Below are 288358 nucleotides of genomic sequence, written 5' to 3'. Positions count from 1 at the left end.
AAACAGGCACTGAAAATCAGCTTAGCAAACACAGATTCCTACTGACATTGTAACCACTGCACTTCACTCCTGTGCAGGGCACCAGACATTACTGCTGGTTTTCAGCCTCAAATTGCTCCCTCAAGGCATCCCTAATCCTTGCAGCCCCGTGCTGGCCCCTCTAATAGCCCTGCCCTCTGGCTGTGCAAATTCAGCCTCCAGGTGTTGAACATCGGAGGTCCATGCCTGACTGAATCTTTCACCCTTCCCTTCACAAATATTATGGAGGGTACAGCACGCGGATATAACCACGGGGATGCCGTTTTCGGCCAAGTCCAGCTTCCCATACAGAGATCGCCAGCGGCCCTTTAAACGGCCAAAAGCACACTCCACAGTCATTCAGCACTGGCTAAGCCTGTAGTTGAACCATTCCTTGCTGCTGTCAAGGCTCCCTGTGTAGGGTTTCATGAGCCACGGCATTAACGGGTAAGCGGGGTCTCCAAGGATCACAATGGGCATTTCGACTTCCCCTACTGTGATCTTCCGCTCTGGGAAAAAAGTCCCGGCCTGCAGCTTCCTGAACAGGCCAGTGTTCCGAAAGATGCGTGCATCATGCACCTTTCCGGTCCAGCCTGCGTTAATGTCAATGAAATGCCCACGGTGATCCACAAGCGCCTGGAGAACCATAGAGAAATACCCCTTCCGATTAACGTACTCGGATGCTAGGTGGGGTGGTGCCAGAATAGGAATATGCGTCCCATCTATCGCCCCTCCACAGTTAGGGAAACCCATTTGTGCAAAGCCATCCACAATGTCCTGCACGTTACCCGGAGTCACGGTTCTTCTGAGCAGGATGTGATTAATGGCCCTGCAAACTTGCATTAACACAATTCCAACTGTCGACTTTCCCACTCCAAACTGGTTCGCGACTGATCGGTAGCTGTCTGGAGTTGCCAGCTTCCAGATTGCAATAGCCACCCGCTTCTCCACTGGCAGGGCAGCTCTCAATCTCGTGTCCTTGCGCCGCAGGGTGGGGGCGAGCTCCTCACACAGTCCCATGAAAGTGGCTTTTCTCATCCGAAAGTTCTGCAGCCACTGCTTGTCATCCCAGACTTGCATGACGATGTGATCCCACCACTCGGTGCTTGTTTCCCGAGCCCAAAAGCAGCGTTCCACGGTGCTGAGCATGTCCGTGAATGCCACAAGCAATTTTGTGTCGTACGCGTTACGCGACTCGCTATCATCGTCGGACTCCTCACTGTCACTTTGGATCTTAAGGAATAGCTCGACTGCCAAACATGACATGCTGGCGAGACTCATCAGCATACTCCTCAGCAGTTCGGGCTCCATTTCCCGCAGACCAAAATGGAACACAGATTGCGCTGCACAGAAACCGTTGAAAGATGGCGCCAAATGTGGATGGAAACACAGGGATTGCTGGGATGCGAAGCGATGCATCACGGGGCGTTGGGACAGGACCCAGAATGCCCCGCACCCCCCGCCCCCTTCCCACAACCCACGGCGCCAGAATGGGAAGAGGTGCTCTGTGGGATAGCTGCCCATAATGCACCGCGCCCAATGCCGCTGCAAGTGCCACAAATGTGGCCACGACAGTGCGCTGTCAGCTGTCAGTGTGGACAGACTGCAGCGCTTTCCCTACTCAGCTCTAGGAAGACAGGTTTAACTCTCAGCGCTGTACAGCTGCAAGTGTAGCCAAGGCCTCAGACCTGATTATCAGTGATTTCAGCTGTAGTGGTCACTTAACAAAACAAAAGACTATCTATGGAGCCTAATCAGCTCTGTCTTTAAACAGTAGAGAGGGGCAGGTCAAATAGTACTTGTGACTCAGGCAGACCATCAAGCAAAACACCTGGCTCCACCCTCTCTCAATGCCCTCAATCAGCACAGGCTAAGTACAGTTCTACTGCCCTTTCCTCATACAATAAGAATAAAAACATTTCATTACCCCCGCCCTCATTCAAGTGATTTGTAACCCAACCCCAGCCAAAATGTATCACTTGGGCAACACAGCTCTGTTTGCTGGATACCTAGGTAGATTAGGTGTGAATGTAAATACAATCTGGTCCTGAAGCCTTTCCCCCCAGCTCATCACTAGCTGTCAGGGAGAGCTCATTTAGACTTTAGTTACAAATCATCATTTGAAATGATTAGGTTGGCCAACATCACCCAAATGAATGCACTGACATTGTCATAAAAACAGCGGTATAAGGAAGCTAGTCTGAACATAGGTTCATACTTTTCAAATCTATTATACTTTTTCAGATACACGTATTTTATCATACACTGTATATGCTTTTAAAGTATGTATTAGTTTCAATTCAAATTTCCAAGCAATCACTAAATTGGCAACACTGCATGTAACTAAAAGTTAATAAAAGGGGGCGGGGATCTAGGGAAATCCCTAGGGCAGGCCCGGCTGCTGGCCCTGGGACCGAGAGCGACTAGGAGCCCTGTCCCCCCCCACCCTCCGCCACCCGGCCCCACGCACCTTTTCCGCCACAAGGTCAGTCCGCAGAGATGCGCCAGGGCTCGGGCCGCCCTGCGGAAGCGCCGCCGCGGCTCGCCCGCTCCCTGCGAGCGCCAGGCACCGCTGAGCCCAGCCGCCCCGCGCAGCGCACGGGCAGCGCCTCCCTGCCCCGGCTCGGAGGCCATAAGCACCGCTTCCGTGCCGGTGTCTGGGCCCCCCGCTCCGCGCCTGGCGGTGCCCGACCACGCACTGGCTGCCCCGTCCCGTCCGGGCTGGGTTCGCTGCGGGTGTTGGGTTAGCACCTGGGAAACGCTCTGCGTGCCTGTTAATTCATCACAAGCACCTCGGCCACGTTACACAGCGGCTGTGCTAGGGAACCACACCCCGCAGGCTTGCCACTCGCCTTCCCCGCCCCTGCCTGGCACTTTAATATCCCGCTCTTACACACGGGAAACTGAGGCACGGAGAAGGAACCTGCCCAAGCTCCCTAGCGAGTCAGTACAGAGCGGGGAACAGAACCCAGCCAGCCTGGCTCCTTGCCTTCAGTCTCAGCCCCTGTGCTGCCCCAGCTGTCAAGGTTTGGTTTGTATCATGTAGTCATATAAACCATGCTGGGCCTGCCCATACGGGCCCACTGCACAGATCAGTCTGAATGATCAAGACAAACTGCCAAAGTGAAGAGGTGTTTAGGTTCACAGGAGGAAATCGCTTCTAATTAGGCCTCGAGTATGTCCTCTCTAAGCACAGGTCGCTCCCTTTGACTTTGGTATGTGCAGGGAAAAGATTCCCATAAACTTCAGTAGGAGTTGGATTGGACTCTAATATTAAAGAGTTTGATTCTTATTTGGATAACACCATAAACATGCATGGCTCCATACAAAACTCAGGGAGTCTACTTCTATCTATCCATCCAGATTCTCCACACTGCCTTACACCTTATGTAGTCATCTACAGATATGCACAGTGGGTGTAAGACACTATCATTTTGATCTGGTTGCATTTTACATTCACTTTGCACAGAGATGTAAATGATTTCACAAAGAACAAAACAGTGGAGAATCAGGCCCCAAATCTTTCACCCAGCTTTGCTAGTGATGATGATGATGATGATGGAAAGACCCCTGTGCAGAAAACTTCATGGAACTACATTTATCTACTTTAAAAGGAATAGAGCTGAGTTGACCATGCCACTATTTGATCCTGGTAATTATGTAATGCTGCAATTCAGCAAAGCAGCCCTATTCAGCAAAGTACTTAAGCATGTGTTAAAGTGTTTTGCTGAACTGGGACCTAAATTACTAACTTGGTTTACTCCAGTAAGGTCCCAATTCTGAAAAGATTTACATGCATAATGGGCTCAATTTGAGTTCAATGGGATTACTCATGTTTAAAGTTAAGCACATTTGTAAATCTTTGCAGAAGTGAGGCCTAGGCTATGCTCTACTCTAATAGATTCCATATACTTGCCACCATCTTGATTATTCTCTAAAACTGTTTGCATGTGGGAAGCAGAGTGGAAGGCTTTTTGAAATGGAAGTGCCACAGTGATATATTTCTTCAGATGTAATAAAATTTTATTATATTTTTCCTCAAAATATACCATAAGTTCTCATATAAAACTTATATATATATAATGCACATACACACACCCCACAAAATACTTCTATAAAAAGGATAACAAGATTGATTTTTTTTAAAACTCAGATGTTATGTCATAATATAGAAGTCCATCATGTTGTCTTTTAAAGTGTTCTGCTTTACCAGGACCGATGAGTTCCTGAGTCTGTCAGCATCTCTGCATCCATAAACCTTTGTAATTTTTCCATCACTCTTAACAGGATATCAAAGGACAGAGAGCTGAAAACACTCTTAACCAGTTGATATCTCCTCTATAAAGTGTTCCCTAATTCTACTTCAGCAATGCATGAAACAAGTTAAAAATTACCCTGTTTAATTGTGATTTCACTGTTGAAGCATGAAACAATTTTACATCCTTTTCATTTCTTAGACTTCTCAATACATCTAAACTAGTTTATGCTAAACTACAGCTATTAATAATTAATTCAGATACTAACCACTTACCATTAAGTAGCCATATAATGGGTTAAGGGCTTCTAGAAATAGTGGGGAAAGGCATATGACTGAGAAAATGAGTCCATGAATAAATGAGAACGGAAAAGATTAAATTGTGACTACTCAGAAATAAGTAGTTTACTAAAGTTCTCTTAAAATTTGTTTGGAGGGCTGAGTTGAGTCAGCTCATGGGTTAATCAGTTTTTTTAAAGTAAAGATATCCAGCTTGTGCTCCAAAATCTAGCCTTTTAGTTAAAAGAAAGTAGGTCTCTAGCCCTTACAGCTGTGAAGAAAACTTTCAAAGTGTAAACTGATGCAGTGATATTTGACTGCATCTGCAGACAGTCTGAAACCAATAACTGTGAGAGGTAAAGCCTAATGAAGATCACTTAAATGATAAAATGATTTATTACCCCCCTCTTTCAGTATCTAGGGATCCTTCATAGCTTAGACAGATTCTTGAGAATTTCACAATTTTAATTCCTTCCTTTACCCCCAATAGCACTATCTGTCCAAGTAAGGAAAAACGGACAGAAATCTTCAGTCTCATTCAACACTGCTTTCTAAGACCTTAGAACTTCTTCCATTAAATCAAGGGGAGTTTTTCCATTGCCTTCAATGAGAGCAGGATCAGGTCCTATAGATGCAGGGATTTAATATTGAACAACAGAGGCACTCCATCCCGTCTTGAGCTGTGTGCGCTCTCTGTCCTTGTCCAATTCAGGGAATAAGAGCCTGGCTGGAAGAACTGATTGTAGAACTCCTCCCTACCAGCACAGAATAATCAATCTCTAGACTATTGGCTTAGGCCAATGTTTATTTGTTTCAAAATTATTTGTTTCTTAAATTACTAGACTTTTAATGTATGTATTAAAAGTAATACAATAAGCATTGGAAAAATCTGTTTTTCTTTAGCCCAGAATGAAACATTCTTATTCACAGCATATTTTGCTGCTCCATTAGGGCCTGATCCAAAATCCATTGAAGTCAATGGAAGTCTTTTCATTGGCTTAATGGTCTTTGGATCAGGATCCAAGCAATCAGTTAAATGTATATACTAATGGACATTAGTAAGTCCAAAAAAGCTATATGGACACATCATAAATATCTTTTCTAAAGCTGATGAATTGCTTTTTCCCAGAACAGTGCATCTGAGAAATCATAAAAGCTTAGTACTAGAGACAATGGTTTATTCTTTTGGGGTTTGCTCCTGCTCCTGTTAAAGTTAATGGGAGTTTTGCTGAGCATAATTAACAAATATACACAAAGTCAGATAAGGTTTGCAAGGAAAAAATAAGGAAGAAAAGACAAAAGAAGTAGTTAATACTTGGCCACAGGGTTTAACATTCTCATCTTCTGTTTCCCTCATGTCTAGTAGCCAGACTAAGTAAAGCACAGTCAACGGGATTGTTGATTTTACTATAAGTTTTCACCCATTGCTGGCTGGTGATGAAAGTGAACTTTGCATGGGAGTAGGAAGTCCAGAGAGTCGGTTACATTCTGGGGCAGGGCATACTTATTCGGGCCGCTTCTGTAACTCACAACCGCTCTCCATTCCGAGATGTGCTGGTCAGTCACTAGATATCTAAATATCTTCTTAGTATACAGATGGCTGTCTTCCATTGCCCTAGAGCAGAAGATCACACTTCCATTTGCGGATCTCCAAAATAACAATGTTCTCCACAGGTTGCCCCGCCTGAAAGGACTTAAAAACTAGAACTAGTGACTAGACTATAATATCAAGTTTAATGATATGTTATGACTAGGGCCCTACCAAATTCATAGTTCATTCTGGTCAATTTCAAGGCTATAAGATTTGAAAATTAGTCAGTTTCACATTTTCAGCAATTTACATCTGAAATTTCAGGGTGTTGTAACCATGGAGAGAGCCTGACCCAAAAGGAGGTTCTGGACAGGGCACACAGCTGTTGAGGGGGGGCTGTGGGATTGCCACCCTCACTTCTGTGCTGCCTTCTGAGCTGGGCTCGGAAGGCGACAGCCATGGAGCTTCCTGCAGCCAGAGGAGGCTCCTGGAGGTGGAGGTGGAGGTGGGTTCGATCTCCCCCATGCTGCTGAGAGTACCCCAGCCAGGAGCTCCTAGTTGCTAGTCCTGGCTGGGCTGGGGAAGGACAGGACTTCCTCTTCCCCTGCACAGCTGCTCTCGGGTACCTCTTCTAGCAGAAAGCACCGTACACCCCAACACACACTCACTTCCTGCCTGCATCCCTCCGCAGCTACAGGAGGAGGGGTCACTATACGGGGACTGTCCCCCCTTCCAGATGCAATTATTAGCTTGTTTCAATAAAATAAAGAAAGGTCATGTGAACTTAACAGGACTTATTGATTGACACTTTACATCAGCAAATAACACTCAGGGCTCAACTCCCTGATTGGTAGATATGGGCATCCGAGAATTGGTTTAGACAGAGCTCTCTCTACATCCATGGAGTTCATTGGAACTGTCAGACAGAACTGAGATAGCCATGTGAGGTGCGGGATTCTGACTTCCACTGAGTTCCAAACTGAAGCACAGGCAAACTACTACAATCTTCTTCTTTCGTAATATTTTTGTAAGTAGGAATCTCCAGCCTACAGTCCTTGTCAAAACCATGAATTGCATTAAGCAAGGTAAAATCCACCATCAACAGGCGCATTTGTGCAGGATCAAAAACACGCACAGCTTTTAGGAACCTTGCTGCAGGTTGTTGAAATTTTTGAGCCGTTTTTGCTAGATCACTTGATTCTTCCCCATAGCAGTAGTGTTGTCTGAGCTTCTTTGCCATGCAAGAAAACACCTGCTGAACCCTGGCATTTAACGCCACATTGTCAGGATGATTTTTGTTTGATTGTGCTTCAGCCCAGAACAGTACAACCATTACTTTATTGTAAGTTTGGTGGATTGTGACATGTCGAAATTAAAACCAAGTGATTAAGTCCATCAGTCCTCTGGCATTCTTGGCAATGAACTGAACTTCCTCGTTCAGCTGAGCATTGTTTAGAAGGGTTGAAAGTTCTGTTAAAACCTGCGTTTTTTGTCTCAGTGTCAGCTCTTCTGAGACGAACTCAGAGTAGTATTTCAGGTGAGCTGCATGGTATTATACAGTCCGAAACCAAAATTCCAATGAGTAATTACTGGCTCTGAGGGGAGTGCAATTTTTTGTTCCCCAATTTCTGTCGTGTTTGCAATATGCTGCCTGTATCAAAGTTTGCAGCTAGGGCAGTGTTTAAAAATCTTTTTAATGTAGCTGACCAGTTTATCAACTTCACCAAACTTGCATCTCCACAAATCACTGACAAGAAATTATATGTGCATTACATGTAATATGGACAGCGTTTGGCATTAGACCTTAGAGAACAGATTTGAAAGATTTTGTCATGTAAGTTCCATTGTCACTTACAAAACCAGATACTCCATCAAAGTCCGCACCATATTTTGAAATGGTTTTAATTATCTCTTGAGAAACTGTAGTGTAGTTAACAGCATCAAAGTAAACGCAGTCGGTGAGCACTGTTAGCTTTCCTGTCTGTACCTCTTCGGCCTTGTCAGAAATAAAATCAAACAGAATGTGCAGTACATTTGTCTTGCTCATCTGTGGACTCATCTGAAATAATTGCAAAAGACTCACATGAGTTAATTTGAGACTTCATCTCCTCAAAATACATAGTACACACCTTTGGAAGGTAGAGCTGTTGTAGCTTATTCGCACTTGGTAAGCAACCAGCATTTTGTACATTCCGTGGAATGAATTCATGCAGCTTTGGGTAATCAAGTTTTTCCAATGGTATATTAACACTTGCAAAGCATCCACAAGTTCCAGGCTAGCTAAATGACGGGTCTCCTAACTCTCTATCGTCTTCTTAAAAGGAGATTAAATTATTTGTTTTTTAAACTTTTCCCAGCAATGTGCTATCCGCAGCCTTCTTTCTGCTTCGATGGGTTTCTGAGTGTAAGTGGCACTGAACCATTGCCCCAAATGCATGATCCAACGAAACATTGCCGCTTGTACAAAATAGTTTGTCACCATCGGCATGCAGAATTTGACTTCCAAGTTCTTTCACACGATCCGCTGCAGTAATTATTGTAGAGGTTTGTGATTTCCTTTGGACACTCATTTTAAAGTTATTTCACTTGTCTTCTGGTAGGCTGCCAATTGAGATCATTATGCTACAAAACCACCCCAATGTCCATATGTACCAATCAGTGAGTTGAGCCCTGAATGTTATTTGCTGCTGTAAAGTGTCAATCAAAAACTCCTGTCAAGTTCTTGACCTTTCTTTTTATTTTTATTGAAACAAGCTAATAATTGCATCTGGAAGGGAGGGCAGCTTCCTGTACAGTGACTCCTCCCCCCATGGCTGTGGAGCAATGGGGGCAGAAAGTGAGGGGGGGGGACGTGGGCAGCAGGTGAAGCTTCCCTTGGGGGAGGCTAGCCTCCTGCCACAGCTCTTCCGACTGAGGACCTGCCCCCGCTCGCTGCTCTCCGCCCTCCGTGGCCCCAGCCATTGGGGGTGGGGGGAGAAATGAGAGCTGGGCCCCAGGTGGCCTCGGCTGGGACTGTGGTGAAGCTCTCTGCCCTGATTGGAGGGAGCTCCAAGCCCCGAACCCCTCCCCCATTCCACCCCTCCGGGAACCCCCTGTGGCTGCAGGAAGCTCCAGGGCTGCTACCCAGCCCCAGAGCTACCTGCAGCTAGAGAAGGTACCTGGAAGTGGGTCTGATCTGCCCCCCCCCCCCCCACAGCTCCTCAGAGCAGACGTGCAGGGGAAGAGGAAGTCCTGTCCCTCTCCAGCCCGGAGGGGACTAGCAGCAGGAGACTGGGGCACAGTAGGATCCCCCAGCTGGGGCACCCCCAGCCCTACCCATCCCTGCCAATATTCTAGCTTTCATGGGAGAGGTCTGATTTGAAGGTCTGGGAAATGTTTTTCACGGCCGTGAATTTGGTAAGGCCCTAGTAATGACAAAAGGGGACAGTAACTCAGTTTATAACAAGGTCAGTTGCTGGGAATATGTCCCAGTTTGTCCATGAAGATAGTCTCAATCTCCAGAGCACCCTGGCATCATGCATCCTGCTAGTGCATCCCATGTTAGTATCTATGAATCTGCCCCCGTAGTCAACGAGGGCCTGCATAACAATATAGTAGTATCTTTTGAAGTTTATGTCCTCATGTGCTCCTTGCAGAAGGAAAACTGTTGGCACATGAATCCCATCAATGGCCCTGCACAGTTTGTAAAGTCCATTCTCTCAAAGCCAGCAATTGTCAGGAACATTTGTAATGCCCACCACCTTGGGTACATCATCACAGTCCTGATAGCCTCACCAACCTCTGCCACAACACTGCCCGATAGTTGCTTTGCCAACTCCACGCCGGTTATTCACAAACCTGTAGCAGTTTGGGGTAGCAAGCTGCAGATGGCTATAGGTAAGGCCCTACTTGAATCGTGGGATGATTGTCAAATAATTGTGACTGAGTTGCAGGCAAGACATGGAAAATCGCAAAAAAGTAGTAATGGTCTTTTATTAATTGTGGTAATTTGGAAAAGCCAGAGAAGACCTATTTGTTTAAGAAAAATTTGCTGGAACAATATAAACACTCAAGTATTATGTTATGCCTGCAATTTTTTGATAACTGGACAATTTTGCTGCAACTCTATTATATTCATTAATGCATGGGGCTCACAAGGGGAGCCCCAGCCACCAGCCCCATGCATGGCAGGGCTCCCGCTGTCAGCCCCTCGGCTGACACTTGTAGTAGAAGCCTAATATTGCAGGATCTGCACTATCACGAATTAAGTAGGGTCTTAGCTATAGGGGTATGGAACACTGTCCATATAAGGAGAAATTAAAAAGATTGGGACTGTTCAACTTGGAAAGGATAATTAAGGGGGGATATTACACAGATCTATAAAATCATGAATGAGGTGGGGAAAATGAATAAGGAGGTATTGTTTACCCCTTCACATAACACAAGAACCACAGGTCTCCCAATGAAGTTAATAGATAGAAGGTTTAAAAACAAACAAGAGGAAGTACTTCTTCACACAGCCAACCTGTGGAACTTATTGCCATGGGATGTTGTGAAGACCAAAAGTATAACTGGGTTTAAAAAAAGAATTAAATGAGTTCATGGAAAAATCCTCCATCAGTGGATATTAGCCAAGGATGGTCAGGGATGCAACCCCATTGTCTGGGTGTTCCTAAGCCTTTGACTGCCAAAAGCTGGGACTGGACAACAGGGGATGGATTACTTGCTAATTGCCCTGTTACGTACATTCCCTCTAAAGCATCTGGCATTGGTCACTGACAGAGACAGAACTCTTGGCTGGATGGACCATTGGTCTGACCCAGTATGGCTGTTATTACCGTCTTATAGTTACTCATTTCTGGATTGGCATGGCCTCCCTCAAGTGGATGTTGTGGGGCTAGAGGGCTGGGGAAAGCTGAACACAAACCTCCAGGAACATAGACTCATAGACTTTAAGGTCAGAAGGGACCATTATGGTCATCTAGTCTGACCTCCCGCATCATGCAGGCCACAAAAGCTGACCCACCCTCTTTCCCTTAACTCAGCTGTTGAAGTCTCCAGATCGTGATTTAAAGACTTCAAGTCTCAGAGAATCCTCCAGCTTGCGACCCCTGCCCCATGCTGCGGAGGAAGGCGAAAAACCTCCAGGGCCTCTGCCAATCTACCCTGGAGGAAAATTCCTTCCCGACCCCAAATATGGCGATCAGTAGAACCCCGAGCATACAGGCAAGAATCTCCAGCCGGACCCTCATTTTACCAGCGATGGCATGTTATTGCCTAATTGACTAAAATCACGTTATCCCATCAAACCATTCCCTCCATGAACTTATCTAGCCTAATCTTGAAGCCAGGGAGGTCTTTTGCCCCCACCGTTTCCCTCGGAAGGCTGTTCCAAAATTTCACCCCTCTGACGGTTAGAAACCTTCGTCTAATTTCAAGCCTAAACTTCCCCACGGCCAGTTTATATCCATTTGTTCTCGTGTCCACATTAGTACTGAGCTGAAATAATTCCTCTCCCTCCCTGGTATTTATCCCTCTGATATATTTAAAGAGAGCAATCATATCCCCCCTCAGCCTTCTTTTGGTTAGGCTAAACAAACCGAGCTCCTCGAGTCTCCTTTCATAGGAAAGGTTTTCCATTCCTCGGATCATCCTAGTGGCCCTTCTCTGTACCCGTTCCAGTTTGAGTTCATCCTTTTTAAACATAGGAGACCAGAACTGCACACAGTACTCCAAATGAGGTCTCACCAGCGCCTTGTATAACGGAAGCAGCACCTCCTTGTCCCTACTAGAAATACCTCGCCTAATGCATCCCAAGATCACATTAGCTTTTTTCACAGCCACGTCACATTGCCGACTCATAGTCATCCTGCGATCAACCAGGACTCCGAGGTCCTTCTCCTCCTCCGTCACTTCCAACCTATGCGTCCCCAGCTTATAACTAAAATTCTTGTTAGTCATCCCTAAATGCATCACCTTACACTTCTCACTATTAAATCTCATCCTATTATTATTACTCCAATTTACAAGGTCATCCAAGTCTCCCTGCAGAATATCCTGATCCTTCTCCGAATTGGCAATACCTCCCAACTTTGTGTCATCCGCAAACTTTATCAGCCCACTCCTACATTCGGTTCCGAGGTCAGTAATAAATAGATTAAATAAAATGGGACCCAAGACCGAACCTTGAGGAACCCCACTGGTGACCTCCCTCCAACCTGCTTCTTCACGTGAAAAGTCTGGATCCACTACTTGTTTTCCCAGGTCCATGTGATGATGTGATCCCACCAGTTTCTGCTTGTGGCCCTGCTTCAGAAGCACTGGCCTGCATGGGGGACTCTGCAACTAAGGCAATAGGCATAAGCAGCATCAGCTGGTATGCACACCCCTCTGAGAAGTGCCTTTGAGAGGTCAAAAAGTGCCACTCAAATGTCCAACAGCATCTTGCAGATGCTCTGCCTGATTCCCAAAATAGGACAGAGCATGAGGTAGAGAAGTTCATCCTCCAGTTTAGGTCCATGCTGATGGCTCCAGTTGCTGGGAGCATGCGGGCACAAAATGGCTCGGCTGGATGCATTCACAGTCTAAAACCACTCAACAACCCTTTCAGTCCTGCAGAAGTTGACAGACAGACAAGTTCTCCCACAATCCACTGTGAATAAAGCCCTAGAGAGTCTACAACTGGATAAGGTGCTCGGATCTCTGGTATGTGATGGTATAGGCCCATAGAAACTGAAGTTCTGACTTGGGTCCATGCATGTTTGTGAGGCCCATGTTTCCAATGCAGGGTGAATGCTCAAACATGGGCTTGGAAACACAGAGTCTGCAGGCATGGGTCACACAGACTCAGGCTTACTATGCTGTGTAGCCCCTAGACACTCTAACTGCGCTAAAAATTGTCAAATGACTTTTTTCTTTTTTAATATGTTGACAACTATGCATAGATCCCATCATAAGCAGCTAGGCTCCACTTCTACAGCAGAGAGTCACCCAACCCTGCCTGTTTTATATAAAGAGTCAGTTAAGCTGGAGGGGAAGAAAATAATTTTACTGAACATCCCTCAAAATCCTAAAGCCAATTTGATCCATAGCAGTGTGATTATGATGGACAAAAGTTTATTAATTAGAAGGCGGTGGCCAAAAAAAATGTTTTGTAGGCATAGCTCCGTATGCTGAGGCTGGCTCTGAGATCAGTCCTATCAAAACTATCCTAGAACAATGGGGTACAAAACAAGAGAGCAAAATTCAGTGGGCAAGAATACTGGCTGTCTCTTAATAAAAGATCGTATATAAAAATCCACCCAGTAAGCCTGTTAATATTGTCAAGGTAGTGTGCTTAATGCGGCATTTAAGAATTCATAAGAGCATGTCGCAGAAGTAATTTAATCCCTATGCTGATTTTTGATGTAAGAGGAGCTGCAAAGAAACTACTCAGTAGTATAACAGAATGGGGTCTTGTGAACTGGGACTGAGATGGCATGTTGCTTTTCACCACTGCTCAGAAGTACTGTAAATACATAAACAAAAATTTCATGAAAATTGTTTCAATGTTTTCCCCCCCTTTGGAAAGAAAATTGGGTGCAAGTGTTAAGCACTTTCTCCCTTTTGAAATGGTTCTCCTTCCCAAAAGAATTTCTAAATATAGAAAACTGTAATTTATATTTCAGTGTAGTGAATGTGCCTGAGAGGTTTCAATAAGCATGAAATAACACAGAACTGATTAATATTTTGCACAGAGCCTGAAAATTGGCCCAAGTGCACTGACATTTGCAAGTTTAGGCCTGGATCCTGCACCAAATTGCATGAGCAGACCAGCAGTGGTCTGCACTTACAGTGAGTTGCAGGCTCAGGGCCTTATCTAACTAGGCTTTTCTAATAAGTCTATTGGCATGATATTTAAGAACCAAAATAATACTTTCCAACCCAAGAACACAAAGTGCTTCAAAATTCAATACATTAAATCTCACAACACAACTGTGAAGTAGGTATTACTGCTCTCATTTTGCAGCTGGAGAAACTAAGGCACCAAGACATTAAATGATTTAATAAAAAAAAGTTTTGCCTGGTCTTGAGTCAAATCCACAAATCCTTCCCTGAGATGCCAGGGGAGGAAGGATACTGCTGGAAATCCGTATTATATGCTTAGCTCTGTTGCTCCCCAAAGGGACCCATGAGAAATGTGTGGCTTTACCCAAAACCAAGATTTTTTTTTTCTTCAAATTTTCACTGAGTTTTGCTCAAGTGAAGCTTAAAGGAACAAGTCAGCCATAGTCACCAAGGTTTTCATTCTACCTGAAAACTGAAAGTGAAATGGAGAGGGCACAAATCCAGGCAATCTGAAACTAAAAGGAAGTTTGCTGTGCCTTCTTCCAAAAGCTTATGAGTTTAGCACGGCTCTAATAATAGAGCTGTTCAGATTGCTTTTTAATATTTAATTATTTTGTTTTTATGGAGTTATATTTTAACTGTACAGCACCCTGAATGCCTTGGCATTGAACCTGGGCATAATAAATAAATGAAGATTTAATATATATTTGAAGCTTTTTTTGAAAGATCCATACATGTTTTTAAAAGGTAGTTTGTACCTATAAGCCCATGGTTTAAAAAAGTGTCAGAAAAATATTCCGGGCACATGGCACGGAGTGTGCACCATGTACTGTAGCTGAGTCAGACAAATAATAGTTTCTTAATGAGGACTCTGGCACTGACTATGAACCACTGAAATCTCTCATCATGACACTATAAATACTGATGGTGATGAACTGAAGTCTGAGGCAGCAGAAGCTTCATACATCCTTGACAGATGGATGGATACAAAGGCTGGGCAGTAAGAGTGGGAGGATTGCAAGCTGTTTTTTCACATCATAGCTGCACGCTACAACACCTCTGAATTCGCAGGTTTAAAAAAAGGAGTCCAATCCAAAACACAGGTACAGTGAGAAAAGGGATAATAGGTACATCCGCAGAGTCAATTATTTTTTAAACCTTCCCTAAAGCTATGGGAAAGAAAGTATTGCCCTGGTCCACCCAGTGAGCATGTAAACAGCCTATCTAGGGGATCTTGCTGAATCCACACAGTGGATTTTGACTGATATTCTGTTTGGCCTATATGCTAGGGAAGTTCTGTGCATGCAAAGAGAACAGATAATCAAAGTAAAGTTTCACAATGCAAATCTGTTAGGAGAATTTTGTCAGTGTGCAAGACAGTGTATGAACAGATAGCAGCTGCCTTTGTAACTTTTAAGAAGTTCACTACACAAAATCTCACTGTGCAATATTGCATATTTATTATGCATTTGCAAGCCCCATATCTGATGGCTTAATTAATATCTCAGATATTTGAAATTCTGCCTGGCTGAGAACAAAGCCATGCAAATTGTCATCACAGAGCATTAAAAAATATATATACAAACCGCTTCATTATTTGTATAATGTTGAACATTTTTGAAACTCTTGACAAGATCTAAACTAAAAAACAGATTTTTTTAAGCTAAGTCCTTTTAATATTTTGAAATAAAAGCAATGTGTTTATTAATCTTACTATCAATACCTTCTGCAGTCTTTATGCAGAAAATACTGCCAGTGAAATAGGGGGACTTGAGTCCCTTCTCACAGTGGTGAGAATAAAGTAACTCCACTGAAGTCAGTGCAATTATTTCTGAAAGCAGCATAGCTAAGGTATTTTCAGTTGTAAGTTATTAATTATTATTATATCCTCATCTCGTAGTGCCCACATTATGGCAGGAGCCATTTTGCGTTAATTCTGTGTAAATACCTAGAAAGACATAGACAGAGACTCCCTTACCAAGAGGAGTTTACAGTCTAAGCACTAACCTGGCAGAGTCCGCGCATAGAACTGGCATACCAATTATTCCAGTGTAGGGGCATCCTCAGATGGTCAAGATCAAGTATTCATGGCTCTCTTACACCAACCCATCCCAGCAGAGGAGTCATGGCCAGGGAACTGAGCACCCTTATGCCCTGCTTATCCCCAGCTGCCCACACCAGCTGTAGGCATCTCTAAGTTATGTCAGGGTCTGGCCTAACATAGGATCTGGCCTAGGATCAGGGTGGCATAGAAGCCACCACCTTCGCACTCCTCCTAAGCTATGCTGTGCTCCTCAGCTGTAACCGAGGATCTGGGTGTAAGAATTGTTTGTTCAAAATTAATCCAGTTTAATGTTTTGAATCAGTAGCATACCAGGAGACCAGGTCATGGGTGATCTGGCCTAGTGGTCAGAGCAGGAGTCAGACCCAGAGTCAGAGTCCAAATGCCAGAGCCAAGGATCAAAGCAGAGTCAGAGCCAGCCAGGAATCAGAATCAAAGATCAGAACCAGATTATCTGGAGTCTGGGAGGGCAGGAGCAGGGCTAGTTCTGAGGCTGGAACAGGAGGACTAGAACAAGGCCAGGTGGAGGTCAGGGTCAATGCTAGGTACAGGGCAGAAGCAAGGCAAGCACCAGCAAACAGAGACTCCACAGCATGTACATTGAACAGCCAGCCAGCAAGCTACTGCAGGGTTTAAGAACAGGCCTGCTAGCTTCCTCAGCCAATCAGGAGGGGCAGTTTGTCAGTGAGCCTAGCTAATATGGCCCAGCTTTTTAGGGCATCAGGAGACTGAGCAGGTGCAGCTGTCGGGCCTTATTCCTGATATTGCAGAAATATATCTGTAAACTTAAGACTCACAAATATATTTTAAAAAATGTGGAAGGAACAGATCAAACCTAAACCTTCCAATCCAGGAAGTTTTTGGAAAGTGTAGGGGACAATTTCCTGGTGCAAGTGCTGGAGGAACCAACTAGGGGCAGAGCTCTTCTTGACCTGCTGCTCACAAACATGCAAGAATTAGGCTCTGAGAATGTAAAAACCTATAAGTTAGTGACTACATCTTATTTCATGTCAGTGAACCACCAAGTATATCTATGATGCTACGGAATATTAGTAATAAAAACAAAACAATTTTTGGAAAAATATTCTTCAGCTTCATAACTCACCTGCAAGATCCTCATTGCAGGAGTCCATAGGCCAGAGACAAAAATCAGTGGTATTACTATGGATTTATATCATACTAATTGAGATCACACTCTGGTGTCATTTTTCCTTGCAATAGTTAGTGACATTAGAAACACAACAAACCCTGCAGAAGAGAGAAGCTGTTGCAATCAACATTATTTTACAAACTAAAATTAAAGCCTCAGTGCACAGGGAAGAAGAGCTAAGCCTCTCCCACCAGGCAACAAAGATGTGTTGACAAGAAGCAGCACCAACGTGATTCAGACAGTGAAAGAGGACAGTCACTTGGCAAGTTAAAAGTTTAAATGTGATCCATAAATATGGCAGCTAAAGAACTGACTTCATTTAAGAAAAGAAGTAAATGCAAATGTTGCCATTGAGTTTTCAAAGTTGAAAAATGTTAAATTAACATCCATAGGTACAATCTATGTACAGGGAAGAAGAAGTGGGGGAGGGGGAGATGATCCTTTGTAAGGAAATTATTTACTAAGGCAGTGAGATAAAAATTGGCTGTAAGTAGTGAAATGATTTGGGTGAGAATACAAGAAATGAAAAATAAATGAAGCGCTTAAATACCATGTTGATGGATGTGATATGAAAACAGAAATAATTGCAACAGCCAGCTGCTACAGGCATCTAAGAATGGGAGAAAATCAAAGATTGGAACAGTCTATTGCAAGTTTTGAAATTAAGGGATACTGTACTGCTGAGGAACCTTATGGAAACATCTGCTGGGTGACAAGCATAGTAAACCATAGGTTATAAGCATAGCCATACCTGTTATGTATTCTGCTTCCAAGGGGGTATTTAACACTTCAGAGGATGGCTTCCTCTTTCCCCGCAAAATGCATCTGGCCAATCCTGAATAGTGTTACATGAGGACAGGCAGATTCTTTCCCAGCTCAAGCAGGTAATCAGTTTATAGAAGCATGAGGTATAGCTATCTCATAATGGCAGATATTATTACTGGTCATAAAGCTGTCCAATCTCTTTAAAAGGTTTTGTTAACTATTTGACTTGATAGCCTCCTGAAGAAGTAGATTGTACAGGTTGCCATGACTGTATAAAGAACTGTAGCTTTTGTTTGATTGTAATGGTCTACCTTTTAGTTTGTTCAATTGTCCCGGCGACTCCCGCTGTTCTCAAGGACAACAGGATAGGGCAGACCTGATCAGTTTGCAACATTCCTTCAGAGCTTTGCAAATCTCAAGTAAAACTCCCTGCTTCCAAATAAAAAATACTTTGCAATGTCTTCTCAGCGACACGTTTCTCTGCATGCCACTTACCATACTGTGCAAAAGTAATGACTGAACAGCTTCATATAAGTTGTACCATTAAATGAGAGTTTCACACGTGCATATTACTGACGGGACAATAGAGCCGTTAGTTCATTAAAAGTAGATTTTTTTTCATTGCTAGATCAGCAAAGCATCATATCGGAGCAAAACCATCTATTCAAATTGCTATTAAAAATCCATGACACCTTTAGATTGAAATTAGCCTACAAAGAAGTTTATAACCTCTGCAAACAGAGGTTGATAATGACAGATTTGTCACACCTTTTTTTGGACATGAGATCTGATTTAATTTTGAAGACAAGGGAAGGAGGAGATGGGTGTGAGAACTTGAAAAGGTGTCTCACAAGACACCGCAGTGATTGCTGCAAACGCCTTGTGTGATAAGGAAGGGGTCAGTTTGGAGGATCAGATTGCCAAACAATAGGCCAGATTCACCCTGATGAAAATCTGGATTTGGACTAATGCTGAAGCTACTTTTCGGTCTGGAGCCAAGAGCTGGCTGGCACTTTGCTCTGAAGCAATGCACGCAGACCTGTGGGGAAAGTTAAGTGTTCGGCAGCCGCGCTACTGTAGGAGAGGAGGGAGGGAAAATGTGGGTAGATAGCCCTGCTTCTGCCTTTCCTCTTGCCAGTGGTAATATTCTTAATGGAAGATGATCCCAATCGATACCTCCAGTCAGCTGTTAACTGATGGGTATAATGGAATCAAACCGAGGTCGTGGGGCTTTATTGAAGGTTTGATATTAAAAATGCCTGTGCAGGGTAACAGCCCGGGGGCTATATATGTCTGCAACACCCATATGCACGAGTATGCCCCCACCACCACCAAACTCCGGACAAGCCGCAGAGAGTCAGTGCTGGGCGCGAGTGGCGGCAGGCGGCTGCTCTTGTCAGGAGGCTGGGAAGTTGGAGGTTTGTCTGAGGCCTGATCGGGGTGTCTGCAGAGACCGAGACCCCCGGGCACCTGCTCGGGAGCCGCGAAACGGGGCAGCAAGGGACCCAGAGAGAGAGAGAGAGAGTCACCATCAGCCTTGCCTGCCGCGAAGGAAATGTCCTCGCTGGTGAAGGAAGACTTGCAAAAGAAGCTGTTTCACCCCCTGGGGCAGAGCCTGCGGGAGTTCATAGAGATCGAGTGCTCAGCCCACGACACGTTTTACCTCTGTGCCGCAGGTAACGCAGGGGCGGCGGGGGCAGGTGTATCGGTCTCTAGGAAGGAGCCCCGCGCTCTGCGAGCAAGCGGCGGGCTCGCCCTCTCCCACGCGCGTCCGGGCTCCCAGCGAGCCTGCGAACGATGCTGGGTCCTGCTGCGGGCCCAGCTCGGGCCCTGATTTGCATTGGTCACTAGGTGCATTCCAACATCTGCATTGCACATCAGGCTCTTATATTGATGGCAACGGTGCCAGGCGCTGGAGGGGAACGTTTGCCCTAGTTTTGTGACTCAGGGGAGTCTTCCTGCAGCACGCTGGCCTGGCACCTGACCTTGCACCTTCCCGTTTCGCGGATCCTGGGCTACTTGCATGTGGAATGTGTGTGGTACTAGACTGATGAAGAATTATTTTGAAGTTGTATTCAAAAGGCTCTAATGCAAGCTCTTTCCCCGTGGCGGTCTGGACAACTGCCCTTAGAGCAGAGACTTGTCCCGTGGTGGGAATAGCAGGGTGGGTGGGAGGGGACGTCGGTGTACTGGACTCTTAGGAAGTGCTGCTCCTCTCAAAAAGGTTTTTAACTAATGCTCCTGCGTCCAACTTAGCCTTTGGCCTAGTGTAATTGAAACAAACGCAGGGCGCTTGTTTCGATATTAAACCAAGTGTAGATACAAGCAAAGAAGATGGCACAGAAGCCTCGTGCGTGAGACCTTGTGGCTCTCTTCTTGGTGAAGTGTAACTGACAGCTACCTTTGCTCCGCTGCGCGCCAGACTCCTAACCTTAAACCCGAGGAGACGGATGTCTGGGGCCTCGTTCCTTTATGTTGGCTGTTGACACGAATATAGCCTACATTTTACGATCGTGCCTGCGCCGCTGTCCATTGTCTGAAGGATCTTCCGTTGTTAAATGGAAGGCTTAAAGCGTCGCGTTCATTAATTCACAGTATGTGCAACAGATTATAATTGCATAGTAAGAAGGATCCGAGATTTACACATGAGGATGTTTAGGAATAGCCTTTGGCCCAAGCACATTGTGTGTGGTAATAAAGCGAGTGACAGTATAGAACAGTAACTGGATAGCCCCTTAGCCACATGCGTTTTCCAAATGCATCGCTGAGATTGGATACAACCTCACACAGCGAGAAGAGAAGGGGGAGAGTAAAATTTGCCGCCCTGTGTTATAGCAGGGCATCGCCACTGAAATAAATGGTTTGAACAAGAAAAGGGTAAATCAGTGAAGAATTTGGTCCTATGATGTTGGGCAATAATATATATAGGGCTTGATCCCGCACGATTAAATGCGGGCATAACTCCCATTGACTTCAATGGGAATGTTGCCTGAATAAAAAGTAGCGGAGCCTATAATGCGAGATTGTATTTGAAATAAGTGGCGAGCAACTAAACTGCAACACTTCCTCCCGCTGTAGTTAATGGCATTAAATGGGTTGGAATCTTTTGGGACAAGCCAGTAAGTTGCCAGATTGCTGTCTCTGCTGTCAGTCTCAATCAAGCAGTTCCTTTGCAGTCTTCAAATGTGGACATGCATAAAGCAAGAGGAGTCTGAAACCATTAGCCTCGTCTGAAGTGTCTCTGTGTTTCTCATTTGTATCTAGTTCGGGGCATTTCCTTGTCTACAGCATGAAACCTACTGCATTGCTCAGAATCCCTGCACTTTTGGAAAGTTGTAGCCAACATATTTAGGAAGTTGAAAATAGGGTTGGAAAAGAGTATGCATTTTTTCCTACTTCAGACCAGTTCTGAAAAGCACCAGATACATAGTTGTTTATAATACACAAAGAAATGAGATAGTCAGTACAAAATGTTAGAAAACTATTTACAATTTGCAAGCATATTTTGTGTAGCTAATTGCCTTTAAAAGACTGCTATTTTATAATACTAATTGTATTTTTATAATAACCATAACATTCTTCAGTAAACATTTGTTCTCTTCCTCTTTTTTTAGAGTGTTTGCAGTCCCCATCCCCTCATTGTGTTTAAGTATAGTTTCTTGTTATTCATTGCCTGAAGTACATCTTTGTTTAAGCCAAAGGATTGTGAATGTTCATTACTATAATAAAGTAAGATTGTTCACGGTGGCACAACCTTATTACTAGAATATTTACAAAAAAATTCATTTCAAATGTGTCTGCTATATAACTTTATTAAATAGGCATTGACAAATATCACCTAGTAAAATACATTTAGAAATCAATGAAATTGTATTGTTTTTATACCACTGAAAGCTGTTCAGAATTAGGGAATTTATAAATATTATGATTAGTAGGTAGAAGTGAACATTACTTTCTACTCCCTTTTTGTTCTTGAGGTTCAAACCATGTGCTACATATGGGCTTCAGGAATTTTTTGTGAAGGTTGATAGTTTGTACAACTATGACAAATATCAATTTTTTAAAAATCAGATTAAAGTTATGTTATGGAACATTCAAAGGGAAAAGAGAGCAAAAGCACCTTCTGAAATATTTGAGTGTTGTTTCCACAGAATAAAAAGAACAAACCAGTGAAGAAATCATCTAAACAAATTCACCTAATGGAGAATCTCTGCAGACATAATGGAAAATATACTGAAATTTAAGACTGGAGAGTGTGTGTGTGTGCATGTGTGTGTGAGAGAGAAAACCCCCCACTCTAACATAGTTGGGTAAGTGGTGGGCACAGAGTAAATCTGATCCTGAAAGTTGGTGAGCATCCTCCAATTCCTACTGTAGTCACTGGGAGTTCAAGTTGCTCAGCACCTTGCAGGATATAGTCCTTAATCCTGACCTAAACAGCTCTTTCTAATCCTGGAAGTTTCTTGAATAGAGCCTCCCAGTTATATCATATAAGGTCAGAATGGGTGATGGCTTTGTGCAGTATCCATAAGGGATTAGGAGAAAAGGAGCCCAAATTTGTTTTACTTTTTACTGACTTTTCTATTTTAAAAAATTCTGTGAACCCTGAAAACAGGTTGGTATTTTTGTGCATTTAGAAGATGTACAAATATCAGGCATGAAATCTTTTAAAACAAAATTGTTACTGTTTTAATATCCTTTAAATACAGACAAATGTTTTCTAATTCTTCACAAGTGACAAGTATATATTCTAGCAGCACAATTAGTGTAAGATCAAAACATTCTAACTAAAATCTTATCCTTTCAATAGTAGTCTCAATTTATTCTTCCTGGTTAACCTGTATTATGCCTGTCAATAGCTTGTAAGAAAGAGAAAATATTGTAAATAACCAAATATTTGCATAGATGCAAACAGAAACCTTTAGGAGACTATCCCGTTTAAAGCTATACTACAATAAAACCACAATGTGGGTAGATAAATGCTGCTATTTCCATGCCATATTCCCAATATTGTCTCTCTTCACTTTCATAGTGGCAAATGGTAAAAGTCTGGAATGAGGATATTATATACTCCCCTACGTTGAATCACTAATCAACCCAATTAGTGGCAAAACTGAAATGTAGAGATGTCTAGCCATTTTTAGCAACTGCGTTTTGATGTGGTTAGGAGGGACTGCAATGACATCTTAATATCTTCCATTGGAAAATACAAGCATCCCCAAACTGCATTTCTTTTTCTTCTGTAAAACACCCCAGGAAACAATTTAAACAATCCAAGGCACTATAATGTCTCTTCTCTCCCCCAAGAAGAAATTTCAAACCTAAATTAAATGGGAAATCTGAGAAATGCTGATGTTATACAATTTTTGTCATGGGAATATGAGGAATAGGAACTTGGATAACCTAAATTACCAAAGAAGTGAGGACATATTTTAGATGAGCTAGGACTTCACTATTTCTAGGGCTGTTTCTTAACACATGTTCTTCTCAGATGTCATATGATTTCAACTCCTAGTTGGAGTCTAGAGCCTAGCACTAGAAAAAGCAGTAATTAGTTGGGTTTCCCAACAGACAGGGCCAGGAAGAAAAAAAAGCAAGCCACCCCGTTTTACTGTGCATTTGCAGGAAAAACTATATCCAGTGTATTTGTTGTTTTGGGTTTGTTTGTCTCTGTATTTCAGGATGAAATACGGGCTTAACCCAGTAAACCCTTGCGCATGGGAGTAATTCTTATAGGAGTAATCCCTCTTCTGTAAATGGAGTTATACACTTTAGCAAGAATTTGCAAGATCAGGCCCTACACTTGTTTTTATTTTAAATCTGTTTCTATTATTTTTTTAAGTACAGTAAAATGATTGACAAAAAAGCATAAAGCTTCCTCCACAGGGACTACCAATTTCTTGCTAACAAGGCAGGGCAAAAGAAATTTGGATAGGAAGAAGTTATTGCCAGATGATGTCCAGGAATTCCATTTTAAAAACATGCTGTGCCTCTAGTACTGGTCTTCACCCTTTTTCTACAGCTTTCTACTCTCAGACCAGACCACTCCCCCAGAGGATATGTGATGATGTCTAGTGGTGAGGTCAGGCTGCAGCCGCAGGGGAAGAATGGTTTTGGAGTACTATGCTGAAGAAGCAGGCCGTTAGGTCAGAGGTGTACCACTTCTCAGAAGGGTGCCAGAGTTACAAATCTCTGTATGAAGCCATAGACACCATCTGACAATTAAAAAAGAGAAAATAAAATAAACCTACCTAATATAGGTGTTCAAATTCCAGTGTTTCCCCCACTAATTCACATGCATAATCCACAATACTGATCTCCTTTTCAGTGCTTAACGCAATTAGTTAATATTGATGAGGATTATGACGAGTTTTTCTATCCTTCTATCCTTCCTTCACTTACTCCCTATTAGCAGAAGATAATCACAGACAAGTTGGAACTTCAAGTAGTATTTCTTAAATACTACATGTTATTTTTGTTTTGTATTATATTAATATTTTATAGGAAAACACAGATCTTCCATTCATGGGAAGTATACAAACATTAATGTAAATACACAGACTCAGAACTGATTTTGGTCCCAGTCCATCAACTCAGTGGACCTTTGAATGTGCATGGTGCACAACTGAAGTAAGTAGGATTCCGGACACATGAGGATCTACTTGCACAGATCTAAAGGCAGGATCAGGGTCTTAATGAGTGTATTCTTTAGTAAACCCAACAACAAAGCTTTCCCACAAACAAGATTCGCCTTTACAGGCTGGGTTAGGGTGAAAAAAAGAATCTATTAAAAGCAAATAGATTTTATGGGCTGCAAACATTGGGCTAAATTCTGCTCGCTGTGCAAACAAACCCATCAAGTTTCATATAGCTCTAGTTTTTAAACTATTGTTTAAAATGCAGCTTGATGAAGTATTTCATTTTCAGATATTTTGGAAAGCAATTGTCTGTTTGAGTAAACTAGTTTTTTGTCTTGCAGTGACTAAAGGTGGAGAAGTAGAAATATCTATGGTGAAACACTTTAGAATAGATCTGGATGAGAAATATGAAATGGCTGAAAAGTGGTTTTTGAAAGATCTGGAGATGATTGATGGAAAAGAAGCAGACACTGTAAGTGCTGTATTTTATTGTAAGTTTCTATTAACACAATGCATTTATGTTACAATTTGTGACACAACAGATGAGGTGCAGTTCTACTAAGAAAAGAGATTCTGTAAAAAAAAAAAAAAAAAAAAAAGATGGCATAATGGGGATACAGATTTATCATTTGTCAGAGACTCCAGATCACATTTGCTCTGCTTACAATAATTTTTTTTGTCAGTTCTGTAAACTCAGCTTAGATATGAGAGTCAAGATGGCCTATTTCTTGCTTGTATGTCATTGTAGTAATAGGCAGGGCCGGCTCTAGGTTTTTTGCCGCTCCAAGCAAAAAAAAAAAAAAAAAAAGAATGGCTGGAATGCCGCCCCTAGAATTGTGCCACCCCAAGCACGTGCTTGCTTTGCTGGTGCCTACAGCCGGACCTCGTAATAGAGATTTTCCAAGTCACTTTTTGACCTCAGCTACACCAGTGTAAATCTGGAGTAATTCAGTAGATTAACATTGGTGTAACTAAAAGGAAAATTTAACTCAATGTCTTCAGTTGAGTTGCTTACATATAACTGAGGGCAGGATATTTGAACTTGGAATAACCTGAGTAAAGATGAGGAAAATTCCAGAGTTTCAACTTGCAGAACTTTATATAAATTCTGCAGAATGTGGGGACAAAATTATTCCTATCAGTGGAAGCAGCAGCTGGGGATTCTGCCCCCTTAGCTCACAAATTCTGAGGTCCCCATGGCTCTCAGCAGATCTTCAGGATGCAAGAGCATCTGCCTACTGCTGTGCTGCCAGGGAATCCCCAGACCATGCCTAGTCCCTGAACATTCCCAAGTGTTGCAGAGTGGAGAAGTAAGTGGCACAAATTTATGTGCACAGAAGGGAGCCTGCACTTATAGATATGGAGTGGGAACATGGACCTTTAACTAACAAATCTGTTGATTTAATCTTGCTTTTTCAAAATTAAAAAAACTAAAATAGTGTTTATATACAAACTTGCACTGGTTTAACTAAATCACTTTAAAAAGATTAAGTCCATGTGCACCTAAACAAGGCCTAAGACACTTAACTTTTAATGATTTACTCTTTTTAAATAGATGTAGTGACCACACACTATTTTATTACACTGGAGCTTTCCCATGAAAACCCCCACAGATATAATGAAAAAGAGGTGGACCCAAAAACATAGAGCTAGCAACTGCATTCCCATGAACTGCAATCTTGAAATATTTGGGACCAAATCTTGCTCACATTACTCATGAAAAACATTCAGAGGAACCAAGTAAAGTAAACAGGATCTATATATCTTTGATACTTATACAGCCCTCATCACTAATCTGAGCACCTGCCAATCTTTTAATGTATTTATCTTCACAACACCCCAGTAAGTTGGGGAAGTACTATTATCCCCATTTTAAGATACAGAACTGAGGCACAGAGAAGCTAAGTGACTTGCCCAAGATCACACACAAAGTGTGTGGCAGACTAGGGAGATCCAGGTTTAATTTCCAAGTCCTAGCCTAGTGCCCTAATCACTGGACCTGCGGCTAAAGGATTCAAATCAGAGTAGTAATTCATGTGTAATTATGGAAGGGGCAAAATTGGCAGTAAAAACAGACATCAGAACAAACCCAGAGACAGAATTAAATTCAATTTTACAGAAGATGAAGGTGCATTGAGGAAAATACCTTATTGCATTTACAATACAAGATTTTAATAGATATTCAGCCAAATGAATATAATCCAAGTACAAATATAGCAATAAATTCTACATAAAAATGAATTCATACAGAGTTCTCAAAGAAAAATCAGTGCAATTTTCTTCCAAGAAAAACAAATCTTGGTCTGAATCATTCACCCCCAAAAGATTGTCCCTCTTCACACCTATCTCTCTTCAATGGAATGCTAAATTGTATTATACTGTTCAGCCACTAGATGGCTCTGTGTGTGAAATACAGTACTTCCTTTAAACAAACCTCAGCCATACCTGGCAGAGCATTAAGGGATCTTATGATGAACATATCTTGTGTTTAAAGGCAAGCTGTACAGCCAGTCCATATCTGATACAGAACAACATGACAAGGTGTCAGGAGTAAACTAAGAATAGAAACAGAAGGGAAAAGGCTACAAAGGTTGCAAACAGAAGAAACAAAGCTACAAAGGTTTCAGGATCTCATCAACGTGCCACTCTTCAATGCCCCAGAGAACTTCAGCTTCGATAAACCTTCAGAATGGAAAGACTGGAAATAATATTTTGCAAGATTTTGCATGGCAACCAAGCTGAACCAAGAAACTGGAGATATACAGCTATTGTCTTTATTTTATGCTATGGGGAAGCAAGCAGAGCATATCTTTAAGTCCTTTGACTTTACTGAAAATAGTCATAAAGATAACTATGAAAGGGTTCTGACTATGTTTGATGCATACTCTATACCTCATAGAAATGTTTATGAAAGAGCATGTTTTCACCAGGGAATTCAAGAACCAGGGGAAAATGTTGAATGTTTTATAAGAGCTCTGCGTACATTGTTTGAAAACTGATTTTAGGGAAGGCAAGACGTGAAAATATCAGATAGACTGTGTAGTGGGGTGGCTGCCCCACTCCATGAGAAAAAGGGCTGGAACAAGCCAGAGAGGCTGCGCAGACCAGCAGCCAATCAGCAAAGGCCTATGGAGAGCCAATCAGGCCCGGGGTTGGCCCCATATAAAGCCTGCCTAGCAAAGGAGGCTAGCAAGGGGGAGGACTGGCTCCTGAGGTAAGGAGTCGTATCAGGGGGTAGCCGTGTTAGTCTGTATCCACAAAAACAACAAGGAATCCAGTGGCACCTTAAAGACTAACAGATTTATTTGGGCATAAGCTTTCGTGGGTAAAAAACCTCACTTCTTCAGATGCATGGAGTGAAAGTTACAGATGCCTGCATAATGCCTGCATCTGTAACTTTCACTCCATGCATCTGAAGAAGTGAGGGTTTTTTACCCACAAAAGCTTATGCCCAAATAAATCTGTTAGTCTTTAAGGTGCCACCGGACTCCTTGTTGTTTTTGAGTTAAGGAGATAGCACCTTGGACAGAGCAGTGCTGGGCAGGCTCAGGGGGGCAGAGGAGAGCTCTGGCCAAGTTACCTGCCAGGCTGCGGCCCCTGATAAAAAGGGTCGAGAAGGTGCACGGGGCCAAAGGGGAAGTGGCCCAGGGAAGATAGGTGGACAGGAGGGGAGAGAAGGAGGGCAGAGAGAGGCTGCCACTACAGGGTCCCTGGGTCGGGACCCAGAGTAGCGGGTGGGCCTGGGTCCCTCCCTTCCCCCCCCCCCTTGCACTGCACCTGGCCACGGAGGAGTGTGGCCAAAACAGACTGCAACTTGCCCCTGAGGTGAGGGGCTAGACTTTGGGGTTGTGGCTGGCCACTGAGGTAGGTGCAAGCCGAAGGACTGACGTTAACCCCTCCCCCACCAGAAGGGGGTGAGAATGGAATAGTGGGCACTGCCAGAGGGTAGTGTCCTGAAGCAGATGCCTCTGAGCAGGGAACAATGCGGGTCCCAAACCAGCAGAGCAGACAACGGGCGAGACACCACGCGCAGAAGGTGCTCCACGGCTGACAAGAGCTAATTCCTGGAGCAACCAGCAGGAGGCACCAGCGGTGATGAGTCCTGACCCCATTACAGACTGGTAATTGGGTTAACAGATAAAAACCTTTCACAGCAGCTACAACTGCAGAGAGATTTAACCCTAGCCACAGCTATTCAGATAGCAAAACAGTCAGAATTAGTCAAACAGAACAAAAGGCAGGAGCAACTTGAAAAGCCTGAAACTAGCTTAGAAGCTATAACAGACACTTGAGTGTTAAAAGGCATCATAATAAAACCCCTGTGGCAAGGAGAGAGAACTCCCAGTCTAAGAAGAATAAATTCCAGCTAACTCGCACAAGGTATGTGTCACAGGGTCCACTCACACAGTGACACCTCCTGCTGGCCATCCTGCCAGGTGGTGCACTTTCTTCAGGTGGTGCCTCTCCCATCGTCCTCTCCCTCTGCAGATCCACCTCACTCCAGGAACCGTGGCATCCTCATCATGACTCAGCCCTCCAGCCAGGTCACTAAGATCCTCACCTTCCAGGGAATTCATAGTCTTTCCAGACCTGCTGTCTGTCTAGCATCTCCAATGCCCTGGCCACTCCCCAGTAGCTGGTAGGGGAACCCAGGCCTGCCCTCTACATTGGGTTCCAGTCCAGGGACCCTCAACCTCAGCAGTCCTGAGCTTTCCTCTCCTAGCCCTCACTGCACCTTCCCTAGACTGCTTCCAACCACTGGTCCCCCTTCTCTCTCTGGGTCTACCAGCTCCAAAACCCTTCTCCCTCTTCCCAGGAAATGACTGCATCCTACTCACTCTGCAGTCTCCAAACACTCCTCCCCATTCCCAGAGAGTGTCTGCCCTTTCTCAGCAGCCCCCCACTGCTTACAATTTCCTATCTTTATAAGTCCAGCCCAGCTCAGACCTGGACTCCTTTACTCATTCAAGGGATTACTTGGCCACCTGATTCCCCTCAGCTGTGGCCTGTTGGAATAATTAACCTCTTTCTTTGCCTTCATTAACCTTTTCAGGGCAAGTGTGGGTTGAACACCCATCACAGTGTGGAAAAAGACATATCCCAAGAGATGATGCATTTCCAGCTGAGGCACATGGTGTAATAATTGTACAATATGTGGACATTTTGCGTCTGTTTGCTGCACCAAAGCAGTCAGGGAGTTGATTCATATTATAGACAATCAAAAGTAATTGTTTCTGGAATTTATCACTTGTGATGACATAGAGCCTGCCTGGAGAGTGAAACTGAATATTCAGGGCAAGACTATTGACTTTAAAACTGTCTCAGGAGCTGATGTCACAGTCATCTCAGAAGGGATGTACAATCACTTCAACCCCTCCCAGAGCTTAAGTCGCCAGAAACAGCTCTGAGTAGCCCTGGAGGTATTCTAAACTGCATGTACCAGTTCATCACAGAAACAGTTTATAAAGATAAAAGCTGTGCATTCATAGAAAATCAGGAGGTCATCTAGTCCAACCCCCTGCTCAAAGCAGGAGCAACCACAGCTAAATCATCCCCACCAGGGCTTTGTCAAGCCAGGCTTTAAAAACTTCTAAGGATGGAGATTCCACCACCTTCCTAGGTAACCTATTCCAGTGCTTCACCACTGGTGAAATAGTTTTTCCTAATATCCAACCTAGACTTCCCCCACTGCAACTTGAGACCATTGCTGCTTGTTCTGTCATCTGCCACCACTGAGAACAGCCGAGCTCCATCCTCTTTGGAACCCCCCTTCAGGTAGTTGAAGGCTGCTATCAAATCCCCCCCTCACTCTTCTCTTCTGCAGACTAAATAGCCCCATTTCCCTCAGCCTCTCCTCGTAAGTCATGTGTTCCAGCCCCCTAATCATTTTCGTTGCCCTCTGCTGGACTCTCTCCAATTTTTCCACATCCTTTCTGTAGTGGGGGAGCACAAAACTGGACGCAGGACTGCAGATGTAGCCTCACCAGTGCCGAATAGAGGGGAATAATCACTTCCCTCGATCTGCTGGCAATACTCCTACTAATGCAGCCCAATATGCCATTAGCCTTCTTGGCAACAAGGGCACACTGTTCATATACAGCTTCTAATCCACTGTAATCTTCAGGTCCTTTTCTGCAGAACTGCCGCATAGCCAGTCAGTCCCCTGCCTGTAGCAGTGCATGGGATTCTTCCATCCTAAGTGCAGGACTCTGCACTTGTCCTTATTGAACTTCATCAGATTTCTTTTGGCCCAATCCTCCAATTTGTCTAGGTCACTCTGGACCCTATCCCTACCCTCCAACATATCTACCTCTCCCCCCAGTTTAGTGTCATCCGCGAACTTGCTGAGGGTGCAATCCATCCCATCATCCAGATGATTAATGAAGATGTTGAACAAAACCAGCCCCAGACTGACCCCTGGGGTACTCCGCTTGATACCGGCTGCCAACTAGACATTGAGCCGTTGAGCACTACCTGTTGAGCCCGACGATCTAGCCAGCTTTCTGTCCACCTTATAGTCCATTCATCCAATCCATACTTTAACTTACTGGCAAGAATACTGTGGGAGACCATATCAAAAGCTTTGCTAAAGTCAAGGTATATGATGTCCATCGCTTTCCCCATATCCACAGAGCCAGTTATCTCATCACAGAAGGCAATCAGGTGGTCAGGCATGACTTGCCCTTGGTGAATCCATGTTGACTGTTCCTGATCACCTTCCTCTCCTCCAAGTGCTTCAAAATGGATTCCTTGAGGATCTGCTCCATGATTTTTCCAGGGACTGAGGTGAGGCTGACCGGTCTGTAGTTCCCCAGATTCTCCTTCTTCCCTTTTTTTAAAGATGGGCACTCTGGTTGCCTTTTTCCAATTGTTCAGAGTGCCTAGGATCAAAGACCAACAACCTTCTCAGCTGCAATATGGCAGCCCTTATGGGCTAGTGAAAGAAACTGAAAGAAATTGATGACGGATATGATAATAGGGGACTTTTGAAATGAGATCCAGTACAAATCAACGAAGAAGACAATGCTGAACCATACAGTATACAAACATACCTACCAAAGAGACCTTGGAAGAGACTAGATGCAGATTTATGCAAATTCAGAGGACATCATTATCTGTTTGGAGTGGATTGTTTTTCCAGGTATAAAGAAATAATGCACTTGAAAGAAATAACATGTCATAGTGTTACTGAGAAATTGAAATTATTTTTTGATCACTTCTGTATTCCAGAAAAACTAATGACAGACAACAGACTACAATTTACTGCAGCAGAATGTAAGTCATTCTGAATGAAATATGATTTTGATCATATTATTAGCAGCCCACATTACCCACAAGCAAAAGGAGATGCTAAGAAAGCTGTACACACAGCCAAGAAAATCCTACAGCAGGAAGATCCATTCCTTGTTCTTCTGAGTAACAGATCAATGCCAACAGCAGATACTGGATATGGTCCAGCAAAACTCCTGATGGGAAGACAACTCAGGTTCTTTTCCAAAACTTGAGCAGTAGTTCTATCTCCAACGTGACCAGACATGAAGAAAGTAGCCCAATAGGATAAAAAGGCTAAAAAAGCTTATGAACACTTTTACAACAGATATCACTTGGTTAGAGAACTGCCAGATCTACCACCTGGCGACCATGTTTTTGTCAAATTAGATGGAGAAAAGGGATGGACAACTCCAGCTGCTGTAAAGAAATAATTCAGCGCCACGATCATATGTGATTGAGACCAACAGTGGAGAGTTCAACAAAAACTGTCAACATCTACAGTTTGTTCCTCAGAAAGAACAATGAGCTGAACAAACTCTACAAATGGCAGATGCAGAACATGAAGAACACTCAGATTCCAAACTGACCAGAGACAGTCGTTGCAACTAGCTAGATGACCGAGTTGTTATGTGTTCGGATCATGTAATTAGAAATTTAACACATTTCAGAGATACTTAACAGACTGATCCATATTGAACATCAAAGAGTGTGATAGTGTAAATATTGTAAATGATGGGCATGTAGAACTTAAAGGGGGAGATGTAATGGAATGCTAAATTGTATTTTACTGTTCAGTCACTAGGTGTGTGTGTGTATGTAAAATACCTTATTTAAACAAATCTCAGCCATACCTGGCAAAGCCTGAAAGGATTTTATGATGAACACATCTGGTGTGTATATGCAAGCTGTGTAGCTCGTCCATGTCTGGTACAAGAACATGATACTCCCCTCATGCCCATGAGGGGGGAGGGTCAGTCACATCCCCCTTCCCATACTTCGAGTACTTTATGCACTCTCTGTGTTTATGGTAAATCTGGGTGAATTAGGGTAGGGGGTGGAGGACATGTCCAACCACTCCCAGCCCCTCCTGGCTTCATGCAGCTTAGGCCAAAAAAATAACAGTTTAGGGCTGATTTATCTTTCCTCTCTTCACATCCCAGAGCTCCCACAGCCATAGCAGCCAGAAGGACTTGCTCATAGCATGGCTACACTGAACTCCACTCCCATAATGCAGTGATGTGAGGGAGCTATCCCTGAGGGAATCCTCCCAGAGATTTCCTATTCCAGAACCTCCTCCCACAGGTTTTTTTCATAGGAGGGTATGATCAAGGCCTGTCTTATTTCTGATGAAAAAACATTTAATCATAAAGTCATTAACATTAGGATAAATGTTCATAATAAACTACAGCTAATGACATTCACAAAGTTTAATTTAACAGGTTTCATTTTAAAGCCATTGTTAGCATTAAGCAAGCAGAGGAGCCAGTAAACCTAGAAATCTGCAATATAAGCAAAGAAGGCAATCAATACTCTTAATTTGATAGGGGAATTTATTTATAATAAGTGATAAGTGCTCTTCATACAGTACATTTTGGACAATATTACAGTCCTGTACATTTTAAAATTGTGTCTTATAATTGTCGTAAGTTGTAGTGTGTTCATTTGGACAAATCCTGAAACCCGTGCTCACATCATTGAGAGTTATACCTGATTACAGACTGTTTTAGGGCATTCTTGGTAAAAATTTAAAAGAACCACCCCTGTAGGAATGTCTATGGATTGTGGAAATATTTCTGAAGTCCAGTGCTAATATTTTATGAATCCGTTATAGTGAGATAAAGACTACAAGGTGGCTAAGCATAAAACAATAAATGTTGCTGTTCCAGTGCCTATAAAGCTAGTAATTTCATTCTCTCTTCATTTTTTTTAGGATAATCCATATTTTGACATGCACTTTGAGAAGGTCTACAGTTGGGAAGCATATAGCTGTGCATCTAAATATGCCTTTGCTCGAACGTTAAACAAATTGAATTACATGTACCTTAAAAAGGACTTGAAGATTGTGAACTTTGATATAACCTACATAAATGATGATTCACTCTGGTCATCCAACAATGGGGACTGTTTAGTACTTATGAAGATATGCTTCTATGCTTCCAACCTTTTGTGTCTGTCCCTGTGTCCTATGCCATAAAGATGGATTTTATAACAATAAGGTGACTAGCTGGCTTCCAGTGCCAGATTCCAACAAATCATCTGATATAAAAGATAAGTGATATGCAGTATTTGCTATTTAATTTTACATATCAACCAAAACCAGAAACCTCATTTTTATATAGATAATGAACTGTTTCTTTCAGTAAGATCCCAATCATGCAAACACTTACACACCAGCCTTCATACAGGTAGTGCCACACGCAGCTGCAGTTACATGCAGGCTCTCTGTCCAGCCCCTGCAATGAACCAACAATGGAAAGGCTACAGCTAAGGCAACTCCCCAGGCATGCACCCCCTCTGGAGTATAAACGCAAAAATTATACCCTCTTGCGCTGCACAGGGAACTATAAAGAGTAAGCTCATAAAGTTTGCCCCCTCCCTCAATGTGGAGAGGAATATGCAATAGCCTTTGCCCCTTGAGCTAAGCTTCCCACACACTTCACTCCAACTCACTGGTTTAGATAAAGCAAAAACAAATTTATTAACTACAAAGGATAGATTTAAGGGATAGCAAACAGATCAAAGCAGATTACCTAGCATATAAACAAAAAACACAAACTAAGCCAAATATACTAGGTAGATTGGATATGAATTAGCAGATTCTCACTGTAAGAGATGATACAAGCAGGTTGCAGATTCTTAAGGGGCAAGCTGCACTTGCTTGGTTCCCAAACCAGTCTGTGGAAAAATATTGACATCCCAAGATGGAGTCCACAGACATGTGGTCTGGTCACATGTCCTTGTAGAGAGTCATAGCAGCCATTACTTGGAGGCTGTCTGTAGCGTTCTCAGGAAGGTTCCCCAGGTGGGAGATAAGCTTCTCCTAAGGCCTATTGTTCTTTCCTAATGGCCCATTGCCCTGAATAGGCCCTTCCCCACCCACTATCTAGACTGAAAGCATCTTGTCTAGTGGGCATTATCCAGGTGTAACTACATTTGAAATACAGATACATAGTCAATATTCATAACTTCAGATAAAAATGAAATATGCATACAAATAGGATAATCATATTCAGCAATTCATAACTTTTCCAATTATACCTTACGTAATTTATCTTGTATAAAATGCATCATAATTATGCTATAACCAATCATAATAATATCACTATGAAAAATATGGGATGCATTGTCACTGTGGGGAAACACATGTGTCTATTATACATTTTTTACAGAGTGTCAAATACTTTTTCATTTTTAACTTCCATCACTTGTGGTACCCTCTTAAAAATTTAACGTTAATATTTCCTGATTAATTTTGCCTCTTTCTATTTGCCCCTTTTTTGAGCACAAGTGAATACAAATATATATATATATATATATATATATATTGTTCACATCATTTTCTGTGAATCAACTTTGATGCTAACCTAGTTTTAGGAACACAGTTTAACATCCACACTTTCTTCAGCTCTGGAGCAACAGTGACGCTGGATGGGAAGGGCTCTGAGTTCCTACAGAGTATTCTTTCCCAGGTGTTGGACTGTTGGGTCTTGCTGAAATGCTCAGGGTCCAAATGACCGTCATATTTGGGGGCAGAGACCTTGGGGATTTTTCACCTTCCTCTGCTATATGGGGCCTAGGTCACTTGCAGGTTTCTACTGGAATAAATGTTGAATTCTCTGTAACTTTAAAGAGGACTTCAGTAATTCAGCCAGAAATTATGGGTCTATTACAGGAGTGAGTGAGTGAGGTTTTGTGGCTTGCAATGGCTCTAACAATTTCTCAGCATATTTTCAGTATGTTACTTAAATGCATATTAATTAATGCCTTTGATTAAATGTAACAATTTAAATAATTGGGTGGCTTTTTAAAAAGTGTTCAGCATTGGCCTACCTCTGCTTCCATTGAAGTCAGTTGTTTTACCATTGAGTTCAGCACTGGCCTAATTGCTCCCACTGAGTGCTTTTGAAAATCTTTCTCATAGTAAATATTAAGAACTGGATTGTAACCCTACAATTCAGCATCAGTAAAGGATAATTCATAGCTGTGTTGCCCCAGGAGCAAGGTCACAGGAGCAGAATCACAATCGGGTCTCTGCTTCCCCTTTGTTCCAGGGGAAGTAATCTGCAGCCGTCTTTTTGCTAGCCCTCCTGACCAGCATTTCCAAATTAATTTCAGAGAGATATGGGGTGTGAGGCCCTGGAGAGGGGGTTTGGCTCCCAGGGTGGGAGGCCCCTGAATGCCACTGTATACTTTTCTACTAATCATACACATCTTTAGAAATACTATTGCCAATAGATAAGGTGGGATCTTTAATATATGACTATGGCTACTACAGTAAATCTGTATTTTGTAAAAATAATTACACTCTGGATTCACTGATTCTTCCCACCAACTAAGAGCTAAAGTTTTACCAAATTAAATCTATATATAAGGTTGTTAATTTCAATTTATTTTAATCCTTTACTATTACTCTAATGCTACTTTTGCAAACATATGGGGGGGTGGAAATCTTTATATTAAACTTTCATTACAAAGCGCACAGCTTTTGGGGTCTGGATGGGGAGGACTATGAAAACTGGCTCTTTTCTGAGAGCATCAGAGCCCCCAGAGAATTTCTGGTTTGAAATCTGGAGTGGGGAAGAAGGACTTGATGATGGAGGAAATACCCCAAACCTGTTATAGAATCTCCCAAACCTCAAGAGATCATCAAGTCCAGTCCCCTGTACTGATGAAGGACCAAGTAAACCTTGTTTGTCCAACCTCTTCTTCAAAACCTCAGTGATGGAGATTCCAAACTCCCTTAGAAGCCTATTCCAGATTTTAATTACCCTTGTAGTTAGAAGGTTTTTCTGAATATCTAACCTAGATCTCTCTTGCAGCAGATTAAGCCCATTGCTTCTTGTTCTACCTTAGCTGAACATGAAGAACAATTGATCATTGTCCTCTTAATAACACCCCTTAACATATTTGAAGACTATCAGGTTCCCCCCAACTCAGTCTTCTTTTTTCAAGACTAAACATGCCTTTTGTTCAAACTTTCTGCATCTGTCAGGTTTACTAAACCTTTATCATTTTTGTTGTTCTCTTTGGGACACTCTCCAATTTGTCTACATCTTTCCTAAAATGTTGATTCATATCCAATTTGTGATCCATTTTAACCCCAGATCCTTTTCAGCAGTACTATGATATAGCCAATTAGTTCGTATTTTGTAGTTGTGCATCTGATTTTTTTCCTGCCTAAGCGTAGTATTTTGCACTTGTCTTTATTGAATTGCATCTCGTTGATTTCAGGCCAATTCTACAATTTGTCACAGTTGTTTTGAATTCTAATCCTGTCTTTTAGAGAGCTAGCAACCCCTCGCAGCTTGATGTCATCCACACATTTTATAATCATATTCTCCATGCCATTATCCAAGTTATTAATGAAAATATTGAATAGTACCAGACCCAGGACTGACCTCTGCAGGGCCCCACAATATATCCTCCCTCTCCCCCTGCCCCGTTTGACAGAAAACCAATGATAAACTACTCTTTCAACCATTTTTGCACCCACTTAATAGCAATTTCATCTAGACTTCATTTCTCTAGTTTGCTTATGAAAATGTCATGTGGGTTTGCGTTAAAAGCCCTACTAAAAATCAAGATATATCACGGCTATTGGTACTGCTTCCCACCGAACCACTAGACTAGTGAACCTTTCAAAGAAGGAAATTAGGTTTTTTTGGCATGTTTTGTTCTTGACAAATCCATGCTGGTTATTCCTTATAATCTTACTATCCACTACGTGCTTACAAACTGATTCTTCAGTCATTTGTTCCGGTATCTTTCTAGGTATTGAAGTTAGGCTGACAGCACTATAATTTCCCAGGTCTTCTTTGTTCTTCTTTTTAAAGATATGTACTACGTTGCTCTTCTCCAGCCCTCTAGGACCTCACCCATTCTCCATGAATTCTCTAAGATAATTGCTATCAGTTCCAAGATTGCTTCAGCTAGTTCCTTAAGTATCTGACAATGAATTTCATAAGTAGAGCCCTGCAAATCCGTGGATATCTGCTTCATATCCATGGACCATTTTTGCAGATAGTGGATCGGATGTGGATACAACCACGCAGGGCTCTACTCACCAGCTTCCAGCTCGGGCAGCCTGGAGGGTGCAGCACGCTCGGGGCCGGCGGTAGCAGCCAGTGGCTAGGGCTGGGCGGCAGGTTGGAGTCGGGGCTGTCAAGCACCCGCTCGTCATGCTGCTTCCTATCCAACAGCTCAGACCCCTCGGGCAGCGCCAGTGTCCCCATCAGGGCACGGCCTGGCAGCACTGACTGCGCTCCCAATCCTGGGCCTGGCCCGATGGCTCCTGGGCAGCAGGGCCCACCCCCGGCCATGGGAATTGGAGTGGACGGTGCCCCAGTGCTCCACCCCTTCGCCCCACTGTGATGCAACATGCACTGCTGCTGCTGTGTGCCGTCGCTCGCAAGCCCCTGGGAGCAGCATGTGATGTGAAGCCCCTTCCCTCCAGCATCTCCTTTGCGCTGCCTCTTCCCTGCAAAACCCTGCTGCCCACTCCTTCCCTTCCCTCTCCCCGTTGCTAGTCCTTGTGAGACGGCTTGCGGATGCGGATATATGTAAAAGATGGCTAGTGCAGGGGTGGGCAAACTACAGTCCTTGGGCTAGATCCGGCCCGCGAGCCATTTTAAGCCAGCCCTCGAGTTCCCACTGGGGAGCAGGATTTAGGGCTTGCCCTACTCCGGCGCTCCAGCTGGGGCACAGGGTTGGGGGCTGCTCCATGTGGCTCCCAGAAGCAGTGCCATGGCCCGCCTCTGGCTCCTACGCACTCCAATGGCCCCGCCCCAGTGGCCCTCTCTGGTGCTCCAATGGGAGCTGCAGGGGCGGTGCCTGCGGACGGGGCTGCACCTCTGCATAGGAGCCGGAGAAGGGACATGCTGCTGCTTCCGGGAGCGCTTGAGGTAAGTGCCGCTCGGAGCCTGCACCCCTGAGCCTCTCTCCATGCCCCAACCCCCTGCCCCAACCCTGATTCCCCTCCTGCCCTCCAAACCCCTCGGTCCCAGCCCAGAGCACCCTCCTACACCCCTTCCACCTGCAGTCCCCCCTTCCCCTCTCCCTCCGGTGCTCCTGCCGGGTAAATGGGGTCGGGGCACTGGGCTTGCCCCGCTCTGCCCGCCTGATGCTCCAGCTGGGGAGCTGGGTCATGGGCAGAGTGGGTTGGGGTGCGGGGGCACCCCAGTTTGTCGGGACCTCTGGTTGCTAATCCGCCAATGCTTAGAATCATTAACTCTACCATTTCATGATCACTTTCACCTAAGCTGCCTTCCACTTTCAAATTCCCAACCAATTCCTCCCTATTGGTCAAAATGAAATCTAGAACAGCCTCTACCATAGTAGCTTTCTCCACCTTCTGAAATAAAAAATTAGTCCATGTTTCCACTTTTTGTACAATTCCTTTTTAATTTTCAGGTCATTAAAGAGCTCCTGATGGAGCTTTATTGGCTTCTTACTATTCTTCCTATCTTTCCTTTACATCAGAATAGTTGGTAGTTGTGTGTTTAATATTGTCTCCTTGAAAAACTGCCAGTTCTCCTGAACTCCTTTTTCCCTTAGATTTTCTTTCCCTGGAACTTACCTACTAGTTCTCTGAGTTTGTTAAAGTCTGCTCTTTTGTTGCCCATTGTCCTTATTCTGCTGCTCTCACTCCTTCTTTTTCTCAGAATCATGCAGTCTATCATTTCATGACCAATTTCACCCCAAATTGCTTTCAACTTCAGATTCGCAACCAATTCCTCCCTCTTGGTAAGAATCGAGACTAAAATGGCTGTCCCCCTGGCTTCCTCCACTTTCTGGAACAAAAACTTGTCCCCAATGTATTCCAAGAACTTATTGGAAATTGTGTGTTTAGTTTTATTACTTTTCCAACAGATGTCTGGATAGTTCAAGTCCCCCATTACTACTGCTCTTGTTGTGGATATTTCTGTTATTTGTTCTAGAAATGCCTCATCTGCCTCCTTTCTCTGATTTGGTGGCCTATGGTAGACCCCTAACATGAGGTCACCTCTATTTTTTCTCCTTTTACCCAAAGACTTTTAACTGGTCTGCCTCTCACCTCCTTCTGAACCTCAGAACAAGCGTATATATTTTTGATCTGTAATGCAACATCTATATCCTTTTTTTCCCTGCCGTTCCTTCCTAGACAAGCCATACCCCCCCGTACCAATATTCCAGTTATGAGATTTAACCCAAAATGACCATATCTCAGTGTCTCAATTAACTGAGATCCCAGCCCATCAATGTCCCTCTGCACCCAGCCCAACCTGCCACCCATAAGACCCAGCAATGAGCCCCCTGCAGGGGAAGGCATCAGGTACCTCCACTCCTTCTTCCTCCCGCGCATGCCCTGCTCTCCTCAGCTACTCTCCTCTCAGGGTGTCCCTGCCCAGCCCAAGTCTTTCACACATGCACAGAGCCTCCCTCCACTAGGCCACACTCTCCACTCCTGCCTCATGCAGTAGCAACTCAGCATCATTCTAGTTTCATGTGCCAAGAGCAAAGGGACCTGCTCAATGCTGAGCAGTGTGCTCCAAGATGGCAGCACCCATCGCCTTCCATTCCAGTGACAGCTGAAGCTCTTGCCCCAGTGAGCCGCTGGGGTTCTCCTCCTGTGATGCCCCACCCCACTCCATCTCAGCCCTGGCCCTGCTGGATCACCTGCCCCAAGCTTCTTCGCCTGCACTGCAGGAGATAACATTATTAAATCATGAGTCAGGAGTTTTTTGGTTATAAATGGGACTTTCTTTGATGTGATAGGAAACTTGGTCAGTCTGTTGCTAGCCCAAATTATTTCCCTTTCTGTGATGAATCTGGTGCACGAGCCAGTGCACTGGTGGGGATGAAGTCAATTCCCAGTCTTCCCTACTCAGTCCCCATAAACTCTGTGGGATGGGGAGTAGCTGCCTGACAGTGGCCTCTCTTCTCTTCTGCCTGTGAAGGCTTTGGTGATGGAGGTAGCTCATGGAAGGCATAAGGAGGCTCCTTACACTCCCTTACTCTTCTGCACGGGTGCACATGAGGGCCCATGACTGACCCCTAAAAGAGAGGAAGCATGACTCTGAAGTTAAGGCACAGAACTGGGAGCTAAGATCTTGGTTCTAATACCCAGTTCTGACATTAACTTGGTTTGTGACAAGTCAATTATCTTCTCTGAGCTTCAGTATACCCTATCTGTAAAATGGGGATAGTAATACAGGGATGTTGTGAGGCTTACTTCATTAATATCTTTAAGCACTTTGAGATCCCTGGACTGAAGGAATCTATATATGTGCATTTTTAATTCAAGTGGAACAAAATCAAATCAAATAATAATTATTTATAAGAGATTGTATAAAATGTACAGCTTTTGACTTTACTTTTTTAAATGCTTCCCACCTTCCTAACTGATATGAAGTCCTGCCCTTTGACTATATGCTAAGTACATAGTTAATTCTAGGGTCTAAGATGTATGTTATATACAAGGCTCCTTTTAACATGAAGCTTCGTTATAAGGCTACCCTTGAAAGTTCTCTAAGTCAATCTGATTCTAGATCATATGTGATCCACTGAAATCCATTACAAGCTTTCTCTTTATATTAGCTATCTAGCTGTATGCAGCTTTATAGAGAAGGAGCACTGTATTTATAAATACAATTTATAAAACTATGTTGATACTTTCAGCATCTACATGACATTGGGATAATCTAAACAAAGTATTGTATGTCTCATACATTTATGAGCTAATTTGCCCACCACCCAAGCTGGACAAAACCCTCTCTAATAGCCAGTAACTAAGGCAGTTGTTACATGTGATTTAAGTCAAGTCTTTTTTGGACTGTCTGTTATTCTATAGTTCATAATATTTTCTAGGATACTCACAAACTCTGTTCTTTATAAGCAGAAGGACATGTTGTCTGGGTGGGCAAATTTCCAACATTAAGACTGTAGTCAATCAAAAAGGATTAAACACTTAATAATAAATACTCCAGGACATTCCTTTTGAAGATACGTACAGGTAGCTGAATTTCTCACCAATGATTTTCTGCATTGTGCTGGAAACGGATTAGATGTAACTCTAGCTAAATTTGTATATAATGCTCAAAGATATTTAATGCACTGGGATGAACTGTTCATATCTTTCAATCACTGTACGGTTATATCTATCTCTCTGACTAAATAAGCTTGTATTGGATGTGAAATAATGCAATTAAAACCCGTTTGACATGTAATTTGTTTGATGAGAGTATAATCCATCCCTAAGTGTATGATCAGATCAAAAAGGAGGAAAGGTGAGACAAATGAGAATTTTCCATTTAAATTCCTTCAAAATTAACAATGATAAAAAATGCGTGGGGGCCTGATCTAAGGCTCACTTAAATCAGTGGAAAGACTCCTATTTATTTCATTGGGCTTTAGATGAGGCCCCAAATAACAGAACACTCTGTATTGTCAGGCTGATATGGTGGCACTGTGAAAACTCTGTGTTCTGAGATGTAGGAGACTATCACTCTCTGGTTAGTAGAACACAATTATGCCATTGAGATACAGAATCAGATAAATTATAAATGGAAAAGACCTGACAGATCATCTAGTCCACTTTTCTACTAATGCAGAACTGTTCCCTAGAGTACATTTTCTGGTGCTTTAGACATACAATGTAGTTTAAAATGTGACAGCTGGGGCTTCCACTAATTCCTGGTGAGACGATTCCAAAATCTAATAGGCAGAGAGACAGCAGTGACAGACACTTGCAGTAGGAATCTCAGGAAACTGATCTACAGAAATGCATTTGTATCATTCTTATAAAAGGCTTTTAGTGGTGAGAGAGGATAGAAAGGAGTTTAAAGGAGAAAAACATTGCTTCCCAAAATGAGAAGAGAGTTAGTGCCTTGGATCATATCTGGACAAACCTTTGAACATAGGAATTGCCATACCCAAGATCCATCATGTCCAGTCTCTGACACTAGTACCAGCTGCTTTAGAGGAAAATATAAGAATTCCACAGTAGCAGGAATATGTAAAACAAGAGACAGTGGGCAAGAGAGAATCACTCAGATGCATGGGAGGTAAAGAGGAAGAAAAGATTCTGCCACAAAATGTATTTTTTTTTATTTTTTTTTTGTCATGAGAAATGTTCTTTTTTAATGTTTAAACTAATATTAGAACTGAGACTACATGGGAATGCCCATGTAACATTCATATATATCATATTTTATCTCTCCTCTGTCTGTCCATGCATTAATCATAGATTTCCTATCCACCTTAACACATACAAACTTTAAATATCAACAAGAAGCTTATATTGGGCCAGATCTTCAAATGATATAAATTGGTTTAGTTCCATTGAAGTCAGTGGCGCTATGCTAATTTACACCATGTAAGAATCTTTTTACTATATTTTAAAAAGGGTTATCTTAAGGGACACTGTCACGTAAAAGTTTTGCCACTGATTTCTGTAAAAACAGGATGGGGCTCCAAGTGTTTGTTTTAAATTTGACACAGTTTATAATACACTTCAGGGACTAGAAACAACATTTCCCACTACCAATTTAGTCCTTTTCCATTCAGCAAATATTGATTTCCATTCTGTGCGTGCCTGCCTGTATTATTTTCATTGAACAAAACCCAGGAATTTAAAGTACATTAAATACAAAAGTAATGTGGTGTACCAGAATAGATTTGAGTGCTGTTAAGCCAGCAAAGACCATCCAAATTACTGGGCCAAATTCTGCTCCCAGTAACATGGATGCAACTTATTTTGGAAGGTCTAATATAATTAGAGGCTATTCTGTTTTTCCTTTCATGACGAAGTGATGGAGTGGCACCTATAAAAGACAAGCAAACAAAACTACATATTTAAAATCGAGAAGACTTTTCCCATCTGACTTTATGGTCATATAGGTCAAATTTAGGGTCTTAAAACCTCAATTAATTTATCTCTTTAATTACACACTGAAAATACCAGCATACAAAGTGCTAATGTATTGTCTATTTTCAGTACCTCTTTGCACCCCATATACTCAAGCAGCATCCCTCCACATAAGAAACTGCTCTAGCTATAACAGGGATCTTATGAGATTGCAAATGGGAGAGGAGGTGGTCTCTGTATTCCTGAAACACTACAGATAGAGTGGTCAAAGTACAACATGTCAACACAATGAAAATCATAATGATTTCAGACTGGCATTGGAATTGCCAAAGTAACTTCACCATTATGTAAATCAACAGAATTCATTCCCTTTGGACAAAATCCTCTCCTCAGCTTCGGTGAGTGAAAAGGATGCTACAGCTCATGCTGTGGCATTGCCTAACAAAGTCCCCTTTTCACCTTTGGCTAGCCACACAGAAGACCAGATGTGGATTCTCCTTGAGGATTGGACTCCTTAGGATTCCCCTCCAGAGAGAGTGCAATCTGACCCATGAACATGGAATAATTCCCACCCATTCTCCTGGTGTGTTTATTGTTCAATAATGGCAGTGCAGGATAATGTCAGTTAGATAAGACATTGAAAATAAATGCATTAACCAATGTATTTAAAGTTTTAATTCCCTCTCTTCCCATTAACTTTTCAAACATGTTATAGCATGATGCTAGTGATTCTACAGTTTGTGCAGGAAAAATTATAGCAGAGGTTATAATTTCAACTCCTTATTTTTTATATAAAATGTTTTTCGGATGAAAATTTTCCTCAAGTCAGTAGAAGAAGGATTTTCCTAGAAATTTTGAGGGAACTAAGTTAGCATTTAACTTAAAGACAGAAAAACAATTAGGTGAGATATTCCTTTCATGTTCAAAATGTTTGTATTTTTTGCTCTCTGGTAACTAAACTGTCTTTGTTTTTGAAATTAAACTAATATGGGGTTGCACCAGCTATTCCATAGTTTAGGTTGCCACTGAGTTTCCATGGTAAGCCCGATATTGCCATTCTCCACTCTAATATCCATAAAGGAATAGTAGGCTAAAATCTGATAGTGCGTGTCTTGGACTGAGATAGAATATTTCTACCACATTTGAAGTGAATCGGACAATGGAAGAGTCCAAGTTGCCCTCACCAATCTTATTTCAGGCCCTTGTTCCCGTTGCACATGAGATTAGATTTATGTCATCCCACTTACCCTCCCAGTATGGCCCAGAGCTCTCCCCTTACTACTCTTCTTCCTGTCATCTGGATACTCCACCTCTATACATTTTCACAATATAAATTAAAGACCTCCTCGTATCTTCTCCCAACATTAACTGAAGGTTGTACTGTGTCATTAAAGAACATAATGTCACAAGGGGCAGAGTTAAAATTGATATAGCAAGATGTAAGGGTCCCTCAGTCCACCTACAGAATGAGAGCATGGGTAGAGAGGTAAAAGTGTTGTGCATGCCTTAAAAGTGCTGTTGTTTTGTTTTTGTGGCAATAGAATTAAGAGTCTGAAGTTAGAAAAAATGGGAATTTAAAAAAATGATTATGTGAGTAATATACTGCTGAAGCTCCATGCAAATTCTATGCAATCTTTAACAAGCACTTTGTCCAGTCTGTTATAGATCCTACCAGAGACAGTTATATTTTGTGGTTAGAGTGAGAAATTATCAGATTGTAAATTTTCTTTTAACCTTGCCCCTCATGAATGATACATTATAGAAGATGTACACAGTATATTGTTTTATGAGTTACAAATGCAAGATATATCCACCTAGAAGCATATCCCTTGATACTGCTTCAATTGTTTCAGTCAATTAACAAACCAGTATACGAATGATGCGGTTGTAGTTTTACAATGTGGATTTTTAAGTTAAAGTCCACATGTATTGACAATTAGACCATTATAAGAATAAGTCTCAAGGTACTTATCAAAGCTTAGCACAAATTGTTTATGGGTCATAGTCCCATCATATATCGCTGTAGCTGGTTCTTTTGTGCAATGACAGAAGTAATGGATTATTTAAAACTATTCACTGCCAGTAACTTGGAAGAATCTCAGTCATATCTCAGCTCTTCATGAATGAGAGACTTGCAGAGCTGTGAGAATATGATTATATGTCCACTGGAGGTAGGACAAGAAATAATGGTTTTAATCTGCAGCAAGGGAGACTCGAGTTAGATATAAGGAAAAACTTTCTAACCAGGGCCGGCTCCAGGCACCAGCCCACCAAGCTTGTGCTTGGGGCGGCACCTGGAGAGGGGCGGCGCAGCTCCGGCTCCGGCCGCCCGGGAGAGCGGAGCCCGGAGCGCCGGGTCTCGCCGCCCTCCCTCCGGCGCTCTGGCCTCCCGGGAGAGCAGAGCCCCGGCCGGGCACTCCGCCCTCCCCCCCGGCACTCTGGCCGCCGGGGAGAGCGGAGCCCCGGCCGCCGGGGAGAGCGGAGCCCCAGCTGGGCACTCCGCCCTCCTCCCAGGGCTCCGGCCGCCCCCCCCCCCCCGCGCTGGAGAGCCGGCCCTGTTTCTAACTCTCACTCTCGGGGTAGTTAAACTCTGGATTAAGCTTCCAAGGGAGGTTGTGGAATCCCCTGTCACTGGAGGTTTTTAAGAACAGGCTGGACAAACACCTGTCAGGGATGTTCTAGATTTACGTGGCCCTGCCTCAGCACAGGGGGCTGGATTTGATGACCTCTCAAGGTCTCTTCCAGCCCTGTATTTCTATGATTCTATGAGAATTTATGCAACCAATGCTAAATATGAATGAGGTTTATTGACCACAAAGAGACGGTCACTCACCATACAGACCAAATTGCAATCACCTCATCAAAGGTGATGGGAGTTGCATACAAAAGTCTGAGGCAGAATTTGGACTACGGATGTAAGGGTATAACCAGTTTACCGATAAGCTTGATGCTTATCAGTTTCAGTTAACGGTTAAACTCCGCCCAGGGTCCTGGCTGCTGTCCCGCTTGCCCGGGGTTCCTCTGGGCTGCCGGCCCCATGCCCGAGGTCCCAGCTGCTTCCCTGCTGCCGCCCAGCATCCCAGTCCACCTGGGGTCCGTCCTGGCTGGGGTCCCGGCTGCCAGGGTCCGTCCTGGCTGCCAGCCCCGTGGCTGGGGTCCCGGCTGCCACCCTGCTGCCGCCCAGCATCCCGGCGCGCCCGTGGTCCCTCTGGGCTGCCAGCCCCGCGGCCAGGGTCCATCCCAGCTGCCGGGACCCTGGGCACATTGGTACGCTGGGCAGCAGCAGAGCCCCAGATGCGGCAGCAGCAGCGGGGATCCCTGGGTGCGGTGGCAGCAGCAGAGCCCCACCTAAAACATAACACCCCTCTACACCCCTAGTTTCCCTGGTAAACATTTAACCATTACACGGTTACTGTTTTTAAACGTTATTTACATCCCTAATTTGGACATCATTTCTCATTGTAGCACTGTGATCCTATCAGATCTAATTAGCTATACATGCTTGAGTTGAGTCTGTCTTTGAAAGGTCAAAATCCAAATCCCATATGTTGCAGGTGTTAGTGATTCTGTGTCACATTTCCCCCTGAATTAGTACTGGTGCTAGAGTACACTGAGCTGCTGAAGATGCTTTTTGATTAGACATAAAGCCAATGTCCTGAACACATATGGTTATTAAAGTTTCTATGATATTCTTTGCAAACGAAGGGGTTTTAATTTTGAAGTACTGAACAAATTCCAAATCAGGTAATTCCCTTGCAGTTTTAAAGGGATATGGACTTCTTCTTCACTTCCTATCCTAAACTGTTGTGTAGAGTTGCAAAGTACTGATAAATAACTTCTGCTTTCAACCCCATGTGATAATCTGCTTTTCCGTTATGTGTAATGTGAACCTTGTGCTCCTTGCCTAGCTGAAACTGGGGTTGTGGGGCTGTAAAGTGATTTGAGATCCTTATGTGAAAGGTGATAGAAGTGCATTATTTACTTTGTGTTTCATGGCAATTTTCAAATTAAAAACCTATGTCATTCTGTACATTATAAGGATTGTATTAACCCAATTTTCAGATCAACTCTACAGAGAAGTTGTGCAATATGTCTTTCACATGCAACTTACTTAACACTAGTTTATAACAGCACAGGCTAATTAGTTTTAAAAGAAGAGTACATCCTGCACTTAAAACTGTGCCAAAAGGTCAGTGGCTGTAGAGCAGTAGAAAAGGATCCAGAGTTGATCAGATACTGCTGTTTTTAACCACTCTGTGTTGTTTAGTTTTACATTTCATCATTTAACAATTGTATTTAAGTTTAGTTGTTCAAACTTTCACCTTGCTTCTGAGGAAAGCTTCACCGAGAGAGAGAGAGAAGTGATACTCAAGCCCTGTCGTACTCCCAAATTTCACTTACAATACCAGCTTAGCTGGATGTTTTACTTAAGTGACCAGCATAACCTTTCTTAGCTGTCTCCGTCATGAAGCCAGCTGATGATACACAAACAAACATCATACACTTCAATATGCAATCAACTTTGCTTTTGTTGCATCCTACATTACATCCCTCATTGCTATTTTGTCTGTTTGGTTGCAAACTCTTTGGGGCAGAGATTATCTCCATATTTGCAGGCAAAGCAGCTAGTACACTGATAGTGTTGCATAAAGAACAAGGTTAATAACGACAGGTTTCAGAGTGTTAGTCTGTATCAGCAAAAACAATAAGGAGTCCTTGTGGCACCTTAGAGTCTAACAAATTTATTTGGGTACAAGCTTTTGTGGGCTAAAACCCACTTCATCAGATGCATGGAGTGAAAAACACAGTAAGCAGTATATATATATTACAGCACATGAAAAGATGGGAGTTGCCTTACCAAGTGGGGTGTCAGTGCTAACAAGGCCAATTCAATTAAAGTGGAAGTGGCCTATTCTCAACAGTTGACAAGAAGGGGTGAATATCAACAGAGGGAAAATTACTTTTGTTAATAATATTTCACTTGCCGTTTTGACTCAGAGTTAACCCGCCAGTGAGATGAAGGGGGCAGTTCTCCCTTCTTAGGGTGATGGTGTTGTCAGGCTGCCTGCAGGCTCAGGAGATGACAGGCACTACAGTATCACCTGCCAAAGGGCTTCTAGTCAGCAAAGGGACTAGAAAGTTAATTTTTAAAACGTAAATACTGTAAAAAGCAATGGTGCTACTGACGGGTGCCTTGGGGGCCTGGCTCGGGACAAATGATCCTGTTGCCCCAGTTTAGTTCCTCCTCCCCACTCAGGACTTCACCCCCTGCCCCACGCTGCCTCCCACAGTCCCAGATCAGCTGTGCCCCCCTCCCCCTTCACTCCACCCTCTGCCCAGGTGACCCAATAGGAGCCACGCCCTCTGCCGCCTGCCTGGGCTCCTATTGGCTCGCCCCATCGCCCTCCCCAGTCCCTTGCCGAGCGTTGCGAGGACAGTAGTGACCGGGCTGTTGCTCCCGCCTGCCGAGAGGGGTCGCTCTGTCCAGCGAGCGTTCCCGCAGTTGACTGCGGTGTTTCCGGGCCGCCCCAGTCACGTGACAGGAAGAGGAAGCCGCTGCGGTTCCCTGTTGCACGGCAGCGGTGGCTGCGGAGTTAGATGGGCCGGAGCCGCTGCGCCCTAAGGAGGAGACACGCCCCAGCCTTTGCGCCCACCTGCCCGGGCCCCGCGGTAAGGGGGAGTTGGCCCCGGTAACCCCGCTCTGCACAGAGACCGGGCAGCGCCGCCCCCTGCGGCTCTAGGTCCGAGCAGCCCCCGCCCCGTGTGTGGTGCCCGGTCCTCGTCCCGGCGGCGTCGCGCCCGGCTCTCTGGTCCGGAGGGGCGGCCCCGGCGCGCTGTGTAGTGACCCCGCCATGGCTCCCCTCTCCCTGACCGCCAGGCTCCCGGCCCGGCCATCAGCGGCGTTTAGTCCCCCCGCCTCGGGCCTGTCACGGCGGTGACAGGCACTGACCCCGGCCGGGCCCCGTGAGCAGAGGCCGGCGCCGCTGTTACAGGTGTCCCCTGGCACTGAACGGGGGTCGAGGGCCGCGGTCCCCGTCGGGCCAGTCTGACAGCGCGCTGCACGGTCCGCCTCGCACCTTCCACACCAACAAGGAAAAATATGTAAGGAAATGGTGGTAAAGCCAGGGGAGCCCGGGGGCCGCAGCGTACTTGACGTGGCTTAATGTCTGTCTTAAGTGGACTGGATTTACTATTGTCCGTGTTTCTCTGAGTGGATTTCCCAGTTAACGGGAGACAGGACGTTACTACTCATGTTGCAGTCTCGGGAGAGGACTCGGTCTGCGCTGGGATAGGGCAGAGGCCGCTCCTGCTGCCTGCTCAGTGCCAGGTACAGGACATTCACTATGGGAGTTCAGCATAGGTAGTTGTCATGGTAGGGCATAAGTTAAAAGCCAGGAACAGGCTGTTAATTATACATGTCATACACTCTTCTGCATATATCACAAAAGACATTCCTTGTTCCTGGGAAGGCATTCCAGTTAAATAGGCTATTAGTAACTTTCTCAGGGCAGGGACTGTCTCTTCTAGTGTGTGCATAATGTCAGGGCTCAGTAAATAGACTTGCCTGACACTCACTTTGCTTATTGAAGGTTTTCCTTGTAGCTTTCGTTGTGGTGATATCTAAGTGCTTCGTAGGTAAATTAGATCTGTGAAGTGATGCCCTATGTGTCTTCATGTAGTCATCTGCTCTTCCTCTTTTTGTCATAGGAGGCTCTCAATGGAAACTGTTCTAGTTATTTTAAGAAGGCTTTATCAGACTCTGGATTGGTCTCAGTTTCAGAGGAATCTTGAGAGGAGATTAAAAAAACTTGGTTTATTTAATGTAGCAAAATGAAGGCTGAGTGCGGATATGACTGTTCTGTTTAAATATATCGGGGGAGACATCAAGTAGGAGAAGAGCCTTTTAAGCTAAGGAACAATGATGGAGCAAGGACATACAGATATAAACTGGCCATGAATAAATTTAGTTTGGAAAGTAGAATAAGGTTTCTAACCAACAGAGGAGTGAGGTTCTGGAACAGCCTCCCAATAGGAGTAATGGGGGCAAACAGCCTAACTAGTTTTAAGATGGAGCTTGATAAATTTATGAATGGAAGTATATGATGGGGTTGCCTGTGATAGCAGAGAACTGGATTCCGTGACCTGGGAGGGAGGTCCCTTCCAGTGCTATATTCCTAGCTCCTCTCAAAGCTTGTTACTGAGCCAAAAATGCTTTATCTCCAGTTCTTTCATACTTCATTTTAGGCTTTGTCAGATGCACTGTCTCAGAAGAGCACAGCTGTCTTGTTGGTACATATATGGAGATGAGATCTCTGATGTAGCTGGTCCTCCTGGCCCACTGACTACTTTGAAGATTGGGACCAAGGCCTTGAACTAGTAATAGAAGGTGGACTGTAAAGCCTGTGGAAAGATTGGTGCACAGAGTTTATGTGCTTACCATTGGCCAATCTGACTGAAGAGAGAGGCTACAACATTCTGCACAAGTTGGAGAGTCTGTTACTTCCACTTCTAGCCCCAGATACAGAGTGGCATTAATAATTTACTCCTGGGGGAATTCTGCTCCAAAAAAATAAAAAATTCTGCATATTTTATTTGTCAAAATAACACAATATAATCATGCTGGTTTTAATTATTTTGGTAATTTATTTAAATTACAATACAATGGATGGAGAATGGGAATGGAGAGCATTGGACGAAATCCCCAAACCTCCTTTGTCTAATAGTAATGTAGCTAGGCTTGACCCTTTATTTCTAGTTATTAGTCAACAAATATATGCAGCCATATGCTCAGTGTTACATCATAGGCAACTGAAGAGCAAGTGAGGGCTGGGGAATCAAACTCACAATTTATATTGGCTACGGACCATCTCCAGAAAAGTCAGTAGCAAACAGTTCATGGACAGTTTGATAGGAAATGTTTTCAGTCCCAAAATTTAGACCAGTTCTAATCACTGAAGTACCATAAGCATTTATAAGCCATACTGTCCTTTAAAATACGACTCCTTTGCCCCATTCTGGCAATGTAAAGGAGCCTTGAAACTTTTACACCTGTTTTATACTCCTGGGGGTTTCACAAAGACAACGGGAACAGTTCACTAAGAACAATTCACTAAGCAGGCAGACTGCTAACATTCTGCTCTGCCTGAAGGGACAGAGACTGCCCCACGCCTACCTCCTCAAAAACAACCCAAAGCCCTGCCCCTCCATGACGAGTGTGCGTGAGAGGGACAGTGTGTCTTTCTCTGTCACACACACAAGACTGCCCAGCCCCCCTCCCTGGCGATGATTTATATCTCAACTGGCTTCTCCAGGCACCCAAACTGACTTGCCTGTGCTGCTGGGGAGGGGCACATGACCGCTCTCGAGGCTTTCCTTTGCTTCCCCATCAGAAGTCATTTTTCTGCAGGGAAGTAAAGAAATCTATGGGGGACATGAATTCTGCACACACGCAGCGATGCAGAATTCCCCCAGGAGTAATTATTCTGGAAGTGATAAACTTGTGGATTTTTGTGGTCAAATCCTTGTCCAGAAGGAAAGGCTCCCATTACTTAGCTTGATGAAGGTGGATTATTTTGCGACTGGGCATCTAGGTCTAGTGAAGAGTCTAGCAGGACTCAAGATTTTGCACCACTTTGAAGTGAAGAAAGCAGGGGCAGGCATCAGGAGAAGGGGAAGATGTCTCAGTTGTTCCTTCAAAGCAGTTCCCCTTTTCTGATCAGTGTTACTTTGGTTTTGCTTGAGTTGAGTTTGTCATCTTTTATTTAGGAGCATGTGTAGGCATCCTTCTGGTAGCATTGGTTGCGTCTGAGGAAAATGATCATGTATAGCTGGATTTAATCTGGGTGGTGTTGGCAATGGAGTCTATAGCATCTCACGAGACATTGATGTGATCTCACATACATATTGAAGGAGAGAAGGAGGGCAGTTCCTAAGAAGACTCTTTAGGCAAGATGATTATGGAAGAGAAACAGTTGCTGATTGCTACACTACATGCCATTAGAGAGGAATGATGATTATTATTGACCTTTATCACTGTAGTGCCTATGAGCCTGAGTCATGGACGAGGACCCCATTGTGCTAGGTGCTGTACAAACTCAGTACAAAAAGACAATCCTTGGCCCAAGGAGCTTACAGTCTAAATACAAGACAAGAGACAACATATGGATGCAGACAGATGGAGTACAAGGAGACAATGTTTGTTAGAAGGTGGGGATGGATGGCAGGAGAGAGATCACTTGATCATTACCTGTTAGTTTCACTCCCTCTGGGACACCTGGCATTGGTCACTGTCGGTAGACAGGTTAGTGGGCTGGATGGACCTTTGGTCTGACCCAGTATGTCCATTCTTATGTTCTTATGAGACAATATTGGTCATAAGCTATGGTTATAGCACACAAGCACCCTGTCGTCAAGGGTTGTTCGTTTTTTTGTTTTTTGTAGGCATCACAGCAAGGGAGAGTTCTGAGGAGGGATTTGAAGGAGGATAATGGGGTAGCTTTTTGAATGTTTATGGTGAGCTCTTCCCAAGCACGAGGGGGAGTTATGCGAGAAAGCACAAAGGTGCTTATTTGAAAACTTAACAAGTTATGGAGGCTGGCATCATGGGCCAATTGGAGGTGAGCATTGATAGCAAATGAAAGACAGGGTGAGGATTGACTGTGAAGGGGCTTGAAAGTACAAATGTGCTGTTTGTTTGATATGCTAGAGGAGGGGGAGCCAGGGGAGGGATGTAAAGAGGGGTAACATTGTCTATATTGCGGTGCTGCATTGTCTTCTTTAGGTATGTTGGGTGAACCACACTTTATAGTGAACTGCATCAAACATTACAGAGAGGTCAAGTAGAATGAATATCCTATTTTTACTCGGCTGTCTACACTGGCTTCCCATAGAATACTGAGTCAGGTTCCAGGCACTCAATCTTCAAGGCACTTAATGGCCTGGACCTAGCATATCTAAAAGATTGCCTAAAATTCTGAGATGAAGAAAGTGGTTCACAACTCCTCTTCTCAGACACAATAGATAAAGTTTTTCAAATTCTCTCTAAATGCAGGAATTTGTTTTTAGGTGTTTCACAAAGTATCTGCTGGGATATTTTATTCTTGAAGGGGAACTCAGAATCTTGCAGTACCATGAAGATATCCAGCATTTAATTGACCTCGATCAACATCACATAATATTAAGGTTCACTGCATAAATGTGGTAACTGAGTGCAGGCTGAATTTTAGAGTGAAGGCAGTGGCTGGGACTATAATGAAGATTACCTTCAGCTTGGCATTAGGCACCAACTTAAACTCTCGCTGAGGTCCAAAAGCAACATCCTGTTTGATATGAGATCTTAGAATATCAGGGTTGGAAGGGACCTCAGGAGGTCATCTACTCTAACCCCCTGCTCAAAGCAGGACCAATCCCCAGACAGATTTTTACCCCAGTTCCCTAAATGGCCCCCTCAAGGATTGAACTCACAACCCTGGGGTTAGCAGGCCAATGCTCAAACCACTGAGCTGTCTGGTTGGACCTGTTCAAAGACTCTGAGCTATTTGAAAGAATATCTATCTATTTCTGGATCATTTGAATTCTGGGTCAAAGCCCATAAGCATTGGAAGTAAAAATACTGTTTTTCTTTTAATACACTACTCAATTGTCTAGTGGCATCAACAACAAAAGCAATATGCTGTTCTCATTGAACATTCAACAATAAAAGCTATTAGTATTTGTGTGTGGTTTTTAAAAAAAGAAATTAATGAAAAGCAAACTTGTTTGCAGCAGTAAGATGTTTAACAGTACAGAATGAGACTCTCTCTCTCTCTCTCTCTAGAGTTGGTAAGACAACTCCCACCTGTTCATGCTCTCTGTATGTGTGTATATATATCTCCTCAATATGTTTCACTCTATATGCATCCGAAGAAGTGGGCTGTAGCCCACGAAAGCTTATGCTCTAATAAATTTGTTAGTCTCTAAGGTGCCACAAGTACTCCTGTTCTTTTTGCGGATACAGACTAACACGGCTGCTACTCTGAAACCTGATATATGCATGAGGCGCTTGCATACATAGAGGGGATCCACGTAGATGACAACCTCTTGAACCACAGTTACTATCAAGAAAATACCAGTCACTGTTCTTTTCGGTATTTAACCAGTTCATAAATGTGCTTGAATGTTATATTGTACTCAGCATGACTTTTTTAAACCTGTTTTTCAGCTGAGAGAAAATGACTGCAATCAAGCATGCCTTACAGAGGGATATTTTCACTCCAAATGATGAACGTTTATTGAGCATTGTGAATGTGTGCAAAGCAGGCAAAAAGAAGAGAAACTGCTTTTTGTGTGCCACAGGTATGTATGTTGATTGAGAGACACAGCAAAGTATTTCTTTTCATTGTCTTTGAGTATTTTTCACTTTAAATATAACTCTTCATTTTACTATACTTAATTTCTTTAAGTGGCAACTGCTTTTCATGTCTCAGCCTGTTCCTTTCCTGTATAGAGAACATGTACTTCCATTTATTATAAATGGATGGAATCAGTTATGGTATAGAGTGAAAATAAATTACTCATGTTTTCATAACAAAAAAAGCTTTACTATTAAAGCTGTGCTGGAGCATAAAGGTATGCTCTTAGAAGGAGGGCTTGTCAAGCCAGCCAGTGACCTGAGGATTTAGGGTTTAATTCCCCGCCGCAGTTTAGAGGCAGGTAAGAATAACATTACTGACTGGGAATTATTTAAGTGAAGCATAGCTGTTTAGGCTCAACACCTTAAATAATGTTGTTTACTTTCAAAGGGAAGGGAGAGAGGCTGGGGTGTACTGATTAGAAGCTGGGGCAGGGAGCTCCGGGGAAATGTGAGTGCTATCTTTTTGTGCTTTGTACTTTTGGTCCTTTGTTTCTGAGTTTAGTTGCAGGCCTTCCAAGCAGTAGAGGCTTTTGGCAAATTAGTGTTAATTTGGCCTAACTCAGAACCCTTGCAAACAAAAAACCCCCATTTTACCTCTCCTCCCGCCCCATAATAACCCTAACCAGAGAGGGCAATTTTATATTCAAACCTGATTCTCCAGTGATTGATTGATTTATTAACTCTATGCTCCACCCCAATCATGCAATAATGTAACTGTGGATACTGATTGGGCTACAGCAGGGGTAGGCAACCTATGGCATGCGTGCCAGAGCCAGCACGCGACCTGATTTTCAGTGGCACTCACACTGCCCGGGTCCTGGCCACCGGTCCGGGGGGCTCTGCATTTTAATTTAATTTTAAATGAACCTTCTTAAACATTTTAAAAACCTTGTTTACTTTACATACAACAATAGTTTAGTTATATATTATAGACTTCTAGAAAGAGACCTTCTAAAAACGTTAAAATGTATTACTGGCACGCGAAGCTTTAAATTAGAGGGAATAAATGAAGACTCGGCACACCACTTCTGAAAGGTTGCTGACCCCTGGGCTACAGTAACTCCTCGCTTAACGTTGTAGTTATGTTCCTGAAAAATGAAACTTTAAGCGAAACTATGTTAAGCGAATCCAATTTCCCCATAAGAATTAATGTAAATGGGGGCGGGGTTAGGTTCCAGGGAAATTTTTTTCACCAGACAAAAAACTACACACACACACACACACACACACACACACACACACACACACACACACACACACACACACTAAGTTTTAAACAAACAATTTAGTACTGTACACAGCAATGATGATTGTGAAGCTTGATTGAGGCGGTGAAGTCAGAGGGTGGGATATTTCTCAGGGAATGCCTTACTGCTAAATGATGAACTAGCATTCGGCTGAGCCCTCAAGGGTTAACACATTGTTGTTAATGTAGCTACTCTACAAGGCAGCACAAATGGAGGGAGGGGAGACAGCATGGCAGAGACAGAGACATACACCCTGTATGTGGGAGAGAGAGAGAGAGAGAGGTGCATTGCCCTTTTAAGTATGCTGACCCCACTCTAAGTACATTGCCTTTAAAAAAATCAGGAAGTTGAGACAGCAGCTGCGGCCAGCAAGCTCTCTCTGTCCTGAGCCCTATCCTGTCCCCATCCTGCTCTATATGGAGAAGGAGTAAGCAGGGGGCAGGAGTAGGGGGGAGGGGAACACCCTGACATTAGCCCCCCCCTTTTCCCCCCTGCACAATAAGCAGGAGGCTCCCGGGAGCAGCTCCAAGGCAGAGGGCAGGAGCAGCACATGGCAGTGGGGGGAGGGACAGCTGAACTGCCGGCAATTGGTAGCCTACTGGGCAGCTTCCGCACAGGGAACCTAGGGGAGAGGGTAGCTGATGGGGGGCTGCCGGTCCTCCCTGGTTCCAAATCCCCACCAGCTAGCTGCAACGGGCTGCTCTTCCTGCAAGCAGTGGACAAAGCAGGTGGCTGCCAAACGACATTAGAAGGGAGCATTGCACAACTTTAAATGCGCATGTTTCCTAATTGATCAGCAACGAAACAACGTTAACTGGGGCGACTTTAAGTGAGGAGTTACTGTACCAATGTCGTAAGCTCTTTAGGGCAGGGACTATCTTTTTGGTCTCTGTTTGTAGAGCACATAATGCAATGAGGTCCTGGTCCATAACTGGGGCTCGTAGGTGCTATGATCATACAAATGAATAATAATAATATATTATGTCAAGCCCATATTTTGTGGGGAGTTTAATTAGGTTGTGTCAGTTCCTGGTTCTGTTTTACATTATAGCTGCAGCTTTGCTCTTTAAACTCATCACTTCATTTTAGGGCTACTATAAAAAAACAAATGAGGAAAAAATGCCTACATAGCACTGTAGCTGATTTTAGAAGTTATGCAGTGATACATATCTGTGTCTGAGATCAAAAATGAAGCCTGTGTCTGGAGGGATCCCTTTACAACAGATAGAAACTTTAAGCTCACTGTCTGAAGGGGAAAATCTGTTCAGAATCATAGATTCAAATGTAGATGAGAAGTTGACATTACTACTGGTTTAAAATAGCCCCTGCTCATTGCTGAAAGTAATTCTGTACTTAACAGTGACAACAGAACGTCCAGTGCAAGTAAATGTGGTCAAGGTGAAGAAATCTGATAAGGGAGATTTCTACAAAAGACAGACAGCGTGGGCACTTCGAGATCTTGCTGTTGTTGATGCCAAAGATGCTGTTAAAGTATGTATTTATTCATGCTTGTGTGACCTATGTTTAGAATGTGTCTCCCTAACTATATAGAGACTTTAAAAGTTTTTCATTCAGAGCTCTGTCGAGTCCAAGTTCACTTCTTAATTGTGAGCTACGCAAAGTTTAGATTCTAACATCACCATGAGGGTTGGAAGCTGGGACGGCAGCCATCTGTCTATTTTGCTTGTACCCTAATGTGGCTTGCCCAAGGTTGTATCTGAACTCCAGTGAGGGGGAGCTAAGCCTGAGGAGCCAGCAGAGTATTCTCAATATCTATCAATAGTATTCTCAGTATCTATTCTACATAGTCTGTCAGAGGCATCTCAGATAGGTAGAGCTTGACTTGTTTGCAAGAACTTGTAAGAGAACTACTACTTTTCCCCCCAATTTGAGTGCTGTATAAAATCTTTACTCCAGATTCAGGTCCCCTTGAAATGGACTACCTTTGTAGAATGAAAGCATTACTGCTGATTTATAATTCATGCTAGGTTTTAAGTAATGCTTGTACCAGAAGGCACTTTGAAACCGTGGTGATGAGCAATATATAAGAACCTAGATAGAGCTATCTAAAACAAATAATGTACATGGTAATGAGATACATTTTTATAAGCCATCCACAAGAAATGAGAACATTGACCCATCTGTTGAAAAGTATATGACCCTGAGATATTTTGTCTCTCCATAAATCCTAGATTGTGCATGCCCAAAACAGTAACTTGGTTTTGGCCTGAAATTCATCTCTGTTCTGTAGAAGGTAACTTTTCATTCTTTCTATTAAGTATTTCAAACCTCAGAACTTGGTGTGTAACTGGAGATGGGAGTAGTGGGGACAAAACACGGCAAGTCTATAGTAGAGCACTACATCGGCACAGCTGCACCGCTGTAGTGCATCTGGTGAAGATGCACTATGCTGACGGGAGAGCGCTCTTCCATTGGCATAATTACTCCACCTCTGCAAGAGGCGGAAGCTATGACGGTGGGAGAATGTCTCCTGCCAACATAGTGCCGGTGTGGACAGCGCTTAAGTCAATGTAACTTATGTCGCTCAGGGAGGTGTCTTTTTCACACCCCTGAGTGACGTAAATTACATCGACTTAAGTGGTCGTGTAGACCAGCCCACACATTACTCATTCTTTCTTCCCTTTAATGTTCTGCCTATTGGTATTATATATGAATAATCCAAAAAGTTATTTAGATTTACTGGCTTGTAGAAGATTTCCATCAAGAGTAGGGTGAATACACTTAACTTTATTACTCCTGTAATATATGTTTAACACATGTGTTGGTTGTAACTTTTAAGAAAAGTACAATTAAAAAGAAAATCTAAATTTAATTTAGGGAAATAACTTCCTTATGGGTCAGAGTTCCCCTAAAACTATTGTTTCTATCAAGGCTTTTCTTTCAGAGCATTTTACTCAGTGGAACCTAATATGTCTCTGATGTATGTGTTTTCTCTATGTATGTCATACTTTATAAGCTATTTATAAATAGCTTATAAAAACTATTAAAAAAAATTATGGTTGCAAAGTCAAGCACCCAAAAGTTAAGAAAAGCCAGAATTAACATTGCCTGTGCACCTTTAATTCAGCTCCCTTGTGGGAATGCATTATAATAATAGTTTTAATTACAGGATCACACACTATTTTTTTTCCACAGGACCCTTGCCTTTCACATCGCACATCATCTATAATGCACAACACCCATAAAATTGTGTGTGTACGCACACTTTTTATAATGTATCATTAGTCATCACACTTAGCAGCTCATACTGATGAGGCAACTGAGATTCTTTTATAGTGCTTTGTGAAGCACTATAAATGAAGATTTCATTTCCCATCATGTCCAGTTTCATGTGCCAATTGCTTGTAGGAGAAACATTAGCAGCAATACAAGTAATATGTTGTGGTAAATGCTAGTCTAATTTGCACAGAATGTATAGCATTAAGAGGATATGAAACTTTCACTGGAGGAAAGGTGGGTATTTTAAAGTCCTTAGCCTGATTTAAACTCCATAGTCTATGTTCAGTGCAGTTGATGCTGGATATACAAGTGGCTAATGAAAGGAAGCTTTTAATCAAGTTTAATCAAGGCCTCACCTCAGTCCCTGGAAAAATCATGGAGCAGGTCCTCAAGGAATCAATTTTGAAGAACTTAGAGGAGAGGAAAGTGAGCAGGAACAGTCAGCATGGATTCACCAAGGGCAAGTCATACCTGACTAACCTAATTGCTTTCTATGATGAAATAACTAGCTCTGTGGGTGAGGGGAAAGCAGTGGACATGTCATTCCTTGACTTTAGCAAAGCTTTTGATACAGTCTCCCACAGTAGAGACTTAAAGAAGTATGGGCTAGATGAATGGACTATAAGGTGGATAGAAAGCTGGCTAGATCATCGGGCTCAATGGGTAGTGATCAATGGCTCCATGTCTAGTTGGCAGTCGATATCAAGCGGAGTGCCCCAAGGGTCGGTCTGTGGTCGGGTTTTGTTCAATATCTTCATTAATGATCTGGAGGATGGTGTGGATTGCCCCCTCAGCAAGTTTGCAGATGACACTAAACTGCGAGGAGTGGTAGATACGCTGGAGGGTAGGGATAGGATACAGAGGGACCTAGACAAATTAGAGGATTGGGCCAAAAGAAATCTGATGAGGTTCAACAAGAACAAGTGCAGAGTCCTGCACTTAGGACAGGAGAATCCCATGCACTGCTACAGACTAGGTACCGAGTGGCTAGGCAGCAGTTCTGCAGAAAAGAACCTAGGGGTTACAGTGGACGAGAAGCTGGAAATGAGTCAACAGTGTGCCCTTGTTGCCAAGAAGGCTAATGGCTAATTTGGGGCTGTATAAGTAGGAGCATTTCCAACAGATCGAGGGACGTGATCATTCCCCTCTATTCGGCATTGGTGAGGCCTCATCTGGAGTACTGTGTCCAGTTTTGGGCCCCACACTACAAGAAAGATGTGGAAAAATTGGAAAGAGTCCAGTGGAGGGCAACAAAAATGATTAGGGGGCTGGAGCACATGATTTTGACCCTGGCAGCAGGTAGGGAATCTTGGGGGACAACTACTGCACTGGTGGGGTGTAAAATAAACTTTATTAAGAAAATGCAAAAACAGGGAAAATTTAATAGTGAGGGGTATGGGGTTTGTTAAGGTAGACAATTGGGGAGGGGTTTCTTTTAGTAAATAGGATAGGGGGTTTCAATAGTGGGGTACAATACAGTGGGGTACAATACAGTTGGTAACCAATTAACACTGAAGTATAAATGTAATAGGCAGCTAACAGTTTCTATGTAAAGGGTGTGTTACAGCAGCATATAACCAACTAACAGTTATGGGTAAAATGTGTTAAATAACCAACAACTCTAGGTAAAAATGTGTCACAGTGGTGTAAATGTAAAATGTGAGGGGTGTTAGAGAGAAAAAGGGTAACCAATGGGGTTTTATGCTAGACTTCAGTAATACAATTGAGGTTTGGCAGCAGTAGGAGCGGGGTGAGCACGTGGGGGAAGGGATTGAGAGAGACAGAGAGAGAGACAGAGAGCAGACAGGCTGCAAGTTTAAACAGCAGAGACAATTATACAGAACACAGCAAAATCTTATCTATGATTTAACTTAACCAAGACTACACAAATTAGCAAGTAACAAAACACAATGCAACAATTCTTTAAGCCTAACTTACAGAGTACAATGCAAGCAATTTTCTAAACCTAACTTAACCACAACTATGCAAAATGAAATTACAATTTATCTAGACTAAAGGCTAAATCTAACCTAATGGGTGCACCTTATACTGGGGTAGTTCCAGAGGGCAGAGTGGTGTGTGCCCAGGATACAGCTTCAAAGGGGGGGGGGGTGTTTAACTAGTGGTGGCTGCAAGCAGGCTTATTTCTAGCAGCAAAGGCGCTGCAGAGCTAGAAGCAGATTACAGATACAGACCAAGGAGTTAGCTTGGGTCTGCCTGCTGGGGAAAGAAAGCCAGCAGCTAGAACAAGGGGAGTGTGCAAGAGGTTTTTCCTTACCAATCCCCAAAGCAGCAGCAGGAACAGCAGTTTCAGCATCAGAGGACGCAGAGAGGACTCGATTCGCTTACAATAATCAGGAGATCTCCAGGCACAAATTTGTTGTTCGTGGGAGGGGAGTTTAAAAAACGGGGGTACGCTCAAAAACAAACGAGAGCGGGGAGAGGGCCCCCCAAAGACCCCTAGCTGATCAGACCAGGTGGCAAAGCAAGGACCTTCTCCGGGGGTCTGATCAGAAAATGTCTGGTTTTAAAGGCAAACTCAGGCAGTTTCCCGCCAGTAACTCTGATTGGTTCCCCTTAATCCAGGGGAGGAGAGAAGGCAGGGAAAACTGCAGGTAGGCACAGGACATGTCTGGGCAAGTTTTGAGTCACAGGTATGACTCATATGCTCAGCTATGTGGCCGCTTTAGGTCTTGCATACCTGGGCAGAAATTGAAATTGTTTACTTTTTGTAAGTGACTTATTACATGGAAAAGTAAAACCCCAATTTGCAATTTTTTTTATAAATGCAGCTGATTGGTTCTCTATCCACCAGTGCTCAAATCCTACAGTGATGGGTGCAACTACAAATCTCTAAAATGCAGAAAATAGTTCCATAGTTCTGCTCAAGATGCAGTAACGGATGCGTTCCGATTGTATTGGGGCAAGGATCAACTGTATGCTTTCCTGCTGGTTCCATTGCTGCTTCTGGTGGTCAGAAAGATAAGACAGACAAGGCCTAGGTCATTTTGATTGCACCACCTTGGGCAGATAGTACTAGTAAATGAATCTCCAAGATCTGTCACAGGAGTCTTCATATCTTATGAGAATGTCACCAGATCTAGTTCAAGAAAATGGTTTTATTCTTCATGCCAATCTGTAATCTCTTTACCTGAAGGTTTGAATTATGCTTTCCTCCCATACAGTCTATTTTGGAATATTTACCCGAAGTCTCTGAGCCTCTCCTTGATCAAAGTACACTTGTATGCCTGCTATCTCAGCACACCACACATAGTTGACAGCGGTAAAGCTTCCATCTGTCCCACCATCAGACCACTTTTTAAAAAAACTAGAAACTGTCATTCCATTATTCAGAGGACGAGTTGTAACTGATGAGCCTGATGAGTTTTCTCTTGTCTTTTGCAGGAAAATCCTGAATTTGACTTGCATTTCGACAAAGTGTACAAATGGGTTGCCAGCAGCACAGCAGAAAAGAACACTTTCATTTCATGTATCTGGAAACTGAACCAGCGATATCTTAGAAAGAAAATTGACTTCGTAAATGTTAGTGCCCAGCTTTTGGAAGGTAACATTCAATAATGGTGTTTTTTTTTTTTTTTAAACTTGGTAAAAGATATTCACTAAAGTGTATAAAAAGCAAATGCAAGGTCTGGTTTTGGAAAACTAACTAATTCAATTAATGGTCTTAAATACTAGGAACTATATCTATCCAAATTTACTACCCTGTTGGTAAAGATACTTGTTCATTTGAAGCTATGTTTTGGGGGAAAGCAGGTTCACTATTCTAACAAATAGAACAAGACATTTTCTACAAATGAAACAGTCTGTTTGCTGGAGACACAGAATAATTAGTGAATACTGAAATATTCACTAACTCCCTAACACAATAAAGATAATGTGTAAGGGTCTATATAGTAAGTCTAAGAAGAGGAGAACTCTGTTCAGTCTGGCATTTAACTTCCCTTTGTGCAGTTGTATAAATCTTACTATGTTATACAAATGTGTGTAAACTTCATTTTTTGTATTTGTTTAGGATTATTCCAGGGTAATAATCTGACACTCTTATATAAAAAAAAAAAAAAAAATCTTGGAATGCCTTTGTAGGATTTAATTGCATGTAGTGACTAATCAATTTTCTTTGAGCAGTCTTTGATGTATCAGACTAACAGGAGTAAACTTATTCTGTATCATAATAACATGAGTAAAATTGTAAAAGGCAAAATCATTTAGATGGCTAGAATCTAGTATAAATTGCAGTGAAATGATGACACTTCATAGATTGATTTAATCAGAAATGGCAGAAGTCATATGCTAGTATTACACAATTAAAATGACTTGTGTAGATACACTTGAGTTCAAGTCATTAGACTCAAGGGGTATTTACAGGTGAAAAACTCATTGGGAACCTACTTTTTTAATGTTGAACTCGAATTTTTCAAAACCTTGTGATGTTGTAACATTCAACCTTGTTGCCATTTAAAAAAACACACACACAATGTTCATACTCTGCCCAGCTAATATTCTTTGCTTCCTTTCCTCTGCTTTTTTCACACCTTTTTATTCTCCAGAACTACCTAAAGTTGCAGAAGGTGCGTAACACCTTTTCCTTTATTCTTTTGTGTAATGATTTTTTTTGTAATTAAGTTGTTTTGTTCTCTTGAAATAATTCATTGAATATCTTTTCAAATTGCTAGAGAAAGCAAGTTCCAGGTGTGTGATAGAAGGTGTATGGGACTACATTAATGTCTTTTATGCTTTTTTAATCACTCTCTTCAAACTGTTTTCATAAGCTTACTATTGTGACAGCAAAAGAACACTGAAACCTGTGGCAGATTTCAGCTAATATTTGTCTGGATTTTTTTAATCAATGTCTTGAGGTGTAATCCTCATTTCCTTCATTGTTTCCTGTTCCTGTGGGAAATTTCTGTTGAGCATCAACTTCACTTTTACTCAGTGAATTCAGTTTCTATTTATAGAACAATTTTTTTCTTCTATGAATTACTCTTAGCATATTTTAGAGGCAGAGGGAAAGATTTACAAAAATGAGTGCCTAAGGTTGGGCTCCTAAATGCTAAATAAGTGGCTTGATTTTGGGTGGTGGGAGGGCAGCTGTCTTGTGGGCTCCACTGGATTTTACTTAGTGAGCTCTGAGATGTGTTGGGGGGAATTGTTTACATCTACCTGTGAACTGAACCTTGGCACTTAATGGCTGGTAAAGGCCAGTATGGGAGGTTTGAGACCTATTATTCAGGATTGTGAAAGTAGGATGTGGCCCTGCCAAAGAAACAATCCCTTGACATTAACTACCTTGCCAATTACTACCCTTTATCTAACTTTTCATCGTGGGTAACAGAGTGAGTCCCCTTGCTTCTTGAACTCATAAGTGGCCTCCAATTTGTTTTAGTATTAAGGTGGAGATATCATCTGTAGTTGGTGAGCTTCTCCTAGCAGTCTACATAGGTAATATCCTGGCTGCATCTGCTAACTGTATGAGCAGTCTTCAGTAGCAGTGACCATGAGGTTTTCTTGACTTGCTTGTGGAATTGGGTAGGAATGAATTGGGAATCCCTTGTGATGTGTTACTGAAATTCTCCAAACTTTCTTTGGTGTGAAGGTTTAACTTTGGCTCTTATCCCTAAAACCCTACAAAAGATTTTGAAGTAAATATAGGGCTTAGCCCGCATGCATGCTTGTTTGTTTTTATATTGTATTGTTTTTGTATTGTATTGTGTGTGTTTCCTTTCCTCTATTTGATGTGGCCTTGTCTTTTAGTCTAATCTAATTATTTTTGTTTAAAGGAGGTTGAATTATCTATCTCCCTTTAAAATGGTAGCACTTTTTCCTGGTTTTTTTATTACAAAAATGAATTCATTGTGGGCTTTCTTTCCCCCCCCTTCCCCTCATAAGAATCTGTTCCAAGTGGAGAAAATCAGAGTGTAGCAGGAGGAGATGAAGAAGCTGTGGATGAGTATCAAGAGTTAAATGCAAGAGAGGAACAGGACATTGAAATAATGATGGAAGGCTGTGAATATGCCATTTCTAATGCTGAAGCCTTTGCAGAAAAGTTATCCAGAGAGCTGCAGGTGTTAGATGGGGTAAGGATTTCTTGGTTGTTTTTTTTTAATTATGTAATGAATTAGCATACCTTGTGAAACTCAGTGCATTTTTGCACATATGACAGTATAATTTAACTAGTAGCTAAAAGCTTGAGCTATTGCACAGGTGTAATTCATAAAAATGTGGTGGTTTTTTTTGTTTTGTTTTTTAAATAGGCCAAAAATGGCTGAGAACTTAAATCGTATGGTACCACGAATCCCAGTGATAATTGAACCTGTTTATATTCTAAACAAAAAGAGCTCTTAACAATGCTTGTAGCTGCTTCCATCTCATCATGTTGATTCAACAGACATTCTTGGCTTCAGAGTGACACACAGAGACACAATCCTGAAATCTTATTATATAGACTTCTGCTTTATGCATTTGTTACATTTTATATTTGTCTGAACGCGTACAGTGCATTCTAAAGTAGAGGCTAAAGAGAGAGTATCATGCATATTACAGTTAACTGGATACATATATTGCTATCTTTGTGCAGAAGAATTGCATGTTCACTAGTACCTATATTAAAGAACTTTAAAGCCATTTCCAGGCCTTCTGAAATGAGCTGAATGGACTTCAGGTGAAGGATAGAGAAGGAAAAGGAAGGCGTTCTAGAAGACATTTTCATCTCCCAAAAAACAAATGAAGGAAAAGTGAGATCCATAAATATATGTTTAGTAAACCAACTATGAAATATGTAAATAGACTAATAAAAAGATAAGCAAATTGTGATAAGAGTTCACTCTATAAAATGAGAACACTATAAAATAAATTTAGACAACAATAGAGGTGTTAACTTTTAAAAGAATATTCCGCTCACCTTAGGATAGGGTGACAAGCAGTGTCAACTAGGAGATTTGGATTAATGCCACAGTATTGCAGAATTGGACTGACTGATCTTTGACAGTAACTTATTTAAAAAACAACAACAAACTGCCAGTGCTTTGTCACATAGTGAACTTAATGAAAGTGGGGCTGACTCAGTGATTCTAATATTTTTGCAGAACAGACAGCTTTTAACTAGTTAAACTATATTTTTGCCTTAAGCTTGAAAGTTGTTTTTTCCTGGATGGGGTTGATTTATGTAGAAACACGGTTGAACTGCCAATTAAACAGTTTCCCTAACTCCAGCTTTCCGTAGGGCAAAATCATAAAATATTAGTCACAGGGACCAAAGTGTTAAAATTATTCTGTGACTACAGCCTTTGCATGCTGACTAATATTAGAATACTGTGAAAACTAGAGCAAAACTTTATTCTTACTGATTTTTTTATAAGAAGAGGATTCCACACTCTGCCATGGCCTAAGGCACCTACTCTGTGGTCACAGGTTTCAGAGTGGTAGCCGTGTTAGTCTGAATCAGCAAAAAGAACAAGTACTTGTGGCACCTTAGAGACTAACTAATTTATTTGGGCATAAGCTTTCGTGGGCTAAAACCCACTTAAAATCTTAATACTTTAACATAATTGAAATTGGAGAAAGCCAGAACAACCTAACATTTTGGCAGGTACAGTATTTGATAGTCATGAGGGTGCCATTTAAAAAAATGTGTAAAATTTTTATTCACAATCAGGCTATAAAGTGATTAACTAACTATTTGCTCTGCAGGCAAACATCCAGTCAATCATGGCCTCTGAGAAACAAGTGAACATCCTGATGACGCTGCTGGATGAAGCTCTGAAGGAAGTGGATCAAATTGAGCTGAAGCTGAGCAGTTATGAGGAAATGCTACAGAGTGTAAAAGAGCAAATGGATCAGATCTCAGAAAGCAACCACCTAATTCATCTCAGCAACACAAATAATGTGAAGCTGCTGTCGGAGATAGAATTCCTAGTTGTAAGCATGTTAATTGTGGCCTGAAATCTGAGACCTTTTGTATCGGGAAGTAACTATTTTTAGAAGTGTCTTATAATATCAGTCTTCTTCCAATAGAATAGCATGAAACTAAACTTTGAGCCAGTGCTTTGCTTATATACTGTACTTGTATGTTATCTTTTAGAATCATATGGATTTGGCAAAAGGTCACATAAAGGCCCTCCAGGAGGGGGATCTGGCATCTTCTCGAGGCATTGAAGCCTGCACTAATGCAGCTGATGCCCTTTTGCAGTGTATGAATGTAGGTCTTCGACCAGGTAAAGCTTTTATTAAATAAAATAAGGGAAAATGTAACATTCTCATTGTTACAGTAGTACCTCTCCTTTCAGTTTTTTAGATCGTTTTTCCACACATAGGGAACCTTGCCCTGTAGCTTCTTCCACTCCTAACAAAAAAACATACACGTCTTAAAATATTTTCTGTTGTGATTTTTTTAGGACATGATATGCTTTATGCAGTCAAACAGCAACAGCAGCGGTTCAGTGACCTACGTGAACAATTTGCACGAAGACTTGCCAGTCATCTGAACAATGTGTTCGTTCAGCAGGTAATTTATGGTACTTCGCTTCTTTAATCCAGATGTTTGCAGCTAGATGGCCTTTTTGAAAGCTTTGAAAACAAACCATCATAAAGTTTGAAAGCTTTGAAAACAAACCATCATAAAGTTGAAATCCAAGCACATTTTTTGATCCACATAATAACTTATCTGACTTTGACACATTTATTTACAATAGTCTAATAAGTGTGTATAATACTCAATTCAAGTAGAGCGATTTCTAATGGTTTCTAACAACTAGATGCCACGGAAATAACCGTCTATACGTCTTTGCACAAAATGATCTATATTAAGTTTGACATGTACCTTAAGGTTCAGGTTTGTGATATAACCATAGTAATTTATTTTAGCCTTAAAGTTCGATAGCTAAAACAACAAAGAGCAGTAGTCAGTGAGAGCCAGACTGAATATTAAAAGGTGGACCCTTCCCTACCACAGAAGGGCCCATCTCCACTATAGATATAATTGCATCAAGGAAACTGTATTATGATTGTTTGCAAATCTATGGTTATGCCGCTGTTCCAGTTCATGTAGCTTGCTTACAAAACATGGCTGAATTTCAGTCTATGCAACAAATTGGAATTATGATATAAGCATGGATTTGGACATAAGGTAAATAGGCTGCCTGATACGATTGTATTTGTAGTAGGGATGAGTCCTACACAATTTAGTAGGACTTTGAGCTAGATATTTCTTGTAGTGGAGCAAGTGGCATACTCCCAGTTCTGTAGTTGAATTGTTCTAAAATTATAAGTGAAGTAACTTTTTTAAATCTTACAATATGGGTGGAGGAGGTTTGAATTGAGGACTTGTAGAAGGTGTTGGATTAAAGTGTTTATAGGGCTAGTTCCAAGCAGAGGAGACTAAAAAACCTCTTGCTTTTGCAATTCTGCAGGGGTTTTTTGTATGGACTTTGCAGCAAGTAGAATTGTCTTGATGTGGTTTTGATCCTTGTTTTAAATGATTTAGAATTCATATTGTGCTGAGATTGTTTCCTGTGTGGGGTTGTGTGGTTTTTTTTAGCACCTTTCAATTTTCAACACTTTTTTTTTATTATTCCTGTATTTTATCTCCAATTAGTTTGCTCAGACCCTTCTTCAGCTCTATAACAGGTCCTACTATCTTTCGGTTTCTGTGAGTACATCAGGTTTGATTCAAGCTTCTCTAATTTTATTTTGTTTTTAAAAGCTTGCTAAATCTAACTAGCAGTTGCAACTTTGGCTTCATAAATCGGAAACTTGCCTTTACTGGTTGCAGGGTATAAGGGCTCCTCCTCCAATGTTCGTATCAGCACTCAAGCTTTGTGTGTCTGTTAGTGGACAGACAACATTCACATTGCCTCTGAAGCATAACTAAGGCGGTTAAGTGGCAAGTTGCATGAAGAAAACTTTTATTACATTTGCCACAAAATGAAAAGGTTTGTGCATAACCAATACAAACAGCACCAAACAAAAAAAGCAGGCTGAGATGCTAACTAATAGTTCTTCTAGGTATTGCAGAAAATGAAGAGTTTTTCCAAATACAGTAATGCAGGATAATCTCACGTGCACATGGCATTGCGTTTGGCAGTGCAGGTCCTCCCTGTAATGGCAAGTATTTCTCTACTCTGTAAAAGAATAACTTGCTGGATCTGCTTAGGATTGTCATTGTTAGCTTTTTCTCTTTCTAAATTTTTTTTTACCCTCCCTTACATTTAAAAAACCCCCAAATCTGTGGCACCCCACTTCTTCATCTGTCAGTGTGTCTAAATGAACAGGTAGGCCTTGAACACCATTGTCTCTATGTAAATGGTTCTCATTAGTGAAGCTGGAAAGTTGGATTTGCTGGACAGTGAAGTAAGAGGATGGTTGTGCATTTAAGTGCAGATTTATTGAGAACTTGCTTTTATAATTTTATGCTTCTGATGATGCTTTTTTATAAAAGTTAGCTGTTCTTACTACAATGTAATACACCTCTACCCCGATATAACGCGCCCCGATATAACATGAATTCGGATATAACGTGGTAAAGCAGCGCTCCGGGGGGGGCGGGGCTGCGCACTCCGGCGGATCAAAGCAAGTTCGATATAACGCGGTTTCACCTATAACGCAGTAAGATTTTTTGGCTCCCGAGGACAGCGTTATATCGGGGTAGAGGTGTATATTGGTTGCATTCATCTGATATATCACTTAGCTAAACCATACTGTTGTTTCATACTGGAGGAAACTTCAGAGGGAGGATATATAAAAAACAGTAAACTTACTCAGCCAGTCATCTTCTGTGTTACCTTTGCAAAGATTTCTAATCTTTGTGCCTGGATAAGTGCTGACACCAGTCCAGTTTCTTCTTAATCCTTCAGTGAAGACATTGTGAGGGTGCAGACTCAAAATCTGATGTCTCATTCAGCAGAATTGAGTAATTTCACTACAGGTTCAAGTAGGAAAAACTGATGGACTGGGAAGGAATATGCCCTTGTTTAAACTCTCATCTTCAAATGTAGCAGCAGCAGCAACAACAACAAATTATACTTTAAATTTAGCATGTTGGACAGTATGAAAGTCTGTTGTGTCAAAGGTATTGGCTTATAAAATGGCATACTGTTCTTACTAGGCAGTTGGATGAATTGAATGCAGAAGATGCCCATTTAAATGTATTTGAAAAATGTCTTTAACTGGCACATTTTCTCTTGTCTTTAACATCTTGTTGAGAGTTGCACTTTTTGTTTAGAATTACTTGTGTGATTTATTTGAATTTCTCATGTAAGCACTTTCCTTGTTTCATTAAGAAGCAATCCTGAACCAGAAAAGGCAAGTGTGAAAACATGAAGCAGTTCAGTCTTTTGCTCAAACATACAATCAATTGTCAGCTGAATTTATTTAGACATGATAAAGGGAGAATAAACTCCAATGGATTTATCCAAGCTTAGATATCTTAACCTTGAACTATAATGCAGCTTGTTTCATTTTAAAAACAAAGTTTTATGTAACAGTGCATTCACGTATATTTTTATTTTAAAAGAATCAAACAAGAAATTCTAGAAATCTGTTGACATTTTAAACAGAAAAATGCAACTCCAGATTAGAGCTAATTGCATTTGCAAAAAGTCTGCAGTTACTATTGCTAACATTCAGCAGTTGATATAGTTAAACATTTACTTGTCTGTGTTCTAATCTTATCATGTTTTCTAAACTTGTATTTTATTTAATAAATTATCTGTAACTTTAGGATGTTATCAGGTTCTGTTAGTAAGGAAAACATAAACCAGCTGGGCTTTCTTCTTTTGAAACAGTCCTAAGGGACAGTGGACAGCAAACTTGATAAAAGCTTGCAGTGCAACGTGAAGACAAAAAAAAAAGTGTAATTTTGTGCTATGAATGTATCTAGTGGCAGTACACTGAACCAGAGGTGGTACTCCTTTTTATGTGGCATTTTTGGAGAAAAAACACCTCTTGGTTCTGGGCCCCTAGATACTAGAGTTTAAACAAACTGGATGTCATTTGGAGTAGAGCAACAGAAAAAATTAAGATGGAGGGATTGACTTAGAAGGAAAAATAAGTAGAACAAAGTTAACTTTGCTAGACCATGGCTAAAGGGTGAACGTGATCAACTGTAACTATGTGAAGAATGCTAATACCAAGCAGAGAGGGAAATTCTTTGAAGTGGTACAAGAGGGGAATGAATTGGAATTATGGGATGAAATAAGCAAAGGAAATTTTGGCTGAATATCTGAGAATGTCCTAACAATAACATCAAGTAAATTGTACAGAAGTCTTGCAAGAGAAGTGATGGAAGCCCCAATAGTTGAGTCTGGAACAAAACAACTGAAATATATATTGTAGGAAACAAGGCTGCATAGTAGGAGGATGAAATAGATGACTAAGAGGTTTTCTGTAAGGCTTTTCATAGAAATTCAAATCTTAAAAAGGGTGGGTGGCATCAAAGAGCAATTAAGAATATTTTGCTGTTACTGAACTAATATACAACCTTTTAACAGTGTTAACTCCCTAACAAATAGGAAGATAATTGCTGCTGTTGATATAATATATTACTCTTGTTTGTTTAAGCCTAGCTGATCCCTGGTTTTTTAATTGTTTTGTTTTAAATAAATATGCAGCAATAAAGACAAACAATACATGCATACTATGACCACAAAGATCACACTTTCTCCTCATTCGGCAGGGGTGACTCAAGTGTGGCCTGTGCCCATCTGACCTTATACCAAGGTGTGGCCTGCCTCCTGCAACTCTCAAGGTCACTAGTTTGCATTTGGTAAAGTCAAATTTCAAGGTTTCAGTTGGGTTTTAGAGAAAAAAATAATTTATCTGTGTGTGTGAACTTACTCTTTGCTGGGACAAATAAGAAAAGTCATCTCAGGCTAGGAATCATTTTAATGTAATCTGCTATCTCATGCTGTATCCCAAATTGGATGTCATTTTCTTTATCATTCTAATTCTGAAAAAGGAGGCTGTAATAATAATAAAAAATCATAGTTTGACTAGTTTGTCTAAAGCATTTTAAATACACTGAATTGTTTGGATTGCAGTGTTTAATTAAGGTTATTTTTCAATTAATGTTTATATTTAATGTCCAGGTTTAAGTCTCTCAATTTAAATTAGGTGTCCATGACTATATCACAGTTGAAAACTACAAAGATTTTGAGTTCTACACACTTCTTTTACATACATTGGGCCTAATTTCCAAGTGTCTGAACTGTACTTGGTACAGTGGGAAGTGGCTATGGGGGAAGATGGTCCTAAGTCATCTTTTTCGTTTCTGTGTAACTTAAAGCAGTCTAATGGCTGCTCTAAACTACACAAACTAAAATCATCTTCTTAGGACCACCCTGCCAAATGGTCACCCCCATCCCACCTCTGACCTGCTCTAGAATGCCCCCATATTTGGAGAGAGTGGCTGACAGTGGTTTAAGCTGACTTTACACTACTTGAAAATTCCGTTATGTCACAGGAATCACTGCCTAACCAGGGCAGTTTTGTGCCCTTTGCACTGCCAGAAAAGCACAAAAGTTATAGATCTGAGGGCCAAGATCTGGCCCATAGATTAGTTGTGAACCAGAGGAAAATTTTCCTCCTGCATAGTGCAACATAGCATATAGTGACTTAAAAAAAATTGAACAATGAAATCTGTGAAATATAACCTTGAATTGAGCTAATAATCATACAGTCTACTATGACTCCAGAGTGCATTTGTCATCTCAACTTGTATTAAACCAGTGGTCTCCAATCTTTTTACGCACAAGATCACTTTTTGAATGTAAGTGTAACCCAGGATCTATCCTGCCCCTTCCCTGAAGTCCCACCCCCACTCACTCCATTCCCCCCCCCCGTCACTCTCCCCCACCTCACTTACTTTCACCGGGCAGGGGCTTGGGGTTTGGGAGGGGGGTGCGGGCTCTGGGCTGGGGCTGAGGGGTTCAGAGTGTGGGAGGGGGCTCCGTAGAGGGTTGGGGTGCAGGAGGAGGTGAAGGATGCAAGCTCTGGGAGAGAGTTTGGGTGCAGGAGGGGGCTCCGGGCTGGGGCAGAGTGTTGGGGTGCAGGAGAAGGTATGGGTTGCTGGCTATGGGATGGGGGGGGTCAGGGTTGGGGTGCAGTAGGGGACATGGGGTGCTGGCTCTGGGAGGGGGCTCAGGGGCTCCCAGAAGGGGCCAACATGCCCCTGCCCCTCTCTGCAGGCACCGTCCCCGCAGCTCCCATTGGTCACAGTTCTCCATTCTCAGCCAATGGGAGCTGTGGGGGCGGTGCTTGCAGGCAGGAGCAGTGTGTAGAGGGAGACCCCTGCCCCTCCCCCGGGACTGCAGGGGCATGCTGGCGACTAACTGGAGCGGTGTGGGGCTGGCGCAGGCAGGGAGCTTGCCTTAGTGGTAGCCCTGCTGTGCCACCATACTTTTAGCAGCCGGAGATCGTAATCAACTGGGAGAGTCTCCAGGATCGGTCCAGTCGATCGCAATCGACCGGTTGGTGACCACTGTATTAAACACACAAAAACCCTTATTTTTAAAGAACATTATTAAGGTTGCAAAGACATGCACTCAAAAATTAGGAAATGCCAGAATTAAGGTTACCTGTACCACCTTAATTCAGCCCCCTTGTTCATGTGCATTAAGATACAGTTTTAATTACATGATTGCATACTATTTTTTCCCACAGGCCCTCAGTCATTCAGTGTATGAGATGGACCATGCTCCAGGGTTGAATCAGGGTTTTGTAGTAAAGGAGGCAGTTGTCTGTTTCATTTGTTCCAGAAGTTAAAAGGTGTGTAGTGAATGAGGCAGTGGATTGAAGGAAGAGAGAGAATGATTAAGGTAGTTGAATGCTGCTCTTGGAAACTGAATTCTGTCCCTGCCCCTCCCCCAGGTTTCCTGTGTGATCCTGGACAGTCACTTAAACTAGACTTTTCACAGGTGGTTACTGTGTTCCTCATTTTCTCTGGGTGCTTGACTTGAGACTCGGGGGGGTCTGTTTGCAAAAGTGCTGAGCACTCACAGCTGCAACTGAAGTCAATGGGAACTGTGCTTTGACCATATTAGCTGCTATATAATGCCATATATTCTGAAAAATCAGGTCCCAGGTGTGTCAAATCGGGCACCTAAAATTAGTGGAGACTTTGACATTAATTTTTCTGTGCCTCAGTTTCCCATTTGTAAAATGGAGATAATATCCCCTCATTTCACAGGAGTGTTGTGAAAATAATGTAATGTATAGTGATGAGTGCTGTAGAAAAGCCTGTGCGGAAACTAATAATTCTGTCTTCAGAGCAGTGTTTGAGTACTGTGCAGTAAATAAAGACTAGGGTCACACATCGAACAATGAGGAAAAAAATACTGACTAGCTCCTTGTTAATTGAGCACCATCTATCTTGTGAACTGAATGAGGCAGGAGTCCTATGGAAAAATTTATGTGATCATGTGATTACAGACTGTATCATAATTCATGTGCACAAGGAGGCTGAATTAAGGTTGCACAGGCAACCTTAATTCTCGCATTTCCTAACTTTGCATGCTTGACTTTGCATCCTTAGTGTGTGTTTTAATGTAGCTTTGGGTGTAATTTCCCAGGATTTAAAAAAACTAAACTGAACAAAAAAAAATTGTCATGTGGCATAATATTGACATCCACCTAAATCCTCAACTGTATTGGAACCTTTAGATCTTCCGCATAGACCTCTGCCTTTTGAGCTAACAGAGTAACTAACTGATAGAGGATGACAACCTACTATTGTTATATGGACCAACGCTAGATGGGGATGAGACATTTTGACATTGTTTTTCATAGATATTTGCTGACAGCAGAGGAATAGTGAGACTAGAATCTTGAGTTCCATTCCTGGCTCTGGAGGGGAGTGTGGTCTAGTGGGCACAAACTCTTCTTCCTGTACCTCTCCCCAGGCTTGCATGTCTTCTGCCCCATCCTTTCCAAAGTGTCCCTGTGCCGTCTTCCCCACCCCTGGTTTCTTGTCCCAGTCCCTTTATCCTCACCTAGCCAGTCCCAGTCTCTCTAACTCAGGCTTCTCATCCTAGTCCCAGTTCCTCCATCCCCATAGCTCCTTGTCCAGTCAATCCCAGCTCCCCTTCCTGGCTCCTCATCTAATCTGCCTCCACATTCTCTGCCTCTGGTCGTCCTCCTCCTCCTGCATTCCATGCCCTCACTGGCTCCCAGTCCCTGTTTCCATCACTAGACTCTTCATCCAATTTCAGTGTTTGCCTCACCCCCCCACTCCTCTTTGCCTTGCCAGTCCAGTTCTCTACTCGCACCTTGGCTTTTCATCAAGTCTGTTTCCCCAGTTCCCATACCTCATTCCTTCCCCACCTCACGAGTTCTCAGTCCCAGTCTCCTTGCTCAAATAGTTCCTGTCTTCCCACGTAGCTCTTTGTTTCATATTGAATCCCTACTCCACTGCCTATCTAATCAGTTCAGTCTCCTCTCCCTGCCAGCCTCTTTCCCCTGCCCCCGCTCCTTGTCTCAATCTAATCATCCCACACCCCCAATCTGACTCTTACCCCTCTGCTTTCAAATCAGATAGCTTCCTCTGTGCTGCCTGGACTTCAGCAGGAGGAGCATTGAGACCACAAGAGGGACAGTTTTTTGCTTTTCAGTTCTGTTCCAGACCCAGTCTGGCCTGCAGCAGCTATTGCAGAGAAAGTCTTGTCACTTCCTGTAGCCCAGGGCTGGAGCTTGCTTAGTTGCTCAATACAGATGGGAATCTTCAGTGAGTTTAGATGCTAAATTCAATCAAGTCTCTGCTGAGTATGTGCAAATTACAAATTTTCAGAAGCTTATAATTTGGCCAAATTTGGTCTGATATTCACAGGGACAGCAGAAGACAAATCCATGATACAAGCCACAGTCCAGTGTCCTAGTCACTAGGCCACTGCAGGATGTCATTCAAGCTATTAACTGCAGATAAGTGACATGTGAAAGAAGTAATTTTCAGTTTCACTTTTCTGTTTTCTTTTGTTTATCTGACAATGTGATAATTTTTAGGCCAATCAGATAGCATTTATAGTGGTATGTTTACACACATTGCTTCTACACTTATTTTAATGTTTTCTTTTATCAAGGGTCATGACCAAAGTTCAACACTTGCCCAGCACTCTATTGAGCTGACATTACCCAATCACCATCCCTTTCACAGAGACTTGCTTCGATATGCCAAATTGATGGAGTGGCTAAAAAGTACAGATTATGGAAAATATGAAGGGTTAACAAAGGTATGTGACTCAGATATTGGATAAATTCTCTCTAGTGCTATGTGTTCCATTATTTTTGGATGAGTGTCTTATTCTCAATTTGAATGTTAAATTGTGATTAAAAAAATCACAGCTCAGCTCTTTTAATCCCTGATCCTTCTTTCCCTACTTTTTTTCTTGGTATTATCGTCATTTACTGTGATATACACTGTAAACTCCTCCAGAGATAGGTGATCTTTTTAATATCTGTAAAGCACCATACAAAGTTATGGCACTTAATAAATATGTGATACCTTTAAATACACATTTTTCCATTGTGTGCCCTAATGGCATACATAATTAAAAAAAAAAAATTCTGGAAAATAACTCTGGTATAAATGGTCTTCCTAGTTCCACTGAACTCATTGTTAATCCATTGTTTGTTTTTTATGCAAAACTTTTTAGAGGCTATTTTAAATAAAATAGAAAATCTCAATTTTAGTTATTTTTAAAAATTTGTTTTTGTAAGTTGTTTGTACAGGTTTTTCAAAAAATACCATGAAGTGAAAAATTAACCACAGATTGTACAGAAATTGTGCAGGTGTAACTGAAGGCAACATTTGGCCCTTAACAGTGAGTTTTTTGCTCTTATTAAGCACGCTATTTTTAAGGCCGATAACAATGGATGACAATTATTAGCAATCCTGATATTGACAATTTTCTGTTCTGAGCAACTTTTTTGCTAGGAACCAACCCAATCCGATTGACTTCAATGTTAATGGTATTTGGCTATTAGCAACTGTCATGCCATTTACTGACCACTTGTTTTTGCCGTACAGCCCCACAGGTCCCCACTTCCTGTGGAAAGCCCCAGATACAGGCAGGTTTGCATGGCTGCTGCCAGGGAGAGAAGCACTTGGTCACACTGATCCTGGGCTCCTGAAGCAGTCTGGACAGTGCATGGAAAGGGGCTGTGCAACCCCGCAGGCACCCGGTGCCTCTGCTTCCTGTAGAAAGCCCCAGCATTCAGGCTACAGCCCCACTGCTTCCCTTCCTACAGCCCACCCTCCCAGCTTCCCTTCCCACTGTCCAAGCCTCCTGTGTTTTCTTCTGTGTTGGTGGTGGGTACCTAGCTGCAGGGCTGCTCTGCGCTGTTGTCCTGGGCATGGGTTTTTTGCCTATTGGCAACTTTTGGTTATTAGCAACTTTCTGCTAGGAACTTAGAGGTTGCTAATGAGTGTCATCCGTTGTAAATTCAGTCAGTCTTAAGTATTAGAGTTTTAAAGCAGACTCCTAAAAATGATTCTGAAACATTCAACTAGTTGTGTTTTCTTTCATGTCATATAAGAAGAAGTTGGGTTAAATGCCCAGTAGAAGACTGACGTCTTTTACAAAGAAAGTAATTTGGTCCCCATTTTAGTCAGCATTCATATAAATTAGGTATGTAGCCTATTAGACAGTCTCTGTACTGTCTGAGACTGAATGGTAAATTTCTAGAACATTTTCATACCTTTCAAGTGTACGCAAACTATATTTGATAACCTTCCTTGGTATCCTGTTTTAATTTTCCCTCGTTCTTTCGATTTGTTTGAATTGGGCTGTAAGCTAAAGTTAGGGATATACTCGGAAAACAACAGTCCTTTTACTGGAATTCTTTGTCTTTTGCAGCTTTGTAGTTAAAGTAGTGCTTTTGAATAATTAATATAATATTCAAATGAGCAAATGAATCAATAACACTTTCTGTCTAACTGTGAGCTCAATGATTATTAGTGATGTAACTTAAAAGGTAATGAATTATTTAGTTCCCCCCCCCAATAATGAAAGTAAGTAACCCTGTGACTGCCAAGAGGACTTATTTTGTGCTTGTAATGTTTTTTGATAGAAATAATAAAATGCAATAACTTCCAAGAACTGAAACTAGATTTCCCTACTAGCACTGGTTTGTGGCTATTGAAAAACTATTTATTTTGCTTAATGATCTAATTTGTTTTACTTGCAGAGAAATAATTGTAAAAATAATGGACTGAACACTATTGTGGAAAGTAGAAGTAGTTACCGTTGTATGTAAAAGTGGTGATAGTAGTTTAGCAATTTTGGGAAAGGGCTGAGTTCCTACTACTAGTATTTCAAGGCAAAATAGAGGGTAATAGGATATGTGTGTAATATGTGCTTGTGTGTGCGCACACATACAACCCTAAAGATAGGTATTTGCATGTCCTCCTTGTCACATGCGCCTATGCACACATGCACATATGGTTTAATAGGGAAAGGGCATGTGCACTTATTCTTCCAATATGTTCTTGTTATGTTTTTGTACTGATAGTTAGGAATAGATAAGCAATTTATGGAGGGATTTATGGACTCGCTATGCCAAGTGATTAATATTTGAGGATATATGAAAACAAATACCTCCAGAATGCACTTCCATTTGTGGTGCTGAATAAGAGATTGTTTTACATAGCGAATTCAAGTTATAAATCAAGCAATTGGACTGTCAAATAATTTATACTTTAGTTGTGAGAAGTTTTTTGCTTTTTGAAATGTAAACTTTCTTAGCAACAATGCAAGGCAAAATTAAAGCAAGCTTCTTCTATAGTTTACAGTAAAGAAGATACATACAACAAATAAAGGACCAGTATCACTGCATCTGGTGGCAGGGAAGTGGAATTTATAACATCTTGAGCTATCTTTGCCTTCTATTTCTCAGCAGGGGTTCATCCTGTGGGAAGGCAAACTTTCAGGGGTTTTGCCTGGGGAGTACATCTTTTTATTTGCTGCTAGAGGCTCAGTAAGAGCCCAGTAGCAGAGGTTGTAAAGGGGATGAGTTGAATTATCATGTCCCCCTGCCACTCTGGTCACCCCCAATAACAGTGGGCTGTGCTGGCCATTTATACTCCCCCTGTGGTGGGGAGGTTGCAACATACCCCAGTGGATTTGTTGCTTTGAAGCCTCTGCTGGTAGCATAGACCTCTAAGGTTTTATATAGTCCAAATCTTTAGATGCAAGGCACCAAGAGCATTAGCTTGTTCATTTTATTTGCAGGTTGCCATTTATAATTCTGGGTTATTTCATTTGTTCAGATTACAGTACGTATGCTAAACTGTTTTTGTTTTTCACTTAAGAATTACATGGATTATTTATCACGGCTATATGAAAGAGAAATAAAAGATTTCTTTGAGGTTGCCAAGATTAAGATGACGGGCACAACCAAAGAAGGAAAAAAGTTTGGTAAGCTTCCAAAAGACACATACCTTTGCTTTAGTTTTTTGTTTGTGTTGTAATAAACATTTATGGCAAATCATCCAGAGCCAACTTTGTAAAAGACTGTTTTGTGCCTGAACTGGAAAGATGCTACATTTGGCAGACATGGCTGAAGTCAGAGAACAAATATAGGATCATCAAAAATGTATTAGATACACTGCAAAAGCCCTCTGTGACACACTTGTAGTAAATTCAGAGGGAGTTGAATGAGTGAGATAACTTGAAGAATGAGGCATGGCACTATATACGTCACTGTGAATGCAGATCACTGTTTGAGACCTGACAACACATTTATTGTTTAAAAACTTCACTTAGTGGGATTTTAACGCTGAAGCACATTTGGAAAAACAAACACACATTTTATCTAAAGAAAACTATTTGGGCAGTGTTTTAGTTACTTGTGCTACTAAGAGATTTGTATTTTAATAAATACTTATGAGGGATTTTGAGGAAGCTAACTTAAACACTAATTCTGCCCATGGGGATGTACATACATGGGTTTCAAAGGGAGCTGTACATGCATCTGAGGTTGGAAATTGTATTTAGTTTTCCTTTTGATGGGTGCATGTATCCCCTTTGGGAAAAGGAGTTCACGCATGTGTATGAAAGGGAATCTATACCCAAAATAACATTGCAATTTAGCAGCAAATAATAAGGAAAAACAGGTAAAAGGTAGATGGATTTGTATGCAAGATGTACTGTATTTTAATGTTTGGTATAGACATATAGCCTTTAATCTCCCATCATTTTACAATTGAAATGAAAGAATGCAATTAATTCTGCTTTGCCTGTTTTAATATAGTGAGCTAAATCTTTGATGCACTTTCTCAGATGATATATTCTATTTGTTAATATGCCTAAATTTGCCAAACCAGATAATTGAACATGGAGCACAAATGGTTCCCTAAAGTTTTCAGAAAAACAGCTTGAAGCGGAAGGAGTCCTGAATCTTGAAATGTTAACCTACCTCGTTGGTCACGAGTTTAAAAAAAAAAAAAAAAAAAAAAAATTCTCCCTTCTCCCTGCCTCTTAAAATAACCCTATATTTTTTTCCATTATTTTTTTTACTATTCCCTTGTGATCCACTTTGGGAGGAAACAACGTTACCCATAGTAATTATGTTCTGGACTTAGGACACATTATTGTGAACTGTGGATAACAGATCTTTGTTTTAGAGGAAAGAGGTTATTCATATATGTGATTTAAAAAGATCCAAGAGAATTTCTGTTAAGATTCATATTTGTGTAAACTTTGACTACATTTTTTTAAAGCCTAGCAATCTTTTCAGTCTAGCAAGAGGGTGGAGAAACTTTCTACCAATGTATCTAGTGTAAGATTAATTACTTTTGTAACAGTTCTACTTAAACGTAGACATATTCTTTTATAGTTTGTCCTGTAGCAAACCAAACTGTTGCTTTCTCAGACCTTCAGTAAGCCAGGAAAGAACTTCCTTCTAGTAGGACATTCTGAGATATGTCCTCCAGTATTCATGCAGAGACTGAGCAGAATCTCTTCCTCAAGGAGTGAGTGGATAGGCTTTAGTCATTGCACAGAAACAGAACTGGCATTCTGCAGCTGCATTTATGGGGGAAATTCCTCGCTACCCAGCCCAGGAATTAATGAGCAGCTTTCATGGATGCATATCCCAGAATCATGGATTGTCCGTGGAGTCCACAAATAAATTTAACCTGAATTAGATTATAGTGGTAGTATAGGAAAATACACTGCTCTGCACTGTTCATGTTCTTAATGTTATCAGTTGTGCAAAGGGAGGGAAAGAAGCATCTCAGATCTTTGCAGATAAATAGTGTTTCATTTTGCCTTTTAAATGTCAGCTGATTTTTTAAAAAATGAATGCAAAAACCTATTTAACAATGCCAAATTAAAAAGACTTGTGCATTGGAGGAAGTTAGTGCATATTCCTAAAAGATGTTTTGTTAAATTAATGTGCATTTATTTAATAATGAAAAAATTACTGTGTAAGGAACACACAGAGGCTTTTTACAGAGTAGATTTTGGGGGATCAGACACTGCCAGTCTTTGAGCTATGTTGGTGTTCTCTTGCCTTTTGCTTCTTTGCAGTTTCTGGAATGAAGCTTCAATTTGAACATCTTAAAACAGAGAGGATCTGCTGGGAGAATTCTTTTGGTGCTCTGTACTAGCACATGGCTCTTTTTTTTGGGAAGACAGTCTGACACAAAAAAGAGAGCAGTAAAACTTCTGGGTTGCAGTGCAAATTCCTCCTTGCCTTAACAGGGTGTACTTTTCTTCCTCTGAAGCTAGAAACTTGTTACCTTCAGTGCATTTAAATACAATGAGCTGAGAATGGGAAAGAATCCTAGAATCTTAGAAATGTAGGGCTGGAAGGGATCTCAAGAAGTCATCAAGTCCACCCCTCTGTGCTGTGGTAGGACCAAGTAAACCTAGACCATCCCTGACAGATGTTTGTCCAACTGATTTTTAAAGGATATCAATGATGGAAACTCCACGACCTCCTTTGGAAGCCTATTCCAGAGCTTAACTACTATTACAGTTAAAAAGTTTTTTCTATATCTAACTTAAGTCTCCCTTGCTGCAGATTAAGCCCATTGATACCTGTCCTAACCTCAGTGGACCTGGAGAACAGTTGATCACCTTTCTCTTTATAACAGTCCTTAGCATGTTGGAAGATTATTATCAGGTCCCCAAATCAGTCGTCTTTTTCTCAAGACTAAACATGGACCTTTTTCTCAACCTTTCCTCATAGATCAGGTTTTCTAACCCTTTTATCATTGTTGCTCTACTCTGGACTCTTCAGTTTGTCCACATCCTTTCTGAATTGTGGTGCCCAGAGCTGGACACAGTACTCAAGCAGGGGCCTCACCAGTGCTAAGCAGAGCAGGACAGTTACCTCCCGTATCTTACATACAACACTCCTGTTAATACACCCCAGAATATTAGCCTTTTTTGCAGCTGCATCACATTGATTAATCATGTTCAGTTTGTGGTTCACCATAACCCCCAGATCCTTTTCAGAAGTACTACCGCCTTGACAGTTAGTCCCCATTTTGTAGTTGCAAATTTGATTTTTCCTTCCTAAGTGAAGTACGTGTGCACTTGTCTTTATTGAATTTCATCTTGTTGAATTCAGACCAATTCTCCAATTTGTGAAGGTCATTTTGATTGTTCAGCCTGTCCTCCAAAGGGCTTGCAACCCCTCCCAGCTTGATGTCATCTGCAGATTTTATAAGCATACTCTCTACTCCATTATTCAAGTCATTAACGAAAATATTGAATAGTACTAGACCCCAGATTGACCCCTTTGGATTCCTACTAGTCATGCCCTCCTAATTTGACAGCAAACCTCTTTGAGTACCATGTGACAACAGTATGTCCTACCTACCAGATGATACTTCCACAGCAGCCCGACCATTATATACCTTTGTCTAAGGATGGTCCTTGGCTATATTTCTTTGTTCTGCAGCGCCAGTCTATGGGCTTGGGGATCAGTGGATCTATGAAGAAACCAATACCAAATATGCAGTACTGTGGTAAAAAATAAAATAGTGCAGATAAAAATTAAGCTGGAACTAAATCTGAGTCTGACATCCTAAAACTGTCTGCGTTGGTGCCTAGTTGAGAAATCGGTGTTGAAGAGCATTTGCACATCTGAATTTGTACAAATGAAAGTAAATACCTATCCTCTTAGAATAGGAACAGCTTGCCAGCTCCACTCTGATGGGGTGGTTCTTTGAGGGATTGTACACATAAACATTTCACTGTAGATGTGTGTCCAGTGCATCCGAGTCAGAGACTTTTGCGAGCAGTACTGCTAGGTGGCGCACAGGCTCCTGCTCAACATGTGTTCTCAGGAGAGGGCATAAAAGGGGCATGACCACAGTCTTCCTGGTCCCGAAGAAATCTGGTGGCTTCCAGAACTATTTCAAAAGCCGAACTATTTCATCAAGAAAATCAAATTCAGAATGGTCACCCTCGCTATTACCCCTTCCATGGAGACAAGACATATATTTTCATGTGGCACTTCATCCCTGCCATTGAAAGTACCTTCAATTTGTGGTAGGTACCAATGATTAACTGTACATGGTGCTTCTCTTTAGTCTATCTTCAGCCCTGAGTATCTTCACCAAATGCATGTTGGGGGTAGTTACTCACCTCCATCATTTGGGTATTCAAATATTCCCTTACCTGGATGATTGGCAGATTCATGCAGCATCGAGCGACCAGGGCCAGAACAGCATCCTTGTCATCAGACAAGTGTTCTGCTGTCTAGATCTGAAACTAAATTGGACAAATCGCAATTACAACCAACTCTCAATGCATAACTTTCATAGGAATCCACCTCAATACCGGGACTGTCATGGCTTATCTTCCAAACAAGAGGTATCAATCTATAGCCATCCTTTCCAAAAGCCTCAAGTCCAATCTAACAACATCAGTGCATGCCTGTCTTCAGCTTCTTGGCCACGGGGCCTCATGCATGTATGTAACTCCACATATGAGGCTTCAGTCAGTGTATTGGTTTTTCAAGTAGTTCTGTGAGCGTTGACCAGGCTTCTATTTCTACGTTACATCAGCCAATAGATAATTTTTCCATCTTTTCTCATCCTTTCATTTTTTTCTATTTTTGAAATGCCAAATCAATGTTTACCCTCCTGTTCCTACACCTGTATATGGGATTTAAACTTTGTCCTCTCCAAACTGATAGGACCCCACTTCGAGCCAATGGCTACAATTTCATTATCTTTATTTTCTCTAAAGAAAGTGATTCTTGGTGGCAGTCATTTCTACAAGGAGGATTTCAGAACTTTAAGCTCTCTTGGCTGACCCTCCTTTCATGGTCTTCCATAAGGACAAAGTATCTCTTAGTCCTCACCCTAAGTTTATGCCTAAGGTAGTGTCAGTCTTCCATTTAAACCAAACAATCTTTTCATATTTTTCCTGAAATCCCATTCATTTAAGACTGAAGAAGCATTCCATACTTCATAGAGCACTGGCATTTTACTTGGACCACACTAGGTCTTTCAGGTCTTATCCCAGGCTCTTTGTAAGCTATGCTGAAAGAATTAAAGGTCAATCAGTGTCATCTTGGCAAATCTCATGCTGGGTTTCTGACTGTATGAAACTCTGCTACGATCTTGATAAAGTCTCTCTATTGAGAATAACCTCTCACTCCACTAGGGCTCAGTCCACCACATCACCATTCCTGAGCAATCTTCCAATAGCTGGTGTATGCAAGGCAGCAACATGGTCGTCTGTGCATACTTTTCCCACTCATTACACCATGAGTCAAACCTCTTGAGATGATACCAACTTTGCAAGTTGGTGGTACAATCCCTATGTAGATGATCCAAAGTCCTTCTACCTGTAAGGGAATGTCTGAGGAATCATCTCCAGTGGAATGTGTATGTGCACAATGACTCAAAGGAGAAAAAAGGTTATTTATCTGTACAGTAACTATTATTCTTTGAGGTATGTTGTGCACATATACATCCCACGACACTCCCACCTTCCCCGCTACTTTGGACTTTACTTAAAGCAGTGCGAAGGAATGGACAGGTAGGCGGCAGCCATGCCTGTTTTATGCCATCACCTGAGAGCATGAGGACCACCTAGTGGTAGTATTGGCAGAAGTCTCCAACTCGAGTGCAGTAAGTGCACATTCACCTAAAATGGAATGTGTATGCACAACACCTCTCAAACAACAATAGTTACTGTACAGATAAGTAACCATTTGGGTTTTTTGCGGCTGTAACTTGAAAAATTCATGCTTACCAAGAATTGTTGAATCCTACTAAATTTTGCTTCTTGAGCAGGTGTGCAAGTGCTTTCTACTGGTGAACTTAGAATCCTTTACCACAAACAGGGAAATATTATCTTGTCACAGGGTACTCTAAACTTCTTACTAAAATGCAGTTTTTTGCTTGAGGAAACTACTTATTTTATTTTTCAGAGACCAGCAGGATATTCAGGGGATAAACCTTTTAAAAATGAGTTGTATCTTTATGTAAATGTTTTTGTTGGTAGTGACTTTTTTCTTAGCCTGCAAATTGGGAAATTCTTGATGCAACCTGATTGAAAAATACATTACTTCTCACTGTGAAAAGCGAAATTAAGTTGTCAGCAACAGCAATATACAATAGGCTGGCTGGTCTTATTAGGGAAAAGGATATTATTGAAAGGACTTTTGCAGAATTAATAGATTTTTAGTTAAAGAGCTGGAAGATGATGTAGGTAGCCCTGATGTAGTACAAGTCTAAGCAGGATTAATCTGTTTGCATTTCTCTTTGTTTGGTATCAATATGATTTACAGTTTATTTGCACACTGTTCCTGTAAACTGCAAATCTTATCCAATATCAATCTTTGCAAATAAGACTCACTATTTTGGTGGTCTTTTCTGTGTTAAGGAGAATTTGATGTATAAATGTTTAACAAGTCAGAGTTTTCCTACACATTTTGTTTAAAAAAAAAGAAAGTTTAATGTTTTGAAACGTATACTGTGTTTTCCATGTAGTTAGATACTGAATTTCTAGAACAGCACCTCCCCAACTACATGTGTTTGCAACTATAGTTACTTGCTGGTTATAGTTCTCTGCATGTTTCTTTCCAGCTAGTGCTTAACTTGCATCTTGTGCATGGTTTGTGCAAACTGCATTTTTAACTTGTCTTTGTCTTTGATGCTTGCAACCTAATCCATGCCAGCTACACTGCCTCGAAAAGAAAGTGCTGTCAAACAGGAAACAGAGAGTGAGTATGACTAGTGCATTAGTATGTATTGTCAATGCATGTGTGTCTATGTGTAGGTGTAGTTATATATGATGGAAAACCCATTAACCCTAAAGCTGACAGTTCAGGGTGCAATAAGTATTTGTAAGCAAAACACATCCAAGAGATGTTGAACATAGTTGGTAATTATATTACTTTGAACATACAGAATTAAAATTAATAATGGTTTCTCTGTGATTGATATTTATGAAGATTTACCACAGCATTTTACTTGCAGTTTGAATATAGCAGGAGATGTTGCTCTTAACTTTGTTTTTGTACTGAGGTCTCTCATCATAGCAAGAGCTCTTCCTTAAGTCCCCTTCTCCTCCCACCCCACTTTATTCCCAGCTGTCATCAACCAAAAGAATGTGAACTATGGAAAAAGCAAGTCCAAGAGAATATGGAGAATATCCTCAGATACTCAAGTGTTTTCTCTACTATTTTCCTTTCAGAATAATTTCCCCACCGTCTCTCTTTGCTCTGTGTGCTGCTGGAAGATGCTCTTAACGCATCATAACTGGAGTTCCCATCCAGCTTTCCTCTCAGAAAGGAGAGTATCTGCCCCAGCATATTTGCTATACGTGCTAGTCCCAGGTGCAAGATGCCCAAAGTGGTTTCTGATGTCAGTTTTCCTATGTTATTCTACAATGCAGACTTAGGTAGCTGCATTGTAATTAACTCTGAAAACACTTAAATATTCCAGTTAGGCTTGTAATGAAGAAACATGTGTATACCACAAAACCACTTACAGATAAGGTACAAACTATTCAGTAGAAAGAATATTGACAATCTCTGTGGGGACTAGGAGTGCTGTTTTGGATATACCTCTATTGTTCTTTTCAAATTTATTTTATTCCACCTACGCTACCATCTTTCATAGTTTCATTATTTCATAGGTCTTCATGGAAGTTCTGGAAAATTGACTGGATCGACCTCTAGCCTAAATAAACTCTCTGTTCAGAGTTCAGGAAATCGCAGGTCTCAGTCATCCTCACTGTTGGATATGGGAAACATGTCTGCCTCGGACCTTGATGTGGCTGATAGAACTAAATTTGATAAGGTAAAACAAAAAAATGTAATGTAATATTTCTCCTTGGTTTTGAACTTTAATTGTCATGAATCCACATTTTGTTTACTGTCTGAAAATGTTCATTAGTGCCCAGGAGTCCATATATATGTATAATGCTTTCAGTTCATTTAGCATGAATACATATATGTCAACACTTAAATTTGATATGCATTGTGCATTTGCTCAAGACTCTGTAACAGATTTAATTTTGGAGAGACGAACTTTAACCATAGTTAAGATTGCAGTTGTTTTCATTATAAGCCCAGTTTTGCTGCACCTCCTCAAAAGTTCCCAAACAAAGGAATGTTGGCTAAAAAATTGGTGGGTTGAGTATGGGACCAACTTATTTTTTTTCTACCAAATATGAAACGAATTGATCATGAAATTGCTGAATTATGACACCGTCCTAAGGGAGGAGTTCAAAAAGTATTGTGATGTGTTTTGTAAATTTGTTGGCAAAACTGGAAAGAAGGAAAGAGAATCTAGTTTACTAGACCATCCAGTAGAGATCTAGTACACAAGACAAAAGAATAATTTAAATAAATACCAATTTCTAAAATTAACCATTTAAACATCAGTTGCACATCTTCTCTGGCTGCCTTAAACTATGGTGCCAAATGATTGCTGGAGTTCTTTCCTTTTCTTTCCTTTTCTTTTAAATGAAGGCTAAGTCTGTAGCCCTATCCCTTGCAGTAATAGACCTAAAAGTGTAAACCAGTGTTTAGGGAGGATTCTCAATGGATAAGGGAAAATTTTCCTACCAAAACTGTTTTTAGTCTTGCAAAATATTATAAGTTAAGATATATTTTTAAAAAGGACGAGGGGAACCAATTATAGTCTTCTAATACTTTTTTTTGCCAAGTGCTATCGTGAAAATGGAAAGTGGGGAAACAATTAAAATTAAGTTTTATAGGATTATTTTATTTGAGGAGATGAATACCTCTTTTTTGTTGCCTAGCACCACCAATCCTTACGATCTTTTCCCTGTTTAATTGTTGTATTTTGGGTAACTGCAGTTTACCTGTAAGGATTTTAACCTCTAAGTTATTGACATACACTTGCAGTCATAACTGGTGTTTTTCTATGAAACTGAATTAAAATCATGGTCCTGTCTGTGAAAATCAGTAATTTTTGTAAGAATTCTGATATTCTGTTACAAGTCTACAAAAATAGATATAATCCCTTCAAATGGTTTGGTTTTTGTTTTCTTCTTTTAATTATTTTAAAAAGCCCTCGTCCTGTATTTCTGCATGTAATCTTGTGTGTGATGAAGAAATGTATACGCAGAGTTATGTAATTTGTTGTGCTTGCCCAATAACTTTTTGAATAAATCTTCCCCTAATTAGTTTCTAGTGATTGGATTTACTGCTTAAACTTAGTAGTGTGGTAGGTAGGGTTTAACAGTTACCATGCATTTAGTCCCTAAATACTTGCAAAGAAACTGATTTAGTTTCCTGTATGCAGGTGACACAGTAGACTAGAAATGTCTTACAAAGACTCTTTATGGATTGGCGGATGACAATTTTAATAAATTAAAATGTATGCCAAAAAGTAGCTTCACTGTTTAATTTGATTATATTTAAAAATAACTCAAGATCACCTCTGTATTCCAAAAGTGAATACAAAAACTTATTTACCAATTTCACCAGATGCTAGTACTTAATACACAAACTTTACTGTGAAGCAGTTAGGGTTGGAACATACAGAACACACCTGACACAAACCCACAAAGAAATGGTATGTTAAACCACTTAACATACCCTCTATTCATCCACTCACAGGCACCCACCTTACCAGTTCCACAACTACAGTATTATTTGCTACGGATCATGCACCAAAGTCTTTTGCTGTGTCCCACTCAATCTGTGCTTCTGGGCACACACCTTTACCACGCTACCATATGCCAACAGAACACACTGCTGCACTAAATATCCAAAACTAATAATCTGAAACTGCAGCATAGTATTTGAAATGTTTTTCCAATATAAGAATAGCAGCTAGCATAGCTTCATCTACTGTGAATAGAAACTCTTCTGTGAACTACTTCCTATTTTCTTGTTCCCTGCAACTACATTGGTAGTATGATTGCTTAACAGTCTATAACTGTACCAGGTATGGATGCAATTTGTTTGGTTATAACCTTATTTGAAAAAGGTTGTGACAACACTGTTACAACCTCTCATGTGGCCAGATAGCTAATGGGTTTTGAATTAGTAAATACTTCATCCTGTAGTCTTAGAATTCAGTTGGCAAACTCCTGGGGGCGGGGGTGGGGGGAAGGTAGGGGCAGGAGAGACGGGCACCATTCCATTTTCCTTTCTCCCTCTTCCTCTCATATTTAAAGTGGATAACAAAGAATTATGTTTCACATGGTAGTAAAACTTTATGTAAATCTACCTTTTTAAAATATCACTGTTTTACTGTTAGAACTTTTGGAAATCGTATCAGGCTATTGTTCCTATTGCTTTTATATGTTCAAGTAGTAATCTGTCTTTGGAGTTTGAGTGCAGAAGGTATTATATGGAACAAACTGTGATGCTTCTTGGGGTACCTAGGACTGTGAGTTACCTTGTTATTCCCTTGCCTCCAGTGAGAGACTTGCTAGTGCGTAATTGAGTGTCAGCTCTCTGACACCTCTGGCCTATAAGCAACTCAAACAATTTCCTCAGGGCTATGCCAGCCCTTACTTTGGCTTGCATGTTAACAGTAGGCATACATACCTCAATTGCTGAGCCCCTGTGAAGCACTCCCCTGTAATGTCCAGCCCCTAACCACTGGACACTTGCTGAAATTAGCAGGTTTGCTATCCCTAAGCAGACGTACACACGAGCCTGTTTGATTCAACTGAGGGTCAGCTCTTATGTAACATCGCAGCAGTGAGAGATATTTATATTTATGAAAACAATCATAATTTTATTATCAAAGGTTAAAATTTAATGGATAGTGAGTAAGGATAATAGAGACTGAAAGGTTACATACAAAACAAAATCAATACAAGCTTCCTAGAAACTAAACTTAACTTTACCAGACTAACCATCTGTCTAAAAGCAGACTTTATATTCCCCAAAGCTTTCTTGCAGCATTTCTAACCTAGACTGATTGGGAACATGTTTTCACAAATGTCATAACATAACAGTTACTTCTTCAGGTACAGGATAAAGAGGTGTCCTTTTGTCTTCTCCAGCCTCCACAATTGATTGCTTGTTCCCAGAGTCAGGATGACCCTGGTGGTCTATTCTCTAGCATGCCAACACCATGTTGACTTGTATGCAAACAGGGTTTCCATTGTGTTGGCTTACTATACTTAATTTACATGTAAACTAAGGCAGACAGGTGAATATACATCCTTTGGCAGAAATCTGTTTGTCAACCCTGCCTTGATTCAGACTTTTTAAGAATATATTTTTATTGCGTGTGTATCAAGGGCAGCAGAGCCTGCCCAAAAGTGGGGAGGCCGGGGGCCAGGACCAGGGCCCTCCACCCTTCCTCTTCCATCCAAGGCCCTGCCCCCAGCCAAACCAGAAGCTGAAGGAGGCTGGGAGCCATGGACCCTCCACCTGCCAAGGGAGGAGGTCCAGAACAGCCCCTGGCTTGTGTCCGCACCCAGGGCAGGAAGGTCCGTGGCTCCCCACAGCTGCCCGGGCCACACACAGCTCTTACCTGGACTTGGCTCCAGCTGGGGGGCTACAGCCCGGACATCGTAAGAGCCGTGTGAGCAGCTGTGGGGTGCTGCGCCACAGACCATCCATCTGCCTGGGATGGGGGGCCCAAGAGCAGCCCCCGAGCCTGTGTCCTCACCCCATGGGCTCCCCCAACCCAGGGCAGGTGGGTCTGTGGCCCGGCACCCCACAGCTGCCTGGGCTCCCTGGCTGGGCTCCAGCTGCTGGCCTGGCCGGGGGAGCCTCAGGGTGAAGAGGAGCAAAGTGGATGGGCCACGGCCCCCTGGCTCCCCCTATTCTGGCACCACTGGTGTGTGTCTATCCATCATGTACATTTCACAATATTAATGATCAGTGTGAACCCAGCTTTTATTAAAGATCTCACATGATATTCTTTATGGATATATACTATGAATGCAGTGTGCTAGGTGTAGTTAGTTTGTCAGGCCTATTAGGAGTTGTTACAGAACAGTGAACCCTTTGCCAGCTGGCATCGAGTAGTTCTTAGGCCTGGTCTACACTATGACTTTAATTCGGATTTAGCAGCGTTAAATCGAATTAACCCTGCACCCGTCCACACAGCGGAGCCATTTATTTCGAAATAAAGGGCTCTTAAAATCGATTTCTGTACTCCACCCCGACGAGCGGAGTAGCGCCAAAATCGATTTTTGTCAATTCGAATTAGGGTTAGTGTGGCCGCAATTTGATGGTATTGGCCTCCGGGAGCTGTCCCAGAGTGCACCATTGTGACCGCTCTGGATAGCAATCTGAACTCGCATGCACTGGCCAGGTAGACAGGAAAAGCCCCAGGAAAATTTGAATTTCATTTCCTGTTTGCCCAGCGTGGAGAGCACAGGTGACCACAGATACCTCAGCTCATCAGCACAGGTAACCATGCAGGCTGATAATCGAAAAAGAGCACCAGCATGGACCGCACGGGAGGTACTGGATCTGATCGCTATATGGGGAGAGGATTCAGTGCTAGCAGAACTTCGTTCGAAAAGACGAAATGCCAAAACTTTTGAAAAAATCTCCAAGGGCATGATGGAGAGAGGCCACAATAGGGACTCAGATCAGTGCCGCGTGAAAGTCAAGGAGCTCAGACAAGCCTATCAAAAAACAAAGGAGGCAAACGGTCGCTCTGGGTCAGAGCCGCGGACATGCCGCTTCTACGCCGAGCTGCATGCAATTCTAGGGGGGGCCGCCACCACTACCCCACCTGTGACCGTGGATTCTGGGTCGGGGATAGTCTCATCAGCTACACCTGAGGATTCTGCGGATGGGGAAGAGGAGGAGGAGGACGAGCTTGCAGAGAGCACCCAGCACTCCGTTCTCCCCAACAGCCAGGATCTTTTTCTCAGCCTGACTGAAGTACCCTCCCAAGCCAGTAGCCAAGACCATGACCCCATGGAAGGGACCTCAGGTGAGTTTACCTTTTAAAATATAAAACATGGTTTAAAAGCAAGCGTTTTTTAATGATTACTTTGCCCTGAGGACTTGGGATGCATTCGCGGCCAGTACAGCTACTGGAAAAGTCTGTTAACGTGTCTGGGGATGGAGCGGAAATCCTCCAGGGACATCTCCATGAAGCTGTCCTGGAGGTACTCCAAAAGCCTTGCCACAAGGTTTCTGGGCAGTGCAGCCTTATTCCGTCCTCCATGGTAGGACACTTGACCACGCCATGCTTGCAGCAAGTAATCTGGTATCATTGCCTGACAAAGCCTGGCAGCGTATGGTCCCGGTGTTTGCTGGCATTCAAGCAACATCCGTTCTTTATCTTGCTGTGTAATCCTCAGGAGAGTGATATCGCTCATGGTAACCTGGTTGAAATACGGGAACTTAATTAAGGGGACAGAGGTGGCCGTTCCTACTGGGCTGTTTGCCTGTGGCTGAAAAGAAATCCTTCCCTGCAGTTAGCCAAGCACAGGGGGGGGGGGGGGGGGGGGGGAATTGGCCCTGAGCTTTTCGCATTTGGCTAGCAGGGATCTTCCCTGTTACCAGCCACGCGGTCGGGGGAGGGGTACATTGATCATCCCAGGGAATTCATGGCGGGAGGGAGGGGGGCGGGGGGGGGTTAGTTTGGTTTCTGCAGGGATCTTCCCTGATACCTGCCACGCGGTGGGGGGAGGGATAAAGCGATCATCCCAGAGAATTGGATGGTGGGGGGGTTAGTTTGTTTTCTGCTGCTGAAGGTTAACAGGAAAACCGCAGCAGTCAACAGGCTTTGCTTGGTATGTGGGAAAGGAGGGCGCAGAAGCCGAAAGACAATGGCTTACCATGGCTGCCTGCAAGCTGAATTCTGTTGCCCGGACCTGCGTCTGTGATCTCTAACACCAAAGCCACAGGCACTCAATATTAAGATGGAAAATGCGACCTTGTACTGAAATCACATGTGCTATGTAATGTGAATAGTGTTTTTCACCGTGAAAGAGTATAAGCATTGTTCTGTAAAATGTATCCGTTTAAAAACTTCTCTCCTTTCTTTCAACCCTCCCTCCAGCAGCTGCAAATTTTTCAAGCCTCCCTCCTCCGTCCCGAAGGCTATCTCAGATAAGGCGGCGTAGAAAGAGGACGCGAGACGACATGTTCACAGAAATAATGGAATCCACCCGCAATGAAAGAGCTCATTTGAATGAGTGGAAGGACACTGTATCTAAATTTAGGAAAGATGCCAGTGAACGTGAGGTCTTGAGGGACGCTCGAGATGAGAGGTGGCAGGCTGCAACGCTGGGGCTGCTGCGTGAGCAAACGGACATGCTCCGGCGTCTGGTGGAGCTTCAGGAACGGCAGCAGGATGACAGAGTGCCGCTGCAGCCGCTGTATAACCTCCCTCCCCCCTCACCATGTTCCATATCCCCCTCACCCAGACGTGTAAGAACGCGGGGGGGGGGGGGAGGCTCCGTGCACCCCCCCACTCCACCCCAGTGGACAGCCCAACCAAAAGGCTGTCATTATATTGAATTTGTTCAGTGGCCTTTTACTTCCCTCCTACCCTCCTCCCAAACCTCACCCAGATTACCTTCTTCGTTCTCTCCCTATGTTTATAATCACTTAATAAAGAATACATGATTTTTAAACGATAGTGACTTTATTTCCTTTGAAAGAAAGCTGGGGGAAGGGGGAGGGTGGGTTGCTTACAGAGAATGAATGAGTCAATAAAGGAGGCTGGTTTTCATGAAGGGAGAAACAAACAGAAATTTCACACTGTAGCCTGGCCAGTCATGAAACTGGTTTTCAAAGCTTCTCTGATGCACAGCGCTTCCTGGTGTGTTCTTCTAATCGCCCTGGTGTCTGGCTGCGCGTAATCAGCAGCCAGGCAATTTGCCTCAGCCTCCCACCCTGCCATAAAGGTCTCCCCCTTACTTTCACAGAGATTGTGGAGCACACAGCAAGCAGAAATAACAATGGGGAGATTGCTTTGGCTGAGGTCAGAGCGAGTTAGTAGCGATCGCCAGTGACCTTTTAAACGGCCAAATGCACATTCAACCACCATTCTGCACTTGCTCAGCCTGTAGTTAAACAGCTCCTGACTCCTGTCCAGGCTGCCTGTGTATGGCTTCATGAGCCATGGCATTAAGGGATAGGCTGGGTCCCCAAGAATAACTATTGGCATTTCAACATCCCCAACGGTTATTTTCTGGTCCGGGAAGTAAGTCCCTTGCTGCAGCCCTTTAAACAGAGTAGTGTTCCTGAAGACGCAAGCATCATGAACCCTTCCCGGCCAGCCCGCGTTGATGTTGGTGAAACGTCCCTTGTGATCCACAAGTGCTTGCAGCACCATTGAAAAGTACCCCTTGCGGTTTATGTACTGGGTACCCTGGTGCTCCGGTGCCAAGATAGGGATGTGGGTTCCATCTATTGCCCCACCACCGTTAGGGAATCCCATTGCAGCAAAGCCATCCACTATGACCTGCACATCTCCCAGAGTCACTAGCTTGTGTAGCAGCACCTCAGTGATTGCCTTGGCTACTTGCATCACAGCAGCCCCCACAGTAGATTTGTCCACTCCAAATTGATTCCCGACTGACCGGTAGCTGTCTGGCGTTGCAAGCTTCCACAGGGCTATTGCCACTCGCTTCTCAACTGTGAGGGCTGCTCTCATCCTGGTATTCTGGCGCTTCAGGGCAGGGGAAAGCAAGTCACAAAGTTCCATGAAAGTGCCCTTACGCATGCGAAGGTTCCGCAGCCACTGGGAATCGTCCCACACCTGCAACACTATGCGGTCCCACCAGTCTTTGCTTGTTTCCCGGGCCCAGAATCGGCGTTCCATGCCTATAACCTGCCCCATTAACAGCATGATCTCCAAAGCACCGGGTCCCGCGGTTCGATAGAATTCCATGTCTATATCCTCATCACTCTCGTCGCCGCGCTGCTGTAGCCTGTTCCTCGCCGCCTGGTTTTCCAGGTTCTTGTTCAGCATAAACTGCACGATAAGGCGCGAGGTATTTACAATGTTCATGACTGCTTTCTTGAGCTGAGCGGGCTCCATGCTTGCCGTGGTATGGCGTCTGCACTGTTCACCCAGGAAAAAGGCGCGAAACGGTTGTCTGCCGTTGCTTCCTGGAGACGGGGGAGGATATATCCAGAACCACCCGCGACAATGTTTTTGGCCCCATCATGCATTGGGATCTCAACCCAGAATTCCAATGGGCGGAGGAGACTGCGGGAACTATGGGATAGCTATGGGATAGCTACCCACAGTGCAACGCTCCAGAAATCGACGCTAGCCCCGGTACATGGACGCACACCGCCGAATTAATGTGCTTAGTGTGGCCGCATACAATCGAATTTATACAATCTGTTTCCCAAATTCGAATTATATAAATTCGGATTAATCCCATAGTGTAGACATACCCTTAGGATCACACAAGCAATGGAAAATAAATTAAAACTAAGAATATTGTTATAATTGGCTACAGTGCATTGGGGTGTGTATGTATGGATGTGTTTAATCAAATTATTTTGGTTTACTTTAGATCTTTGAGCAAGTTCTAAGCGAACTGGAGCCCCTGTGTCTGGCAGAACAGGACTTCATTAGCAAATTCTTCAAACTACAGCAGCATCAAAGCATGGGAACAACAACGGTATGACTTATTTCAATTTAGCTAAAATGATATATAATCTATGTATGGTCTTTAACACAAAATTGTTGTATTAGGTGTTGAAATAATATTGTGGCAATGAAGGCCCAATTGCTACAAATACACACATGATAACTCCCACTAAAGTCAATGGAGCTGCTCATATGAATAAAGTTGTTTAAATGCATGTGTGTTTGCAAGTTTGGGTCCTAAAGTGTGAATAATAGTCAGCAGAATTTTTGTAGTTTGCAAGTTAATGTCAAAGCAGTCTAGAGTGCATAATGGATTTTAACCAGAATGTCTCAAATCCATTTCCCCTAATATTATAGTAAAGGGAAATCTGAATGTACTTTACAGTTAAACAGTGGAAGAAGAAAAGGATGTAGTAAATTAGACCCTTTCTTTTATTTTGAATTATTTTTATTCTAAGTATATTGTTGAAGTGCTAAGAAACATAGTATTTGGAATAATGGTGGCAAATAAAAGGGGGGAAATCTAGAATGTAGAAAACCTTTATAGCTATGTGTGGGAAATAAAGGTAAACCTTCATAGTACATTGTTTTCTGGGAACGTTCCTCAGTGCACAATTCTACAGCTGTTAATATTTTATAATGATTATTATTGAGATTCTCTTGCTAATCATGCATCACTGTTTTCCCTCAGAGGAAAGTGATTTTTTTCACCCCTTAAGTATTTTATCTCTTGCTGTGTCTTCTAAGATGGTTGGATTTTCAAAGGTTTCTTAAGCTTACTTAAGAGCTAGCATCTCATATGAACTTTTTTAGAAAATGTCTATACTTACTTAAAACAGCTTAGTTGCTTCAAGGGGTATTTTAGCTGTGCCTGGAAGATTTCTGCCACAGAAAACCATAACGGCTATCTCTTTGTCCACATTTAAACTGGGTTTCAAACTAAATGAAGGAACAATCATTTAACTATTTTAAGCTGTTGAAACTAAAACTGTCTAACAGAGTTTGGCTGACCTGTGCAGATGGGGCTAAGTTATTTAGTCTGAGTTTAGAGACTAACATTAGCCTAGGTTGTTAAATTTGCATGTATGGCTATCATGATTGCTAATACAAATTTGGGAGTTGTGCATACAAACAGATAGCTGGACAACTGAATAGAAAACTAAATATGCACTTCTGTGTGCAGTTGCCTGACTTGCGGACAGTGTCATGGTAGGTGTTAGGGGACTTATTTTGAATAGAAGGCAACCTGATTAGTTGAGGCTGTCCTTGCTCCTGTCTTGATATGAGTCCGTGTCAAAAAGAAACATCATGTTACTTTGCAGAGAAAGTCTAGCTGACTGTGATTAAACAGTCTGCTTCTGTGGATGCAGACTGCACAAACGCTAAGGGTGAAATGCTGGCCCTATTGAGGTCATTGGTAGTTTTGCAATTGCCTTAATGGGGCCAGGATTTCACCCATAGTCTTCTCTGCTTGAGTTTAGTCCAGTGTTGCTCATTGATGTACCATACTTCACAATTTTTACAGTGTTGTTACAATAGTGTAAGTACTACAGTGTATGGTTGGAAGGCCAGAGGGGAACTGGGTGGAGATTGTCAACACCTCCCTTCAGGTGGTAAGTTGTTTAGCTTCAGTTAAGGAAGCTGTTCTGTGGCCATAGCTGTCAGCATCAGGTGGATATTTGTTTGAATCTGGGCAAATATTGCCAATATTTAATTTTCCACCTTCCCATTTCTTGAGAACACATTGGTGAGATATCTCAGAGTACATCACTGCCTCAGATTGTCAATTTGAATACAGATCTGCATATGGCACAGGCTGCACTTGTGGATTTGGTGGGTGATCTCTTTCTATGGATATTTAAAGATCAAATGTCCATGCTGTTCTGTCAGCAGCATTTGATATAATTTACTACACTAACTTATGAATGCTAACAGTTGATAAGGCAAGGCAAACAATCAAGGGAAGATCATAGGGTGGGACAGTGTTTTGCAGAGCTTACGGCAATGACAAAACCTTGAATAGAAAATGTTGGCTATTTAATGGTGACCACTCTGTTTACCTCCAGATGAGGGGGTGGTATTAAGGTTCAGAATGTTATGCCATGGAGTACGCCCAGGTATCTTGTCTTGTAACAGAGGATGAATGTGTGTCTCTATTGTAAATATGACCTTCAAATAATGATTGCTGCTGGTAATTGTTTTTCTTAGACATACCTACCAGCTTAATAGAGAATTTTAGTTAGATAGGGATATAACCTAGTTAACTCCTTGCTTTTAAGATTCATATTTATGTAAAATACCTGCATAATTCTTGCAGAATGAAGCAGACGAAATGGATGGAGGAACTTTATCCCGGTCTCATAATTCTGGTGTTCCACAAGCTATATCATCTGAGTATGTGTTGATGTTTCATCATTGTTCGCTTTTGAGGCTAGAGATTTATTTTCTCTAATGAAGTATAAATCTTTGATTTTTTTTTTTTTACCCATAGTGATAAATCTACAGTTACTTTTGTTTCCTGCAGTTAAAATTAATGACTTCTACATTTTTTTAGTAAACATTGAATAGTTAACTTGTATAATTTATACTTAAATTTAAATTTATTGCAGTTAAATGTGCCTGGCTGGATATGTTATAATAAAACAATGTCACAACTCAATACCCCACCTACTTACAAAATCTACAAGGAAACGCACCCATCCCTTTGTTAGTTATGTAAAAATACCCAGGAGAGTAATTTAAACTTTAAGCACGTGAAAGACTCTATTTTGGAAACCAGATTGCCTGCTAGATCCTAGAAAGCCTATGTGAAGAAAACATTTTTAAATGTAGTTAAACTGTAATTTTTTGACCATGGCAATATCCCATTAAGACTGGCAAAAATTATTTTATTCTTCCTTTAGCCCCATCCCCTGAAAACCTTGATGCTCATTAAGGTTAAGTAAAAATGAGACTGTTAAATACTCATACATTTTTCTTAAAATATATATGATAGAAAATGTATAGTAGCCCAGTGAACTGTCAGATTTGTTGTTGTGTTTTTTTTTTTAAACAGGAAAGACATGATCCGACAGATGATGATAAAAATATTTCGCTGTATTGAGCCAGAGCTGAATAACCTTATAGCTCTGGGGGACAAGATTGATAGCTTTAATTCCCTTTATATGTTAGTTAAGATGAGTCACCATGTATGGACAGCACAAAATGTGGACCCAGCTTCCTTCCTCAGCACAACACTTGGAAATGTTTTGGTGACTGTCAAAAGGAACTTTGACAAATGCATTGTAAGTTCTTGATTACTTAGATTAAACTAATCATAATATTAAAGGCAGCCAACTGCTAGCAAGTTTAAATGTAAGACAACCCTAAATCTTAGATGTCTTTGGCGTTAATTTAAAGGTGGGGGGGGGGGGAAATCTTATCACTATGTATTGATTTTTAAATTAACACAAAATAACTTGGGTGGACTTGCAACAATGTTTAAATAATTGGTGGTTAGCTCTGTCTAATGAACATTCAGGAAGGAACTGGAAAAACGCAGTCACTTATAAGAACTCAGATTCTTAGTATTCCAGTGCCAAATCCTGCCTACTTTTCTCTCACCAGTAATCTCATTGAAACTACAGGCATGAGCAAGGCATGCAGACTTTAGCCCTTAGGTCACCTGACTTGCTGAACAAAATTTGGTTTATGTTAATAAAGACATTTTTTATGACCCTATCAGAATCAAAAAGTATGTGTGTGAAGGAGACAGGTGTCTAGTCTACAATAGAAAAGGTTTGCCAATATAGCTATACTGGCAAACCTACTTAATGTTAACACAGCTTTTACTGGTGAAAATAGTTCCATGACTAAAATAAGCTATGTCCGCAATCGGACTGTTTTTTGCCAGTATAACTGCATCTAACTAGGACTTTTGCCAGTATAAAAATGTCATTTAAAAAAAAAATAAACAGAAAAACCCCAAACACATCCTTAACCAACATTATTATACCGACAACAGTTTCTGGTGTAGATCTAGCCAAGGATGGGAGACAAAACTTACTGATAATCCAACTTTCAATAAAGGAAGAAAACAATGTTTGATTCCTTTCTTAGAATTTTTTTTAACTTGGCTGCATTTGAAAATTTAATTTAATAAACAACTATCTTGATATTTGTACGTTCTAGAATATGTGCCTCTTTATATAAGGTACATAAGAATAGCCCTACCGGGTCAGACCAAAGGTCCATCTAGCCCAGTATCCTGTCTTCTGACAGTGGCCAGTGCCAGGTGTCCCAGAGGGAATGAACAGAACAGGTAATCATCAAGTGATCCATCCCCTATCACTTATTCCCAGCTTCTGGCAAACAGAGGCTAGGGACACCATTCCTGCCTATCCTGGCTAATAGCCATTGATGGACCTATACTCCATGAATTTATCTAGTTCTTTTTTATAACCCTGTTATAGTCTTGGCCTTCACAACATCCTCTGGCAAGAAGTTCCACAGGTTGACTGTGCGTTGTGTGAAGAAATACTTCCTTTTATTTGTTTTAAACCTGCTGCCTATTAATTTCATTTGGTGACCCCTAGTTCTTGAGTTATGAGAAGTAGTAAACAACACTTATCTACTTTCTCTACGCCAGTCATGATTTTATAGACCTCAATCATATCTCCCCTTAGCCGTCTCTTTTCCAAGCTGAAAAGGTAAACCGAAAGGAAGAAAATAAAAGCTCAAAGATTTGGTATACTCATAAATTCCTTCATAGTGCGTCACCCTGATTTATTAAAGGTTTGTTTGGGTAAAAAGGTTTAAAAAACATAACATCATAAAGATAAAAGGAACATTATTCAAGTCTTATGTGAATAAACTTATTGATTTTTCAATGTGTTTGAGTATTTTTCTTATTTCTTTTTTCAGGTCAAGTTTCAGAAAAAATATTAGGGACTAATTAACCTTTTTGTTTTTAACTTAAGAGCAATCAAATAAAACAGATGGAGGAGGTAAAGATATCAAAGAAGAGTAAAGTTGGGATCCTTACATTTGTTGCTGAATTTGAAGAATTTGCAGCACTTGCTGAATCTATTTTCAAAAATGCAGAGCGACGAGGAGATTTAGATAAAGCCTACATAAAACTTATAAGAAGTGTTTTCATCAATGGTAAGGTCTATTGCAATGCCCAACATACTTCCACAAACCCATTCTTTGTCTGCCTGATGTACTTTTTCCCTCCGTTTGGGAGGGCAGAATATATAGTCCCCCTGAAACTAACATTAATAGCTTTCCATAAACTGGCCAATGGAGAATGCAGAACAGCAATTTGGTAGAAAATATTTGTTCTGCAGATCAAGCATATTTCCCACATAGACCGATCCAGATGGCAGCACTCTTGGGCATCCTAGTCCCAAAAATTTGAAAAGTACATTTACTACTATTAAAAAAAAAAAAAAAAAAAATCTTGTCATAAGCCTTTGACACCAAATCTGGATTGAAATTTTTGGCACCATCATTTTTAGAAAATGTTAATGACTGAAATCAGTAACATACTAGTATGCGTTAAGTTAACTTAAAACATAGGTGTTTTTTTAATGTTTAAAGCGGACTATTTGAAAAGCAGCATCCCTGCTCTGACCAGCATTCAGGGTTCTGCATGGGAGGTAGGGGACAAATATTCATTATTTTATCTTAAAATGTATATGAATTTTTAACTTCTATATATGTACCTATATTCTGTTACTGAGCGGAGCTACTAAAAGCTTTTAAAAACAAAATATTCACCTTCTTAAAGGCTATAAAGGAGGAGTTTGGAGACTCCAATTAATTACTGAGACTTTCACCTTTATTTCAGTCATCACTCTGAATTACATAGCATCACAAATGTATGTAGTACATCACAAAAGAAGTGAGAAGACACTTAAAGAGTTTACAGTCCAAGAGACAAATCCAAAAGAGCAAAAACAGAGGCATAGGAAGATGTGGTGGTAATATTGGTGAGATCATCAGGATAGGAAGGATTCACAAAAGTGCATTCTTCTTCGAGTGATTGCTGTCCATTCAACTTAGGTGTGTGTGCTCACCACATGCACCAGTGCTGGAAATTTTTCCCTCAGCAGTATCCGTGGGAGACCAGCTCCAGCACCCCCTGGAGTGGCGCACACGTGCTGTGGTATATAGGGCGCTGCCGGTTCCCCCCACCCTCAGTTCCTTCTTGCCAGTGACAGTGCTGGACTGTTGCTGCTTCAGTTAGTGATGTAGCTGCTTCTTCATATGAACTAGTTATCTTCTGTATTATACTGTATGTAGTTTTCTATTAATGTTTATAAATACCTTAGCTATAGTTAAAGACTTTGTAAGTACCGAACAGGACTTTGCCTTGGGACGGGGCATGCCCCGATCCCTAGGTTTTAGGCCCTGTGATCGCTCCAAGAGGCCCATGCCTGTTAGTAATCCACACAGCAGTTGTCTGTGTTGCTTGGGCGAAGGACACGTTAGTGAGAAGTGCAAAATTTGCAAGTCCTTCAAGCCAAGGACTAAGGAGTGCAATATTGGTTTAAGAGCGCTCCTTATGGAGTTGGCCCTCACCCCAACACCGGAGCAATGCTCCAACTCGGCACAGAGTACCGTGACCTCAGTGTGCGGTGCCCCACTGGGACCGTTCACTAGCTGGCACTAGTCCCCATCCGTGGCTCCGACCAAGTAGCCCAAGAAGGCAGGACGAGGCCGGTCTCCAACCTCCCACAAGGGAAAGGATAAGACTGGGTGTGAGCAAGGTCCCTTGCTGGTCCACTCTTCACCCACATTGGGATCTCGGGCCCAAGCTCCAGGGGAGTGATGTAGCCCAACCCACTCCCTGCCTGCTACCCCGGATAGCGGCAGAGGCCTCCGTCAGCCACGGGTGCCGTCCATGCAGGAAGCCCTGCAGGTGGCGCAGGAGATCACGTCCCTCCTGGTGTCACCCACACCTGCTACTGGTTCCCTGGTCATGGGGTAAACCCGCGTTTGGACCACTTTGGTCCCCAGTCCACCATTCCCCGTCACGGGGGATGTCCCGCTAGTGCTCACCCTCTCGTAGCCACCACGCATCTGACTGCAGTAGGGCTGCACCACCCTATTCAGTCCCTGGACCTTGGGCACGGACAGAGAGGCTCGAGGTGCAGCTTGCTGGCCACCGGGCGCAGACCTTTGGAGGCACGCACCCCCTGGCAGGAGTACCGCTCCAGGGACCCATCGAGAGATTGACTGTACCATTCCCGATCCCCTAGGAGGGCACCACCGTGTGCGGGCGCTTCCCGGCACTGGGCCCGCTTCAACTCCCAGTCCTGCTCCTTATCCTGGTACTGCTCGTCAAGCGCAAGATATAGATCGCCGGCTCCAAGCCGTCGCGGATCCATCAAGCGCCACCAGTCCCTACGATCATGCTCCAGATCTGACTCCAGGCGGAGTGACAGGAGGTTGGGACAGTGTTCATCGGAGCGGTGCTCGACTCGACCTGCGCCAGGGCGTTCCTGCCGCTGGAGAGATTCAGGGCATTGACGGACCTCATCACGGACTACGGCCAGGGTTTGCCTGCGCCTCCTAGGTCACATGGCAGCGTGCACGTATGTGGTGTGTCACACCAGGCTCCAGATGTGATCTCTGCAGCAATGGCTGGTGACGGTCTACTCCCAGTCCAGGGACCACCTGGAGAAGGTCGTCACCATCCCCGCGACGATACTTACCTCGCTTCGATGGTGGACTGACCCCGGGAATGTCCTGGAAGGAGTTGGTTTCGGACACCTCAGACCTTGGCTGGAGGGCACACCTCTGCACCCTCCAGACCCAAGGTATGTGGTCCCCAGAGGAATCGACGCTACACATAAACGTAAAAGAGGCTCAGGGTGGTGCGCAGAGCATGCGCCGTCTTCCTACCTCACATGTTGGCCAGAGTGGTCGGAGTCCTCATGAACACAGCCTCGATGTTCTACATCAACAGGCAAGGCAGAGCACAATCCTTGGCCCTCTGCCAAGAGGCACTCGGAATCCATCTAGAAGCATGTCACCTTCCAGGTGCCAGGAACGCACTAGCAGATCACCTAAGCAGGGACTTCTCCTCTCACCACGAGTGGGTGCTCCACCTGGAGATAGCCGGCATGATCTTCCAGAGGTGGGGGAACTCCCCAAGTGGATTTGTTCGCCACCAGGCAGAACAGGAGGTGCCACTGGTTTTGCTCCAGATGGGGCCTGGGCAAGGGCTCCCTCTCCAACGCCTTCCCCCTGCTGTGGGCACAAAGCCTGATGTACGCATTCCCTCCAATTCCACTCATCAGCAAGGTCAAGAGAGACAAGGCTCAGGTTATCATGATCGCCCCGGGGTGGCCTCGCCAGCACTGGTTCAGGATGCTATCAAACTTGTCAGCGATCCCTCCCTGGCCCCTGCTGAACTGACCGGACCTGCTGTCACAGGATCACAGCCAACTCTTGCACTTCAACCTTGCATCCCTCCACCTCACGGCATGGATGTTGCTTGGCTGAACCCAGATGAATGGGCTTGTCTGGAAGGGGTCCAGAAGGGCCTCTTCGAGAGTAGAAAGCCCTCGACTAGGCAGACCTACCTGGCAAACTGGACGAGGTTCTCCTGCTGGGCAGCCGAACAGGGCATCTCCCCTTCGCATTCTTTGGTGCAGTCGATCTGGGACTACCTGCATCATTTAAGGAACCAGGGCCTGGCGCACTCCTCTATCAGGGTGCATCTGGCAGCCATTTTGGCCTTTCATCCACCAATCCAGGGGCAGACGTGATCTGACGTGACCTGACATGATGATCAGGTTCCTTAGAGGCCTTGAGAGAGACTTTCATCAAGTCTGGTCCCCGGCCCTTCAGTGGGATCTCAAGTTCGTTCTGTCCAGGCTCATGGGCCCACCCTTTGAGCCTTTAGACGTGTGCTCCCTGTCTCACCTATCATGGAAGGTAGTTTTCCTGGTGGCGGTGATGTCGGCGAGGCGAGCCCTGACCTCAGAACCGCTGTACACGATCTTCTATAAGGACATGGTCCAGCTCCAGCCCCACCTGGCCTTGCTTCCCAAGGTGGTGTCTGCTTTCCACATGAGCCAGGATATCTTCCTTCTGGTGTTCTGCCCTAAGCCCCATGAGACAAGTGAAGAGAGAGCTGTGATGTTCCCCACTGGTGTTATCTGGACCGGTGATCTGGTAGGTCACTCCAATTCTTGACTCTGGGAGCCAGCCTTACCCTGCTCTGCTGTGAGAACCCCCACTCCTGTGCTGTTCGCACACAGCCTCTGGCATGTAAGCTGCTTCTTGGATTGTGCAACCGAATGACACTAGCCAATACCTCCGGTCCCAGACACAACCCTGGGAACTTCCGTTTTGCAGTGTCCAGTTATGCCGGCTGGACGCTGCAAGTTTATATGAGTTCATCAGTTTAACAAAGAAATTGATATGTACCAGGCTTGTTATCCCAAGGAGAATCTCTGACACACTTCAAACCAAACGCACTGATTCAGGTAGAATAAACAGATTTATTAATTATATAAAGATAGATTTAAGTGATTATAAGTCAAAACATAACAAATCAGATTTGGTCAAATGAAATAAAAGCAAAGTGCATTCTAAGCTGATTTTAACACTTTCAATGCCCTTACAAACTTAGATGTTTCTCACCACAGGCTGGCTGATTGCTCTTCAGCCAGGCTCTCCCCTTTGAACACCGCTTCAGTTGCTTGGTGTGGTGTCTGTAGATTTAGGTGGAAGAGAGAGAGAGTATGGCAAATGTCTCCTTTTTATCATGTTCTTTCTTCCCTCTTGGCTTTGCCCCCTCCCCCTTGAGCATTACCTCATCGCAGTTCCAAACTGACCAAAGGAAGTGGGGTGACTCCTTCGAAAGTCTAACAGATTCTTTTGTTGCTGCCTAGGCCAGTGTCCTTTGTTCCTGTGAGGCTGGGCTGGGTTTGTCCCATACCTGCCCTGATGGGGTGTGAACTGCCTCTCTGCTCTTGGAGAGTTTTTGTCTGGGCTTATTTTAAGCCACGAGGATACATTTTCAGCCTCATAACAACATACATGAAATTATAATCTATAACATTACTGCAATAATTACTATAACAACCATGCTCAGTGCATCATGAGGCTTCCGAAGATACCCAACATGACAAACTTTGCATTGGATACTACACAATCATTTTATAAAGATGAACATGGGGGTGTAGGGTGTTCCCCCGAGGTACAGAGCGTCACAGGCACCTTCATGCTTTGGATGTAAGAAGGGCTCTGGCTTACTACCTAGATCGGACAAAACCTTTCTGTTAGTCAACTCAGGTTTTCATCTGTACAGCTGACAGGATGAAGGGCCTCTCAGTGTCCACGCAGAGGATTTGTAACTGGATCCTCTCTTGCATTCGGACCAGCTACGAGTTGGTGGGAGTCCCTCCGCCACCGATCATCAGAGCCCACTCAACCAGAGCGCAGGCATCTTTGGCAGCCTTCCTGGCACACTTCCTGAGCCAGGACATCTGTCGAACCATGACGTGGTCCTCGGTGCACATGTTCACGGCCCACCACGCCATCGCTCAGCAGGCCAGGGATGACACTGGGTTTAGCAGAGCTGTGTTGCAATCTACACGTCCGTGAACTCCTACCCACCTCCGAGGGGTGCTGCTTGGGCGCCACCTAAGTTGAATGGATATGAGCAATCACTCGAAGAAAAGATGTTACCTTTTCCGTAACTGTTCTTCGAGATGTGTTGTTCGTGTCCATTCCACAACCCCCCCCCTCCTTCCCCACTGTCAGAGTTTCCGGCAAGAAGGAACTGAGGGTGTGGGGGGGAACCGGCGGCGCCTTATATACCACAGTATGTGTGCACCATTCTAGGGGGCGCCAGAGCCGGTCCCCTACAGATACTGCTGAGGGAAAAACTTCCGGCACCAGTGCACGTGGTGAGCACACACACCTAAGTTAAATGGACATGAGCAACACATCTCAAAGAACACAAGTTACGGAAAAGGTAACTTTTTTTTTAAGAAGGTATTTGAGAGAGAGATAGGATACTTAGCAGAAAAGAGGGTACAGACTGCTCCAAACCAGTTGGGAGTAGCCTCAAAAAAAGCACAAAGCTACAAGTGGGAAAAAGACAAGAGATAGGAAGGACGACTGAGGATGATACTAAGACAAAAAGACAGCAGAGATATAGGCAGGGTCTTGATCGTGAGGGGTTTGAACTTAATGCAATAAGGGATTGCAAGGCTGCTCAATAAGATATCTGTAGCTGCCACGCTTTGGATAGAATGGAAGAGAGGAAGACCAAAATTGGCAGCGATGTATTTTCTTAATGATTATTCAGTGATGTGTCTGAAATGAATTGATGATCTCAGTTAATTTTCTAGAGCACAGGAATTCGTGCCACAAAAATTACTATCACAAATGGCATCCTCGTTGTTTCGGTGGAAAGGCTAATGGATAAATGGGCATTAAGACTTTACTACACGTTTACTTGGAGTGGTGATCTAGAACTAGGTTGAGGAGCAATGATGGGGCAGTATGTGGAAATATACATTAGCATTGGCCTGTTCTGTGGACAAATGAGTGCTTCCATCATCAAGACTATCGATCTGGCACCTTTATGTGCATTCCTGTTTAAAAAGAGAGACTGGAAGAACAAGATAACTTTGGCAATAGACACTGATATTCTAAGTAAAAATTGGTTTCAGAGTAGCAGCCGTGTTAGTCTCTATCCGCAAAAAGAACAGGAGTACTTGTGGCATCTTAGAGACTAACAAATTTATTTGAGCATAAGCTTTCGTGGGCTACAGCCCACTTCATCAGATGCAAGCCCATGAAAGCTTATGCTCAAATAAATTTATTAGTCTCTAAGCTGCTACAAGTACTCCTGTTCTTTTCTAAGTAAAAATCGTTCGTGGTAAGAAAAGTTGGGATATGCAGAATAGAGCTCATTACAATACAAAAATCTTCAATAACAGCAAAGGGAGCCTAGAATAAATACTTTCTAGTATAATTTTTTTCAAGTTTTGCTACAATGCATAAATATCTTCAAAGGGAAATAAATTGTTTGTAAACTTCCACAACGTGTACAAATCACTTGTTGCTAAACAAAAGGATCAGTCATGTAAATAAGTGTATCGTATATCATTTTATAATATGTATAAATTACTCTCTATACTCTATATGTAAGGAGTGGAACTCTGTAGTCTTAGGACTAATGTGAAGTGCTGCTTTGTATATTCTCATGTACTCACTTATTCAACAATGGAAATCATTTTGGCAGACTTGCCAAGTAAAAAGTCATCAGTTTGAATCCTCATTTCTGCTTAAAAGGATACAACTTACTAGGAATTCTTACTTTTGTTTGTTTTATCCCACACGGTTCCCTAAGGAGGTAATCTTCCTAGAGAAATTTAGTTTGTGGATCTTTCTAAAATTAAAGGGCTCTAAAATTTTTTAAAATAAGTCATTTTTACAAATGACTGTTCTTGACATGAAAGCCAAAGACACTTTTCTGGAATTGTTCCTATAGTTGGTTCTTTTGAATTCATCTTACAAAGCTCTCTTTTTTCCCATAATTTAGAAATTTTAATTACCTTAAGAGATTTGTGTTGAATCTTTTTTTACTGTTTTGATTTTAGTGGAGAAAGTAGCAAATGAAAGCCAGAAAACACCCAGGGATGTGGTCATGATGGAGAACTTCCACCGTATTTTTGCAACTCTCTCTCGTTTGAAAATCTCATGTCTTGAGGCTGAAAAAAAAGAAGCTAAACAGAAATACACTGATCATCTCCAGTCTTATGTCATCTACTCCTTGGGACAGCCTCTTGAGAAATTAAATGTAAGCATCTTTTGGTCTAATTATATTTCTGATGCAAAATACAGCTGTCTTTCTCCAAAAACTAGTTTGCACGTTTTGAGTTTGCTGCTCCAGGCGTGTGAGGATGTGCCATTTCTTGTTCTGTTAACTTCCAACCAGGGTGACTTCCAAAGGGCTCTCATCTCCCCCCAGGACAATGATTTAACACCTCCATGACTGCTAATATATTGCAGAATTTTTACCCAAATGTTCATGTGAGGACAGGTATTCTTTTCCAACACTAACTTTCATCACTAATTAGGAGCTTGGGGATGCTGTTGCCCACCACAGATGGTAAAAGCATTATCACCCTGTTTCTAAACTACTTTAATAATAAAAAAAAAAAAAAAACCCAAAACCCTAATACTCATTTAATTGCCAAAACCAGATCCATATATATGGCAGCACATTTTGCTTTAAACTGAGCTATTCAATTGGATACCATAGTGAGATTTGTAAGATATATCAGCTGTGCATATCAAATGTTTTTAATATTGTTAATTATGTTTTACTATAATTAGGATTGTAGTTTGTAATGTTTTTAGAAAATTATGAATTTTTATGGTTGAGAAATTAGTTATAATGAAATGTCTTTCTATATAGATATATAAAAAATCTAAAATGCTTGTTTGTCACCTAATGTGAGTTAAACTATGAAGTTCCCTACATACATTTTTGAAGGCCCACTCCTCTCTGGAATGCATATTTTAGGATCTCACGTCCGTGTGCATTGCTACTGCTTTTTATTTTTTCTTCTTTAGACATCCACGGCTCTTCTGCTATCTCTCTTCAGGCTATGATCTTGTTAGTTTTAGGCTGGATCAGCACTTCACAGAAGACTTCAAGGGAAACCCCGCTGCAAGAAGTGGTTACACTTTTCCTTCTGAGTTAATGCTTAACCAGTGCTCTAGTGCGGTGGTGGCAGACACTGCTCTGTTTAGTGGGGTGGAACCAGATCCTTAGCTGATGTAAATCAGTATTGTTTCATTGAAGTCAGGTTTTTTTTGTCATGTGGAAACAAGATGTGCCATCAGATCTGTATTCCCACACTTATATACACTACCCTACATTTATGATTATATTAATACTATAATTGTATTTTAGCATTTCTTTGAGGGTGTTGAAGCTCGTGTGGCACAAGGCATAAGAGAAGAGGAAGTAAGTTACCAACTGGCTTTCAATAAACAAGAGCTTCGCAAAGTTATAAAGGAATATCCTGGTAAGGAAGTGAAGAAGGGATTGGATAATCTCTATAAGAAGGTGGACAAACATCTTTGTGAAGAAGAAAACTTACTTCAGGTAAAACTATCAGATTTGTATAAAGAATAATCTGACATCTCAGATTGTTTTAATGCCTGTACAAACATCCTACTACTTTGTAGAATAGCCTTTAGTCTGCTTCTCTAAAATGAAACTTCACAGGAATGAGAGAAAATTAGCATCTTGACTTGCATCAAAAGAATGCTGTGTAAACTACAGCTCTGTATTCTGGGAAGTACGTCATCAGTAAATTAGTAACTTGCCATAACTTTTTCTTTTGAGGTGTTTCTGCATACTCCCATTTGGGTGATGCGCCTTGAGCTTCAGGACTCTTCTGAAAATCAGTGGGGGTTTTTTGGAGCCCTGTGTGAGTTCCTCAAAATGGAATGTTTTGAGGGTTGAGTTTTCTTAAAGGGGTATTCACCCCCAATTGCCTCTACTCCTTTTGACAAACTGAATCAACCACTAACAGGAGTTAGGAAGAAACTTCCCTTAGAGTATACCATAATTGTCCATTATTGGGTTTCTTGCAAGCTTGAAACATCTAGTGCTGGCCAGTGTGGGAGATAGTATATCAGACTAGATGGACCACTTGTCTGATCTGGAAATTCATCTATTTCTATACATATGTTTTGGCACAGAATAATACTTTCAGTTCATTCTCTTCCAGTGCTATGAATGGGATTTAAAAAAGTGGTCAGAGGTGGCCTAATTCTGTTCTCATTGAAATAAGTAGTGAAACTTTCATTGACTTTAGAGGGAGAAGAATTAGGCCACTGCACTGAGGATTTTATAAAATCTCACCCTCTTTGCTCAGTTAGTTACATGAGATATTTGTATTTAAACCCTTTATAATAATTTTTTTTAAAACAACCCAAAAACCTCTCTTTTGTAATTCTGACTTGGTAGAAGTTGTATAAATGTTTATAGAAGGTGACTTACAGAAATTCTATGTAACAAAAATCTTGTTTTTCTGAATTTTGTCTTGATAAAATGTCACTTACTTTAGTTTGTATTCCTTCTTCGGCAGGTTGTATGGCATTCTATGCAAGATGAGTTTATACGCCAATACAAACACTTTGAAGGCTTGATAGCTCGTTGCTATCCTGGATCAGGTGTTACCATGGAATTCACTATCCAGGACATCTTAGACTACTGCTCCAGTATTGCACAGTCTCACTAAACTTCTACAAGGGGAAAATGCTTGAAAAATATCAAGTACTATGAATGTTACTTGCTTTAAGAAGATGAAATGAGAAGCATATGTATTCTTAAATGTTCTATAAATGTCTAGTCATAGTTCCATCTTGGATATATTTCAATGCAGAATGAAAAGCCTAAATAGCAGTGTTGCTTTCCTGCTCGGTTGAAGCACTGTTTTAAAGCATTAAATTCATGAACACTTAATATTTAATTTTTCTCCCACTGGTGCCCAAGTTTTTTTTTAAATCTGTAACTTTCTTGCTAACAGCAATTACCTTTGTATATTCTTAGCACCTTGAAAGGACACTACTGTCATCTGACTTCACACTAGTACTTTGCATCCTGGTAATTATGTAACCGTTAAAAAGATTGTACAGAATTAGTTTTTTTCTGCCTCAAGCTGTAATATATGGATGTGGAGTTCAGTCCATGAAAGTACGAACTAAATTCATGTTTTGAGAATTAATGTGACTGTATGTGGCTGTAACTCTTCTGATCTTAAGTAAAAATAATCTTTCAAACAGTGTCCCATAAACTTTTTATTCCAGAGTATTCATTAATTCTTCAGCTGTTCACCACAAAAACATCAGCCTTCTCTTAAGTCCAAAATGAGGTACCCAAGACAAGAAGGCAGAAAAGAATACATAATTTTCCTCTAAGCATACATTTACTTTTTTATTGGTATTTACTAGAGCATGACTGAACTTCAGTCATACATTAAGCAGAAAGTCTGCACTACTACCATAAAGACAGCTAAAAAAATTTTTTTTAATGCGTGAATTCTAAAATCTTAAGGGCCAAGATTTTTCAAAACTACAAGGCTCTCAAGTTCATATTTAGGTACCCAAATGGGAGCTTCTGGGTGGCAGTCACTTTGAAAATAAGGTCATTTGTTTAGGTTCCCAAGTATGGACTTGAAAGTCTAATATTAGGCATCTATTTTTGAATATTCTTACATTGTTTACACTGTAAAACTACCTTGTCCACATTGCATAACTGTGTATTTAATGGTATGTATTAAATACAAACAATAAATCTTCAATAACTTATTACATTTATCAAGGAAAACCTCTCCAAAGAAACCATCTGAACAGATCTCCACTTTTGAATTCATGTATATCTCTACCCCGATATAACGCGACCCTATATAACACGAATTCGGATATAACGCAGTAAAGCAGCGCTCCGGGGAGGCGGGGCTGCATGCTCCAGCAGATCAAAGCAAATTCAATATAACGCGGTTTCACCTATAACGCGGTAAGATTTTTGGGCTCCCGAGGACAGCGTTATATCGGGGTAGAGGTGTACTTGCATGCACACATGGCAGGAACTTTTATTGATATTTCTGAGCCATTGGTTTCACTAAGATATTTCTTGTGTTAAAATGTATCTAATGCACCAATAATAAATTGCTTTCTGACCACGGATTCTTGATCAAAGATAAATTACACAACTTTAATATTGCATTGTTAGGATTTTTTGCATTTATTCTCCTGTCCATTTTAAGAAAAGAAAAAATCCCATGCTGCTATTCAGCTTGCATGCTTTACAAGCTGTTTAGAATATATTATGACTGAAGCTTGTATATTTCTTCTGCAGGGCGAATTAGCCTATGCAACAAAGGTGTGCTGTAAACTCTTTAAATCAAGAACCAAGCAGCATGCTGACTTTATAAGCTCCATCACACCTTGCTCCAAAGTTGGGAAATCTCTTGAGTTTATCATCTATTTCATAAAATGTGTGTAAATTCTTGTAACCAAATACCTGCCCAGATAACTATATGGGCATGCATGGTAATAGAATCCCTCCCTTGTTTGAGTGTTAGTTGTGCACTTGAAATTTTTTCTGTATTGCTTCGGCCGTATTGTCAAACATATTTAATATTTTAAAGCCACATACTGCTACTGTTTCCATGCCAAGTTTGAGTTTGTTTTTTTAACTGTCGATAATTCTTATTTGCAAGGTTGTTGGAGCGATGTTAGCTCTAGGAAATGAGACATACAAGGTATATGAGGTAATAGCTTTTACTGGACCAAATTCTGTTGATGAAAAAGACATGCTTTTGAGCTCCACAGAGTTTTTCATGTCTGGGAAAGGCCAGTGTGTCACAGCTAAATACAAGGTTGAACCCTGCAACTGGAATCCATGCGGGGTTTCATCAAACAATTACAACCCATACTTGATGAGGACCGCATCCCGAAAGATCTTTACTAAACTCCCTCTTCTGGCTTTCAAATAACCCACCAACCTTGCCAAGATCATAATCAGAAGCATGCTTCCCACAGACCAGGGCACACCAACCCAAAGCAATCTGGCCAGTCATGAAACTGGTTTTCAAAGCCTCTCTGATGTGCAGCATGCCTTGCTGTGCTCTTCTAATCGCCCTGGTGTCTGGCACAAAACGATTGCCTGACGTTGCTTTCACGGATGGAGGGGCGACTGACGACATGTACCCAAAACCACCCGCAACAATGTTTTTGCCCCATTAGGCATTAGGAGCTTAACCCAGAATTCCAATGGGCGGCGGAGACTGCGGAAACTGTGGGATAGCTACCCACAGTGCACCGCTCCGTAAGTTGATGCTAGCCCCGGTAGTGGGGACGCGCTTCGCTGACTTAATGCGCTTAGTGTGGACATACACAATTGACTGTATAAAATTGATTTCTAAAAATTGAGTTCTATAAAATCAATATAATTTTGTAGTGTAGATATACCCTAACTTTCACAATTTTATCACAGACCTTGCAATACTTATTCATGTCAGGGGGGAGGGATAGCTCAGTGGTTTGAGCATTGGCCTGCTAAACCTAGGGTTGTGAGTTCAATCCTTAAGGGGGCCACTTGGGGATCTGGGGCAAAATCAGTACTTGGTCCTGCTAGTGAAGGCAGGGGGCTGGACTCAATGACTTTTTGGGGTCCCTTCCAGTTCTAGGAGATAGGATATCTCCATTTATTATTATTATCATCTTAAAGTCCCATCTCTCAAAGTCATGAGAATCTCAGGTTATTTATTTATTAAATAAAAGAGTAGTTTTTGGGTTGCAGAGAAAATCTTGAAAATGGGACCTGCTTTCAAAGGTTCAAGAACCAGAAGGAAAACAAAAAGCACCCAGCGGGTTTTTTTTTTTTATTCTATTATTTTTAAAGGCCCATGATTTTTAAGCCACTCGGGATTTTCTGCAGCCTGACTCATAATTTTCGAATACTTGGGGCTGGCAATACTAGAAATTGGGCAATTCCAGAAACAGGCCAGAGCCCTGATGCTGGGACAGGGGTTTTTCGCTGTCCTGTAACGTTCCAGCCACCAACTGCCCACCGCGGTGCAGCGAGTGTCGCTCGGTGGCTGCGAGGCGCCGCTCAGGCCGGGGCTAGGTGACGCAGGCGGACGGTGCTTCCACGGTTAAGACGACCTGCAAAGACAGACTACGTGGGCTGCGCCCTTGCCCTGCTGCCGAATGCGGTACGAGGCGGAGGGTTTCTACCCCAGCTCCGTCCGGCCTGGGCCGCCCTGGTGGTGTGCAGCGGTCGGGGAGTAGCCGCCGAGCCCGTCTGCAGCTCCTTTCCGGTCTCTAGGGCCGGGACCCCACCCGCAGTAGGCCTAAGGGGCAGATCCCGCGCTGGCCGCTGACACGAGAGGGCGGGCGGGCAGGCACTCCAGGCAGCCAAGACGGAGGACAGGCTGCTGGGAGCCCCGGTGCCGCTAGGGGTTGCTCGCTGTAACTTTTGCACTGCGGCAGTTGGTGCGGAACGCGGCGGAGCTCGCGCTTGCCCGGTTGCTGGGGTGACGGGGCGGAAGCGGACCTTCCTCCGCGCGCCATTTTCAAACCGCTGGTTCGGCCCAGCTGCCGGCGCCGAGGCCTGCGGAGCCGGAGTCGCCGGTGAGTGTCCATCGCCCCCGAGGTCATGGGCGCGGTCTTTAGGAGCTCCCCGGAGCTTCGCTTCCGCCTTTTCCGGGGAAGGAAGGGCCGAGCCCTGCGGGGGGTCACAGTCTGTTGCTATGGCGACGTTGATGACAGTGATGTCAGGTGCGGGAGGGCTGGGAGCTCCCGGGGCCGGGGGATTCCGGTGCCCGGGTCTGGTGAGCGGTGACCCGGGGCTCCTTGAAGCAGGGACTCGGCGTCGCTTAGCGGCAGGGCTGGGCCTGGGCGGTCCTGTGCCGCCGGGTGTTAACGACCCTCCCGGCATCACCCCGGACAGTGATGGTGGGGCCGAGTTACCATCATTGCGTCCCCACAGTCCCCTGCCCGCGCCCCAAACCCTGTGCGCCCCTCCCTGAGACGTGTCCGCCGCCTACCCCAGCTGGCCCCTCCTAGGAGTGACTGTGTCTGTGCTCTCACTGTGCGGCCTGTACCCCGATCTGATGTGTGCCTGGCTCGCTCTCATCCTTACACTAGATCAGGGGTCGGCAACCTTTCAGAAGTGGTGTGCTGAGTCTTCATGTATTCACTCTAAGGTTTCACGTGCCAGTAATACATTTTAACGTTTTTAGAAGGTCTCTTTCTATAAGTCTATAATATATAACTAAACTATTGTTGTATGTAAAGTAAATAAAGTTTTTAAAATGTTTAAGAAGCTTAATTTAAAATTAAATTAAAATGTAGAGCCCCCCGGACCGGTGGCCAGGACCCGGGCAGTGTGAGTGCCACTGAAAATCAGGTCGTGTGCTGCCTTCGGCACGCATGCCATAGGTTGCCTACCCCTGCACTAGATGCAGGCAAGGGGATCTGCGTTCCCTCCCTCCGACCGCAGCTGCAGCCAGCCACCTTCCCACCCTGAGGCCTCCCTGTGATTTACCCACCATCTATCCCATGCTGACCCCTTACATATATCCTTCCTGTAACCTTTGCAACCCCACTGCCCCCACCATGTGCGCGCACACACCCTGACCCATCTCTACAATCTGTGCAAACACCCCGTGCCGACCAAAGGCGGATTAAGATTTAGTGGGGCATTGGGCACAAAAAAACATTTGGGCCCCCCCACATCCAGTGGGGTCACGAGCTCTGGAACTGGGGGTGGGTGGGACATATCCACTCACTTTTTAACTTTTTAGCAACTAGGAGCAGCAGTGGCTGCGCTTTGCAGGGAGGGAGCTGATAAGGTGATCAGCTGATCATCTTATCAGCTCCCCTGCTGCAAAGTGCTGCCCTTGTTAGTGGAGCCAGCCTCTTCCTGCTGGGAGCCCTCACCACGGGGACCTGCCCCCTGCTCTTCCTCTGCCCCTAAGATGCTAAAAGACAACGCACGGTCAGTCTGTGAAACTCTTTGTCAGAGGATGTTGTGAAGGTCAAGACTATAACAGGGTTCAAAAAAGAGCTAGATAAATTCATGGAGGATATGTCCATCAATGGCTATTAGCCAGGATGGGCAGGGATGGTGTCCCTAGCCTCTGTTTTCCAGAAGCTGGGAATGGGCGACAGGGGATGGATCACTTGATGATTACCTGTTCTGTTCATTTCCTCTGGGGCACCTGGAATTGGCCACTGTCAGAAGACAGGATACTGGGCTAGATGGACCATTGGTCTGATCCAGTATGGCCGCTCTTATGTTCTTAATCATCAAGGGAGCCTGGACCACTGTGGAGAACCCCAGACCCTCCACCTGCCCTGGGTGGGGGCTGCTCTTGGGCCCCTGGGGTGCCCTACAGAGGCCTGGGCTTCCTGGGCATCTCTTACCGTGCCCGGCTCCAGCCTCCGGCTTGGCCAGGGGGTGTGGGGCCTCAGGCGGAAGAGGAGGAGCAGGGATAAGGCCACAGTTCCAGCGCAGGTGGCCCTCTCCCCTTCTATACAGGTTCCGGCACTGCTGGGGCCCCTGGGCATGGGCCCCGTGGGCCCATGTGTCAATCTGCCACTGGTGCTGACCCATTTCTGCAATTGGAATCTGCATTTCTATATATATACTTGGACTTTAAGAAAACCTTTGACAAGGTCCCTCACCAAAGACTCTTAAGCAGAGTAGGCAGTCATGGGACAAGAGGGATGGTCCTCTCATGGATCAGTAACTGGTTAAAAGATAGGAAATGAAGGGTAGGAATAAATGTCCAGTTTTCACAGTGGAGTATGGTAAATTTAAGGGTCCCCCAGCGATCTGTACTGGGACCTCTGCTGTTCAACATATTCATAAATAATCTGGAAAAAAATGATAAACAATGAGGTGGCAAAGTTTGCAGATGACACAAAATTACTCAAGAAAGTTAAATCTAAAGCTGACTGCGAAGAGTTACAAAGAGATCTTCCTAAACTGGGTGAGTGGGGAACAAAATGGCAGATGAAATTCAGTATTGATAAATGCAAAGTAATGCACACTGGAAAACATCCCAACTCTACATACAAAATGAAGGGGCCTAAATTAGCTGTTACTACTCAGCTGTGGGGGTCTGGGTGCAGCTAGTTTGGGATCTGGATGTGGGGGCTTGGAATGGTGCAGGGGGGTGGGGCCTGTCAGGGTGGGGGTTTGAGTGCAGGGAACTCAGTGGGGGGTGGTCTGGGTGCAGAGCTGGGGGTCTGGAGGCAGGGGGTCTGGTTGCAGGGAGGCTTCAGATGCAGGGGTTGAGGTTCAGTGGGGTGGGTTCAGGTATGGAGGGTTGGGTGTGTGTGTCTGGGTATACAGGGTGAGGTTTGGCAGGAGGGGCGGGTATGGGAGGTCTGATGCACAGGGGTTGGGCGGATGGGGGAGAAGCTCCTCGTATAGTAACCCCTGCCCCCCGTGGCTGAGGAGCGATAGGGGCAGGAAGCAGGGGAGGATGCTGAGCTTCCTGCAACCAGGGGGAGGTTTTTGGGGGTGGGTATGCCACGGCCCCATCTGCTCCTTGCAGGGGAAGAGGAAGGCCCGTCCTCTCCTGCCTCCAGTTCAGCCGAGACTAGCAGCTGATCCTGGCGCAGGATAGGAGCCACTGGCTGGGGTGTCCCAGTGATTTACCCCTCCGCCAACTGCTTCGGGTGCCTGAAACAATGTACCTGCGCTGCTAGGGAGGGGTGCATGACCGCTCTTGGAGCTTCCCTTTGCTTCCCTGTCAGAAAGTCATTTTTCTGCAGGGACATTGATTCTGCGCACTCGCAGTGGCACAGAATTCCCCCAGGAGTAAGCCTGATGTTTAACCTTCCATTTCTAAGCAAGCTAACGGAGAAGCTTGCCAATTTTATCTGGAACTCTCCTTAGGCACTGCCGGTATTTGGGTCCCTTTTCAGTGAGGATTCAGGCCAGGACATAGTACAAAGATGGTGCTGGGTGGTTTTATGGATAATCTTCTCTTGACTACATGTGGTCCCCATGTGTCCCTGAACCTCCTGTCCCCATGTGTCTCTGTGCCCCAACTCAGCCATTCCCCTTCCCCCATGTAGCCCTGCAGCCCCCCTCCCCTTGTGTCCCTGCACCCCCTCAGCCAGCCTCCTCCCCTCATCCCTATGTGTCCCTGCACCCCTCCCCCCTGTCCTTATGTGTCTCTTTTCCCCCACTCAGCCAACCCCCATCCCCATGTGACTCTGCACCTCCCTCCCCACTGTGGCCCTGTGCCACCACTCCCATTCAGCCCCTGCCCCAGTCTGTCCTCCCCCACTAGCCCTTATGAGCCTGCTGACCCCCCCCCCCCAGCAGCTCCCCACTGTCTGTCTCCCCATATCCCCGTCTCTTGACCTGGCCCAACAGGCGCTGCGAAGGAGGCACTGAAGGCTCTCTCTCTTCCCTAGCTGGCTGGGAGTGGCTGCTCTGTTCTAGCGCCATAGCGCCCTCTGTTGAGCAAAAGGCAGAAGTGCATCAACTTTCCAGCAGAAGCTATTTTCTGCAAAAATAAAAATATGCATGGCATATTAATTATGCGCATGCACAGTGGCGCAGAATTCCCCCAGGAGTAATAATCCACTGGAAATGTCAACCTTGAGTGAAATTTGTATGTGAAGGAAACAAAATCTTTGTGAGAACTGGTCCATGGATCTCACTCCTGGTGGAGATCAAGATGACCACAAAATTCAGAAAGTGCAGAATTCACTTTGAGTTAGTCTTCGCATAAAAATATCTCCCTGAAGTCTGGTTCTTGCTGTTGGGAGGGCAAAGAGAAAGAGAGCGTTTTTTGTGTGTATACCTCAAGTGAGGAGCTCAGATAGGTGTAGTATAAAAATCTAGATAAATAATTTCTTTATAATAAAACTCAGTGTAAGTGGACGGTGTCTTTTAATAAAGGCTTTTAGTTACACAATGTATCGAGAACATACCGTATATACTCGATCATAAGCCGATTCGTTTATAAGCCGACCCCCGCAAGATGGATAAGTAAAAAATGGAAAATTTTTATGACCCATTCATAAGCCGACCCCATAATTCAGGGGTCGGCAAACTTTGGCTCCCGGGCCATCAGGATAAGCCACTGGTTGGCCGAGACGGTTTGTTTACCTCGAGTGTCTGCAGGCATGGAGGTAAACCTAAGTAAACAAAGTGTCCCGGCCCGCCAGCTGCAGCTGCTTTGGAGGCTGTGGGGAGAGCAGCGTGGCCAGAAGTGGAGACACTCTGGCCCTGCCTCTTCCCTTCTGGCTCTGCTGCCTCTCCTTGCCCTCTCTGTTGGGGGGAGGGGCTGTGTCCCACCTCTCCCTCTCTATATCCGTTCATAAGCCGGCCCCCTTCTCTGATGCTTCCCTTTTTTACTAAAAAAATTCGGCTTATGAACGAGTAAATATGGTATATAGAAATCTATATTTCATATACAAAAATACTATTTATTTATTTATTTATTTTATTTTACCAGAAAGGATTACTTTTACTTATTCATGTTGTATAGCGGCAAGAAAGAAACTCTGTATATATTCTATAATCTTTTTCAGGTCACCTTGTTTTTGCTGGGAGCGATAAAATCACTTTTGAAGCATATTCACAATGAGCACGGCTGCAGAGCGAAAGTTCATTAACCTCAGGAAGAGGCTAGATCAGCTGGGCTATCGACAACCCTTGGGAGTGGAGAGCTTGCCTCTGGTGGAAAAACTTTTTAGGTATCCAAACAAAAGGGAAATCTTTAAAAAGAACATTAGTCATAGCAGTGCATGCTACTTGACTATAAAACTAGTGGAAAACTCTTATTCTTTTAAAAAATTGCTTTAAAAACAAAAACAAAATTTTCTATTGAAATAGGGTCAAATGAGAAATTGTTTAAAGTGAACATTTAAAATTTTATGAGATTTTATTGGGATAGTTTCTAAGTATTGACAAGTTAAGAAAATCCTAGTATCCAACTCCTGGGACAACTGGGTATTTACTGGTCTCTATAAAGGCTGATGATCTTCACTTAAAAATTCAAAATGTCTAAACTGAGGCTAAAAATGAAAACTTACCTCCTGACTCTGGTTCTTAATAATCTTATGTGGGTAGAGTGTATATATCTGTGTCCACATTTACTGAAATGTGTAATGGGATGCAACTGGTTGCTTAAAGCAGAAAATGAATGTAGCTAAGTAGTATGTCTGGAGGACAACTTATTCACTCTTCAGCTGTTTGATGGCTTTGATGCCATTAGGCACACAGGAATTGCCATACTGTATCAGAACAGAGGTCCAGCTAGTCCAGTATCCTGTCTCGGATAGTGGCCAGCACCAGATACTTTGGAGGAAGGTGTAAGAACCCCACAATCAGCAGATGTGGAGTAATCTGCCCCATACTTAGGTCTCATCCTGAGTACCAGTAGATTGGTTTGAGCCCTCTGAGGTATGAGGTTTAATGTTCCTTTCACAAAATTTGTTACAATTAATTATGGTAACTAAATATTCTTGAGATACATATCAATACCAATACCTTTTTGAATCACGTTTAAATTCTTGGCCTCGGTGACTTCCTGTGGCAATGACTACCACAGTTTAATTACATGTTGTTTATCAATTTTGAATTTCCTTTCCTTTAATATAATTGAATGTCCACTTGGTCTTGTGTTATGAGGCAGGGATAACCAAAGTTTTTGATCTGCCTTGTCTATACCATCTATACTTTTATCATGTCTCTTCTTTTTCATCTCCTTTCTAACGTAAACAATCCCAATCTTTTCACTCTTTCTTCATATGACAGTTTTTCCATGCCCTTGATTATTGTCGTTGCCTTTCTTTGAACACCTCTAGTTCAGAAATTTCCTTTTTGAGAAGGGATGCACACAGTATTCGAGATGAGGCTGCATCAGTGATTTATATAAAGGCACTATAGTATTTTCTGTACTATTCATCATTGTGTTCTTTATGCATTTTATGCCAGTTCTCATTTTCAGTCTTAATGGACAAACCAATCTGTCCACCCAATATTTTTAAAATCATGTGTTACGGTTTATCCTTGAAGAGCAACATAAAACATTTTATTTTAGAAAAACCAAAACTCAAGGCAACTCATTTTGTCTACAATGAGAGCAGATCAACCTAGTTCCTGGTTGAATAACCAGGTCCAGGGTGTCCATAGACAAGATACTTTATAAGAAAAAATTGATAATCTAATTGATTATTGAAGATAGAAGCTTTCTTGATAGGATACCATTTTCCATATTGAAAATTTAAGAAGATTTCTATTTAAAACAATAAAACTACTTGTGCTGCTGTGAATTTTTCTTCACAAAGAGAATTCTTCAGGGAAAATTAGTTAGGCCTAATTTTAGGAATACATTTGTTAATCCCACATTTTTGATTTACAGACACTTGGTATGTTACAGAAACTAATTATTGGTGGCCTCTGGCCATTCTGCCAGCATTATTATGTAACCATAGAATCCTTTCTAAATATCTAGCAAGTTGTAACCAATAATTCTAGACTAAAGCCAGAAGGAAAAGATCAGCCACATTTAAGTCTATTGCATTATACTGCATTAATATTTTGAAGTTTGCACTGAATTATCATCAAATCTTTATAGTGAAAATTCTGACTTTATATACCTATGTTTTGGAATGTACCTGTGTATAAGAGAGGGAGTCTTAACATCTCTCTAGTAGATTAAACAAGTAATTTAAAAATGGTTTCAAACAACATGACTGCCTTTTTAAGGACAAAATAACCATTTGGGATTATAACTTTCAATTTGGTAGGATTCTTACCTGAATTTAGACTATCTGCTGTCTTTTGATTTCAGTGACCTTGTCCATACAACAGAGAGCCTGCGCAGTACAAAGTTATCTGCTGGAAAAATTGAAAAAGAATGCAGCAATTTTGATGCTATTCTAGAACCTTATAAAGCAGAGAATGCTAAACTCACCAGGGAAAATAATGAATTACATTTAGAGATATTGAAACTGAAAGAACAATCTGATCGTCATGTTAAAGGTAACATGAAAAATTAAGATACTTTTCAGTCTTTTTGAATATCAAAAATAACTGGATTTTGTTTCAGATTGCACATATGGCCCTGATCCTGCAAATTTTTCTGTATGTTCTTAACTTTAAGCCCATGTGTAGTCCCATTGACTTCAGTGTGTTTACAGACTGTGGCCTAAATGTACAAATGTTTGTTCTATAATCTAAAGGCTGCTGAACTCCAATACGTTAACATACTGATCATGTCAAGTTGCATTTTTTTCTGAGATAATTCTACTACAGTGATACTCAGACTGAGCCTTGGGAGCTGCAAGTGGGTCTTTAATGTGTCTTCTGTGGCTCTTTGCAGCACATGATATTAAAATACTGTGTGATTTTATTAACCAGTCTAAGTTATTAACCAAGCAGGATGCTTTTGCTATGTTGTTAACCAGTTGTAGAATACTTGGTCAGTCATTTTGCTGTGAGAATTTTTTTTATATTTTTTATATATAAAAAATAGTAAATGAAACAATGAATTTACACTACTGTGGCTCTTTTGGGTAATGTTGATTGCTAATTTGACTCCTGAACCACTGAGGTCTGAATATCACTGTTTTACAACATGGAAAAATTGCTTAAAAATTAAAATACTAGGAATATTGCTGTTTAAAGTGTGGCTTTACTCTGAAAAGGGACTATGTGTGTATACATATGAATGAAAAGTCTTTTTATGTGGTTCTACTTTTATGATCTTTCAGTGACTTCTAAATCAAATTTGTTCATTTTTCAAATTTGTGGTTTTTTTCCCCATCTGGCAAATTGCAAACTCACCCTGAAATCTAACAGTGAAGCCAGTGTTCTTTCTGGCTCATCACAAATACTTAGCTCTTATAAAAATGCTTTTCATCCATAGATTCAAAGTGCTTAAAAATTCTGTAACTGGAATTTAGTTAACAATCCTGAAGAGAATCTAGTTCAATATTGCACAGTTGTATTAGCTATACACTTCTAAAAGGAAAAAAATAGTATCTTAATAATTAAAGTAAATAGAGTTCACTCTGAATATACACTTAAGTAAAAACCAACCACATTACAGTCTGTTTTCAGAATTGATGGGCTCTTTAATTGAAGGGTATTAATGGAAGCCGCAGGTCTAATGGGAAATCCTGCTCTCTGACTGGTTTCTCACAGAGTTGCTCAGATCATGCTAAGCAGATGAGCGAAAGCCGTTGGATCCCTTCCAGTCCTAGCAGCTAAGAACAGGAGAGGAGGGAGAAGAAGTTCTGTTTTAGATTTGCAGGGACCATAAGATAAATGACACACTATCATTTTCTTAAAATACCATTGTTTGTGATATTGGTCCTCATTATTTAAACAAGCAATGTTTCAGAGTAGCAGTTGTGTTAGTCTCTATCCTCAAAAAGAACAGGAGTACTTATGGCACCTTAGAGACTAACAAATTTATTTGAGCATAAGCTTTCGTGGGCTACAGCCCACTTCATCAGATGCACAGAATGGAACATATAGTAAGAAATATATATACATACAGAGAACATGAAAAGGTGGAAGTAGCCATACCAACTGTAAGAGGCTAATTAATTAAGATGAGCTATTATCAGCAGGAGAAAAAAAACTTTTGTAGTGATAATCAAGATGGCCCATTCCAGACAGTTGACAAGAAGGTGTGAGGATACTTAACATGGGGAAATAGATTCAATTTGTGTAATGACCCAGCCACTCCCAGTCTCTGTTCAAACCCAAGTTAATGGTATCTAGTTTGCAAAGTAATTCAAGCTCAGCAGTTTCTCGTTGGAGTCTGTTTTTGAAGCTTTTCTGTTGCAAAATTGCCACCTTTAAGTCTGTTACTGAGTGACCAGAGAGGTTGAAGTGTTCTCCTACTGGTTTTTAAATGTTATGATTCCTGATGCCAGATTTGTATCCATTTATTCTTTAGTGTAGAGACTGTCCGGTTTGGCCAATGTACGTGGCAGAGGGGGCATTGCTGGCACGTGATGGCATATATCACATTGGTAGATGTGCAGGTGAACGAGCCCCTGATGGCATGGCTAATGTGATTAGGTCCTATGATGGTGTCATTTGAATAAATATGTGTACAGAGTTGGCATCGGGCTTTGTTGCAAGGATAGGTTCCTGGGTTAGTGTTTTTGTTGTGTGGTGTGCGGTTGCTGGTGAGTCTTTGCTTCAGGTTGTGGGGCTGTCTATAAGCGAGGACTGGTCTGTCTCCCAAGATCTGTGAGAGTGAGGGATCATCTTTCAGGATAGGTTGTAGATCTTTGATGGTGTGCTGGAGAGGTTTTAGTTGGGGGCTGAAGGTGATGGCTAGTGGCTTTCTGTTATTTTCTTTGTTGGGCCTGTCCTGTAGTAGGTGACTTCTGGGTTCCCTACTGGCTCTGTCAATCTGTTTTTTCAGTTCAGCAGGTGGGTATTGTAGTTTTAAGAATGCTTGATAGAGATCTTGTCGGTGTTTGTCTCTGTCTGAGGGATTGGAGCAAATGCGGTTATATCTTAGAGCTTGGCTGTAGACAATGGATCGTGTGGTGTGTCCTGGATGGAAGCTGGAGGCATATAGGTAAGTATAGCGGACAGTAGGTTTCCGGTATAGGGTGGTGTTTATGTGACCATCGCTTATTAGCAGTGTCCGCTTGTGTGGATTGGTCTAGGCTGAGGTTGATGGTGGGATGGAAATTGTTGAAATCATGGTGGAATTCCTCAAGTGCTTCTTTTCCATGGGTCCAGATAATGAAGATGTCCTCAATGTAGCGCAAGTAGAGTAGGGACATTAGGGGATGAGAGCTAACGAAGCGTTGTTCTAAGTCAGCCATAAAAATGTTGGCATACTGTGGCGCCATGCAGATACCCATAGCAGTGCCGCTACGAAACTGAAACTGCTGAGCTTGAATTAATATGCAAACTAGGTACCATTAACTTGGGTTTGAATAGAGACTGGGAGGGCTGGGTCATTACACGTATTGAATCTATTTCCCCATGTTAAGTATCCTCACACCTTCTTGTCAACTGTCTAAAATGGGCCATCTTGATTATCACTACAAAAGTTTTTTTTTTCTCCTGCTGATAATAGCTCATCTTAATTAATTAGCCTCTTACAGTTGGTATGGCTACTTCCACCTTTTCATGTTCTCTGTATGTATATATATTTCTTAGTATATGTTCCATTCTATGCATCTGATGAAGTGGGCTGTAGCCCATGAAAGCTTATGCTCAAATAAATTTGTTAGTCTCTAAGGTGCAACAAGTACTCCTGTTCTTTAAACAAGCAATGTTCATCCTATAAATGCCTTTACTTTTTTATCTGTGAACTTTTCATACTAATGAATGGTCAGAAAGGAAATAAGTATAATGTCAGATCTTCATTGTTTATCACTGAATTATTTTAGAAGTATCTGGGCTAAATATTACAGTCTGAACCCTCCAGAATTTGCAGATAAACATTTTGTAAATTGAAAGAAAAACTTGGATCTTATTTTGTGTGTTTCAATACTGAAGAGGTTTTAAACTTTTTCAGTACACTCGTGAGAAATAATGTCCACAGATGTCCAGTTTGTTTGTTTTTATTACACTGAGTTAAAATTGAAGATTCCTGAGGTCAGACTTCATTTTAGCCCATGACTATCATAAGTAAATTCCAGAGTAAGTTGTTCTGCCCACATAAAATATAGATCTTGTTCCAGTCTTGAACACACACAACATGCCACTGGCACATTCTAGTCTGGAAGTTGACAGCCTCATGTTGAAATTTTCAGGAAGACTTTATTAACTTAAAGTAAGAATGACCTATCAAAACAAATACCATGTACATTAATAGAGTAGAGTGAAATATACCCTTCAATTGTATAATATATATAAAATGAAAAATGTTTATTACTTTTAGGGCTGTATTTAAAAATCAGTTGTCAGTGGACTTCCATTGTGTTCCTAAAGCTTCCACAGATAAAGTAAAAATTTGTTGCAAAAAATTAGTATCATAATACTTTTACCACCACCTTTAATAAAATTAACTGCAGTGTCAAGATGGTAGTACATTTTAAAATAATAATGTATCCTTAATATTGACAGAGAAAGCTAAAGCGTCTATGTTCTCTTTTGTGCAATAGCATCACAATGACAAATGTAATCAGCAAAAGTAGTATTCCAGTATATTTATCTCTTCTTTTTTTATTACTATCCTCACTATGAATGAAGAGCCAGTGACGGTTTTCTTTGCTATACCACCAGCGTAGTCCTGGCTATAAAGACCTCTTAACCCTTTCAAAGGAGGAGCAAATCAGTCTAAGGGTGATATTCGGATGGCACAGAGCAGTCATAGTAATTGCTTATGCCACTTACTATTCATGGCATAGAAGGATAATTAGTTAATGGCTAGAAGAAAGAGTATCAGAGGGGTAGCCACGTTAGTCTGTATCCACAAAAACAACGAGGAGTCCAGTGGCACCTTAAAGACTAACAGATTTATTTGGGCATAAGCTTTCGTGGATAAAAAACCCACTTCTTCAGATGGACTCCATGCATCTGAAGAAGTGGGTTTTTTACCCACGAAAGCTTATGCCCAAATAAATCTGTTAGTCTTTAAGGTGCCAAGAAAGAGGATGTGGCCAGGATGTTTCCGAGCCCTTGTGTCTGTTGCAGCCTGGCATAAGTTAGAGCAGCACAACTCAAGAGGAAGAGCCTGCACAGAGCATAACTGAGATCATTGGCAAAGCTGAGCTTTAAGCTGTTTTTGCACATCACCCCCGTGACCTGTGTTCTATAGTTTGACAGAACTAGAAGTCTCCACCTCATTCCACTGGAGTCTGTCTATACTGAATAAAAATAACAACAATAATAATAATCTGTAAATAAAACTCAGATGTTACTTACATGAAGTAAGACTTTAACAGCTGAAAAACATATTAGTAATAATGAAAGAAAATTTGCATCAACTGTGCAAAAATCTAAAGAACTAACAGTATCAGCCCCCGTATAATTGTCATGTTTTTGAAAATGAGGACATATGACTCCTTTATGCATATTTTTGTACGATTAGAATATTGATAGCTATTGTTTTGTTTTTTTCTAGACTTGAAGGCCACATTAAGAAAGGTTGAACATGAGACAGCTGACTTGAAATTTCTGAATAATCAATATATACATAAAATTCGATCATTAGAGCGAGATAACAAAGCCAAGACTGAAAAAATTCAGCAACTTCAGGAGAAGAATCTACAAGCAGTAGTACAAACTCCAGGTACGACCACTGCATATAAAGCAATCCTAGATAGTCTTACTTTTCCCAAACTGTGATGATGTTCTACTTTCTAGGTAAGGATGAGAAGCGGGGATTATCTTCTTAAACTTTTGGCTCTCTGCTCTGCAAGTCTGCTTTTCCATATGTTTAAGAAAGATTTGTGTAACATATTGTTATCAAAGAAAGATGATGAGTGATATGGGCAAAGTTGCCTCTGGAAAATTACATAGTTAGAACATGACCTTAAAGGGTATCATGTTAACCAACATACGTTTGACCGTGACTCTGCTACCAATGGCAAATCATATTTAACACTGTCAGCTGGTCATGGGTAAACCCATGTCTCAGTAGTTTGTCTTTAACATTGTACAGTTGGTCGTGGATAATATGATTTGTCCCTGTCTATATTGACTTCACAATAATGGTCAGCATCATGTTAGTTAACCTGTTAGAGCAGTCTGAGGGTTGCTGTCCTGTAACAGCCACAAAGGGCTGTAAACTTGTTCAAAATCAGAGTAATATAGTGGCTTCTAAATGCTAGCCTCCTTGTTTTTAGTAATCATGCCTCTCCCCTGCCTTTCACTGGTATGCTGATAGAAAGGTGGGTGTGTGTAACATGAGAACCTACTTTGGCTGTACAGCTTCAGTATCATCATCCTTGCATCTGGTTGATCCTCTCTGAGCCACTTACTTACCCCTGGTCTACACTGGGGGGAGGGGATCGATCTAAGATACGCAACTTCAGCTACACAAATAGCGTAGCTGAAGTCGAAGTATCTTAGATCGAATTACCTGGGGTCCACACGGCGCGGGATCGACGGCCGCGGCTCCCCCGTCGACTGCGCTACCGCCGCTCGCTCTGGTGGAGTTCCGGAGTCGACGGTGAGTGCGTTCGGGGATCGATATATCACGTCTTAACGAGACACGATATATCGATCCCGGATAAATCGATTGCTACCCGCCGATACGGCGGGTAGTGAAGATGTACCCTTGGCTTTTGCAGCTGAAGTCAGTTTTCCACCCCAATACTAAACAATCATACTGCACCAAGGATCTAGCCCTCTGGGAATTCAAAGAACTTAAAGTAGTCTCTCTCTGCAGGTCTCTCTGATAAATGAACATGTGCTAGTGTTTAATTTTACTTGTTAGGGTAACTTCTCTCTTTCACTTCCTTTCCCACATTCTTTCAAATGGGGAAGTGTTCGTGGGGAACTGCAACATTTAAGGTTTTATGTCTGAGTTCTTTTGGTTACCCATCCACTATTTGCATCTGAAAGAAACCCATGTGCAATTTAGCTAACATTAAGCTATCTTCTACGCTTTTTCACCTCCATGCGTTCATGCTCCTCCCTTGGGATTTTTGTTAATTTCTTACTTGATGACCCATTGTACTCTTCTTTTATGTCTGTGGCTTTACTCCTTTCTTTCCCCTCTGATTTTCCCCCTCAAGAGTCTGCTGCAATTACCCCTATTCCATGCACAAGATCATACATCATATTTAATCTTCTGGTTAGTAGAACTAGTGGTTACTGCCTCTGAAACTAGTCAGTACTGTCCCTCATATTTTTTATTAATATAATACAATATAAAAAAACTGTTGGTGCACATGGCTCTTTAATTTACAAGCAAATAGCCAAGATTGCTAAAAGCATCTGTAATATAAATTAGATTGATAAGGTAATGAAATTAATGACAGACCATTTGGAGTTATGGGTGGAAGGAAGGGTAAGGAAAGAGGCATCAGTAAACAATGAGGAGCTAAGTTTAGTCACATCAAGTATATCCTAAATGTTGTTTTGTTTATCCTTTTGACATTTTAATATAATTTTTTTTAATTCAGTGCTTTGCTGCTAGTAGGACATGGATAAGTGGTGGAAATCTCACTAAAAGGAGTGTTTTAAGGAGAGACAGGTTGTTTACTGAACAGGAGTGACACATCATTTGGCCAGAGGTGGTCACTAGAGTGACACAAGGAATCCCTTTTGTCAAGTGCTGAGTGCTGGAGAAGCAGAAATCCTAGCCCATGCTTCCCTAGGAAGATGTGAAAGTTATTTGCAAATGCTGATGCACTACTACTAGATCACTTTTTCAGCCTCCCTTCTGTTTTATCTCTACTCACTGTGTTTTGTCTCCTCCTTGCTCTCTACTATTTGTCCCTCCCCTCTGTTTTTTGCCTTCTACTGCTAATTAATTCCTAATTTAGACTCACTTCTGCATTTCTGAAAAACTTTCCAGTGGCTTTGTAAAGACACAATGAATGAAGCTGTCAAAATCCAATCAATTCTCTTGATTTTAATTTTGTTGCTGGGGAATTTGCACAAAATTTTCAGGTGTGATTCTCTCGCTCATCTTTCAGAATTACTGGAAGGATTCCTTCAATCCTATACTGAACACCTTTTTACTACAGAAACATTATCTCATAGCTTTGTTTATGGTGGTTTATTTTTCAGCTGTAACATTTTAACATAGCATCACTCAAGGTGTATTTCTGTAGCAATAAGAGTTCTATGGCTCTTGTGTAGCTGTAGAAACTTGCACTGGTCTGCAATTCCATGCTTATATGATCATATGATAGCTGGTGAATCCCAGGATTCTTGTTGCTCCACAATATTCTGACCGTGGAAATTATTCTTTCATACAGGCAATCTTAATTTTTCTCAATGTGACATCCATTAGTGTCAAAGCATATGTCAAACGTATAATTTTGGTATGTTTAGTGATACAGTGCAGGGCAACTGCACCTGTAGTCCCCCCCTCCAGGATCGCTAAGAGCACCCAGCTTTTCTTAGCTTCTTTTAGGCATCCAGCTTCTCAGCCATCATGTGTCTTGGATAGAGAGCCATGTCTCTCTCCCTCCTGACAGGGTGTTTTTCCAGGTGGCACAGTTCCCTGCCTACACTGTGGTATTCCCAGCAAGCCCCATCGTCTGCACTTTTTGAAGGCTGTAAACAGCATAATGGCCCACAGTTATAAGTTACCACACAGCTATTTATAAGCAAGCATGCTTATTGTTAAGGTGAAAGCATTACAGAGCAAACATATTAAAAACAATACAAACCTACCCCGCCCTGCTTCTTCCCACTCCTACCTCTTCCCCGCCCAGTTCCTCCCCCGAGCACTCTGTGCCCTCGCTCCTCCTCCCTCCCCCCCATCCCCCCAGTGCCTCCTGACGCTGCGAAACAGCTGATCTATGGCAGGCGGGAGGCACTGGGAGGGAGGGGGAGGCACTGATCTGCGGGGCCTGCCAGCAGCCTGGAGATGCTGGGGGGATGGGGAGGTGCTGGTAGGGGGTCTGCCGGTGGGTGCTCAGCACCCACCATTTTTTTTCACATGCATGCTCCAACCCTGGAGCACCCAGGGAGTCAGCGCCTATGCCCTAAGCACCATATGTTTTGCCAGCATAAGTGGTAGTGTGCACAGTGCTTTGTTGGTGGGAGAGCTTCTCCCGCCAATATAGCTATCGCCGCTCATTGAGGTGGTTTTACTATGTTGACGGGAGAGGTCCCTCCCGTTGGCATAGAGCAGCCACACGAGCAATCTCACAGCAACATAGCTGCATTGGTATAGCTGTGCCGCTGTAAGCTTGCTATTGTAGACATGGTCCTAGATTCAGAACCGGAACAACCAGGAATAGTTCAGTCTTTCCTTTATACAGTTTGGGCCTTTGATCTTGGCCTCATGTAACAGGTGATCAGCAGACAATTGCTTACTCCTCACAGGAAAACACCCAGTCTTTTGAAGCTACACTAACTGGAGATGAGGAATTTGCATTAACCTCTCTCTAGTCACTTTGCAGGTTTGTCCCAAAAGTCCCTTCTTATCTGGCATATTGTTCAGTATAGTCCTTTGATCATTCAGGCCTCACATCACATCTCTCCGTAACATTACATTGCAATGTAAGCCTAAGGTTAGTGGGACTCAAGCTAGCTGACCCATTTCAGGGAACCCCGGGCTTGAGCATCTACAGTGCATTTTAACTCTAGGTTAAGGATTTTCTGATCCATGTTTGAACCTTGGGCTCTGGCATCCACACTGCAGTACACAGACCCAAGTCAAAGTAACCCTATCCCAGAGTGCCTAGTGTCTTCTGCCCCCAGTATCAACATTCTTGTGCTATGAATGTGTTGTACTGTGGGGAAAACTCTACTGCCCTCCCTGTTTCCTAATTGTGTGATTTTAGGTGCCCATAAGGAGTACATGAGTACATACACTGTATAATTAGCTCATTTGGTGACTGTCTCAGTAGAATGACTGCAGTTTGAGAAGACTTTATACTGAACTACCATCTAATGCAGAGGTGGGCAAACTACGGCCCGCGGGCCACATCCGGCCCACGGGACCCTCCTGCCGGGCCCCTGAGCTCCTGGCCCGGGAGGCTAGTCCCCGGCTCCTCCCCTGCTGTTCCCCCACCCCGACAGCCTCAGCTCACTCTGCCACCGGTGCAATGCTCTGGGCAGCAGGGCTGCAAGCTCCTGGGGCAGTGCCACTGCAGAGCCCGACCTGATCCGGTGCTCTGTGCTGTGCGGTGCGTGGCTGTAGCGCCGCCAGCCACCGGTGCTCCAGGCAGCACGATAAGGGGCAGGGAGCTGGGGGGCTAGCAGGATTTGATCATATGTTTAATCTTTATGGGGTTGAGAAACATCGCCGACAGCTCACTCTCCTGGGCTAAAGAAAACTGCATTTCTCTAAATAGTATTCTTACTTTACTTTTTGCCATCCGATATATTCTTACTGCTTATTGGCCAAAGTGCTTGGGGTAGGAGGACGGTTGGTTCAAATGTATTAAATATAAATTTAGCATGGATAGAAAAGCTGGTGTTTTTATTCAAATAAAGTATTGAACCCACAGTGATCCAGGTAGGAATGGTAAAGTCATGTAACTGAGTCACTCAGCTCCACTTGTCCCTCTCATATTTTGGAAGGCACTTCAGATTCTTAAACCGTGGGTCGAGTGCTGTAGCTATCTTTACAAATCTCACATTGGTACCTTCTTTGTGTTGGCAGTGAAAGTGTTCTTAAAACGAACAATATGCTGGGTCATCATCCAAGACTGCTATAACATGAAATATATGGCAGAATTTGGGTAAAACAGAGCAGGGCACATACAAGGAGTTCAGTCACGAATTAAATTAACACATTTTTTTTTTAACGAGCGTCATTAGCATGGAAGCATTTCCTCTGGAATGGTGGCCCATGCATGAAGGGGCATATGAATGTTTAGCATATCTGGAATGTAAATACCTTGCAATGGCAGCTACAAAAGTGCCATCCAAATGCCTGTTCTCACTTTCAGGTGACATTATCTCCCTTAAATGTAAACAAACTTGTTTGTCTTAGCAATTGGCTGAACAAGAAGTAGGACTGAGTGGACTTGTAGGCTCTAAAGTTTTACATTGTTTTGTTTTTGAGTGCAGTCATGTAACAAAACAAAAAATCTACATTTGTAATTTGCACTTTCACGACGAAGAGATTGCACTACAGTACTTGTATGAGGTGAATTGAAAAATACTATTTCTTCTATTTATCATTTTTTCAGTGCAAATATTTGTAATAAAAAATAATATACACTTTGATTTCAATTACAACACAGAATACAATATATATGAAAATGTAAAAAAAAATCCAAAATACACCTCTACCCCGATATAACGCGACACGATATAACACGAATTCGGATATAACGCATTAAAGCAGTGCTCCGGGGGGGGCGGGGCTGCGCACTCCGGCGGATCAAAGCAAGTTCAATATAATTCGGTTTCACCTATAATGCGGTAAGATTTTTTGGCTCCCAAGGACAGTGTTATATGGGGGTAGAGGTGTATTTAATAAATTTCAATTGGTATTCTGTTGTTTGAGTGTGATTTAAAACTGCGATTAATCACGATAAAATTTTTTGAGTTAGCCGTGTGAGTTAACTGTGATTATTCAACAGCCCTAGTTGTTTTGTTTGTTTTAGTATCATGGGGGAATCTGTCTCTTTTGTGGGATTTGCGGGATCTAAGTTTTTGCGGGTAGAAGTGAGATAAAAATGCAAGAAACAATGCTGGAGTGAGTCGGAGTGGGTATTGCGGGGCAGGATGGGTATGGGATTAAAAAAATAGTCCGTTGCAGGACTCTACTTTGTAGTCATCCCTCAGAGAGGTTACATGGAATTCCAGCCCATAATAATACATAACCTTTTTTGTTTAGTATGATAGATGCCATAGATACTTACACTTAATTCAATAAAATGTTGTCCAAGATGTTGCAGGAAATTGCCATATCTTTTACACTGAAATGTACAGCAAAGGCAGAAAGTGAGGGGGAGGAGGAGGAGAATAAAATGTGGGCCAGTATGTTGCATGTTGTGCAGCTTCTATTCATTTTTATTGTGTAATGAAAATGTATCATATCATTTGTAGATCTCACTATTGAATGGGGGTTTAATTTGTCTTAACATTTCTCTGTAAGGCAACGCTGGCATTTTTAAACCCAGTCACTGGATTCTCTGCTAAATCCACTAAATTTGGAATTGCATGTCAGTGAACTCTGTTTTCATTATTACATGATAGGGTAATATCTTTTCTGGACCTACTTCTGTCTTTAAGAAGAGCTCTGTGTAGCTCACAAACTCATCTCCCTCACCAACAGAAATTGATCTAGTAAAAGATATTACCTCACCCACCTTGTCTCTCTAATATCCTGGGACCACTGTAGCTACAACAACACTGCATACATTACATGATGACTATTGAGATTTGTCTGTTTGAAAATATTACAAATAGAAATAACAGAATCTGAAAGTTGTTTAAAGTGTTGTTTAAACATTTTCTCAGTAATGTTGTTACTAGGAGCTCTTGTGCTTGTAGCCACTGCTTAGTTGAGAGGGTGGGGGTTGGTGAAACAGTAACAAGTTCTACAGTTTGTGTTGTAGAAAGTAGACGCAATTGGAATTAGACAAAATTAATGTGTAGTATTTTATTAAGGATGTTGTCAAGAATGTATGACTTCTATTCATGGGCGCTTCTCTGTGATGAAAAGAAGGAACATGCCAATTCAGAAGCTATTGAATACTTCACTTCAGATGAAAATATAATATCCTCTTTTACTTCAATTTCAAGTAATAAACATTTGTGGATTTTTAGGTGGCAGGAAAAGAAACATTCCATTCAGGCGTCAACTCATGCAGATTGATCAACCTGTCCCTCCTTCAGGAGTCAGCACCTATCCAATTCCTCAGCCAGATGACCCCTATGTTGCAGATCTTCTTCAAGTGGCTGATAACAGGTGACTTAAAGATTTTTTTCAAAATGTTGAAATGTTTGTAATATATATTTGCTGTTGTAACAATGTTTTTCTCATCATTCTTTAATCTTTGACATCATATAGCATTTCATGTCTCATTGCTATGAAGCTTTGCAGCACCAATCACACATACTCTTGATTTGCTACTCTATAGCCCTTCTAGATTTTTTTGCCAAGAAGAACCTCTAAGTGCATGGAGATTTAGTCATTCATGTATGTCTGTGGTAATGACACCAGAGAAATCAATTTCTCTAGGAAAAGAAATACATATTCTTTAAGAACAGTCTAGTTCTTATACTGAATATCATTTTTATTGACTGACAGTGCTCTCAATATGGAATAAAGATTACATTTCTTCATTCTTAATTTCTGTGTATGACATAAGAATGGCAATACAGGATCAGACCAATGGTCCATCTAGACCAGTATCCTGTCTTCCAACAGTGGCCAATGCCAGGTGTTTCAGAGGGAATGAACAGAACAGGTAATCATCAAATGATCCATCCCCCTGTCACCCATTCCCAGCTTCAGACGTTAGGGATACCATCCCCGCTTATCTTGACTAATAGCCATTGATGGACCTGTCATCCATGAATTTATCTAGTTCATTTTTGAACCCTCTTATAGTCTTGGCCTTCACAACATCCTCTGCCAAGGAGTTCCACAGGTTGACTGCGCGTTGTGTGAAGAAATACTTCCTTTTGTTTGGTTTAAACCTGCTGCCTATTAATTTCATTTGGTGACCTCTAGTTCTTGTGTTATGAGAAGGAGTAAATAACAATTCCTTATTTACTTTCTCCACACCAGTCATGATTTTATAGACCTCTATCTTATCCCCCCCTTAGTCGTCTCTTTTCCAAGCTGAAAAGTCCCAGTCTTATTAATCTCTCCTCATACGGAAGAATTCCATACCCCCAATCATTTCTGTTGCCCTTTTCTCTACCTTTTCCAATTCCAATATATATTTTTGAGATGGGGTGGCAAGATCTGCACGCAATATTCAAGATGTGGGCGTAGCATGGATTTATATTGAGGCAATATGATATTTTCTGTCTTATTATCTGTATAATACTATAAATCTATAACACACTAGCAATGGAGATTTAATAAACAGCTTATTGACTTAAAGCATTTCCCTTGAGATTCTAATATGGTGCCTTAAATGAATTTTAGTTCAAATACTGTGAATTGAAGCCAAGAGGGCAGTGTTTTGTGGAGAGGATGTTTCATCTTAGGTATTTATGTGTGTGTGTGTGTGTGTGTGTGTATGTATGTGTATATATATATATATAAATTATTATTTTTTTTGGTTTCCTTTTCTGGTTATGTATTAAGAATGTTTGTTTGTCCTGGGAACTTGAACTTGTATGAGGCTCTAGTCATTTAGAAAAATCTTTTCTGATATCTTCCTGGTTTTCTTCTGTTAAAACTCATCTACTTTTCATACTGAAGCCTCTGTACCTATATTATGCATGACCGTAACTCTTCTGTTTAGTCCAATATATCTCTTGTGGGAGCAAGGTGCAAATATTAATAGAATATGTTTGTGTTGAATTACTGAATGAAACCAATCTGGACATATGCACTATATTGTAAATATATTTCAGAATTCATGAACTTCAGTTGGAAGTAGCCGAATTGCAGGAAAAGCTGGAGATATCTGAACGTGGGGTGAAAAATTATAGCAAACAGGTAGAATAAACACTTTAAGGTTTTGTTTGTTTGTTTGTTTGTTTTTTGCCACAGTAACACTGGGAATAGTCTGTGTATAATTTGTATTTTTACATTACTGGAAAAGCATTAAGCGTCAAATATGGTCAGAATGAGTTCCATAAATTAGTAATATTTTTCAACCCCTATTCTACACTGTTTTGTTTTTACACTTCTGGATGCAATTGCTAATGCAAAGATGTTAAAAGATGTTTTCCTACTGTTTATGTTCTGTTTGGATCAATGATTCCATTAAATAACATATATTTAATGGCATTTAAATTCAGGTTTTCATGTATGTATACAAGCACAAATCATTCCAGGATCACTTTGATGTACAAATATACACCCTAAGGATAATTTTTTTGTTAAGTTTGGACTATACCTATTTGAAAACGATTTTTAAAAAATATGTATTTGGTTAGGATAAACTGTCTTTGCAGTTTTTTAGTCCATATGTGGTTTATTAGATTCCTGTTTTGGACTAAAGTACCAACTTTTAGACTTGCACTCTGCATATGTGGAATGATAGGTAGGATATCTTTTTACATAAATAATATTGGCTTTTTAAACATATGTAAATAAAAAAAAGGTGATTATAGTAAATGACAAAATATTGACTTAGGGCTTGGCTACACTTGTGAGTTACAGCGCAGTAAAGGAGTTCCGGGCGCCCTAGCTCACTCCCCGTCCACACTGGCAAGGCACGTAGAGCGCTCTGACTCTGCAGCTACAGCGCTGCTGGTACTCCACCTTGGCGAGAAGAATAATATTTGCTGCGCCTTGGCTACAACGCCAGGGCGTCAGTGTGAACGAGGTGTTGCGTTACTGCGCTCTGATCGGCCTCCGGAAATGTCCCATAATCCCCTTAAGTCAAGTGGCCACTCTTGTCATTGTTTTGAACTCCTGTAGGAATGCGGAAATGCCCTTTCAAAGCTCTGTTTCTGACAGCCGGCATGCAAGCCATTAGTGTGGAATGCTGTGTGTCAGAGAGAGAGAGGCCGGGGGGGGGGGGAGTGGGAGGTCTGCTGCTGTCTGAACTTACAAGACAGCATGCTGACATGCTCGCAGCACCCCCAAAAACCCACTCTCTCTCTCCCCCCACATACACACAACACACTCCCTGTCACACTCCACCCCCCCCCCCCATTTGAAAAGCATGTTGCAGTCACTTGCATGCTGGGATAGCTGCCCATAATGCACCACTCCCAATGCCGCTGCAAGTGCTGCAAATGTGGCCACGCCAGTGCACAAGCAGCTGTCAGTGTGGACAGACTCCAGCGCTTTCCCTACTGCGCTCTCCGAAGGCAGGTTTAACTCAGTGCTCTACATCTGCCAAGTGTAGCCATGCCCTCAATTTAAATTAATGGGGAACAGATGCTTTAAAAAAATCTCAGGAACAGGGTATATGTGCAGACTTAAAATTACAAATATTTTGAAACCAAATAGTTTAATAACATCTACTACTCTACTTAAATTGGGTCTTGGTTATTAAGATTTTAGTTTTCTCATCCAAAAGTGGATTTCTTTTAAAACTGATGAATTCTTGCTAATTTTTTAGGGTAAATTTAAATCTTTTCTTGGAGTTCTACCTTCACCATGTTTTCTCTGACAGTGAGAAAACATGTGACCTTGTTCCCCCCACCACTAGCCTCGATTCCTTCTCTCTTTTTCTCTTTCCCTCCCCCACAAAGCCTTTTTTCAGAGAAAGCCTTGTGAATGTAAACCAGTTAAAATAGCTTGCTAGGGCTGATTTTGTCACTGTTTCCCCTCCTCCACCCAAAAAAATTCTTGTGCTGTTTATAACCCACCAAACAGCTACCCACAGCTGATCTTTGTGATTCATGAAACCCACAGCTATGCCTGCTTTAATTTTTAGTGGGGGAGATCCCCAGATAATTTTGTAGCTCTGAAGGGAGGGTAAGGTCTGTTGTTCTAGGGCTGCTGAAAGCTGCCTTTCAGCTGTCTGCTGCTAAGCCAAAGGTGGGCAAACTACGGCTCACGGGCCACATCCGGCCCGCGGGACCCTCCTGCCCGGCCCCTAAGCTCCTGGCCCGGGAGGCTAGCCCCCGGCCCCTCACCTGCTGTTGCCCCTCCCCCACAGCCTCAGCTCACTGTGCTGCCGACACAATGCTCTGGGTGGCGGAGCTGCGAGCTCTTGCCGGGCAGCGCAGCTGTAGAGCCGCGGCCTGACCCGGTGCTCTGTGTTGCGCAGTGGCATGGCTGGCTCCAGCCGGGTGGTGCGGCTGCCTGTCCTGGTGCTCTGGGTGGCGTGGCTGTAGCGCTGCCAGCCACCTGTGCTCCAGGCAGTGCGGTAAGGGGGCAGAGAGTAGGGGGGTTGGATAGAGGGCAGGGGAGTTTGGGGTGGTGGTCAGGGGGCGGGGGTGTGGATAGGGGTCGGGGCGGTCAGAGGGCAGGGAACAGGGGGGTTGAATGGGGGCAGGGGTACTGGGGGGGCAGTCAGGAATGAGAGGAGGGGTTGGATGGGGCAGTGGGGGGCAGTCGGGGCGGGAGGTCCGGGGGTGGTCAGGGAACAGAGAGCAGGGGGAGGGTGGATGGAGCGGTGGGGGGGGGGGTGGATGGGGCAGGAGTCCTGGGGAGGCCGTCAGGGGGCGAGAAGGGGGCGGGGGCCTGGCCACTCCTGGTTGTTTGGGGAGGCACAGCCTCCCCTAACCGGCCAACCATACAATTTCGGAAACCCGATGTGGCCCTCAGGCCAAAAAGTTTGCCCGCCCCTGTGCTAAGCCAACTCTTCTGTTAAGGAGTCAGAGTGACCTCAGGCCACGAGAAATATCTCATTAGTGTGAGATACCTAGATCTAGTCATTTATGCTTGGGTCTTGGAGCAGGGGAAGTTTGTATTCCACACTGACTTGCTTTCTGCCTCAATTTCTCTGCTTGTAAAATGTAGGTAATAATCCTAACCTTCCCCACAATGATAGTCATGTGATTATCACTTGTTTGAAAAGCACCTCTTAAGTGCCGTGTATAATATTAGAAAGGGAGCTGAGGGAGGACCTTGAAGAGACAGTGGATAACATGGTGGAATATGTAGGACAGAGATGAGAATACTTGGGTTCTAGAGAGGGTGGTAGAGACAGTGTAACCCAGGAAGAAATAAGGCAGTGGACAGCAAAATGGGAGCAAATGTGAAAAAGAGGAAGATAGATGTTGCCTTCCAAACAGAGAATGATCAAAGATAGAAATGAGAACAAAATGGTGTGTAGATGAAAGTAAAGAACTAATAAGGAAAGGGAAGAAGCAAGAAAAGCACAGATTTTAGGTTAATGAATGTTATGTATTGTGCTTCCCTGGAGATTGAATATTTTTAGGGAAAATGATGGGATTTTGAGTGATTGTTACATTAATATTGTTGACTAGTTGGGGTTTTCTAGTTAAATTGGAAAAAAGACAGAGAAAAACACCTACTCTGTATGTATCCAGTCTTTGTGAATGAGAGCCCTAGCAGCCCGAGTCCCTACAATATATGGAGAATTGTCCCTTAATATATGTTTTTAAATACTCACTATGCACATTATCCATCATAATCATCTGGTCTTCAAAAAGCAACAGAGAGTCCTGTGGCACCTTTAAGACTAACAGATGTATTGAAGCATAAGCTTTCGTGGGTGAATGCCCACTTCGTCGGATGCATGTGTCTGTACTTGTGCAAGTTTCTTCATGAGGTTGATAGATTTCCATTCCATACGGCTAAATGCAGTGCCTTGCATGGTGTCAAGTATCAGAGGGGTAGCCATGTTAGTCTGGATGCATTCACTTCGTCGGATGCATTCACCCACGAAAGCTTATGCTCCAATACATCTGTTAGTCTTAAAGGTGCCACAGGAGACTCTGTTGCTTTTTACAGATCCAGACTAATACGGCTACCCCTCTGATAGCTGGTCTTCAGTTCTACCACAGCGGAGAAGTTTGATGTTAGCCTGAAAATTTGGAGAGAGGGATACCAAAGTCATTCTAATGGTCCTTTCAAAAATTCTAATGCCAGTCCTGTGCAATAGTGTGATGTGATTACTGGTGTGGGAGAGTAATAGCAAAATTGTTTCTGAGGCCCTTCCCAAAATGCAAAGGCTGTCATTGCATACAGTCATAAATGATAGAAACATCACACTGGAGTCTGACACTTTTTCTGATACTTTATCCAATTTAACTTCCCTGATAAACTCCATTAAGGGTTATTCAGGGTTATCACCAGCTGAAACCGAGGTATTTTCAGTCTGTGATGAAATGCTAGCAAAACTGTATCCAGCTTCTCCAGAGACCTTCTTTGTCAGTGATTTAAAGGTAGTGATAGAGGAAATAGAAGTTTCAATCTACAATTGTTGGTTGCTTGTTCTCAGGAGATTCTTGTAGGCAAGTGTTTTTAATTTGAATTTTCTTGTGGGTCACAAACAAATATAACCTGTGACAGTACTTAGTACTAAGGAGGTGATGGTGAGCTCTTTTCTCCCCTGTATTGAGAGCTCTAGCCTTAGGCCGTAAACAAACAAGGCAGGCAAAAGATCCAGGAACCGAAATCTCCACTGCCTTTCCCACAACCACTTCCTTCACCTCCTGCCCAGACCATGATCCAGCCAACCCAGCCCCTTAGTTGTCTTTCCTTTGAGCACAATGCAGCTTAAACAGATAAAATAACTCCCTTCCATTGCAAAGGTACACCAATTCATGGCTGTTTCAAAAGCAGCTGTTTCAAAATCTCTCTGAAAACAGTCTTTTTTCCTATTGAGTATATATCTGGATTTCTTGCCACTCCTTATAACCAGGTACTTCCCAGTGCTTTTGGTTGGTCTTGTCTGAGTCCCAGCAGTTGATTTTCTTTTGCTGTTCCAACCTTCCAGGCTAGTCGTCTGGAGAGTTAGAGATGTAGCTGTCTTTGGTTTGGATTTCCTGTACATTGCCTGCCTGCCTGCATAGGGGCCTGACCAGGAATTCTGGTCTTTTTCCAGTCCTTAGATGAGTATTGCATCCAGTCACATCAACTGTGGCCTTTTCATACCAGTGCACCAAACATGAGACTATCCCATGTCAAAGTCCCATCTTCTCTTTGCCACAGCATTTTTCTTCCTTCCTAGTTTGCTTTTCAAAATATTCAAGACAAGGTCGGTAATTCAAATGATCTTACCCCTTACTTTATTTTTGTTCTGGTAAGATTGTATAAAATTCTTTGTTGAAATTTGAATGCATGTTACTGTTTAGTTTAGAACAAAGTACTGGGCATCTTGAAATCTTTTCATATTGAAATTCTGTTCTTCTGTTAATCCAAGCTGAGATACCAGAGATTCTTCCCAAATAGCTTTGGAAACATCAGTTTCCAATATCAGATTGGGTAGAAGGAAGGAAGGAAGGAAGGAAAGAACAGTGTTAAGTCGGACCTTTACAAAGTAAAATCCTTTTGATATTTTCTGGTTTTAAAATAATTTCTAAACTCTGATCTTAATGCATTTTCCTCTGAGACAAGCAAATCTGGATATCTATAAAACAAAATGGATAGTACCTACAGGAGCACCAGAAGTAATGCATCAGTGACGTTAGGAAGCTTGTTGCCATTTTCTGAATCATTGACTTGGCCACCTGACACAATCAAATTATAACCTCTTTTTTCCCCCTAAGGAATGTGCAGGATATTAGAGGTGACAAAAATCCTTCATTATCCAAATAAGCAATATATTACTGTAATCTGTTTATGCCTGTTGTGTGGCTGCAATTTTGATAACTTGCACTCATGCATAAAATATTCCTCATTCGGTTAAAGCCAGTGGCTCTCAATCTTTCCAGACTATTGTACCCTGGCCCTTTCAGGAGTCAGATTTCTCTTGCGTACCCCAAGTTTCACCTCACTTAAAAACTATTTGCTTACAAAATCAGCCATAGAAATATAAAAGTGTCACAGCACACTATTACTGAAAAATTGCTTACTTTCTCATTTTTCCATATAATTATAAAATAAATAGTTTGGAATATAAATTTTGTACTTTAATTTCAGCGTATAGAGCAGTATAAACAAGTCACTGTATGAAATTTTAGTTTGTACTGACTTTGCTAGTGCCTTTTATGTAGCTTGTTGTAAAAGTATGCAAATATCTAGATGAATTGATGTACCCTCTGGAAGACCGCTGGATACCCCCAGAGGTATGTGTACCCCTGGTTGAGAACTACTGGTTTAAGCAATCAAGTATCAGGGGGTAGCCATGTTAGTCTGTATCTACAAAAACAACCAGACTCCTTGTTGGTTTAAGCAATGCTGCTTACAATTGACTGATGTAGCATATTTGATGCAAAGTATTGGTTAAAGGTACCCTTTGTATGTGTTAGCTGGCAGTATGGTAGTGTGCCTGAGAAAGCACATTGGCACATCAATAAGCCACATTATGGAATACCAATACTTAGATACTAACAAATTTATTTGAGCATAAGCTTTCGTGGGCTACAGCCCACTTCATCGGATGCATAGAATGGAACATATAGTAAGGTGATATATATACACACATACAGAGAACATGAAAAGGTGGGAGTTGCCCTACCAACTCTAAGAGGCTAATTAGTTACTAATAGTAATAGTTACTACTAACCTGTCAATACTTAGATGTTTCACTTTTGAATCTGTTTAGTAAGCTTCTTTACTTTTTTTAATGAGAATGTGCTTGTGCTTGGGGAAAACATTTAACATTGGGAGTACACTTGAAAAACACTTTTTTTGTCAATTTATACATGTCAATCATAATAACCATTAGTAATGAAGACATGATTGAACTCATGCTTTGGATTTTGAAAACATGTATGTATTTTGTATTTTGCATTTTGCGTTCTTGAATTTCTAAGATCTGTGCCTTTGCTGTACTTTGCATATGTGCTTTCTATTCCCTTTTTGTGCCTATTATTTACTCTTTTAAAGATATGTATTTGGACGGGATATTTTTTTCAAGCAACTTCTCAAATTTAATTTTTACCTCAGATTCATTTCTTTTCATTTTAAATGAACACAAACCACTCTGTCGTTTTTCTTGTATTGTTACCAAAAATAAATACATAAATTTAAATGGGGATGAACAAAATGGTGGAGGGGGGAATATTCTTTTAAAATATTGAATATTTTCAACTTAAAAGCGATAAATATAATAAAGTAAGCAGTGGCGTTTTCCCAGCTAGGCCACTGCCTTTAATGTTCTAGAGATTTTAAATTTTCAGATTTCCTCTTACAGTATGTCATCCAGTTATATATTTATTATTATTGTGACAAACAAATGGCTAGCAACTTTGAATTCAATCTGTTTAATGTATACAAATATAGTAGAGGTTTTCTAAGGCTGGCTAGGAGATAACTAAGCACTTGAAAGGAATAAATATTTTCTCCCTAAAGGTTGAACTGAGAGATAGAGAGATAGAACGTCTAGTACTAGCACTGGATGGTGGTCGCTCTCATGATGTTATATCTTTGGAATCCAGAAGTAAAAGTAACGAGAAGCTTATTGCCCATTTAAATTTGCAGGTAACACATTTATGCACATTCGTTTGTCAAATTTAGAAATACTAGCAACCTATAAATGACTTGTAGCTCCTCTTTTTAAAAAGTATGTTTTATGTTAGAAACAAGCTCAGCTTAAGATGCTTAATTTAAAATTGCATCATGTCTTTTGTTACCAGTTTATTTTTAAATGACTTAATGTTTATGTTTAGAATAGTTTCAGTTTATAACCCAAAGGTCTCAGTTTCTTACTAAAAATTTTGGTAAGACATCTGTGTTTAGAAACTTTCATTTTGTTATGTTCAAACTGTAAACTTTCTGTATGATGTTTGGACTAATTTGAAAACAGTAAAGTTTTTGTTCGGTCCTTTATATTTTTTCTGTGTGTGAGGGACTGAAACTGTGCACTGAAAAGAGAAGTTACTTACAATTAACTCTGATTCTTCAACTACATTGTCTTTGCATATACACTTGCGTCTTTGGCATCATAGGGTCAGAGAATCTGGAAAAGTGGTGCCTTTGAGCTATGCAATTCCCCCTAAACGTTCACATGTTCATAGCATGTGTATCAGGAGTATTAATCTGCAAAGGCAATTCTGACTGGGAAGTAGAAATAAGTATCTCAAGAAAAACTTTAAAATTAAAATTAGCAACTTTAAATAGTAACTGTTAAAGAATGCTGAAAAATTGAGATTCCAAAATTGAAAATAAATGTGTTTAAAAAGTAGAAAATTGCTTACATTGTTTAACTGAAGATCAGAATTAATGAAGTGAGTAATTTAGGCTGAAATCCTGCAAACACTCATGAAGGTGGGTAATTTTTCTCATGTGTGTTGTCTCATTGAAGTCAATTTTATAAACCCTTTGTACTTATTTTTTAAAATGGTACTGAGGGGTAAAACGAACACAGCACTAGACCTCTTAAAAGGAAGCATTTATTTTGTCTTAAGTTGCATTATTTTCCCGTATTCATAATGTAATAGCACAGTGAGATAATATGGAGTGGAGATTGCAGCTCCTGCTTTATAGGACTCCTGTAGCGAGGGAGCCCCCTAAGTCTGGGGAAATGAATGAGAGCATCTATATAGGGATATACATATCCCCATTTAATCCCCTCCCCCCATTTCTGCTGTGTTCCCTGATACTCTAGTTCCCCATAACATAAAGGGAACCAATGGGTCATGCTTTGTTCCCCTTGTACTGCTACTCCCCTTTACTACCCCCCACCCCTCATGTCTCCAGTGGTCCACGGAACGCATTTCCCTAGCTACTAGCAATGCTTGTCTAATGAGTCTCTGGGACTTATTAGAGCAAGCACTGCTGATAACTGTGTATCTAGTTAGCTTATATGGCCCCCATTACTGTAATATCTGAGCACCTCAGAATGTTTGTTTTATTTATTCTCACAACATCCTTGTGAACAATAGAAGTATCATTATCCCAGTTTACAGATATGGAACTGAGGCACAGAGAGACTAAGGGTATGTTTCAACTTTGAGATGGGGTGTGGTTCCTAGCCTGAGGAGACATACTCATGCTAGCCCTCATTGAGAGAGTATGCTAAAAATGCTGTGGCAGCACGATGGGCTAGCCACCCTGAATACTTGCCCATTGGAGACCCTACATACATACTCTGGGAAGCTAGCCCTTCCCACAGCTCATGTTGCCATGGCTACACTCTGTTTTTAGTATGCTAGCCTGATGAGTGCAAGTCTGTCTCCTCAAGCTAGGAATCACACCCCTATCTCCAAGTGTAGATATACCCAAAGTGGTTTGCCCAAGGTCATGCACACAGGAAGTCAAGGGCAGAGCAGCGAATCGAAACTGGGTCTCAAGAGTCCCAGGCTGGCCCATCCTTTTTCTCCAGGTAGGCAAACTCCTTCCCTAGGCTACAGGTGACATGGGTGGAAATTCAAGGAGGTCAGGAATGTGGAGGTAGTGATATCCCCCTCAGTACCTTGGGTGGGGGGAAAGGTATTGGGGTTGTCAAGGTACATAGTAGGAATGGGGAGAGGAGAGCAAGTGGGGACTTGTGAGGGACATAGATTCTCCATCCATTAATGCCCCCAAGGCTGTGGTAGGGGTGAATATGTGGAGACATGGATGCTCACCCATTAATGTCCTTCAGGAATGATGCAGGCTTGCAACCTCAATACTCCAGCTCCCTTAGCTTGACTATGCACTTCCCAGTTTTCTGATGTTTGTGCTTTTTATTACAATACTAAGGTCAGGTCTACACTAGCATTTACGTCGCTCAGGGGTGTGAGCGACATAAGTTATACTGACCTAAGCGCCGGTGTGGGCAGTGCTATGTAGGCAGGAGAGATTTTCCAGCCAACATAGCTACCATCTCTCATGGAAGTGGATTTATTATGCCGATGGGAGAGCTCTCTCCTGTCACCATAGAGCGTCTTCACCAGACGCGCTATAGTGGCGCAGCTGCATCACTGCAGCTGTGCTGATGTAGCGCTTCTAGTGTAGACTAGCCCTAAGCTTCTTTTAAAGGTGATAGTGGGTCTTAACTCCACACTTCTTGGTTTCTCGGCATTTGGGATCTGGGAATTAAATTCGTGTTCTGGTAGGGTACAAGGAGCTCAAGGCACTGCTGAGTGTCTACAACCTTAACTCCATGTTAATCTTTTTTTTTTTTTATGTTAACTTTTATTACATTTTAAGAATAGGAAAAACGGCAATTTTTTACAAGGAGAGATGTTTGTTTTTAATGTGTAAAGCAGGTATAGTGATTCAGAAGCAGTGGAAGAGGTATTCTACTATCTTCTTTAATAGTATTTGACAATTTTGTATTTAATATTACTGTTTGAATTATAAATACATCATAGGTTGAATATCTTCAGCAAACAAACAGAGAGCTTGAAAATCGCATACAAGACCTTTTGGACACCAAACAAAATGTCACTAGTGAAGTGGTTCATTTAAGCAATAAAAATGAAGAACTATGCCAAGAACTGAGTGAGATAGACCATTTGGCACAGCAGTTGGAAAGACACAAAGAAATTGTGCTTGAGACTGCAGATAAGGAAATTGGGGAAGCTAAGGTAAGCAAGTACTGTAATTTGCTATGTTGTTATGGATCTGATCCAACTCCCATTCAAGTCAGAGGAGTTGAATCTGCATTTAAAGGATACAAGGATTATTTTCCTACTACAGATCAAAACTTTATGAAATGTACTTAGAATGTTGTATAGAATTTCTCATTGAAAGGTGTGACTATCCTTACACCTTGATTAAATATATATTTTTGTTACTATGGCATCACAAAGCTTTGTATAGTACTATAAAGTACCATAAAAATTGGTTTGGGTTTCTCTCTTGGTGCTTTGTGTTTAAGATTTTGTTCTCTGTTCTATTAAGAATGAGCAGGAAAATGCACAAAATAGACCAGCGTGCATGCTAATGGAAGAGAGTTTATTTCTCTTATTTTGTCACTTTACTATTTTAGGCAAGACAGTTATTTAAAGAGTAGTTAGCTTCTAGAAGGAAGAAGACTGGTTTAAAAAATAATAATAAAAAAAAAATCCTGAGACCAAGAACTCCTGGGACAAGATAGATCTTTCTAACAATGATAATTGGGTTTGGAGGGTTCTGCTCTGAGGAATCAAGCAATAGCTCATTTAATCGCTATGTTCTAAGAGGAATATAAGTCTGTGTGCAGCAAATTTTAGACATTTTCAGTACTTCTGTGCTTTATTCAATAAATAGCATGGATATTAAGCTCTCGATCAAGTAAGTGATGACTAGTAAATTCTTAGGTATTAAGTTCAGCTTACGTTGCACTTTACTGTGTACATGTACTTAGAATTTAGCAAAGTAGAAATCACTTTCTAAGTAAATTGTATATTTCTCACAAAAATATTTTGTATATAATCTCAGGGGTATTTGATTTTAAAGGAATTATTATAATTTTGAATACTTAATTTTTATTAATATATGTTAACTTTGATTAATAGAAAGAAATTAAAAGAAAACATAGTGAAATACAGGATCTTGAAGAAACAATAACAAGACTTAAGTCAGTAAGTAAAACAACCTTTTCAAATTGAGGTTTCTTCAGGTAACTCCAATTAAGTTGTGATTTCTTTTTTTCTGTTTATCATATCTTGTATAGAATGTTTTAACATGCATTCATCCTTATGAGATAAATTGTTTAATTTACAGGAATGAAAAGATCGGTTAGCTTTTTTAAAACAGAAAATGTATATCGGCATGAATATCTTCTATAATATTTAAGAACTTTAATAAAATAGCTTAGAGAGTAGATTCCAAAGTTAAAAAGCTGAATGAGCCATCCTATCATTTTGTTATAAATTTGAATAAACTAAAGAAAACAATTCTGTAGACAAACGGTTTGGTTAAGCATTGTAGTTTTCTTTTTGTATTTGTTTCTACATGTTGTATTACAAAAGACTTTTCTGTGTAAAGTACAATCTTTTCCTTGAGTTTTCCCGGGTATCATTTCTCCTTCCCCAATGTCACAGTCCTTAATTTGTAATGGTATAATTATTTTCACCACACCCAAGTAGGACATTTCAGAGAATTTTCTTCATATAGAAACTGCTCAACCTCTTAATCAGGACTTCCAACTTTTTACCCAGCACTTGCTAGGTTGGAGACAAAGTTTAACAGTCCAGATGAAAAATACCTGTGTCCCCATGTCCTTTAAAGCCTGTCTCCTGTAGTTTAAAACAACACATCATGTAGTGGCACTGTTTAAGTATTGTATAAAATCAACTTTATATAAAATATGCTTTTAAAAAAGCATTCAATTAGTAGGATGATCTAATAATAGAAAAAATATGCACCAAATAGTATTTGAGCAGATACAGAACTGGTTGAATACAACAAAATATTGTCATACAAATTATTTAACTAATGCCAATTAAATTAATCAAATATTTTATATTTATGAAATACTGTTTGATCAGACCTGCTTACTAAAATCTCTTGCTTTAGTCATATTTTCTTTCCTTTGCTTGTTCCTCTCCACTTATTTTTTAAATTATTTTTCCCTCTTATAGCAGCAGAATGAAACTGACCTGATTCTTCTTAAGGCTTGTCTACACTTACTGGGAGTTCGACGTGCGGCGATCAATGAATCAGCGGTCGATTTAGCGGGACCCGCTAAATCAACCGCCGATCGCTCTCCCGTCCACTCCTGTATTCCACCTGAATGAGAAGCGCAAGGGGAGTTGACGGGAGACCGTCTCCAGTCGACATTGCGTAGTGTAGACCCCGCGGTAAATAGATCTAAATACATCGACTTCAGCTATATTATTCACGCAGCTGAAGTTGCGTAACTTAGATCAATCTCCTCCCGTAGTGTAGACAAGGCCTTAGTTTCATTGCTGACTGCAGAGTTCTGAATGCATAATAATAGCATAATGTATTTTTACTTTACACTTGATTATAGTAAAAAAATTGGCACCAAAACAATACATATTCATTAACATTTAAAATTTTGTACATGGGGTTGGTTAAACAGTAGCACCATCTGATCATAATTAGAAAGTTAATAAAATGTTAAATTATTTTATTTAAAATACTTTGCTTAATTTTTATTTAGTGACATTTTTAGGAATCTACTAACTTTTTCAGTACTTTTGTTTCAGGAGCTATGTTCATGTCGGAGAGAAAAAGAGAGGCTGGCTGATGAACTCTTTGGAAAAGCAGATGAAAAACAAAATTTTGAACTATTGTTAAACCAGCTTGAGCAAGAGAAACAAATGCTTTCAGAAAAAGTTGAAAACTTTGAAATTATAGGTAAATGTTTAAATATTGATTCCCTTAAATATATCTTTATTGTATATTTGTTGTGTTTTTTTAAGATAAAATCTTAAATATATTTATCCGTAAGTAGAAATAACACTAAATCAGGATCCTGTTATATTTGGAATAAAAATAATTGTATGAAGGCTTAAGGTTTTCCATCAAAATATTCCAGCACTGAAACTGTGCATGCATGATATAATTTAGCTGTAGAGTTGCATTTTTTTCTGCGTGAGGGGTGTACATACTTTCTATAGTGATTTTAGGCTTTATTTGTGCTAATCTTATTAACCCTGTAGATGATGCATGTCTGTCCTGAATAGTATACTCTAATTGTTAATGCAAAATAAATTGTTATGGAACTGCAGTATACTGACTGTGGCTACTGTTCTGTTTATTTTATTTTTTGTGTGTGTGTCTCTGTATGTGAGATTTTGTTGCATACCTTTCTAGCTGCAATATATTAGAAATACTTCTAAAACTTTTTACTCTTATATTAGGCAAATACAGTTAACTCTCTAGTTTTGTCAATAAGAAAATGTATTCTATCTTCACGATCAGATTTTGTTGTAATATTTGGTAATTGTTATTGTAACTTGAGTGTGCATTCCTTAAAATAGTCTCTTATTCATAGATACGCTAGTTTTGTTATTTCTTGCTTTCCTCTGCAGAACGAGAACTTGTCTTAGAAGTAGAGAGAATGAGGTTAGAATATGGTATAGCTTTTGGAGACAAGTCACCTTCTCGACTAGATGCATTTGTGAAGACTTTAGAAGAAGACAGGGATTACTATAAAAGAGAGCTAGAATATCTTCAAAAGATGATAAAACGAAGAGCTAGCCCATGCCGTAGGTCTCCAGAAAAGGTAACTCCCCCTTTATCAACGAATGGTGGAAAAAGCAATGCAGATCTGTTGCTGGAAATATATTAGTTCCATTCAAGAAGTGATCAAATATAATCTAAATATTAACTGCAGAAAATTATTTACCCTAATTATCTTTTTAAATTATATTCGCAACATGAATCATAAGTAACTGTGAACCATAATAATAATTTTCCCTCTTTTGATACTCACACCTTCTTGTCAACTGTTGAGAATAGGCCACTTCCACCTTGATTGAATTGGCCTTGTTAGCACTGACCCCCCACTTGGTAAGGCAACTCCCATCTTTTCATGTGCTGTAATATATATACTGCTTACTGTATTTTTCACTCCATGCATCTGATGAAGTAGGTTTTAGCCCACAAAAGCTTATGCCCAAATAAATTTGTTAGTCTCTAAGGTGCCACAAGGACTCCTGTTCTTTTTGGGGATACAGACTAACATGGCTGCTACTCTGAAACCTTCTTTTACTGTTGACATTTTTCAAGTCTTCCATTATTGCTCAATCTGTAGAAAAAGATTTCTATTTCAAATTTAAGAGGAAAGAAGCAAGAGAGATCTAAGGGTATGTCTATCTGGGTATCTAAGGTACCCTAACACGTAAGTATCTATACAACAATTAAAAATCCACAGCTGGCCTCTGCCAGATGATTTGGGCTTGGCCTAAGGGGCTGTCTAATTGCAGTGTAGACATTAGGACTTGGACTGCAGCCCGAGCCCGAACATCTACACCACTGTTAAACAGCCCTTTAACCTGAGCCTCTTACCCTGAGTCAGTTGGCATGAGCCAGCTGCAGGTGTCTAATTGCTGCATAGACATACCCTACGTGTTTTGTCAGGTTTTGGAAAAACTGTTCCTTGTTTATTTACAGTAAAGCATAGAAACCAGATCAGGATTGGGGCTCCATTTTGCTGACTTTTGCCTAGAAATATATATTTTACAGATGTTACTAATAATGTTCTATATTAAGTACATATTTAGTATTTTCTGATTTACTTTGCAGAGTGAAGATGTGAGGTTGATCACAAGGGAAAGAGATGAACTACAATCTATGTTGGATAGATTTGAAAAACACATGATAGAAATTCAATCCAATGTCAAATTACTGACTGCAGAAAGAGACAAATTAAATGTCCTTTATGAACAGGTAAGAAATTAAGGGCGTGATCTAGTTGCCATTAAATTAATTGACTAACACTTTGTAGTACTGTTTATTAATTTAAAAAAAAGCAGGGATTGAGGGACTTGGGGGCTCAGCGTGGTGGGATCCTGGGAGCTTAGACCAACCAAGATATAACAAGCTGTAACTACTGTAATAGGATTGCAAATTTAGAATTATTTGTTAATTAGGTAATTCCTGATTTTATTGCTTTGTAATAAATTGGTTTCTTAACTTCAAAGAAATTCTTGTAGTGGCTACTATGTCTTCCTGAATTCAGATAGGATATTTGTTGTGCAGATCTAATTCCTTAGATACTACAGTGATGAGTGTTGTAGAAAATCTTAAATTAGGTAGATAGGAGTTAAAATTGTAATCTGCCTTATTAGTGTCACTAGTTAATATGTAAACTATGTAAGGCTATGTCTATACTTCTCTGTGGTTCGGACTACGGGGGTGTGAACAGCAGTGCACACCAAAGTGCTGCACTGTAACTCCCCAGTGTAGGCGTTGCGGGAGCAAACTAAAAGGTTCCTAATCTCGTTAACGTCGTAGTTCTCAAACAGGACTACGTTAACGTGAATTAGGAACCTTTTAGTTTGTGCCAGCAGAGTCCACATGAGGGAATTAGAACACAGCACTTTTGGTGCGCACTGCTGTTCACACCCTTTATAGTCCAAACTGCAGGGCAGTGTAGACAAGCCTTAAGTCACCTAATATTTTAAATCCAGTTTTACAGCTTTACCTGTTTTATAGAATCGTAGGACTGGAAGGGACCCTGAGAGGTCATCTAGTCCAGTCCCCTGCACTCATGGCAGGACTAAGTATTATCTAGAGCATTCCTAGGTGTTTGTCTTACCTGCTCTTAAAAATCTCCAATGATGGAAATTCCACAACCTCCCTAGGCAATTTATTCCAGTGCTTAACCACCCTGACAATTAGGAAGTTTTACCTAATGTCCAACCTAAACCGCCCTTGCTGCAATTTAAGCCCATTGTTTCTTGTCCTATCCTCAGAGGTTAAGAAGAACAATTCTTCTCCCTCCTCCTTGTAACATCCTTTTATGTACTTAAAAACTGTTCTCATGTCCCCTCTCAGTCTCCTCTTCTCCAAACAAACCCAATTTTTTCAACCTTCCCTCATCAGACATGTTTTCTAGACCTTTAATCATTTTTGTTGCTCTTCTCTGGACTTTCTCCAATTTGCCCACATCTTTCCTGAAATGTGGCACCCAGAACTGGACACAGAAATCCAGTTGAGGCCTAATCAGCGTGGAGTAGAGCAGAAGAATTACTTCTCGTGTCTTGCTTACAACGCTCCTGCTAATACATCCCAGAATGATGTTCGCTTTTTTTGCAACAATGTTACACTGTTGACTCGTATGTATGCTATGGTACTCTATGGGTTAGCATACTCAAAAGAATGCTAATTTTAGAATCTTATGCCCTCAAATATGTGACTTCTTAGGAAATTTTTCAAGCGACGTATATTTTAGAACACTTTCACATGATGTTTCTACAGTTACATATAGTATATTGCAACTTCTAATTCACAACTCTTTTCCTTCTGAAAAGTAATTAATTAAGATTACATACTGTACTTGGAATTTGGAAATAGAAAGGTTAGGAAGATAAGGGAGAGATAGAATTCGTGAGCAAGGTAGGGGAGGATAGAAGCTGGAGAGGAAGGAGGAGGAAGTAATGAATGAGAACAGAAGGGGGTTTGGACATAAGGAAGAAGTAAGTGTATTTTGAGAAAATCAAGAATTCTTTGCCTTTGTACGACTTAAGGAGCACTTTCTGGATGTCTAGGAAACAACTAGAAAGAAATGCAGTATATCTAGTGTAATCAGAATGCTAAAAATCAGTTTGTCATTTTTCTTAACATTATATACGATGTACTATTTTGAATGTATGGATACTACTAAGCAGTACTCTCTTAAAGTCTCAGGATGAATTAAATAGGTTAAGAAGAGAGGCAAAGCATACTTTAGTTTCTCAAAGTCACGTGGAAGAGGAAAGAGACATTGCATTAGCTGACTTCAGAAGAATGATGGCAGAAAAAGAAAGTCTGAGGGAGAAACTAAAGGTGAGCATGTGTTAATATAAATAATGCCTTTTATGTTAATCTGTGAATATCTACTCTTGTGAATTCTGAGAGGAACTTCTGATGTGTTGCTTATTTATGCAGTAATAATTATAACTAAGAGCCTACAACTTCAGTTTTCTTCTCCACTGAACACCACCACTGGACCACTTGTATAGTCTGTGCAGGATTAATGAGCTTTCTGGAAATTCAAAATTTTAAAACATTGCACTTGTAAAATGATCACCTTATACATCAAAGAATGCATTTGTCAGGAGAAACTATGGGTAGGATCAGTATGTATCTGCAATAAATATATGGATATAATGTTGCAATTACTCGTGTATGTTTCATTTTATTGGTGCAAAAAAAGCATTAAACCTATGCTCAGTAATGTTGGGGGCTTTTTTGTTTTCTTTGTTAAGCCTCAAGTTATTTTTAAGCACTGGGAATGGAAATACAGCTATAAAAGCAGTGTTGCAGAAGGGACTCTGTAAATACTAGATATTAAAAACTGCTCCACAAATATGTAAATAAAGTATATCCTCTCTGGTATTTTATTTGCTAGTTTGTGGCTAGACATTAGAGCTAATTTAATCATTTAGTGTCTAGTGTTTAGATTCACTGAACGTTCTGAAGCTTTAGTTCATTATATTGTTTTGTTTACTTCAATATGGTATTCTTTCTGTGTTTTGCCTTGCAACCTGTCACTATGAACACCAAAAGTGAAATCTTGGCCCCATTGATGCCAATAAGAGTTTTACCATTGACTTAAATAGAACCAGATTTCACTTCTATGTGGAAACATTTCTAACTTGATATTATACTTAGAGCTAAGATTTTTTTTTTTTTTGAGTTATTGTTCATATAGATTCCAATCTTGGTGCATGTCATATGTGCAAGATCAGATTCTTTAAAATGGCAGTGTCTGGGAAGTTTGCCTGTGCTTTGCATACCCTCCTGCTTCCCACAGCAGAAGAGACAAAGGATGGTATGGCTGCAACACGTGGTTCTTTCTTGTCACCTGTCGCTGCAAGACAGAATCCTATGGTATCCTTGTTCCTTGCTTAGCAAGAAACCAGTTAGTCTTCAAAGTTTTCAATTTTTGGTAGTTAAACTTTTTGCTAGGTTTTCTTTGCCTCTTGGCTTTTCATTTATCTCAGATAAAGAGCAATGACTGGTAGAGCCCCACAGATATGCGGATATCTGCTTTATATCCGTGGACCATGTTTGTGAATTGATGCGGATACAAATTTTTGTATCCGCACAGGATCCTAAATACAGGATCTCAAATGCGGGGAAGTAGCTGTCTGTAGCTCATAGCCTATGAGGCTGCTTCCCCATCTTCCAGAGCCTATATTTCCTCTCTCCCTGTATATAGAGAAAGGGGAGGTGGATAGATCAAGACAGGTAGGAAAATCCCCCATGCTCCTATCTGTAGTTTAAGCAGTCAAGCAATGTAGGAAACTTCTCCCAACTTCATTGCTGTATCAGGTCAGTTGGAGAGGGAGGCAGCTGCTTCTGCAAAGTAAGTCAGTCTGGCTTCCTGACTTACTTTGCAGAAGCAGCTGCCTCCCTCTCCAACTGACTGTTACGGCACAAATAAATCACTGGCTGGGCAACCGGAGAACGCCCTCTTCTGCGCCCCTAACGCTTGCACCCCCCTCCTGCACCCAATAGAGTGCCTGCTGTTGTTGCTCCTCTTTCCCCGCCCCCCCAGCCACCTAGGGGGGTGCGGAGGATGATCTGCCAAGCCAATAAGTGCCAGGGCTGAAATAAGGCATTGGTTGGGCAGCCGGAGAGCACCTTTACCCCTCTGACCTGTAGTCATGGAGTGCCTGTTGTTGCTCCTCACTCTCCCCCCAGCCCCCTTAGGAGGATAACCTGCCAAGCCCGGGCAATAATTAAGCACTGTAGCCCTCAGATAGTATTCTCTTTACATGATTCCACAGGGAGAACAGTGGCTGGTGCAAAGAAACTGGGATTGCTGAGCTCTAAGTGTGATGACTTTATAAATCACAAGCTAAATAGGCAGCAGAGATTTTTTTTAATTTTATAGTTCAGTTTGTTATTTTGAGCATTATTGACTTTAGACATTTACATTAAAAATAATAAAATAAAAGGCTATTTGTTCTGATGCCTGTTGTATAGTAAGACTGATGTTTAAAATAACAACAATAATAATAATAATAATAATAGTGTGCACATTTGTTAAGCCAGGTAGTTTTCTTCTACATTACACAGGCTCTTCCTGAGAGGCACTGTGACATAGCTTGCTGTTGCAGGTGCAGTGTGGATGCAAATATAGATAAAAGATGGAGTGTGGGTCGGATACAAGTTGATTCCTGCAGGTTGGATATGGATCCACATATTTGTATCTGCACCGGGCTCTAATGACAGGTGTATCTGATGGGGCTGTAGGCGGTCAGGCCTAGTGATTAAAACAAGAGTTTATCCTACCAGTGAGAGCTGAGTCCAGTGGGGGCACAGTCCAGGAATGATCCAAGGGTCAGTACCAGAGGGACAGAAGCCAAATCCTAGAGCCGGTGGGTAAACTGGAGTTGTAGGCTAGAGGTGGAGCCAAGGATTGGTACTGGAGAGACAGAAGTTGAATGCCAGAGCCGTAGCTAAGGATTGACGTCAGAAGTTGGAGGGAAGGGAGGCTGGAACCAGAGTGGGTAGTAGGTGGAGCAGATTCGGAAACAAGTCTGGAGTAGGGCCTGGAAGAAGGCTGGAGCAGGACAAGTGCAGCTGTGGGCATAATACATGTTGAGGAACTGCAGATCTGCTGTGAGTGCCAGACTTATGAGCAGGGTAGCTAAACCAGCAGCCAGTCAGGTGCTCTGGCTACTCTGTCAGTTCCAAGGCAGTAAAGCTGGGCTCATTGGTTGCCTAGCAGTGAAGTTAGTCAGGGAGCAGGCCAGTAGTTGGTCTGGTCCCTGACAGCACCCCCTTCTTTCAGGGTCACTTCCCAGGAACCCTGGGGCTGTGTTTCTTGGATTAGGCAGGAAGGCACACAGGAGGTCTGGGGTCTGGACATGTTCCACTGGTTCCTATGTCTGCTCCTCCAGGACTTATCCCTCCCAGTCAATCAGATATTGGAGTCTTCCCCAGACTCAGTGAGGGTCCAGAATCTGCTGGTCCACATGTTTCTGTTGGCCCTTCACAATTATTAAAGGAGGAGGAGGAGTGTAGTGCGGGCAGAAATTCTTGATTTGAAATAAAGATTTCAAGAGGGAGATGTGGAAATGGGGAGGATCTGAAGGGATTCTGGCAGCTGTAATCGAAAGGTTACTGGGTTAAATTGTTCTGTGATCTTAAATGGCCACAAGTACTTGTAGTCCAGTTTCATGGATGGACGGGTGGATTGCAGGTTTTGTGCAGACAATCAAACCCTACTCCCTTCCATGAGATTGGGGGTTGGCCGATGGTATCGGTTGGCTAATGGCTTGGTGCTTGTACACTGTCTTAGCCTCTTTTAACTGGTGCCTGAATTCTTGATGTACTTGGTTAATGTACACAGTGAGGTCAGCGATGGTTGGTACTGGTAAGGCAAGGAGATTTCAGGGTGCTGCCAAAGGTGGAACCCATAATTCAAGAAGTGGGGGTCTTCTGAGTTACAGTGTGTGTGTAGTTGTAGGTGAATTCAGGGTGGGGAACGAATGCCAACCAGTCATCCTGGTGGTAATATAGGAAACAGCCTAGGTACTGCTCTAGGACTTGATTGACTCTCTCTGCCTGACTATTGGTACTAAGGTAGTAAACAGTTGAGGGACGAAGTTCAATGGTCAGGAGGCACATAAATTCCCACCAAAATAAACTGTGACCCCTGGTCGGATACTATGCTTGAGGGCAACCAATGAAGGTGAAAGGTATCGTCTTCAAACAGACGGGCTATTTTGTGGGCAGTGGGGTGGCTGTGACACAGTATAAAATGTGCCATCTTTGTCAGGAGATGAATAACCACTAGAATCCTTGGGAGGGCGGATGTTCCACGATGAAGTCCGTCAACACGATGGCCCAAGGCTGGGGTGGAATGGAAAAGGGCTGAAGAGCAGTTTCACGTGGGATTTTGGTCTGGGCGCAGAGGTTACAGGACCAGATATAAGTTGCTGTTGAAGTGTGCAGGGCCAGCCACCAGAAACTCCTCGGCACTGAGGGCTTGGGTCTTGAATTGACCAAAGTGACCTGCCAGAAGAGGATCGTGACTGATTTGTAGAACTTGCAGCCTGGGTGAACCATTGGGTATGTAGATGTGCCCCTTAAGATACAGAAAGGCAGTATGGGTGGTAGCATTGTCTAGGGCTTCGTGGATCTGAATTGCGAAGGGATCGTTAGGCAGCCGGGAACGCATCGAGGGTAGCAGGTTATGGACAGTGGTACTCAAAATAAAATTTGACAGTTTGAGGATCATGGATGGAGGCTCTTGGTCAAGTTCACAGTACTCCCCCTTCTGGGATAATGCACCTTTCTTCACATTCCTGGTTCTGTGACAGTAGGTCACCAAGAAGTCAAACTAAATACAGAAGAGGGACCAGTGGGCCTGTCACTGTTTTAGGTGCCAAGCCTTCTTCAGGAATTCCAGGTTCTTGTGGTCAGTGAGGACTTGGATTGAAAACCTGACATTCTCCAGGAGATGCCGTCATTCCTTGAAGGCTACTTTGATGACAAGTAGCTCTTTATCAAGGATGTCATTGTTTTGCAGCACTGGTGTGAGCATGCGCAAGTAAAAGGCTAAAGGGTGAAGCTGACCATCAGAGGCTGCCATTTGGGAGAGGACTGTCCCAGTGCAAAGTTGGAGGCATCTGCTTCTACTGTAAATAGCTGGTATAGTTTCAGCGGTTCAGGTGCAGTGGAGGTCACTGAAGATAACCATCACGGCCTGAATGATCTGATTCACCTAGCCAAGGAGGGGGCTGGACTATTCCAACGGAGCGGGAGGTCCAGGCCAAGGCTTTCCGAGTAATGTTGAGACCTACTCAGGCCTGGTCTGTGAGGCACACTGAGGGCGTAGCAAGAAGAGGAGCTGGCATTATTTAGGAAATCTCAAACCACAGTCACCATTAAACTTGTCTGGACCTTTGGCTCTTGAGAGGCTGGAGCCAGGGTGAAACCTGGGCTTGTAGGGCTGTTTTCTACACCTGCAGGGTGAACACTTGTGTTTGCAAGGTCTGTACGGCCCATCCACCAATTCCACCAGCGAAAAATTGGACTGAGTGGGGTCTGTGTCGGTGAGGTGGGCCTTACCTATGTATTGGGCTGTTCAAACTGTAGCTGACTGGGTCTGGGCAGACAGGACTAATAGTTGAAATGAGAGTCCAGCCTATCAGTTAGAGCTTAGTCCAGGGGAGCAGAGTCCAGGAACAAGCCGAGGGTCAGAAGGACAGAAGCCGAATGTCAGAGCTGGAGGGGGAGCCGAGGATCAGTATCAAAGAGACAGAAGCTAAATGCCAGAGCCGGAAGGTAAACTAGACATATAAGCCAGAAGTAAAGCAGAGGCTCGAAGTCAGAAGCTGGAGGGGAACAGGAGCAGGTTTGGAAACAAGGCCGGAGCAGGATAGGAACTGGGAAGAAGCAGGGCCTGGAACCAGGCTGGACCAACGTCTGGAAGCAGAAGCAGGGTAAGCTCAGCTGCAGGCATGGTACATGTTGATACTCCTGGCATGCTGATGCACCCAGCTCTGACACAGGGCAAGGATTGGGCCTGCCCCAGAAACACCCCAGGGCCCTGCCCCTCGTTGCCAGATGCACCAGGTGTGGGCAGGCAGGCTCATCAAGGCAGGATCCAAGTGTTGGGCTTGGCGTAGGAGCATGCAGGTATGGGTTGAGAGGGCAATCTGGGTGCGGGCAGCTCAGTGGGGGATCTGGATGCACAGGGGCTTGTTGGAAGGTTCTGGGTGCAACGGTAATGGGACTCTGCAGAGGGTCCAGGTGAAGGTGGTTTGGGCTTAGCGTGGGTGGGGGGTTCTGGATGTAGGGGGGGCTAGAGCTTGGAAGGGGGGTCTGGTTGTGGGGGGCTCAGTGGGGGGGTCCAGATGCTGGGGGAGTGGGGCTCAGTGGGGTGGGGATCCAGATGCAGGGGGCTTGTTGGGGTGGTCCAAGTGCAGGGGGGATGGGGCTCGTTGCGGGGTTCTGGGTGTGGGGGGGTGAGGCTTGGTGGGAGGGTCTGGGTATGAGGGGGTCTGGATGCACAGGGGTTGGGCAGATGGGGGAGCAGTGTACAGTGATTCCCTCACCCTTCAGCTGAGGAGCGCCACCTCTCACCTCATTGGCTGGTGCACTGGGAGTTGGAGAAGAAGCATTGACAGGATCTATCAGGGTAACTGGAAGGTCATCTGGGTCACGTAGGGTATCACCTGTGTGTCCTCCACACTACTCATACCAACCATGGCATACTGATCACTTGAAGAGTAAATCCATACTCAAAAAAATTGGCTCAAACTGCGGCTTTCAGAACCAGATCCTCCATACCAAAGAAACAACTCCCATCTGTTTCAGCTCAACCCCAAATGGTATAGGGAAAGGAGGAATACAGTGGCACAAGCACTTGCTTGAAATACTCCATCCCAGTCATTTCATCCTCCTTGCCAGACGAAGTGGTCAACCCTCTGTCATCTGCCTTGGTAGAAGAGCTGAAGGTCTTTTAGGACTTGCTCTGTCACGTGGCAGAGACATTGAACATCTCCCTGGCAGTCATCCAGGAGAAGCAGCACAAATTGCTGGATATCATACAACCCTTCTTGTCGGGACAACTCACCATGCCAAAGCCAGCAAAGTTCATCTGGCACACACCAGAACCTATTGTGAGTACATCAAAGGGGGCAGACAGAGGAGGTATTAGGTCGATGAAAAGGGATTCAAGTACTTTTACCAACATCCTCTCCAGGTATTGTTGTAGTTCAGGCAGTCCATGAGACAAGCAAGACCAGGCAAAGGTCTGATGTCTTTGGGAAGAAAGCTTACTCTTCACAAGCCTCCAAGTGAAAATAGTGAATTACCAGGTGCAACTTTCCAAATATGGCTTCATGCTATCGGACAAACTCTCTATAATTTTATGGACAAGCTCTTCATAGATCACCTGGATAAAATAAAAGGTCTTATGGTAGCTTCCAGCCCTGACAGCACGCTGAGCAGCAATTGACACAGTTGATACAGCTCTCAGATAAACAGCCACTGCTGTAGCTATGAGGTCTTTTTAGTTACAAGCATCAGGAATTCCACATGTAGTCCAGGTTACTATTGAGGACCTCCTGTATGGGGGCAATGAGCTCAACAACATCATGGACAACACCCTATATACCTTAATAGTCAAGGGATTCAGTGTGATTCCTGGGCCTATAAGTTCTGCCCCCTAAGAGGAAGTTTCCAAGACAATAGCTACAGCAATACAGGCAGAGGCAGCAGCCCCACTATTACTTGCAATAGTGATCCTTGCAGCGCCTGGGGAAGAGACAGCATTTCTGTGGCAGATGACCTTCTGCCTTCTCCTCAATTGTCCAACAATCCAGGGCTTCAAGAAAACATCAGTTTTGATATACAGGGCAAGAGTTGTGCCAGACCATCTATGGACCCTTCTTTTTTCATCCCTTCTTTGACACTCACCTGTCCTTTTCTGGGAGGGTTGGTCAGGGATAACCCCAGACCAGTGGGTCTCTAAGATCATCAAAAAACACCTTTCTCCCTATCTCTCTTCAGGACCCCTTCTCATGAGAATCTACTGAAGCAAGAGATAAGACTCCATGGTACAAGTGGGAACAATGGAGGAGGTGTCTCAGGAGTTAAGGGGCAAGGGATTCTGTTTCCACTTACTTCCTATTCTCAAAGAGAACAGAGGGTGGAGACTCATCCTTGATCTTCATTGCTCCGTCTCTGAGCCCCATGGTCTGGTTTGTGGTTCTTGAACCTCCAAGGTACCTACTTCCACATTTCTATGCATCCAGCTCACAGGAAGTATCAGTGGCTCCTGGTAGGAACCTAACATTATCAATACAGAGTTCTACCTTTCAGCCTCTCCACAGCACCACAAGTATTTACCAAGGTCCTAGCTGTGATGGTCACACATTTTAGATCACCAGGAATCCAGGTTTTTCCCTACCTGTATGACGGGCTGGTGCGAGGGAAATCCCCTTCAGCACATGATAGATTCACTTCAAAAGATACTCCACCCTGAAGCTCAGAGTCAACAGTTAAAAATGGACTCTGACCTCAACCCAGAGTTTATAGGGCACTAATAAATTAAAAGTCAGCATGAACATACCTCCCTCAAAAGAGGTTTCAGACTATGATAGACCTCATCAATCAACTCTGGTCCCACCCCAGCACTCAGGAGTGAGTTCCTGCCTCAGATTACTGAGGCACATGTCAGCGTGCATGTACGTCATCCAGCATGCCAGACTTTATCTGAGGGTGAATGAGATTTACATATCTGCCAAATAACCCTTCCTGTGTCTAAGTGTTTGTAGTCCTTCTGGAAGTCTTTCTTCTTTAAACTGACAGACAGATCCAACCCATGTACGCAGCAGAAAGTCCTTTTCACAAAAACCACCAACAAAGATTCTTGTCTTGAATGCCTCTATTCTAGGGTGGGAAATTGTCACAACCTGCCCCTTCCTGGGCACACGCCTTGTTCAAAACCGGTGTTTCTGGATTACTAGTAATCCCTCTAAACTTCCTCTCTGAACCCTTGCCTGTGAATATTGGGCAATTCTGGCTGCTTTGCCTAACTCTATTTCAAGGACCCCGCAGATCTCTTCAGACCCCCACTGATTTACTATGCCTGGGACTTCTGAGTTTGAAAAACCAGTATACTTTTATTTAACTAGAGTAAACATATCAGAAAAAGCAACTGCTTTCAGTATCCCTTCTACTTCTGACTTTCAGAAGGAAAGCCTAATTTTATGAGAGCCCAGTAGGGGCTTCCCTTCCTGATCACAATATAGTTCTCTGACTCCCTCTATGATCCTGTTCCCCATCTTCTCAGGAGCTAACCAACAACCCTTCAAATTCAAAACTCCCAAAGTTCCAAACAAACAGACCAGGTGGTATTTCCATCCAAAAGTCCATGCCCTCTATACACCCAGCACCATATGTTATGTTGGTCTTCATCCAACAACATACCCCATCGTACAATTTCACTTAGCATCAGTTATCGTATAACAACATAACATATATATCATATACTAGTTCAAGTGAACGTAATCCATTCTCAACAGGAGACCACATATATCTATAGAAGGTACAGGAGAGATGGTAGTCTCTTGAGATCACCCTCCTCTTAAACATTCTGGAACTCAGGGCTGTTATGCTGGTGTTGCTTTCCTACCCCTAATTGAGTACCTGATGATTCATGTACTCACAGATGATACCACGGTGATGCGCTGCATCAGCTGGCATGGGGGAGCTAGATCTCCCCTCACCTCCACCCCTTTATATTCATAGGTTATGTTTACCCTACAAAGTAGGGGTGTGATTTCCCCTGCTTGTGTACACATACTCACACTAGCTTGATAACAGCAGTGTAGTTGCAGCACTACTGGTAGTGGCTGGAAAGGCATGGCTGAGTCATGCCGAGTACAAACCCACCCGAAACCAGTAGGTAAGTACTTGGAATGGCTCATCTACGTCTCCACTACTGCTACATGCTAGTGCGGCTACGCTGCTATATATACTCGTGCTAGCTTGATGAGAGCTAGTGCAGGTATGTGTTCACAAGCAGGGGACTCACACCCCTAGCTCATAGTGTAGACGTAGCAATAAATTTGAAGGCCAGAAGGGAGCATTGTGCTCATTTAGGCTGACCTTCTGCATAACACAGGCCATAAAACTTCGCTGAACAAATACCTATTTGCACTAGAGCATATCTTTTAGAAAAACTTCCAGTCCTGATTTTAAAATTGCCATTGATAGAGAATCCACCACAACCCGGGGTTACATTATTCCAATGATTAATTACCCTCACTGTTAAAAATCTGCACCTTATCTCTAGTATGATTTTTTCTAGCTTCAACTTCCAGCTGTTGGATCGTGTTATTCCTTTGTCTGCTAGACTGAAGAGTCCATTATCAAATATTTATTCCCCATGTAGGTACTTATAGACTGTGACCAAGTCTCTCTCCTTTATCTTCTTTGAGCTTCTTGAATCTATTTAGCTTAACAATCACTATAAGGCGTGTTTTCCAATTCTTTAGTCCCAAGTGGCTTCCCCAAAATGGGAAAAGCAGTAGCAGCAAGGGATGGAAGGAGTCTGGTTTGGGCATGCCATTTATACAAAGCAAGTCTGTGAAGAAGGGGAAATCAGACCAGAGCCACAGCTCCCTTGGTAAAGAGCCATCATCCACAGATTTCTGAGGAAGTGCACAAGCTTATCTGATGACATCACAATACTCATATATAGAAATCAGAAGGTAGATAAAGGTGCTTTAACAGTAAATAATGATACAATGCTGAAATGGGGAAAGATGACTTTGATTTGTAAGCAGACCTTAAGCTTCAAGCTTCTAAGGTTGTGTTTGTAACAAATGAAAACGGATTTTAAAAATTACTTTAAACCTTGACAATAACTTTTAGAAAATAGCTTAGAATTCTGATGTCTTAGCTTACCATATCTGGCATTACTTTGGTTTTGTATTCTCTCTATAGCAACCCACCTGAGACTATTTCATAAGGGGAAAGGAAATTTACTTTTTCTGTTACAAATTCTCCCAAAGGTTGAATCATACAGAGGTTTAAAGACATCTGCAAGTATCCTCACAAAATCATGAGAAACGTTGTATCATACATTGTTGTTTGTTCAGGTGAAGCTCTGGAGTTTGTGTGCTTTGCATCCAATCATGTGCATATGAAGATAAAGCTTTTTTTCTTTTAGAACTTTATATTATGCAAAGAGCATTGCCATCTTAAATCATACTCCAGTCTAAAAAATTACTTACTGTTACAAGTAATTCTGTATTTCTTTCCATGTTAGGTCCAGCAGGAGGCAGCAGCCTTTGAGAAATCAAAGATGGAGCATGACATCGCAGAACTGGAAAACACTGTTTCTGGGGTAAGTAACATGTTAGTGAGTAAACTTCTCACCCAAATGGCTTTTTAAAACCCTTTAGATAAATTTTCTTTAAAGTAAAATCATTCCACTGTAATGGATTTCTAAAGGAAATAAAGACAACGTGTCTTTTTTTTTCTTTCTTTTTTTTTTTTTTTTTAATTGCAGTTTGAAACACAACAGTTTGAACTGAAGAGTACAATCTCTGTACTGAAAGAAAGAATAAACTCTCTGGAAGATGAATTAAAAACAAAGTCTTATAAACTTGCCCAGACATCTGATGACTCTTCACAATTTAAAGCTGAGTTATGCTCACTTCAGTAAGTTCAGCTTAAAATTTTGTGTCCTGTTATAGCAATTAACATACAATTTTGTCATACGTTAACATGACAGAGATAGAAAACTCATGGTAAAACTTTCATAAAATGTTTTTAAAATATCCTGGTATTGTTTGTCTTGCACTGACAAGAAAACGTTAGTAGGAAAAGGTGCTCTAGATTCTCCTGGGCTACCAGTGTAGTTGTATAGTGAGCAAATATAATAATATTTTTTAAAGCGCCAGTTGCAAATGAAAGATAATCTTATTGCCAACATGAAAAAACACAGACTCCCGAAGCTGTGAAAATCTTTGTACAGAGTCCATCACTTGTTATACTAAGCTGGAGTAAAGAAAATTCCAAAACTGAAAAGTTCACTAAATTATAGTAAAGGTTGGTATGTGCAATTTGAGAAGAAATGCTACTAAACCCATTTGTTAACTTAAAAAAACAAATTAAATTTCTATAATGGGGTAATTTCCCCCATCTACGTGGTGTTACTCCCCCTGTACTTTGGAGTTCCAATCTCAGGTCTACGAACAAGGCAGTAGTCAGGGTTGATCTCTTAACATTTTTCTGCCCTCAGAATTATTTAATTTTTTCCCAACAGCCATGTTCCCTAGGTATGATCCTGGAGGAAAATGAAGTTTCTAACAGGTGCTGCACATGCATTTCCTTAGGGTGGAGATGAAAGCCCTCACAGACTGGAACATTGGGCCTGGATTATGCCAGTTTCAGACTGGTGTAACTCTTTAGGTTTCACTGAAATCTAATTTTATGTATGCAGTTTTGACAATTTTGGCCTTACTAATCTCACAGAGAGCCAGTCTGTATTGACAAATGAGTAGGCTTATTGTTCTAAAATTTCCCTCATGTCAATGTCTTGACTACACTCATACTCCCGCTAGAAGTACTACTGATTTAGTTGAAGTATAAGGTAAGTCAATACTCTGATAACTGCCTGGGGCCCTGTTTGCCGTAGTGCTTTCAATGTCGTTACCATTGGAGCAGAGCCCAGACACGGTGAGGCAGCTATGATGTTGTGGACCATTGGGAGAGCAGCATTAGAGCTGTAAGAAGTGGGAGTTTTTACCCACGAAAGCTTATGCCCAAATAAATCTGTTAGTCTTTAAGGTGCCACCAGACTCCTCGTTGTTTTTGTGTATACAGACTAACACGGCTACTCCTCTGATACTAGAGCTGTGGCCATCTGGAGCTCAGGAGCAGAGTCTTCTCATGTCCCCTCACTCTACCCTTAAGCCTACTGAGGCTAGCAGGAGTATGGCAAGCTATTTAGGCTTGTCTGGGATGGGTGCTCCCATTGAGTATCCGGAGGTTGTGTTGGAATAACAGGAGGGCTTAGAGGTTGTGGGGGGTAGACAAAGTGTTAATGTGGGACCATGAGGGGAATAGGAGTATGTCAATGGGCACAGAAGGAGACCACTGGGCAGCTGGGACTTGTTTTGAGTAGATTTGGGGAACTAGGATATTTTTTTGGGAGGAGGGGCATGGGGTAAGTTAAGTGTTGCAAAGGGGGATATTTTGTGGAAGAAGGAAATGTGGTGTGTTGGGCAATGGTCTTTGTGGGAGTAGTCAGGGCATGTGGGAGTGAATGAAGATGTTATGTGGAAGGCAGGGCAGTTGGGATATTTGGAGGAGGATCCATGAGATGGAATGGGAGTAGGAGAGCCATGGACAGCTGAAGCCCAGGAATAGACTCTTTGGGGCCTGTTATGGCTTATGTTTATTTAAATATTACTTTTGCATCCCACAACTTGTGGTGAATTAGGCTTTTTTTTCTCAGTATGTTAAACTTTCTACTTTATTTGTGTGCAGAAAAATTGAAAGTTACAAAAACATCTTTGTTTTCTTAAATCTTTTCTTAAATGATGAAAATATTAATGATGTAAAATGTTCTCAACCTACTTATAAAGCTCTCATTTTCTCATCCCAAAGTCAAAGCGAGGCCTCAGACTTATTTTAGACTGCCAAATCTCAAAAAGTACATAAGAAAGATAAAGTTTCATATGCTTACCCTATCTTCTGTTATCCATTCCCAAACTCAACTATTGGTTCATTGCCCCGGGTTAAAGGATGCCTATTTCCACGTGGTCATTCATCAGAGTCACCAAATGTTCTTAAGGTTTGTTGTAGCAAGTGTGCATTATCAGTTTATGCTCCTTTCTTTTGGTCTGTCATCAGCCCCCCTGAGTCTTCACAAAGTGCAGGCGGTAGGGGCAGCACATCACAGGAAGACAAAAATCCAGGTATATCCATATCTGGGTGATTGGTTGATCTTAGGTCATTCCAGACAGCAAGTGAAGGAAGCCATCAAGAAGATCTGATCCCTATTTTGTTTGTTTGGCCTGATGATCAACAAAGACAAATCAGTTCTTCTCCCTGTACAGGAAATTGAATTTATAAGAGTTCTTCTTGACTTGTCATCAGGAAGAGCTTATTTGCCTCAGGCCAAATTTCAAGCAATATTCAACACGTGCAAAGAATTAGTTATATCTTTGTACAACAGTAAGGAACTGCCCGAAACTTCTAGGTCACACGGCAGCTTGCGTATAACACATGGCACAATTCACCTCCGAGTCCTGCAGAAGTGGTTGAAGTGTGTATCTCATCATCTACTCGAAATGCAGACTCAACTGTTCCTGCAACTGTTCTGTCTTGCCTGGACTGGTGAATGGACCCTGCCAGTGTATGTAGTGGAGTTCCATTTGCTCCAATTCTGCCTTGTGTGACCTTAGTCACAAATGCTTAATTCCTCAGTTGGGGAGCAAATCTAGGGAGCTTTCAGACACAAGGTCTGTAGACTGATCAGGACCTCTCCCTACAGATCAATGTCAGGTAGCTCTGAGTTATTTGTCTGGCCTGTCAAGTGTTCCTGTTCTATACAAGTGCTCACATACAACATTGTTGCAATGGTTTACCTCAACAAACAGGGAAATCCCAGATCAGACCCCTTTGGCAAGAAGTACTGAACCTCTGTCCCTTTTCATCAAGAACAAGATTACCCTCAAAGCATCTCATCTTCCTGGATCTCAAAACTTTCTAGCAGACCATCTCAGCAGGTCATTCAGCAGAGATCATGAATGGTCCCTCAGACCCAATTTAGCAAAGTCCATTTTTCAGATTTGGGTATACTAGAAATGGACCTGTTCAACACTTGACAGAACAGGAAGTGTCACTAGTTTTGTTCAAGGGCAAGTGTCAGCGCAGGGTCCATTTTGGACGCCTTTGTGATCTCCTACAAGGGAAAACTTCTTTGTTTTCTGCCAATCCCTGTGCTGCTGAGAGTCCTGGGCCAACTGACAAGATCATGCTGTTCTAATTTTGATTGCTGTAGCCTGGCTTTTTCAGCACTGGTTCTTGGCCCTGTTGAACCTGTCCATTTGAGATTCCCATTACCATTCCCCAGATTCTGGACATAATTTCACAGGACCAGGCTCTGTATCCCAATCCTCTTAGCTTCCTGTGGAGTCAATAATGGAGCACCCAAGCAATGAGGTGTAAGTTATCTGTTCTGCTGCAGTGGAGAGCATTCGTCTGAACAGCAGAAAGCTTTCCACCTGATACACTTATCTCATGAAATAGAAGAAGTTTTCTGTGTGTTCCCAGCAGAAAGATACCTCTCCATCACAGGCTCCTATTCAGTGTATTCTGGATTTCCTGCTTCACTTACAGGAAAAAAATGTCTCGATCAGTTCCCTCAGGGTTTGTCTGACTGCTATCTCTGCATTTCACTCTTCTACAGATGGGAGATCTGTTCTCCAACCCTGTGACTATTAGGTTTTTGAAGGGTTTGAACAGGCTTTTCCCACCTGTTAGAGACCCAGCTCCACCCTGGGATCTAAATTTGGTTCTCTCGGTTTTAATGGAACCGTCTTTCAAACCTAGAGCTACGTGCTCATTGTCTCATCCCTCAATGAAGGTAGCATTCCTGGTAGCTATTACTTCAACCGGAAGAGTTGCAGAACTTCAGGCTGACCCTCCTTATACAGTATCTTACTAGGACAAAGTTGGTTTGTATCCACATCCCAAATTTCTCACTAAAGTGGTTTCAGATGTTTATTTGAATCAGACTATAATACTTGCCAACAATTTTTTCTGAAACTTCACACAAAAATAAGAAAAATCTCCATACTTTGGACATTCGCAGAGCATGGGCTTTCTACCTGGCTGGGATTAAAGAGTTTAGGACGTCTCTTCAGTTATTCATATCCTTTACTGATAGGATGGAAAGAAAAACCATTATTTCAGAATATCTTTTCCTGGATCTCCTCCTGCATTTGTCTGTGCTATGATATTGCCAACATTTAATTACCTCAAAGAGCTTTAGTGCACTCTCTGCGCTCAAGCACATTCAGCTGCTTTCCTGAGTTACATTTCCATGAGTGGCCTTTGCAGGGCTTTTGCAATTGTCATCTGTTCACTACTCATTATGCTTTCTCCCAGGCCTTGAGGGATGATGCTATATTTGGGAGAGTGGTGCTGCAGTCTTTGTTGAGGTAAACTCTGGTTCCCTCCTCCATCTGGGACTGTTTGTGTGTCACCTCAAGTGGAAGGGACATGTGCAAGCACTCAAAGAAAAAATGGTTACATACCCGTTCGCTGTGTTCTTCAAGATGTGTTGCATATGTCCATTCCATACTCCTCCCTCCTTCCCCCTACACTGGAGTCACAGCAAGCACTGGCTTCTGGTGTGAAGGAACTGAGTGGGGGTCAAGGCATCTCCACTCCTTTATACAGTAACTCCTCACTTAAAGTCGTCCCAGTTAACGTTGTTTCGTTGCTGATCAATTAGGGAACATGCTCATTTAAAGTTGTGCAATGCTCCCTTCTAATGTCGTTTGGCAGCCACCTGCTTTGTCCACTGCTTGCAGGAAGAGCAGCCCGTTGCAGCTACCTGGTGGGGGCTTGTAACCACAGTGGACCGGCAGCCCCCCTATCAGCTCCCCATGCTGCAGCCCCCCAGCAGGCTATCAATTGCCAGGCAGTTCAGCTGTCCCTCCCCCCACTGCCATGTGCTGCTCCTGCCCTCTGCCTTGGAGCTGCTCCCAGAGACTCCTGCTTGCTGTGCAGGGGGGAAAGGGGGGGCTAATGTCAGGGTGTCCCCCTTGCTCCTGCACCCCACTTACCCCTTCTTTATATAGAGCAGGGAGGGGACACAGACGGAAGGAGACAGAGAGAGCTTGGGGCAGCAGCTGCTGTCTCAACTTCCTGATCCACTTAAAAAGACAATGCACTTAAGAGTGGGTCAGCTTACTTAAAGGGGCAGTGTGCATCTCTCTCTCTCTCTCTCCCACACACAAGGTGTGTGTCTGTCTCTGTCTGCTATGCTGTCTCCCCTCCCTCATGTTCGTGCTGCCTTGTGTGAGAGGCTACATTAACAACAATGTGTTAACCCTTGAGGGCTCAGCCGAGTGCTAGTTCATCATTTAGCAGCAAGGCATTCCCTGAGAAATATTCCTCTCTCTTCCACCCTCTGACTTCACCACCTCAACCAAGCTTCACAAGCTTGAACAGTATCATCATAGCTGTGAACAGTATTAAACAGTTAGTTTAAAATGTATACTGTGTGTATATCTATATAATATATAGTTCTTCTTCGAGTGATTGTTCATGTCCATTCCAAGCAGGTGTGTGCGCGCTGCGTGCACGCCAGCTGGAAGATTTTACCATAGCAGCATCCGTAGAGTTGGCTTCGGCACCCCCTGGAGTGGCGCCTTCATGGCGCCGTATATAGGGGCCCGCTGAACCTCCACCCCCTCAGTTCCTTCTTACCGCCGGTGATGGCTAGCTGGAACTTCGCTTGTTCTTCAGCAATCTTGGCAGTGTCCCGTTTTCTTCCTTGTAAATAGTTTAGTTAGTTTAGAGTTAGTATAGATAAATAGTTGTTGGGGAGTTTTCCCCAACGTACTCGTCGCCCCGCTGGGGCATGCCCGGGTGCCCAGGGTTTAAACTCTGCAAGGACTGCGGGAAGTTCATGCCAAAGAGTGACCCGCACTGTTCCTGCTTACGGTGCCTCGGAGAAAGCCACCAAAGAGACAGGTGCGCTATCTGCAGGGCATTTCGCCCCAGGACTCTCAAAGACAGAGAGCAGAGGCTCAAAGTGTTACTAATGGAAGCGGCCCTGCGGCCACATTCAGACCCTGGGCCGACCGACCTGGTGCCCAGCACTTCATCCTCGGTGCGCAGCGCCCCGGCACCGGTAATACGTCATGAGGCCAAAAACCTCCAAACCCCGGCACCGGAGGGAGTTGGCACATAGGAAATCGGCCTCAGTGAGGCACCGTTCACCATCCCCGGTGCCGATTAAAAAGAAGAGGCCTGTGAGGGGACGATCACCCCACCAGGACCCTAAAGGGCCGGCGGCATCCACGTGTGCTGCGGGACAGGCCGTGCTGCAGACTCATCCTACTACTCCGTTGACTCCCGCCCCGGAGAGGGTACAGTCGAGTCCGGACAGGCCAACATCCCTGGACCTCGTTGAGGAAGTGCGCCTCCCATCGACGCCGGAGGTGTTGCAGGCAGCCTCTGACCTACTAAGCCTCCCGGTGCCGGCGTCGCCGCGCCGGTGGAAAGAGCCTCCGACCATGGCCCGACCCCCTATACAATCACGGGGCAAGCCGGCTATGTTATCGCCGCGGTCCCCTCACCGCTCCACCCCAGCGGCACTGGAGCAGAGAGAACATTTTCCAGTCCAGCGGCACCGCTCCCCAGCGACACTGGGTACTGCTCCCCCTAGGTCCTCCTATTCGGAGACCTCAGATTCGGAGGCGGAGTCGTACTGCTCCAGTAGATCGAGGAGCAGGCGGTCGACCTCGCGAGCGAGCCTCCAGCCTTATCCACCGCAGTGGCAACAGCAGTGGCAACCGCCCCCCCCAGTGGCCATTCTGGACTCCCTGGGCCTACCATCAGTCCGTGGGACAGGCGTACGGCCCCTGCTTAAAGTCCGCATCGGTCTCATCGACGGCGGTGGCTCCGGCTCAAATGCCTCCACCACTGGCACCGCCGTCTGACAGGAGTGTGCCACAACAGATCCCGGCACTGCCTAGTCACACACCGGCACCGGCAGGGGCCATGGTCCCGACGCCGCAGGCACCGACGAGCATGCCTCGTCGTTCGGTGTCGACCCCGGTACCAGCCACAGTGCCGCATCCTGCACCTGCACCGGCCACGCAACCAGAGTACCGTGTGCCGCAGGCCCCCATGGGGGCCGAGGGTATAGAGGAAGGCCCTTTGCAGGTGATCTCCTCCTCTTCCTCTCCTGATGAGGCGGTCGCGGGAACCTCAGCGGCACCGGCCCTAGAGGACAACAGGATCCTCCAACAGTTGCTTACACGTGCAGCCCAGAGCCTCTCGATCCAAGCTGAGGAGATCGAAGTGGATACGGATCCGGTGGTCGACATCCTGGCCCTGTCGGACCCGTCCAGGGTAGCCCTACCGCTGATAAAAACTATTGCGGACACATCCCGCACCTTGTGGCAGACGCCAGCCTCATTAGCCCCCACGGCCAAGAGGACAGAGAGGCAATATTTTGTCCCCTCCAAGGGCTATGAACACCTTTATGCCCACCCTCCCCCGGACTCCCTAGTGGTCGATGCGGCCAACCAAAGGGAGCGTCAGGGGTTCCAAGGGGCTACACCAAAAAACAGGGAGGCCAAGTAGTTGGACCTGTTTGGAAGAAAGGTGTATTTCACAGGGGGGCTGCAGTTGCCTATAGCCAACCAACAGGCTATAGTGAGCCGGTATGGTCACAACACATGCTCTGCACTGTCTAGGTTCTCTGAACTCCTTCCTCAGGAATCGCGAACCGAGTTCTCAGCCCTAGTTGAAGAAGGGAAATTAATTACCCGAGCGTCCCTCCAAGCAGCTTTGGATGCGGCAGATGCAGCCTCTCGCACATTGGCGTCTGGGCTGGTCATGAGACGGGGAGCCTGGCTTCAGGTCTCAGGCCTTCCACATGAGGTCCAACAGACCATCCAGGACCTCCCCTTCTAAGGGCCCATGCTCTTCTCTGAAAAGACAGATAAGAGGCTGCATAGCCTAAAGGACTCCAGAGCTACCCTTCGATCGCTGGGCTTACACACCCCAGTTACCCAACGTAGGCAGTTCAAGCTGCCTCAGGCCCCGCAGCCGTACCAGCCTCAGAACCGCACGAACGCATTGCGCAGGCGGGCCAGGACCGGCAGAAGGAGGCAGCAACAACAGCCCTCCAGCCCGTCATCTGCCCAACCAAGGCCATCACCGGGGCCTAGGCCCCCATTTTGATGGGACAGTCGGGGTCACAACTCTGGATCTGTCCAACCCTACCTTTTTGTCACGTCTGTCCCCCTTCTATCGTGCTTGGGCCCAAATCACATCGGACAGTTGGGTACTCCGCATGGTAGAGAGGGGATATTCTATCCAGTTCTCCTCCCACCAGCCCCCCTCCCCGTCCCTCTTCAGGGACCCCTCTCACAAGCAACTTCTAATTCAGGAAGTGCAGTCCCTCCTCGCAGCAGGGGCAGTGGAGCAAGTTCCTCAGGAGTCCAGGGGCAGGGGCTTCTATTCCCGCTATTTCCTAATACCGAAAGCGAAAGGGGGCCTCAGACCTATTCTGGACTTGCGGCGTCTAAACAAGTTTGTAAAAAAGCTCAAGTTCCGCATGGTCTCCCTATCCTCCATCATACCTTCCATGGATCCAGGAGACTGGTATGCCGCCCTCGACTTAAAGGACACATACTTTCATATCACAATAATCCCTCAGCACAGGCGCGATCCCTCAGATTCGTCGTAGGCAACGCCCATCTTCAGTTTACAGTTCTACCCTTCGGACTTTCAGCAGCCCCAAGGGTCTTCACAAAGTGCATGGCAGTCGTGGCAGCCTTCCTGCGCAAGCAGGGAATTTAGATGTTTCCCTACCTGGACGATTGGCTCATCAAGGGCCGTGCCAAGGAACAGGTGGAGGCTCATGTGGTCTTCATCAGGAAGACTTTTCTCGAGCTCAGCCTCCTACTGAACGAGGCCAAGTCCACACTATCTCCAACCCAAAGAATAGAATTTATAGGAGCGGTCCTGGACTCGACACATGCCAGAGCGTACCTCCCAGAGACCAGGTTCCGGACCATGTCCAACATTATTCTCGGTCTCCAACGTTACCCTACCACTACAGCAAGAAATTGCCTCAAGTTAATGGGTCACATGGCGGCGTGCACCTATGTGGTGGGCCATGCCAGGCTCAGACTGTGCCTGCTCCAGTCCTGGTTGGCGAAGGTGTACCGGCCGGCCAGGGACTCCCTAGACTCAGTAGTAACGCTCCCTCGACCGGTGCTGGATTCCCTCCACTGGTGGCTCGACCCACAGGAGGTCTGCGCGGGAGTACCCTTTCTCAGCCCCCAGCCCTCTCTATCCCTGGTAACGGACGCGTCGGATCTGGGGTGGGGAGCGCATCTGGGGAACCTCAGAACCCAAGGTCTTTGGTCACAAGAGGACCTTTCTTTACACATCGTCAGGGAGTTACGAGCGGTGCGTCTGGCATGCATGACCTTCAAACCCCACCTAGCAGGCAGGTGTGTTTCTGTCCTTATGGACAACACACCAGCGATGTTCTATATCAACAAACAGGGTGGTGCACGCTCCTCTCCCCTGTGCCGGGAAGCCCTCGCGTTATGGGACTTTTGTGTACAGAACGCAATTCACCTGACAGCATCCTACCTACCGGGAAAGCAGAATGGGCTAGCGGACGCTCTCAGCTGCTCGTTCCACGGTCACGAATGGTCTATCCACCGGGATGTAGTACTCTCAATTTTCCGGCTCTGGGGCCATCCCCATATAGACCTGTTTGCCTCGAGAGAGAGAGAACAGGAAGTGTCAGCAATTCTGCTCCCTCATGGGACGCAGTCCGGGGTCCCTGACGGATGCTTTCCTCCTCTCCTGGGAAGGCGGCCTACTTTACGCTTTCCCCCCGATTCCCATGGTTCACAGGGTAATCCTCAAGGCTCGCAGGGATCACGCTCGTGTCATCCTGATAGCGCCGGCCTGGCCGCGCCAACACTGGTACACGTTGCTCCTGCACATGTCCATACGGGCGCCCCTCAGGCTGCCCCTGCTCCCAGACTTGATCACACAGGACTGGGGTCGTCTACATCACCCGAATCTAGAGTCGCTCCACCTCACAGCCTGGATGCTCCATGGCTAAACCCTGTGGAGATGCAATGCTCTCATCAGGTCAGGCAGGTCCTTCTCAGTAGTAGAAAACCCTCCACCAGGACCACGTACATATCCAAGTGGAAGCGCTTCTCCATCTGGGCCGAACAGCGGGGACAGGCTCCTTTGCTCGCCCCGATCCCTCTCATACTGGACTATTGGCTTCATCTGAGACAACTAGGACTCTCCCCCTCTTCGGTTCGAGTCCACTTGGCGGCTATCTCAGCGTTCCACCCTGGAGCGGGAGGTAGCTCAGTCTTTGCAAACCCATTGGTTAGTCGCTTCCTCAAGGGCCTGGACAGACTGTTCCCGCATACTCGTCAACCAGTCCCGGCTTGGGACCTCAATTTGGTCCTGTCCGCCCTCACAGGGCCACCTTTCGAGCCTCTGGCTTTGTGCTCGCTGTTATATATCTTTCGTATAAGGTCGCGTTTCTAGTGGCTATCACATCGGCCAGGAGAGTCTCGGAGCTCAGAGCACTGACATCAGAGCCTCCATACACTGTCTTCTACAAAGACAAGGTCCAACTCAGGCCGCACCCTGCATTCCTTCCGAAGGTGGTCTCCCAGTTTCACATGTGTCAAGACATTTTTCTCCCGGTCTTCTATCCGAAGCCACACTCCTCCGCTAAGGAACGTAGGATGCACTCCCTGGACGTTCGCAGGGCCCTGGCATTCTACATTGAAAGGACTAAACCCTTCAGGAAATCAACCCAACTTTTTGTTGCTGTGGCTGACAGGATAAAAGGGCTCCCGGTCTCGTCACAGCGGATCTCCTCTTGGATCAAAACCTGCATCCGAGAATGCTACCGTCGGGCTAACATACCGGCCCTGCCTATCACGGTCCATTCCACAAGAGTGCAGGCCTCCTCCGCTGCGTTCCTGGCACAGGTCCCGACGCAGGAAATTTGTAGAGCGGCCATGTGGTCCTCAATCCACACTTTTACAGCGCACTATGCCATCACGCGCCAGGCCAGAGATGATGCAGCCTTTGGCCGCGCAGTACTCCAGTCTGCAGTGACCTCCGACCCCACCGCCTAGGTTCAGGCTTGTGAGTCACCTGCTTGGAATGGACATGAACAATCACTCAAAGAAGAAAAAACGGTTACTCACCTTTTTGTAACTGTTGTTCTTCGAGATGTGTTGTTCATGTCCATTCCAATACCCACCCTCCTGCCCCTCTGTCGGAGTGCCGGCAAGAAGGAACTGAGGGGGTGGAGGTTCGGCGGGCTCCTATATACGGAGCCATGAAGGCGCCACTCCAGGGGGTGCCGAAGCCGACCCTACGGACGCTGCTATGATAAAAACTTCCGGCTGGCGTGCACGCGGTGCGCGCACACCTGCTTGGAATGGACATGAACAACACATCTCGAAGAACAACAGTTACAAAAGGTGAGTAACCGTTTTGTTTTGTTTTTTTGTCTGGTGAAAAAAATTTCCCTGGAACCTAACCCCCCCTATTTACATTAATTCTTATGGGGAAATTGGATTCGCTTAACATCGTTTTGCTTAAAGTCGCATTTTTCAGGAACATAACTACAACGTTAAGCGAGGAGTTACTGTACTCTGGGCTAACAGCATGAGCATGTGGAGGGTGCATGTGCTGCCCTAACCAGTACCGCTATGGGAAAAAGTTTTTTCTGGCTCCAGTGCATGGGCATGCAGGCACCTGAAGTGAATGGACCTGTGCAACCATCTTGAAGAACAACAGTTACTGAATATGTAACTTTTTTTAAATGAAATTATCTGGAAAAAAATTTCCATGTAGAATTACACACAGAAATTTTAAACGAATTGCTCACTCAGATCAAAAGGTGAGAGGAGTGTATGAAAATAAGACTTACAATAGAACACTCAATGCCGCTTTTAACTATAAAGTCAGTACCATGCTTCTGTGACATATTACTAACACGACCATTTGGAAACTGTGGTCCCTAGAGCATTTACTGGTGGTTCAGACAGTTGACCCCACCGCCTTGTTTTCAGTTGCTCCTCCAGACATTTGTGTCTCCTCATTGTGAAGAGGAGACTGAATGTCATTAGAAACAGATGAAAATGTAGAGGATATCTCCTGCTTAACACAAGAGCCACCCTCCAGGATTGAGCCACTAACAATGGTTAAAAATCACTAATACTTCCCCAGTACCAGTATTCTATATAAGCAACTGCTGTAGTTGCATAGAGTTGCTTGGTATGAATAGGGAGGGATGTGTATAGAAGTCACTGTTAAACTGATAAAGTTTTGAGAACTTCTGTACTGGTAATTTTCTTGAAAATCTTCAGAAAGTTAAATGTGCTTGTTGATAAAACAGTGAGAGAAGTCCTCATTCAAGTGACAAATTCTTGATTAATAAATTCCTCATAATTATAACTGGTATTTATGGAGGGGGTAAGATAAATATGGATATTGTAAATCTTTCAGTACAAAGATTTAAATGTACAAATTTAAATGTCAGTTGTTACTCAAGACACTTTTACAAGGTTTTGTTCTGCTCAATGTTGGCTTACAGCAATGTCTTTCTATAAAACAAATACTATAAACTAATTTTTTTTAAAGATACGCTCCTGTTGACTTCAGTGGGATTTCTAGTTGCTGCGCTACTTTGAAAATCCGGCCACTTATCTTTTTCCTCTTGCAAAACTGGCATTTTGGTTTTATTATTTGCATTTGTTCTGGTTTATTGAGATGATGAAAATAACTTTGGCTGATCAAAACAATCCCACAGAGCGATGGTTTAGATAATCCTTTCAGTTTCTCTAATTCTTTGATAGTTTGATCAAAGAATGTATTTGAAATATTAGTCTTGTATTTTCAACTGACTGTTGATTTCTCAGGCTATTAAATGAACAACTACGGAGGTCCCTTGAAGATCTTCAGCACCAATCCTCTCTTAAAAAGGATGAACTTCAATCAGCTCTAGAGGAAATTGCAAAGCTAGAGGAGAAAATAGGTAATCACTTCATATTCTTGTTTGCATTAATTTTCTATATTTAAACCAACAAAAACACCCATTTCTTCTCTTACAGCTAGGTTAAACCATAAGAGCTCTTCACAGGATGAGACAGTGAATGTGCTCAGAAGTACCATTAGTGTCCTGGATAAGGAAAAGGACAGTCTTCAGGAAACTGTAGATGAAAAGACAGAAAGAATTGCATGTTTAGATGACAACTTAGCTAACAAGGTATGTGCACTAACAGTACTTAGTGTATTGCACTTGATTAGTACCTTCCATCTGAGGATCTCAAAGCAGTACGCAAAAATTAGGGCAAGATTTTGTTGTGATGCAGAAGGCCTTTGTATTGCTTAGGCCCTGTGTTAAAGATTTAAGTGGCACCTAGGGTCTTGTGCCAGCCCTCTGCTCAGGGTTTAATTTTATTAGGACTGTCAATTAATTGCAGTTAACTCAAGCAATTAAGTCAAAACAATTTAACTTGATTTAAAAAATTTGCAATTAATCGCAGTTTTAATCATGATGTTAAACAATAATAGAATATCAATTGAAATTTATTATAAGTATTTTTGGATGTTTTTCTAGATTTTAATATATTGGTTTCAATTACAACACAGAATACAAAGTGTACAGTGCTCACTTTATATTATTTTTTATTACAAATATTTGCATTGTAAAAAAGATAAAGAAACAGTATTTTTCAATTCACTTCCTACAGGTACTGTAGTGCAATCTCTTTATCATGAAAGTGCAACTTAGAAATGTAGATTTTTTGTTTTTTGTTACATGACTGCACTCAAAAACAAAACAATTTGAAACTTTAGAGCCTACAAGGCCACTCAGTCCTACTTCTTGTTCAGCCAATTGCTAAAACAAACAAGTTTGTTTACATTTACAAGAGATAATGCTGCGTGCTTCTTATTTACAATGTCACTTGAAAGTGAGATCAGGCATTCGCATGGTACTGTTGTAATTGGCGTTGCAAGGTATTTACGTACCAGTGATATAACCTGCATCTACTGACTCCCAATTACCTTAACTGCTAGATATCCTTCTTCTACAAATTTCAAATTAGTCCTAAGTTTCATTTTTATTGTAAGAAGTTTGGAAATTTGAACATTTAAAAAACCCAGTTACCTATTGCTGAATAGTTAAATTAAAGTTTTTATAAATGCTACTTTAAAGTAAATTATGCTTAGTTTGAATTATTCTGGGTATTCTGCAGCATAATATGTAATATACATTTCATATTTATTTCATAGGAAAAAACAATTGCTAATTTGAGACTAACTCTGTCAGAACTGGAATCCTCCGTAGAGTAAGTAATCACTGAAATGATTTTCCGTTATTTTCCTAAGATCAATATTTTCTGCAGAATAAAAGCACTAGCAGCCAGGCTCTTATTGTATTTTTGGTGACATATACTTAATTATATATGTTATCAAACAGGGGAGTATGATTTACATTGTGGAAAAAATATATCTTGTTGCAGAAGACACTTCCCCTCAAATACTGTAGGTGTGGATGGTGAGGATTAAAAGCGGCAATAGCAATTGTTTATCTGGGTAATTAAACTTATGTGCACTTAATTTTCCTATAAGTAGCACTTAAATTGCACTTCTAAGGGCTTGTCTACGTTACCCACTGGATCGGCGGACAGTGATCGATCCAGCGGGGGTCGATTTATCACATGTAGTATAGTATCAGAGGGGTAGCCGTGTTAGTCTGGATCTGTAAAAAGCAACAAAGAGTCCTGTGGCACCTGTGGCAAATTTGCCGGCACTACTATGATGGGTCTCGCGCTTTTTCTTCTTGGGGGGAGCGGGGGTTTCAGGGCACCATTTCTTGCCCCTGAACTGGAATATTAACTGCCCCACTAGTGTCCTAGAGGAGGGGAGTGGAGAGGGTGGGACCCGGGCCCGCTCTCTACTCCGGGTCCCAGCCCAGGGGCCCTAGGGATAGCGGTAAACCACTTGAACTAGCAGTTCCTTCCCCTGGGCTACTTCCCTCTCCTGCCCTTCAGCTTGTGGGGGCTTCCTGCCCTCCCTCTGCACAAGCCAGGTGCCCCTTTACCTAGAGTCTTGGTCTTCTTAGCCCACCGCAGCACTTCTCCAAACTTTCCTCTGCTTCCCTCCAAACTGCTCTCTGCTCCAACACCAATCCACTCTGTTTCTACTCCTTCAAACTGTTCTCTGCTCCAACACCAATCCTCTCTGCTTCAATTCCTCCCCTGACTGATTGAAGCAGGGGGGTTTTATCAGGTGACTGGCTTCAGGTGCTCTAATTGGCTTCAGGTGCTTTAATTAATCTATAGCAAACTTTCTTCCCTGTACAGGGAATAAGGCTCCCTTCTAACCCTCTCCTGCTGCCCTCTGGCCATGCTGTATCACACACCTTATAGACTAACAGATGTATTGGAGCATAAGCTTTCGTGGGTGAATACCCACTTCGTCAGACGCATGGGGCTGCGTCTGACTAAGTGGGTATTCACCCACGAAAGCTTATTTTCCAATATATCTGTTAGTCTATAAGGTGCCACAGGACTCTTTGTTGCTTTTTACACATCTAGTGTAGACGCAATAAATTGACCGCTGAGCGCTCTCCTGTCAACTCCGGCACTCCACCAGAACGAGAAGCGCAAGCGGAGTTGACGGGAGAGCATCAGCTGTCAACTTACCGCATTGAAGACACCACGGTAAGTAGATCTAAGTACATCAACTTCAGCTACGCTATTCACTTAGCTGAAGTTGCGTATCTTAGATCGACCCCGCGCGGTAGTGTAGACAAGCCCTAAGTTCAAGTGACTTTGTAAACGTGGGGGGGGGGCATAATTTGGCCTGCAGACGCTCCATTATTGGTGAAGTAATTAATTCTGCCTTCCTAAATTACTTGTACAGTTTTAATTAAATTGAATATCCCTCCTTACTACTGGTATATAACTGCTATGTAGTGTTGTGTGCTGTTAAACAGCTGATCCGTTCTATCCCAGTAGTGACTGCATTTCAATGTTGGATGAATGATTTCTGTATCTACAGTTTGTAAAGTGATTTGGGATCCTTGTGGATGGAAGTTACTGTAGAAATTAGTAATGGTCCTGAACCACAAAGCTTGGGTCCAGAGCCAGATTTTCCCAAATCGCAGGGATATTTGGATCTAGGTTTTGGTTTGTCACTTTATAGAGATACCAAAGTTTGGTACCAGATCTGAACTTCCCCATAGATCAAGTATATTTTGATCTGTGGGTCAGTTCAGGCCCATATCTGATAGAAATATCAAATGTTGTTGTTGTTTGTTTACTGATAATGTTGGCCTTATTAGCACTTGAGTGATCAGTCTGCCAGCCATAAGGCCACAGAAAGATACATAGGACAGGAACTGATCCAACTTAAACTGTTATTCCCCATTCACTGTATTTACTACTTCATAAATAAAACCTGTCATGTTTAGTCGTATGGTTGATCTTTTGCACTGAACAAACTCCTATGTTCTACTTGAACCTTCACAAACCAGTACGCCATAAAGAGAGCATAACCTAACTCGGTTTTGTTTGGACTTTTATCTTCATTATATTGGGTTTGAGGGCCTATCAGTTAGAAAAGTTCTCTTTATCTAAAACTACTCAAGATAGCCATCAGGCCATTTTTACAAAGTCACTTTTTAGGGTAAAACTGCAGCGTAAGAGCATAACAACTGCACACCTAGTTGATAGAATGCAGAGTACACCGTGCTTAGATGGAAGCAGATAATGAGTAGGGAGACCTGAGGATGATATGACCATCTATTTAAGCATACACGGAACACTTGCAAAATAATTGAGGCACCTTACTGGATGCCTAAGCTTTAGAGTGCTTTTAAATAAACAATAATTACTAATGTATGCAAATAGCTCTATATGTTCCCCTTTCATACAAATCAAATTACTGAGCTATTTAATTTATTATTTTCAAAATTTGTTCTTGATTTCTATTGTCCTTAAAGTTTTACAAATTTAAACTAATGTCCACAAAAGCCACAAGCAATTGTGATAAACTATATAAGTATTGAAAACTATAAAACAATATGGAACAATGTAAATCATACCGAACTATTGTAATTACATCCTTATGTCTAATTCACTAACAATTTACTATTTTTAACCTCTTCTGGAAAATAGAAGTCCAAATAAATATTAAAAGGCTGCCAATCTTTGCTTGTCAGAAACCTTTAATAGAATTTATTGCCTTGTGTTTTTCTTCACTTCTTTGTTATCTTCTCATATTTAAGGAAATCTCTTGCTGAGTCTGTTCTTCTCAAATAAAGTCAAAATAGCTCTTATGTGTTCTAAAACTGGTAATAATGTTTTTCTCCACAGATATAATAGCATAGAGATTACCATTTTGAGTCTAGTGCCTCAGTGTTTTACAGATCTGTTTTAAACCATGCAACTCTTCCCCCAGTCAGCAGGGCATATATGTATGACAATTCCCGGGGGCTCCCGGGGCTGTGAGGCACCTCACAACCATCTGTCTTTAGCATGAGGAAGCCTTGTTTGTGCCTGTCATGAGTTAGCTGCCCAGCTCCTCCAGCCATTTGCAACACAAACACTCCCCTCTCGGCCTTGCTGGCTCCACTGTCACCCTGTAGGTTAGCGATTGGCATACCCTATCCTTGAAACCTCTGAGCGTCATCCTAGAGTGTCTCGCCCCGGTCCATGGGACACTTGCAGAATTCACAGATTTGCTGCTTCCAAAGAAACAGTAATCCCCAGTTTATCAGTTCTACCTCAGATCACCACTCCGCTTAACACACAGCATTTATGTATGTTTATAATGAAATCAAATATAAGTTTAATTAACAGAGCATAGAGATTCAAGTAATAGCAAGTAGTAGTATTGGAAAAAATTGCTTACATATAAAATAGAATCATAACATGCATTCTAGATCCTAAACTTAAGTCACTAGATACGCTTATGTCTTGTAGAGTTTGGCTTACCCAAAATCCTCGCAACACTTTACAGCCAGGTTAGGCTGTGACCTTTCTTTCATGAGACAGACCTGCTGTCAGCTTACCTCCTTGGTGAAGGATTTCAGTGTGTTTCTTTGCCCTTTTCCCCCACCATGAAGATAAACCAGTCCCATCCTTTTTTTACTCATAAACACCCCCTGCTGTTTGTTTCATCTTGTAGACTTCCTGTCTTGTAGATTTAGCCTGTGGCTCAGTATGCAAATAGGCATAACTCTGAGGCATACAATACGCAAATGACCAGACAGGGTGATAGGTGTCTGTTATCTCCTGCCTGAAAGGAACATTTCCAAGGTATGTCACCTCCTGGTGATCTCCCTTAACTCCAAGACCTTAAGAACATAATTTGCTTTATAGATACATAACACAAATATTATCTGCACACACATTTCACAATGATTATGTCAACCAGTGGGCTACTGGCTCTCAATAGAGACTGACATGCCTCCCATCGGTGAATTATTGTGCATACATCTGACCCAGGGAATACTGTAAAGCCCTATGCACCCCCTGTGCACTTTGCCAGTTGGTATCAAAGGGTCCCTACAGATGCGTTCCATGTTAAACTATCTTCTTTGTTTCTTTTTCTGATCTAGGCTTCAGCTCATCCTTTTTTAGTTGTCACCTTTCAGACATTTCTTCAGTTAACAGCTGAAATTTTTTTTAAAAGGTTAAACTTTGTTTGAAGGTCAGCTTAACTGGAGTTTTGGTGCATTGATATATATGAAACATCTGTGGAGAAAAGCTATATATGTGTGTGTGTTTATGTAGGTGTGTGTGTGTGTGTATATATATATATATATATATATATATATATATATATATATATATATATATATATATATACACACACACACACACACACACACACACACACACACACACACACACACACACAATATACATTATATATTTCTATTGTAACATTATATATATATATATATGTATATATATATATATATATGTATATATATATATATATATATATGTATATATATGTATATGTTACAATAGAAATATATAATGTATATTGTGGGTTTTATCCCTGTCCTTCACCCTTTGATTGTGGCCTTTTTAGATTGAGAGTTGTTTGGAAGAGGAATTGTCTTCCTGTGTGTGGGCAGTAGCTAACTTATTGTAGCCACTATCAGAATACAAATAAATAAGAGTAATTCCTGTTCCTTGACGGTAGGGTATATATGCTTACCAGATTATCAATAACCGTGATCTTCAGATTTGTGTGTGTGTTTTCTCATAGATACCAAGGCCTGAAGAGTACATTGTGGTCATCTAGTCTGACCGCCTGTATAACAGAGGCCTTAGAATTTCCCCAAAATACTTCCTAGAGCATATCTTTTAGGAAAACATCAAACCTCGATTAAAAAATTGTTAGTGATGGGGAATCCATCATGATCCCACTGTGCACTGGTATAAAGGGTCCAGCCGCCCCCAAAGCTCCCTTAGTTCCTTCTTACTGCCCATGATGGTCATTGGAATTGCTTGGCTTGCCTTAGCAAGTGCTCTGTGTGTTCATTGTAAATGAACTGTAGATAGTTTTCTAGATTTACCATGTTAGTGCTTAGTTAATAGTGTAGATAACATAAGTGTTCTTCTTTGAACACAGATAGGTTTTTTTTCTGTTACTTGGTACTGAGAGATGCCTCGGTCACTGGGCTTCAAGCCTGGCTTTTCTTGCGCTAGGCCAATGCCCTTGAGCGACCCACACTCAAGCTACTCAAAGTGTTTAACGGAAGCTTGTATTCAGATTCGTTGCCCACCACCAGTCCACTAGCCATATTGGAATCCGTTCAGTTTCCCCCAGTTTCTAGGTAATACGCAAGACATTTGTGTTCTGTATCCTCGGAGAGGCATGGGGCACATTACTCACCAGTTGCTGCCTGTTCCTGAGTCTGGTACTGAGCAGCAAAAGGTGGCTCACGAAGACCTTGCTGGAAAACTAGTGGAGGAAGAGTAGCCTCAGCCTGGGCTGTCCGCCTCTTCCTGCTCTCCCGTAATCTTCTCAGAGGGCATTTTGCCTCCTCCAGATGACTATAAGACCCCCCCAAGAGTTGTTAAAGAGGGTGGCCTTAAGCCTGGGGATCCAGATGGAGGAGGTTAAAGAATCCTCACACTGCCTTGTTGATATTTTGGCCACAGCAGGGCCTTGGAGCGTGGCCTTACCTATTAACGAGGCAATTATGGACCCTATTAAGGCTCTCTGGCAGATTCCTTTATCCCTTCCCCCTACCTCAAGAAGGGCCGAATGTAAGTACTATGTGCCTTCCCAGGGGTCTGAATATTTATATTCTCATTCCTCCAGGTTCTCTGGTGGTGTCTGCGACTAGTGAAAGGGAATGGCAAGGGCAACAAGGGGCAACCCCCAAATCAAATGATGCCAAAAAATAGATTTATTTGGTAGAAAAGCTTATTTAACTGGGAGATTGCAACTCAGGATTGCCAACCAGCAAGCACTATTGGAACAGTATGATTTTAATGTTTGGGACACCATTTTAAAGTTTAGAGACATGCTGCCAGAGGACACGAGGCAGGAATTCTCATTAGCTGAAGAGGGGAAATCTGTAGCTAGATTTTCACTGCAGGCTGTGCTGGATGTAGTGGACTTTGCGGCTAGATCCATGGCTTGTGCAGTGGGCACATGCAAGAGCTCATGGTTGCAAACCTTAAGGCTTCCATAGGAGGTCCAACAGACTTTGAAGGGTCCTTGCTGTTTTCAGGGCAAACTGACCCTAAGCTCCAGGGCTTGAAAGACTTTAGGGCAACTCTAAAGTCTCTGGGGTTCTATGTTCCAGCCCCACCCAGAATGCACTTCTTCCCACAGCAGACCCACCATTACTCTGCTGCTGCTCCTTGGCAGGACCTGCAGAGAAAGAAGAGTTGCAATTTTATACGTAGACCTCCCCCTCCTTCTGCTTCTGCATCAATGCTTACTCCATGACACCCAGGGGGTGCTAAACAGGTGTTTTGATGGGATGCTTGAGGAGGCAATTCCAGTTTCCAGGATGCTCTGACATCCAAACTGCCTTATACAATCCCGTTTATGTCCTTAAAGTGATATCTAATTTTCATATTAATCAGAAAATTTACTTACCTACCTTTTACTCAGAATCACATGAAAATAGAGAGGAACATCATCTGCACATCTGAGATGTTAGAAGAACGTTGGCATTCCACATAGACAGGACTAAACAGTTTTGTTTGTCAACCCAACTGTTCCTGGTCTTAGCAGACAGAATGAAGTGTCTCCTGGTCCCTTCACAGAGACTTTCATCTTGGATAACTTCATGCATTCATGTTTGTTATGACCTAGCAGGTATTTCCCTGCCTGCCAAACTATCGGCACATTCCACAAGCTCGCAAGCAGCCTCAACAGCGTTCCTTGTGCAAGTCCCTATCCAGGACATTTGTAGAGCGGCAGTCTGGTCTTCAGTTCATGTCTTTGCATCCCGTTATTCCATTATTCAGTATGCCAGAGACAATGCTAAATTTGGATGAATTATACTCCAGTCTGTGTGTACATGAACTCTGCTCCTTCCTCCTGCATTACAGCTTGTGAGTCGCCAAGAACGGAATGCACGTGTGCAATCACTCAAAGAACTATTCTATTCTTCTTCAAGACGTGTTGCACATGTCCATTCCACAACCTGCTTGGCAAGAAAGATTTGAGGGAGCTCTGAGGCAGCTGGGCCTTTCATATCAGCACATAGTGGCGTGCGGCAGCAGAGGGTGCTTGAGCTGCCCCAACGGGTAACACTGAGGGAAACCTTTCCAACAATATTGTGCAAGGCACACTCACACCAAGAGTGAAATGGACATGTGCAGTGCATCTAGAAGAAGAGCAGTTAGAAAAGATTAGTGTGGTTTTTTTCCTCACTGCTCCAGGCCCCTTTCAGCCAGCACTCAGCCCAAAAGCTTTCTCTAGGTTTTTTTCAGCTGTGCTGTCAGTGCTTGTTCAAGCTGTGTGTGGTTTCCTGCTCGGTCTCTGTTTCTGTGGTGTTTCTCCTCTTCTCTCTCGCATACATGCACGTAACCTCTATTAGAAACAATACCCAACCTAGCCCCCTCCACTCACTTAATTTAAATTCCTGAATTCCCTTAGGTATGCCTTTGTTTTGGGCAGTGCCATGCCTGTGTTTGGGATGGAAGCTGTTATTGTTTTACAAAGGAACTTAACTGTTTCTTATGCCATAGCTGAATAGGAAACAATTTTCCTGTCTAAGAAGTTCAGCAATTTTGAAAAATGTCCTGTTCTGGGATGAAACCGACCTTTCAAAAAAAAATTGAGATCCATTTCCCCTCTTCGTCCCCCATAGTTCGGTGGTTTTGTCACTCACCTGGGATGCAGAGACATGGGAGAAGCAGGCAGAGCAGGGACTTGAACCTAGGTCTTCCGTATCTCAGGTGAGTGCCCTAACTACCAGATTATTGGCTATTCCGGGTGAGTCTGTCTCTTTTGTTGAGCTGTTCCACTTTGTATAAATAAATAAATATTCACTGGACCAGGGACTTTAACCTGGGTCTCCTACATACCAGATAAGTGCCCTGACCACTGGTCTATAGTCAGTCTTTCTTTTTCTAACCCAATAAATATTTAATTATTTATACAAAGTTGAACAGCTCCAACAGGAGAGAGACCCACGGGAGAATTATTAGGACATTCAAGTGGGATGTGGGAAACCTAGGTTCAAGTCCCTCTCTTGCCTAATTCAGTGATTTGCATCTTCTTAGCTTGTGCCACCTTTCAAAGGAGAAGTTTTGGGTTTGATAAATCAGTATTTTCCAATGGAAAAACTGTTAGTCAGAAAATTCCTGTCCAGATCTACTCACAGCCATCTTACATGAAGGACGTCAGTTACACCCACCAGTTTCAATGACATTTCGCCCAACCCTCAACAGTTCTACATGCTTCAGTGATGACTTGCCCAAGCCACCACAAGCAGTTAAGCATTTATGCTGATAGGCAGTTCAACAGTTTACTCTGAGCGATGCAAATTTTAATCCATCACACATGAGGGGCACAAGATCCATGTAGTGGTAATTTGTTTATAGCAGTGATACTCAGATTGAGGTTTGGGAGCCACAAGTGGCTCTTAAATGTGTCTCCTGTGGCTCTTTGCAGCACATGATATTAAAACACTGTGTGAGTTAATTATTAACCAATCAGGATGCTTTTACTATGTTACAAACCAATTGTAGAATATTTGGTCAGTGATTTTGCTGTGAGAATAATATATTATTTTATATTATATATAAGTAGTAAATGAAACAATAAATTCACGCTACCGTGGCTCTTTTGGGTAATGTTGATTGCTAATTTGGCTCTTGAACTACTGAGGTCTGAGTATCACTGATTTATAGTTACCTTCCGAACAAGAAATAAATTAGTAAGTTGCTCCTAAAGCTTTTGTATATTCAGAGCTTATCTAACATTTTGAAGCAGTATATGCTATAATGCAAGAAGGGAAATTTTATTTAAGGTTTTCAAAATCACCCATTTGATAGCCAACTAAAGGAGGCGCTGAGTAACAGAGATCGGGAGATAGCTAGTCTCCGTCGCCAGCTTGATGCATCTCAGGTAGAGCTTGCAGAAACAGGAAGAGTGAAGGAAATGGCTCTGAAGGAGAACAGAAGATTACAAGATGATCTAGCTATAATGACCAGAGAAAACCAGGTATGAAAGTAGTGCCTGATAATGAAGTATACCAAAGCAGAGCTGGTGTTAGGCATAAGCAGACTAAGCAATTGCTTAGGGCCCCCAAGCAGTTCAAGGCCCCCCCCTCCCTTGAGTATGTTTTTAGTATGTGTTGAGGGGAGGGGGCAATGGGATAACACCATCTCTGCATCAAAGATTACTTGCATTTTGTCTGCATGTATTACTAAATCCAAAACTGCTATAATCTCTTACGCATTTTGAATATTTTGCTGTTCTGCATTCTTGTGAATACTAGAATATTATGAACAGTTGAGTTGAAATGAACATATTTAGGCTGAATTTAAATATCTGCAAATTTAAGAACTTGTTTCCTTTGTTTGATCACCTGTGGAATCAAAATGCATTCAATTCTTATATTATCCTCTCAAATACCAAAAGGTTTGTTCTCCCATTGACATGTGGGGCATTTACATGCATAATTTCCCCACACTTTTGATAGGAGAATAAATCCCTTATCACATGGCAGTGACCTTCAATGTGTGTAGAAAAAGGCCAACATGTATAGTAGTTAGCTTTCAGCATGCATATTATTATTTTATTACACCATTGTCATATATGAAACATTATAGTTAAAATAGAGACAGACTTTCCATTCTAAACTCTTTCTTTCTCAGGCAATCCTAACTCTTTGAAAAATGTATTTTGGGGCTGAAATTTAAGTTTTATTTGTTGCTTGTGCCTCTTCAAATGCAATATAGATGAAAACCCATCTTGTTAGACTGATTGTGTCCATCAGAGGACCCACATTGAATTAACTTCTAACACGTTGAGAATATGCTTATTTTCTTAATGCACCATTGGCTTTTAAGACATGCCATGTAATAATTACACTTCAGAAGGTGGTCATGTGAATTAAATAAGAAATGTTAATCCAGCTGTCTACATGTAAAATGGACACAGTTTAAGGGACTCATCAGGTTTGACTGACCTTTTGGTGCATCACTGTCTTTCAAATTTTGTGCACCCTGGGGTTCAAGCATCAGAACAGCTGTAATTTAAATATGATGGTCATAATTAAATCAGTAAGAAAGATGACACAGTGTTTGAGTTTGCTCAAAAAGTCCTTTTCAAAACCATTAAGAATTTTTTCAAACCTAGCGAATGCTTCATTCTCCATTAAGAAAAACATAATTTCTAATTTTAAAATAAATTTGGATGTAGATTACTGAAGTATTAATAAAAAAAAAAAAAAAAAAAGGTTCTCAACAAATTTTTGTTTTTGTTTTTTTAACTTGCAAAACATTGGGTCATAGGATATATTAATGTAACTCAAATTATCTGACTAAAGCTTTTGGTTGTGTTGTAACTCAAGTTAATTGATTCCTAGTTAGTTTGAATTAACCAGCACAATAACAAATGTTAATTTAGATGCTTCACAAAAAAATTCTTTCTGGTTGTGGTTCAGTCTAAGTTTCAGCCACTTTGTTAGTCTTCTGATTTTTGAGTCATGAGTGTTAATTTGAAAACCGTAAATGGAGACCTTGTGAAAGTAACAATAAGAGTCTGTTGTTTAGGTCACTTTTCCCTGTCCACTTCAGATTAGTCAACTGAGAAAGTAGGAAAATGCCATTCCCCTATAGTCAAAAGTGGAGGGATCTTGAAACAACTGCAATGGATGTTCACAGAGCGGGGGGCCGATTACCTTTCAATTGGCTGGGGATGTAAGAATGGGCTAGCTGGTTGGCTCTCATCACCTCCGCCCTTGCCTATTTAAACTCCCTCAAGTTGAATCCAGTGAAATAAGTGGTATGTGAGAACGGGGGGCATAACACCATTTCCCAGGTATTTTGTTAAAGTTGTGGCCTGCCAATTAAAATCCATTGTCTGTGTCGTTCATTCACCTCCATGTCCTGATTAATGTAGAATTTAACAGGATGTTGTATGGAAATCAGATTTACTGAATGAACTACCCCAAAGCAGAAGAAAGTAAAATATAGGGCACTTCACAGGCATGCTTACTTTAGTATATTTTATTTTAATAAACTATTCAGTTTTCATGTAATCTTTTTAGGCAGTCACTACTGAACTGGAAGAAGCAGTACGTGAAAAAGAAGAAATGAAGACTAGAGTTCATAATTATGTAACTGAAGTCTCCAGATTTGAAAGCTTAATGGCTTCGAAGGTGAGGAAATAAAGTCTGTAAATTGGCAATAGTGTGTTTTTAATAAATGTTGTTATAATTATGACTGTTTTAGTTAGCCTACAATAAAATTAAGGTTTGTAGATGTAAATTTTTCTCTGTATTTTAAAGCTAGTAATGTATAGGGTGACCAGATGTCCCGATTTTATAGGGAGAGTCCCGATTTTGGGGTCTTTTTCTTATATAGGCTCCTATTACCCCCACCCCGTGTCCTGATTTTTCACATTTGCTGTCTGGTCACCCTAGTAATGTATGCATTGAAAACCCTGTTAGGTTACAGCCTTAAGACATTCTGGCAGACTTCAAACTTCATTGATAACACTGCTCTACAGCCAAAATGCTTCTGAAATAAATGTAGTCAAACTTTACAAATTCTGGGTCACTGAGAACGAAAATGATTAAAATTGTTGATTGGCTCTAGTTTTCAAGATATGCTATTGGGTCAGTATATACGACCCTTGACTTGGGAATGGGGGAGGATAAGTGAGTTATAAAGGGAAGGGATCTCAATTTAAACCAGAAATGACTAAAATACATCTTTGACTGGATCTATGAATAAATCTATGACTGGGTTTGGACAGTACTTGCTTTTTAGGCAAAACAATGAATGATGCAATCTGAAGCTGGTATTGCGTCATACATGATATGAATTGCATCATGTTATTCCTAGAAGTCATGGATGATGCAATCATAACGAAGCTTACATCACTCTGCTGAACAAATTGCCCTATATCAGCTCTAGAAATCATACAGTGTCGTGCTCTCTTATTTGTCAGTGTTTGATTTTGCAAAGGGACACATTTCTGTTTAGCCAAAGTGAGCAGAGATGCCTCGTACTTGTGTGAACAGTGCAGATAACTTCTGCTATGTTTGTGGTGAAGTGACTTTTGCATCACAAAAGCGCAGTAAAACCACTAAGCTTAAGAAAGCCTATCACCTTTATTTTGGCTGCAAAATTGGAGATCAGGACAAGAGGTGGGCCCCACACATATGCTGCAACACTTGTGCAACAAATCTTCGCCAGTGGTTGAAAAGGAAAAGGAAATCTATGCCTTTTGCAGTGCCAATGATTTGGAGAGAGCCAACAGATCATACCAGCAATTGTTACTTCTGCATGGTGCCTCCAGTTGGGAAAGGTGTGTCAAAGAAGAAAAAGTGGACTGTGCATTATCCAAACATTCCATCAGCTATACGCCCAGTACCCCACGGAGAAGGACTGCCGGTTCCTGATGCACCAGAATCATTCTCACTTGAGTCAGACGAGGAAGAGGAAGAGGATGAAACTTCTGGTCCTGAATCATCAATGTCATAGGAACCACATTTTCTCCCATCCTCCTCCTCTGAACCACACCTCATAACACAAGGTGAACTGAATGACCTTGTCAGGGATTTGGAACTACCCAAGAGTAAGGCAGAGCTGTTGGGCTCCAGACTACAGCAGTGGAATCTCCTGGCAGGTGATGTTAGGGTTTCCATGTTCCGTGACCGTCAAAAGGATCTTGTCCCATTCTTCTTCATGGAAGGTGATCTTGTAGCCTGCAACAACATCGATGGTGTGATGGCAGCCCTCAACATCGTTCACGATCCAGATGAGTGGAGACTGTTCATTGATTCATCGAAGACGAGTCTTAAAGCTGTTTTACTGCATAATGGCAATGTTTTGCCATCAATTCCAGTTGGTAATGCAGTCCATATGAAGGAAACCTATTACAACATGAAACAACTTTTGAGGTGCATAAACTATGACCAACATCAGTGGCAGCTCTGTGGCGATTTGAAGGTTGTTGCTCTCTTGCTTGGTCTGCAGACTGGATACACAAAGTACTGCTGTTTTCTCTGTGAATGGGATAGTCGTGCGAGGGATTCCCACTACATCAAGAAAGATTGGCCACTCCGACAGTCATTGGAGCCTGGGAGGAAAAGTGTTCAGCATCCACCACTTGTTGAATCAAGGAAGATTTTGTTACCACCCTTACACATCAAGCTGGGTCTGATGAAGAACTTTGTCAAGGCCATTGACAAAACACAAGCAGCTTTCAAGTACCTCCGTGGAAAATTTCCAAGGTTAAGTGAAGCTAAGATAAAGGAAGGTGTCTTTGTTGGTCCTCAGATTTGTGAACTTCTTCGAGATGATGCATTTGACCATGCACTGCGTGGCAAGGAAAAGACGGCATGGAAAGCCTTCCAGTTAGTGGCAATAAATTTTCTCGGAAACAACAAGGCAGACAACTACAGGTTGGTGGTGGAAAACCTCCTCAAGGCATACAAAAGCCTTGGTTGCAACATGTCACTAAAGATACATTTTTTGCACTCTCATCTAGACTTTTTTCCACCGAACTGCGGAGCAGTGAGCGACGAGCACGGCGAGCGATTTCACCAGGACATTGCAACAATGGAGAAATGCTATCAGGGCAAATGGAGCCCATCAATGCTTGCAGACTATTGCTGGACAGTGACAAGAGATGATCCATTTAATGAATACAAGAGCCAAGAAGCGCCAAGTAGACACTGAATAGGACTAAACTATGTACATAATAGTTTTTTGCCTTTTGTTTCATAATAAATTTTATTTATATAACCCTTTTGCTGATTTTTAAAGTGTTACATAAACAGGACAGGTGAAATATTATCATGTAAAGCAACCATAAACACATGAAAAGACCTAGGTTTACAATTTATGATTAAAACTCTACTATCTACACAATATACAGAGACATAAAATGTAAAAACTTAAATATCTTAGAAACAGTAGCCAATCAGTTGTTTTAATTGTCATATTTGAATTCAGCACATCAAAATACATAATAAATAGCACATTTTATCTCTGAAGCAGACGACTTCTCAAAAATTGTAGACCAGTGTAATAGTTACATTGTCGGCAATGGTGAGGAGAAGCATCCTCACATTTGGTTGGTTGGATGTTTTACAGTATAGACAGTGATATATTTCTAGCATTACTTCCTTGCTATGAGCAACAAAGCAAGATCTAATGATCTTTTTTAATCAGGCTTGGAAGGATTCTATTTTTATCTGTAAACGTCATTTTCATTGTACACACAAACCAACAAAAAATATTTCCATTGAAATTTGGAAGATAGGCAAAGTACAAAAAATTCTGCTTCAGAAATTATTAGAATCAAAATACAGTGATGTTCTTTGAGTGGTGGTCTCTGTGTATTCCACGGTGGGTATGCGTGCTGTCCATGGCCCGGAGACAGAGGATTTTTGAAAGCAGGCTCTATGGGTCTGCACATGTACCCTTGCTCTCCTCATGCCTCCAACCAAGGAGATAATAGACGGAGCAGACCAATTGCGTCTCCCGTTCCTTCTTATCACTCCTTGGCTTAGGTCGGATCATCTAGGGTCCAGAACTTTGTCTTTCCCTCTTTATTCTTCAGTCTGTAAATATATGTATTGTAAATAGTTTAGAATTTTGCTCTATAGTATTTAGCTAAGTTTTATAGTTAGTTAGATTCCCCATCCTGGGGAACTCTCCCTCCCCATATCTCATTACCAGTAGTGGACTATGCCCAGAACTCCAAGCTTTAAAATCTTTACTTCTTTCCTGCACTCCTTCATGGTCACAACAACAATCAACACTGCCTGTGCAACCTCTTGGAAACTCACATCATGGCAAAGTCCAGAATCTGCTGCTCTTCCCCCAGAGGGGTGGGAACTTCATCTTAAGAAGCATCTTATGGAGAAAGCCATGAGGCCGCAGTTGGACTCCAGTCAGGGGACCGCCCCCTGTGCATCGGCTTGACTTAGGAGCAAGGGAATCTACTTTTACAGATCACTTGTTAGGGTCTTGTTGGAAAGACAAGGAGTGTTCTCTTAAACACTAGAGCAAATCCTCCTCTAAGCCCACTTCAAAGAAGTCAGATAGAGCCCTCCCTAAGTCAAGTAAGTCTTCTTGCTCAGCCCACAAGGACTTAGGATATTCTAAGTCTCAGTGTTGTCACAAGAAAGCTCACAAATCCAGGGCTCTGTCAGTACCAGACCACACTACAGTAGCAAGAGTACCTCCAATACCAACTAAACTTAAACACCGGGAACCAATGGTACCGGCAAAAGGCAACCATCAGGAACCTCAGCCACTGATGGTACCGACACTCCTTCACTCAACAATGGTACAAACTGCTCCAGGTCCATCAGTTTGGGTGAACAGGACCCCTCACGCTCCAGGGAGAGTGGAGACTTACTCTATACCTGATGACATTTTTGATCTCTCAGATTCTCCCTTTCCATTTCTATCAGGTCCTGACTTCACCAGTATATGCAAGTTATGGAAGGAGTCTGTCCCCCTTTGCATATTCCAGCCATTGTTTACTTCCAGCATAACTACTGCCAGTAGACACAGAATTGGTCTTTTCTTTCTCAGGAAACACTGAACCACCAGAAGAACCTATGTTTCCTTCTCTGAGAGATACCTTCCTAGACAAGAAACCAGGACCCGTATGGAACCAGCCTCTACCTCAGCACCTGTCTCGGAACCGATGGTACCCCATGCTCTAGGGGGACTCCATAACCACTCTTTGACCTTTCTTATTGGCACTTTTCCCACAACTGGAGTGAAATAAGAGCAGAAAAGTGGGTAATAGACATCATCCATTCTGGTTATGCGATCAAACTTACTTACCTATCCCCTCCAAAACTCCTATCCTTGCCCATTTCATGGGCCATTCTCATGAGGAGATTCTCAAACAAAAAGTAGAATCCCTCCCATGGTAAGGAGCAATAGATCAGGTACCTCTTCAGCACCAAGGAAAGAGTTTTTACTCAACATACTTCCTAGTACTGAAAAAGGTGGCTGGAGACCCAGTCTTGATTTCGGCTATCTCAACCACTCTATTCGCAAACTGAAATTTTGCATGTACACACTAGCATCTATAATTCCATACCTAGACAAGGAACTTAATTTACAGCTCTTGGTGTGAAGGACACGTACTTTCATGTGGATACTTACCCCGCTCAGAGATATTTTCTCAGATTCATAGTGGGCCCTAATTGCTTTCAATACAGAGTGCTCCTTTTTGGCCTTGCAACCTCTCCAGGGTCTTTACTAAGGTCTTTGTGGCAGTAGCAGCCCATGTCAGGTGTGGTTTCACCATTATCCCCTATCTCAATGACTGGCTTCTCATTGCCAATATACATCAAGAAGCCTACGAGTCAACTTCTTCGATGTTTCAGCTCCTGTCTTCCCTACGGCTCAGCATAAACCTGGAGAAGCCTGCTTTCACTCCAACAGAAACTCTAGACTTCATTGGAGCATCCCTAAATTCAGTCACAGTAAGGGCTTATCTGCCAATGGACAGATCCCAAGCAGGGAACGACCTGATAGATCAGGTCATGAACAACCCTTGAACACCAATCAGAATTTCTCTTTCTCACCTGGAACATATGACTTCGTGAACTTACGTCGTGCCATTCGCCAGACTCCACCTTTTTTGCCTGCAAGCATGGCTTCAAGCGTACTCAGCAAGCAAGCAGTCCTACCTGGTGGGTGTTCACCTGGTGGTGAACACCCACCAACTAACATCTCTACTATGGTGGGAAAATTGCCACCAAGTATTTTTGGGTATTCCTTTCCTTTTCCCCTTCACCATACAGGACAGTCTTATAGATGCTTCCCTTTTAGGCTGGAGAACCCACATGGATTGCCACACTGTACAAGGCACTTGGACACCCCAAGAGGCCAAGATGCACATCAGTGTTCTGGAATTACAGGCAGTCCAAGACACTTTCAAAGACTTTCTCCCATTCATCCAGTGTTACCATGTCCTCATAATGTTGGGAAATATGACGATGGTCCTTTACTTCAACAAACAGAGAGAAGTGAGATCTATTCCTGGACTTTTCCCCAGAAATGTGCATCTTGTACTGCCCAGAACCCTCCTGGACAATATAAACTCATACAAAGCCTGTTATTTATTAATAGAAAATGATATGTACAAATCTTGTTATCCCAATTGGAGTCTCCCAAACATTTGAATCCAAATACTCTAGTTTAGATAAAACAACAAAACAAATGTATCAACTACAGAAAGATAGATTTTTAAGTGACTACAAGTAATGCGGCATCTAAGTCAGAATTGATTACAGGGAAATACAAGTTCCAACAGTTTTTCTGGCTGAATCCCTCAGGATCTCCCCCAATCCAATGCAGCATCTTTTCTTCTTAAGTTTGTTGATGCTGTTGGTAAAGAGAAAGGGAGAGATGGGAGAGGGCAGATGCCCCAAATTCTTATAACCCTTTCTCTTGCACAAGAATCATCTCCTGCTGCTGTTCAGGAGACAGAAATTTGGTGTAGCCAGGAACCATAAGCTGCTTGTTTGTCAAAATGTAGATCTTTTGCCCACACCCTCTCCCCTGCTGAAGATTGGCCACTTAATCAGGTGGTGGTCCATTTGATCTCGTTGACACCTAACTGAGGTGTTGGCTAGCCTTTGTCTCTGGGGAACTTGTTTGTGACTGCCCACCAGAACATGTTGGAACATGTCTTGATAATATTATACAATGGAGTCTCATATCTTTACATACAGCGTTGCCACACACAGTTTACCAGGACAATAATGATCAGCAAATCATGAGTTTTCAAATGATACCTTACACAATATGCTTTGTACAAAATTTAACATGGTCTTGTAAAAGGGGTGAACATAGGGTACAGGCTGTCACAACTCCCTAAATTAAAAAAAACACATGAATAATGTTACAGTCAAGCACTCAAAAGCTAGGAAATGTCCATGCAACCTTAATCCACTTGTTTGTATTCATTATGAGAGTCTTCATTTACACAGGACTCCTTCTTCCTTCGGTGGACAGGATAGACCTTCTTTGGGGATTAATCAGGGTTTTGTATTGAAAAAGACTCGTCTGTAGGATCCCTGCTTCATTGGTTGCAGAGGTTGGAGGATGATTAATCAATGAAGCAGGGGACTGCAGGAAGAGAAAGGATGGTATCATGGTTAAGACAGTTGAATGCTGTTCTGGAGAATTGGATTCTATCCCTGTCTTTGCCACAGAGTTCCTGTGTGATGCTAATCAAGTCACTCAAATCAAACTTTTCATAGGTGATTACTAATTGTGTATTCCTTGTTTTTTGAGTGCCTGATTTTAGACCCTGGGGAGTGATATGCAGAAATGCTGAGTACTCACAGCTGCAACTGAAACCAATAGGCGCTGTGCTTTGAACACACAGTTCTATATAATGCTAAATTCTCTGAAAAATTAGGTCCTAGTCTTCTCAAATTGGGCACCCAAAATTAGTGGACACTTTTGAACTTAATCTCTGTTATTCAGTTCCCCATCTGTAAAATGGATTATACCACCACTTTATCTCACAGGTATGTTGTGAAAATAAATTAATTTTGTGAAGTATTTAGATACTCTAGCAATGAGTGCCATAGAAATGCCTGAGAAGAAATTAATAATTCTGTCTTCATAACAGTTTTCAAATAGTGTCTAATAAACAATGCGTGAGTGTATTGACCAATGTGGATAAAACAAAATGTTGAATAGCTGCTCACTAAGCACCATCCATTTTGTGCATTGAATGAGGCAGGGGTCCTATGGAGAAAAAATTGTATGCAATCATATAGTCAGAGCCTGTTTTATGTCAAATGCATACACACAAGGCTGCTGAATAAGGTTGCACAGGCAACCTTAATTCTAGCATTTCTTGACTTTTGAATGTTGGACTTTGAAACCTTAAGAATATTCATTAAATGTAGGGTTTTTTAATGTGAAACATATACTTGTACTGTGCCTGCCACAATAGGGCCTCAATCCTGATTGGAACCTTTAGGCACTGTTGTAATACAAAATAGTAGTATCAAGAAGGTGTAATGGAAGAAGTGGGGGCCAAAGATGGGGCTCTATAGAACTTCCACGGAGAGAAGAGGAAGAGTATCTGCTGAAAGAGATGCCAAAGGAATGATTAGAGAGGTAGGAGTTGAATCAGGAGAGAACAGAGTCATGAAAAGCAAGGGAGGATAAGATTTTAATAAGCAGGGTGTGGTTGAAGTAGCTGAAAGGTCAAAGAAAAGATATGGATACAAACCCTGAGATGTAGCTAGGAAGAAGTTGTTAGAGACCTTGGTGATTAGAAAGAAATATATGACCCTTTTTGATAGTACCCTTAGATCAAAGAAAAAAGAACAGAGTATTGAAAGAAGGATAAAGTAATCCAAATTTGAGTATTTATTGTAATGACTGAAAACTTTAAAGCTAGAAGAGCTAATAAAATGAGCTAATAGGCCGGACTGATCGTCTTTTAGGGATATCTTTGCCAGATACACTGCAGCTTTGATAGAAATGATAATAGCAATATAGCTTTGATCTTGAGAATGGCAAGAAATTCCTACCTTAAGAGGTAAAATATGAGGTAAAAAATATTGTTAATGTATTTTTCATGGTATCCTTGAGAGGTATGTATCATCAAACAATAGTATCTATTCTGTAAATTTATTAAAAAACCATTTCTAATATAAACTGAGTTGGGTTGCTGTATCTGGGATACATTTGCTGCTTGGCACTTGCATAAGGAATGAAGCTATGTACTCTCTCCAGGGAGAGAAAGAGGAATGCCTTCATACAGGGTCAGGGATATGGCGAAGGCCACGCCTTCCTTTGAAGTAGTGTAACAGATGCGGCTTGCAGGCACAAAGAGGGTTAAATGACTGGAAGGTACAAGACATTTGTTGCAGTGACACATAGTTAATTATAAAGTGATTAATTTTATTTCAACTAGGAACAAGAAAATCAAGAATTGTTAGAGAAGTTCCGAATGCTCCACAGCCAAGCTGAGGACTGGGAAGTCAAGGCCCATCAAGCTGAGGGAGAAAGCAGCTCAATACGTCTTGAACTCCTCTCTGTAGATACCGATAGAAGACATCTTCGAGAGAGAGTGGAACTTTTAGAAAAAGAAATTCAAGAGGTAATAACCAATACCACCCAATAAAATTGAATCCTATCAAGGAAAATGGTTTATACTTAATTGCTTTTTTTTTGTTTTTAAATAAAAGATAAGGAACATTTGCTATGCTTGCATGGAAATAAACTTCTATCCTTGAATGTTTTGAAGGCAGACACAGAATATTTGAAATGGTAACTGCAATTCTGGCTAGAATAGTATCATTTCTATTCTGCTTAACTCACTGCTGATGCCACAGCGATAGATTTTCAGTTGTTGTTGGGGGGGTGGGATTGTTTGCCAGTATGTTAAGAGCCTTTTAGGTTACCTATCCGTAAAATAGGTGTGATATTTGCCTGCAGTATTTCACAAGGGCATGATTAATTATTTGTTCAAAGCACATTGAGTTCCTTGACTGAAAGGCTCCATGTGGTAATCATAGAGGCAGTAGTGGTGGAGGTGTTGATATATTAGTAGTACCTAGTAGCCAAAGCCAAGGATCAAGGCCCCCTTTTTGCAAGGTGCTGCAGAGAAATGCAAACCAGTATTAGCACTCTGTAATGCTATATTGTTACTCAAATCTCTGAACATGCTCATAGACTCATAGACTCATAGACTTTAAGGTCAGAAGGGACCAATATGGTCATCTAGTCTGACCTCCCGCATGATGCAGGCCACAAAAGCTGACTCACCCACAACAGAATCTTCCAGCCTGCGACCCCTGCCCTATGCTGCGGAGGAAGGCGAAAAACCTCCAGGGCCTCTGCCAATCTACCCTGGAGGAAAATTCCTTCCCGACCCCAAATATGGCGATCAGCAGAACCCCGAGCATACAGGCAAGATTCTACAGCCGGACTCTCATTTTACCCGCTATGGCCCGTTAATGCCTATTTGACTAAAATCACATTATCCCATCAAACCATTCCCTCCATAAACTTATCAAGCCTAATCTTGAAGCCAGAGAGGTCCTCCTGGAGCCCATCTGAAATTACCATTTATTTACATAAATCAGAGGAACTGAAGAAGTTTTTGTGCTGTTGTTAGGGACTGGAGTTGATGTGGAATCTAGTGAATAGCTTGAGGTTTTGAATGAGGCAATACCTTTGTCCTCTGAATCAGAGTTTGATTTTGTAGCTGAGCAGCTGTAAGGCAACATGGACAACCTCTATTTCGTATGAAATAGAGCACTGAAGTATACTTGCAGGTAAACAGCAACAGGATATGGCTGAATAGGAACAGCAATTTTGGAAGCAGAAAACATAGTTCTTTAGAAAACAAATGTACAAGATTCTTCTATTAAATCTACAATACTAAGAACAGTAAGACTACAATGTGTATCTGTTTTTCAAAGTATTTGAAAGATCCTTGATGGTTAATTGTGATTAGTAGATAGTGAAATGTCTGTTGCATTTTGTTTCCTCTGTTCTTTTTCTGAGGTTACTCACACCGCTTTCCCCACCTACCCAGTGTATATGGATGGGAAGGTTTGGGAGTGGGTGAAACCTTGGCTCCAATCACCTAATGTACCAGCCAGTGCAGCTGTGCTGGTATGCCTGAGGGCATTTGCTGCAACAGGTATAACTCTAGCCCAGGGTACATCTGCACCCCTCTGGAGTAGGAAAGGCAGATTGTGGCTCTTAGTCATCTTGCCCTGTGGAGTAACTATTGTTAAGTAGAGCAGGTTTACATTCCTGTGGAGGAACTGTTTGGTAGAGCTTGTATGAAGACTTCAAAATGGAGAAGTTAGATATTGCATGATCTCAGTAGATATTAATAAATAGTGCCACTATATCTTCCAATAATTCCATTTCACTAAGTGGGACAAAATGTTCTTGTGATATTTTTCAGAGTTAAGTATTAGTTCAAACTTTTGGTTCTTATAACAGCATATTAGTTTATTCCAGTTATATCAAATGAGAATTTCATATTTGAAGAAACAGTCTTTCTGAAGATCAAAAAGATTAGAACAGCCAAGCAGAGACAGGCTACGTTTCTGTCTGACATTCTTAATTCATTGACAAAAGCATGATAAGTTCAAGATTGGCAGTTGAGTAAAAGATGGAGTTCAGTCTTTAATTTTTAAGTTTTAATTTTCTTCTGAAACACCATTAGAGTCTACTTCTGCTTTTTGTTTAATATCTGTGTATTCCTTCAAATGGTTGCAAAAGTTTCTGAGAAACCTGGTTTTTAGGGTTGTGGGTTTTTAAAAAAAACTATGATTAAAAAAAAAAAAAAAAGGGTAAGGTAGTCTGAAGTTCAATTTAGAGCTCAGGGCAAAGATACTTAGATGTATGTAACTTTTTGTTATGCAACTTTTAACACTGGGGGCGGGGAAAAATCCACGACCACTTAACTGTTGTCTGTTTTCATTTAGCATATCAATGCACATCAAGCGTATGAATCTCAACTCTCTTCAATTACAAAAAATATGTCCAGATTGGAAGAGGATCTCAAATACGAACAAGAAGAAAAGTCTTCTGTATTAGCTGACTTGGCTTCTATGAGAGAACTGTGCATGAAACTTGAGTCTAGCAAAGAACTTTTTTCACGACAGCTAACATCCAAAAACATGGATTATGAAAGGGTAAGAAGCAACGACTAATATAGCACTTGATATAGCACAGATACACAATTTGATTTCCTTACTTGAGGGAGCTCTAATAATTCTTTTTCCCCCCCTTACTAGTAATCATTTCTGACATGCACATACACTTCACTGGGGCTCCTTTAGAATAGGAAATAGGGGGGTGGGGGTGTGTGCATGCACTAATTCTTGATATACTGTACAATCTTTAAATTTTCTACTGATTATTAACCTACTATACATATTAACCTACTATACATCTAGGACCATTTTATTTAGATCATGATGGTTTGTTTTTATGTCTATTAAAGTGACTAATTTTAATAATTAATATAATGTATCTAATTCTGAAGTTACATGACAAATAAAAAACCCTCAGGTTAAAAATGGTAACACAGCAGAGTTAAGGTCAATCATTAAGATTAAGTTTAAAATAATCATGTGTTGAACATACCATTATGATTAAGGCATTTTAATGTTTGTGAGTCCAGATTAATCTTGATCTCCTTGAGGTATTTATTCCTTTTTGTATTGTCACTACAAGGCACAAAATTGTTTAGGTGCCTTAACTGAATATTTCCATCTTAACCATTTAGATTTCTTATACATTTAAGCTCAATTCTGAATTTCCTGGGTTTATAAGGCTCATTTTAGGGATTATTAAAACATTCCTATAATGTGTTTTTTCTAAACCCTTACAATTAAAAATACATATCAATTTTAATGTAACTCCATTTTAACATAATTTCTTGTCTGTTTAAAAAAAATCTTTTATAAACTGTAAATTAGTATTTTTCAGAGAATGTGAAAACTGTACACACAAGTATCTGTTTGTAAAATACTACATAAATAGTGAGCGTTAAATATCAGGCTAGTAACATTTACTGTAGTAATTGTTTTATACCCTAGGTTCTGGCTGAATTAGAAGATATAAAGTCAGAAGCAGAGCTGTTAAAAAAGCAATTGTCCAGTGAACGACTTACTATTCAGAATCTTGAAACGCTGCTCGCTACTAGCAGAGACAAAGAGTTTCAGAATCATTTAACATCCCATGAGAAAGATTCAGAAATTCAGTTACTTAAAGACAAGCTAACTCTTGCAGAGAGCAAACTGTAAGTTCTAAAACAGACCATTACATTTCTTCCAATATTTTGAGTTGTAAATTTTTTATTTTATTTGTATTTTGATTGTGAAAAATCTTTGAACTGTATGAAAACACTTATTTACATAATCAAACCCTCCACACTTGGTCAAAAGATTCTTTCTGAGAGCATCATTGTTTGTATGTGTGCACCTGTTAGAAGAGTTTGTGTGTTCAAACCTTCCATAAGAGCCCAAAACTCTTAAGGACTCTTGACGTGGGCTTCCATCCTCCCAGTTACTATTATGAGTAGGATTTCAGCTACAGGAAAGAAACTTTCTCAGTCAGATCAGGTTTATCTGTTTCAGGAAATGAAGTTAGGGAAAAATACTAGGGCTATCAATTAATCAAGTGAACTCAAGCGATTAACTCAAAAATTAATCGTGATTTAAAAAATTAATCGCGATTAATCGCAGTTTTAATTGCACTGTTAAATAAAGAATACCAATTGAAATTTATTAATTATTTTGGATTTTTTTTTTACATTTTCATGTATATTGAATTCTGTGTTATAATTGAAATCAAAGTATATATTATTTTTGCCTACAAATATTTTCACTGTAAAAATTATAAACAAAAGAAATAGTATTTTTCAGTTCACCTCATACAAGTACTGTAGTGCAGTCTCTTTGTCATGAAAGTGCAACTTACAAATGTAGATTTTTTTATTTTTTTTTGCTACATGAGTGCATTCAAAAACAAAACAATGTAAAACTTTAGAGCCTACAAGTCTACTCAGTCCTACTTCTTGTTCAGCCAATCACTAAGACAAACAAGTTTGTTTACATTTAAGGGAGATAATGTTGCCCTCTTCTTATTTGCAATGTCACCAGAAAGTGAGAACAGGCATTTGCACGGCACTTTTGTAGCCGCCATTGCAAGGTATTTATGTGCCAGATATGCTAAACATTTGTATGCCCATTCATGCTTCAGCCACCATTCCAGAGGACATGCTTCCATGCTGATGACGCTTGTTAAAAAAATAAGCATTAATTAAATTTGTGACTGAACTCCTTGGGGTAGAATTGTATGTCCCCTGCTCTGTTTTACCCGCATTCTGCCATATATTTCCTGTTATAGCAGTCTCAGATGATGACCCGGCACATGTTGTTCATTTTAAGAACACTTTCACTGCAGATTTGACAAAATGCAAAGAAGGTACCAATGTGAGATTTCTAAAGCTAGCTACAGCACTCGACCCAAGGTTTAAGAATCTGAAGTGCCTTCCAAAATCTGAGAGAGACGAGGTGTGGAGCATGCTTTCAGAAGTCTTAAAAGAACAACACTCCGATGCGGAAACTGCAGAACCCGAACCACCAAAAAAGAAAATGAACTTTCTGCTGGTGGCATCTGACTCAGATAATGAAAATGAACAAGCGTTGATCTGCACTGCTTTGGATTTTTATCGAGCAGAACCTGTCATCAGCATTGATGCATGTCCCCTGGAGCGGTGGTTGAAGCATGAAGGGACATATGAATCTTTAGCGCATCTGGCACGTAAATATTTTGTGGTGCTGGCTGCAACAGTGCCATGAGAACACCTGTTCTCACTTTCAGGTGACATTGTAAACAAGAAGCGGGCAGCATTATCTCCTGCAAATTGTAACCAACCTTGTTTGAGCGATTGGCTGAACAAGAAGTAGGGCTGAGTGGACTTGCAGGCTCTAAAATTTTACATTGTTTTATTTTTGAATGCAGGTTTTTTTGGACATAGTTCTACATTTGTAAGTTCAAATTTCATGATATAGAAATTGCACTACAGTACTTGTATGAGGTGAATTGAAAAATACAATTTTTGTGTTTATTACAGTGCAAATATTTGTAATAAAAAAATATAAAGTGAGCACTGTACACTTTGTATTTTGTGTTGTAATATAAATTAATATATTTGAAAATGTAGAAAACATCCAAAAATATTTAAAATAAATGGTATTCTATTGTTGTTTAACAGCACAATTAATCGCGATTAATTTTTTTAATCGCTTGACAGCCCTAACATAAACAACTTAAAAAAAAGGGAAAGAAGCATTTTTCTTCTGCATAGTAAAGCTTCAAGGCTGTTGTATTAAGTCAATGTTCAGTTGTAAACTTTTGAAAGAACAACCGTAACATTTTGTTCAGAGTTACAAACAACCTCCATTCCCAAGGCGTTCGTAACTCTGAGGTTCTACTGTATATTTTTATCTATAAAGGAATATGATGCACTATAGTATGAATTTATTGAAGGACTTCCAAGTTCACACTTCTGTCTTTTACAGGTTAGCTTTATCCAGTAATTTGTCATTGTATTCATTCAATTCTTCCCATCGCTTCTGATTCTCACTTTGTTATTTTGAGTTGTTTGAACTAACAACTCCTCTTATTTCATTTTTTGGTTTCCCTTGTTCATTTCTGTTTTTCCTAATTCCTCTAAGATACCAGCTGAAAGTGTGCAACAGTTTAAGAAAATTTGTTGTTACTTCTCATGCTATTTTTAGAACCAGTCATAATAGAGAAGTTTCCATACTTCGAAGTAAAGTTGCACAGCTACAGACGGACTATGATGTTTTAAAAAGGCAACTGACAACTGAACGATTTGAACGGTAAGCACCTGTGTTGTTTTTGTTTCAGTGGGGTGATCCTCCTTTCCTATCATTAAGGTAGCTGCTAATGCAATACCGTGTGTTTTGAAAATAGTTTTCCTAATAATTTTATTAAGGTTTACTATAACTCAGTTTTCACACAAGCATTCCTTTATTAGTCCAAAGACCTCTTGGTGTTGCTTACATTCAGAATATCAATACAAGCATATATACCCTCATATTTTATATCCTAGCAACAATATAGTTATAATGCATTGGCCAAAATTCTTACAACTGGATCAAGCCCAGGAGACACCTGTGACGGGTTCAGTCACAGAGACCCCTTTGGGACTGTCACCCGACATGCTGAGATTACCTCTGAGCCCATTTTCCCTGCTAGCTTGGGACTCCAGAACTCTGCCTTGTTGAGCCAGACACGCTAGCCTGCTGCAACCCAGACCCAGAGTCTGGTCCACACCCCCAAAGCTGCAGACTTTAACCAAAAACTGCTCAGTACCCAGACACCCAGTTCCCAATGGGATCCAAACCCCAAATAAATCCGTTTTACTCTGTATAAAGCTTATACAGGGTAAACTCATAAATTGTCCGCCCTCTATAACATTGATAGCGAGATATGCACAGCTCTTTGCTCCCCCAGGTATTAATCACTTATTCTGGGTTTACTAATAAACAAAAGTGATTTTATTAAGTATAACAAGTAGGATTTAAGTGGTTTCAAGTAATAACAGACAGAACAAAGTAAGTTACCAAGTAAAATAAAGCAAAAACACGCAAGTCTAAGCCTAATACATTAAGAAACTGATTACAGATCACATCTCAGCCTCAGAGATGTTCCAATAAGCTTCTTTCACAGACTAGACTCGTTCCTAGTCTGGGCCCAATCCTTTCCCCTTGTACAGTCCATGTTAGTTCCAGCTCAGGTGGTAAGTAGGGGTTTTTCCTCACCTCTTGAGGTATGGGAGACCATACAAAAAACATATATACTGAGTTTGCAGAAGAACAAGACTGACTACACAAAGTGTTGTCAAATTCACAAAGTAAACAAACTGAAAAAGTAGAGAATTTTTTTCTAACCTTTTATTGTACCCTTAAATGTTACTTTTAACCATTAATTTTAAAAAGTGATCTGTGTCCCTTAAATATAATTGAGACATTTTTATTTAAAATGTATATATGATATTCATTTAAATTATCACCTTTCATTTTCTTTTATCATCTAATAATTTCTACAGAGAAATATTATGATGTGGCAGAATATGAATGCTAATAGTGGTAATAAAGATAAGTGTGTACAAATTAGTGTTTAACAAAATTATTGTCTACTTGGTAGAGAGCGCGCAATTCAGGAAATGCGTCGACATGGTCTGTCCACATCTTCTGTACGTACCTCATCTCCACTTAGTTCAACAATGAGATCTCCTTCCCATTCTCCAGAGCGTGCAATTGTAAGAACAACTGATCGAGCAACAGCAGAAAAGTAAGTAATTTGATGATTTTTGTCAAGATTAAGTGTTCACATAAGAATTAAATACAGCTGTATTTAAATTGAAATGGGGGGCAGGAAATCAGCATTTTATGTTTTGGTGCATATGAAATATTTAAACACTCCAATGATAGTTACACTCTTATAGTGTTTTAAACACAATAACTAGTATTGACTGAAAACATTAAATGCTAGTTATTCTCCAATCACGAAATATTACAATGGATTCCTGCTCCTTGGATTTTGCTTATAGAACAGGACTGCCAATACATCCATAGCTTTAAAATTCTAAAACCATTAAACCTCTTCACCAGTAAGGGCGGGGGGGGGGGGGGAAGCTGTGGCATGTCTCTGCCACTGAGCTGATATTGGGTATGTCTACAGTGCCAGCTGACTCAGGGTCACAGTGCTCAGGCTGCAGGGTTGTTTCATTGCTGTGTAGACTTCCGGGCTCAGGCTGCAGCCCGAATCCAGAAGTCTACACAGCAATGAAACTGCCCCGTGGGCCCAAGTTGGCTGGCATGGGCCAGCTGCAGGTGTCTGGTTGCTATGTAAACATATCCAGTGTCCTGTACTGGCCAGAGCTTGAGTATTTGTGCAGTCTAATAAATTTGTTTCCTTGCTTCAGCTTTGGTGATGTATGCCATGCATCTTGCCTAGTCTGCTGTAGATATTGTCCAAGTACATAGCCTACTCTGAGATTATGGCATTCATGGTAAACCTCACTTAAACACTCTCTTCACCACACCTTGCTCTGATATTCTCAGCATTAATGGCCTCACAAAGACCAGGGTTGACAGCTACACCACATTTGATACACAAATCATCTCATCTATCAACCTGAAACTATTACATGGAAAGATGAGAATGACTTGTCAGGTTGATACCCTGAAAGCTGGAGGAATTTTTTATGTCATGACATCCAGGGGTACTGAGGAAGACAGCCTTCAATTCTTCCTCTCCTTCTCTCTACCTCAGAGTAGCCACGCTTCCTCATTTTTGTAGAGAGAGGCGCTAGGGTCATCCGACTCGTGCAGAAAACCACTATGGGCTCCAGGCCAGAAATCATATCATCCAATCCATCCATATACCACTCTAGCCACATGTAAGGTGGCAAAATTGGGGGAGGGATAACTCAGTAATTTGAGCATTGGCCTGCTAAACCCAGGGTTGTGAGTTCAATCTTTGAGGGGGCCACTTAGGGATCTCGGGTAAAATCAGTACTTGGTCCTGCTAGTGAAGGCAGGGGGCTGGACTCGATGACCTTTGGGGGTCCCTTCCAGTTCTATGAGATAGGTATCTCTCTCTCTCTCTAAATAAATGCAAGCACACGCTGCCAAAGAATGCCACTGACTACTTCTACCTTTTACATTAGCACTTGATGGTAGCGTTATTGATGGTCAAGGACAAGCCTCATAGTTCAACACCCCTGAATCACGATTCTAACGCTGGGATGCTCTAAGAATGAAGAGCAACAACCCATACTAGGAGCTACCTGTTAATAACACATACACTGTTATAGGAATCTTATACTAAGGTAGATAACATAGATACATAGGTAAATACTAGTATGAGCTTTGGAAAAAGTCATACCAGTTTATCAGTCCTCGCCCCTAGCAAAATTGTATGGAATTCAGTCTGAGGGACTGGAAATGGCCTAGCATCGAGTGTGAAAATCCTCCAACGCACTTGATACCCATAGATACATCTGCCTGAGATTTTTGGCTTTCAGTAGGCAGTTTAGCAGATTGAAGGTTTGCTAAATGGGCATTTGGGCAAAGAACAGTCTCATGAAGGCAAAAAGGAGTGTGGTCAGATTCTGTTTCTTGGGATCTATTACCCAACCCTCTACCTTCCACAAAAGAGGTAAGGGACAGGTCAAGATGTTATTCTTTATTTCTAGGTTGGTTTGAAGGATACCTGGAAGGTGCTGGGCCTCTGTATTAGCAGAGGCCTCAGGATGCCAAGCCCCAGGCTACTAAGCAGCAAAAACCTTGATTTTTTTGAAAGGTTCAAGCACAAACTGCCAGCTTCCCAAGATGCATCTTGGGGACTCTTCCATTTCTGATTGCCAAGGTCTGAACGTTCAAGGTCATGATAAGGCACAGTCTATCAGAGGTAGATCAGAATCTGTAGCTAGCCTGTAATCTTTTGCTGTCCAGGATATTTGCAGGACACTCACGTATGTCTCCACATTTTTACAAAGATTATTGTTTTAGATGTGGCCTGTCAATGTTACAAACCTGGTTACAGGTTTGTGTGACCCACCTCTCCCACCGCTACATGTTACATCTAGGTGAAAAGTCAAAATCAAAGGACAGTGAGATGAGCTCTGTTTATTTTCAGAAAGTATTTAGTAACCATGTATGCTACCACAGCTGACTTGTCTAACTAGATCATGTCTGAACTGTCAGAGGGGAACCAAAAATCCCAAAATTGCACAAAGTTAACAGAAGAGATACCATTTAATATTTGTACTTTTTCCATGGACTTTGCTTGAATCCAAATACTCTTGAAATATCTGATTTCATACACAAATTTAAGATTTGTCCAATCCCAGTTCTGAGTCCAATGCATAATTGTTTCTTGGCATTCTGACCTGCCCATGAACTTTTTACCCTCTCTCTCTTATCGGTTTTACTTCTTATTTATCCCTTCCTTGCAGCGTTCCACAGTGGAAGTGTGCTCTGTCAATTGTGGTGTTTTATACTGTATACTGGGAATTTTTCCCCTTTTTATAAGCCACTTAGTCTAACCTAATAACTTTCTTCTTGTCCTTGGCTTACATTGTACTTTTGTCTAGTGCTTGTGCGACATGTGTCAAGAATGAAATATTATATTAAAATAAATTCTGTGGGTATCATGGGCTGATTCAAGTAATTTAGGAATAAACTATGAAGAAGGTAATGTTGTTATATATTTTACCCTTGGTTGAATTGATAAAAATGCTGTAAGCAGATGTTTATATTTTTAAAATTTCTTCTTCCTCCCCCCACCCAGAAATGTGAGCTTCAAGGAATAACCATACCTGGGATAGTCTTAAAACTAAACTTGTAACAGAAGGATTAACTTGTTTCAAGGACTTTTGAAAATTATGAAGGTTGACATGAATTCTACCTCTGACTTCGCTTCAAATCAGTGATAACTTGTGAATTTGTGTGTGCACGTGTCCTACAATCAGCCTTGCAAAATTCTATTCTCCCATTTATCTGGGGGTGACAAGGTGTTTTTTTTATGGGTGCTTTTCATTGCTTGTCAACGCACAAAATTCACACATTATAACAAAGTCGCATGGCAGTTTTGCAAAGCTAGTGTAATAGCTATATAAATTTATGGTACAAAAGAAGGAAGCTGGGTCAGAATAACTGATGCAACAACTTCTGATTTCTCTACTTATTTAAATTTGCTTAAATCAGATATGGCTTCAGAAATTTGTCCATACTACAGCATGAGCTAATATTGAGCAAAAACAGGCTTGGACTTTTTTAAAGATTTGTTCATGTACAGTATATTTGTTATGGTTCTGGTGGATTTCCCTGTGTTTTGGATTTTTTTACAAGTGTTTTCTGTTTGCATGTCACTGCTTTTATACACCCCATGTCTTGCTGAATCTCAATTTATTTTCTGAATGTATTATCATCCTTGCTGTAGATTTTTCTTCTTAACAAAGAAGTGTCAAATCAATAATTGTATTTTATAAATTTACTTTATATGTCATCTCTAATAAAAAGAATAGTCTAGTCTTCTGCAATATCTTCTGTAATACCATTTATATTTTAAAACTTATTTTGCCAATGTTAATGAAAAGTAATGGAAACAAGATTTTAAACTTATACTGTATTATAATGTACTAAATATTACACAATAGTTCTATTTTACTTAATATGAATATTTCCAAACTAAATCTGGAGATATTTTTGAATTTTTTTTTTTTTTTTTTTTAAAGATCAGAACAAAATCTGGAATTGTTCATGCAGTTGAGTTCAAGTTTTTAAAGAGGTGTGACAGGGCCTTATTAGGATATAGAGCTACTAGGTAAGTGTAGTGAGGATTAATCTCTTTACGAAAACTCTGATAAATGTGACAGACAATTATTAAAAGTTTAGGTCAAAGTAGGTTATGTACTGTGCTACATTCATTTTTTTATAACACATTAAAGCTGATCTATGTCAGATAACTGTATATTTGGATTCATCTTAATTGTCCTTCTCCAAAATGTTAAATTTGAATAGTGTTTAATAGTATTTAGTAATTCAAAAGATAATGTGACAAGTATTTATTGGTGTTATGTATAGAATTAGAAGGGGAAACCTATACTGTTGTAATGCATCCGTGCTGACTGATTTACAGCATTCCATTCATATAACTTTGAAGAAAATCCTGTACTTCCCAGATTCCATTATGGACACCAATAAGGCGTAAAGAACATATAAAATGACATGGAAGAATTAAACTTTGAACTTCGCTACACTTGGTCTCCAATCTACAGTATTTTGCAATAAGATTGTTAAGATTTGTGACTTAATAAAAATGTGTTTAAACTGGAAATATGGTCTCAATAGAAATATTGTAATTAACGTAAATATATTGTTGCTACCATATACAAGCTTTATTCTTGTATGAAGGTGGCATATTTTGTCAGTTTAGTCATATCTGTGTAGAGACTAGATTTTAAGGACTGAAAGTGGCAACATAAAACACACAAAAATTAAGAATTACTTGTAAATATTTTAAATAGGTTAGTTTCAACTTCTGGGGGCATGGAAGGGAATTGTTTATACAGAAAGAGTACAATTCTATTTTTAACAGATTATTGGTTTGTCCTTTATGGTGTGAAGGGAAATGATACTATAGAGATTGATACTACCCCAAATGAAGTTAACGGCAAAGCTTTCATTGACATTAGTGGTGCAGGATGAGGTTCACAGTAACTATATAAAGTACGTTCTTACATTATTCTATTTTGTTTCTGCTTTGGATAGTCTCAGCAGTAGCTTTTAAATCTTTTAATTTACATTCTTTTTACTCTGTCTTTTTCAATAATAAAATACTAAGTGAAAAGAGCAAAGATATGTTTACACTACAAAATTAAGTCAATCTAAGTTATGTCAGCTGCCACAGTAATTAAGTTGGTTGTGTATGTCCACACTATGCTCCTTGTGTCAGTGTTATGCGTTCTCACTAGCAGTGCTTGCATCAATGCAGAGCAGTGTGCACCATGGGTAGCTATCCCACTATGCAACTCATCGCCATCTAGCGCAGGGTGTTTTGGGTAGCATGGGGGCAAAACATTCACACGGGTGACTAGGAAAATGACATGAATGTCCCATAATGCAGTTTTCTCCGTTGTGTAATTGTAGACGCTGTAGACACTGCTTTAAGTCAATGTAACTTGCCTCAGTCACGGGGGATGGCTTTTTCACACCCCTGAGCAAAGTAAGTTGCATTGACTTAAGCGGTAGTGTGTACAAGCCATCACTCATACAAGTGATGAGTGTTGCGAGCACAATGTGCCTGATCCTGCAGTATTTCCGGAGCTGCCACACAGAATGTGACAATTCCTTTCAAGTAGCCTTGCTGGAAGCCATGGAATAAAACAATTCCCGCTTGCTGTTGGCAGTCGTAGAGCAACTGAACATGATAGAGTGCCCATTTGGTCCCGAGAAACAAGCACTGACTGGTGGGATCGCATCATTATGCAGGTATGGGATGACAAGCAGTGCATCCAAAAGTTCTGCAGCCACAAGGTCACTTCTTTCCTGGAACTGTGTGCGGAACTTGTCCCAGCCCTCCTGCGCAGCGACACCAAAATGAGACCTGCCTTGACAGTGGAGAAGCAAGTGGCGATCGCTGTGTGGAATCTTGTAATGCCTGACTGCTACTGGTCAGTCAGGAATCAATTTGGAGTTGGGCAGTGTGCTGGAGATAGTGAATGGTTTTGCTGCAGTGGGGCAATAGATAGCGCATCTGAAGGATATGCATACCATCATCTCCTGCTGTGCATTGTGCTCCTTCTCCTGAGCTTTTCTCCTGTCCTCAGTGCCCCTGCCCATTTTGTCAGTGTGATCCTCCATGCCCTCTGCTCAGTGTCTGCTGCTCCAGAGGCTTGCTTGATCTCTAGAAACATGTCATCCCGCGTTCTCTTTCTTCTCCTCCTTATCTGGCTCAGCCTCTCCACTGGTGTGGAGGGAGAGGTGAAGGCCACATTTGCAGCTGCAAAAGACAATGCACAAAGGTACTATTGTGAGTGCATACTCCAAGCACATGGAAAACTTGCTATATTGAAATCACTCCCTTTAATCCACCCAAGTTTAAAGCAACACATTTTAACTTCGGCCAGGTATTCATAGACCGATGTGGCAGTCCCAGCCCTGGTGAGTACTGCCTGGGAGGGAGAAGGTACGGGGGTCCCTCTTGTAGCCCGCCTCAAGCGATCTGCTCGTAGATGTCCATATTTCTATGGCTGGATCAGAGTTTTGCCTGTACTGCCTCTTCTCCCCACAGAACCAGGAGATCTACCACCTCCTGTGCACTCCAGGCAGGAGTGCATTTGGAATGTGTAGCAAGCATGCTTAGTTGGGCAGTGGCTAGGTGAACTCTCCACGCCGAGCAAACAGGAAATGGAATTTCAAAAAGGGGAGGGGTGTATTCCTGTGTACTTGGCCACTGGGCAGCGGAGTTCAAAACAGTGACCAGAGCAGTCATGGCAGGGCATTGTGGGACATCTCCCAGAAGCCACTAAAGTAGACATAAGTAACGTCGTGTCTATACTGCCACTGCATCAACCTATGTCGACTTAAGTGCTAGGCCTCTTGCAGAGGTCAAGTTAAGTCGACTTCGCAGGTGAGTTACATCAGTGGGAGGAACATTGTAGTGTAGTCATGACATAATTAGGTTGACGTAAGCCGCCTTGCATTGACCTAACTCTGTAGTGCAGACTAGGCCCAAGTGTTCCATTCTTTGGACGATAATGTTCTTCACTTGGCAAAAGAAACTGCAAAATTAGATGTAAATATTTACTCAATTAAATCTTTAATTTAGATAACTCAACAAATGTTAATTGTTTGCTAATTTCACTATTTGCAGATAACTCTTAATTCTACATAGCTGAATGTTATTGTATGTGATCACCAACCAGTTGCCATTCCAAAAATATCAATACTCCAGTATACTGAAATAGTTCAGTTTGTGCCATCTAGCTTTGTGAATTTAAAATATCATTGAAAACTAGACTATAGTTTTGTTCTTTTACCATCTGTTACAACTTTATTTTGAATGTTTTATGGTAAGCAGTACAAATAAATGTAACAATTATACCATTTCATGATGTAAAATATCAATTTCTAATTTATAGAGAAAAGGTATGTGAGGTAATATCTTTTATTGGACTAACTTCTGAGAGACAAACTTTCAAACTTGCACAGAGCTCTTCTGGCCTTCCAACAACCCCCCAGCCTCTCCAAGCTCATCATCAGAAGCAAGCTCCCCTCAAATCAGGATACACCACTTAAAGTGGCACCAGACCCTGCCAGAACAACAGATGCAAAACCTGCATATATATTTCCACTGCTATGATGATCAATACCGCCACAACACATCTTTCAAGATCCCTGGGTCCTACACATGCCTATCACTCCTATGTGGAGTACCTCATCCAGTGCATTAAATGCCACAATGACTATGTGGGTGAAACCAGACAATCACTATGCTCTCAAATGAATTTGCACACAAAAATAAGACAAAAACACTGTATCACCCATGGGTGAACACTTTTCACAAAACAATCACTCCATATATGACCTCTGTCCTCATCCCTAAAGGTAACCTGCACAAGACCTTCAAAGACTAGCCTGGGAGCTTAAATTCATAACTTTGCTAGACACTAACAATCATGGTCTTAATAAACACACTGGATTTATGCTTACAGACTGTTGTAGTAACAGAGACTACCTGTGCCTGCCGATAGTGTGTGTGTGGGGGGGGGGTAAGTGAGGACAGCTAGCTTCAGCAGTGTTACTGAGCATGGTCAGTCCATGTGAGCATGTTCAGTACAAGCCAAGGAGCAAATCTGGAGGGGCACATGACCCTCCAGTCCCCTCCACCCCACGCATCACCTCTTCTCTGTAACCCACTAACCTCTATTTTTGTCTTATGATTGAAGAGATGTTAACAGGAAACTTCACCTTTAATGGTCTCAGAATAAGTGCTGATGCTAAACAATCTGTTCCACCTTGTATTTAGCTGTGATGCTCTGGGCTTGTCTACACTTGAAATAGCTGCAGCTGTGTCGCTGTAGCGTTTCAACTGTAGACGTTACCTACACTTACAAGGAGAGGTTCTCTCATTAGCATAGGTAATCCACCTCTTTGGGAGGCAGTATCGGGGTCAATGGAAGAATTATTCTGTTGACCTAGTGCTGTCTATAGGGGGAGTTAGGACAGCTTAACTATGTCACTCAGGGGTGTGAATTTTTTCTAGTATAGACCAGGCTTCTGAATACCTTTCCCAGACCTAAAGAAGAACTCTGTGTTGTCCGAAAGCTTGTCTCTTTCACCAAGAGAAGTTGATCCAATAAAAGATATTACATCATCCATCTTGTCTCTCATATACCCTGGGACCAACACAGCTAAAACAATTTCTAATTTAGTTCAGTAAGTATAAAACAGGAAAAAGGTTGAGAGGTTTAAGTTACTTCAGTGTGATGATGTGCGTAAACTATTTTGATTGCTTAATGTTTGATCCTAAGGGCCTACTAGTTTGAAAACAAACCTGCAGCCAATCAGAGATATTGTAATGATTGTTCTTTGCTGGAGTGTCAGCTCTTCTGAAGAGCTGTTTTCTTATTGCACCTTGCCAAGATGAGGGGAATAGGAAACTGGAACAGCTTTGACAGGTTCTAGTTTCCTATCCTGGTAAGTTGAGGAGCAGGACAGGACAGCCACGTGGAGTCATTGATGGACTTATGACACCCAAAATACTTTCATCCTGACTTGTGGTATTTTTTTCCCTAGCTTTTATATTGATGACTCCAGAAAATAAAGCAAAAGGGATACTTATTTTTACTGTTTCCTCTCTGTGTTTTTTAGAGTGGATTGCTAGAGATGTGAGAAATCTGGAGAGCACAAAGAGTCTGCTTTCTAGATGGCTGATGCTGGGGAGAGAGAACCCTACCAGTCTGGATTGGTGGGTTAAACGTATCAACAGTAAAAAAAAAAAAAAAAAAAAATTTAAACTTTAAGCTGTTTTGACCTTTTCTCCTTTCTTGGCTTCGGTAAATTTTAGATGATTAATCTAGAGTCAGTGCCCTTTTAAACAAGGATTTTAGAAAGCATTTTGAAACTTTAATTTTCTCAGACCCTCCTAAACTGAGAAATGCTCCCCTCACTAAGTGATGATGAGTTAATAGAAGCCAAGAAAACCTGCAGTATCTAACCTCTACACAGAAGCATATAGATAAAAAGTAAAGAAGCACTAAGACTTTTCGGGATCCTGACCAGCAACACTTAATGGGTCTTAAAAAAGTCTTGTCACCCCCTATCTGTCTGGCCGCTGACACTAACCATCAAATCAATTCTGTCCACTGTCTCCACATCTGTTGTGCCCCTATGCTACACCTGCAGCTCCTGGGTTTCTTCTCTCAAGTCTTGGAGCATGGTGGGAGAGAGGCTGCAGTGGGGTCATCTTCTCCCACCCAGTTGGGTGTTGTAGGGAGGGGGAAGAGCAAAGGAACCATCGTGTTGCTTAAGGAAGGGGAGTGGGAGCAGGGAACATACACCTCTACTTTAATATAACGCTGTCCTCGGGAGCCAAAAAATCTTACCGCGTTATAGGTGAAACCGCGTTATATTGAACTTGCTTTGATCTGCCGGAGTATGCAGCCCCGCCCCCCCCCCCAGAGCACTGCTTTACCGCATTATATCCGAATTCGTGTTATATTGGGTTGCGTTATATCAAGATAGAGGTGTAGCTGCTCTTTGCTGGGCTCTTTCTGCTCCCTCCTCCCCCTCTCCTCCTGTGACAATGGTATTGGATTGCAGAGGGGAGAGAAGGAGAGCACTGCCTGCTTCTTGCAGCACGACTAATTTGTTGTTCTACCCCAGGAGGAGGTTGGCAAGTGATGGAATCAGTGTGTTTTCCCCACGTAGTACTAAAAATGTGCACCTCTCAGCAACCCGGCTCACCTTTTAGAAATTGTATTTCTGAGGCCTGCAACCCATTTCAAATCAGCACACTTCTAGCACTGCTGACCACTCCTTCCAGTCTGCGATATTTAATTCATACCACTCTTATTCAGCTAGTTAGTTTCATTTTTAGTTGTTAGGCTCTTGCAGAAAACATGCAACCTCTTGTCCATGGGCTTTATGGTGGTTTGCAGAGAGCTGGCTGATCATAGTGCTGGCTTCTCCTTCTCTTGCTGTTCAATAACATTAAAATAGGTAGAAATAAATTACTTTATCTTTTCCATATAAGTAACTGTTGTAGTGGCCATAGAGCTGTTATGAGTTCAGAGATGGGAGGAGGTCCTCCATAAAACCACTTCTAGGAACATATGGTCTACATTCTGGAACAACTTGAGAACAATTAATAGTTTCTTTCAGTTCTTGTCCATATCTATTCCACTGTTGGTGCACATATACCCAATACACTTGAGTTCAGATTCCTTTGGCCAGCAGTGTCTGTTGGGGGCCACACCTGTGCCCTGAGTGTTCTCTCACCTCCAGGGGAGGGCAAAACGGGTAGGATGACCCCAACCACCTGTCACTTCCTTCTCACTGCCTGGGGCTACAAGTCATGCAATGCCCAATCTCCACTCACTGTGTGCCCTATTCTTTGTGATGTAAATAGTTAAGTACTTAATATTTAGTCATTAGTGTTGTTAGAGATTTTTTTATTGTTTCCTTTCTCCATTTAAGGAAGAAAATTGTTTGGTTTGCCTGAGTTTGCGCCCCAGGATTAGTCATTATGACTGAACATGAATCTCCAGGCTTTAAAAATTGGCTTTCATGGAGATGATAATGCCTTTCCATGATGGGCACACCAGATGTTTACTGTGTCTGGGCAAGAGCCACATTATGGAGAAGACAAAGATCTAGGGAGTCTCATCTGAAAACATTCCTCCTGGAGAGACCAGTATCTCCCTCTTCAGGTAGCCTTAAGTTCCAGACCTTTCCCAGCCCCCATACCCTCACCTTTCCTATCCCTTTTCAGTGATCTTTCACACAAGAGTAAGTTACAGAGGGAGGTGCAATCACTTCTAAATCTTGGACCCATGGAAGAAATACTAAATGAACACAGAGGGTAAGAGTTTAACACTGATTACTTTCTGATTTCCAAAAAGAAAGGGGGCCAGTGCCTTATTCTGTTGTACAGCTTCTCCATTCATTACTTGTGGTCTAATGCTCCCCACCTGCAGAATTTAGAGGCAATCCAATGTTGTTGCTGGAGGCTCTAGGACAAGGGTCACCTTTCAGCTCAGACTACCAGATTTTCTGCCTCTGATAGTGGAAGAAGTTGGTTCAATTTCTCACAACAATTTTGTTCAAAAACCTTTAATTTTGTTCATTTTCTTGCAGTTGGTATTTATAATCCTCCTCCTCTGGCAGAGTAGTGGTTTCAACCACCTGGATCCACTGTTGCAGCATCTCCCTGCTAGACTTCTCTGCCTCCATTCAGATCTGACAGAGCTGTCCTGCAACCCCCCCTGCTTAAATCTAAGCAATGTTCCCTGAGGGTATGTCAACACTTACTGTGGATCGACGCTGCAGCGATCAATCCACCGGGCATCGATTTAGCGGGTCTAAATCGACCTGCTAAATCGACCGCAGATCGCATTCCCGTCAATTCCGGTACTCCACCGGAATGAGTCAACAGGAGAGTTTCTCCCGTCGACCCAGTGCAGTGTAGACACCGCAATAAGTTGACCTAAGCAACATTGACTCCAGCTACTTCATTCATGTAGCTGGAGTTGCGTAACTTAGGTCGACTTAACCCCCTAGTGTAGACCTGCCCTGAGGCAGCACTTGCAGGCTCTACAAAGGTTGAATTATGCCCTACCTGTTGCCAGCCAGCAACCCTCACACCAGCAGGGTACAGAGCTCAGTGTCAGACCAGCATGTCAGGTCCTCACCCTACCCCAGGAATCATGACTCCAACATAAAATTACAGGCTCTACAGCTGGGGAATTATGCCCTGACTGTGGCTAGCCAGCCAACGCTTACACTGGTAGGGCACCGGGCTCAGTGTCAGACTGGCACAGCAGGTCCCCGCCCTACCCCAAAGAGCCATGACTCCAATGCAGAAAAGACCAATCAGGAGCTTCTGGGGACAGAGTCTAAGGATCATTTATAATCCTCCTCCTCCTGTAGCAGCGGAGAAGTAAGCCCCAGCGGGGGATGGGGTGTCCGAAAGCCCCCGGCCCATGTCCCCGCTCACTGAGGCATGCCGCCCAGGGCAGGTGGAGAGTCTAGGGCTCCCCAGAGTGGTCTGGACTGACCCACTCTGGCCTGGGCTCCTGGCTCCTGCCCCCTGCAGTCACTGTTCTCCGAGCTCTGCCAGGGCTTTGCCAGCCCTGGAGCCAGATCCCCCAGCCGGGCAGCTGTTACTGCCTGGGAACAGCCAGTGCTGCGCAATGCTTTGGCTTCTGGCCTCCGATGGGGCCAGGAGGTGGGGTGTTGAGGGGGGGTAGAGGAGGAGCAGGGGACAGGGCCACAGAGCGGGCGGGGCCTCATGGTGATGGGAGGCTAAGGCGTAAACCAAGCTTTATAACGTCCAGGAAACAGCTAAACACCTTTATTGGCAAGTTCAGGATGGATTCTGGCTGCGAATGATTCCAGCCCTAGATCCACATGACTGGTATGTAGTTCTTCACTTCCAAGATGCTTATTTCCATATAAAGATTCACTTTGCCCACAAAAGGGAGTAAGTGAGTAATTCCCACTGCCAGGACAGGGTGCTACCATTCAGCTTATCAACAGCACAAGGGATATTCATAGAATGCCTAATGGTAGAGACAGTTTACTTCAGGAAACAAGAAGTCCAGGTTTATCCATACTTGGAAAACTGGCTCATTCATGGAAAGTTGCATCAACAAGTAACAAACCATTCAATGGACTCTAACTTTTTGCTTCCTTAGGTCTAAAAATAAAGAAAAATTAATACTAACCTCTAAATCGAATAGATTTTAAAGGAGTAGTTTTAGACTCCAAGATGTCAATGACCTGTCTGCCACAAGAACGACAGACTAAACTGGACCCATTCACCCCAACAGCAAGTTCATCCCAAGACACTGATGAGGGCTTGTCTCAGATTCCTAGGACACATGGCCTTCTGCATATACGTAACTCATTATTGCCAGACTTCATCTTTTTTGCATGCAAGGGTGGTTAAAGTCTATATCAGCAGGCATCACCTGGATATGTCAGTGCATGTTCCCCCAGAAATCCTGTCATTTAATTGGTGGAAAGACTCTCTGAAAGTCTGCAAGGAAAGTACCATTGTCTCCACTATTGCCTTCAAAGAAGTTGGTGAAAGATTTGGTTGGGGAGCCCATTTGGACAACCTTCAGACACAAGGTATGTGGACTTCTCAGGAAACACAACTTCATATAAATATCTTAGAGCTAAGAGCTAGTTATTGGGCATGCATAATTTTCCTCCTATTTCTAAAAGAACTAACAATTCAAATTGTGAATTATTACCACAGACATGTTTTATATAAACAAACAAGAGGGAGCAAAATCCACCCCTCTATGTCAAGAAGCCTATGACACTTTTGCATTTGCCATCAAATCAGAGAAATGTAGGGTTGGAAGGGACCTTAAGAAGTCATATAGTCCAACCCCCTGCTCTGAGGTAGAACATAATAAACCTAGAACATTCCTGACAGGTGTTTATCTAACCTATTCTTAAAAACCTACAGTGACAGATATCAGGGGGTAGCCATGTTGGTCTGTATCCACAAATACAACAAGGAGTCTGGTGGCACCTTAAAGACTAACAGATTTATTTGGGCACAAGCTTTCGTGGGTAAAAAACCTCACTTCTTCAGATGCAGTGACAGGGATTCCACAGACCCACTTGGAAGCTTATTCCAGTGGTTAACTATCCTTATAGTTATCCTACTACCTAGCCTAAATCTCTCTTGCTGCAGGTTAAGTTAATGACTACTTGTCCTACCTTCAGTAGTCATGGAGAACAATTGATTACCATCCTCTTTATGACAGCCTTTAACATATGGGAACTATTATCAGGTTTTCTGTCTTCTTTTCACAAGACTAAACCTCCCAAGTTTTTTTTAACCTTTCCTCATAGGTCAGGTTTTCTAAACCTCCTATCATTTTTGTTAATTTCTTCTGGTCTCTCTCCAATTTATCCACATCTTTCTTAAAGTGTGGCACCCAGAACTGAATGAGTATTCCAGCTGAGGCCTCACAAGCACTGAGTAGACTAAGGCTTTGTCTTCACTACCCGCCGATCCGGCGGGTAGCAATCGGTCTATCGGGGATCGACTTACCGCGTCTAGTGAAGACGCGGTAAAATCGATCCCTGATCGCTCTGCCGTCGACTCCGGAAATCCACCTCGGCAAGAGGCGGCAGCGGAGTCGGCGGCAGCGCGGCAGCGGTCGACTTTCCCGCGTCCTCACCGCCAGGTAAGCCGACCTAAAATACGCAACTTCAGCTACGGTATTCACGTAGCTGAAGTTGCGTATCTTAGGTCGGACCCCCGCTGTAGTGTAGACCTAGCCTAAGACAATTACCTCCCACATCTTACATCAGACATTCCTGTTAATACATTCCGGAATGATATTCACCTTTTTTGCAATTGCACCACATTGTTGACTCGTATTCAGTTTATGATCCCCTATAACCCCAGATATTTTCAGCAGTACTACTGTCTAGCCAGTTATTCCCCATTTTGTAGTTGTGCATTTGATTTTTTCCTTCCTCAGTTTAGTACTTTGCATTAGTCTTTCTTGAATTTCATCTCGTTGATTCCAATTTGTCAAGGTTGTTTTGAATTCTGATCCTGTCCTCCCAGGTGCTTGCAACCCCTCCTAGCTTGGTGACATCCGCAAATTTTATAAGCATATTCTCCATGCCATTATCCAAGTCATTAATGAAAATATTAAATAGTATCAGACCCAGGATATACCTCTGCAGAATCCCACTAGATATCCCCCCGCCAAGTTTGCTTATGAGAATGTCATGTGGAACTGTGCCAAAATTTTATTAAAATCAAGTGCTGCTTCCCCACTATTAGGTCAGTAACCCTTTCAAAGAAGAAAATTAGGTTGGTCTGGAGTGATTTGTTCCTGACAAATCCATGTTGGCTATTCCTTATAATCCTATTATCCTCTACGTGCTTACAAATTTTTTAATAATTTTCTCAAATCCCAATATTAAAGGCACAACAGCAAACTATCCTGATATGAAGGAAAGATAGGCAGAACAGGAGGTATCAAAGTTAGGCTGACAGGTCTATAATTCCCTGGGTCCTCTTTGTTCCCCTTTTTAAAGATAGGTGCTATGTTTGCCCTTCTTCAGTTGTCTGGGACTTCACCCCTCCTCCATTAGTTCTAATGCTTCTGAGATTGCTTCAGGTAGTTCCTTAAGTATCCTAGGATGAAGTCCATCAGACCCTGCTGACTTGAATATGACTTTTCTAAATATTCTTTAACCTGCTTTTTCCCTATTTTGGCTTGTGTTCTTTTGTCTTGTTAATATTAAATATGTGAAGTATCTGGTCACAATTTACCATTTTAGTGAAGAGTGAAGCAAAATAGGCATTAAACACCTCAGTCTTCTTGATGTTGTCTGTTATTAGCTCTCCATCTCTAAATATAAGACCTACACTTTCCTTGGTCTTTCTCTTGCTCCTAATGTAGTAAAAAAAAGTTATTGTCTTTTATGCCCCTTGCTAGATCTAACTCATTCTGTTCCATAGCTTTTTTGCTGTTATCCCTACATGCTTGTGCTAGTCTTCTGTACTCTTCCTTAGCAAATGTGTCCATGTTTGTCTGCATTTCCACTTTTTGTAGGATTCCTTTTTGATTTTCAGGTAATTAAAGAGCTCCAGTTCTGCCTATCTTTCCTTCAAATCTGGATAGTTTGCTGTTGTGCCTTTAATATTGGGGCTTTGAGAAACTGCCAGTTCTCTTGAACAACTTTTTCCTTAGATTTTCTCTTGTTTGGTCGGGACACTGGACAAAAAAGAAATTTTGCCCTCCGCTCTGGCGCTCGCTCCCCCGCTCTGCCCCCTCTTTCCCCCACTGGCTCCCTCCCCAAATCCCCGCCCTGGCCCCTCCTCTTCCCCAATCATGCAGCATTCCTCCTCCCTCCCAGGCTTGCAGCATGGCGGCGCAAGCCTGGGTGGGTGGGGGTGGCGGCGGTGCCTGGAACTGGTGAGTCAGCTCCAGCACCCGGGCACCGGGCGGGCGAAGGGGGGAGACGGGGGGCTCAGCTCTGAGCCCCCCGCTGCGCCAGAGGGCTCCTGCCCGGCCGCCAGAGGGCTCCTGTCCGGCCCCCGGACCGCTGCACGCCGGGGCTGGGAGCGCAGCCTGGAGGCTGCTCCAGCCCTGCAGCCTGCTCCAGCCCTGCAGCCTGCGGGGCAGCACGGTGGGACCGGGCAGGGGCAGCGCGGAGCGGGCAGGGGCTGGGTGGGCGGCGCGGGGGCATGGGCCGAATCCCCGCTGCTGCCGGGAAGCCCCGCGCCTCTCCCTCCCGCTCGCGGCTGCAGCTCCTTCCCGGAGAGACGCGCCCCCCGGCCCGCCCCGGGCACATGCGGCGCGTGTCCAGCGGCTCCTTCCTGGTGGGAGGGAGACTAGGCGCGGGGGACGCGCGCCGCATATGCCCGTGGCGGGCCGGGGGGCGGGAGGCTCCACGGGGAGGGCAGCGCACACAGCCGGGGCCTGCTAATGCCCCTGGCCCCTTTTAAACTCCCTTTTTTTTTTTTTGCTCTGCCCCCCTCCCCCCGTCCCGATATTTTATACTGCTGATCTGGTCACCCTAGTTGGAAGAGACCTCAAGAGGTCATCTAGTTCATCCGCCTGCACTGAGGCAGGATTAAATATACCTAAACCAAGCCTGTTGGTGTTTGTCTTGTTCTTAAAAACCTCCACTGATGGGCATTCCACAACTTGCCTAGATAACTTGTTCCAGTGCTTAACTATCCTTATAGTTAAGAAAAACTTTCTAACTATATCGCTAATCTGAATCCCCTTGCTGCAGATTAAGACTGCTACTTTTCTTACCATTGGTGAATATGGAGAACAGCTGATTACCATCCTCCTTATAACAACCTTTTACATATTTAAAGACTTATCATGTGCCCACCTCTCTACACATGCCCAGTTCTTTCAACTTTACCTCATAGGTCATGTTTTCTAAAACACTCATTTTCATTGTTTTCCTCTGGACTCTCTCCAGCATGTTCAAATCTTTCTTAAATTGTGGCACCCAAACTGGACACAGTACTCCAGATGAGACCTCACCAGAGCTGAGTAGATTGGCCCGGAGACCTCACCCAAAATTCGTATCAAAAGGTAGTCTCCAGCTTCCATCTAAACCAGGTTACGTACCTATCTGTGTTTTTCCCCCCAAACCACTTTCATACTAAAGCTAAGCTTCACACCCTAGATGTTCCCAGGGCATGCTCTTTCTACATTCATAACACTAATGCCTTTAGAGTATCCCCCAGACAGTTCATAGCTTATGGGGATGAGAATGAGGTGAAAGTCAGGCCATTTCAACACAGAGACTTTCTGACTGGCTTCCTACTTGTATCAGGCTGGGCTTTGAATTAGCCAGCATAGATCCACCAATGAGAGTGACTGCTCACTCTGCAAGAGCGCACACAGCTTCTGTTGCTTCTTGAAAAATGTTTCAATACTAGATAGATGTAGGGCAGCCACTGGGGCTCAGCGTGCATGTTCACCCAGCACTGAAGCATCCTAATCTAATGCCAATTTTGGTAGGAGTCTTGTTTAGGTAAACTAGCACTCAGCTTTGGTAATCCAGGTTATGGCTCCTGAGTCACCAGCAGTGGAATGTATCTGGACAAGAACTCAAAGAAGAAATGGTTATTTACCTTACAGTCACTGTGATTCTTTGAGATGTGTTGTCCATATATTTTTCACTCCTGTCGTCTGTTCACACTATTACAGGGTCTCAATAAGACCTGGCTTCTGTATTGGTGAAAGAACTGAGGGGCACTTGGGGTTGCTCTGCTCTTTACGCCCTCGGAGGTACAAACACAGTTAAGGTGCAGGCATGGCACCCAGTGGACGCTGCAGGTCAAAAGTATGCAAACTTGAGTGCATTGGGTACACGTGCACCAACAGTGGAATATATGTGGACAAGCACTCGAAGACCCACACTTACTGTAAGTAGCTGGTTTTTACCTTTCCTCTCTGGATAATTTGTTCTTTGCTTGAAACAGTTGCTTCCTTGATCCACTCAGATTATACTGTCACTGAATAGTTGCAGTGATAAATAATGGTGCAGTCATTGTGGTGCACTCATATCTGTCAGGCAAAATGATTGTCTATTTCAGACATTGCGATATTACATTTTTTGAAAACATACCGTTATCAATACGTATCGTGCAGCAAGAAATTATCTTCTCACGGCATTCTCTTCCTCTGCTTTATCTAAAGTAGCAGAGTTAACACTTTAAAATAGCTGAAGTCTTATAACCAATATGAATTTAATTATGGAATGGATCAAGTTTGACGAAAGGTTCATTGCAAGAGCAATGAGGAATTGTGTGTGGTGTCCGGTGCACCAGTTCTGGACAGTAGAAGAGATTTATACTCAATAGTGGTTCATAAATTACATGTCCCAGCTATCCAGAAATAAATCAAATTGTTCTTCATTGTTTAAAGATAAAGACAATTGCTTTCTACTTTATTTAAAAACCAATTAAAACATTTTATTCTCTGAATAAACAGTTTGACTTTCTACAATTTATTTTTTGTAATTAATATTAACCTTTCTTGGTTGAGTACTGTAACTGGGCAGGCTGCCTATCTTGTGCCCCCTCATGGCTTCGGGTGATGCTATAGCCTGCCTCAGTTTCCCCCTTGGACTGTTTAAATAAAACTTCCGTTTTTTTCTTGGTCAAAAAAGCCATCCTTGGGGACTGGGTTTATTAGTCTAAAGTAAACTGCAAATAAAACTCAAAATCCCAAAACAATCCCATTTCTAAATCCATTCAACACCAAGTTTCTCTACCTCCTCCCAGGCATTCCTGTCTAGGGCCTTTGTAGTCCCTCCCCTGCTTGATCAGGGTCTCGCCCAGGCCTCCCTACCTGGAAAGGTTTTCTTGTTTTGACAGGCCACTTCCAAGCCCTGCCTTGCCAGAGTCTCAGTCCTAACCAGAGTTAGTTAGTCAGTCAGTCAGTCAGTCTCTCTCACTCTCTCACACACACATCCTTTCAAAACAAGCCCAACCCATTTCAGAGGGGGTGGGGAGTGTTTATACAGATTCCAGGATTTTTTTTAGTAATAATGTAAATACGCACAAATGTATTTTAATAATTTTAATGTGTAACTTAATGTTGTATGCAGCAAAACTAGGACTAGAAATAAAAAAGGGGTAGGGGAGTGGGACTTGCATGCAGGGCTTTGGAGCGGAGCCCGGAGCTGGAGTGTGGAGCAGCTCCGGAGCAGTGGAGCTGCAGGTTTTTGCCCGGAGCTGGAGCGGAGCCGGAGCACAGCTCCAAAGCCCTGCTTGCATGCAACATCTGCCCCCCCACCCACTCTGCAAGGAGATTGAGGGGTTTCAGTGCACTTTCCTTGCTGCAGCATCCCACTCTGGGGGGCTGTGGCTCCCCCATCCAGCCAGGTTTCACTGCCTCCTCCCCCCCCCACACACTAATTTACCTGGACTGGGACTGCACCCCTCAGCCGCTCCACTCACTCCTGCTCCTCACAGTCACAGACTGACCGGGACCAGGTACACCAACTGTTTTGTGTGTGTGACTGCTTGAAACTCAGACTTCAGAACCACACACAAACACAGGGAGATTGGGATATGCCCCGCACCTCCCCTCCTGAGATGCCTGGCAGGAAAAGCTCTCTAGAGCACTGAGCTTTTTATATGCACCATGCAGGTTCCCCAGGAGGCGGTATCTGCTACTCAGCTTCCCACATTCATCAGTATCTCCCTGGAGTCCAAGGAAAATTACTGATGACTCTCTGCTAGAACCTGCTCATTCCTAGGAGCCTCTAATCCCTGAGTATTTCCTCCCTCATTACAGCCTCTTGCCCTTAATAGGGCAATAACCCTAATCTCTCCCAAATCTGACTCATTCTGTAATCAAGGTTGACTAGCCCCAGCCCTCCAGCCTTTAAGGGGTGAGCCACCCAAGTATAGTATGCGTACATAAAATAAGATTCAGTCCTTGCTCCAAGGAGCTTGCAATCTAGGTCATGCACAATTTAGATACACAGACTGCATCAGGTAATGGGTACATGTTTAAGGAGTTAGAGAAATCTTGCAGTGGTCACTGTTGAAAAGCTTCATGAAGTTGATATTCTGAGTAGATGAGGATGATGAAATCAATGGGACAACTTGCATAAGAAAAGCGATTTAGATTTCCTCAATAGCCCACCCCTTTCTTTTTGTTTCTGCCATTAACACACACCTTCACTCTCCTCCTGTGGCATAATTCTCTATGGTGTATGCAGTGTTGTAGCCTTTGAGTCCCAGGATATTAGAGAGACAGTGAGGGTGAGATAATATCTTGTGTTGGTGAGAGAGACAAGCTTTCAAGCTACACAGAGATCTTTGAAGACCTGATACCAAGGGGTCTGACTTGCAGAAGTTCTCAGCACCCATAGCTGCAACTGAAGTCAAGGGGACTTGGGACATATGTTTTGAACACAAAGTGCTATATAATCAGTACTAAGTTTACAGTGGTGCCATGGCACCAGGCCCACAATGCACCCCAAGCTGCTGGCTCCTCTCCACCCCCTGGCCCTTCCCCCCTTTCCCCACACTGTTCGCTTCTCTTAGCCAGCTGAGGGATGGGCTCCTCTCCACCCCCAGCACTGCCAGGGACAGGGGCGGAGAAGAGCCCTCAGTCGCTGCTCCTCCAGGCCGGTGACCGTCCGCTTCAGGCTTGCTGGGGCCCACCTCTCCCTGCCACTCTGTGGAAGCAGCAGGCTGGAGAAGTGGGCAGCTGCCCTCCACCACCCTTGCAAGGAAATGCCTCCTCTATGCTATGGGCACCACCAGTGCCAGGCAGGCAGGGCTGGATGGGGCCCCTCTGTGCTCCTGAGTTTCAGCTGTCCTGCCCCCTAGCACTGTGCTGGGAGGGGGGATCCCTGCTCTGAGCTGGTTCAGAAGGGCTGGTGAGTGTGGCTAGGGGGCAGGGTGTGGGGAAGTGGGTCTCTGGGGGGCGCTGGGCAGTGGGGGAGGTTTGTGCATGTTGGGATGATGGGCAGTGGGGGGTCTGTTTGGAGCATTGTGGTGGTGGGGCTGTGGGAAAGGGCCCTGTCGGTGGGAGATATCTGTGTGTGTTGGGGTGCTAGGGAGTGGGGGTTCTGTGTGGTGTGGTGGGGATGTGGGCAGGTCTGTGGGGGGGGTGCTGGGCATAGGGAGTCGGGGGTGTTGGGGAGGGGGCCGTGTGGCATGGCATAGGCCCGCCCCCAAGGGGAAGGGGCATGCTGGCAGCACAGGCAGCGGGCCAGTGTGTGTCTGGCAACTGCCAGTTTGTAAACAGTGCCCTCACACTGGGCTGGGTAGAGTGAGGCCACCCCTGCCTCACTCTACCCAGTGAGGCAGGGGTGGCCTCACTCATTGAGGCCATGCTATGCTATGCCATGCTATGCCATGCTATGCCATGCCCCATTGCCCCTGGCTGGCCCCTCACTCCAGGAACCAACCTCCCCCCAAGCCATGTTGCATTGCCCCTATGGGGGTCCACAAATATGTTTGGTGCTAGGCCCACAAAAGGTTAATCCAGCCCTGTATATAATGCTAAATTTTCCAGTTCTTGTTATCTCAAATTGGGCACTGAAAATTAATGCACATTTTTTACCTTAAACTCTGTGCTACAGCTCCTGTGATGGGGTGAGATCCCCACACTAGTCCTGCAAGAGTAGACTTGGGCTAGGTGGCTCCAATCAGTTAATTAGGTTTCATACTGGAGCTTTTGGCTGGAGGCAGCTAATTAGGAACAGGCTCACCTGTGCAGGAAGCTGTCTACAGATAGGGGCAGCTGCTGAGAAAGGGGAGAAACTCCGTGGGAAAAGGGAGAGCGTTTGGGGGCTGCTGAGAAAGGCAGGCTGGAGTTATTCCCTGGGAAGAGGGAGGAGGATTCTTGGAGAAGGGGAACCAGAGAGTGGAAGCAGTCCAGGGAAGGAGCAGACAGAGGAAGCCCAGAACTGCTAAGATGAGGGGCCCTGGACTGGAACTGAGAGTAAAGGGCATGTTGGGTTCCCCTATCAGCCACTGAGGGAGTGGAACTGGGGCAGTGACTGGGAAGATTGCCTAGGACTGTTAATGGGTTGAAACCCAGAAGGGGGAACACTGAGTGACCTAGCCAGAGGGCTTAATCACAAAGAGGATGCTGTGGGTCCTGCAGTGAGAGGAGCTGCAGCCTGGAGTCAGAGTGATGGCATGCAAACTGCGGACAAGGGTGTTGGCCTCAAGAGCTAATCCCCAGAAATGACGAGATGGAGGCACCAGACCAGTGGTAAGTAGCGCAACTGTGACAGCTCCTCTTCTCTAAAATGGGGATAGTACACTTTCACCTTACAGAAGTATTGTGAAAATAAATTAATGCTTGTAAAGCTCTCAGATACTATAGTGGTGAAAGTGGAGTTTTTGCATCTTTCTTGTACAAATGTCTATTGGGTCCAGATATTTTTTGGTGGAACAATAGGAGCAACGCTTTCTCTCCATTTTGATGGTGCACTTTCTGGAGCCAAAACTGGTAAGGCTCTAGGGTCCAGATGCTTTATCCAAGATTTTGTGGCACTATTGCTGTGAGTTGCATCAGAGTCTGGATTTTTTTTAGTCACTCCTAAGCTTCAACATGTTTTCTACCTAGGCAGTGGAATTTGGGGGAGGGGGACTGAAGGATCCAATGCCTATCAGGTGCTGGATCTGGGTTTTGCTCTGCTGTTGCACCTAGCTGTGTTGGTGTCCACATTTTTTTTGGTAAATAGCAAAGGCTAAACATGTTCTCTGTTTAGGCAGTGGAATTTGAAGAGTAGGTGCCAGATTTTTGGGGTGATGGGCCACCGGGGCCAGGGTTTCTGTTCAGTTGAATTGGGATGCTTTGGTATCTGTGTTTCATTGCTGGAGTAGAAGCAGCTAAACTTGTTGTCTACTTAAGCAGGCCAGAACCGGGTTTTTGTTGTGCTAGTGCACCAGAACCAATCAGTGGTCAGGATTGGTTTATTTGCACAGTAGAAGCAGCTAGACCAGTGGTTCTCAAACTTTTGTACTGGTGACCACTTTCACACAGCACTCTGAGTGTGACCCCCCCCCCCAATGAATTAAAACCCCTTTTTAAAATATTTAACACTATTATAAATGCTGGAGTGAAGTATGGTGTGGGGTGGAGGCTGACAGCTCATGACCCCCCCCATGTAATAACCTCGTGACCCCCAGTTTGAGAACCCCTGAGTTAGACATTTCTGTTTACGCAATGGAATTTGGAGGCTTGGGTACAAATATCACCGGGATCCAGGTAGAATCCAGCTTTTACCTTTTTCCCCAGTAGGAGCAGTTCTGTACAATTTGGCAGGATCCAACTTCTACCCAAACTCTCGCATTTGGCGAGGCAGCGGGAGCGTGCCTTCTCTTGTTGCCCAACTTGGGTCTGGTGGGTTGCAGGGAGCATGTGATCACTGGAGTGACTGAGCTTGCATTGCCATGGTGTGGCAGCCGGGGGAGAGCAATGGAGGCTGCTTAAGAGACAGGCTGGGCGGCTGCTGCTGCATCCATCGCAAAAGGAAACCACCCCACACTACATCGCTGCTCACCAAACGGAGGAGTGAAAGAGGTAGGACGTTCCTGTTTCCCTAACAAATGTTATTTCAGCGTAAATGGCAGCAGTTAGGTTTTCCCCACACGGAAAGCTGTAGCACTGTACTATGCTTCCTCGCATCCTGACCTTGTCTCTCACTCATTAGCATCTCTTTGCTTCTACTCAACGATTCTTGCTTGTCAGGGCTATTTGATGTTCAGGGCTATTTTCTATTGTTAGACATGGCTAGTCTTTCCTTGAAGATTATTAAAGGACATGTGTGTGATTGTTTGTTGTGAGCCTGGGATTAGCATCCGTTTTGCTACCTGTGATATTTCCTTGTTAATATCAATGAAAGAAATTGCGAAGATTCTGTGCACTAGTAGCAGTTGGATGCACAATGAATAGATCAGAAAAAAGAGCATGTAAGCAGTATCTCCTGCTATAAAACTGTCTTTGTTAAATAAATTAGGAATGTCTGAGAGTGTTCATTGAAGGTGCTACTTTGTTGCTTTCTGAGAATTTAATAGCTGGATTGGCTCTTTTAAATTTCTTCTATATTTTCCTTTGTTAGCATTTCCCAGAAGAATCCTGTATTCATTTTCCTTTGCTGAAAAGCAAGAGGTCTCAGAAACATGACTTTTGTTCCACACTATCCCCTTCAAGAGCTACATTGCTTTGTTTAACCTCCTCTAAGCCATTTATCACGAACCTCTGCCGTCATATTGTAATGAGTTATGAAATCCGCTGGTTTTCATGGTTAAAATATATAATCCATGGTTTCTGGTTTTTACCTTTTCCATAAGAACTGGAATAGGTAAACTAAAGATTATGATGTCTTGGATGTAAAATTGGTTTTCATCTGTTTTCTTACACAATTTCTTCAGTTTAATCATTTCTCATTCTGTTGGGGGGAGGGGGCGAATGAACCACCCATGCAAATTGTTGCCTTGTAACGTTAGCAGATCTCCAGTGAATGCTGTCATTTTATTTTGACCAATTTTGCTAATGTTAAGATTCACAACAGAAAAATAAAAATGTGTAGTTTGTCGAAGTTTGCAGGATATTTTTATTAATGTTTCTGCTCTGGCTTTTTAAATATAAAATGCCTAATTTTAAAAACACAGTTCAGGGGGTTAAAGAGAATCTAGAAACCACACCATGCATCCTGAAAATTTAATGTGCTTGACAATAATGGCACTGAAACTGATCTGCTAGTAGGTGTGGGGGGGCGGGGGGGAGGAGAGTTACCCTTTTCTGTGTTAAGTGCTATTTATAACGGCGTATAATAAATATTCTGTAGCTAATTTTCTATTAATTTAGTTGTCAGCTTGATCAATGTATGCTTCATAAACGGTGTATTATTCTAAAAATAGGTAGCTGTTGTCTTACATTGGTATTGTGTGCATTTTGGGGACCTAGTGCCATTTATTTAATTAGACTAAAAATAATAGTGGTCATAGCTGAATTTCACTTAATGTTTAGTAATTAAAATGTAGAAATTATCACTACCAAATAATGCTAGATACCCCATAAAAAGGTATTAAATTATTTAGCTATTTCTGAACATTAAATTAGGCAACAGAAACTAACATTAATACAAGCTTATTTAATGAAGAAAATTACACATTGGATATATAAGAAATGTATCAGTTATATGTATAACTCCACTTTAGACAGTTTTAATCCAGTTCAGGAATTTAAGCAAAATATTTATTAAATCCAACTTTCATTGTTAAACTTATTCAATCAAGGGCTCTTTCTTGGTCTTATATTTCATTATAACAAGGAGTTTAAAATATAGGACTGTATCTGTGAAGTGTGTGGAAACAATAAGCAACCTATACTCGCATATTTCAAGATTTTAAAGATAGCTATAAAGACTCTAAAATGGATACTAACCAAAGAGATTCCTACTATTTGTTGTTACTTACCGTATAAGTTACTGTGTCTCAGCACATCCTTTTTTAATTAAGCACACTTTCAAAGGGCCATCTACCATGAATGTAAATAGGCAGTATTTGGAAACTCTGTTTGCATATATAAGACAAAGTTACATTTTAGTAACTCTCTCTTCAGTTGTGATCAGATTTGTATACTTTGTAGGCTGTATAATTTTTAAATAGCACTGGCAGCAAATGGTAATGGAATCGCATTCACTATTTGTATGAATTATTAATGTTTCCACAATGGTCTCATGTTAAGGAAAACATTACAAATATTTTAAAATTGAATCCTTAAGTATTTTACTCTACTGATTTATGAAGTTATACAGGTTGTTAAATGTCTTTAATAAAAGTTACTGTAATGTTGAGTTAAAGAATTTAACATAAAGTTTGCGTCATTTACTACTAAATTAATCTTTCAAGTCATCCCTCTGCAAATAACAAAAGTTATGTTGATAATTAAAATATTAGTGTTGCTATGCATAATAAACTGGTTTTGTTTTTAAAAGGGACCATTGTTTTATTCAAATTGTTTTTGTTTTGCATATTAATTTAATTGTGGATATTTGTCAAAAGTGACACATTTTAGATTATTCAGAATTTTGATTGCTGCAAATAAGAATAGTGACTTTTAGAGGCTTCTCTTGTTTTGCCTTAGGTCACTGTTATATACCTTTGCCAGGTGCCTCAGTCAATCCTTGGAAAATTATGATGCAATAGTTTGGGTATCAGTTGTGCTTTAGGATCTTTCAATGAGTGTATCAATAAAAAGTTTTACAACAAACATCATAGTTGAATGGAATAAGAATAAAAATGGGACAAAGAATGAATCTCATAGTAGTTTTTCACATTTAAATGAAGTATAAGAACTGTATACATTATTTTTATAGAGACCGCATATATTTAAATGACTGCATCCACATCTCTTAAATTTTCTCACGAACTAGTTCAAGCAACAAGTTTTTTTCACCTTTTGAATTATTCATATTTGACTAGTTTACTGTGTATGTATTCAAGGGATTTTGGTGTGTTTTCGCACCCCCCCCACACACACACACAAGATCAATCCAGGAATCTTTAGCTTTTTCAAAGGCAAAATGTATACATACATACAGTGCTGAATAATATTTTCAAAGAGCTCACTGGCAGTGGTATGCTAGGAAGAGTGCATTGTGAATCTTTGGAGATCAAAGAGCTCAGAACAATGTAGATGCACAATATAAATGCTGAGATGGTCTAAACACCTGGGACAAATTTTGCAATAACTTACATTCTGTTCAATTGTATGAGATGCATTTCAGAGCAGAATTTGTCTCCTTTGACTAGAATCATAATAGAGCACATGAAATTGTAGTGCTAACACAATCACTGCTGCTGTTAGCTGCCCTGGACTGCTCAAATGTATTCTGTTATCTCAATTTTTGACTACATTGGTGACTGCTGAAAAGTGCATTTTCCCACTGAGATTCTGTGAAATCATAGGTGCTGGAACGAGGGGTGCTGCCGCACCTCCTGGCTTGAAGTGGTTTCCATCATATACAGGGTTTACAGTTTGTTCAATGACTCTCAGCACCCCCGCTATACAAATTGTTCCAGCACCCTGGGTGAAATCCATCTTTATAAGAGACTGTGTATTGTAATGTTGATTTCAAACATAGTCTTGTATATCCCTCCCTGAAAGGAATTTCACTGAGACTCCCTCCGTTACATATTAAACTATTCTTTTGTTGAAAAAACTCAAGTTATATCTGGTTAGAAGCTGACATTCTTACATCAGCATTGATATCTATGTTGATGACTTATGATAAAGAAATAAAATGTACATACAGCAGATTCCATTTTAATTAATGCCATTCAAAAACCTATATATCACTACATTAGTGGTGGGTTAATTAAGGCTGGTGCGAAGGCAGACCTAAAGTTGCTATTGCATATCAACATGGATAATTGACATATTAAATTTGCTTGAGACACTATGCAAAAATGATTCATATATTAATAAAATTTGCATAAGTAAAATATACCATTTAAATTTATTCACATTTTCTTTCCTATATGCACAGAGTTGCAAGAAATTATAGACCGAACTTGAGAGAAGTTGAGAAATATTTGTAGTTTTCAGTTGATTGTTCACAGTAATGATTGATGCAGCTAAAGTTTGCTTCTGAAATATGGCTATAGTGACTTTTATCAACTGTACTTAAAACAGTTTTAGGTATTAAAATCAATTAAATAATTCACTTTCCCATAAAAGCTTTGAAATAGTTGCATGTATAATTCTAATATTTATATCTATAACTTACTGCAGTTGGAAAAAGTGTATGAAAACACAGTCCACATGAATAAAGGCTCTCAATACCACTAGTGTTTGCATGTGTGAAAAAACACAAGTTGTGCAAAAATTACATGCTGACCTGCTTGAATGTCTCATTACTCAGCATATTTTTGAATGTCAGCAGTCAAATTCAAGCAGCTTAATATAACAGCTCAAGCTCGGGCTTTACAACCTCCTGCTATAGAAGATTCACTGTATGTGAGAGATTATGGTTGTCAAAACTTTAAAATTTAGGAGAAATGTAATCAAAACCCAGGACTGCCCCACTCTGCGTAAGGCACTGCAGTTTCAGGGGGCAACAGCCTTGTGCCCCCTCAACGCTGCCCATGGGCTCAAGGTTTCAGCCTGCGTCAGGGTTTCAGCCTCCGCTCCTGGCTTCGGGGGGGGGGGGGGGGGGAGGGGGAGTTCTGCACTGTTCCTGGTTTCAGCAGGGAGTGGGGGAGAAGCAGTTTGGGGTTTCAGCCCTGCACTGCTCCTGTCTTCACCCACTTCAGCTCTGCTTGGGGCATTGGGTTTCAGCGGTGGGACCCGGGGCCGCAGACCACTGGTTGAGAATCGCTGCTATACGGGACATTGACTTCTTAACTTGTTCTTCAGAGAACTCCTTTTCTTTTAAATAAAGCAGCATGCAGTTCTTTCTCTGTGACCTTCAGTAAAGCCACACAGGAAACTCTTTAGTACAAAAATGAAAAGTACTAATCAATGGAGGTATGGAACAATTTGACCCAAATCAGTAGAGAGAAAAATCCTGGTTTACAATGGATAAAAACCTATATAAATATACAGTACAGACACTCCCCGATTTACGCAATCATTCCGTTCCAGAAAGCCTTGTGTAACCCAAATTTTACGTAAGTTGGAAACGTATATTGTGCAAGCATAAAAAACCAAACATTTACAACATTTTCTGCTCTAAATCAATCTTCTTTCACTAATGAACTGGTCCTGCACTCTTGCTATCACTTGGTCGTTTTCCAGGCATGATTTGAATGAAATAATAGGGTGAAATAACTGAAATACAGTATCACTGAAATAACACGAGGCTGTGAGAGTGCAAAGCCTTCCCTTGTCGGAGATGCTACTGCTGTATTCCTCCGCACACCGCACTACAGTACAGTACTTCGCATTTCTGTACACTATGCAATATTTTCCGCAACTTGAAAATTTTATTTATGCCTTATGGAACTTTTTGCATAAGGTCGAATTTGCGTAAGTTGGGTCTTGCATAACCTGGGGAATATCTGTACACACGTGTGTGTGTGTGTGTGTGTGTGTGTGTATATGTATGTATATATGTATATGTATGTATATATATATATATATATATATATATATATATATATATATTGTCTGTTGTGTATGATATAGGTGGGATTGGTAACATCACTTTTTAAGGTTGCCTGACGCTTCCTGTTATAAGTCAGTTTTCAGTAGTTTGGCCATTTCTGAGAACATATCTATGGAAAAAACATCTAGATTTGTCTATACACAAATAAATAAATAAAATAAATCTTGATCTTTTATTTGAAATGCTCTAGTGCCTCCATGCTTTGGATTAGAGACTTGAAATTTGGCAGGGGGTGGCCTCTTTGTCAGGGATGTGTATTTTGCCACTTCTGTGAAAAATTGGCCAAAAATTGTCCAAATTATAAGCCTTTAAAAAATTGCAGTTCACACTTGTGCAGAGATTTCTTTGATTTTTGGCAGCTAACATCTCTGAAGCATGCACACTGAGCCTCTCGCAGATCCTAGTGCGGACCAGACTGGGCCTGTACTATTCCCGGGAGTGAGTGAGCATGTTCCGTATCCTCACAGCTCCTCTATGTGACAGGACTGTCCATGTGCCATCACCACGGAGCAACTGAGTGTGCTCCAGCCCTGGCTATGGGGGATCAGAAATACTTTCCCTGTAATGGCTGTTCCCAGCCACTTTGGACCAAGTTAGGACTAGGCACGGGAACTGAGATCAGGGAGCCTATCCATTCTGTGCTCGCAGTGACCCTCTGTTGACATGATGGAGAAGGAATTCATCTGATTTGAATGCAGAGTGGACAAAAGCTGGACCAGGGGAAAGAATGTAATAGATTAGGACAGGGATTTTGATGAGACTGGGATTATCTGGGCAAGCAGACTGTGGGAGCTGTGGGAGTGGGTGGGTTGCGACTAGCTGGACAAGGACAGTAGGAGTTGGAACTGTGTGTGAGGAGACTGGCAGTGGGAGTTAATGAGGAGGATTGGGGGGAGGCTGGGAGCCAGTTGGCTGGGTAGAGGGGGGGAAACAGATCAGATGAGAAGCTGGGATGGTGTGAGGAGATATGGACTGACTTAACAAGGAGACCAGGGCTAGGAATTACTGGGTTGTGACTGGAGCTGGGAGCCATTGGGCAGAAAGAGACATTGGACAAGGAGCTGGGGGAGGAGAACCTGGTTCCAGGTGGGGACTTTGAGAGGCTAGACGTCAGCAGGGAGATTAGGATTTGGACAGCGAAGCCTGGACGGGGAGACTGGGATGAGAACCCTGAGAAATGCAGACTAGGATTGGGTAGGCAAGGAGAATAGGACAAATAATCAGAGTTAAGGAAGAAACAAGATTTGGACAGGGAAAGGTTAGAGGGTATGAGACAGAAAAGGTTGAGATCGGGGTGGACAAGTGGGTGTTCACTAGAGCATGCCCACTAGAGTATGCTCCTTTCCAGAGCCTAGAATGCAACCCAAGATTCCAGGGTCTCTCCATTTCTCTGCTTTCAGCAAATATCTGTGAAATCTATTGGGAAACTGTGTGCCTCAACCCCTTCTAGAGCTGGTCCACATAAAGGATGAAAACTTACTATTGCTAAGAGTTGCTGTGACAGGGATCTGGGTTAGAGATCTAAAGGTTCCAACCATGCTAATGACCATGTGGATGTCAGTGTGATGTCATGTGATGGGATTGCTGTTTTTCAGGGTGGTTTTGGGGGGGGGGGGGGTTATTTATTTATTTATTTTTTAAACCTAGGAAGTTACCAATAAAAAACTGTTAAAAGAACATTATTAAGGATGCATAGTCAAACACTCAAAAGTTAGGAAGTGTGAGTATTAAGATTGTCTGTCTGTCTGTCTCTGTCCTGCATTGCAACCGTAATTCACCCCTTTGTGCATATGCATTATGATACAGTCTTAAATTACATGATCATATACTATTTTCCTGCCTCCTTCAGTACGCAAGATGAATCTGCTCTCAGGGTGGCATCAGGATTGCATAGTAAACACGACTATTGTCTGTAGGGCTCCTGCCTCATTTGTTGCAGAAGTTGGAAGATGTGTAGTGAATGAGGTAGGGAGAAAAGGAAAAAAGGGTCTCCTAGTTAAGACAATTGCATGCTGCCCTGGAGTATTGGATTCTATCCATGCCTCTGCTGCAGAGTTCCTGTATGATGCTAGGCAAGTCACTTAAAACAAACTGTTCACAGGTGGTTGCTATGTACATGTTCCTCACTTTCTGGGTGCCTGACCTGAGACCCTGGGGTCTGATTTGCAGAAGCGCTGAGTGCTCACAGCTACAACTGAAGTCAATAGGAGATGTGCTTTGAACACACACAATTCTGTATAATGCTAAGTACCCTGAAAAAATCAGGTTCCAGCTAGCTCAAACTGGACATCCAAATTTAGTGGACATCTTTGTACTTAACGTCTCTGTGCCTCAGCTCCCCATCTGTAAAATGGGGATAATATCAATCCCTTCATCTCACAAGACTGTTGCGTAAATAAATTGACTGTCTGTGAAGCACCCAAGTACTATAATGAGGAGTGCCACTGAAAAACCCACGAGGAAATAAATAATTCTGTATTCAGAACAGAGTTTGAATAGTGTGCAGTAAATAAGGCCTGGGGCCATAGTGAAGAATGTGGAGGGGAAAAAAAGAATAGTGTGCTGAAGTATACAGATTCAACCATGGGCAGTAAGGGGTTAAGGAGTAGCTCTGGGCTCAGCCAACTCCATCCCTGCAAGAGATGCACAGACTGGAGGAGGAGTTAAAAGGAAGCAGAACACTCACTTGGGGGTAGACTAGGGTAGAGAGCAGACCTATAACTCGCAGCTTCTAAGGAAAGGGCTGAGGGAAGGTAGGATCTCTCCCAACAACTGTCTGAAGGTCTTTCCCCAAGGGATGGGAGGACCTGCTTCTGATATACCCGGAGAAGGAGGCATTTCCCCCTTCTCATACTAACTCTGTTTGTTTGTATTGGTTCCCCTTGTTTTCTTTATGGACTATCCCAGAAGGGGAGGAGAGGCTTGGAAGTGACCTGGCCAGAGGGCCAAGTCACAGGAGGAGGCAGCTGCTACCTCCACTGAGAGAGCTGCCACACTATGCTAGCCGCGAGGAGGCGCCAAGCAGTGAGCTGACCCTCTTTGCACGTTGTTGCCACAGACTGCGAACTTTGGACAATAGAGGGGTACAGGAAGTGGCCCTGGGAGAGCAGCCTTAAGGACTCTCAGAGCCAAGACCAGAGCTTGGTGGAGTGGGAGAGCCTGGGCTCCCCTTCCCCTGCTGCATTTCAAAGGGCCTAACCCCCTGACCAGTAGGTGACTCCCCACAAGTGCCAATCATCACAAATAGCTATCCACTTGGTGTGCAGGGAATGAGGAAGGGGTCCTGTGGCAAAAATAGTATGAGATCATGTAATTAAAGATGGTCTCATAATACATACACCCAAAGGGGCCAAATTAAGATTGTATAGGCAGGGAGCCTTGATTCTGACTTTGCACCTTTCATATTCTTTAACACATTTTTTGTGTGTGTAATATATTTACATAATGTATGTACTGTACAGAGAGACAGGTGGGAGAAGTCCTATCTTGTATTGGACCAAGTGCTATTGGTGAGGTGGTGGTTTTTTTTTTTTTTTTTTTTTTTTTTTTTTTTAATACTGGTTTTTAACCATGGTTAACCAGTTTCTTGGTTGGTTTGGGTCAAATTGTTCCGTAGCTAAATTAATTTAAAAAGTAAAGCAGTCTTTTTCATTGGGTATCCTTAGTTCTTCACATAGCTGTTGCTTATTTCTAGCCTTGTTTTCCTGTCCACCTCCTGAATTTCATTGACTTGGGCAATTCAGGATTTGTACCGCAGGCTGAAGTGCCTTAATCATTTAAAATAGGTACTCTTTGCAGGTATCAATACTTAGTTTGACAATTTTTCTGGTATTCTTAAAGTACCAATTCCTGGTTCAGATGATATTCTAATTTCCGACAGCTCTCAGTGAAGTTGAGGGACTTGGATGAGGCACATGGACAGAAGGGAAAGTCGTTGGGCTTTTTTAGCTTATCTTGTTTTATTGCTCTGGTGTGGAGGGGGAAGTTGGAATCAGAAAACTATTGACTTATTTCCCTTAATAGTCTCTCCAAGTTGTTAATGGTGTGTAAGTTAGAGGTACGAACCTAAAATTAATAATTTAGAAATGTTAGGTTATAGGTTCATAATTAAAATCCTTTTAGAGCAATAAGTAGTTTCTTCCAGTATAGAATAGAAGGAAAAATATTTCACTTTGGTATATGTGTTCTGTAACTTCTTTTCCCCTCCTGCCCTCACCCCAAACTTTTTCAGGTTCTCTCATGTCTAGTATAATTACTACAGTAGAACCTCAAAGATACAAACACTGGAGTTGCGGACTTACCGGTCAAACAGACACCCCAGAAGTCCTCAATCAGGCAGCAGAGGAGACAAAACAAACAAAAAACCAGTCAGCAAATACTGTACTGCCCTGGGGCTCACGGTTTCAGCCATGGGGGGGGGGGGGGAGGGTTGGGGCTGCAGGAAGGGGTTGTCAGGGTTCCGGGTGGGATGGGGCGGGGCTGGGAACTTCTGACCTTCAGGAGCACCAGGCTTTAGACCGGGGGTAGTGCTGGGGCTTGGGGCTTCAGCCCCACGGCCCCATTTCCAGCTTCAGACCCGCGAGGGTCATCAGGGCTTTAGCTAAGAGGGGAGCACCAATTTCAACCCCAGTGCTCCCCCTGTAGCAGAAGCTCTGAGCCCCAGCACCCACCGTGAGGCTGAAACCTGGAGTGGAGCCACGGGGCTGAAGCCCTAAGCCCCAGCGTTTCTCTCTTCCTCTCCCCCCCCCCCCCCCAATCTAAAGCCCTGAGCCCTGGTGCTCCCAGGGAGTAGAAGCCCTGAACCCCCTGCCGGGAGCCCTAGCAGCCCCTAGGGTCAGAAGCCCCGATTCTTACTGTGGCTGAAATCCCTAATGTCTTGTTCAGAGTTATGGACTGTTTCAGAGTTATGGACAACTTCCATTCCCAAGGTGTCCATTACTCTGAGGTTCTACTGTAACTTTGGAAGGGTTCTAGTGCTGAGAATTTCTTACCAGATTTAGAGCCCAGTTCTAATTTAGGTAAAACTTCAATTGACTTTTAATTACCAACCAAGGAGCCTACATCACAGACAATACACTTCATCTGTAACTCTGTCCCCTGTCTTCCCTAGGGATGCCAGCTTTCCATTACCCCTTTACCAAACCACACCATTCCAGCCTAACACTGTACTACCCCAAACATCCACAACTAATACTATTGGGAGAAGATAGGTTTGCCTTTCCCTTTACGCACATACCCCCATATCAAACTAACAATGCGATACGTGGCCTGTGGTGTATGGTAGTTGTAGTCATGATAAAGAGTGTTTTTTGTGGGTACAAGAGAAGAAGGTATGTATTGTTACATATTCATTTCTTTCCTTTATGGGTTTGGATCAGGTGTATGGTGTGTAGCAATGTTAACTGCTTCAAATCACAGCACGTTTTTGGGGGTATTAATTGTGTTTACTTTGATTCTTTTGGCAACTGTCCCAAGCTGTTGCTTCCTCAAAACTCCAGTAAGTTTTCCACTAACTTTGTTTTTAAAAAATACCAAAAATAAACCTAAACAATACTCTCACACTATTGTTATAGTGAACACACATACTTTACCTCTTCTTTGGAATTGAGAAGTCCTTGGTGTTTGTCTGGATTGAATTTTGAGACTGTTTCTTGCCAGGGGGTTGAAAGATATTGATAGCATCATCCTTCCTGCATTCATAGTCCTGCAAATGCTAGCACGAGAGAGTACACATGCTTCAATAATTGTTTTAGAAAGATCACTAATGGTGTTTGATCACTCCAATGGTTATCTGCTTGACCTCTGTATGTGCTGCTTTGGACTCATTCACTTGTGGTTACAATGCACAATTAATAGAATTTCTCCTGTCCTCAGTTCTTGTCAACCTTGGAGATCATTCGGACATTAGCTCTGTATTTTTGAGCAATTAATTATTATTGCCCATTACGCTATTATTTTTATTATCTCAACTCTAGTTTGCAAGACTGATGGATGCTCCAAAACCTGTCAGTGCCTGATTTAGATCAATCTAATACAGAATGCTTGCAGCATATGTTGACATCCTATAACTTAGTGAAGTTGGTAAGTTTGGAATCTGTAAAAGTGAGATGTTTCCTGCTTTTGAAGTTCAAAAATCAACCTTCAAAAAGCCACCCTCCAACACTTTTCAATAATATGTTTTAATCTGCACAGTTGCTTAATGTTTTGTTTAATTTCATAGAGAATTATAACATTACTAACAAACTATTCTGTATAAAGCAGTGGACAGATAGCTCACAGTGTTGCAGTTATCTGTATTTGGGGTCTAAATTCATCCCTAACTCTTGACTTCAGAGGAGTTAGAAGAAGGATGAATTTGCACCAGTATGTTAATACAAGTAAATGGCTGACTGGTTGGTATAGCTTTTCTCTGATCCCTTCTACAAACAGTTTAGTTTGCTTCCAAACTGACCCCCTTTTCAATGGGATTTGTTTTCAACAAATGTGTTGTAGTTTTCCATTTCAGAAAAGCGGAACAACATCCATGCTGCATACTTTATTGGAGCATTTGCAAGCAAAGGGTTGCTCATGAACAATCCTTGCTCAATGCTAATAAAATTCAGAATATAAGAAATCTTGAGAGGAAAAAGACCATCTGGCCCAGCATGCCTACCCATTTCTTATTTATCTTAATGCCACCTTCCCGCTTTATGCTGCAATCACTTCTTCCTGTAATTTATTGTGTATGTTTTGTTGGCCTGTAGGTGAGAGAATTCTGGTGAAATTCCCTGAACAGGTGACACTGGTGTAAAATATTGCAGCTTCTGTATAGTGCCTTTCCCCCGCACCCACACCCAGCTGAGAGGAAGATGTACGGGGAGAGGAGGCTGGCTGAACTGCCAGGGAATTAGAACCCTTGGTGTCCTTTTTGGTGTCTGCTTGCTCCACACTCCCCACTTTCCCAGGCGTATGTGGAAAGCCTGTACAAGGCTAATGGGAGTGGCTAGGCATCACATCTAAGGCCTGGTCTACACTACCCGCCTGAATCGGCGGGTAGAAATCGACCTCTCGGGGATCGATTTATCGCGTCCCATCAGGACGCAACAATCGATCCCCGAATCGACGCTCTTACTCCACCAGCGAAGGTGGGAGTAAGAGCCGTCGACGGGAAGCCGCGGAGGTCGATTTTGCCGCCGTCCTCACAGCGGGGTAAGTCGGCTGCGATACGTCGAATTCAGCTACGCTATTCGAGTAGCTGAATTTGCGTATCTTAAATCGACCCCCCCCCTGTAGTGTAGATGTAGCCTAAGCTGTGACTGGCCTATTTGGGGGAGGCCAAGAGAGTCAACTGGTTCCTGTCACTCCTGTGTCTCTCCTTCTGAGGGACAAAAAGTGCCTGGGCCAGGGGTAAGCTTCCACAGAGTGCTCCCACCAATCTCAACCTTCTTTGTTTTTGTAGTTGCCTGGTAAGTTCTCCAGAGATATGTCTACACTGCAATAAAACACCTGTGGCTTGCCCATGTTAGCTGACTCAGTCTCGTGGGGCTCCGGCTGAGGGGCTATAAAACTGCAATGTAGATGTTCTGGTTTGGGCTGGAGCCCAAGCTCTGGGACCCTCCCCGCTTCTGGGATCCTAGAGCTCATACTCCAGCCTGAGCCCGAACATCTATACTGCAATTTTGTAGTCCTAGAAGCCCTAGTCAGCTAACCTGGGTCAGCCCCAGGTCATTTATCACAGTGTAGACGTACACCAGGTGTGCTGTGAGCCTAGCCAGATTGCCTTTTTGGGGCTAGGAGGGGATTTTCCTTCTAGACTTCGGTGACTGATGTCTGGTGAGTTTTTATGTTCCTCTCAGAAGCCTGGAGGGTCTGTCTTGTTAGTTGGGGGTAGGTTAACAATGCTGGAATTAAAAAAAAAAAAAAAAAAATAAAAAAATAAATAAACCATAATAAATTGTCTCAGTCCAAGGGTAGTAGGGCACACTCTTGGGGTAAAGTCAAGCACAGGACACATGAGGCTACTGGCATCAGTTCTGATTTTGGGGCAGCGGATGGCCTAACTCTCATGCAGATTGTTAACCCTATCTTCCCCTTCATCCTCGCATGAAGGGAGGGTATTTGGGGTTCCACCCCTCAGGTTCTGAATCCCCAATTAAGGGATTCACCCCTGTTATGGTCTTCCCTGTGTTTGAACCAAAAAATTGCCTGGCAGTTTGGAGGGAAGGAGGGGATCTCTTTTTGTCTTTTGACCAGAAACACACAATAAAATGAGCGTAGTGCATAAACCCTAAATTTTAACACATTGGACCAGATACTGCTCCCTTGTTCTTAGCCACCTTCCAGAGGATTCTTCTGGTATAGAACGTTTGTCAGGGCATGATTGGAGCACTGCTCTGGGGAACTCTGGCTGCCAGAATAGCTTCTTGGGGGGGGGGGGGGGGTGCAGCCAGACCAATTTAGAGCAGCCTCAAGACTGCTTTAATGACTTGTGCTAGGAGCCAAATTGGCCCTTGGATAGCCCTGGGATTAGGGGTGGAAGAAAGGTTGCTTCCCCAACCACCCTCAGCTGTATGGCTTGTGATCTTAGCACAATATGGACTGGATACTCTGGAGTTTCATAGTCTCTAGTAGAACAAGTTTTTCAGCTGAAATAGACATCCTATCAAAGCAGACTTTAGGAGCCAGTCCTACAATCTCAATGGGAAATTTTCCAAGGATGGCCACATGGGCTCCAAATTTAGAATATTACTATGGCAGGATGTCCATAGCAAGTCAATTGGGATTTAGTCTGAGGGAAGGATGGCAGGATTTAAATGTCTAGTTATGATTACATTTGTACTCTAGTATACAAGTAGTTTTCTATTGTTTTACAAGCCAAACAAAAACCACCTACAGCTAGGGTTGCCAGGTGTCCGGTTTTCAACCAGAACACCCGGTCAAAAAGGGACCATGGCAGCAGCTCCCTGCCTGCCCTAGCTCTGCACAGCTCCTGGAAGCAGCCTCCAGGTCCCTGTGGGAGGCTCTGTGGGCTGCCCTTGCCCCGAGTGCCAGCTCCACAGCTCCCATTGGTCAGGAACCGCGGCCAATGGGAGCTGCAGGGGCAGCACCTGCGGGTGCGAGGGCGGGTGAGAGGGCATGCACAGAACCTCCTTGGCCACCCATGCACCTAGGGGACTGCAGAAACCTGGCCGCCGCTTCCTGGGAGCTGCGGTAAGCGTCGCCTGGACCCCATGCCCCATCCTGCTGCCCAACCCCTTGCCCCAGCCCGGAGCCCCCTCCTGCATCCCAAACCCCTCATCCCTGGCCCCAGCTCGGAGACCTCTTCTGCACCCCCAGCCCAGAGCCCATTGCCCCCAGCCCCAAGCCCTCTTCTGCGCCCCAAATCCCTCATCCCAGAGCCCACATCCCCAGCTGGAGCCCTCACCCCCTCTCTCACCCCAACCCCTGCCCCAGCCTGGTGAAAGTGAGTGAGGGTGGGGGAGAGCAAGTGATGGAGTGAGTGGGGGTGGGGCCTCGGAGAGGGGGTGGGCAGGAGCAGGGCCTCAGGGTAGGGGGTGGGGTAGAGGCCGGGGTATGGGTGTTCAGTTTTGTGCAATTAGAAAGTTGGCAACCCTACCTACATCATAGCAAACAAGCTACTCTTGGCCAATTAATGAGTGTAGTAGGGTTCTATAAAAGGGTTGGAGATTAAGAGGAAATCTGAAGGGTATGAGACTGTCCTTAAGCTTCTCTTCACAGAGAAGTTGCAGGTAGATATGCACGTCTTCATTGCATTGATTTGTGTGATCTTTTTTGTTGCTGTAAAATGTTCTATTTAGTTTATAAAAGAAAATAGGGAAGCACTTCACTGCTTTTTTCCTACTAGATTTCTTATCATATTCATATGTTCCTTTCACCTTAGCCTAGCATTTTGTATCCCACTGTGTTTGATTTACTGCATCTGTGTTTTTGTGACTTGTGCTAAAACATGTATTTCTAATTAGGAACTGCCTGAAACTTTGCTAAGGCCTGTCATATGTTTTTACTCACATACAATCCGGTCTCCTTCAGCAGCACTACTTATCTACAAAACTACAAGTAGATATAATTAAAAATTGTCCCCCACATACTGCACTAATCTTGTTTTTTCAGTGGGATAGCAGAGCTATGACATCCCACAGTCGCTTACCAATTTGTAATTTAAAAACCACTTATTAGCGAACAGAGCATCAGCCTATAACAGTACAGCTCTGAATGTTTTAGTCCCATGTAATTTGCCAGTTGTAATCGGTTACCAGAAAGGAAAGCAAGCTTAGAAACTTTTCTAAGTCCCACATTTTGACTGGCTAAAACCTTGTCCTTAGCTTGCAGCCTTTAAGAGAACTAATGACCACCAAATGCTCCCAAATCCACTCCATGGACTGGTTAATCCAACATTTTGTATTGTTTTTGTGTACATATGCCTTGATATTTTGTGATGGGTTGATATTAAAATAGTTTCTAGGGGAGACATATTGGTCATGGTTCTCATTTACATGTAGGCTCTTTACAGTGCTCTGGCAAGTAAATGTAATTTACAGATTGCCAGAGCCATGGAAACAGACCTCTGTGTAAATAAGCTTTGAGTCAATTTTCTTTTTCTCTATATTTGTACAAATAGGTTAAATCTTTTCTATGTGCCTTTTTAGCAGTTTATAGAGCGAAGGAAAAAACAAAATGCAAACTTTTTCAAGGAATGAAATATTCACACCATTAAAGAGGATTTAACTTTCTTCTAAAGCAACAAAATATTTTCTATGAAACTACTCTGAAAACTAGTTTTCTAATGCATGTTTAGGGCCTAAGGCAAATCTAGCTACTTTAATTTATCATCTGTCTGGTAATAGGCAGTTTCTTGGTATTATTGCTCAAATTTCAACTACACTAGCAGTTTAAGTTAGGGGGCGGGGGAGGGTTGTACGATTGCAGCAAAAAATAGAACAGTTCCATAGCTTCAAGTGCTTTACAATGTATTGATTATCATAACTTTTGTACAGTATATCAAATAACAATTTGATGGAAAAGTGTTTTGCTATAGATGATAGAATTTATAGAGACACATTTTAATACCTGTAAGGAATATATTAACTTTCTCTTTGTCTCTATTTAATGTTCTATGTACTGTGACAGATTTCAGATGCATACAATCAATTACAATGAGTCTTTAGTACTCTGTTTTCATATCTGAAGGACATCAAGGTCATTTTCCATTCAGTGTGGTGATGTTTCAGATAAAGGCATGCCTTCAGTAGTATCAGATTTGTGAGATAATGTGCAATGGACTAACTAATAAAGGCATACTTGAGCATTGTTTTCTGTGAATAATCTGAGGGTCATCCACGATATTTATTGCTTCATGACCTGTAAAAAGCATCTTCTTTGGTGTCTGTATTTCTAAAACCTGCTTATATTTTGTGTATCAGGATCTCTTCTGATAAATATATACAAATTCCATTCAAAAATGAAGTGTCAGTACATTATATGTGCTCAGATTTTCCTTTTCTCTCTGTCTCCTAGCTGTAGCAGATGGTTTGTTTGCGCTATGCCTATTCTGCCCATATTGGATTCTGTCTTTAAACTATGAACAGTTTAATTTAGGATTGATGTCATGTCACTTGCTGTCACTATGCAAAATAAGAAACAGAATATAAGCATTTTCCCTAGCAACATATACTAATATTTATAGGCAGTGCGATGACAGTCATCCGTTTCTATGCTGAAGATGCAAGGAAAATTCTCACTCTGGCGAGTGAGAAGATACAAGGTTATGGTTCTTTAAGATTTTGATCCTTTGCTCCTCATCTAGGGTGAAATTCTGGCTCCATTGAAGTCAGTGGCAAAACTTCCATAGATTTCAATGGGGCCAGGATTTCACCCTCAGTAGTTTGACCTTTATCGTAAATTGTCTGACTAGAGCAATTTAAATAGAAGACCTCTCCTTTGCCAGAATATATAGTGGTCTAATCTGTGCATGACAACACATTCTTTCCCTTTCCCCTCACTATGCCCTCCTTCCCCATCACACACCCCCCCCCCCCCAAAAAGATTAGGTCTGAGATTCTAGAACAAAGGGCAAAGGAGATTGTCTATGTAAAGTGCTCAATATTACTCATCTTTGTTGATAGGGATAATACTGGCTTGGCACCAGCTAGGTGATCCATGCAATTGTGTCAATTGCGATTCTGGACACAGCTGCTGTTGCTCTGTCTTCATAAGAGTATATCTCTCATCAGCACTTAGCTTTCTGAATCATTATGTGCATGTCAGTATTCAGTACTTCAATATAGTGAACTGTTTCTTCTTGAATGGAAACCCAACTTCAGGGGAAATCGTTTGTTATTGGCAATTATAACATACTTTGTAGCACTTTAAAAAAAAATCACAACTGACTTTCTGGAATGTGAGCATACATGTATTTCATAAGTACAGAGTATCTAGTCACTCTGTTCACTACCTGACGGAATGAAAGTGGACATTACACAAAACTACGTGCAAACTATGTTTGGCACAGTAATACTCCACCTCAGTATTTTGCTGTCCCTCTGTGTGCAGATCTCCCATTGACATCAATCAGTGATTTGTGGACAAGGGGAGAGCAGATGGGGAATACTGACATTTGGATTGGAGGACAGGATTGTGCCATGTTAGGAAATCCAAAACGATAGTACTAAATGAGAGAAGCTGGAGTGCTTTTATACCCACATTTTAAAAACCACTTGTAATTTTTACCCTTTTTTCTTTCTTTGCTTTGACTTACAGCAAGAGCTACTGTCATCATTAAAGATGAGGGTTCTTAATGCCTTTGCTAATTCTGAGTTGCGCGTTTGCTAGTAGCAGTGGACTTCTTGGCGAGAATGTGTGCATTCTAAGAGATGAAACAGTGCTTCATTTGTGAAAGATCCACTGGCTCAAACAAAAGTTCCTAGTAGTTTCCTTCATCTGAGTGTCTTTCATACTTTAGCATGTTCCCCCCCCCCCCCCCATTTTATCCCAGGAGCTAATAGTAAAATTTGAAGGGGGCATTTTTGATGCTAGTCTTTTTGGCTTTTTTTTCCAATTGCTGAAAATATAATTGATATACTTAATGGACATTGTCTATTCTGGAATGACTTGTATACTGTTTCCAGGAGGAGGTGGTAATAATTCTTTCACTGTATAAAGCATTCAATATCCCTTCAAATGAATACCCAAAATAAAATTTTTTTTTATAATCTGATATTCGATCTCTCCCACTTCAAAGAATAAATACCTCCAGCAAATATAACAATAAAATAAAACCCAAATCATCCTTTTTTCTACTTTAGATTGTCTGGCACCCAGGTTTTGATTCTCAGAGTTTGGCTGCATGAAAAAAGTGCACTGGTTTTACTTGAGGTGTGGTTTTTAAACTGAATTAGTTAAATCTGTGTAGACAATAAATTTCTATTTAAACCAGGATGATTACAGTTTAGTTTAGCTTGATTCCTGACCAACTTAAATTAAACCAAATTAAGCCACTCTTAAAACAAGTGTCCACATACCTTTTTATTACTGGTTTAAATGCATTGTTTTAAAAACTGATTTAAATTAAACCTGTGCAACTTTTCATGTAGACAAGGGCTAAGTGATTAGTTCAATTACAGTGTCTTGACCTGATATACTTTGATAATAAAAAAGAAATACATTAAGGCTAAGTTGGCAAATCTTGAATATGGATTTTTTTTTCTTTATTTAATTATTTGTTTTGTTTCTGTGTTAGCTAAGTATTGCTAAAGTTTGCTCCACTGTGACAATTGTTCCAACTGGATGTAACTTAATACTCAGCTGCTAATAAACTAGTCTGAAATACTTCTATAGCAACACAGAGAGGAACGGCTCACTGGCAGATTGCCAGTCATAAAATAAAAAAATTATCCAGTAATCTGTAATAAAACATAATGAAATATATATTTTATAAGAGCAATAAATTTGAGAGCCTTGCAAAATCACTATTAAAATTCACAAACCCATGGTCAAAATCTGGTCATCCATCCTTTGATGGATAAGTAAAAGAATTAATATTTTCATTTATTATCATGGTCATAAACAACAACTACTGTGGATGAATAGAATTTTCCAAGGCATATTCTATGACTAGATGGTCTTTGTAATGTTCAAAAGCTAATAGGGTTACAAAGAATGCTATATTTACTGCCAAGCATGTCTTTATCTATATTGCAAAAAATGATCCTTGCCAATCTAATCTGGTATAAATATTAACAAATTTTTGTACAAGTTGCCCCTGTTATGGTTCCAGAATTTATAGCTTGGGGGGGAAAAGAGGGTTTGTTATGATAATATTGAACACTGAAAGTGATAAATGCTTTGTGAGTATAAAGTGTAAAAGCAGTGAGAGCTTCCTAACTATAGTTAAGATTTCTGGGGGTTTTGTTTTCCTTTTCAGAAATTTGTTTTTTATATAATGCAAGTGTTGACTCATTTTCACATTTTATATTTTTTATGTGAAGTTAATTTCCAGAGCATTTGGGGATTAGATATTAATTTTTAAAATTTAAATAACTCAAAAGCACTTTAATTCAGATTTTCAATTCAAAGAAAATTATCTCATAGAACACTGGAAAGGCCGTAAACTCCTCAGTGCATTATTCAGCTCCCATCATCTCTAGCTTTTTTGTTCTAAACATTACACACCAGCAGATGATAGGCTGACAATCTTTATATATTCCACAGGGCCTCATCAGATGAGTTGCATCAGCGCGGTGTTAAAGTTTTAGTTTTCAGAGTTGGAGCAATATTTATATTTTTGGAAGCACCCAAAGGCACCAATTGAGGTTGAGGGCCCATTGTGATGGGCAAGAAAGGAGGAAGTTACAATAGTCAAGGTATGAAATAATGAGAGCTTGGACAAGAGTTTTTTGGTTTTGCAGACAGAGAGGAAAGGCCTGATCTTAGAGATGCTGTGTTAGAAGAAGTGACCAGTTTTAAACATGGTGGTTTAAAGTTGATGCCCGAGTTACTGTCCTGCGTAAACGAGAGGATGGTGGTGGCATTCACTGTGATAAATGGGGAAGAGGATGGAAGGGTGTAGAGTGGAAGCTGAAGAGGTCAGTTATGTTCATGTTGAATTTGAGATGATGACTGCACCTCCACAAAGAGAAGTCAGAAAAACCTGCTGAGATTCTAGATTGGATGAAGGTGGAGAATGCCTCAGTAGCAAAGTAGATTTGTAAACCATCCACTTGAAGATGGCAGTCAAAGCCATGCTTGCAAATAAGAGCATCTGTGATTTAATTTTCATCTCATTCAGTCTAAGAGCTGGCCTCTTTACAGTGCTAGATTAAGGCATTTACCTACAACTACCACCTTCTCCTGTTGCTGCTGTTTTGTGTGGAGCAAGGCAGATACCTAACTCATTGCTGCAAGAAACAGCTGAGGTGCCTAAGCCATCTGATTGCGGGCAGCAGGCTCCCGTTTGTGGATTACTAAGAAGACTTAAGCACTTCTCTCCAAGAAGAGGGCAGGGCTTAGCTCATCTCCTTCTTGTTGGCATCTCCTGTTAGCTACCTAAGGCAACTCCCCACCTGCCATGTTGGCTTTTGTGAGTCATATTTGTAGGTGCCTCTCTTCCCATTCATTTTCTAAGGAGCCTAGGCACCTAACTCTGCTTTGTCAATCACACAGTGTTATTTCTGTGATTTAGGCGCCATGATGCTCAGCATTGCAATGCCTAAGTCCCTTTGTGGGTCCCTCCCCTAATCCTGTGCCCATTAAAATCAATGGCAAAACTCCCACTGACTTCAATGGTATAGAATTGAGCCCTAAAACAGGGCTTAAATTCTCTTCTGGGACTATGACATACTTAATAGTGCTGAGTTGGAAAAATACTCTGTTTTGTTTGGTATGTTTTTTTTTTTTTTCCTTTCATGTGTAGAACCATTACTACAAGATACCTTGCATATATAAGTGATTTAATACAATGATGCGATATCAGAAGACAAAATTATAACAAGACAACAGCAATATGCAACAAAAAAGGAGTCCCACAATCCCAGCAGCCTGAAATGGCTTGGTGAGCCAGCCTTGAAAATGAGCACAGCTCGTAATTGGCATTGTAGACTATTATTAGTGATACAAGACAGTTCTTTTCTTTGGTGACTTACTATACACATTATAGGCAAGATGTGGTGAACTACAGAACTTGGCAATAATTCTGTGACCCCACACTTCCAGAAGGTGAGCTTTCCCCCCGCCCCTCCTGCCTTCCCTGTAGTCAGTTCAGTTTGGCTGTTTACAACTGGGATTGACAACATATAAAGCCAGAAAGCAATCTCTGTTGGAAGTGCCTTTTGTGCTACACAGGTTGCAGCAAGATAAATCACTCTGGAATGTGATATGACACTACAGTATGAGAGGTGTTGAAATCCAATTGAATGTAATTTGCCACACAAAAAAAGTGGGTGTGGGGGGAGAGGGAGGGGAAGGAAAGAAGAAATGCTTTTTCAGGTAGGAGTCTCCATCAGTATAGGTTGTGCACGAGAATGAAGTCTTATTCCAGATAACTAATGTGTATAATATTAAAAGAAGTAACTTTTTTGTTGTTGTGCTAGGTAAAAAGGATTTCCTGGGCTTATATTTGCCTAATAATTTCTCTTTAGTTTGTGTGTTTAAATTACGTTACAGTGCGCTGACCTCTGCAGTTTTTTCTTCCAAGTAATTTTTTTGTTAATTTTTTCATCAGTAATTTTAATGTCAAGACTTTGAAAAATTATTCAAAGGTTTTGATTTGATGCCTTTTACATACAAGTATTTTGGTTTGGCCCTATGCAATCTCTAATAAGCACATTCCATAGATTCTGTGGATTTTTTCTATCTAAATTAAGTGGCTAAATATACTGTTCTTTAAAGGAAATATACTACTTTTTTAGGGACTGCTGGGTAAGTTAAGAGCACACCTCATACTCTTAGTTGTGTAAGCACATGATGAGGCATGAAGTTATACACCTCTACCCCGATATAACGCGACCCGATATGACACTAATTCGGATATAATTCAGTAAAGCAGTGCTCCGGGGGGGGTGGGGCTGCACACTCCGGTGGATCAAAGCAAGTTAGATATAACGTGGTTTCACCTATAATGCGGTAAGATTTTTTTTTTTGGCTCCCGAGGACAGCGTTATATAGAGGTAGAGGTGTATTATGTTTCCATTTATTTTTGGTATCTTGTATGGTATAACTACCAAGGCCACATATCTCTTCTGTAATAGACACTTAAATATCTAGTATGTATAACTGCAGTTCTTGAAGTATGTTACTGCTGTGTTAAAGGACATCTTTTGTATATTATTTAATGAGCCCCGTAACTTATCAGATATTCCAGAACTGAAGCCTCTGACAGCTCCTGAAATTCTTTACTTTCATGGTACGGTACCTGTTTCAAAATGCACCATTGCATGCACACTGAAATAGCGTGCAGTTGGAACTCATCACTTTTAGTTTGCAGGACCAAACTCAAGATCACATGAAACTACAAAACGAAGTCCCTTCTTTTATTTTCAGGGGCCTTCAAAAGCCAAGTCAGGTTCCATAGTTTTTCCATCAACTTGAAATACTTTAGGAACCAGTGATGAAGGGAAGAGGGAGAAAAATGAGGACTGAAAGGGGGAAATGATGGGAAAAGGAAGGGCCAAAAAGAGTATTGTTTTGTTTTTGATCTTTCAACAATGTACCTTTGTTGTTCGACCACCTATTTTGCTCAGTGTAGCTTTTTGTTTTTTGAAAATGTAATGAAAATTTCTGTTTAATAATATGAAGGTGCTTCCTTTTTAAGTTGATCATAACCATGTCTTGGGCTTATAAACAGAGTGAAGGCCAAAGAGTTTCGTCAGTCCAGGATACAGTTGCTACTACCTTGTAAACTTAGAAGTATTGTTCAGTGATCATTTTTTAATAACATAGGACCCTCTCTCCTTCCATGAGTGAAAACCTGTGGATCCCACCTCCCCACCATGCACCCTGACCCTAGGGAAACCCCTTTGTAGAATCCACCAGGTTCCACCTTGGGTGGGGAAGGAACGAAGATAAGGCTGGGAATTCCCCTTCCCAGTGTTGAACCAATTCACTGTTGTTATGCCCTATTCTGCTAGGCCCCATATGCACAGATTTTATGCACTTTCCATGAGGTGGAGTTTGGGGACACCTGCAACTGGGGCAGCTGATGAAAATACAGTTCCTGCAGGAGACTTACTCCAGTGGAGCAGCGGGGGAGCATCTGGTATCCACCAGTCTGGGGACTGAATCCACTGCCACTCTTGTGAAGGGGCAAACTCATCCTCCATCTCCCGCTTTCTCCCTTTCCCAATGAAAGAATTAAGAGGAAATTCTGAGTGCATATTCTATGGTGATCTCCCTTCCCTAGATGGGTTATTTTGCAAAGGTGTTACTGTTCAGGGGCCTGTGTGACTGAGAGGTGAGGGGGGTTTCCCTGAAGGAGCTACTACCGCTGGAAACCTAGAGCAAAATTCAACTTTCAGCTGAACTACCGCTGCTACCACCTGCAGTATCTCCCATAGCTTTCAGGGGATGCTACAGCAGCAATAACTACCTCTTTATTCTGCTGGTTCCTCTAGCCAACCATGGGAACAGTAGCAACATTTGTTCCTCTGTGCAGAGGACTCAAGAACTGGTATTCTTGGAATCTGCAGGCTGGGCATGGCCTAGTAGAGGAGGAAGGTTTCTTCCCTCTACAAGGTTAGGAGCTAGCGGGTAGGGCTGCTGTGGTGGAAGAAGGGGTAACTGGCATCATGGAACCCTAGGGAGTTATAGAGAGGAGGGAGTCTCCTAACAGACTAACTGGAGGTGAGCAGAGGGCAGGGGAGCTGATGTGGGATGGTTGGTGTGAATGGAAGAGGAGAAATGGGCATATTTAAGCACTCGGGGAGGAAGTCTGGGTTAGAGTTTCTAGAGTTAGAATTTGTCTCAAACTGGACACTGTGAAATTCAGCAATATTCTTGTTTATTTTTATTACTGTAATACCCTAGTCATGAACCAGGACCACATTGTGCTATCCTCTGTACAAACACAGAACAGAAAGACAACCCCTACCCCAAAGTTTTTACAGTCCAAGCACGGACACTGACTTTTTCATTTTTCTGGGAGTTGCTCTGCCTCAGGGCCCCACCCTCGTTCCACCTCTTCCTGCTCCCGCTCTGCTCCCGCTATGCCCCTCCCCCCAGGTATGCTCTGCCTCTTCCCAACCTCACTCCACTCCCTCCCCTGAGCACCTGCCTCCAAACAGCTGATCGGCTGGTGGGTGCTAAGCACCCGCTATTTTTTTTTTTCCATGGGTGCTTCAGTCCCACAACACCCACGAAGTCGGCGCCTATGAATCCAAGTAGAAGACAAGAGGCAATAGATGGATGCAGAAAGACCCGGGGAATACAGCAAAGAAGAGTGTTGAGGAGGGATTTGAAGGTGGATAATGAGGTAGGTCTGCAAATGTTTACAGGGAGTGCCTCCCAAATGTGTGTAGCAGCATGGGCCAGCCTAACGTTGTTCCTAGATATCACAGAATTCAGCATTTTCGCCATGGAATTCACCATTTTGCTGCAGCCAGACAGCCAAAATTTTGTGTTCTCTCTGCTTTTCTGGAGCTGCATCTTACATGGGAGCTTCTCCAGACCTTTAGCTTTCCCCATTGGTGGGGAGTTATTTGGATTATAGCGCAGTGGTCCCTGTACTTGTCCATGGAGCCAGGCAGCAGGAGATCAGGGTGCCTGAGCTGTTGCCAATCTTGTAATCAGATTTGGGAGAGCCAGAAGAGTAAACTGGTTATTCATGCTGCCGGGAAAAGAGCTGAAATGTGGCTGAATCTGGCTACAAGCTTCCCTGTTCCTCGATACATATGAGGGGAAGGAAATTCTAAGCTAGACCATCTGGAACAGTATCATGGAAGTCAAGGCCTATGGAGCCCGGCCACCTGGAGAGCACATTGGAAAAGCTATTGGTTGACGATAATCAAGGGGTTTTGTATCAATGAATGTTTTTCAACTATGCCCCATTGTTGTAATGTATGGGAGTGAAAGCATCAGAATAATTGTATTTTCTGGAGATAGACCCAGTTGACATTGTTGCAGAATATAGGTTTTGATCCCATTTTGCCCAGAGCACAGGGGACGCTTGCAAAGACCTTGTCTTTCCTATGGTTTTTTTTGCCCAAATTCACTACTGTTGTTGCTACCATTGCACCTCCACTAGGCAATAGCAAAGTGGCAGCTCTACTTTAGACAAACCTCCAGGCAGCTGCTGGCATTCTAAGCACTGTTGTCTAGTGCTGCTTACAGCAAGGTCTACGGCACATTGTGTGCAAAATGCTGGTGAACTCCACTGCCTTATTGACACTAGTGCAACCACCTGTGAAGATGACGTGACAGCACTGCCCCTCTCCTTGTGCCCAAGGCCTCGCCCCTCCCCATCTGCCTCTTCTTCCTCCTGCTCCCCTGCAGGAGCCCAGAGCACCCCCGCCACGGTCCCTAGCCCAAATGGCCAGGGGGTGAGGCCCCAGCCCCCGTGCTCTGGGCAGTGCGTCCAGCCCCAGTTCTCCGGGCAGCATGGCCAGCCCCAGTGCGCTGGGTGGCAGCACTCCCATGGGTGGCCGGGCAGTGGGGGCAGCCAGGCGGTGCGGGCCCAGCACCGGCTGCCCTGACTCCCTGCAAGAGGCAGGCCAGCTAGCCCCAGCCAAGGAAAAGTGGTCTAGGAAGGGAACCACAGGAGGAAGGGACCTGGCCTGGGGGCGAAGTGTTGGCTGTTTGGGATGGTACAGCTTACCGTTACCTGCGATACTCACTGCCCATGGGCGACAGCAACAATGGAGAATTTTGGGAAAAAGACTTGGCCTTAAAACATACACAAGAGCATGCATTTATTTAGAATTGCAACCTCTAGATCCTTGGGGTTTTGCCATTTAAGACCTGATAGAAACACCTTTAAACCAGCCTGGTTATAAAACTGTTCCCTTTTAAAATTATGAATTGCTCAGTATTTTGTTAACAATGCAGAAGATAAAATACTTATTTGTAAGTCTGCTTCATTGCTCTATTGAGACATAAAGGAAGACATAGCAAGTAAAGCTTGATAAAGAAGAATACAAATAAGGGAGAAAAATTCATTTTCCTGCAAAAGTTTAGCAGATTTCATAATATACTTCTCTTCAGATCAAGCACTATTCATATTATGAATAGTCTTTTTCAAGCAAATTCATCTCTTTGGCATGAACATCGAAGTAGTGTTGCCATGGCTTTCAGCATCTGCTCTTTTATACTTGGAATAATTTTAGTTTGAATTTTGGCCATCATGAAGGTTTTTAACTATAGAGTAGGAAAATTAGACACTGTCTTCTTGCAAGGTTCGAATCCAGCTATGAAACTTTGCTCAAAGAAAAAAATGCACACACAAAAACCACACCACCATAACAAACGGTGCCATTTTTATTAACCTGTTTCATTAAGAATCTGCCTCTGCAACTTTGTGTTACTTGTGGAAATGCTTCTGTGTTAGTGTCTTCACATAGAAAATTGTAATAAGGTACATAATTCCTTTCAAGTACAGATTCACTAATGTGTAGAAGTTAAACCCTGCAGAGTGCTATTCTAATCTAAATGATGAATTTATTACTAATTATGCAGATTATATTACATAGCTTCAGTTTAAATAACACGAGTCTGCACATTCATGAGATTTTACTCACTGTTAAATATTTTCCAATCAAGTTCTTCTTTCCTTTATTTATTTTTTAAAATTAGGGTTTCCTGTGTTTCAACAGTGTAGCGCTATAAGGGAATTGTTCAAGGGCTAATCCTGAGAGATTTACATGTCTCTCTAAAGCCAAATCACAGCAGAAACAATGTGTTTCCTGGCTATAATGAACCATGGACTAGACTAGCGGTTCTCAAACTGTGGGTCAGGACCCGAAAGAAGGTCGCGATCCTGTTTTAATGGGGTTGCCAGGGCTGGCTTAGACTTGCTGGGGCCTGGGACTTCAGCCCTGGGTAGTGAGGCTCAGGTTGGGCTTTAGCTTTGGTCCCCCTGCCTGAGGCAGCAGGGCTCAGGCTAAGGCCCCCACACTGGCACATGGGGCCACATGGCAGGAGGTTACAAAGTCTGAAGATTTCTTCCCTCAGCCCTGCTGGACTTCAGTGCATTTAAAGCTGGGCTTTGCTCCATTGTATAAGAATTAGCCCAGAGATAGCAACAAATGTGGCATTCTTGTACTTTGAACAATTTTTTAGCAACATATTTATAAAATATCTCTGGATTATAGTGGTAAATCAGGGGAAATATTAATACTGCCTATTTTATATTAAGATTTTTATCTGTGATATTAATGCAATTATTAGCCTATAAATATACCATTTTAGAAGTCATTTGTGTGCACTGATTGTACATGGAGCCATTCTTACTGGCAGTAGCCCAAGAATACACCCCTACTGCCCAGAGTTTAGGGGGAAATGGAGTATTTTTCAAGAATGTTAGCAGTTGTATGAAACCCGCTCCAACTCTAGAGCATGCAAAATTACTTCATACTAATCTATCTGTTCATGTGTTTTGAAAACATACCTACTGATGGGTACAAATTCAGTTGTTGGAAACTTCTACGCTGAAGGAATTCAAAGAGGGGTAGCATTGTACGTTTTAAAAAAAAATTACAAAACCTGTGAGATAAAATTTGAGAGCGATTATATGGCCTAGAAGACCTAACATAGGGTTTATATTTTCCAGTTCTGCCATTGGTTGTGGGCCTTTGGTAAGTCACCTAACCTCTCTGAACTTCCATTTTCCATCCATAAAATGAGGCTAAGAATACTGACTTATGGCTTTGTGGTGTTGTGAGGATTAATTAGTTAATTCTTACACAGTCTTTATATTTTCAAAGTGATAGATGGTACAAGTGATAAATATTCAATAGAAACAGAAGGTAGTTTCTGTTGCTGCAGAGCCTGGAAGATGCATCGTGTAGTAGCTGTATAGATATCACAGCCTGAATAAACCAGTCCCCTCTTCTGCCTAAAGTGCTTTTACAAATTCTTTAGTTGCAAAATTGGGGCTCGATTAATAAAACATTTTGAAATTATTTGACTTGTGTCCTCAAACTGAGTGTGAACAATTCAAGAGCCTTCCCCCTGGCACTCCCAAGTGCATGTTCTGTACTAATGTTTTCCAGGAATTTAGCTGCATGTTGTATTGCGGTGAAAACCACATTATCCTCATCCTGGACTGTACTACGTAAATTTTAGTGTGAATTATTATTATTTTTTTTTATAAAAGCTTTATACTCAACCAACCTTTTTTTTTTTTTTTTTTTTTTTTTTTTTTGGTTTGGGTTGCTATGATACCTCAGTGATGGGAACCTTAAAAAAATCTAAGGTACACACATGGTGCCTATAGTCAGCACACAAAGTTCCATACCATCATGCGACTTAGCATTGCAGCTCATGGCAGACACTCTGCATTGAAGTGAATTTCCCCTTAACTTCTGCCACTTCAATGTGCATTTGCCTCTTTTCTATTATAAGTATCTTCATCTTCCCTACAGTGACTCATGGTCATGCTTCCTGAGTCAGTGTTGTAATAATTAAACTAACCCACCCCACCTCCACACACGTATATGTATACCAGCTCCAAGTGGGAGTAGCCTTACTTTAAAAATAATAAGTGCATGATATTTTGGCCTCTGGATTCATGAGGGCAGAGAAATTATTGAAATCTCTGTACTAGTGAGGCTTTTCGTTTGAAGATTTATGTCCTCATTATCAGCTTGTCCAAAGTCACTTTTGATGCTCTCCACAAATTTGAAATGTAATTAGTTGAATGATGGGTCTTCACTGAAATAATAAATGTAGATAGGGTACCATACCACCTGGAGTCTCTCAGTACTGTCTCTTCATTACCTACAGCAGCATTCATGATCTGTGTCTATGCTGTGTCTTACAGAGAATGAAATCTGGAAGCTCATAGAGGAACATAAATAACATTTAGAAATGCAATTAGATTAGAAGTATTGGCATCCATATGTCTGAGTTTTGGAATATTGTCTCTAAAAATATATTATTCGCTGGATGCAGAAACTTAAAATAGCAGCTGATATAGGAAGATCAGATAATTGTAGAGCTGTCCACTCAGCCTAAAGGAAATTTATTCCATATGCACTGATGAGTGATACAGAAATACTTAGAATTTTTTTTTAAAGTGAGAAGGTACAGCATATCCCAGCATTCTGGTCTGAGGTCTGTTCACCTGTTTACAGAAAAGCTGTCTTTTGTGTGTTCTTGATTGTCAAATATAGTGCTTTAATTCAGTAATGATTAATCAAAATGGAGATGGCTGCTCTGAGCAGCTCATGGAGTCCAAAAAAATAATTCTGCCCAGGCTATTAACTTTACAGCTGTACCTTCTATAATCAAATTATGGGCAGTTGACAGGAATTTAATTGGTTGCCCTAGAAAGGCCCTAATTTTTTGGCCATCTTCAGTAATCTAGTCGCCTCCGCATATTCACTGCTTGTGGGATCAAGGCGCTTGCTCTGCTGCCTTCCGGAATCTTCTGGAAAACATCCATTGCAGCCACCTGCCCTCCCATCATGGAATGTTCTGAGGGTATAAAAGGGGGAGGGGCCCCAGCTGCCCCTTAGTTCCTTCTGACCCCACTGAAGGCACAGCTAGGTCAGATCACGCAGTGTCCTGATGCTTTTCTTGTTCGGTTCCCCCCTCTCTTTTTCTGACCTGTGGGGGCAAATTTTGTTTGTCAGTTAGTGATTTTTGTTTGTTTTAAAGAAAAAAGAAGAGAAGTTCCCCTCCTGGCAGGGGGTTTGTCTGGACCAGCAAGAGCAGGAGGGTTGCCTCCCATGCTCCTGCTGAGGGGACTTCATAAGGGGATGTTTCTCAGGTGTGGTCAACTAAGCAGGCACTGAGTCCAGCATTGACTTTGAAGGATCTGGGGCTCTGACACCAGAAGACTGAGTCCTTCATGGTCCAAAAGTTATCCATGTAAATCACACACTGTTTCACAATTATCATGACCTAACAGGGTCATCCAGGACAAAAGCAACTTCTGTGGTGTGCCCTCAAGGCATCTTCATCACACTATATTGCATGATTTGCTACTGTGGCTATGTGTGTGGTTTTTTTCTTTAGCTTTTTAAATTCTTCATTAATACTTGTTTTGGAAGAGCAAGGTCAGTTGCCTCTATTCACTCTCTTGTATGGTGTCCAGACCTGATGCTTGTTTTGGCAGTTCTGATCTCCTTGTGTAAGCCAGTGGTCTGTAACCAGAGTTCTTCAAGATGGCTCTCTGCATAGTCACAGTCCCAATCCTCCTTCCCCATTTCAAATCTCAGGTTAAGTCGTCTTGAATTAGTGGAAGGCACTGAGAGGCAGTTGAGGCCACTCCCTTTTATAACCTCAGAACCCTCCAGAATGGAAGGAGCACAGAGGGACAAGTGACCGAAATGGACAGTGCTTTCCCAAAGGTTCTGGAACCTTGCAGCATGGGTGTCGTGATCCCACAAAAGGAAATATGCAGGGGCCACTCAAAGATTACTGGTGAGTAACCTTAATTATTTTATCCTGGTATATTTGACTAATATATTCATTTTGATAAATATGTTCCTTATAATTTACACTGATATTCTAATTCTAGATTTTGTTTTACTTCATATCCTACATAACTGACCTATGGGGTCTCTATTCTTTTGTTGTGTCATTTTTACTAGTTAATGAGCTCTAAATTTAAATTTATAAAACCCCAAACAAGGCAAATTCAAAACTCTATTTAAATAAAATTAAGGCTATAGCAGAAGCCAGGGAATTCAAAGGATTATTTTCATCTTTAATTTATATTGTTCAGCATTTTATTTCCTGCAACAGCGTGACTTAAAGTATGCAGTGCCGCTAACCAGAAATTAAAAAGTTAAAGGATGAGATTTTCAAATCAAGGCAAGAGATTTAGCCACAGATCTTCCACTAAAATTAATGAAAGAAATATGGCTAAATTCCCTGTATGGCTTAGAAAATTGCAACTAGACTTTGTAAAATATGCACCAAATCACTTTGTACATCATGGTTAATGTGTGGATATTTTCTCATATGGAAATAGCTGCATGGATCCATCCACGAATGTGGACTGCAAACTCCGGAGCACATGGAACAAGACTTTAACTCACTTTGCAAGGCAAATAAATATCCCCATAAATATCTAACAATATGTGCACCAAGAAAAGGAATTAATATGTCTAAAGTATACTGCAAAATTTTCTCATATTTAAAAAAAACCCATCTGTTTACACTTTTTTGAATTGTAGATCTTCAAGTTAGCTTTGGCTGATATTAATGTTATTAAACAACATTTTGAGTTCTGTTTACTTCAGTGGAAATACTCGTATACTTAAATATGTTCTTTGCTGGCATATCGAAGAAATAAGGAAGGTTATTTGTTAAGGAATTTTCATTTTTAGATGACACATAATTATGTAGATGTGTAAAATCTGTAGCTCCTAGAATGGATAAGAAAAATAACAAGGTATAAAATAAAAACATGACTTGCTTTAGCTTTTGTAAATTTAAACCATTATATAAAGATCTGGTAGTTACATGCTTATAAAGAAGTGTGAGGAGACAACATCTCCAATTGATTCATTTCCCACAGCATATATTTTTCTTTGAAATGAGCCTGTGCTTAATTTATGTAATTTATCATTATTTGTAAAGAACAGTTCGCTTGCATTTGGTTTGTTTGTTTTTTGTTTGAAATTCAAACTCGTCTCTCACCAACAATTGAATTGCACTTTACTATATAATGGCTGTAAAACTCTAAACCCTACTGCATAATTCTAAATCTTATTTCTCAGAGAGAGAAAAAGAACGACAATTCTTAAGTATATAGTTGCCCTTTATCTCCTATAGAGAATTATTAATCTAATCCATCGCAAAGGTTCTTTTGCAGCTCTAAAATGAGCTATTAGAGGTGTTCCTGTCTTCATTTATAAACACGCATTACTGATAAATTAATGGGTCAACCTTGCAATTATCTAAATTTGCACAGAGATAATGGAAGCTGTCTGAACAACGCCCTGTTGAAAATTACAAATGTACAGTGAGATTTTTCTCAATTTCTCTAATCCATTTTTGTGCAGTGATTTTAAACTGTTCAAATACGTGCTTTCATAAATGTTTTCTCACTTACTGTGTGCATATGTCTGACTGTCACTGTTTGTGTCTTACATGAACTCAAAAATGCCTCAATCATTTTTATGAATTCTACAATCACTTTTATGAAAACTATAACAGTATTCCATGAACTCCCTTAACCCACCCTTTGTAATATCTTTCTGAATCACAGCAGTTAAGTGGTTCATATTTAATGGTTAGATTTACTACAAGGTTGTACAGTATGCGTCAGACTGCCACATTAAATTGAAAAGAAAAAGGAAATATTCATATGCCATATCTTCCAAATGAGAATGGATTTGGTTTAATACTAATATAGCTGTTTGTAAAGGGAAGGGGGATGGCACCCCAGGAAATTAACTCTGTTTATCCATAATCCCTTGTTAAGTATAAAGTAACAAATGGAGGTCCTAATGCTCCTTTGTTAACTAATCTAGTATATATTTGGTCTTGACTACCTATCTGCCTGTCTTCCTTTATGCTCACTTTCTATATACTGTCTCATGACTAGAGCTGGCCCAATAACTGATTTTTCAGTTTGGTGGTAGTTTTGAAAAATCTAAAGAAATTTTGGTTCAGGTTGAACTGAATCTGAAGTTTTTTTTGGAATTTTTGGTGAGTTGAAAGTCCGCTTCTGGTCTGTTCCAGAGCAGGAATTCAAACCCAGGTCTCTTACATCGCTGGTGAGTACTCTACTCTAACCACTGGGGTAAAGGATAAAAGGGGTGGGGTGGAATGGCAGCCCCAGCACCCTTACCTCCTCCTGTGGCCATTTTGTGAATGGCCAAAACTACTCATGTCAAATTCACAAATTGTTCAAATCAACCCAAACTGGATTTTTTTTTTTTATGAATAAACTATTCATATGAAAAATTTCCACCAGTTCTACTCATGGCACTAATACTTATCATGTGATTGATAATCTTGTGTCTATACTTTGTGTTGAAGATGTTGTGAAACTTAGAGTATTTCAACAGCACTGACAGCCCAAATCCAGGATGCATGACAACAGCACTTCAGCATGTTTATGCCAGATAAAAGTCAAATGCTCTCCTTTGTGTATGCAAAGCTCCCATTTTGCTAATCTGGAAAAAAAAAAAAAATGTGACCTTGACTTCATAGGTCTTTGGATCAGATCCTGTATGTTTACAGGATCAGTCCTGAGGAGTTTAGGCAAGTTAGGTTCACTTTCTGGAGGCTAGGTTGCCAGAAGGAAGGGAAGGGGGAGAGACACTAATCTTACCTTGAGTAAAATAACATAACCCATTTGTAACTTGGAGAGTTATAGTATGGTGTAAGTCTTTTTCTAACACCTTTCACCGAAAGTTCTTTACAAACGCACATTAAGCTTCAAATCACACCATGAGTTAGATAAGTATTATATCCATTTTACTGCTGTGTAAACAGAAGAACAGAAAGGTTCATGACCTGATTTTTCAGAGGTGCTGTGCAGTCAGATCTCCATGTGTCTTTGAGAGGTGTGTGCACTTGAGTCTGAAAATCAAGCTATAAATATCTCCATTCAAGATCACAAAGTAAATCAGCAGTGGGAATAAAATCCAGAAATTCTGCCTTTTATCTTTGTTCTAACCTTTAGGCAAAAATTAATAATTGCCACAAATAAAAATGTTGATGCACAGTAAAATACAGTGGTTGTTTGTATAGCACAAAGATCACTGGTGGTGGTCAGCGTAACAAAGAGGAAATGTGGATTCAGCCCTCAAGCACCTTCTGAGATAGACAGACAGAATAATACACACACATATTGTACCAGTTGACCAGAGGGTGGAAGTATTACAGGAAGGTGCAGTATAAGGGGGTTTTATTTTCTACATTAAAATAGTTTGTTGAATTGGGGTACTGTATTTTAAATAAAGGGACTGGTAGGGAAGGGAGAAGGCCTGGTAGACTAGGCCAGGAAAAGTATTTGGATATGGGAGCTGCATGAAGATGGTATAGTTGTATGGGGACCTTTGTATCTCTCTGTAGCAAATTATCATGGGCAGTTGAGCAACATCTCGCCTTTAATGGTGCTAGTTTTTTACTTCTCTAATTCTTAAACAATGACTATGCTTTTCCTCAGTGCTCAAAATGTCTTGTTTTGTATCTTCACTTTGTGCATGTTTTCTTATTCATCAGCTCTCCTTCACTGAATGTCTGTCTGCTAGAGGGCTCACTTTGTCACAACTTTCTTTCAAAAGTGTGTGCCTTAGTACTTTATTTTGTATAGTATTGGGCTTTATCTGAAACTTTCCTTCGGAAAAATAAGAGTTCATCCAGTTCCAGGTTCTAAAAGAGAATTTTACTGCCAATTAAATTTTCAGGTCATCAGATTCCTTAGTGGTGTTGCAAGAGTTTTGGTTACTGTTGTTACAGCAAAATTGACCAGTGTTTTACAATAACACAATTCAGACTAGCCTGTCAGTGCTTCTAGGAATAAGTCAGTGTTTAAAACAAAATCAAAACAAAAAACCTACATCTTGTGTGTTGCCTTTTTTGCCTGGGGTTAGCTGTTCACTTTAACATTCAAATATATTTGCCCATCTAATTTAATTTCCTAGTATTAGTAAATATAATTCAGTATTACGTAGACTCAACTGACCAATATTTGGAGGATCAAGCAATAATTTAAACATTGAACTACATAGGCTTTCCAACAAGAGCAAAATAAATTAAATAACCAACAACTTTATTGTGCTGCTGCCTGTTTTAAAGCGTACACATTCATATAAAACATAGAATATTGTGTAGTACCATGAGGGAGATTTAAAAAAAATCTGTTTTTAAGAAAATCCATTTAAGCTGTGACTACAAGCATTAATATGAATCAATCGTAATTGTATTGTTATTGCATGGTGTCATTTCAGAGCAGCATTAAGGTTATTTGGGTGCCTGAACTGTGCATATCTATATCTTTGGATTTTTATGATGTTTACAATCCCAGGAAATTTAGAATTATGGCTAATGTTTGTTTTCAGGCTAATTAAACATGCCTGAAAATGTTTACCCTAAATATGCTCTCAACTTGCAACTCCAGAAGTAAACTTTCCTTCAACATAGATTGGATGTGGAGTCCCAGTAAGGCCGTGAGCTCGTTTCTCACACAAGCATAACTGCAGTTACCTTTACATGATTGCCTCTTCTGCCCACGCTGGGTACCCTTCAGTGCCTATGTTAAGAGTGAAGTTGAAGGAAATGGCTGGCATCTCACTAGTAAAGCATAGTATAGTTTCAGTGTGGATCATTATCAGATTAAGCACACTTTCTTTTGAGTTTACTAATGTCTGAAAATCCCACAGGCAGAGTGAAATAAAAATATTTATTAAAATATGCTAACATCAGAGTCTAAGGATGTACAGAGGGACCACTGTTTACAAAAGCTATCGCTCTTACAATATAGATGCAGGAGAATACTAGAAAACCCAAATATTTAAATGTAAACTGCAAACATATCGTAGTCTTTGGTAAAACAATAATTGCCCAGTCCAGGATGCTTGCTAAGGATGCTATCTCATGACCTTGCTCCATTAGCTGCAATAAATCAGCAAATGTTCCAGGACTACACTTCCTCACAGCTGGTTAAGAAAAGGCAACTTTTAGTAATACAGTTTTTCTGCATGTTTAGCAGCACTTTGGTATTGTGTTATGATTTCTTTGGACTTGTCTAAACACAGAAGTTGTACCACTTTTTAACTATATAGAGATAGTTAAAGTGGTAAAACCCCCACAGTGTGGATGGAGTAATATCATCTGTATAAAGATCCTTATGATGATGTAGCTTGTTCCTGTACAGGAAGAGGCATAAGTTATTCCTGTATAAGGCATTTTTATACAGGGCCGCCCGGGGGGGGGGGGCGGGCAAGTGGGGCAATTTGCCCCAGGCCCTGGGCCCCACAGGGGCCCCCACGAGAGTTTTTTGGGGCCCCTGGAGCGGGGTCCTTCACTCACTACTTCCGCTCCAGGTCTTCGGCGGCAATTCGGCGGCGGGGGGGTCCTTCCGCCCCGGGACCCGCCGCCGAAGTGCCGGGTCTTCGGCAGCAGGGGGCCCCCCGCCGCCGAAGACCCCAGGCCCCCTGAATCCTCTGGGCGGCCCTGTTTTTATATTGAGATAACTGCATCTGCACAAGTGTTGTACTGGTTGTAGAAGATTATTATTTAGAGACGCTCCCTGACAAGGGACAGTATTATGAACATAGGGCACATCTCCAAATTCCTGGAAGTGGGGATTGGGAACACCGCATGGCTGGCTGTGTGCAGCAGCTCCCAAGTTCTCCACTTTATTTTAATACAGTTTTATTCCTTTCTCATTCACTGGTTTTGTTATTTAATGAACCCCAAGATCATTACACTGGTTTAATTATTTTGGATCACACCCCTAACTGCCATAGTTATACAAAATCTGTATGTAGGCCAGGCCTTTAAGAAAATATCAGTGTTAACACAGGATACAGTGGATGAAATCCTGGCCCCACTGAAGTCAATGGGAGTTTTGCCACTGACTTCAGTGGGGCCAGGATTTCTCTCAGTATGTACCTCTTAAAGGATAATGTAAAATTTGGAACAATATGTAGGTAATTTTGATACACCAGATGGCTGTGTTTAAACCTCTGATGGTACAAAAGGAATTCATTTAGCTTTCTGGCATAAGGCCTGTTTTTTATCCTGTGGATTAGTGCTTGAGTTTAAATTGTGCATTATTATAATGAAATAGAAAAGGTACTAATATAGCAACATAATGTTAAATTGTTATCCTGTCAATTTTCATTGTTTTGTAAAACATGAGTAGTTGCCAATCAGTTTTTTTTCAGTACCAGCAATCTAATTATGAAAGTTGACTATTCTTTGTAGTTGATAAAATTCAAGTTAGGAATTTTTTTAGCAAGACACCTGATTTATCACTTCAGATATGTAAAATGTATCAATCTTTTCTCCTCCTTTCTTTAGTAATTGGAGTTTTGTTGTTGCTCCTAAACTCTGTTTTAGGTTAGGAAGCGAAAATATTGGCTTTGTATAATTCAGTACATATATTTTGCATACAAAGTAATGCTAATTGTTTAGTAATAGACAGTGCTGAAACAATACATAGAAGGCTTAATTTCATCATTGAGTCTTACCTTGAGCATTGCAAACACTTCAATATCCTACAACAAACACAACAGCTTTTAATGTATTGCTTCTTTCTAATTTTACTGCCTTGGATGTGCTAAAATCCAGTCTAGTAAAATGAGCAAGGGTCATTGGGTTTACGAAATGTAATCATCTTGTTTAATAAAAAAAAAATAAAAAAAAAGACATTTGTTTCAGGTTCCGTGCCAAGTACAGGAAATTTAATCTTAAAGGAAAAAAGTCTGTTTTCTCCAAGCTGTGTTTCAAAACAGAGTAGGTTTTATTAGTCACCTGGAACACAGCATTGGAAGTCCTGAGGTGAGCATAGCGAAATAAAGGTTAAAGCATAGTCCAGTCTGGCCAAGTCAGAGAAAGTCACTAGCCAAGCTGCAGGGAAGTTCATTTCAGTGTCTCTCTCTCCTTAGTCAGTCCCCTTAGAAAGCAGCCAGGTTCCTCCAGAAGCCCACACTTTATTCCCTGACTGTCCTCAACAGGGAAGCTGAGCAGAGACCCCAGCTTGAGTACAAAGAACTGAAAGAGAAGTGGTGGGAAAACCTCCTTTCTCTTGGTCCTTGTTTCCTAGGTGTCCATGTTTTGGTCACTGGGGCTTTCCATTGTCTCTTTGAGATTCTATATTGGTATGGGTCACTTTCAGCAGGTTCCAGCTATTTATTCATTGCAGCCCAGACAGCCAGGCAACACCCACACCTTATGTGCGGCACTGCCCCCAAAAGCAGACTTGTCACTTTTCTTGTTTGAAAAAGCCACTTAGCTGCTTTTGGAAGTTTTACCCTAAGTCACTTAGGAACCTACACCATAATTAATATAATGGTAGAGTGAGTAATTAATTACTGATATTAATTTCTGAGTTTAGATTGACCCAGCTTGTAAACTACTTAACTGACAAATTGGTGTATCCTTCTTAATTCTGAAAAGTCTGAATTTATCACTCCTTTTTAGCAGAAATATAGGTTTAAAAATATTCTCTCATCTGTCTGCTTGTGGACCTTGCCAAATCATCAAGAACTATATCATTGTACATTTTCTATTTCAGCAGAACAGATATTAGATACACAGGAAGGCATTTGCCAATAAATTGGTTAGCAGCTACCACCAGGTTAATATTAAATATCCTCATTTTCAGGGTGCCCCATTCCCCTTCTCTACCTGCCAAAGGCCTTTCACTCCTGAGTCTTTGATCTTTCTCTCAAATGAGGCAGTACAGAGGGCTACCTGCTCAGATGGTCTTAAACTAACCACAGTCATCAGTGTATCATAACTTTCTGAATGTAGTGCCTCAATTCCATGGAACTTGCCTTAATCAGTCTCTGACTTTAGGTCCACTTCTGCTACAGTGGGAATTTTGCAATTCACTTCAATGGCAGTAGGATCAGGCCCTTATATAGAAACATCATTCTGTAGAAGTGAAATCTAGCTGACTTGAATATACCACAGAATGAACTTTCTTCTAACTGTTTTGCTAGACCTTTGCTTGAATCTGACATTTCCAGTCTGACTAGATCTCTTGGATGTGTTTATAAGAAGCATTTGTCTTAACTTACATTTGTTGCCTTCCTCAAATCAGTCATATTCTTCTGGGTAATTATGCCAAATCTTGCTGCATGTCACAGACCAAGTACTCCATTTTCTGGAATGCAGTAAATTTTCCAGAAGCAATGATATGTATAAATGTAAAATGAATCTGGTTGTCTCCTGTTGGCATAGCTATTATCAGAGGCCATGTCACTCTGTTGTAGACTTAAACCCATGGACATTAAAGCCAAAAGGGACCATTGTGATCATCTAGTCTGACCTCCTGCACATTGCAGGCCGCAAAACCTCACCCACCCGCTCCTGTAATAGACCCCCTAGCCTCTGGCTGAGGGCCTCAAATCATGATTGCAAGACTTCAGGTTACAGAGAATCCACCATTTACTCTAGTTTACACCTTCAAGTGACCCATGCCGCAGGGGAAGGCAAAAGACTCCCAGGCTCTCTGCCAATCTGACCTGGGGGAATCACTTGGACCATGGGCATGTCGGCAAGACCTACAAGTCATACACCTGGTTTATAAAAAAAAAAAAAAAAAATTCTCTGTAGTAACTCAGAGCCCTCCCCAGGTAGTGCCCCATCTCTGACCTTTGGGGATATTTGCTACTAGCAGTAGCAAATATCACATGCCAATGTAGGCAGTCTCGTCATACCATCTCCTCCATAAATTTATCAAGCTCAGTCTTGAAGCCTGTTAGGCTTTTTGCCCCCACTGCTTCCCTGGGAAAGCTGTTCTAGAACTTCACTACTCTGAGGTTAGAAACTTTTGCCTAATTTCAAGCCTAAACTTGTTGATGGCCAGTTTATATTCGTTTGTTCTTGTGTCAATATTGGCGCTTAACTTAAATAATGCCCCTCTCTCCCTGGTATGTATCTCTCTCTGATGTACTTGTAGAGAGGAATCTATCTCACCTCAGCCTTCATTTGGGTAAGCTAAACAAGCCAAGCTCCTTGAGTCTCCTCTCGTATGGTAAGTTTTCCATTCCTCTGATCATCCTAGTAGCTCTTCTCTGTATCTGTCCCAGTTTGAATTAATCTTTCTTAAATGTGGGAGACCAGAACTGCACATAGTATTCCAGATGAGGTCTCACCAGTGCCTTGTATAATGGCAATAACACTTTCCTATCTTTAATGGAGATACTTTGCCTGATGCATCCTAGGATTGCATTAGCTTTTTCAAGGATGCATCACATTGGCAGCTCGTAGTCATCCTGTGATTAGCCAATACACCCAGATCTTTCTTCTCCTCTATTGCTTCCAACTGATACGTCCCCAGCTTATAGCAAAAATTCTTGTCTTTAGTCCCTAACTGCATGACCTTGCACTTTGCACTATTAAATTTCATCCCATTTCTATTACTTCCGTTTTTAAGGTCATCCAGATCTTCTTGTATGATATCCTGGTCCTCCATATTGGTAATACCTCCTGTGACAGACCCAGACCAGTGGGGTACAGGAGTCTGGTAGAGGGCAAATATACTGGTCACTGGATGAGTAGTTTTCTGTTCCCTGAGTGACCAGAGCAGGGGCTGCACTAGAGTAATCAGGAACCTGCTAGAACCAGTTAAGGCAGGCAGGCTAATTAGGACACCTGGAGCCAATTAAGAAGCTGCTAGAATCAATTAAGGCAGGCTAATCAGGGCACCTGGGTTTTAAAAAGGAGCTCACTTCAGTTTGTGGTGTGAGTGTGAGGAGCTGGGAGCAAGAGGCGCAAGGAGCTGAGAGTGAGAGTGAGAGGGTGAGGGTGTGCTGCTGGAGGACTGAGGAGCACAAGCGTTATCAGACACCAGGAGGAAGGTCCTGTGGTGAGACTAAGGAAGATGTTTGGAGGAGGCCATGGGGAAGTAGCCCAGGGAGTTGTAGCTGTCATGCAGCTGTTACAGGAGGCACTATAGGCAGCTGCAGTCCACAGGGCCCTGGGCTGGAACCCGGAGTAGAGGGCAGGCCCGGGTTCCCCCCAAACCTCCCAGTTGACCTGGACTGTGGGTTCTTCCAGAGGGGAAGGTCTCTGGGCTGTTCCCCAACCCACACGGTGAATCTCTGAGGCAAGAAAATCCGCCAATAAGCGCAGGACCCACCAAGATAGAGGAGGAACTTTGTCACACTCCCAACTTTGTGTCAGCTGCAGATTTTATTAGCACACTGCCACTTTTTGTGCCAAGGTCAGTAATGAAAATGTTAAATAAGATTAGTCCCAAGACCGATTCCTGAGGAACTCCACTAGTAACCTCCCCCCAGCCTGACAGTTCACCTTTTAGTATGATCCATTGTAGTCTCCCCTTTTAACCAGTTCCTTGTCCACCTTTCAGGTCTCAGATTAGTCCCCATTTTCTCTAATTTCACTAATAATTTCCCATATGGAACTATATCAAATGGCTTACTGAAATCCAGGTAGATTAGATCTACTGCGTATCATTTGTCTAAAAAAAATCAGTTATATTCTCAAAGAAAGAGATTGTGCCAAACCAACCTGATCTATCTTTTTGTAAAACCATGTTGTATTTTATCCCAATTACCATTTACCGCTATTCTTAACCATTTCCTTTTCCAAAATTTGTTACAAGATTTTGCATACAATTGAGGTCACATTCAATTCATGTTAAGCTGTAGCATTTTTGCCTCCCTCTGAAATACTGGCTTCCTCTTCTCCAGCATTCTACTTCATTTTAGTCTAATGAGGCATGGAACTCATCCTTGTGACTTCCAGGAATAAGAGAAAGGGCTCTCTGTATCTAAGATGGCACTAAAGATTTCTTTAGCCAAGCAAACAAAGCTTGATTTGTGGCTGTCCAGGCTAAGCAAGCACAAGTCAGCAGTTCAGTGGAAGTGAGGCTGACTTCTCACAATGCATGTGTTGATATTGCCCAGCAGTGTTGCCCAGCTCTGTCACATTGCAGAATGTTGTGTGGCTCAATGTGGCCTGCTGAGATCCAGCTACTATAGTAATGTAATTAAATACTGGATGATATAGTCTTTGTTTTTCAATCAGGAACAGATGCATTACTTATTCATTGTGTGAAATATGAATAGGTTTTTGATAATGTTTTCCCTCAGTAAAATGAACCAACATTTTTTGATTCACAGGGAAGGAAGGACTGGCCTTTGTAATTTAAAGTATTTCATTAATAGCTGAATGCTTCTCCTTAAATGCACAATAAACTTATAGTATTTCTAAAATGGAGGTCAGGTTGGATTAGTTATGAGAGGCAAGAGCACACACAGAAGTTGGATGGGGTGGGCCAGGTTCATTGTGGTGGAGTGAGGGCTGATTTCCATGTAATGTGTCCTTTCCACACGGCTTCTGTTTATATAGTTCAATGAATATCAAGGGTCAGATTGTGTCTGTGTACAAAGCTGGGAGGGCTCAAGGAACCTAACACCCCCGTGCTCCCTTCTGCAATGACTAGACTGCTCCCGCCTAGAACTGGCTCAAATGAGCTCAGGTAGGGGGTTGAGGAGAATGTGCTGTGCGCCCACTTCCCTTGTATGCCAAGGGCATAGTCCTTCCAGGAGGACTCCCTTTTCCAGTGTGGTTCCATGGTTACCTCTTAATGGCACAATCTGGCAATGGGTAATATTGAATGCTGCATTTTCAGCTTCTGAAAGTGTATTTTTTCAGGCTGAGTAGAAGGATTATTATTCATTTGCATTTGCTGAATTTCTTTAGAATTGAAAAGTATTTACTTTCCATGTTATATTGAAACTGTATTGCCAATATAACCCTTCAGGCACACCACCCCATGTGAGTTGTTATAGACACACACCATTTTTTTTTTCTTTCCTCCAGTCAGTTATGGAACGGTGCTTGGGAATATGACAGCATTTTCTAGTCATAGCGGTGAGATGCATTGTTCCCATGCATGTTATAAAGTTTGAAGAAATTATGGTAAAATCAGTTTCTCAATGGCAGTTTCTCCTTCACTGGTACTCCATGTCCTGATGCCTTGATCTCCAGTTTGTGCTCAACGGCTATTTTTGACTTCCTTTAACTTTTAGTAGGATTGGTCATATAGTCCCCCTGAAACTCAGACTGTGGTAGCATTTAGAATGGGAACCTATTGAATCTCACAACAAGCTATACACAAAGCATGTTAATCAGCCTTTTTAGTGGGGACTTTAAATCTGATTCAACCCCAAGGCCAATTCTGACCAGCTACAGAACCCATGGCTGCAGGGGGCCCTAAGTTGAGAGAGAGATTTCTGTGTAAAGTTACTCTGCTCCAACTCACTCCTTCACATACCATGTTAAGAGTGAGTGTGAGTAGAGCACCCTTTTCTCCTGCAAGGACAGAACTGCTGTCAGGGGAGGACAGATGGGAAACTGTGCTAGCCTGGAGCACTTACTGACCTGCCTGAGCATTTATATTAAAACTAGCTGTTCTATGCAGAAGGTATGCTGGAATCACCTGTCTCTCTTTCTTTCTCCTCTGCACAAAAACTGGATGGAAAGAGGAGCGAAAGCCTCAGGGGAAAGAGGCCTTGACAAAGAGAAAGGGGAAAGGTGACTTAATCATGGTCTGTGAGATCCTACATGGGAAGAAGATTTCTCATAGTAGAGGGTTCTTTTATCTTGCAGACAAAGGTATAACAAGATCCAGTGGCTGGAAGCTGAAGCTGGACAAACTCAAACCAGAAATGCAGTGCAAATTTTTAGTAGTGAGGGTCATTTACCATTGGAGCAACTTACTTGGGGATGTGGTGCATTCTCTATCCCTCAAAATCTTTAAATGGAGATTGAGTGTCTTTCTAAAAAAATCTGCTAGAGTTCAGACAGAAGTAATTGGGCTCAATGCAGGAATTCTTGGGTGAAATTCTGTGGCCTATGTTATGCAAGAGGTTAGACTAGATGATCATAATGGTCCCTTCTGGCCTTAACATCTATGCATCAACAGCTTGCACTGAGTGATACTTCCCTTTCAGCCATCTGGAGAACAACAGTGTTTCCCTCTTTTCCTGGAAGCTAGGAGGAAACAAAAAAGCCCTGGCCCTGAATGAAGACTACAAAGTAATCTATATTTCTGAGCAGCTATTTTGCCCACTGGAAAGGGACATCGAATTGCTGCTAAACTCACTAGTTCAACTTCTGTATTCATCACAATCCTAGAAATCAACTGAAAATAACCTGTAACTGAGGGCAAATTTAGTCTACTACATTTTATATTTAGTGGCTTATTTTATGGGCATGTGCCATGGGCAGCAGCTCTGCACTTCAGAGACTTACTGGTGATATGCAACAGCTTCTAACAAGAACTGCATCACAACTAACAATATCCAAGAGCTCACTATCTATATGGTCACTAAACTAAACTTGGTGCTATTATAAATAATCTTGTGGATAATGACTCCCAATAATATTAAAGCGTCCACAAAATATTTCTTTTAGCCTGTTAATCCTGTATATCTGGTATGTGTGCACTTGCAGAAAAGAGGGGTGAGAAGCAGGGGAATCCGCTGGATTGTTTTCATTTCAATGGGAAAACAATTTCTCATAACCACATCATCAAAAAAAGAGACACCACCACCTGACAAACAAGTGGAAGAAATATGTAATGTAGTACAGATTGCTTGAAATGTTTATAGATGGTGCCTAAAAATATACTGCTCATTGTTCAACTTGGGTAATTTGGAGAGGAATGTGTGTGTGTTTGCAGAGGATTCTAGGAGTGTCCTACCTGCGAAACATTTTTGGAAAATATGTGATATTTGTTGCAATGTGGTACCTTCCAAGGTAAAATATATTCTTTTCATAGTATGAGCCTTGGAGAGCAACCATCCGCAGCAGGGTGATTTAGCAGCAGCCAGAGAGGGTGAGAATGCCTTATGTCTGGGAAACCACCTCTACATTCCCTTCACTCTGAAGGCACAATTATAACAAGTTGTCCTTTCCAGCACCACTGCTGCGAAGGTTTCAAGCTCTTATCAGAAAAGGGAAAAGAACAGCCTCCTGATGAAGTCCACCAGGACCATGCTGTGCATACCTATTTTTCCTAGTAAGTGGTGGGTGCTGTAGAAAGCAATAACATAGATTCCCTATCAGTATTGGAATTTGTATTGCTACTGTTTTTAGAAAATCATTTAGATGTCAGGACTCGTAATTTAGGATGCTACTCACAAAGCCTTAGCTTTGGAGGAACAGGTTTATTCCACATTTGAAAACCCATCAAAAGTTGTTTGTCTTCTCACCAGTTTGTTCAAAATTAAAGGAAGTTATTTGAGTATGGAGCGATCACAGCTTGTTAAAGTGAGTAGCGATGACCTTTAATCTGATTACTGTGGCAGAATGTTATTTTTCTTCCCTCTGGGTCACAAGTAAGGGCGAAATAGTCTCGTGTTTGGTTGTCCTGATGGTGCAATGCCAGCACAGCACAGCAGCTCATTGGCTTGACAAGATCTGGAATTGTAGTTCATCAGGATCTAGTGGTCAGTGTGTAGGCTGCTCAGTGTGCGTCTTTAGTCTCCAGCAAGGAAGCAGCTTCCCTTGTTAGAACACTCCCACCTAGCAGCAAATCCCAAAACACCCGTGTCAATATTAGGAGGCAGGGAGGACACTGTTCTTTTGATTTTCCCTTACAGCCAGAGCTAGCAAACTTCTGTGGTGGCTACTGAAACTGGGGGGTAATACACTGAAATAGAAGAAAATGGAAGGTATTGAAGGATTGGGGGGTTGATACAGTAACCATGAGAACAGGCAGGGTACTGGTAAAGCAGAAGTCTAATCTCCAGGCAGGATTGCTTAAAATCATATTTAAAACAAACTGTGGACCTCTTTTTATTTGCCTTTTCCTTCACTGAGTCTTTAGGGTCCACATTTTCAAGCTTTCGTCCATACCCATGAGGGCTAGACACTTACTTAAACATTAAAGTTGAGATTCTTGCATAATCATGTAATTCCAGGAACTGGAGATTTAAGAAACACACCAAATGTTGCAGGATTTGCAACTTTGGATTCTGAGCATCAGAGCTAGTTAGAGAGTAAATCTGTGTGAAATTCATAATTTAAAGGGAAAGAGAATTATTTGACATTAAACCAACAGTCTCAGGGGGATACGAGTTGTGAATCAAGCTTAGCTCTCTATTTTGTTAGCCAGGACAGTGCTGCAGAGGCAGCATGCTCAGTTCCCAGAGATGGGCGAAAGAGTGTGTTTTTGCATTGTTCTTGAGTGGTTCCTTCCAGCTGATGTGTGGAGTGGAGATGATGGGTTCCAGAGAGGGGGGATGAGTCTTGTTCTCCTTGGCAGAATAGTGGAGTTGTCCTAGATAAGACTTTTGAAGATGGAGTGGAGAAAAGAGGAAAACCCTGTAGAGTGAGGAAGCAGAAATCAGCCCGTGTCCAGCTTTTATAAAGGAAAGTCTTTAGTGAAGGCTATTGTCTTTAGTACTGGACTTAGTAAAACATACACCTGCATAGGACTACATGCTTTGAAATCTCACTGTTAGTTTCTTTTGGATGTTCTTCTGAATTTCTTTTGCTTTTTATAAAGGCATAATCTTTCAAAGTGTTTTTCTTTCTCCAAACGAATGTGGGTGTTTGTGAATACCTAATGCAATTAATTACTCATAATAGATGACATTTCTTTTTTTATGGTGCTGAAATAGAAGTCAATTATCACTCCAAAACAGCTCAAATTTCCAGCCTTCAAACAAATCCAAAATAATACAAGTTTGGTACACGTTGACTATGCAGAAGGCAGACTCGTCTCCCTGTGTTCATGAAGGCTCTTACATATTATTGGAGACACTAAGCTTCTCTGAACAGAGCATTACCTGGGATTATGGACTGGTTTGATAGGCTCCAGAAGATGTAAGAGCCTTGTTTTGCACTACTGTCCCAGAATAACCCAGTAAAAACTGCTTATTTAAAAATGTTGTTTTATTCCTACTACTGTGAGTCAAAACTTGCTTATTACAGTTGCATAAAACGTTCTTCTGGGTCTCCTATTTCGTGCATGCAGGTAACTCCCACATGGAGGGAAGAATAGCTATTACTCTTTGGTTTAATTTTTGTGGGCTGTATATTTAAAATTCTGGGTTAGATCCTCAGGTGTACCAGAGCAGTGCTGGGTGCACTTGTGTGGAGGAATAATAGGTGGGTTTTCTTCCACTTTTCCTCCACAGAACCCTTGTGATGTTGGATGCTGTCAGTCTTGGAAACTCTCAAGTTGCCATTTCTCTGGTGATCTTGGCTGGCACACATCATTCTGAAATACTAATGTTTTTATAGAAAGTATTTGTCACTGGATTTTCTCAGAAGGTTGCTTAAGTTCTGTCCTTTGCAACAGAATTTCTTAGTCCATATTTTCCAGTCTTCCTTTGCAGGTTTCACATGTGCCTGGCACACAAGGGATAGGCTATTACACTGAAATCCAAACTACAGCTGCCACAAAGTAGTATTTAGTATGCTATTTTCCAGCTGTCATTGATAGTTTGCCATATTTGGTAATTTGGATACATATCCGAAATAGGCTCAGTCCCAGCTATAAGGGTGAATGGAGAGGATGGTGGGAATTCTGCCATTGACTTTAATGGGGCCAGGATTTCAACCTAAGTATTTCATTAATTGCTGTTTAAGGTTGGGTGCTCACAACTTGTATGATTCCTTTACAGGTAAAAGTAGGTAAAATTAAGATGAAATCTAATATTTGCCTGGCAATCCACAGACGCAGAACATCTCTAACCACCCCAAGATCACTTTGTTCTCTTTCTAAAACAGAGGCTTCTGTTGCTAATGTACTAGCACCCACTCAGCTGGGAATGTGTTCTTTTTTTATATACTGTGTATGTTACTTGGGAAAATGCTTGGTCTGTGTCGATTTCAACACTCACTGTCAACTATAAACTCTTTCAAGCCAGGGCCTGTTCTAGAGAGATGGAACTGTATCAAAACCCTGCATCCAAATCTGGATCTGAGACTGATCTTTGTATCGCTTTAGTGAGCAGAATTGAAATCCTTAGATCTGAGCTGAACCCTTCCCAAAGTTCAGGGTGTTCAGATTCAGGCCATAATATACATAATTTTCAGCCACAACCTTGCTGTGTTCAGTTTCAGAATCCATCTCTAATCGTAAATAGTTGAAATACGAGAGTCATTCCAGCAGCACGCCTAGGATCCTGTGCATTTCTGATAGCTATAGCATGGTATTTAGGCACCTAATACAAAATTAAGATATTAATTTTTGTTTGCAAAGGATCGTTTTCTTTGCCACACCTTGATTCAGCCTGTCTTACTTAGGGACCTTATACAAGCCACTTGGAATGTAAAAGTTATTTTATTCCATATAGGTTTTTATACCACAATTGTAGTATCAGAATCTGTAGACTTCTATAATTTGTGTTGCCCAGAAAACCCTGGATTCTTTTTGCTGGATTAAGCCCCAACTAGATGAGAGAGGCAGGTTTTTCTGTTCTGGGGAAAACTATTATACCTGTCATAGGAAAATACTACTAGAGGTTTTATAAGAAAGTAATTTTAACTAAAGACAACACTAATATAAAATCCATTTTATCCAAGGTATTTAATAGCCAAATAAACTTTTTATATGTTCAATAGAATATAATAAGCTGTCTATCAGAATAGATACAGCCACTTCACTTTGCACCTGCTGGCTGCAGGGTGGGCTGCTAGTGCTACTGAACAATGGTACTATAGCCCAGGAATCTCCACTGTTGAAACACACTAAAGGTGAAAAAGAGAAAGCTGTTAACATCCTGAAGCTGTCATCACAATATAGCACACATCAGAGTCAAATAGTGATAAACATATACGAGCTGGCAGATTGTTGGTAGGTGGTGTATGTTACTTTTAGAAGTAGTTTTTTAACATTTTTAGGACATGTAATATTTATTATTGTTCCTATTTTATTATATATTGTGGTGGGGTTTTAAAGAGGCTTTTAAAAGTACAAGGAAAGCTGGCCATATAAATGATTTGCCAACCCCCATCCACAAATTAAACAATTGCATCTCTGAGACTCTAAAATCTGGGTTTCTTTTGCTAGCATCCAGACCAGCAGTCATTAAACATGGGACGCATAGGTTGGAAGTGACGGAGGAGGAGAAGGACCTCGGAGTCCTGGTTGATCGCAGGATGACTATGAGTCGGCAATGTGACGTAGCTGTGAAAAAAGCTAATGCGATCTTGGGATGCGTTAGGCGAGGTATTTCTAGTAGGGACAGGGAGGTGCTGCTTCCGTTATACAAGGCGCTGGTGAGACCTCATTTGGAGTACTGTGTGCAGTTCTGGTCTCCTATGTTTAAAAAGGATGAACTCAAACTGGAACGGGTACAGAGAAGGGCCACTAGGATGATCCGAGGAATGGAAAACCTTTCCTATGAAAGGAGACTCGAGGAGCTCGGTTTGTTTAGCCTAACCAAAAGAAGGCTGAGGGGGGATATGATTGCTCTCTTTAAATATATCAAAGGGATTAATACCAAGGAGGGAGAGGAATTATTTCAGCTTAGTAGTAATGTGGATACGAGAACGAATGGATATAAACTGGCCGTGGGGAAGTTTAGGCTTGAAATTAGACGAAGGTTTCTAACCGTCAGAGGGGTAAAATTTTGGAACAGCCTTCCGAGGGAAACGGTGGGGGCGAAGGACCTCTCTGGCTTCAAGATTAGGCTTGATAAGTTTATGGAGGGAATGGTTTGATGGGATAACGTGATTTTAGTCAATTAGGCATTAACGTGCCATCGCGGGTAAAATGAGGGTCCGGCTGTAGAATCTTGCCTGTATGCTCGGGGTTCTGCTGATCGCCATATTTGGGGTCGGGAAGGAATTTTCCTCCAGGGTAGATTGGCAGAGGCCCTGGAGGTTTTTCGCCTTCCTCCGCAGCATAGGGCAGGGGTCGCAGGCTGGAAGATTCTGTTGTGGGTGAGTCAGCTTTTGTGGCCTGCATCATGCGGGAGGTCAGACTAGATGACCATATTGGTCCCTTCTGACCTTAAAGTCTATGAGTCTATAAACATTGCTTTTCAGTGAGCTGCAAAACAACACACTTTCACTTTGAGAAATTCCTGACCTCCAATCATCCATTTTCTCTTTGGTGACCTCTCTTATCAGTTCTGATGATCTACTTTGCACATCCAAGTATGAGAATGCAAGTCTAGTGTGTTGATAACTATTGCTTTAAATCAAATGGTAATGGTTGAGAACCACTGGCCTCAGCTGCTATGATAAAATCCTTGCCTCATTGATCAATGACAAACTCCTGTTAACTACAGTGGGATCAAGGATTTCACTCCAGGAAAAAAAGGTGTGATTCCTGCTCTGAAAAACTGACAATCTCTGTAGTCACCACAAATCAGACATGCAACACTCAGAAGACAATATCCAAATGAAGGTTCTTAAATTTGCTGTTCTGTTTTTATGTACCGTAATGAAGCCATTTATAAATACACCTCTACCCCCATATAACGCGGTCCTCGGGAGCCAAAAAAAATCTCACCGCATTATAGGTGAAACCGCGGTATATCCAGAGGTGAAAGTAAGCTGGTACGGTCAAGTACAGAGTACTGGCAAGAGCAGGTACGCCGTGCTGGACTGGACCGGCTTCCCTGGCGGTGATTTAAAGGACCCGGTGCTCCAGCCACTGCGGGGAGCCCTGGGCCCTTTAAATCACCACCAGAGCTCAGGCAGCGGGGCTTGGGCGGTGCTTTAAAGGGCCCGTGACTCCTGCTGCTTTACCGCATTATATCCGAATTCGTGTTATATCGGGTCGCGTTATATCGGGGTAGAGGTGTATTACTAGTTCCTTTTTATCTGTGCTCTTGGGGTAATATTGCTGCTTACTGCCTCTTTCATCAAAGGACTTGTCACATCTTCTCCATCCTGGAAAGAAGACCCAAATTCTTAAAGTAAGAGTACATTTATAAAAAGGAAATTCTCTGAGATATGACTCTGTGCCTTTAGAAATAAATTTCACTGTTGAAAGGATCAGACTTCCTACAGCAAATAATTAAATAACAATACACTGAAAAAGACCAGGAGGGTGAGAGATCTTTTATTGGACCAACTTCTGTTGGTGAAAGAGACTAGCTTTTGAGTTCACAGAGCTCTTCTTCAGGCCTGGGGCAGGATTGAAAGGCAACTAGGGTGACAGTTTGCATTTCAGTATGCCACTGGCATTTAGTGTAAAAAGGACAAAGGTTTGGTAATTGAATTCTACCTAAGTAATAAATGTCTCAACCAGTACAAAATGCCTAGATTATCACAGTACAGACAGCAGAAAGATTATTAACATGCTGATGGGTTAGCCCTCAGACCTGCAGCCATCAAACCAGGCTGACAACTTTGGAACAAGATACAGTAAGAAGATGGACTCCAAGTGGTTAAAATATCTTATCTGTTAATATAACTAGGTATGAACAATTCTTTGAGAAATACATTGCATATTCCCTCTTGTGGTGTGTATATATATATTTTGTCCCTGAGCTTCAGCAACCATTTAGAAATCAGTGTCTTTTGGGGGCCAAAGGAGGGCATTTTGCAGCACGGAAAGTTAAGAGCCATGAACTTATCACCCTAGTGCTCCACACTCTGCATTAGGTTCCTATTGAATACAGAGTCCAGATCAAAAACTCTGTCCTGACACACACACACACAACCCTTCCTGGGCCTAGCTGTCCCTGTACAACCACAACACTCCAACAATAGATGCATTCCATCAGAACAATGAAACTATCAACCAGTAAAGTACCCAGTAGGAGGTCATCATGTATTGCTCCTGCAGCATGAAGTGACCTTGTGGGGTCAAGGATCAGGCCCACTAGTTTCAATACATCTTTATAGACCAATGGATGATGTGGTATTTCATTTTTAAGACTTGCACAATAACAAGACAGAAGATAAACTAGGAGAGACTTCCCTCTGAGTTTCCCAGATTTTGAGTTTGTTAGAGGTTTGTTACTGTGCTTACTTATAAGAGACTGGAAGTAGAGCTACCTGGCACACTGGGGTGTTCATGAGTTTCCCTTGCAGATCTTCATTCACTGCATGAATTTCAGACCAGCTGCAGTCTCCTTTCATGCTCTTACTGGAGCTGCCACTTCTAAAATGCTGTCCTTGCATAGGTGTCCGCATGACATTGCCCTGTCAGCATTGTCCAAGGTTATGTCCTCACTATTCAGTGCTAGTGTTGGAAAGCCCATTACATTGTTGTATATCATTGTGTGCTGCCTACCGAACATAGGGTTACTCTCTTGTTTTGGAGGGACTCTGCCCTGGGCTAACCCAGCAGGCTCTCTTTACATTTACAAGTACCTGCTCCAGCGAAGTGTGACAGCCCATCTCTAAGTGCCTTAGTTTTTTGAGTTGATGTTGCTCTGTGTCTAAAATACCATCACAGATGGTATTGTCAGCAATGACACATCTTACACTTTGAAATTTTGGTCCATTCCTCAGCTGCGACTCTGTCAATAGGCACGTGATACGTCAGTAATTCTGGAAAGGCTCATTAGCCCTCTGCCTTGCTCCACAGAGGATGAAAGGGATCTGGCTGCTCTGTATGTGTGACACACACCAAGAGTTAACTGTCTGACACAGCACAAAGATCTATTTGTTACATTTTCTCCAATGTCAGGGGAGGTAGGATGACAAGAATGGGGATTTTACCCCTATCTTCTGTACTGGGGTGCTGTTACACAGCTCAGAACATTGATTTACATGTAGAAAGTATTAATGTTGTCCTAAGAAATAAACCTGAAGTGGCCCTTAATGCCATTTTATCCGTGTTTCTTATTTTTTCTTATATTTGTGCACCTGTACCTCACTGAGATGCTGTTAAATTGACCTGAGCTGCTGCCTAGATTGTAGACTGTTAAAAATAGATGTTAAATTATTAGTCTCCATAGTCTAGTGAATTAATTTGTTTTTGTTACATACCCTTCATCGTTGCTGTCATGAATGGTCCTTGACATGGGCTGACAAGGGAAGATCTGATAAGCTATTCAGAGTATAAATACATTTGACAGGTAATTGAAGTGTTTGTTTTAATTTACCTGGATAGATTGATAGATAAATAATGCATCAGTCCATATAAATAAAAAACATTTATTAGTACTTTTATCAGCCCCACCTCCAAAACAAAATCCTTACCAGAAAACACACTAAACATTGCACCACAGAAAGGATGAACTACTTGACGTACATGAAAGCAAATGGTTCAGTGGGCTGCATTTGACTTATAGATATGCTGCTCTTGTGGGCATGAAATAGTTCCTCAGTTAAATTAATACCTTTGTTCAATTTGTTTTGCACAGGAACTTTTTAAAGTGCCAATAGAAATGGAGAAGATAGTTCTGTTATCAGGTGCAGTTCCTATTTAACATTCCAACACATTCTTAATGAAAGATTTTTTTTAAAAAGGGCAACTGTGCTAGTTCTAAAGTGCTCATAATTTGAGTATGAAATGCTTTATTAAACAGATTTGGGGTTCTGAGGTTTTGCTCAGAGAGGCTTTGTAAGGGTGTTTCATGATTAGCTCTTACAAGGGCTACACATAATTCAAGATGACAACAACAAAAGTATGTTGCAGCTTACCTTGATTATGGGGCTTTGATAATATTTCACCCCTTTCCCTCCATGTGTCCTAATTACATCCTCATTTTGAGGAGGACATGACTAAAGCTGATTGGCAGCAGCAAATTAACCTTAAGGCCTAATTTGAAGCCCACTGAAACCTCTGGAAGATTTTTTTTGTTTGTTTTTGTTGTTGTTGTTTGTTGACTTCATTGAGCTTTGGATGAAGCCTGTAAAGAAGAAATTCTACCTAGAATTGAAAATAACAAAATACTAAGAACACTGAAGAACATAGAAGATGGATATGGATATGCTCATTAGAGACTTGCTAGAATTTGGCTGCTAAATTCTCCAGAGATTCTGTCTGCACTAAGCATATACTCTCTCCCCCCACAATACTTGTGTACTGACTGAACTGCAGATGTGCCATCCCAGCAGAGTGACTGCACATGCTCCATCCCAGGGCTTCAGGAGCTGAGTAGGGCTTTGCCTGAAATTGCTTCATGTTATCTTCATCCAATGTGTGGCACCCTGCCTTATTTACTTCACACCTTTCAAACCTGGCTCTGAATACAGAATTACTAATTTCTTTGCGTGGTTTTTTTCATGGTGCCACAGGATCTTCAGCAGTAAAATGGAGATAACACCCCTGTGAGATCAGGTGGTATTAAATAATTATTGTTTATGAGCCCATATAATGCTGCAATGAGAACACTAAAAAATACTATGAAGAAATTAATCTGTATTCAGAGTCAGATGTGAAGGGTGTGCAGTAAATAAGGCCTATGGCCACACATTCAACAATGAGGATAAATTGAAACATTGAATAGTTGCTCATTATTTGAGCATTGTTCATCCCGTGCATTGAATGAGGCAGTGGTCCTGTGGCCAAAATAAATAAATAAATTTAAATAAATCATGTAATTAAAGACCATATCATAAAGGGGGTTAAATTAAGGTTGCTCAAGCAACCTTAATTCTGGCATTTCCTAATTTTTTTAGTGCTTGAATTTGCAACCTAAATGTCTCTTTAACATAGTCATTTGGTTGTAATTTATTATCTGTGTTCCAGGTTCACTAGACACTGTCCAAACATACAGGAAGGCACAGTCCCTGCCCCTTCTAAGAAATTCAGTAACTGAGTTATTCCTTTAGCTCCAACAGTAATGAGCTGGTATTCTGGGAATTAAGATCCTTATCTGAGCCCCAGTAATTATTTCGATGTCTGTATATCTGTGGCGATGGCTTGTTAAATGTGTTTTTTAAACCTGGTGTCTGAGACAGAGCTCTGTTCTGTTACCAACATAGATGCATGGGCTCCCTTCTTAATATCAGTTAACTGCTCTGAAAATAATTCCTGGCTCATGTATAGTGCTTCAAAGTGCTTTACAAAAATAAGT

General features: G+C 42.1%; 3 protein-coding genes across 3 annotated transcripts; all 3 read left to right on the top strand.

The window, feature by feature from the left end:
- The first annotated feature begins 19421 nt into the window (after positions 1-19421).
- EXOC1L (exocyst complex component 1 like) lies at positions 19422-33970 on the top strand. The gene is made up of 3 exons (XM_065404700.1): positions 19422-19542; positions 24846-24976; positions 33707-33970. The coding sequence occupies exons 1-3, from the start codon at positions 19422-19424 to the stop codon at positions 33968-33970; spliced, it is 516 nt and encodes a 171-aa protein (XP_065260772.1).
- Positions 33971-49392: 15422 nt separating this feature from the next.
- Positions 49393-112506, top strand: EXOC1 (exocyst complex component 1). Its single transcript, XM_065404752.1, has 18 exons — positions 49393-49510; positions 55041-55174; positions 57840-57970; positions 63125-63284; positions 65627-65814; positions 67427-67654; positions 67818-67950; positions 68131-68240; positions 76804-76953; positions 80034-80139; positions 87835-87998; positions 96643-96750; positions 99037-99113; positions 99775-100003; positions 101678-101861; positions 109334-109533; positions 110656-110850; positions 111842-112506. The coding sequence occupies exons 2-18, from the start codon at positions 55051-55053 to the stop codon at positions 111992-111994; spliced, it is 2640 nt and encodes an 879-aa protein (XP_065260824.1). The 5' UTR covers positions 49393-49510; positions 55041-55050; the 3' UTR covers positions 111995-112506.
- A 3339-nt stretch (positions 112507-115845) lies between these two features.
- Positions 115846-212008, top strand: CEP135 (centrosomal protein 135). The gene is made up of 27 exons (XM_065405725.1): positions 115846-115892; positions 120825-120989; positions 123092-123282; positions 128351-128518; positions 135643-135784; positions 137410-137494; positions 144887-145015; positions 147832-148047; positions 148960-149025; positions 150619-150769; positions 151447-151640; positions 152663-152806; positions 154763-154906; positions 159918-159974; positions 165867-165944; positions 166110-166261; positions 179293-179408; positions 179485-179639; positions 180671-180726; positions 189931-190099; positions 192153-192263; positions 201035-201220; positions 203571-203780; positions 204690-204892; positions 207399-207503; positions 208834-208980; positions 211987-212008. Exons 2-27 carry the CDS (start codon positions 120877-120879, stop codon positions 212006-212008), a joined length of 3510 nt encoding a protein of 1169 aa, XP_065261797.1. The 5' UTR covers positions 115846-115892; positions 120825-120876.
- Positions 212009-288358: the final 76350 nt, after the last annotated feature.

Source organism: Emys orbicularis, chromosome 5, assembly GCF_028017835.1.
Source record: "Emys orbicularis isolate rEmyOrb1 chromosome 5, rEmyOrb1.hap1, whole genome shotgun sequence".
Taxonomy (NCBI): Eukaryota; Metazoa; Chordata; order Testudines; family Emydidae; genus Emys; species Emys orbicularis.
Note: the sequence above shows the minus strand (reverse complement) of the source record. Positions and strands in the feature narration are given on the sequence as shown.

Excerpts from the sequence above, each read along its gene's own strand:
- EXOC1L (XM_065404700.1), top strand. The coding sequence starts at position 19,422 with ATGTCCTCGCTGGTGAAGGAAGACTTGCAAAAGAAGCTGTTTCACCCC. Across the intron at positions 19,543-24,845 it reads GTTTTACCTCTGTGCCGCAG|TGACTAAAGGTGGAGAAGTA; the intron begins GTAACGCAGGGG and ends TTTGTCTTGCAG. Across the intron at positions 24,977-33,706 it reads ATGGAAAAGAAGCAGACACT|GATAATCCATATTTTGACAT; the intron begins GTAAGTGCTGTA and ends CATTTTTTTTAG.
- EXOC1 (XM_065404752.1), top strand. The coding sequence starts at position 55,051 with ATGACTGCAATCAAGCATGCCTTACAGAGGGATATTTTCACTCCAAAT. Across the intron at positions 80,140-87,834 it reads CAAAGAAGGAAAAAAGTTTG|GTCTTCATGGAAGTTCTGGA; the intron begins GTAAGCTTCCAA and ends ATTATTTCATAG. Across the intron at positions 101,862-109,333 it reads AAGAAGTGTTTTCATCAATG|TGGAGAAAGTAGCAAATGAA; the intron begins GTAAGGTCTATT and ends TTTTGATTTTAG.
- CEP135 (XM_065405725.1), top strand. The coding sequence starts at position 120,877 with ATGAGCACGGCTGCAGAGCGAAAGTTCATTAACCTCAGGAAGAGGCTA. Across the intron at positions 120,990-123,091 it reads CTGGTGGAAAAACTTTTTAG|TGACCTTGTCCATACAACAG; the intron begins GTATCCAAACAA and ends TTTTGATTTCAG. Across the intron at positions 207,504-208,833 it reads ACAACTGAACGATTTGAACG|AGAGCGCGCAATTCAGGAAA; the intron begins GTAAGCACCTGT and ends TCTACTTGGTAG.